This window comes from Strix uralensis, chromosome Z (assembly GCF_047716275.1).
Source record: "Strix uralensis isolate ZFMK-TIS-50842 chromosome Z, bStrUra1, whole genome shotgun sequence".
Taxonomy (NCBI): Eukaryota; Metazoa; Chordata; class Aves; order Strigiformes; family Strigidae; genus Strix; species Strix uralensis.
The window spans coordinates 89,123,591-89,409,243 of record NC_134012.1 but is presented as its reverse complement, the minus strand read 5'-3'; the positions used below and the strand labels follow the sequence as shown (position 1 = coordinate 89,409,243).

The following is a 285,653-nucleotide window of genomic DNA, read 5'->3' as shown; positions in this document are numbered from 1 at the left end:
AGCATCCTCCATCTCTAAAGAAAAACAGAGCAGGGCAAGTAAAATTATGCCCAGGCACCAGGACCTTCTAGAGGCATCCATCAGCTGAACTTCTGACTGAGAAACAAATATCTAGGGTTTCCCTTTAGCACAGCCTCAAGGCACATACCTTCTTTTAACCGTCCCTGGCTGTTGCTCCCACCTTTTTAATCAGGAACTGGATGCTAATTTCTCCCAGACAGGTTCACAGTACGTCGCTGGGCTGAACGCAGAAAGATGGCTTCTGTTTAATTTTCCTATGACTAGAAGACAGAGGTTTCCAAACCTGTTTGGAAACTTTTTTTTTCCCTGTCTGGTCTCACCAGCACTGGGAACCCCTTTTACAAATGATATCTCATTAAAAATACATCTGGTATTAACCAAGCCAGCTACATCAAACCCTCCCAAGGAACAGGTGGGCTGCAGGGGAACTGATGAACCTCCTTATGGAGCAGATCTGGGTGACCAGCCCAGCAAGGAGACTGGTCAGGAAGCCAGCTTGTCAGTAACACTTCTTCTCCATGAGCAAGAGCAGTGACAGCTTTGCAGGCTGACTCTGTGAGGCTCCAGCTGCTGGCAGAACACAGCTCCCTCATCTGCTGGTTTGCAAGCCCTCCCTCCCCAGGCAGAGGCAGCAGATGAGGTAGCCAACCTCCCTTCAGACAGACATCTGAGTCTATAATGGCAGCTTCGATCCCTGGGCTTAGCTTCCTTCCTCTCCACAGCTCAGAGAGCTTTTCTGTCTCGTTGGACACACTGGTCCCTCCCTGCCCTGAACTTGGGAGAGGGACCTGGGGAGGTTGGACTGGCCCCTCCATGCTTTCAAACTTGCTGGGCTGTATCTCTGTGCAATCCACAGTCCCTGCACATACGGGAAGCCCTTTTTTTAGTCTCTCTGGCAAAGTGAGCTGAAAAGCAGCTGAGGAGAAGGATTCACTTGGGACAGTCGGATTTCTCCTTCCAAGCGAGCGGCATTTGCAGGGCAGCAGACAAACTGGCTGACATTTGCCGAGAGCTCTGAAGGCACACAACCCTCCAGAAATGCCCATCATTAGTCCTGCTGTTCTTGGCCCACAAACCTTGTCTGTCTCCCACAAAAGCTACGACACAAAAGCAAAACCCTTGCACACATCCTGTCTCCCTACTCTCATCCTCCTTGACTTAACTGTCCCCTTGAGCCCACAGAAAAATTTCAAGGCCTAGAAACACCTGGTATGAAATGAAAACAAAGGTCAGACATCAAGTGCAACCCCTCCTGGGGATGTAGGCCCAACAAGAAACCCTCTCTCATTATGGTCATAATCCAGGTAAGCCTGAAACAGCTGCTCTTGAGGAAAGAAGCAATACAAGGAGCTCCTCCCCAGCACATCACTCCCAGAATCCTGCTTGGTCCCCGAGCAGGGCAGGGGCTGCTGCCAGCATGGGCTCCCTGCCTTCCCAAATTCCGCCCTTGTCATTCCCACTTGCCCCAGATCTATGTACAGGTTCATCCGGACACTTCACAATAACTGTGGCAGCTGCCTTTCCAGTCAAATAAATTCATCTAGAAGAGAAAAGGCAGCTAGCATCTGCTCCCTGGCAGAGCTTGCAGCAGACAGCAATATTGACACAATTCTCCATGTTTTACAATGATTTTTCTCTTCCTTTCACTCATAAAGCAGACTGCATGGATCATCAGCAGGATCAGGTAGAGAAACACGGAAAAATTTAGGAGGAAGAGACTTTGGATGTCTCTGGTCCAACCCCTCTGCACAAAACGGACAATTTCAAAGTTAAAACAGATTGTGCAGGATGCGTCCAGCAGCGTTAAATGTCTCCCAGGACGGAGATTCCCCACCTCTCTGGATCACAATAAACTTTTACCTGCCTTTAAAGTTACCAGACGTTTGTCCTCAACTACAGCACAGGCTCCAAGAGATACTGTGTGTTGTGATCCCACAGCCTTTGTTCTGGAAGTGAACCTCAGCACACGCCTTCAAAGTCCTTGGCTCCTGGAAAAGAAGAGAAAGTCTCCTAGTTTGGGTGGTTTTTTATTTTTAAGCAGCCATCTGCTGAGACCAAAATGCCAGTTGCTTCCTACCAAAGATAAAAGCCAAACCCAGCATACAGCAGAAAGGCAGGGAGGTCATCGACCTTGTGCACAGGAGTGCCAGATGTGCCATGGACCAATAATCCCATGGAAATAAAAGGTACCACTTGCCTTTAAATATGGGTGATTGCAACAAATTGGTGCAGACTTGTGTCTGCTCCAAGTACTTTAAAGTGCTAACGTCTGCCCTGGGGCCTTTTCAGTAAGAAGCCCTTGGAGACACAGGCTGCCAGACTTGTGCCAGCCAGAGGAGGAGAGGTCAGCATGTCAGTGATTCTGGCTGAACTGGCTCTCGCCACAAAGTCGGGAGGAAGAATTTGATTTTTTGGTATGTTGGGCTACATCTCTTTGTGTTTCTCTTTCCTGAAAAAACTAAAGATGATGGCTGGAGCAGTGACACAGGAAGGGCAGGTCCCAGTCTCAGTCAGGGTCACCTACGTTATAGGAATGGTAAGGTCTGGTCCCCCGAAGCCACCCGGAGCTCCCTGCAGTGGTAGGAGGGGGTTAACTGGGAAGCACCGATGCCTGTTCCACTTCCTGGTCTGTCAGCTGAGTACAGACAGAGCAAGTCAGAGATGGACATCCAGACAGACAGTTGCTTGTACAAACCAAAGTGTTTCAGCCAGAAAATACTGAAGAGAGGCCAGAGTCCCAAACAACCTGATAGTAGAGCATGTGGTAAATGGGCTGATGGAAGGGAAAGGAGGAAAAGGGTTCCTGAAGCTCCCAAGGCCCACGAGGCAGGAAAAGTCAGAAAGCAGGCAGCATTCCTGAGAGTCAGGCCAGCTGTAAGTGAGCCCAGCTCATGGGCTCAGAAAAGCAGAGCTGTAACTCGTACTGAGCACCAAGATCTGCTCAGCTAAGATATGTGAAACACTCAATAAAACAGCAGCTCCAGTTTGTGTTTTTTTTCCCACTGGATGAATAATCTTTTCTATCGGGATGCAATCAGGAACCCAACTCCAATTTGGCTGGGACAGCCCCTCCTCTGATCAGGAACCTGGAAATCTCAGCTCAGCCACTCACAAGTTTCTTGCTCGCAGGGAGACTGCTTATAACAGCGCAGCAGACTAAACACAACAAGCAGTCACTGCAATAATCAAGGCAAACCCAGAGCTGCTGCTTGCCAGCAGAGCATTTTAGTTGAGGGAACAGAGCAAAGGATCCTCCTTTCACTGATCCCTTGAAAGTATGCAACTGCTTTCCATCACTCATCTCCACCCAGATTGAGAAGGCTGAAGGGGTTCAGTTCTTCCTGGAGTCAGGGCCAAATAACGGGCACTTGTCACCTCACATCTGCACTTGGGACTTACACAACCACGGCAATAACACAGCACAAAGCCAAAAGTCTGTCCTAACACTTGATAACCACACCTAGAGGGCACAGCTCATGGAACAGCAGGGCCAACCCTGAAACAGAGATCTGCCCAGGGCATGGGGGAGAATGGGGAGGAAGATGCAGTGCTGGAAGCACTGGGTTCCTGAAGCTAACAGCAGCACGGATGCAATCTAGACCAAAAGCTCTGCCTGCTGCATTCCCATTGAGTAATTAGTGGGAGGTTCAGCTTTCTGTATTTGTAAGGTTGTCCTGTACCTGGCTAGAATATGGCTTGCTAGAGGGGTATGTCTCATGCAGATCTGCAGTAGGGGATGTCCCAATTCACTCAGCCCTGGCAAATCAAAGCTGTATCCTAATGACAGAAAGCAGAGCTGAGCTGAGAGATGGGACCACTGTGAAAGCCACTGCCTGACGTCCAGGACAGAAGAGCAGAGGTCTCCAGTCTCCATCAGAAGGGGCCACTCCCAAAGTGCCTCCTACCTTCTGGTCAGTAAAGCCGTAACTTACAGACCGATGACATCTTTGAGAAAGGGTCCGAAACCTCCACTGTGAACAGCAGACGAGCCCCAGATGTCTTCAGCACAGGGTTGGCTGGATTATTCACAGCCAGGGAATCAGCTAAACACAGTTTAACTCATTTGCCTGCTTAATCCAGAGCACTTTTAAATTCCCATACACTGATTCAAGTTGCCAGAGGTATTTTAACCCCTGAGACCCCAAGAGGCTAAACATTGGTTAAGAAAGCAATTTTTAACACACAAATCTAATTTCTTTCAGTGTTTCAGTAACTGTGAATGAACTGCTCATCCATCCTGGCTACCAGCTCTTGCTACAAGGAGGATTCATTCGGCTCCATCTTGCTTAAAATACTGAGCTGAATCAGCAGATCCTGTCCTGGAGGAACAGGTAACCCTGCCCTAAACCTCTGTGCATCACGCAGCCCCAATCTGCCGCTGCAGATTAAGGGCCAGAAGCAAAACACAAACAGGACAAAGAATAAACTGACAAACTGCTGGATTTGGAGGCCTGGTAGCCCCCTCCCAAAAGACACGTCCAAAGACACCTGGGCTAAAGGATTGTTCCTTCAAGTACAAGAGATAATACAGTAAACCCTCTTGTTTTCTCCTGGATTTGGTCACCAGAGAGCTGCCCACCAGCCCCTGGACAGAAGAGCACACATCCTAATTAAAGGCAACACATAAAAACCCAAAGCAACAAGGTGGCATTTGGCAAGTGACAAAGATACAGCAGCTTTTGGTAACAGTTCTTTGAAGGGAAAGCCAGAGTTGATAGGCATCACCGCTGGAAGGCTCTTACAGAGGAGAGTGTTAAATAGCGTCAACCGGCAGGTTTAAGCATTGTCTGGGACATGCCAAACACTGTCAAGATACCACAAAGCTCTCTGCAGCCAAGCCCCAGCGAGGGACTCCTGTGGGCTCATCTCTGAGAACACAGACTGATGGGCCACCAGCCCTGCCCACAGAAAACACCTTATCAGCAGCTGGTGCAGAGAGTACAGCGCCCTCAAAACAACCAAACCAGCCAGGTCAGCCCACCCAGACACCCAGCATCTCCCCACATACCTGCACCCACATCTGCAGTCCAGCCCTGCCGTCAGGAGTCCTCTCGGACTGGTCGGGTCAGCGCTCCCAGCCTTCCAAACCCCAGCCTTCTGGGAGCTGCACTCAGCCCAGTCCAGGGAAAAAAGATGAAGACACCCCTTAACTCTATTTGGAGACTTCCAGGAATTCTCCCACCTCAGGGAAAAGGAAATGAAAGGAAAATTTTTGTTCAGTTTTTCCAAAGCAAAATAAAACCCAACCACTGCAGCAGTGAGACAGCTGTCACAGGAGTACAGATCTTCAAAGCCCTGAAATAAATAGTCTTGCCTCTGGCTTGAGCTGCATGGGATTGCTTTATAGCACCTTACACAAAACCCACAATAAAATACCTCCTACAGGTTATCAAAGCAACAGCATTAAGGTTGTCCTCGGGATTAGGCATTGGCTTCTAAACCCCCCATTCTTTGGTACCTTCAGCAAACGGCCAGCTCTGATTCAGCCCTCGCTTGGTTTTCTGAAAGGGTGACAAAAGCAGCTTCAGCAAGATCAGAGTCAGACCACAAAATCTGCTTCCTTTAGAGATCAGGCCCTGCTGTCTCTGAGCAGCTCAGATCCCCCAACAGCCGCTGGGCCTGCAGGAACTGAACAGCTCGAGTCTGAGCAGGTACGAGGCAAAGCCTGGGGAAGAAGGCCAGCTGTGAAACAGTTTGAGAGAGAAGAGGGGAGAGAGAAAATGTGGGGCAATGGAGCTTCCAAAGGAGATTAATAGAATCAGGGGTTCATGAATCCAATCCATGAACTAGAGGTTTTGTATCTGTACAGATGTTACTGTACTTGGAATGGCAGAACACTAAAATCCACTGCCCAGGGAGAACAGAGAAGCTTTGGAGATGAGCACAGAGCACAGCGCTGCCAACTCTTTAACAGCCAGCAGAGCACACCTCCTCCCAGGGTGGGGGGGGGCAGCTCCAACTGCCACACTGCTGCTCAGGGAGGACAGGGGAGGAGAGTCAGGACAGCTGCAAAAAGTTCATGAGACTTCTCAAAGGGGAAAAAAAGGAAAGAGAAAATAACCAAGATCTTTTTACCAGGCCGTCTGTGACACGAGCTATCAAAACATGAGAGTGGGTGATGGACAGCTGGGGAGAACAGTCAGGATTCGACAAAACAGTTCAGACAGCATGAAATCAGAATGAAAATGACCATTCCTAAAAAAAATCTCTTAGCATTTGGCTTTGCACTAGAGGTACCTCTGTGTCACAAGGTAAATATCCCATTCTGCTGACCAGATGCAGATTTATTCCAAGAGACAATTATTCCACTAACCAAGGGGTTTTCTACACAATAACCTCTGCAGCCTGGGGCAATGCAGCCGTGCATTCGAGTACATGCACACCCAGTGTGCACAGGCCTGCAGCTGAAACCTTTGCACACTTCTCTCTTCATTGCTGCTGAAACGTTTTTGGCTCTCCAACCCTACACTCTGGTTCTGCAACAATTCCCCATACAGTCAAACTACAGTTTCGGGCACATCCCATTGCCTGCCCAGGATGGAATCTCCAGCGTGCGACTGTTCCCAATTCCATTTTTCCCGTAGGAAACAATGGGATAGAGAGGAATGTGTGCAGGCGCCTCAGCAGTGCACACAGCTGAACCACACAGGAACAGCTGGTGTGATGTGGAAGATGGTGAGACAGAAGCGAGACCTCTGGGGTTGTCAGCTGCCAATTCAACACCTGGTAATGACAGAAGTAGTAGAGGAAATTCTAACTGCTTTTAATATACCAAGAAATAACTGCTACTTGCCTGAGCTTTAGAGTGGAAAATCCCTTTATAACACAAAAGTAAACTTCATGATGTCCTGGTGACCCCGTGTGACCCATCTTCAAACAAATCACCATTCTGAAACCTCTCAGCTGCTTCTCCTGTGACCCTGAACACCTGACAACTCTTTCACTGCCAGTGGTCCTGCTGCCTCTCCTGATCCATCACATTTTCACCACCACCTTCTGAGCCTGCTGCTCACCACAGTCAGTGAAGAATGAAGGAAAACAGGACCATGACAACAGTAACCAGAGCAGAGTATTAAATAACTGACAGCAGAGCTCTGAAACAGAAAGGACAGACAGCAAGGCATTACTGTGCACAAGCTTTCACAGTGCAGACGTAGTATAGACAGGGTAAGAATCTGCTCCCCAGCTCTGGAAAACCCAATGCCCTCAGCAGCAGCACTACTGACACCTGCAAGCTTCCTTCCTTAAGTTCTAAGGACAGAGGAGCATCACCTGGATCCAGATGCAGCCCACCTCTGACTACTGCCATTCTGAGGTGTTGCATTTTTCATATCGATCAGCAATAACTTATAAAACAAGATTTCAGTTAACTGTCCTAAAACCTAAATCCCCAACAGGAATTGCCTCAAAAGGTCGATCAGAGACGAGCCGGCTCCACCTGCTGCATGGTCTCCCCTGACCACCACTCACAAAGCTCAAGACCTCCCCAGCCTGTCCCAGCCAGCGCCCCAGGAAGGTGCTGTCAGATCTCTCCGCTCCCCTAACAGGCCCCCGGCCAGCTCCCCCCACGGGGCACATGCCGGCTGCAGGCTGCCAGCCAGACTTAGGGATAGGGAGTCACTTCAGGAAAACTCACCTTTTCCCCAAAGACCACGTTCTGCTCCGACCTCGAGCTACCGCTGTGAGCCCACAGCACCCTGCCTCTCCGCAGCACCCGAGGGGTGCGAACCCCGACCCGGAGCAGACACCAGCCCTGTCCCACCTGCTTCGCACGGCATCCCTGCAGCCACAGGCACCTCCTGAAAGGGGGGAACCTGCGAGAGCAGTTTTTAAATGTGTTTCCACGAAGACCAGGCAATTACAGAGAAGAGATTTCACAGGGAGAAAACCAGAGAAAAGGAGGAGGAGGAAGTCGGTCTGCCTGGCTACATGAAATCGGGATGAGAACAAGCAGAGATGCAGGGCAAAGCAGAACTGAACAGGAGCTTGAAAGTGACGGGAAGGAAAAACAGGCAAGATGAACTACACCGGTGTTCTGGACAGGAGCCTGGTTTTGTTTAAATCCTGATTATTTCTTCCTTATCAATTATTCTGATGATTAATTCTATTTCCACACGGGCATTTTGTCAACATTTAAGAAGATGCACAGGAGACCCCAGGAGAAGCACCAACACTCACCTAGGAACGAGGTGACGATCTGCAGACCGACAGCACATCGGGTGGGACAAGCTTGCAAAGAAGAACGGTGGCAACCAGTTACATCACGTTTACAGCAACCCACAGCTACATGCAGTGAAAAGCGACTATTTTATGCAGAGCTGGTGCAGAGCAGAGAGGTGGAGATGAAGGAGCAGCTGACGGGGGAGGCTGAAGCAGTGTCAACCACAGCAGGAGCTCTGCCAGCTGTTTGCAGTCTCAGAGCAACTGCTGCTGCCGGATTTCACAACTAGAAGCCCTCCCAGGATCCCAGCACACAGAAACTTGTCCTTTAATTACTTTTCAATTACTTCTTGTACCTTCATTGTGTGAGACTTCTGCTCTGCCTGCAGATGTCAAAAGATTCTTTTCTGAAAGCAGAGCAGGGTCATACCAACTTGAAACAAACAGGATTTGTCTTTTGGAAAAGGTGCAAATTAGAAGCTCAGCACAGAAACTGAGCTTTGTCCAGAAAGCCAGAGGAGCAGCAGGACTCTGCAAAGGGACTGGGCTCCAGCACACCCCCCTGCTCGCTCACACACACACCCCCCCCCGCATTGCTCCCAGCACCCCCGAGCTGGGAAAAACTGTCCCACAGCCAGAAGGCAAGAGCCCGCCTGGGCCAGCTCTCGCCCTCGGGCTTAATGCCAGTTTCTGATCAGCACCTCTTGGCTCTGGTGACTGGCACCCTCTGAAGCACCACTCTGAGGTGTTTCATCACTTTGAACCCACCCAACCCAAATCGCCACAGAGAGCAGAAAATATTAAATGCGTCACTTCTTTCACACTTGAAGTAAAAATAAAGGGCTAAAATTCACTTTCCCTGGGGTAACCTGAGAGATAAACCCCGCAGACACAACAGACCCTTACAGACAGCAAAGACCCACCAAGTTCAAGGTAAAAGGACAAGCACAGTCACACATCAGAACATCTGAACAGCCTGAACTGTGACAACAAACCTTTTTTTTTTAAAAAAAGTCAGAACCATGAAAAAGTTTGGGGTTTTAGACCAAAGCTTCCCCTTCCCCGGCAATCCCACCACCCCTGTTATAGACTATCTTGCCAAAATGATGCAAGTTAGGACAAATTAGATTTCAATTATTTATTTTAGCAAGCGGCAATAAGTAAAACAGCGCTGGGCGGCCAGGGAGTCCCTGCTCCACTAACGGCGCGCACTCACTTCCCGAGGGTCCGTCTTTTTTATATCCTCCGCCTTCCGTTATTGGGTCTCTCTGAGAGGTGTATCTTGCGTCTGCGCACTTTGCAGTTAGGGGGTCGCTCCATCCGGGTCTTCCTCACGTCACCAGCTTCTCGTATTTCCTACTTTCCTGAGAGTGGTTCACAAAGTCTTTGTTTATATCTTACAGAATATAGACACTACCCCCCTTTTTTTTTTTTTCTTCTTCTCCCCTTTGTCTTTCTCCCCTTTGTCCTTCTTCCCTTTCTCCCTCTTTTCAGTCTTTTGTCTAGTAGAAGTCCTTGCTTCAGCATTTCAACTTAGATAAGCACTTACAGTCAGTTAGTCGTTACACAGTGTAATAGTTAAGATTAAGCTTAGGTCAACATAGTTTATGGAATAACATGTCACGAGTTCCCAGTATCTTCAGTGGAATTTGATGAACAAACCGTTTACTGTCTATCACAATCCCCCCTTTTTCTTTTTATCATTTTGTTCATCAAATCGTTGTAATTCTTGTTGACTTAACAGGAGAGTTTTTTTCAATTTAAAGTCATCATTTAATTGATTGTTTTTGGTTTTAATGAGTATTGGACGGGTGACAGATATTAGATATGTTACCCGTTGCATCATTCTCCAAGTTATGACATATAATATTATTGACAAAGTCAAACTGATTAAGATTAATATCAAGAGAATCACAATGGGGTGACACAACTTGTTTAAGATGCCTGTAGCAGTAGGTGACCATCTAAAAAGGGTGTCCCACCAGTTATGTTCTGCATTCTTTTTTGCTCTTTCCAAGATTCGGTGTATTTCTTCCACATTGTGATGAACAGTTATTAGAGTTTTCTGTCCGTTTTCTCTAACTTTCTCTAAAATTCTAACTAAGTCTTTGTGTTGAAGTAACTGCTTAACCAAAGTGAGATTCATTCCAATGGGTGTAGGTTGTAGATTATGTATTAATGTATAATTGGATTGCAGGAGTTGGTAAGACGTGACCGGGGTTAAATAGGAAAAGTCACATCCGATTATCTTTGTGAAGTTGCAAACACAGAGATTTGAATAATTTTTTGTCTCTATTATGATCTTGTCTACGGTTAAGAATTCACAAACCGTCCTCAAATATATATAACTTTCGCCAATATATATAAGTATTGTTTTAGGATTTTCATTGGGATGGACCTCAAAGTGACAAATATTTTGTTCGGTATCTAAACAAATATCTTGTGTCTCAATTGCATTGCCTTCACAAATGAATCCTTGTTGTTCCCGTACAATGCAGGACTCTAGATTGACAGTTTGCCATTTTTCGTTTACCTTTCGGGCCCATACTCTATGCTCAGAAGGATAGAGTATGGTTCCGTTGTGATTCAGCCCTAATGCAATGATAGGATAAATTTGGTATATGGTGGTATTGTAAATAGTGAGTATAAAGGTAGTAGTTGTGTTTGTGATGGGGTCATAGGTAAAGTTTACTAGGTTCCACCAGGATTGGAGTTTCTTTTCAAAATTAGTAGCACTGTCCCAAATTATTCTCCAAATTTCAGTAGGAAGAATACCTTCTTCACCTTCTCTTATAATTGAGGTAGCTATCGACTGCATCCATATTTGAGTCTGGATGCAGCTGAGAGCTAAAGAGAGGTTATTTTGGAGTACACTGAGTGCATCTGTAATCAATTCATGATCCTTTATATTTACCTTTTCCCCTTTTGGTAATATATTCGATAACAGTCACTGGTTAGCCCCCAAAGCTAATAAGGAAGATCGCAAAGGCCTTTGTATATTAGTTAAATCACTAATTGAGGTAGCCAATTTGTTCATTATCACCTCCGAATCAATACTATTTAAAACTCCCAATTCTGTTCCCAAAGCACCGGTTAAGTCTCTCTGCGTTCTTTTTGTGTGAGGAGTTTGTTTTTGCAGCCAGGTTGTCCATCCCTCGTAAGAAGTCTTTAGGAAAGGTGAACATGCTGGTTGAATATTTGAAACATTATTTTGTATTAACAATTCAACTTGTTTGAGAGATCACGCCGGGTTAAACAGTATTTGTTGTTTACCTGTATTTCTAATTGCATATGGTCCAATTTTAAAAATTCTTGGGCTAAGCACGACTGTTGGTTGTGTTGGAGCAGTATGAGTAGTCTGAGTAGTCTCTTTGGGAGCGTGGGTTGTGGTTGTTGTAGTTTCCTCCTGTATATTCAATGGAAATCGGAAAGATATAGTTTGATCTCCTGACCTGGTCCCTCCCAAACAAACTATGGACACCGGTTGGGTTGCAGTAAATGCATACCAACAGGCTTCCGACTCACAACGGGTTTGAGCTATTTTAGATTCCGTTTTGTCTCTGATAACGATTTGAGTAAAAGGGGGCTGACGGACGGTTTGAATTAAAGGGTGCCGACTTATTATCACATTTACATTGAATACTCTGCAGCCTATCTGTATCTCATCTCCTTTTTTAGTTGTCCAGGTATGGGATGAATTTTCCCATTTATATGTTTGGAGTGTTAGGTTATTGCTTAGTATGGCAGTTGCTAACTCTGTCCCATACAAATCTGCATCCATACTTCCTGTATGTCCATAATAAGTATCTGTCCAAGGTCATATAATTTGATTAGTTAGGGTATGTTCAAAAGGTTGGTGGGATTGGTTAGTCATTCTAGCCCATCCTGGTAGTGTATTCATTGTAGCTAATACACCTAGCCAGACTATCCAATAGCTCCAATAGAAGGTTGACGGGATTCTATAGATTTGCACATTTTTTCTTAATTTCTTTTGTATCGGGGTGTCTGACACTCTCGTCTGGTCCTTCTCCCTCAGAGGTCCTTTTTTCTTCAGAGTAGGGCAGTAAGGTTTTCCCCACTTTGATACGTCTCTGCCTCCTCTGCCTACTCTGTTGCTTAGAGCAGTAGGGTGTTCCATCTTCTCGGCAGCAGCCGTATTCTTCAGGGGTACGTTTGTCTCTACTCCGGGATACATAGGTCTCCCAGTTTTTATCTTTGACCTCGGGTTCACGACAGGGGACCCAGGGGATGTGCTTTTTACAGATCACCCTTAGGATCTGAGAGTGCTATTGAGTAGGTCAATTAGAGTGAGTGCACTCTCTTTCAGGATTTATCCCTTTAGTAAATATTTTCTACCAAGTTTTAGAATTTCCAGTTTTAGGGCCTGATTAGTTAATATCCGTTCTTGTTAATAACACTGATTACAACTAGACCGAAGATTTATTTCATGTGTATTATGAATCCCCCAGCCTTCTTTACATACATTACACTTTACACTTTATGTATATAAAAGGAAAACAAATATAAGTTTCAATTGGACAAAAATATCAGGGTCTCACTCATCGAGTCCTTCGTAGGTTCTTATCTCACAATGTGTAGAGAGTTCTTTCAGGTTCTCCGAAGGGTGACTCGTAGATCCCCAGGAGGGCTGGTCACTTTCCAGGTCGGATCCTGTATAGGTCCCTTTACTCGGCTTGTGTGTGTCCACCCCTTCTCAGTAGTCCGAACAGCAGTTTCTGTAGTGATAAGAGCAACATAGGGTCTTTCCCAACGGGGGGTCAAAGAAGATTCTTTTCATGATTTGATTAGTACTTTATCTCCTGGTTGGATTTGATGCATGGCCACATCCAATGGAGGTCTTTGTACTACCATCCCCCGAGCCTGTAGTTGTTTTTTCCTTGTCATTAGCTGTATCAGGTAGGACTTTATCTTTAATTCTTCAAGTTGGGGGTGATCCGGTGGCATTTCTAAATCATAAGGCATCCCATATAGCATTTCAAAGGGTGAAATGCCTACATCAGTTTGGGGCTGAGTTCTGATATTTAATAAGGCTAAAGGGAGACACTTTACCCATGACATTTTAGTTTCTAACATTAGTTTGGTAAGTTGTTTTTTTATTTCTCCGTTCATACGTTCAACTTTCCCTGAGCTCTGCGGGTGCCACGGAGTATGGTATTGCCACTGTGTATCCAGGGCAGCCAAAGTCTCTTTGGCTACTCTGGATACAAAGTGTGGCCCTCTATCTGAGTCTATTGCTTCTATTGCTCCATACCGAGGTATAATTTCTTCAAGTAATATCCTTGTTACTGTGTGAGCTGTGGCTCGGGCTGTGGGAAAGGTTTCTACGAATTGAGTTAAATGATCTATAATTACTAATAGGTATTTATACCCCCTTACCTTTGGTAATTCAGTAAAGTCTATTTGTATTCTTGCAAAAGGTCTATGAGCCAATTCTCGCCCCCCATATACTCGTTTTCTTATTTGATGTTTATTTACTTTTTGACAAACGAGACATTCTCCTATCACTCGTTTGGCTATATCATATATCCCAATGCACATGTATTTAGTTGCAAATTGATCCACTAATGCCTGAGTTCCCCAATGAGTGTTTTTATGGAATTGCTGCATTATCTTGGTAGCTATGGGTTTTGGGAGAACTTCTCGGCCGTCCGGGAGTTCCCATTTTCCATTAGCTTTCTGTTTAATCCCCATTTGATTTAATTTTGCTTGTTCTTGAACAGTAAAACTTAAAAGTTCATAGGATTTTCCATGGAAAAAGCACCACTTAAACCCTGGTCTTTCACATACACATTCTATACCGTCTACTCCGTATTCTTTCCAGCAACCATAACAGGGGAGGTAATTATCTCCACAATTAACACACCGCTTTCTGTCCTCTATCGGATCATCCAAGTTCAGTGCTGATAGTGCTGCTCTCTTTGTCTCTTGATCAGCAAGGTTATTCCCCCGTACTAAAGGATTTAGTCCCCTCTGGTGTTCTTTTACGTGTACTACTGCAATTTCGCTGGGCCCTCGTATAGCTTGCAAAATTTGTGATATTAACTCCTGATGTACTAGGTCCTTCCCCCGAGAATTGATTAAACCTCTTTCTTCCCATATTTTCCCAAAGGTATGTACTACTCCGAAGGCATATCTAGAATCGGTGTATATAGTTCCTACTTTTCCATTTAGTAATTGTAAAGCCTTTAATACTGCATATAATTCACATGCCTGTGCTGACCAGCTGGGACTCAAGGGTCCTGATTCTATCACCTTAAAAGTTTTTCCATCAATTATGGTATACCCTGATTTTCTTTTCCCTTCTACCACTCGAGAGGATCCATCTACAAATAATTTTTCTCCTTTCTCTAATTCCTCCTCTTCCAAATCTGGTCTTATCTTAGTCTGCTCCTCGATGTTACGGAGGCAATCATGAAAAAGATCTTGACTAGGTTCTCCATACAAAAATTGGGCTGGATTTTGTAACGATGTTGTTTCAAGGGTCAGGTGGGGGGACGTAATGAGGATTGCCTCATATTTTACTAGTCTAGCATCGGTTATCCATTTTTCTGCTTTTTGCTGTAACACACCTTTAATATTATGGGGTGATAGTATCCTTAATTCACTACCAAAAGTTATTTTATGCGCTTCCTCAACTAACAAAGCAGCTGCCACCACAACTTGTAGGCACGTAGGTCATCCCCGACTTACGGGGTCCAGTAATTTTGAGATATATGTTACTGGTTTCTTTTTTTCTGCCCATTCCTGGGCTAATACTCCAAATGCAGTTTCTTCCTCTGTGTTGACAAATAAGAAAAATGGTCTTTTTAGGTCGGGCAAGCTCAGAACAGGAGTATTTACTAATTCAGTTTTTAGTTCTTTTAACCGTTGATCATCTTCCTGAGTCCATTTTAATAATCCATTTTTAGTTATTTTGGTGTATAAAAACTTTACCTTTCCACTATACCCTTCGATCTACTGCTTACAATATCCAAATAGCCCTAATAGCTGCCGGACTTGTTTTTTAGTTTTTGGACTTGGTAGGGAAAGTATCCCTTTCACCCTTTCTGGATCCAATTTCTTAGTTCCTTGACTTAATCGATGCCCTAGGTATTTAACTTCCTTTTCAACAAATTGCAATTTGGATTTTGACACTTTCAGTCCCTTTAAGCTCAGGAAATTTAACAACTTGATGCTTTCTTCCCGAACCCTTTCCTCATCCTCCCCTGCTATTAAAAGATCATCTACATACTGGACTAGGGTAAGGGTATCTCCTATCTGGTAATCCTGCAAAATTTGTTCTAAAGCTTGCCCAAACAGGTTTGGGGATTCAGTGAAACCTTGGGGTAGGACTGTCCACCGGAGTTGAGTTTTCCTGTGGGTGTCTGGGTCCTCCCACTCAAAAGCAAAATAGTTTCTACACTCCTCTTTTAAGGGACATGCCCAGAAAGCGTCCTTCAAGTCTATTACACTGTACCACCGGTCGTTCGGGCCTAATTGATTTAAGAGAGTGTGTGGGTTAGCTACTACAGGGAATCTAGTTACAGTCCTTTTGTTAATTTCCCTTAGGTCATGGACTAATCTATACCCACCATCTGCCTTCTTGACAGGTAAAATGGGAGTATTAAAAGGGGACATGCAGGGTTCCAATAATCCCTGCTTTATTAATCTCTGAATTTCTGGTTTTAATCCTTGCCTTCCCTCCAGAGGTATGGGATATTGCTTAATCCTCACTGGTACTTCAGGATCCCGGATGGTTACCATAAAAGGTTCAACATTCAATTTTCCCACCGTATCCGGAGTGTACCACACTTCAGGGTTGATTTTAGTCTCATCTTCAACCCGCAGGGGGCATAGTTTGATTTCAAGTTTGTGTTCTGTTACTTCCAAACTAATTCCTAATTCAATCATTAGATCTCTCCCCAGTAGGTTATAATCTGCCTCAGGTACTAACAATAAGGATCCCACCCCCACTTTAGAATCTGTTTCAAGGAGTACATCTTTAATTACCGGTACTCCGAATGGTTCTCCTTTTGCCCCAACTACTTGTACTTTTTCTGATGAAATCTTACATCCTTGGGGCAATGATTGAACAGTAGATCTCTCCGCTCCTGAATCTACTAAAAATTCTACCTCCTGTTGCTGAGGACCTACTTTTAACTTTATCAAGGGCTCAGTTCGTTCTCGGGTCCCCAGCAAATAGAGCCCCTGACACCCCTAATCTTCTTTAAACATTCTCTCATCCATCATTCTCCTTCTGCAGCTCTTCTTTGTGTGACCTTTTCTTCCGCAATAAAAGCAGACAATACTCCCTTTTTCTCTCTCTCTCTCCGGTTCCTTTGATCTATAGTCTGTTCTTTGACCTTCTTGTTTTCTCCCAGCACTGTTCACTCTCTGTCCTTCCCTTATCGCAGCTACCATCATTCTGGTATGTTTCTTTTGAGTCTCGTCCTCCCTTCGGACATAGACTTTCTGTGCTTCTCTCAGTAATTCATCCAACCCCCGATCCTGCCAATCTTCTATTTTTTCTAGCTTCTTTCTAATATCTATCCATGCTTTTGCCACAAATTGTGTCTTTAACAATGCCTGTCCCACTGGGGTATTAGGGTCTAGTCCTGAGTAAAGCTGAAGATTTTTCCTCAGTCTCTCTAACCACTCAGTAGGAGTTTCATCCTTTTTCTGATGTTCACTAAAGGCTTTATTTATATTTTGTCCTCTAGGGACTGATTCTCTTATACCCTGGATTACAATCGTCCTCAGGTCTTGCATATGACCTCTATCGATTTTATTTTGATTATTCCAATTAGGTCGATTTAGAGGCCATTTTACATCTGCTGTCGGACCTTGCTGATGCTGTTGATCCCAAATTCTCATTCCTGCTCTCCTGATCATATCCCTTTCTTCAACAGTGAATAGTATAGCCATTATGGCTTGTATTTCATCCCAGGTATAGATGTTTGGTCCTAAAAACTGATCCACCCGCTCCGCCACACCTAAGGGATCCTCCAATAGATTCCCCATCTCTTTTTTAAATTCTCGGACGTCCCCTGAATTAAGAGGGACAGTCACATATCCCATGCCAGGCTGGGGTCCTCCCATCGCAACCTCCCTTAGGGGGTACAAGCCACTATCACCCCACCCCATTCTAGTTTGACTACGGGTTATTCGTCTCGGTTCTTTCGGGGATTCAGGTGGGGAGTCTGAATTCTCTGGGTCCTCCGGCGCAGTCGGAGGAGGTGAAGGCGCCGGAGGTGGGGGTGGAGGTATGTAAGGAGGAGGAGAGGTGGGAGGTTCGTCCTCATCACGTACCTTCTTTTTCTTAACTTTTTCTTTTAGAGGATATAGATTTATTCGGGTATCTGATGCTATCCATACCTGTGCATATTCACTCTCCTCTAAATTAAAGGGTTCCCTTGAGTTGACATAAATGTTTAGGGCTTGGCAGACCCATTCTTCAAAGGACTCAAAAACAGGCCAATAGAGATGATCGCCTCTGATTTGTTTCCCTCCCCAAACTTCCATACAATAATAAATCATTTTTGCTTTGTCCTTACCCCGCCTAGAGGGGTAATCTTCCCAATGGTTTAACATCAAGCCTAAAGGGCTATCTGGTGGTATTTGGGGGTACCTCACCTCGGGTCCCAAATCACCCATGGGATCAGAAGGCTTGCTTTTCTTCTGTCCCATCTTCCGGAGCGCCTTCACACACTCACACAATTCGCTTCCCCCTTTTCGTGACCCAGTCCCTCGCGGGATATGGGAACTGCACTACCGAGGGGTCCGCACTCGCTTCGCCCTGCTGGGCGTCTCACACACCACGCTCCGGGAAACCCAACCCCAACCGAACGGTAACCGGCCTATACTCACGCAACCCTGCGTCTTCGTCCGGGGCTTCGTGTACAAAGATTACGGGGTTACCGGTATTTTTTTTGCTTGTTGCCGAGTTTTGGAGTTCGTCGGTAGAGGGCGTGATGTGATAGCACTCAGCCGGGGCCGCTGAACTCAGCGGGGCGCGCCTCCCCGTATGGGGCTTCCCACCAGATTGCCTCTATCCGAGTCACGGCACCAATTTTGTTATAGACTATCTTGCCAAAATGATGCAAGTTAGGACAAATTAGATTTCAATTATTTATTTTAGCAAGCGGCAATAAGCAAAACAGCGCTGGGCGGCCGGGGAGTCCCTGCTCCACCAACGGCGCGCACTCACTTCCCGAGGGTCCGTCTTTTTTATATCCTCCGCCTTCCGTTATCGGGTCTCTCTGAAAGGTGTATCCTGCGTCTGCGCACTTTGCAGTTAGGGGGTCGCTCCATCCGGGTCTTCCTCACGTCACCAGCTTCTCGTATTTCCTACTTTCCTGAGAGTGGCTCACAAAGTCTTTGTTTATATCTTACAGAATATAGACACTACCCCCTTTTTTTTTTTTTTCTTCTTCTCCCCTTTGTCTTTCTCCCCTTTGTCCTTCTTCCCTTTCTCCCTCTTTTCAGTCTTTTGCCTAGTAGAAGTCCTTGCTTCAGCATTTCAACTTAGATAAGCACTTACAGTCAGTTAGTCGTTACACAGTGTAATAGTTAAGATTAAGCTTAGGCCAACATAGTTTATGGAATAACATGTCACGAGCTCCCAGTATCTTCAGTGGAATTTGATGAACAAACCGTTTACTGTCTATCACAACCCCCTCCAGGGAAATCGGCCCCAGCCCCTGCACTCACCCACTGCTAGGCCGGAGCCACCACCACTGGTGCTGGTGCTGGTGCTGGTGCTGCTGGTGCTGGTGCCACCTTTGCAGGAAGACTATTCATTCAGCCATCCAGAACAAAGCGAGTGTTTTAAAAGGAGGAATTCCCACTTGCTGGGTGAACCAAACTCTCTTCCTGGAACATCCCTCAGTGCAGACCACAGAGAGCTGGAGGACCTCCTGCCTAGGCCGCCTCACTGCAGACCATAAGCCCTCGCAGACTGTCAGCAGGGAGTAGGCCCTGTGGGGGCCAGGAGGCCCCCGGGGGGGCTCCAGCACGTTGTCCCTCCCCAGCATCTGCCCACACTCCTGCCTGTGCCGTGAGGGGGGATTGGGGACCTGGGGGGATTCTTGGGGGGGTGTTACTGGGGTTCTGTGGGAGTTGTGGGGGTTATTGGGCTCCTGGGGGGGTTATTTGTGTCCTAGAAGGAGTGTAATGGAGTCGGGGAGGGGGGGGGGGGGGGGGATCCTGGAGGGTTTTGGGATGTAATTGGGGTCCTCGGGGGGGGGTCTTGAGGGAGATATTGGTGTCCGAGGTGGAGGGATTGGGGACATCCTGGAGGGGGTTCTGGGGGAGGTACTGGGGTCCTGGGGGTGTTTTGAGGGAGATATTGGTGGAGGGTCTTGGTGCTTGGGGGGTGTTATTGGGGTCATCGGGGAGTTCAGGGGGTTATTAGTGTCGGGGGGGGGGAGGGGGGAGTGTCTAATGTTCTCCTGGGAGTGGTTTCTGGGGGAGATGTTGGGGTCCTGGGGGACAGTAATGGGGTGCAAGAAGGGTCCAGTGGGGGCTGCTGGGGTACTGGGAGGGATCTTGTGGGGGATAAACCCCCCCATAACATTTCAAAATACCTCTTATATCCCCCATATCCCCCCAAAGCACCCCATATCCCACCAAATCACCCCCAAACCCCCCATATCTCACCAAATCCCCCCTAAATCCCCCATATCTCCCCAAATACACCCAAATCACCTCAAAACCTTCCCATATCACCCCAAACCCCACCATATCCTTCCAAAATACCACTTCTATCCCTCATATACCCCCAAACACCCATATATCCCACCAAATCACCCCCAAATAAACCGTATCCCCCCAAACCACCGCCCCATATCCCCCAAAACTCCCCAAACACCCAAATAGCTCTAAAACACCCCCATATCCCCCCATAGCCCCCATATGACCCCAAAGCCACCCATATCCCAACAAATCACCCCCAAATTCCCCATATCCCCTAAATCACCCCCAAAACCTCCCCATATGCCCCCAAAATCCCCCCATATCCACCCAACTCCCCGAAACCCTCCATATCTCCCCATATCCCCACAAATCATCTCAAAACCTGCCCATTACACCCCAAACCCCCCATATCCTTCTAAAGTCCCCCTTATATCCCCCATATCTTCCCAAACCCCCACATATCTCAGCAAATCACCCCTAAAAAAACCCATATCCCCCCAAATCAACCCCACATCTCCCAAAACCCCCATAACCCCCCAAATAAACCTAAAACACCCCCATATTCCCCCATATCCCCCATATGACCCCAAAACAACCCGTATCCCAACAAATCACCCCAAAATTCCCCATATCCCCTAAATCACCCCCAAAACCTCCCCATACCCCCCAAACCCCCACAAATCCCCCCTAAATCCCCCATATCGCCCCAAATACCCCCAAATCTCCTCAAAACCTGCCCATATCCCCCCAAACACCCATATATACCCCAAATCACCCCCATCCCCTCAAACCACCATACCCCCCAAACCACCCCAAAAACCCCCATATCCCCTAAATCACCCCCAAAACCTCCCCATATGCCCCCAAGCCCCCCATATCATCCCAAATCAGCCCATGTACCCCAAATCACCCCAAAACTTCCCCAAATACCCCCGTGACCAACCTCCACTCCAGTGACCCCCACACACACCAGGGTACCCCCCGGACACCTGGGTTCCCTCAGAGTGGGGCTGGGGACTCCCCAGGTGCCTGGTTCCTCCCAAGACACCCCTCTCTGTCACTCTGTGTGTGTGTGTGTGTGTGTGTCCCAGGCACCATCGTGACGAGGGCTGCGGGATCCTGGCCAACGGGCAGTTGAACTCCAGTTCAGCCTCGACGAGCTGCAGGCTTTAGTCCCCTGCCATGTACAATCCACACCACCCTCGGCTGGTGTGTGGCCCAGGAGAGGGGTTGGAATCACACCGAGCACCAAGCGGCCCCGCAAGCAGGGGGGGAATTGCCCCACCACAGCTGCTTCTCCCCTCTCGTGTAGACTCATGAGGACAAAGCCCGCACATCTTGTTCAATAGTTACTATAGTGTTCACAGTCACGTTCTTGGAGAGGCTTGAAAAAACCACGCCTGGATTAAGGCCAAGCACGCAAGTATTTCCATAGCAGTTTTAGATAGGACCAGGTACCCTGAACGTATTATTAGATTGGATGAGAAAAGGGGCTCCTGTGTTCATGGAGGTGCTGGGAATGCCGCAGCACATCCTGGAAACATGAAGGAACGAAGGTCATTGGAACTAGGCGTCAGCATGGAGTCAGCAGGAGAAACCCTACTGGCCCCACCTAATAACCTTCTGTGGTGAAATGACTGGCTGGGGAGACGAGAGGAGTGCGGTGGCCACTGTCCACCCAGACGTGAGGAAGGCTTTCCGCAGCGTCTGCCAGAATAGCCCCGTGGAGACGCTGAAGCAGCGTGGGCTGGCTGAGGAGAGGGGGAGGTGGGTAGAAAGTGGCTGACCAGCGAAGGCCAGAGGGTGGTGAGCAGCGGCAGCAAGTGCAGCTGGAGCCCGGGAGCCAGCGGGGAAGCCCAAGGCAAGAGGCATTGCCAGCAGGTGGAGGAGGGGGGGGTCCTTCCCTCTGCTCCGTCCTGCGCTGGGCTCCCCAGGGCAAGAGAGGCGGGGCCATGCTAGAGAGGCGGGGCCATGCTGGAGAGAACGCCCAGCCCGTGGCCCCTCCCACTGTCCGTTGGGCTCGGGCTGTCAGTCAGTTGGAGCCAACAGCCCCCAGTGCTGGCAGCACGGAGCTGTGCTGGCACGGAGCGGCACTGGGAGGAGGCAGGGTCTGGCCGAGCAGCGCTGACCAGGCTCCGGCAACCCGCTTCCCATCCTCGCTGTCACCGGCTGGGCCGCATCCTTGGTGCACAGCGAGGGTCCTCCTGTCCCGGGCAGGATGGGCCAGGCCAACAGCTGCTGTGGCTCCAGGTGAGCTCCCCCCGCAGCTTGGGGACAGAGGAGCACGGCCGGGCCCCGCAGCAGCGGCCTTTCTGATGCCTGCCATGCTCTGCTCCGCAGGGACGCTCTCGCCGATGCAGAGCCGGTGCTGAGCGCAGACGTGCAGCTGACCCGGGGCTGCGAGAGGAGCGAGAGGCGCCTTCTCCTCCTCCAGGAGGAACTGGTGGTCACCAAGCTGCGGTAAGACCCTCCGACCCAGCTGCCCTTGCCCCATCCCTGGCCCTGGCTGAAGGGCTGGGACACCCTGGCCCCCGGCCCTGGGACCTGTGTGCTGGATGCACCAATGCCCGTCCCAAGGGCAGGGGGGGAGCAGGGCTCTGCCCGGGGGGGGGCACCCCAAGGAGGCCACCTCCAGCTCACTGCCTGCCTCTGCTCTCTGCAGAGGTGGCACCACCCTGCGCCCACAGCTCCGCCTGGCCCTGGACCAGCTGTGGGTGCTGAGTGACGGGAAGGAGGCAGCATGGGAGGAAGAGGTGGAGGGTGTTGGCAGCCGCGAGGAGAGGAGCTCCCTCATCTTCCTCTGGCCCAGGGGCTCCTGCACTGCCACTTTCCGGTGAGTCGTGGTGCCACATCCCACGGCTGGGCAGGAGAGGTTCCTGTGAAGGGCCTCTGCCCTCCGTGCAGAGCCTGGGCAGGGAGTGGGCAGCACGCCGGCAGGGAGGGATGGGGGGCATTTCTGCGTCCTGCATCCCCTGGTCACCTTTTGATCCCCAGAAGGGAAGGGCCAAAGCAGGTGCTGTGGCAGGACAGAGGGAGCCAGGGTCTGGGCAGCGGCTCTGTCCCACCCCACGGGACTTCGTCCTGCCCCTGTGTCCTTCCCCACGGGGCAGGGCTGTGCAGGCGTCCGCCTCTGCCCACGGGCTGGGGGGCAGCGGGGCCTGACGCTGTTTCTCCTCTTGCTGCAGCTCCCAGGCGCTGAAGGAGCTGTGGGTGCAGACATTGCTGGGGTAAGCTGGGGGGTGCTTACAGCTCCCCAGCTGGGGAGAGGTGCCTCCGCGGCTGCAGGCAGCTCTCGCGGAGAGCTGCCTGATGAGAGAGAAGAGGTGGCTTGGGGCTCACCCAGCTCTCTCCCTGTCCCTTCCTGGTGCACAGGACACCCGATGGAGCCAAGAAGCCCCGAGTAAACCTTGTCCCGTCACTCAAGCTCCTGGAGAAGCAGCTGAGCCGCCGCCATGCCGTGAGTGTTTCTCTGGCCTGGGCGCTGTCCCCAGCACTGCTCCTCCAGCTGAGCAGCACAGGCATCACTGCTCACCTTCTGCCACTGCTTCTCTCTTGCCAGGGGAGGCTGTTCAGCACCAGGAGCCTGGAGAGGCTGGTGGAGCACCAGACAGAGGTGAGAATGGCTGCCTTTCCCCTCTGGCTGTGCTGGGGTGCAGGGATGGGCGTGCAGTGGGATGAGCTTGCGAGGGAGGGAGGGAGGGAGGGAAAGAGGGAGGGTCCCTTGGTGCAATTCAGGGAGTGGGGAGGGTTGAGGAGCCACCAGGAATGCCGGCATATCCTCGCTGGTGGCACTGGGAGGAAACCTGCCACACGGGGCAGAGGGCCTGTGAGGGCAGAGGGTCCCCACTCGGTGGTGCTCAGGCTGCTGGTGCTGGGTTCTTGCAGGCTGATCTCAAGCAAGGGCCTCCGACGGTCCCGTCTAGCAGGGAAGGGGGACTTTGCCGCTCACCAGGTGAGTTTGGGAAAAAAAAGCCCCTCCTGCAAGCGGCTGGGCTGTGCTCACGTGTCCCTTGAGTGTCCCTGTGCAGGTTGGGCAGCCTGAGGGAGGACGTCAGCCGGAGAAGGAAGGACAGCGCTGGGCAGCGGCCGATGGACGTGGCTCTGCAGGGACACGCAGCCTCTGGTGCTGCCCACAGCCTGGAGGAGGACAGGCCAGGACTGGGGCAGGCTGTCCCATGCTCCCAGGAGCCCCTGAGCCGGAGCTGTGGAGCCGGAGCCGTGGTTCCAGCTGCCGGCTCCCTGCCCGTCCTGCCACACCACTCAGCACTGTGCTGCAGGCAGGGCAGGGCAGGGCAGGGCAGGGCAGGCTCCGGGAGCGCTGGCCTGGCGGCATCCACTGACGGGCTCTTGCTCTCTTTTCCTTTGCAACAGGAGGGATCATCAGCAGCAGCAGGAGGAGGAGGAGGGGGCTGCCCTGGCCCTTTGCTCTGCGCCGGAGCTCGGCCGCTGCCCCGGCGCCAGGGCAGGCGGGCTCCGGCTGCAGCAGGGCGCTCTTTGGGCAGCCCCTGGCAGCCCTCTGCGGGGAGGATGGCACACTGCCCCGGCCCATCCAGGTCAGCCAGCCTGTCCAGGGGGTCCCCAGCCCTCCCTCCGCAGGCTCCGGAGGGGCAGCGCGTGTCCCCAGGAGCTCCGGGGATGGGGCACTGGGCTCTTCACCCCCAGCACGGAGCCAGCTCTGGGGCAGTGCTGTGGCCACCGCCGCTGGAAGGCGGCTTCTCAGCCACGCAACTGTCCTCCTGCCTCTCCTGCAGGAGCTGCTGGCTGTGCTGAAGGAGGAAGGACCAGCGACGGAGGGGATATTCCGCAGAGCCGCCGGTGGGACAGAGCTTCGGGAGCTGCGGGAGGCCTTGGACTGCGGCGCAGACGTCGACCTGGGAAGCCAGCCCGCGCTGCTGCTGGCCGCCATCCTGAAGGTGAGCGCTTCTGCCCTGCGGCTGGAGGAGCTCCTGGCTGGCCCCGAGTGCTCAAAGGCTCACTTGGAGCCCTGGGCCTTGCAGGACTTCCTGCGGAGCATCCCCTGCAAGCTCCTGGTGACCGACCTGTACGAGGACTGGATGGCGGCGATGCAGAAGGCCAGCAGGGAGGATAAGATCCGGGAGCTGAGAGCGTAAGTGTGGGCAGCAGCCTGCCTGTTGAGCAGGAGCCCTGACTGCTGGCCCAGAGCACCTGGAAAGCTGCGCTGGCTCCCACCGGCCTCGGGCGAGTCTGGGGAACGCTGTGGGCAACATCTGCTTTATTAGCGCCGTGTTCCTGTTCCCCCAGGGTGGCCGAGAAGTTGCCTGCAGCCAACCTCCTCCTCCTGAAGCGGATGCTGTCCCTCCTCCAGCACATCGGCCACCACGCAGCCACCAGCAGGATGGGCTGCAGCAACCTGGCTGTCTGCGTTGGGCCGAACCGGCTGAGCCCAGCCCACGCGGACCTGCTCCCACTGGAGGCCATGCTAGAGGTGACCCACAAGGTACACATCCCACCCGCCGGGGCAGCCTTCCCGGCCCACCAGCGCTTGGCTGTGCAGAGGGCTCTGCAGGCCTCCTCCCACCAGCAAATGCTGTCGGGGTGGCTGCCTGGAGGAGCAGCCCCACAGCCACAGGCTCTGGGCAGGAGCAGGGGGCAGGGGTGGGAAAGGCTGCTTGGTCCCTTCTCAGGCAGCGGGATTGAGACCCACCGTTTGATGTGTGCAGGTGAACGTGCTGGTGGAGTTTCTGGTGGAGAACTGCAGGGATCTCTTTGAGGAGGAAGCAGGCAGCCTTTCCAGCCGAGCAGACAAGGAGCTGCCAGCCCCCCTGGAGAGATTCAGAGGTGAGAGGGGGGACTGAGGGTTGGCACCGGCTGGGGCTTGGGACACCAGAAACCTCCGTGTTGCTTCTGACAGGGCTGGGCATCGAGTGTTGTCCTCTCAGCCCCGCTTGTCCTGTGGCCTCTCTTTGGCCACTGCTCTCCAAACATGAACGTTTTCCTCTGCAGGATGAGCTGAAGCCTGCAGACAGGGCATCGGAGGGCTGACCACAGAAGTGTAGGGCTTTGGGTGGGGGTTGCTTTAGCTCAGTTTGCTTCCAAGAAGTCACCATGTTGCACATGCTTTTGCTTTCTAGACCTGAGTTTGGAAGAGAAAAGTGTCCCTGCAGGCAAAGTGGACACCGAGCACCAGGCAGAAGCTTTGCCACATGCACCCCCCTCTCTGCTCGGTGTCCTCACGGAAGCTGGGGGAGATACGGCGGTGGAGTCTGAAGTGGGAGAGGTACGTCAGCTCCCCAAACACGGTGACAGCGTGTCTGGGGTAGGAGGGGAGTCGCTGCTGTGCCTCTGCCTGGCAGTAGAGCTGGTGTGGGTTTGGGTTATTCCTCCACCCCTTGGGATGATACATAGCAAGGGAAATGGGCAAGGTTGTGTCTCAAATGCACTCGGCAGGTGCTTAATCAAACCAAAGGCCCACAAAATGCCTACAAAGAGGCAGAGGGGAGCAGCTGTCAACTTCAGGGGGGTTTTGCTCAGGCCCTACTTCATCAGAGCTTCCTCAGGTCTATTTGGGGGTCAGCAGGGGGACTGTGTGAACTGTGGCTGATGCAAACCAGCCCAAGGCATCTCCTCTGGAGATCTCAGGTACCAATTTAGCAAAGAGTCGCTTACCACTCCAGGTCACCCCTTGCCACATGCCAACCGTGACATTTCTGGTTTAGGCACCGCAAGCTTTGCCTCCAACCACCCCCGAGAGCATGGCAGACTCCCTGGGGCGCCCAGAACAACTGCCCAGGTTTCCAGAGGAAAGAAGGTAAAATGAGCTCGCTTTGGTTAAAATCAGAACTGACTCCAGTGGGTCGTGGCTTTCCCTATCTAATCCCACTGTGGGATGGAAAGATTTGCAGGCTCTGCCCAGGACGAGGAGAAGAAGAGGAGCCGGAAGAGAAGAGAGACCTGGGGAGAAGACAGTGAAAGCTGCGTGGAAAAGAAGAGGAGGAAGAGAGAAGGTGCTTCTGGGGACGGACCAGCGAAAAGACGCAGGAAGGCGCAGCAGGTCGGGCAGCCCAGGTGCGTGCCGGGCTCTCTGCCCATCTTTCACACCTCTCCACACTCCTCTGCGTCAGCCCAACGTGCTGGCGAGGGACAGCGAGGGACGGTGCTGTGCGGGGTCTGGAAATAACTCCCTGGCAGGGCCCAGGGGCTCCCGGCCGAGCCCTGCGGCGTGGCACAGGGGCACTGCGCGTCTCTGCGCGCTCGGGGCTCGAAGGGCGTTGTCTGGGGGACGAGGCACCAGAGCCACCCCGTAGCCAGCGCCAGCAACAGCTCTCTGCTCTGGGCCGTCAGCAATTCCTCACACACGGTGTTCCCCAGAGAGGGCAGCACAACCCTGCCTCTTCCTGCCGCCAGGGACTCACCAGAGCTTTCTGACTCTGTCCTTGCAGGTGCCGATTCATTGTCACCGCCTGATCTGCTGACTTTGGGGCCCCCAGCATTGCTGTTTGGAATAAAAAGGTGTTTTCTCTCTTGTGACCGAGTCTGCCACAAGACATTCTGGAGTGGGGGCTGTTGTTCTGTGATGGATCCTGGGGGAGGAGTTTGGGATGGTCCCTTGTCCCAGCACCCTTCCCAGTGGGCGTCAGGGCTGAGTCGAGGTGCTGTAGGAGGGAAACCCAAGCCCAGAGTCACACGGGAGGGTGGAGGTTGGACGGAGCCCGTCCAGGTCGTCTGGTCCAAGCTGGGCTCAAGCAGGCTCAGCTCGAGCAGGCTGCCCAGCACCACGTCCTGTGGAGTTTTGGGTTTCTTCCAGGAGCAGCGCCGTGAGCTCAGGGTGAGGGCAAGACGTAGGCAGGGCATGGTGGCCAGGAAGGGCTGAAGGTCCTTATGGGGCCACCGTCCCCGGCAGCTCGCTGTCCCCCGTGGCCCTCATCCCTGCACACGGATTGTGGGGCAGTTTCCTCAGAGCCCCCGAACTCATGGCAATGGTACAAACCAAATGTCCCCTCTGGGCGGTAGAAACCCTCCCCTCAAATGCTGCACCCACTCCTGGGTTGGAGTCCTGCAGCAGCGCCAGGCGCAGCTTTGCCAGGGGATTCCCCCCAACTGAATTTTCCTCTGCACAGGGAAATACTAAACGCTCCCAAAGTAAGGAGCCGGCCGGGGGTTTCTGGTGGGTGAAGGGGGCAGCCGTAGTGCTGGGTCTCCCCGCCAGCCCCAGGGGGTACAAATGCCTTTTAGATGGCCCGCAGGCACAGTACTGAGCAAGAGCTCAGCTTGCCTTTGATTTTTTAAATCAATAAACAAGTAAATAAACAAATAAAAAATGCTCTAAAGAGCCAAAACAAAGCTTCAGCTGGAGAAGACGGCCGTGCCGGGGCACACCGGGGCAGCCTGGTTTGCTGAGAAGGCAGCTGGAGGCTCACAGCCCCCCCAGCCCCACTCCCCGATCCCCTGAAGGCTCACAGCCTCCCCCAAATATTTCTGTAGGACCTACAGCCCCCCCCCCCCACCCCCTTGACACCGACTCCACCCCACACCTTCACTGCCATGTTCTTTATTCCCTTAGGACCCCCCCCTCCCCCCGACAGAAAACCCCCCACAATACACCAAAAATAAAATGGGGGTGGGACTTCCAAAAGCCACGCCCCCCCACTCCCCCCCCTGGCAGGTTTAAGGCACTTGTGGGGTGCGGGGAGAGCAACCCACTGGGCTCGGGGGGGGCGGGGAAGTGAGGGGCTGGCGGGGGTGACCGGCAGAGATGGGGGGGTCGCTGGGGGGGGGGGTGGTCACTTTGGGGGCCAGGGCGGGAGGGGTACACCACCACGCACAGACGCTGCCCAAAGTGCGTCAGGGCGGCTGCGGGAGAAGAGGGGGCGGAAAGGGGGGGGGCTGTGACCCCAAAGTGCACTACAGCTGCCCCCAAACTGCGCCCCCACAGTGCTCCCCACAGACCTTAGCACCCCCAAATCACCCCAGACAACCCCCATATCACCACAACCCCCCCATATCCCCTCAAATCACCCCCAAATTTCCCTATATTCCCCATATCCCCATATTACCCCAAAACCTCCCATATCCTGCCATATCACCCCAAAACAGCCCATAACCCCCAAATCACCCCAAAACACCCCCGTATCCCCTCAAACCCCCCATATCACCCCCAAACCAACTATACCCCCCAAACCTCCTCTATATCCCCCAAATCATCCCTAAACCCCCCCATATCCCCTAAATCACTCCCAAAACCTCCCCATATCCCCCCAAACACCCCATATGCCCCCAAACCCTCCCAAACCCTTACATATCTCCCCAAATCCCCACAAATCACCTCAAAACCTCCCCATACCACCCCCAAAACCCCATATCTTTCCAAAATACCCCTTATATCCTCCATATCCCCCAAACACCCATATCCCACCAAATCACCCCAAACTCGTCATATTCCCCCAAATCACCCCAAAACTTCCCCATATATGCCCATATCCCCCCAAATCCCCCCAAACCCCACATAGCTCCCCAAATCCCCACAAATCACCTCAAAACCTCCCCATATCACCCCCAAACCCCCATATCCTTCCAAAATACCCTTATATCCCCCCAAAACCCCCCTGATCCCCCCAAATCACCCCCACATTTCCCCCCCAAACACCCCCATATTCCAGCAAATCACATTAAACCCCCCCATAGACCCTCAAATCACGCCCCCATATCCCACAAACCCCCCCCATATCAGAGAGACCACAGAGAGCTGGAGCAATACCCAGATAACATGGAATAAGCCTCATTTATTCTGTACAAACCTTTAGAGTGAATAATAACAGGAGAACTTTGGAAAAAATCTCCAGTTTTTCGTAGTGTTCCATCTTTCTTTTTAGCTGACTTCTTACTTGAAGTAGATTCTTGCTTTCTTAAGGGGTATACGTTTCTAAACAACTTTGTAGAAGACATCTGTACAGAAATACAAGACCATTGTTTAAGTTGAAAAACTGACTTATCTTCAAGTTTAATTCCATTTTATTTGACTTCAATGGTATTTTCAAGCTGACGTTTTGAGCTTTGCTACTGATACCTCTGTTCATTATACTAATGATACTGCCACAGCAAGCAATGTAGACAACCTTATTTTATACCCAAAAGAAAAAAAATCATCAGAGTTTCACAGAATACATTTAAGGGCATGAGTAAGATAGGAAATAAATAGTTTCTTTTACAAAAAAGTAGATTCAAAGTTTTAGAGTATTTCATTAGACCAGCTGTTCTAGTTATAAAACAGAAGGAAACTGATGGTGACAATAAGTCTTCTGTCCACCCTTTGAGCCTGCCCAGGTTACTACTAAGGCCTAAAATCATATTTTTATAATTGTCATGCATATAGATGACACAAACCTTAGTTTTACTTCAAAAGGAATTGCCTATAACATGACATATGCTAAGAGTATGTTCGGACTAGTCTTCATAACTACTCAGCATGCAACATCCTTCCCTGTGAATCCCTGTACGCTGCAGCTAGTACACGTTCTTGGCAAATACAGACTGACTCTCTTTGGTTAGCTTAGAAAGTTTAGTAGGAAGACAACGTCAGTGTTTAAGAATCCTATCAAAATACATAGATAAGGATAAGATACCACTGCATAAGAATCTTTCTGTAAAAGTGGACTTGTGAAAGGAGAAACTAACTTCAAAATTTCAGTTAACTGTCCTAAAACCTAAATCCCCAACAGGAATTGCCTCAAAAGGTCGATCAGAGACGAGCCGGCTCCACCTGCTGCATGGTCTCCCCTGACCACCACTCACAAAGCTCAAGACCTCCCCAGCCTGTCCCAGCCAGCGCCCCAGGAAGGTGCTGTCAGATCTCTCCGCTCCCCTAACAGCCCCCCGGCCAGCTCCCCCCACGGGGCACATGCCGGCTGCAGGCTGCCAGCCAGACTTAGGGAGTCACTTCAGGAAAACTCACCTTTTCCCCAAAGACCACGTTCTGCTCCGACCTCGAGCTACCGCTGTGAGCCCACAGCACCCTGCCTCTCCGCAGCACCCGAGGGGTGCGAACCCCGACCCGGAGCAGACACCAGCCCTGTCCCACCTGCTTCGCACGGCATCCCTGCAGCCACAGGCACCTCCTGAAAGGGGGGAACCTGCGAGAGCAGTTTTTAAATGTGTTTCCACGAAGACCAGGCAATTACAGAGAAGAGATTTCACAGGGAGAAAACCAGAGAAAAGGAGGTGGAGGAAGTCGGTCTGCCTGGCTACATGAAATCGGGATGAGAACAAGCAGAGATGCAGGGCAAAGCAGAACTGAACAGGAGCTTGAAAGTGACGGGAAGGAAAAACAGGCAAGATGAACTACACCGGTGTTCTGGACAGGAGCCTGGTTTTGTTTAAATCTTCATTAATTCTTCCTTATCAATTATTCTGATGATTAATTCTATTTCCACACGGGCATTTTGTCAACATTTAAGAAGATGCACAGGAGACCCCAGGAGAAGCACCAACACTCACCTAGGAACGAGGTGACGATCTGCAGACCGACAGCACATCGGACGGGACAAGCTTGCAAAGAAGAACGGTGGCAACCAGTTACATCACGTTTACAGCAACCCACAGCTACATGCAGTGAAAAGCGACTATTTTATGCAGAGCTGGTGCAGAGCAGAGAGGTGGAGATGAAGGAGCAGCTGACGGGGGAGGCTGAAGCAGTGTCAACCACAGCAGGAGCTCTGCCAGCTGTTTGCAGTCTCAGAGCAACTGCTGCTGCCGGATTTCACAACTAGAAGCACTCCCAGGATCCCAGCACACAGAAACTTGTCCTTTAATTACTTTTCAATTACTTCTTGTACCTTCATTGTGTGAGACTTCTGCTCTGCCTGCAGATGTCAAAAGATTCTTTTCTGAAAGCAGAGCAGGGTCATACCAACTTGAAACAAACAGGATTTGTCTTTTGGGAAAGGTGCAAATTAGAAGCTCAGCACAGAAACTGAACTTTGTCCAGATAGCCAGAGGAGCAGCGGGGCTCTGCAAAGGGACTGGGCTCCAGCACACCCCCCTGCTCGCTCACACCCCCCCCCCCCCATCGCTCCCAGCACCCCTGAGCTGGGAAAAATTGTCCCACAGCCAGAAGGCAAGAGCCCGCCTGGGCCAGCTCTCGCCCTCGGGCTTAATGCCAGTTTCTGATCAGCACCTCTTGGCTCTGGTGACTGGCACCCTCTGAAGCACCACTCTGAGGTGTTTCATCACTTTGAACCCACCCAACCCAAATCACCACAGAGAGCAGAAAATATTAAATGCGTCACTTCTTTCACACTTGAAGTAAAAATAAAGGGCTAAAATTCACTTTCCCTGGGGTAACCTGAGAGATAAACCCCGCAGACACAACAGACCCTTACAGACAGCAAAGACCCACCAAGTTCAAGGTAAAAGGACAAGCACAGTCACACATCAGAACGTCTGAACAGCCCGAACTGTGACAACAAACCTTTTTTTTAAAAAAAAAATCAGAACCATGAAAAAGTTTGGGGTTTTAGACCAAAGCTTCCCCTTCCCCGGCAATCCCACCACCCCCTCCAGGGAAATCGGCCCCAGCCCCTGCACTCACCCACTGCTAGGCCGGAGCCACCACCACTGGTGCTGGTGCTGGTGCTGGTGCTGCTGGTGCTGGTGCTGGTGCCACCTTTGCAGGAAGACTATTCATTCAGCCATCCAGAACAAAGCGAGTGTTTTAAAAGGAGGAATTCCCACTTGCTGGGTGAACCAAACTCTCTTCCTGGAACATCCCTCAGTGCAGACCACAGAGAGCTGGAGGACCTCCTGCCTAGGCCGCCTCACTGCAGACCATAAGCCCTCACAGACTGTCAGCAGGAAGTAGGCCCTGTGGGGGCCAGGGGGACCCCTGGGGGGGCTCCAGCACGTTGTCCCTCCCCAGCATCTGCCCACACTCCTGCCTGTGCCGTGAGGGGGTATTGGGGACCTGGGGGGATTCTTGGGGGGGTGTTACTGGGGTTCTGTGGGAGTTGTGGGGGTTATTGGGCTCCTGGGGGGGTTATTTGTGTCCTAGAAGGAGTGTAATGGAGTCGGGGAGGGGGGGGGGGGGGGGGATCCTGGAGGGTTTTGGGATGTAATTGGGGTCCTCGGGGGGGGTCTTGAGGGAGATATTGGTGTCCGAGGTGGAGGGATTGGGGACATCCTGGAGAGGGGTTCTGGGGGAGGTACTGGGGTCCTGGGGGTGTTTTGAGGGAGATATTGGTGGAGGGTCTTGGTGCTTGGGGGGTGTTATTGGGGTCATCGGGGAGTTCAGGGGTTTATTAGTTTCGGGGGGGGGAGGGGGGAGTGTCTAATGTTCTCCTGGGAGTGGTTTCTGGGGGAGATGTTGGGGTCCTGGGGGACAGTAATGGGGTGCAAGAAGGGTCCAGTGGGGGCTGCTGGGGTACTGGGAGGGATCTTGTGGGGGATAAACCCCCCCATAACATTTCAAAATACCTCTTATATCCCCCATATCCCCCCAAACCACCCCATATCCCACCATTAAATATTTGGTTCTTTCCAAATCATGTTCACATGCAATAGCTACATTCCTGCCATAATCAAGCTCTGTGCCTGCCCTTTATACTGAATCAGAATTGTTCCTCTAATATATCTGAGCATGTATTCCCTCCCCCTTGCAACAAGAAAGAAATACAAATCCACTTGTGAATGCAACCTTACACTTCTCACAGTGAAATGTTATCTAAGAAAATACTTTGAGGTCTGGAAAGTTCTCAAACTGCAGATCATTGACCACTTAAGCCCAACGAGAACTTGCCGACTGTCCACGGAGAAATAAGTTAGTCACAGAGTGATGATTTTTCCTTGTTTTCAGCTGTTGCTACAGCTGGCATGCAGACACTTCCATGAGAAGACAAAGCAAAAGACCTACAAACCAGCTGGAAATGAAGAACAGCCAGTCTTACTGCCTCTGCTAGGGGCCTAGCAGAAGGAGAAGAGGAAACAGAAGCCAGATATACCCAAATAAGGCAAATATTTGGGACAGCAAAGGAAAAGGACAAAGTAACCAGGTGATGTAAGAATCGTCCCAGACAGCTTCGCTACCAGAGAAAGGCATCGAGCAGCCTAAAAGGAAAGAAGCCAGGTACCAGAGAGCTGCATGCAAATGAGCCTTACTGGGAAAGGATGCTCAGTGGGAGATAGGAGAGAGAAACACACAACTGCCTCCTTATTTTTTTCCCAAAAGAGGGAGAACACTCCTTGCATTACAAAAACCATAAGTTAGGCCATGGTTTCAAGACGTTCCTTTCAATGGCAGTGCCAGCTCAAGCAGTTTCCACTGTCTGGTGCTTGATTGTGCCGGGGGCTAGAACTGTTTGCATGTTGGAAATGCCAGACATTTCCTAGTAACCCAGCCTTTGCATTAAATGGTTTTACAATATTACATATTTTTCTTTTTTTTCTGTTTTGGGGTTTTTGTTTAAGAAGCAGTGGCTACCATCTCAAGGGCACTACCTATACATGTGCAACTGTTAAATGGAAGAGAGGATTCCACGAGACAGTCTGTCTGTTCATCCTGTAGAAAATACGAGAATCTATCACATAGAATAAAGCCTGTCCAAGGAGACACCCCTGCAATGGATGAGGCATTAGAAGTGCATGCTTACAAAAGGAAATAAATGCTGTTTCTATTAAGACTATCTCATTAATTATTATATGTCTGGTTACTTTATAACCACATCTAGTTCTTGCTTTCTGTTTATGGCATATGCCCTCAATTTGATAACTAACAGGTGCTGCAGACTACAGTTCTTGAGATTGAAACTGTTAAAAAAAAAAATCACACACAGATGAGCCACAAAAGCTGCAGAATGCGGACTATAGAAATGCAAACACGTATCAGTTTTATATTGTGTTTTACTGACTGTGGACTCTGGCCTGTAGCTTGGCTGCAGAGAGCTCTTTGCCACAGTTACCCTATGAAAATCACCTGGTAGTACTCCTTTACACTGTGCACACCTGAGTTCCTGCTTTCCACTCAGTTACACAGTTAGTTTGTCAGAGAGTGCTTTAGACCTGCTTAACATTCAGCGTGCTGCAATCTCACCTACACTGAAGGTCCTTTACAGCACAAAGCGCCTCACAGGCACACACCTCATGCAGTCATTTCCATCAGCACAGGGGCAATACTTTTCCATGCTGCGTGCTGATGCAGCGGGTAACCGAGGGGAGCCAGGTCCTCCATGTTCCTCATTTGGAAATAAATTAACTTGGATATTTATATTCTTTAAATGAATGAGTGCCCTGTCACTGCATGTCAGCCAGTAAGAAAAATTGTTGGGATCAAAAATTAAATTTGAATTTCAAACCACTAACTAATCAAAGCACAAGAAATGTTACATTACACACTGCATGTCTGATCTTCCACTGTCTGCAACCTTTGCAATCCTTATTCCTGTGCCAAAAGGGAAAAGCCATGCTCCCCGCTCACTCTGAACAGCGTTGAAAGATGTGACAATGCCGTAGCAGCTCAGTAAAGAACCAGATACACAAGTTCATCATAATCTGTCTTCGCTGACACTAGAACTAAATAGATGCCTTCAAGTAATTGGAAGTATTAACCAGCTTCACTGTAAAATGCCAGAGGAAATGCAACAGAGCTCCCATACATAAAACTAAATTAATGATTCATAAGGCTGCATAATTAACAATGCTAATTCAAAAAATTATGTAGTTAAGGAAGCACATCCAGCCTTCCCTTGACCTCTCACTTCACATGTGATTGCAATTAGATAGGCATGCACTGTTTCCCAAACTGTGCAGTCCAAGAGGATATGGCATGCTTTTGTATAATCTCAGATCTAGGTGGCATATCTCCTTCAGGAACAGCAAGTCCTTAGCCTTCCATTTGTAAAGACTCCAAAGCAATGCTGCTTGCAAAACCACGGTCACATCACTGGTAAACTGCACCAGCTGCAACATCCTATGGAGAAACAACAGCGTGTTTTACTCCCTGTCCCCTGAGCCTTTTCACTCAAGAGGAGTGTAAGTAGTGCCAGCGTACCTCAGAGTCTGGTCTTATACCTGCCCCCTGCTCAGCCTGCAGAAACCTCTCTTGCTTCTTTGGAAACGACCTGGAGGAGCAGAGACAGCAGGTCCTAGGAACTGGAGTCTCAGTCACACATATCGCAAAACACCCGGAAACTTTTCTTAGTCCATAAGCGCTTTACCAGGTCTTCTGTTCTTCTTCCAGCCACACGTGTCCCTGCCACTTCAAAGCAGTATCTTTCTCTAGTTTCGTGCTCTATAGCTACTCAGGTGTTCGCAGCAAATCCTCTTGACTGCCCCCTTCACAAGCTTTGAAGGAAGAAACAAAACCCTGAAGTGCATGCTGAGTACATGGTTTTCTGAGGCTTGTAACTCAGTCAAATCAAAGCCACAACTAAGACACTTCATAGTTATGGCTATTTCAATGCCAAATTCTAGCACACAGAGCTCAGCCAGTCACGCTGCAGAGCTGTTCAAATGAAGGCAGCAAAAAGTCTTTATGGAGGGAAAAATAGTTTTCCACTCTCCTCATACTCACACATGGATGAAATGTTTTCACTCAAACTTTCCAAAAAATTCACCTTTGAGCAGAGTCCAAGGGCCTCATTTGAACAATTTTAAAACTTTCTGCAAAGAATAAATACTTTAATCGTATAAAAAAGCATTGCTCAATAACAAATTTGACTGTGGGTAGTTCTCCTGACGTCAATTCCATTTCTCCCAATTTACATTGTCATGAGACCAGAATCAACCCCAGTGCCTACACAGAACTATTAAAAATTATTACTCCCTTCTCCAACAAAAAGTTATGGAAGACTGAAAAGCCTGAAAAGCTAACATACCCAGCAAGCGTTATATACCTGTAAGAACAGCACCATAAAAGAGCAGACCAAAATGCCTAAACCTCTACGCTTCATACCAAAATCTTCATGTCACAAGATACATGAAAAGCCGTGGAGAGGGAGAGCTCCGGAAGCATTTAAGGTTGAAGCGGACGGTGGCTCCTCATCAGTTCTCCCCGGCCAAGGTTTAACAGAGCCGGTCTTTGGCACACAGCAGAGTTCCAGAACAACCTGGTGACTTCAGACAGATAGAGATTTGGATTCTGCGGCAGACTCTGCACCAGCACAGCCCACATCTTGCTCAGCTGATAGTTTAGGCATGGAGTTATACCTGAACTGCCTATGAGTTGCATGAGTTTACCACCCTTTCATGATAATTCAATAATATCTCAAAAAAAAACCCACAAAGAAAACCTAAATGCAATGTCACATGGTAATGTCTCTCAGTAATTTCTTTGTAAATAAGATGGTACAAACTAGCTATAACAGGTCAAGGGTTCAGGCCCGAAGAGGCAGTGGCTGAAGCGTTCAGACACGGCACAGTGCTTGAAACAAGGCTATCCTGGGGGATAGCCGGGTATTAACAAAGTGAAAGTTGCCTGTGCGGTTGAGATCGTTCTGTTTGTAAACAATGGGACCATGCTTCTTTATCTTATTACTGCTTCAGAGAGGAATAAGCAAGTGTTGATGTAAAGGAGAAGACAGGGAGATGGAGATCACCAATTTCTTCCTTTTTCAAGGAAAGGACTGATTTTCCCATCTTTTACACACACATACACACCCACTTCCATTTAGTATCATCACTGTTGTAACCACAGAGTTTTCTGCCACAGCTCCTAGACAGCATCACAAAATAAGTCCAACAAACACAAGAAAAAAAATTCCTATGGACACTGTGATATAAAGAGGTCATTTTGTTTGCATCAGCTGAATTAAGGAAAAGAAAACCCCTTTCCTGATTTGTGAATCAAATGGCTCTCTTATACAAGTGTCACTCAAAAGATTGCCTTCTCTGTATTTCAGATCTTCTTTTTTGCACAAACAGATATTGGGTTGATTCAGCAAAATTCTCATTTTCCCTAATTGCTCTCTCATCTCCATGAACAGGCTGATTGTCCATAAGAAGCTTCTTACTTTCAATACATTTACAAATTTGTTATTTATATTGTTGGCTAGTTGGTACTCAATCGTCCCCCTCATTCCCAAATTACTTGCCATAGGTCGTGTTCTTTTCTAGCAAGCTTCAGTCTCCAGAACAAGAAATGTAACTATTTGATTAAATGAGCTCTCAGAACTTCCCATTTACAAACATAACTTTCTTTTTCCCTTCTGCTCTGCTTCAGTTTGCTTTGGTTACAGATATACTGCACATATGCCTTTTATGGCCCTGTTGCTGTGTGCTTAAACAGTAGAAATCTCTGTTGACTATGAGGATTTTCATCTCCTTCACTTTCACTCTAGAGTCTTTTTCATTTTTCCTCTTAAAAAAGAAATATTTCCTTCCCTAGAAGGCTGTATCACTCTGGTATCCTTTAATCCAAGAACTCCCCAGAGGACTCTGGCTTTAATAATTATATTGGAGTGCCTATTATTTAAGATACTGGGAGTACTTCCCACTCTATCCAGGGCCTTCCCTTCCTCTGAACAGACTTTTGCCAGTCAGCTCTGTATTTATATCTACCTAGTTCAAAGCCCAAGGACTTTGTCCCTCCCACCCACTGAGTTATAATCAGATGGCATGTCTTAAGTTTGACTCATTCATGTCATGCATACATAGTTTCCAGAAAGAGTACATGTAGAATTTCAATTTAAATGCTGTTCCTACAACAAATCCTAGTAATCATATGTTTGTGACCATAGAGGTCACAATTAAAATGTCCAAAAGTAACTCCGTGGCTTAGACTTAAAACATGAGGAAAATCTGCACAAAGCAATCTTGGGAACTGTGAACCCCAAAACAAAGTTTGGCATTTCTGAACGTTGTGCACAAACTCAACACTCTTAACCTCTAAGAGATGATTAAATAACAGGGATAAATTAATCATAAATCCTTGTATTACTATCATAGTTGATTCTATTTGATTTTTTATTCAAAATGACCCATATTAAACTTGAAAACTGTGTCCCCCTTTATTGCAGGACACATTTCAAAATACTCAGAAATTCCTAGACCCCATTTTAAGAAGCCAGTCAGAGGTCTTTTGGATGCTGAAGACTGTTGAACACCATGGTCAGATTTCTCAATCAGATCTAAGACAAATTCTTTCAAGCGCTCATGGAAGATGGGCACTCTCTGCAATTCTCTGGTCTCAGATCGCAATGCCGTTAGTCTAAGTCAACAAAGGATTCCCACTAGTGTAACAGAAAACAGAACATAGGCTTCAATTCAGCTGAGAGCAAAGACATGGGAAAGAATCTCATTTTCCGGTTGGCTTGGGACCCTAACTTTTCCCCAGTGCTCAAGTAACAGTAAGACATAGTTGTCATCTTTTTTCTTCTCTTCATTCAGTTAAAAGGCAAATACCTGAAGAGAAGCAAGAATTCGGCTTATCTGTGGGTTACTTGTTTTGTTTAATGCTCCATTCATTCTATCTGATTTCACCAAATCCTACAAGGATTTTATTACCCTCTTACAGCCCTGCTACAGAGCCAAGTAGGCACCATTAAATCAGACTCCTACTCCAGAGCTTGCTCTTGAGCTCTGTTTAGATTTGCAGGGAGGAGCAAAGAACAAGAGAATTGCAAACAAATATGTAACAATTAACTTGAGAAATATATATATACTAGTGCCTCTGTAACCATGTAATGTTTTTTCATTATACACACCACTTGAACAAGTACAGTTTCAGGGCTTTACTAACTACCACAGCCTTGAACACAGAAATCCCTAAATTAGAAAGGGTACCTTTCAAGTGCAGTGCAATAAAACCCAGCTTTGGGGAGGCCGGGGTTTGGGTTTTTTGAGTTGTTTTTCTGTTTGTTTGTTTTTACATCATCTCTAAAATATCCCATAGTCAGATATAACAGTCTGTACACCAGTGACTTGCCTCCTGCCCGCTCTCTGCTCCTTCTGCAGGCTCCACCGGTGTTTCTGTTTTGTCAATTTGTGGCTCAGGTCCGACCCTATTCCGTCTTCTCCAGAATCTCCGGAACAGATTCCTGAAGAACAAATTTCATACTTGTTTGTAAACAACAGAAAGGCAGTTTTGAAATGCAGATGACAATACGTTTACTATTAATGTCCATTATGTTTCTCTCTTTCTTGTGAACCACAACAATTGACTAAAATCATTACACAGGTGAGGAAGATGCTCAGTCATGTTGATTAGGTGCAGTGCATCTAACCAATGGCATGGTTACATACACCCAAGCCCCCTTCCTAGCTCGCTTAAATTTCTGCTTTCTCTGACACTAGAGTGAGTACCGCTATTGCAGTGGCCTAAACCAGTAACCCAGACAGCACATCTACTTCTCCCTCTTTACACTGCATATGTAAGTGCAGTGATAAGACTTCCTCAACAAGGACACCTCTAGATTAAGAAAATGGGTACTACTAAACATGTTTCTGGAATTCTCTAAGAGGCAAGGGTGGAATGTTATGAGGATGAATATTACAGACAGGAACTGAACCACTGGCAGTTAAAATACTGGGAGGGACTGTCTCTGTGCAAGAGCCAGGAATAAATCCTAGAAATACTGACTTGCGGTTCTTTGCTCTAGCCAGTAGGTTCAGTCGGCACTCCTCTCCCCATAAGACCTTCATAGCACTACCTGAACAGCAATCAGGAGCTAACAGTTGAAGGAACATTGATTTAAAATTTTCTTTCTCAGGCTACCATGCCATGTACGTTGTGCAGCGCAGTGTCAGAGGGAGGTCTAAGCCCAAATGGCAAGTTGGGACCTGAATTCATGTCTGCTAAGGCCAGAGTCCTCCACCCTGCGAGTTTTTATCCACTTTGCTAATGTATCAGCCAGACACAGTGAGGTAGGCAGCAAAGATCAGTGTCTCCTCTTCTGCACAGCTTCTGCCAACCACGAATCTTGAAAGCAGAGTGGGGTATAATCAAGAGAACACTTGGGTGCTACTTAGAAAGAAAAAAGCACACAGCTCCTCCCCTTGGCCAGTGTTTCAAGAAAATAATTGCACGTCCTTGAGGTACACTGCCAAAAAAACATGTCCTTTGAGACTGTGGTGGCTGGACTAGGAAATCAGCAGCCCCTCTCTCCCAGCTCACCCAACACTGCCATGAGATCCAGCCCTCCTGTTTGCCCTCTGAGAGGGGTAATGTGTTTACACCACGTTGACTGCCTTTTCACCACACACTCAGCAATCAGACACATACACAGCTGTTGTATAGGACAGAGGGATTCCTCTATATCATCTTGCAGGGCATTGTAAACATGCTGTCAGGAGTCAGCAGAGCAATATCTGGAAACAATTAGCCTGTTATTTTGTACATAAGCAGCAACAGAAAATGAAAAACCCCAAACACCCAAATATAATAAACTGTGTAATGTAAAGAAATAGGTTCATTAAAAGCAAACACACGGAAGTATATATATACAGGGAAAAAATCTATCTTGTTTTCACCTATACAGTTTTACTCCATTCAAAGGCAAAGCTTCAAGAAGCAGGACCAGAAAGCTTCACACACAAATGCAACATTGATATGAATAAGGGGAACCATTCTTGTACTGAGTGCAGCGCTTTGGGGAGAAGCACCACATCCCCTCACGTAAACAAAACTACACTTATACTAGACTGTGCAAGTAGATCATGTTTTAGTTCGGGGAATAAAAAAATCATCATACTTCCATATAACCACATGTCAGAAAAAACAGCTTTTGCCTAATGAGGACATCTTCATAAATCACGGTATCCCAAGTTTAAATTAGTAAAACCAGTGTCAGGTCCAAACTGGCCACATTGGGATGTATCAGAATTTCTGTGTGCTTTTTAGACTGAAGAGATAACCAGCTTTTAGCTAATATTTGGATTAAAAAAATTCACAGCCCTGATCATTACACTTTTTTTCCCTAGGAGCAGAACATATGGCTTGTATCCTGGCTAACTTCCAACCTGAGTACTTACGTACTGACCACATAAGTTTCCCCTGCGGTTTTAACTGGATAAAGTATTCCTCTCCAGTTCCTCCTGTGAACATTTATACCATGTTGTGGAGCACTATTAAACAGCTACTGCCCTTTGCCCCAAAGATGGCTGCATATTAGTAATAAGTGAAACAAGTTCTTAAACTTATAATTATATCCCTGTCCCCTCCAAAGATAGTTGGGAGGGATGGGGATATAATTTTAAATATAACTGGGGGGGACATGGATCCATTCACGTGTGCTTTGAGCCCCTAATCGTGTCCATTAGACATGATCTTCTGTACCAGGATGATGCTTTCATGCAGTGAAATTGGTAGATGAAGATTGTATTTTTCCTAACAACTTCAAGTGTTAAAAGACCTACCCTTGGGTTCATGCAGCATGTTTAAAACCAAGCATTTCTGCTGAAGATGTGGAACGGCCTATGAGCTCACGAAGGGCTGTGTGTTGAGAAAGTTAATATTAGAGAAGATGTGGGCAGGCTTTCCGCTCAGAAACATGGGACAAGCTGACAAAGCAAAAGAACAGTTTGGATACCTTGCTTTTATACCAGGGCATTGACTATTTTGATTGGTGTGTTGTGTTTAAAGGATAAAGAAAATGAAACAGAATGAGCTATACACCACAGTCCAGAGTGTGTCTCGAAGATCTCAAAGCACTTTATGACTGGTTAGTGCCAATAGGAGGTACTGGAGACAGGCATTAGGAGAGCCACCTTATAACAAACTACAGAACAAAACTAGGCACCTGATCAGGTAAAATTCCTCCTCCCTCCCAATCAGGATTGCAAACACTGAAATGAAGAGGAAAATTAGCAAAAGGGAGAAGTCATTTTGAGTACCTTCTTTTTTTTCTTCCCAGCCTGAAACTGTCTGAATTCCACATTTCCAACTTATATAAACTATTAACTTCAGCTAAAATCTGCAGCATTTCCCACCTCTGCAGACGCATCGGGATCACTGTGACAAAGGAGGCCCCCTGAAAGTCAGAAGCCCTTTTAACAATTTCCCTGCAGGGCAGCTAAGTGATGCTATGCAGCAGAAATACCAGCGAGAGAGCCATTTAGACCCGTCTGTATTTTAACCACTTGATCAGATTTATAAACTACTCTGAAGATGACAAATGCTACCAAGTTGTTCAGTACTACTAAATAAAATCGTGCCTGGGAAAAAACTTTTTTCTGCAAGAGAGCTGAATGATGAGTGGGCCTATTAGCTGCTTAATCCACACGCATCCATGTGTAGGTGCATGCATACATCAGTTTAAGAGATTCTGTGTAACACATCTGCACCATTTTTCTACTTTAGAAAAGATCATGCAATAAAAGGAAGAAAAAACAACTTTCTGCTTTCAAATAAACCAGAAATGGGTCCATTCAGAGAACATAATGAGTGGTCAGCTTTCTTCCAGTTTGCTCGGCTTGCACTTTTTGTAAACATCCTTCCTCTTTGCACCCCCAAAATGATCGGTTGTGGGACTGACGTACAGGGCAAGTGAGAAGCCTCTGCCATTTCTCTTCCCAGCCCCACTGGGATCCTTGCTTCCCGGCCCTCTCTGCTCGCCAGAGCTGGCAGAGGGCTGGCAAGGCTGGAGGCCGAGCGAGCTGCCCTTGTCACTGGGAGCCCCAGCCGGCTCCCGGGGACGGCGCTGGCAGAGGATCCAAAGGCTGGCGCGGCACACACAGAAATGCACTCGGGCTGTGGGAATGCTCTTCCAATTAATCCTTCCAACTGGGTAGTTTGGGATTTGACTCCCATCCTGCAAGGATGTGACGCTATCAATTGAGAAGGCTGAATATTTGCTGGGTTTTGATCAGGTCAAACCACCGAACAAGCAAACAAAAAAAGGCAGCTTTTAGAGGGAGATCTAACACTATAAGCATCTCTGCTGGCATCCCTTTAAACACACTGCAGCAGAGTTCAAGCCGTTGCCTCGGATCGAGCAGCACAAAATGGGAAACGTCTCTGGTGTGCAACATTGCCCTCATGCGGCCGCTCCACCTCTGCAAAAATACCAGCAGGGACGGAATGGGAACCTTGCTCCAGATTTGCAGCTTTTCAAATTGTCTTTACTAATTTTGGCAACCTGTTTGCCCTCATCTGGAACCCTGCCCAAGCAAAGCAGGCACGATTTGGTTGGACTAGATGATCCTCAAGGTCTTTTCCAACCTTGATGATTCTGTGATTCTGTGATTTAGCTTACTCATGAAATGGCCCACTGCTTGCTTGAATTGCAGCAGTGAGGGGGACACATAAACTTCTTAAAGAAGGGACAACCTTGTTGCCTGCGGAGGAGAGCAGAAGCACAACAGGAGCTTTCTGCCCCGCTGGCACAACAGAAGGCTACACACAGAAATAACAAAGACCCGGAAACAAATTCAGTAATAGATTCGGTAGAACAACATCTATCTTTCGGCTGTAAAAACCTTGTATCAAAACAGCACTGAAGAAGCGAAGGAACCTAATCACTTAAGATAGCAAACAAATATTGACAGGCAAAGAACAGAAGCCTGACTACCACAGGTGGCTGGCCATACGGAACAAAATCCTGTTTGTATTCTCATCTCCTAGCACTTGGCACCTGTAAACACGTAAAGCAGCCTGCCTGCCATCGCATTACAACTGGAGCAATGTTACGGCACTTGGAAAAGATCCTGCCACGGCTTAGCTGACAAAACCGGGGAGGCAATAGTAACTTTCTTCTTCATCATATGATTTTGAAAAGAAAGCTTGCAATATCACTGGAGTGGAAACTCTGAACCAGTCCTAAAAGGCCCGTGAAGGAAATCAGATGAATATTTACTGCGCTGGAGCTGCTGAGATGGTAATTATACCTTCTGGGGTTTGGTGGTGTTTTCTTGTTTGCTTTGCCAGATTTCATAAGGCTCATCTGCTAATCAGTTCCTGAAAATCATGGCTCGTTTTATTATGCAGTTTGTCCTGTCTAGGGTAAGAGAACAGAGCCAGAGAAATATTTTCTACTTACGTTATTAGCAAAAGGGCTAGTTTGTGAAAAGTAGAAATGTTCCTAGGCTGCAGGAGAGCTTTGTTCTGTGTGTCCCTAAGTTTCTATATGCTGCTACAAGTTTCAGTACATTTTTGAAGGACTGTCCCCTACTATTTTTGCAGTTCAAGTGCAAAATAAATCAAAGGGTTGACTTAAGATATTACTTCCCTTTTTCATTCAGGACTGTCAGCTACGTAGCACACAAACGGAGATTCTTCAACAGAACATGAATCCAGGAGAGAAAACGATTTTCCAAGAATATCTGACAAATCAGGGGACTGTGGTAAAGCCCTATTGCTGTCAGAGACAGAACCACATCTGCGCTAAGTGTCCCTACCACATACGGACTGGTGAAGAAGTGAGAGTCCCTTACGCAGAATTTGACAGGGTCTTTGGTTTCCCATACAGATCAACAGCAGCTCTCCGAAACAAACACCTCCTCTTCCATGAACTGAGGAGTTTCTCAGGCAGCATAGTCCAGAAAGGCCGTGCTACAAACTGTAATGACCGAGGCTACCATCCCAAACCTATGCTGTTTGGGGTGGGTGGTTATCTGGATGCAGTTACAGATGCCTATGGAAACATCGGATGCATCATCCTCTGTTCAAATTACTCTCCTTGTAACGCAGCTTACCACTGCTGCGTAAGTTAAATCTACAACTTTTTGTGGAAGTATCCAGAAATCACGCTCTGCATCTATTTCTCTCAGCTTTATCACACTGAGGACGGTTTCCCCACCTCTGTGTGGAACCACGAAGCTTTGCGGAGCCTCTCCAGCCTGTGGCCTCGGGTGACTCTGCAGAGACTGCCTGGGGGGGCACGGTGTTACCTCCTCTGCAATTTTGTGTGTGGCATCCCAGGGTCAGCCCTTTACCACTCAACTCCACCATCAAGAACCCTAGCAGATCAACAAAATCTGCATCCAGTTAACAACTTCACAGGAATTAAACCGTATTTTAGGAAAGCCTTTCCACAGGCGATGCAGGGAAACCCTGCTGTGCAGCAGAAATTAAAGGCCTTTTCTTCTCCTAGTCTGGCCTCCCAACAGCCTTTCCAAGCGATAAAAGGCAGACTGCTATCTCCCATGTCTCAAAGCCACTTGGTGCTTTTCCCAGGCATGTTTCTGCCATTTCAGAGGGAACACCTATACCCCAGACCTAAAAATATTGTAAGGCATTGAAAAATGCCAAAGGAATAATTCAGTGAAACTCATAATCCTGACATTTTTCCAAGCAGCAGACACCTACTCTAAAGATGATAAAAATTGAACTGCTTTCAGGCTATCAAACTGAGATCAGGGATGGGGAAAAAAAAAATCAATAAAATTACCTCCTACAAAAGTTAACCCACAGAATAACTGGGGGTCTCGAATAGCTGATTATGAAGATAGTATACTTTTCTTTTATTCCTGTTCCTTTCAAACATAATCCTAGAGCAGTAAAACCAAAACCTCAGTATGTTCTGATTACCTCCTGGGTCTAATTTGTTTGTTGCCCTTAAGCCAACTGCTACCAGAAAAATGTGATCAGTCCACAAGCTACAGCCACAGCCGCATTTGTAGCTTCCCAGCTGAGGCAACTTTGGTGGAACACATGACATACCCTAAATTCCTCCTCTATCAGGAAGATGGTTCTGCAAGTAAGGCCGATCTATTAATAAAGTTTTCCCAGCAGCTGTTTCCTTAATAATAGGGGGTTTTGTATACACTTATTTGTGTGTGTGGGCTTCCCCCCCCCCCCCCCCCGCCCCGGGTTCCTCCCTTCCATTAAGAGGAAGCTCACAAAGCTGTGTAATTTTGTAATTAATAATAAGTATCTAATAGGATAATATAGATAACAGACCTACACAGTCCAAGTGTAACTTGAAAAAGAAAAAAAAAGTTTCTATCCTTTAGAGAAGTGTTTTCACTGTGTGATCCAGTACATTTGTTGTTATACTAAAGGTCCGAGAGAAGGGAGCAGCTGAAGTCAAGCTCATGCTGTTGCCAGGGGAAACTGGGGTTCCTCCCTAGGCAACAGCCGTTGCCAACAAACACACTGGCTAATGTTGTGAAGGCAGTGCTGCTGCTCCTTTTCTACTCTTTTTGTGGCATCTATTACTTAAACACGTATATCTGAGTAGAAAAAAGGAGGTTGCTTCCCCCTGTGACCTTAAACAGCCTTGACTTCAGCAGAGGTGATCCCACTTGGAAACCCAAACGTTCTGCTGAGCCTCAGCTGACATTACAGAGGCAGAACTGTGCTGAAACCCACCAGATCCCTTACTTTTACAACGCCTAGGCGCTTTTTTAGGAAAGCTTTCTCAAATTAGACCAAATCACTCTACACTTTCTGATCAAGTATTAGCGAGCACGGCCACAAGCAGCACCTGTGCTGTAGCATCACGGCGATATTTTTTTTTGCTCGAATTTATAAAGCTGGTGTTATTTTTTAACTCTTGTGGTACCTAAGCGGTGTTTGAGCTTGGACTTCCAAGCTCAGCACCAAACCCTGTTCCCCAGTGCCACTACCTTGCGCCACCCGCGCTCCGTGTCCCCTCCACAGGCCTGTTGGAGGGGGCGGCGGGCTCTCGCTTCGGCCAGAGCCTTCTGAAAACGTACCCTAGGCTGAGCCCGCACGGCATCGCTCCCTGTGGCCGTGTCTGCAGGACCAGCTCGCTGCCAGGGCTCCGCAGGACCGTGCTCGCCCGCAGCCCGAAGGCGATGGCCACTCCACTTCCCGTGGCGCCTGTCCGCGACTGCCGCGGTAACTGCAGCAACTGGACGCCCTGGCAACGGGTAGCCCCGCCCCTGCCGGGGGCTGCGCACGCAGCTGACCAATGGCAGCTCGCCTCCCGCGTGGCACCACCCCTCCCCTCACGCCCCCTCGTGCCGCAGGCGGGCGGCCCTGTCCTGCCTCTGCGAGCCTGCGCAGAGCTCACGTCCCGGGGAGGGGCGGGCGGGGGCCGCTCGGCGGAGGGCGCCTGCATGGGGCGGCGGGGCACAGTGGCTGGTGGGGAGGCCATGGCAAAGCACATGGTGTCCTTGGCACAGTTCTGCCGGGTGGGTGTGAACAAGTACGATGAGAACAAGTTCGTGGATGAGGAGGAAGGAGGCGATGGGCAAGTGGGGCCTGATGAGGGTGAGGTGGACTCGTGCCTGCAGCAATATCCTTCCACCGCCAGGCGGGAAGTAGTCCTGTCAGGAGCGGGCGCAGCGGGGAGGGGTGCGGGGAGCGGCGGCCGCGGCACTGTCTCTTACAGGAACAGCCACACCCGGCGCTCCCGCCAAGGGGCAACCCGGCCATGAGCCGGCATGAGGGCAGCGAGGGGCTGCGGGGTGGCCGGGAGGAGGGCAGCCGTGCTTCTTCCTCCTCCTCCTCCTCCCGGCAGAGGCCGCGGTGTCCTGGGGCCGCGGTGTCTGGGCGGTGTCTCCCGGTGAGGGGCAGTGGGCCGGGAGGAATGGCGGAAAGGAGAGTGCCCTGTGCCAGCTCCCACAGCCGCCTTCCCGGCTGGCTGGCGGAGCTCTTCCCCCCGGCCACTGCAGGGCTGCTGTCCCGGCGGTGTTGGAGGTGGGCGAGGCCCCTTCTCGAGGGCTACAAATTGCGGAAGTGATGGAGAATAATTTCTTTTACTCGGATCCTCATTCAACGAAGGGCCTGAGAAGTATTCTCCAATGCTGGAACTGTCCAGCTTCTTGTTAGTGCTGCTCCTTCTGCAAATGGCCTAATACTTGTTACTTACACTGTAATCTGTGTTATCTGTTGAGGGAATCGCTGCATCCGCTGAACCTTCAGTATTTTCGGTCATGCACAAGCCAGCTACCACTATCACTGTCCTGGAGCTGGTTCTGGTGATGCCAAAATACTCGATGTCAAGTCCTTAACCGTCTGGCACAGGGAACATGATGGCTGCGCTACAGGCGGCTCTGAAGAACCCGCCGATCAACACAAAGAACCAGGCAGTGAAGGTGAAATAGTGACCATGCACTCATGGGTTACTCCTTAAAAATCCTTTCCTGTAACTCTTACCCCACCAGCCCTGCCAGGTGTACTTTGAGGAAGCCAAGGAGGCTGGTTTTAGGGTATTCCCCAGTGGCGAAACATCCGTGACTGTCACTGTAGAGACGGGCAAAGCGACACACACACACACTCACATGGGTGAACAAGCAGCTAGCTTTTTTTATTACTAAAAGAATGCATTTTTATATATTTCAGGTGCCAGAGTGTTACAGTATAATTGGCCAAAAAGTTGTTTTTAACATTCTCATTGGATAACCTTTATCAGTTTCCTCCCTGCTTGTGTCAACTGAGGCACAGACTCTCCGTTGAAGTGCAGAAAGAAAATCCTTTATTATCACAATGGCACATACTTATGCTCTCGCTGCCTTAGCTCTTACTTCATGATAAGCAAATCAGCAACTAGGCAGTCATCAACCCTCTCTCCCAGAAACAGTTCCATACTTTCCCCGAGCTGACTTATCTTTCTTCCTCCAAGCCTTGCTGCTTATCCGGGCCTACGCAGAGCTGACTTATCTTTCTTCCAAGGCCTGCTTCTCCTCCAAGCCTTGCTGCTTCTCCAGGCCTATGCAGATCAGAGCTGGCGCTTCTCCAAGCCAGCACAGGACAGAGCTCCTGGCTGGCTCACCAAGCAGAGCTTCCTTGAGCAGAGCTCTCCACCTTCACTGAGCTCACCAAACAGAGCTCCCTGGCTCATGTCGATTTGGCTCTTAAGTATTGAATCTCCCACAGCTGTGCAGGGCTGACAGGCCAATGCCGACTTGCCTCTTAATCATTTACCAGTAACACATGATTTGACTCTTAACATATTAAATCTCCCACAGCTGCGTAGAGCTGACACTCCCACACCTCCTTGCTTCATCCTGCTATATAGTCAGCAGCTCCTTGAAAGTTATCTGCTTTAAGCATAGCTTCCTTATCTCAAGGGTACACTGGAATCTTGTCAAGGTCAAACTCCTCTTCAATCAGGTTGTCGGCAGACCAACTGCCTTCCCTGACAATTCCCCCTTTTTGTATTTGTGCTAAAAATATTGCATGAACAGATTTTTGCAGGGCCCTTTGCAAGAAACTGACAAAGCAAGGCAACATCAGTTTACACAACCACAACTATCAAGATAATTAGTCCCACAGTCTTGACCAAAGATATTAACCATCCGGATAGTCCCCAGCCTTTGAACATCTTTGTTAACCGATCTAGATTATCATCCACCCGTAAATGTTCTACTCCTTCTTCTAGCTGCTGTATGCTTTTATGGATCGACTCAGAATGATCCGCAATTGCTGGGGAACCCTGGTTGCAGCGAGGATTTAGAGTACCTCTCCTTGCAAGTTGGAAATCCTACGTGATGCGTCCATCCGTAGGTGAGGCATCCAAAGTTGCTGCAAGCAGGTCCAGCCTCTGAATCAACAGGCCAAAATAACTGGCACTTTTCTTTGAGCAGAAACATCTGATTTCATCCTCCTGTTGGGTTCCACCCAGAGCCTGGCCACCACTCAAGGGGGAAAACCAAGGGAGTTTCTAATAAGGTTAAACGCTTGAGTTCTTAATTCTTAATATTGCTAAACAAAGGAAGTTGAATACACACATTCCTACAGCATTTCATCCTTATTAATAACTATGTTTTGTCTAAGCTACATCTTTCACTAGTGACTAGTAAGCCTATATATTTCATTAAGGAGTTGCAATTACTGTCAGCATTTTCTCTTAAACGAGTTGGCAACTGTAGTGTGACTGAGGACAGAGATAGTGTATTTTGTCCTACTGCAGCAGCAAGCATTACCCATACATTCTGCTTAAATGATCAGTCAAAGAGACCGCAAACTGTCGGCACAGGGGCACCCACAGCACCCACAGCCGGCTCCTGAGTGTCCACCAAAAGCTGCCTCTCACGCCTCAGGTGTGGTCGCACACATTCTACCTGTAACCACCAGGGACCGTGACCTGTGGAGACACAAGCATAACCTCTTCCCCAGGTTATTAAAGGATATGGTCCTTCCCAGTTACCACTTTCCAGGTTTTTTGCTAACACTTGAGCCTTGCCCTGGACTTGTTGTTGATCTGGTATCTGTGACGAGAAGTGACACAATATTGGTGGCACCTGTGAGACAGGGGAAATGTTTAAAAAGTTCATGACATATAATGCCTTATTTAGCCTTCCGTGGGGTGTAGATTGATACCCTCCATCTCCCCTTTGTGTTGTTGTAATAGACGCTTTAGCGTGCCATGCGTACGCTCCACAATGGCCTGTCCGGTCGGTGAATGGGGAATGCTGGTCAGATGCTTGACTCCCCACTGTTGGAAGAAAGAAAAGCGAGAAACAGAAACATAAGCAGGTCCATTGTCTGTCTTAATCTGTCGTGACACGCCCAAGGAAGCAAATGCAGCTAACAAGTGTTTTCACACATCGCGTGCTTTTTCACCTGTATGGCAGGACACAAACACTGCTCCAGAAAAAGTATCAACAGCCACATGTACATATTTTAACGTTCCAAATGCAGCAAAGTGAGTGACATCAGATTGCCATAATTGTGAGGAGGCGAGTCCCTGAGGGTTGACACTACTAGCTGTTGAAGAGAGGGAGTCCTCTGGTATTCAGGGCAAGTGGCAATGATGTCTTTAGCCTGATGCCTTGATAAAAAAACCTGATTTTGTATTGCTCTGGTGTTTTGGTGGAAAAAATGCATGTGAAAGCCAAGCTTGCTCAAAGACATTTGTATTAGCCACTGTAACATGTGCATAGTAACCGGAACAATGATAACACAGATTCCTGACCAGCAAATAATAGGTGCTGCCTACCTTTCATAATGCACTCTTTTTTTTTTTTTTTTTTTCTTTTCTTTTTTACATTTCCCAACAATCTATATACTCCTGTAGGTATCAAGGATACCATGGTATCTAATGATGTTACTGACTCGGAGGCTGCTAGGTCCACACCTGATCGGCATCGACTAAATTATTATAAACCACCACTGATTGCAATATTTTATTAGCGTCTTTTTGTTCACACTTGCATCTGGAGGTCCCCCTATCTTCTTCCAGCGTTTAAAAATACAGCTTAGGGCACTCTTTTTGACTATTCCCCCACTCTGGCTGCTTCCCATCTTGTCTACTTTACCTTAAAAGGCTACCTGATTAAGCTGACAATACCCCCTCAGGCAGATGGTACAAGGGTGCACTCTCTCCGCTAGAGGAGATATTTCACCTATGACACTTAAAACACTGAGCCCGAACGAACAGGCAGGACCGATGACCCAGCGGGTGGGCACTAGGGGCCTCTGTACTAAGGAATGTTCACTCGTCCTGCACTACCCCCCCACTGGTACAGAGTCTGCCCTGCGCTTCGTTCCTCTCCGGCCCCTTCCCTCGCGGGATAACGGAACTGCGGTCAGAGAACTCCACACTCCGCAGCTGCAGCCGGGCTGCATCTCACACACGCAAGACAATCACACAACCACACAAAGAGGCCCTTTACACCTATTACTCACACAACATAAAATGACAGATACTACAAACATCAAAACACCATTAAGAATATATAAAGCCATTGCCAGTTCATTATGTGGTGCGTCCAGAAAATTCCCCCTTCTTTGTTTTTAAATCAAGGCCTTTAGTGTACTGACCATCAGAAAGGTTTAAAGTTAGTCCTTTTAGAATGGACAAGGGACTCTACATCACAGTGTCAGCACCTTCTATAAAAAACTGCCGCTTTTGGTGTTCGGGGGAGGCGGGATGGACGATCGCGCGGTGCCAGATGGCCGCAGGCAGTCGCTCCGTGGCGGGGGGGCTCGGGGAGGCCCAGGGCCGCCGCCGCCAACTCCATGCTTTAAGAGTGTCCGAAACCAACTTCCAAGTGGTCACTAGCTCACTGGCATGCTGATCCCCCTTGGAAATAGCATCCCACAACCGTTCACCTATTTCAGCCCATTTTGCTGGTTCAAAGGCTGTGAGGGTATCAGCAGGATAGCCGTGGTTTCTGCACCATTTAAGTAACCTTCGTACAGAAGTTTCGTTATAAGTTATCCTTCTCTTAGAGAGTATATGCAGCAGGAGTCTGACAGTGGCCGTCTCCTCTGCGGACTTGTTCTGCCCCATGCTGCCCCCGATTGATCACCTCTCCCAGGTGAGTTTTCCATCGATCAGCTGTTCTCCTACCTCCCTGCCACAGCCCCGCTGCAGACAGTACCTCCAATCGGTGATCCTCCCGCGGCGTCTTCCGCGCTCTGTCCTGGGACAGCGGGGTCACCATTTGTTGCAGGAGGATATCGGACCTGCACAACTCTATGAGAGTTATATCCAGCAAAGCCGTTTATTCTTCCAATAGTACATACTTATGCTCTCGCCAAAGCTCTTACTTCATAATTAGCAAATCAGCAATTAGACAGCTATCTACCTTTTCTCCTATCCGCATAAGACCACTCTAACACGCGCTGTGCAGACCAATCACCTTCTCGTTCACGCACTGTTCACACGGCGGTAACTTCTCACAGTTCTGTACTTTTCCACAGTTCAGTGTTGCAGCTGTCCATTGTTTTTCCCTGCCATGTTGGCACAACTCAGCAGTTTCTGATCTTTCTCCCAAGGTCTGTTTCTCATCAAGGCCTTGCTGCTTCTCAGGGGCTGTGAAGGGCTGACAGGCCGATGCCTCCCACAGCACTCACTTTTCCACTATTCGTGGTACTTTGAGTTTTTCTGGGAGGGGGTACTTTGCTGGGCATGGACAATGAGGGCTTGTGTCCATGGTAAGACTACTAGTTAAAGCCAAAGTAAATATTGAAGTGGTTATAGTTATGCCGACATGAGCCCCTATATGAACATTCGCACTCAAACTTTTCTAAAATTTAACTTCTATTTATTGGAAATGGATTTAAATCTGAGTGGAAAGAGCTGCTATGTTACTGGAATAGGAGTGTCCATCTGGAGGTCTCTTCCAGTTTAATTTATTAAACTTTGTTTTCTGAAAAGAGTGGCAGGAGTTACTTTTTTTTGTTTTTTTTTTTTTTTTCCTTGTCACTGCACCAGTCTTTCCTGGTTGTGTCACAAAGGCTTTAGGTTGTAAATCTTGCAGAAGAATTTTTTTCTTTAGTCAAATTCTAGACATTGTTAATCAACTCTTGAACATGAAGTTGCCTTCTTTTTAGTGAAAATGGCATTGACGTAACCTGTCCCTTTTGAGAGAAACCTGCTGTTTAAGTCTTTCCCCCGAATTACTAGTTTCAGGGAGAGTGTGTTGGCTTTGGGTTGAGAGTTGCCTGCTGGGAATCTCCTGAACTTCCTCAGGTCCTGCACCTGGGGAGGAAGAACCCTTTGCAGTGGTGTAGGCTGGGGAGCAGCTCTGCTGAAAAGGCCTCAGGGGTCTTGTGGACCTGTGGCAGACAGAAACCTGAACGTGAGCCACTGGTGTGCCCTGGTAGCAAAGGTCAACTGCATCCTGGGCAGCATGAACAGAAGTAAGCCAGGAGACCAAGGGGAGGGGTTATTCCCTTTTTGCTAGGTACTTTTTGCATCACATCTGGAATACCATGTCTGGTTTTGAGCCCCTTTGGTAAAGAAAGATGTTAACAGGCATGAGTAAGTCCAGCAGAGAGCCATGAAGATGATGAGACCATGAAGATGACGAGACGTTGGAGAATGACGGGTTAGAATTGTACTCTTTGCCAGCCAGCTCACCTCCCCTCTTCCTGTGGCCTTGCACTTAGCACATCTTCTTGTAGCTCCTGCTTCACCTTGACTGCACAAATGTTTCAAACTGATCCCCTCAAAAAACATGATTTGAACCTGACGCCAGGCCAAGAATAATGCTGATAGACTCAGACTCAAATAATAGCACTGTGCTCACTAACCTGTCTTCAAAAAATACAGAAAAAAAATCTGCACTGACTCAGTCTAAGGGCCATGTGGACTCTGAAGCTGTGTTCTTGGTGAGCTAAGTGGAGCTGAGTTAAGGTGATCCACTCTCCTCACCCTATGAGGTGCATACCATGGACAGTAAGGATCAGAGGATGTAGTAAAAACACTTTTCCAGGACAGGCAAGTGAGGAGAGTGATAACATCTCATGTGGCGTGCTCTCACCATCAAACTTACTTGTAGGACGTGCAGAGAAGACATATTGGTCTGTGCTTCCCCTCTCCACTAGCGCTGTTGTAGGAGGAGTTTGGGCAGACTGAAATTGCTTTTCTGCAGATATTGGAGGTACTGCTTTACCTCACCTACTGTAGGCCTTTTCCAAGAGGAACCAGCACAGGACACTGCCAGCACAGCGTCTTCCATGTGATGTCACCTTACCGTCAGTTTATCACAGGAACAGTCTCATCTCATGGCCTTGTCTCACTGTACCAGACATGGCACAAGCTTTGGCTGTTCTTTCCATGTTTCTCAACCCTTCCTAACTGTCGTCACCCAGGGAAAGGACAGTCATTTTTTCCAGAACTGGGAAGATATGCACCATGGGCAACAGCCCACCGGTGGTGGTGGTATCTGCAGCAGAGATGGCCTTAGCATCTTGAAAATGGCTTAAGAATGAACAGGGTCCAGCGGATCCATCCAGCTGAGTTAGAGCACTGAATTTTAACTGTGTACTCAGCTTCTTGAAGTCCTACAGTTTCTTACAGAAGTACTTATAACGGGGAATATCCTGACATGCCTCTTATGGCTTCAGGAGCTCTTGCTGCCGGTGGGAAGTCCTACTCACATTTTTATTTGCCTGTTTTTCTTGTGCAGGGGTTGTCATTAAAAAAAAAAAAAAAAAAAAAAAAAAGACGGAAGAAAAAAAAAAGTATGTGCCTGTTTTTCCATACAGTGGTATTGCAAACTCCATAGCTGCTCTTATTTTCAGGGGGGATAGGTGGACTGGTTCAGGTATTACAATAAGAGTAAGTGCTGATTTTGTTTGATCTTAAATTTTAATAGTTTTAAAATGAATAGTGATAATTGCTTTTGGGAATGGCTTGTGTTGTTTGGGGGTTTTTTTTGGTTGGGTTATTTTTTGAGGCTCAAAGCTGGAAAAACAAAGGTTTGCCAAATTGCTAGTCATAGGGCATGTTTCATCCAGGGCGTGACAAACTTTATTGCCTTTGACAACTTATGGGCTTGGAAATGCTGCAGGGTGGATAGTCCTGGAGACAGCAGTCCATCCTTTGTGCCAGAGCTTTGTCTCATCAGTGTCTTCATAAAGGTCTACTTGGATGTGAATTTACCTTCTGCATAACACCATTACAGCCTGGGCAGTAAAATGCCATTTTTTCTTCTAGCAGTAGAAGATCAAGAGATTGCTTCAGGTTCACATTCACGTGTCTCGTTTCTATCTGGAGGGTGTTAGCTGTTCGGGTCTTCCGGGGTGAATTTTGTCAAGGGCCTGCTGCCCTACCAGGAGCAGGGTGGAGAACCCCAGGTGTGGGAGATGGGATTGACTGTTGGGAAGCTCTTTCCCTAGGCAGCCCTCAGCGGAGGGCAAGATCAGGTAGTAGCAGTCTTTGGTGTGCTGTGCCCTTCTCTCAGGATGGTGGTGTGTCCATGTAGTAGAACTTGTGTGGTCTGACCATACAGGAACTGGAGACAAAGACATAACAGGAGGAGCATCCTTCAGCCCCCTTGTCTAGCCTGGGAAAGCAAAGAAGGGCTAGCTATTGAGGGCAGCTAGCTTTTGAGGGCAGAGCTACAGTAACTCTGTCAACCACTGTCTTTCAACTTTAAGGTTTCTTCTGCTAGTCAAAGTTCTGGGCTTCAGGAAGCAACTCTGAGCAGCTGAGGAAACAGCCTTTCATCATGTTAATAAATTTCACTGAGATTGAATGACTCTATGTTTTTACTTTTTTTTTTGTCAAGGAAATTGTGTTTCATTTGTGAACTTTGGGTTTCCATTGCACATCCCTGCAAACATCTCCCCCACTAATACATTTTGGGCTTGTGTGCATGCAAAGCTGAATGGAGAAAAATCTCCTGGCTGAGACAAGGGAGCAGCCAGCATAACACCAAGACTAATTTGACGTGCACACTGCTGAAGCTTCCCCTTTCCCACCCCAGACCGTAGCAAACCCCTCCACATGTCCCTACTGATCTTATGTGAGGTTAGAAGGACTGGGATGAGGCTTGCTGAGGGAAATGGGCCTATGAACCTGATTCTCTGGGAGTTGTGTGCTTGCTTTAAGGGTTTGCAGGATTGTTAAGACTAGCTTGGACCTGACAAAGAGTATGGTGTAAGATGGACTCTGATGTTCTTCAGGATGGCCACTATCATCTTCGCTTGGTTTGTGTGACACCTAATCGCAGTATGGTCCCACCACACAGCAGGAGCTGCTTGGTGCCACTGCAACTCCAGTGATGACCATAAAGCCATTTTCACTGTTCTCTGGTATTTTAGGAATTTTGGAGCTGTTGTTCACTGACTGTGGAGCTGGAGTGTGGGAGGAAAGCAGAACAAGACTGGTGAAATGCGCAGTGACTGTGGGAGGCCCAAGGAAGTGTGCTAAAACAGGGGCTTGAGTGGAGGAGCTGCAATCCATAAAGTACATGGAGCAAATTTGACTTAGTCTGTTCTACCAAGTCAGCACTGTGGCTGTTTTAGTCCAGTTAAACACCCCTGAAAACTAGATCTACCGTGCAGTCTGACCCAGGGTCTTGGTCAAAAGCAAACCCTGAAGTATGACTAAACCCAGCCTTGCCCTATCATAGGAGAGCAATTAACAACAAAGAAACCAGCCTCTATCCACTTGCTGAACTTTCATTATTTATTGTTTTAATAGACAGGAATAAATATTCAACTAATAAGCTTCCTGTCCTTAAGTGATTGTGTTCTTCTGATTATAAATAAAATCTGAATTCTCGATTCTATTTTAATTTAAAACAGGCTAAACCGCATGGGAATGATATCTTCTGGTTGCATGAACTAGAAAGGGTTCATGCCCTGATTCTCATCTGGAGGATCATAGGATGACTTGGGGTAGAGGTATTTTCCTGAAATAGCTTGGAGTAGCTCTGGGGTTTCAGATGTGCCTCCTTTCTCCCTTCTGTGTGCCCTCCCCTAACTACAGGTATTTCTGGCTTCAAGTAGGGTGGAGGATGCTGTCGGGCCTCTGGGCCTCTGGAGCTGGAGGTCAAAAGGCAGTTTAGAGCAGCTGATGGGGGCTTAGCGTGGCCTTCCAGCACCCTCCCCTTAGAGGTGTGTTAAGTGCACTCCTGTTTCACAACATCTTTGCTCCGTGGGACCTTTCAGAGTGTTTATACTCCCAGAGGAATGTAAAGGGATTGTAAATTCTCAGTGCAGCTTACCGAACTGTGGCCGCACAAGCCATGTCCTACCACAGAGCTGTGCTTTCCTGCCTTCTGGCCAGGAAAAACAAGCACAGCCCTTCATCTCAAGGGGCTTTGCAGTGGGATCTGCCATGACCACGTGAGCGGCCAGGTGTTGGATGTGCAAAGTCCTGGTCCCAGGGAGGGATGCTAGAAGGGAGCAGCTGGGATGCGACTTGGCTCACATGTCCTGTAACTCGAAGGCTTGAAGATCCCAGGTGGAGATGAGCCTGTGGCTCTTTTGGGAGCATTTCCACATCATTGCTGTCAGAGACGTGGATCTGTGCATCCTGTTCCAGTTTGTGCAGCTATGCTACTCAACCCCAAGGAAATAAACATTCTTCAGATGCTGCTTTCAGGGAGGATGGCAGAGGCCATAGAGGGAGCAGGAGGGTTTCTCCCACCTCACTGTTTGAGACCAAGTGTTTTTACAGAACACAGCATCTGCACAAAGTTCCCCTCTGTTTCACAAGCTTGTAACTTCTGTGTCAGGGAACAGTAAGAAAGCAGACTGCCTCTCCCAGAGCTTCAGCCTCACCGCTCGCTGGCTGTAGCCGGGTGAGGGGAAGGAGGTCTGATACTGATGCTGGTGTATGCCAAGCATCCCTGTCTTCCCCCACCACCTCCGTACACAGGGCAGTTGTGCGGGGCTGTGCTAATTGCAGGGTGCAAATTGGAGGCAAGTGTCTTTCTAGGCCCTGGCTATAATTATCCATGCTGTAGTGCAGTGAGGTGGTCCTTCCCTCTGTTGTTATCGGGGGGCTCCTCTCTGTGTCTTAGCAAGAGCCCCTGATCCCCGCACGAGTGATTCCCAGGCCATAGGGTGAGGCAGCCGGGCTCTGCAGCTTGAATGGTGGGCTTGCAGGACAAGCCAGCAAGCAGAGCCAAATCCTGGTTATTCAAGAAACAGGACCCTCATGGTTAGCTTACCTTAGGCCGTTCACCTTGAAGTGGCCTGTCTTGCCTTTTCCAGTGGGTGAACTGAACAGAGAGTTCAGTCCTGTAATTCCTCTGAGGTGGGAGGTGTGTGAGAGGGGAATGGTGTGCGAGCATGCCTGTGTTAAGGGGGTGCTCTGTCTTTGTGGGGAGGTGGAACTCTGCTGTGTGCCTTAGCAAGGGCTTACACATCTGTGGAGCTGCTCTGAGTTCTGCTGGGAGCTGGTTGCACTTATAAGAAATAGGTTCTGCCTCTGTTTGACTCGTTTACCAGCTGGGAAAAGGCAAAGGACCGAATTTTTGTGTTAACCGGGCTCTTTGTGCTCTCATTTTCCCAGGGCAGCCACTGACCACAATGTTGATAACACCACAGCAATCCTTAGAGAGTGGCTGAAGAATGTGCAGAACCTCTACCACGATGTGGAGTGGAGGCCGATGGAAGACCCCCAGTGAGTACTGCAGTCAGGGGCTAGCCGAAGCTGTTTTCCATATGTGTCAAATGTTCTAGGTTTTCTGTTTTCAAATCAGGAGATGTACTCAATGTCCAAGCATTAAAATATGAAGGTATTTTTTGAAGGGGGGACACGACTATCCCATTAAAATTGTGTTCTTATGGAGTCCATAAAAAGATCTCTGACTTCAGTGAAGCAACTCACACAGAACTTGGGAAAAGAAAGTATTTTCCATTCAGTATTTAGCATCTGCAGCTGCTCTCTTTGCCTGGTAAACAAATCACATCACAAGCTACAGGGAATAAAAACTGTCATTCTTTATTTGCAAGGAAGCACAGAAATCATATCCCATTCCCAGAGTGTCTATGAAAGTTCTGTCCGAGACATCAAATATTCGGTAAGTTCTGAGCCAGAGAACTAGATTTAATTCAGTATATTATGCTTTTGCATGACTTGCAAGATCATTGATTTGAAATACGATGTTAGGTGTGTTGGGGTTTTATTGCTTTTTTTTAAGATCAGCTGTTCCTTGCTCTGTTCTGTTTTCTTTTTCTTCCGTCAGGGAAAAGTACATCAGTTTCCCCTTTCTTTAGGCTTGCTTTGACGTTCAAGGTCCTCTGTGCAGTGGTGGGGCATTTGTGGTAGAAACTCACAGGGAATGCTTGTTTTATTGACTTTTTTAATCCTTTCATTGGAATTCAGGTTTCTTAATCCTGTCAAATTTAGCTTATTTTAACTTCTGTAAAGGGTTTTTGAAATCCTTAGCTCCTTCACTGGCTTATGCTGGCACAGTTTCAAAGTCCTGAATTTTTATTCCACATAGGGATCTGTCCCTGTGTTTCCTTCCATCATTGTTACCAAGCATTTGCTTTTGGACCCAATCCTGAAAACAGACATGGACATAATTTTGCTCACATGACTGGGCTCATGGGGTTGGGCGTTGGGTGTTTGTAGATTTAAGAACTGTTACGGGGATGTGTTAACAGTTACTAATAATGTCCATACCCCGAGGGAATCCAAATTGCCTTCATCTTCACATCCTCAGCTTTGTTGATTCTACTGGGCTTAAGGAAGCTGCATGTACAGTCTTAAACTTAAAGCCTAGCAGAGGACAGATGACTTTCTATCAGAGGGTCAGATGAGGTAAATCTGCTCCAGTTCATTTTAGTGGGGTAACCTCTGCTTACGTCAGATAAGGGCCTGCCACTGCAGAAGAAACTCCTGGTTTTGATAGTGCTGTTTTGCTTGCGGCCGCTGGGTCAGCAGGAAATGCTGCAGCGCTGCTTGTTCTCCAGTGCCCTGTGTACACATGTCAGCACGAAACTTGGAATCGTTCTCCCTCAAAACCTCTCTTGGGTTGCCTGAGGTGACTCTAACACTGTTTTTCTTTTGGAAAGAAGGCAGCAAGGGAACTCTACTCTCTTTTTTTTTTTTTTTTTCTTTTTTTGACTAGTGCGATAGAGCCCAGAGATGGGTTGCAGTCACTTTTTTTTCATTGCTAGGTCTTACCCAGAAGAAATTGGGCCAAAACATTGGCCAAGCTCCCGATTCACTCATGTGATGAAACTCCGCCAGGCTGCCCTGCGTGCTGCACGAGAGAAGTGGTCAGACTACATCCTGGTAAATACAAGGTTTGATTTATTCACTGTCCTCAGGCAAAAGCTTTTCAGGTAGTCACTCTGATACTTGGGGCTGCCAGAAAGTTTCTTCTCCATCTAAAGACAAAAGCTCTCTGCAGTGAGATGCTGTGTGTCATTTCTTAGTCTGATGAACAAGAGGCTTTGCAGCCAGGGAGGTAAGTCCCCGGTAAGGCTTTCTCCACAGGAGTCAGGACTGAATATAGTCCCAGTGGTGGGTAGGTACCCGCGAGGGTCCCTCAGATTGAAACCCCACCTGTTGTTGATGAAATGTAAGGGAAATAGTTCTGCAGAACAGTTGTGGAAAGCTGTGTGCCTTTGGTCACCACAGCAGCAGGTAATGGTGGTGGTCCCAGCCTCTGAACAAGGCAAGTCTGTGAGGCTAGTTTTTCAGAGTTGTCCTGGATCCTCTTCAAAGAATAAACCTGCCCTGAATTTTCAGCAATGTTATTTTCCCTCGCAGCTCCCTTGCCCCTGTGCTGGAGTAACATTTTGTGGAGCCAGAGAGAAGCTCTGCATCTTTTCCCAACCCATGGCTTTGGTTCAGGGGCAGTCCCTGTGGTGTTCACCCATAACAGCCAAGTGTCCTAGGGTATCAAAGCCACCATCTCTGTGAAAACCACATACCTCATTCCTCTGGCTGCCTTGTTCCCAAGAAAGTGTCAGGGAAAGCATATTGTTCCAGCTGATAACAGATTTCTTTTTCTTTTCCCCTCTTCCTTCTCTAGTTTATTGATGCAGATCATTTACTGACCAACCCACAAACGCTGAACCTGATGATAGCCGAAAACAAGACATTGGTGGCACCAATGCTGGAGTCTCGCTCTCTCTACTCTAACTTCTGGTGTGGCATCACCCCCCAGGCAAGTGACTGGGTGAACGGTGCTGGCTGATTGTGCAAGCTGTGTTTTCAGAGGCCTCCCGCCTTGGGTCTGTGAAGCAGTGGGCATTGTTTCTGTTCTGTGGGCTTTCCCATCTGCTTTTGGAGCGTCCTCCTTCTGAAAAGAAGCCGCTGTATCTCTGAGGCATGCAGAGGTGATGTTAGTGTGTAGAGAATATAGTGGTTGTCATGCAGTCATCTCAGCTTGCACCTCTCAGTGGCAATCTTGGGTGGGTGTCTTTGGGAAAGGTCCGTGTGTTTGTAGGGAGTCTGGGAATAAGGGTAGAGAGGACACTGCAGACTATAAATGTTTTTCAGGCTTTGTTTTCTGACCGAGCTGTAGGTATGAGCTAAGCAGTACATGCTCCGCATCGGGTGTGCAGGCTCATAGCTGAAACTTGCTTCCGTATCTGAGATTGGTCACTTAAAAAAGCTGAATCTGGAGGAAGCTGAGCTTGCTTAGCCAAAAGTCCTGGGAAGTGACACAATCCCACTAACTACATAAAAAATACTGATATACTCACCAGAATTTATGTGAGGAGGTTCCATCTGTCTGTGTAATGGCCTTAAAACTCTTGATACATAATTTGAGAGTAGCTTTCCTGTATAGTGATGCTAATCTGAGAGGAATTTGCTTTTCTTTCTATAGCTCTCCATTGTTTATTTTTCTGACACATGAACAAGATTTCTGTAGTGGGACAACACCCTTTGCCTTGTAGGGAGTGCGTGTGCATGTGTGCTGAAGTGTGTATGTAAAGGGTACTGGGTGTAAAGGACAGAAGTGCTGAGCCTAGAAATTAACTTCATGTTACTTTCTCAAATCACACATACTGCAGAAAGTATCAGATACAAAAATGTTGTGTAGTAGAAATAGCAGCATTTTTAGAGCCAGAACAAGGTTGAGCTATTACTTTACAAGTTGATGCACATCACTGTGGTGTGTTGACCCTGGCTGGTAGGTAAGCCCCCACCCAGTCGCTTGCTTGCTCCCGCCCAGCGGGATGGGGGAGCAAATTCGAAGGGAAAAAGCAGAACAAAACCCCAAACTCAAACCCAAAAGCAACTCTCATGGATTGAGATAAAGACAGTTTAATAGCTGAAGGGGGAGAAAAAAACCCAAACAAACAAGTGATGCAAAACAGTCACTCACCACCAGGAGACAGATGCCCAGCCATTCCCTGAGCACTGGCTGTTTTGGAAAAACTCCCCCAGTGCTGTTGCTGAGCATGATGTTATATGCTGTGGAAAATCACCTTGGTCAGTTTGGGTCAGCTGTCCTGGCTGTGTCCTCTCCCAGCCTCTTGCCCACTCCCAGCCTGCTCACTGTGGGAGGGCAGAGTGAGAAGCAGAGGTGGCCTTGCTGCTGCACACGCACTGTTCAGCAGCTAAAACATCGGCGTGTTATCAACACTGGTTTGGTCACCAGCCTAAAACACAGCCCCGTATGGGCTGCTGTGAAGAAACTTAACTGCATCCCAGCCAAACCCAGTACAGTCACCTTGTCCGTGAAAGGATTTCGGTAAGAGAATCAAATGTAGAGAGGGGCAGGTCTACTGTCACAGTCATTTTTTGCTTTTTTTCACTCTTCTCCTTTGAAATGTTCTTGACTAAGCTCTAGATGGGCTTTCCAAGACATTCAAGCTGAAACGGGGACTGTAGTTAATGCTTTTTTTCCTCCCAGGTAAGCCTCATTACTGAGATCAGCTTTTTGACCTGTTCTCCAGTCTGCTGCTGGCGTGTGTCTTGTCATCCTTTGGGGAGGCAGAATCCTAAGCTGCTAAGAATAGCAAGAGGTTTTTTTTGTTCTCTTGAAAATTTTCCCTTTTTGCCCACATTTGCCCTGGAAAGCTTCAGGATTTCCATTTTCCTCCATCCCTGAGTCCTGCCTTTTCTTCTTTGTAAAGACAAGCTTGCTCTGCTGCATGGACAAATGTGTTTAAGCCTGAGCTGCACATACATCTTTGAGCTTCCCTGGGGCATGTGAATATGAGTACTTTAGAGAGGCTTCACAGTCCTGCCCATCCCTACCTTCTTGCTTTATTCCAGAGAACTAAGCAGATACTAATTATTGTCATCATTGCTGGAGTGACACAACGAGCAAACTCTGTTTCCCACTTCTTCTGGTGTAAAACATCATTATTCCTTCCCAGTGATATCAAGGACACAAGGAGGGGCTACAGGCAGAGTGAAAACATAACAACTGTACTGGGTTGGACCAAAGGTCCATCTGATAGCAGTGGTTTGTAGCAGATGCCTAGGGAATAGAATAAGAACATGACAAACTAGTGAATGAATGATACTTTCCCAAAATATTTTTCTGTCCTCTGGCAATCTCCTTCTCTAGGATTTCTTGAGGAAGGTCTTTGTCTTTAAAGCTCTGAGTGATTTATTTTTCTTTTACAGAAATCACTATCTGAATATCTTTTTTTTTTTTCTTTTCTTTTTTTTTTTGGCACCAATGTGATCTTATGGCCAGGAGTTCCACAGTTCAGACTAACTAATTGAATAAAAATAGCAGGAAAAGATCCTGAACTTTCCAGATTCTTGGGAAGTAAATATATAGATAAGAAAAGGGGGGGGTTGTTTACTTGTTTTTGTTTTAAAATGGAGACATAAGCTTCACAGCGAAGGTATTGTCCTTTAAGTTTTTAAGGTTAAGCCCTGAGACAGCCAGGTTTTCCACGGATGTAAATCAGCGTTGCTCCACAGCCTGAAGTGGATCTCAGCCTGTGTGCACCAGCCTCAGCCCTGGCCCCTGGTATTACCTCTGCGGTAGTAAATTTCCATCATTACCAGCATTAGCTGAGGAAAGGAGAGGGTAAAAAAACCTAGCAGCAAATGCATCTTGCAGAATTTGGTGAAGAAAGCTGCTCAAATGAAAAGGAAAGTTCCCACTTTAGTTTTTTTTCTTAGTTGCTGCTGGTTGTTTCTTGCAGTCCCACAGCTTCATGCTCTAAGCCTTGCTCTCCCTGGGGTCTTGGGGAGGGAGTAACAGCTGGAGCACACCCTGAACACGGCCTCTGGTGCTGAGCGACGGCGAGCTAAACCCAACTCCAGACAGCTTGACATTTAGTAGTCATGAAGCTATAACCTTAGGAGAGCATAGCAACAGTGCTGACAAGTTGCAGTCTTTCTTGACTACATGGGATTTACAAGCAGTGAAAAACCCCCAAACCCCACAGTGAGTGACTGGAGGAGGAAAGACTAGTTTCCAGCATCTTTCACCTGCGGGCATTCTCGATGTATATTAAAGGTTGGATGTCTTAACCCTTCCTTCAGTGGGAATGCTAGTAAGGTCTCTACCTACCTGTTCCTTTTCATGAAAATCAGACTGACTGGTTTTGAGATACCTTCTGACCATGCTGTGAGGCCCGAAGTGCAGAGGGGAGGATCAACAGGTACATAAACAGACATTTTTTATACATAAAATACATAAAGATACATAAACGTACCACACCATGCTTCTACACAAAACCAGGGTAAAGTGGTTCTGCAGTGATTTGCTCAGTTGTTGCTAGGATGCTCATGGAAAATATAACGTAAAAGTAACTTTAACTTATTTTAGTGACTCATCATTTCTGTAAAGACCAGAATCTGCTCTGGATTCAACCGTTAGCTGTGGCTGGACGTCTAATTGGTGCATTAGGATTTTCGTTCTAGAGGGATTCAGTGTATTTATTTTCAATAGCTTTAGACATATTACACCTGCAAAACCAGCTGTGAGCCGCACAGCGTGGGTGTTGCACCCCCAGTGCTGGAAAGCTAGAAAAGCCCCTGGTGGCAGAGAAATGAGCTGACTGAAGTGCTCAGGAGTATTAAACCTGCCTGCCCTGGGATGGAGGAAGCAGGAATTCTTGCACAACTGATAGAGACTGAGATGTTGCCTTCGCTGCAGTGAAACAAATGATTTTTTTTAAAGTCACGGTCAGAAATAATTTGCAGGTCCTGTTCTGTGAAACACTGAATGTCCTTTGTGTGTGTAGAACATGGAGGATGTCACAGATGCTCAGCATCTTCTAGAATCAAACCTGAGAGTCTATGTGAAAAAAAGGTGTTTGAAGAGCCAGAGAAAATAGTCCAAGGCTTGAAGCTCTATTGAAAGGGAATTTTGCAATGGAAAGGCTTGGATTTCCAATAGCTGCTAAAACAGAAAGAGAAAGTCAAGCTTTAACTTTTGGGATGGAGATTCTCTCTAAATACTTGCCTGAGCCCTTTCCAAATGGGAGATACGTAAAAATCTGAGAATTGAGAACTGATCCGTCCGTGCTGGGGAGGGCTAAGTGTGAGAGCTCTTGCTAAGGAGCATCTATGAAACAGAAATCTCTTGTAACAAGCAGCCCCTTCGTTGTGATTGCAGGGCTATTACAAAAGGACCTTGGATTATCCCCTGATTTGGGAATGGAAGAGGACAGGCTATTTTGCTGTCCCAATGATTCATTCCACATTCCTTATTGACTTGAGGAAAGAGGCCTCCACCAAGCTGATGTCCTAACCGCCCCCCCCCCCCCAGGACTACACCTGGAGCTTTGATGATATCATGGTCTTTGCCTTCTCCAGTTGCCAAGCAGGTAGGTCTGGAGCCTTTGCTGGGCAGGATTCACTAGTAGAGACGTGCAGACCTCTACTTCAAGTTCACAGGCCAAAAGTCCTGTGTTGGCTTCAGTGGTAAGTTAAGACCCTGTTCCCTTTCTTATTTCGGATCTGGTCATGGATAACCAGCAGCAAGGGACTGGCAATGCAGTTTTGAGTCACAGCTAGCTGCAAAGGACATGGGAGCCATTCTTGGGATGGGTGCAGTGTTTCAGAGACAAAATATGTGGCATCCACCCTTGATTTGTGTCACAGCAAGACAGTAGTGAACGCAGGTGAATGCAGTGAGAGTGGAAGGTATTTGGAAGTCTGTAGGTAAGGTATCTAAAGTCACCACTTCCAGGAGATCCATGATGAAGGGGGTGAGGGCAAGAAACTCTTTTTAAATGTAGCAGCCCTTGTGGAAAGCAGAAACCAAGTTGCTTACTCACAGTGCTGATGAGGCTTCATGGCAGCTCAGCAAGAATTGTCTGAGAGGTAGGGGGAATTTGTTCTGTCTTTTAGTTGAAAGCCAAATCAGTGCAATTTTCAGGGGAATGATGTGGAGCCTGTGGGCTGTGCTGAGAGGAAATCTCTTGCAGGCAAGATCAGGTTAGAGCTGGTGTGTGAGCAGTAAAATCTCTGCATACTTGACATTGTATCACCAGTACTTTGGGAGAACCAGTCAAGCACTGAGCTGCCTCGAGATCCTTGGGGCACAGCAAAGAGAAAATGCGTACCACCCCAGCTGATACTGGAATCAGTTTCTAACGGACAGTGGGAGGATTTCAGTTAGACCTGAAGTACAGGGGGTCCTTTCAGGCCAGGTCACAACCTCAGTGTCCTCTTCCTCTGTCTGGAATGGCTGTTGGTGTTTGCAGAGAGCTCCAGGTGTCTCGAGGAAATCACTGTCTCTGAAGTGCATGATACTGCTGCTACTGCTGCTTGTACTTGTGGTGAGGATGTTTAGTCACGTTTATTCTTGGAGAGTGGATCTGCTGGGTATTCCATCTCCAGCAAAAGGTCCTGGCTGGCAGACCCGGTGGTAATGGCCATCTGTATTGTTCTTTGCCCTGCTGTGTTGAAAAGGGGAAAGTTTGGGGTTTTATAAGGAAAGAGGGACTGTTGAAACCTCAGCAGCACCAATGCAATGCACTTCTGTTGAGAGTTTCACGACTGGTTTGGTGGCTTACTGAGGTGAAATAGTAGTTGTTTGTGGGTCCTCAGAGTGATGTACTGTTGGTGTTACCTGTCTTCTGTTTGTAAAAGAAACAAAGTTAAGTGGGAAGAAAGGGCTGTTCTTGGGGGACAGACAAGCAGAGAGAAAGTGAAGAAGTATAGCTTCTTGTTGTTGTTGGCCGTCACTTCTGCAGAAGAAATGGACTGAGAAGGCTGCCTTTCCCACCCTTTCCAGACCAGCACAGCAGCCACCAGCTGTTGGTAGCTTTCCTCTTAGTGATGCTTCTGGTTTGAAGTTCTTGACAGCACTGAAAAAGATGGTGGTGTCTTGGCAGACTAAGCAAGGCTTTTTAAAACTCAGCTACGACAGGATGAGGGGCATCAAATGAGAGAAAGGAGTGATAGAGGAGAGGCAACAAGAGCTGAAATTAGAGCCCTTGGGAGGCAGAGGTGAGATGTGCACTTGCAGGGCACCTTTGGGGCCCTGACTTTCAGGGTCAGGACATCGGTATGTTGGCTCCAGAGGATAATTGAAGTTTAAGTCTGGGTAGAAAAGTGGGCTCCTTCAAATCTACCTGCCCTACTTGTTCCCTCTGACAGCTCTTCCAGAAATGCGGCATCCAATGAGCGTGGTAACTGCATTGCATTAGCTCCAAATGCTTAAGGAATATTTCAGGGATTCAAACCCATCATTTTTTCCTTCCATCCTAGAACACTTTAGCTTTTTCCAGGACTGACATGAAAGGCTTTGCATCAGCAGTCTGGCCCATTTACCTGCTCAGACTGTTGGCTTGTGTCCTGGGCTCAGTTTTGTCACCCAGGGTAAAAGGATGACATCCAAGTTCAGAAATGTGAAAAATGTATGGACTTTGAGGTAATCATCTCTTTGGAGTAATTTCACTTACTTCGTTGAAGTCATAAATGATGTTGGCTTTTGTCGAGGCCAAGTACTGTACTTAACACCTCAGATCAAACCATTGATTTTCAGCAGTGAATCTACTGCTCAAAGCAACTGTTTTGTGATTCCCCAAAGAGACCATCCCAATTCTGCTGAGAGGACGTGGCCTGTGGTGGGAGTACTGACTCAGAACAAAAGTTAGTGCGGGTGTTTTATTGACAAAGGTGGACTCTGTAGAGCCCCCTGCACTCACAAGGTAGCATCTAGCCAGCCAGATCCTCTGAACTTCCTTTCAGCCTGAGGCTCTGAAGACCTAGAGCCAGCCAGCAGGAAGGTCTGGTCACAGGGTTGGGAGGGAAATTTAAGTTGCCTAGATATGGCTGTCGGTTTAGGGCATGGCTGTGTATCCTGGTGACTGCCTTACAAAGGCTAGTAATAATACAAATATCTGTAGCTTTTCTGTCCCTTGCAGCAATTGTTCATTTTATTATAAAAACAGCACTGGAGAGCAAGTGCCCCTCCCCAACTTGAGGTAACTTTACTATTCTAAAGTAGCTTTTATCCCAGAAGGAGCAGAAATACTGGCATGAATCTACGCAGATTAACTGTGTTTAAGCCAGTGGAAGATAAGAACGGAGATCAGTGAGCCAGATAAGATTAGTTGATTAGATCAGTGCCAAATCCATTAATGTCAGCAGGTAGTATTTTTTGTTCTGCCATTTACCTAAATTGCAGCTGACAGCTGAATGTGTGTTGGCAAGCAGCGTAGCCAGCAACTTACTTGCAGAACTTAAAATGGTAGAAACACCAAGGTCATTAATGCAGACAATTCTGCTCTGCTAAAAATACCAAGGATTAGGGGGACTAATACATGAAAGCATCAACACACCAGGTAGTGTTTATTTCCTAGAGGGAGGAGGGGTGGTTGTGCTTGTTTCATTTAAAAAAAAAAAAATAAAAAAAAAAAAAAAAGACAGGTTTTCATTTTTATTTTTATTTTAAATATGCTTGGCCAGTTGTATGGGTTCTAGCAGCTTTCAGACTGCTTAATTAATAAAGGGCCTTACCAGAGCTCAATCAAAAACAATGGAAATACTTTCCCTTGGCTTCTCTGGATGTAGCTTTTGAGTATGGTGCCTGATGTGCCACCAGGGCCAGTGCTGCTGCTGCCATTATAGCTGACAGTGAGTGAGCAAACCTTTGGTCAGTGCAGAGGGAGCAGCGCTTTGCTGATCTGCTGGGACATTCCTGGTGAACAATCTCAGCAGTGGGTGGGTCTCTCCCTTGCAAAGGCATCTGGTCCCGGGAGAGGCTTTGCATCTTTCTTCTCTTTGTTTTGCACCTTCAGATTCAGCTCCTTGAACAAGCAGTTGCAGAACTGCAGAAGCAATTGCAAAAGCTTTTGAGTTAGAAGGATGTTACCTTATTGCCTCTTTTTGAAAGCATCTTTTCTCCTTGCTGGTGTCTCTCTAGGATTTTCCTAATATTCAGGGCACTATAAAAACTAATCCTGGAGAGGAAAGGACCATGTCTGGTGGAAGACTTGGCGCTTCCAAGATGGTTAACATATATATTCCTCAAAGCCCTTTGCCAGCACAGGTGAAAATATATTGGCTTTATTTTCTAGCTAAAGCAAACAGAAGCAGGAAGATGCTTGACTACAAAACCCGGACTGAATCCCTTGCTAGGCTAGTAACAGACCCCGCAGCTATGCTGATGCCTTGGGCCTTGCAGCTTCATCCCGTGTGATCCCAGGGGAGCTGAACTGCTCGGGCCCACATTTGACCAACCATGTGCTGTTGAAGCCAGGGATTAGACTTGGCCCCTCCACCCTGGAAGAGTCATTCCATATTTATTGTAGTCTGACAGAAAAGCCTCACAAAGCTCAGACAAAAGCTTCCATCACCCCTAGCCACGCTGGGTTTGAGTTTTACCCTCTCTAAGGCTGCCTTCACCCCAAGCTTTGAAAACTGTGTGTTTCCCCCACCTTTGAGCCCCATTTCCCCCCCCTCCCTGTTTTGGAGGCTGTTGCTGAGCCCTGAGTCTGTGTGGGGAGAGAGGCCCCATGTCCCAGGATCGCTGCTGCTTTTCCTTTGGAAGCCCTTTTGGCTCCTGTGCCAGCTGTTGCATTGCTTGAGGCTGGCTTACTCAGAGGGTGAAAACCTGGTCCTGCTGTTGGCTCTGGGTCTGTGAAGGGATTGTCAGGTGAGGTGCCAGGTCTGAGCAGTGCAGGGAGGGGGTTTGGGGATGAGGGTTTCTGCAGTACTCCCCAGTTACTCGCAGTAGTCCTGCTGTGTGTATCAGACACTGTTTTTCCTAAAGGCCAGTCCTGCCCTCTGCTGTTTTCATAGCGTGAAGGCAAAGGCCAGAAAAAGAACCTTTTTCTCTGATCTAAGAGGGCTGTCCCCCATCTCTCCTAGGAGAAAACTGATTGCAGTTAAAAATACCCACTGTTAGGGAGCTTATGAAGCAGAACTTCTTGGGACTGAGGTCCTGGCATAAGTTTGGTTGTGGCTCTGCAGCAAAAGAGCAGCAAAATCCGCTGGTAGAAGACCTGACTGTAATTTCTGTCTTTCTGTGATCCCCAGGAATACAGATGTTCATCTGCAACCGTGAACACTATGGTTTCCTTTCCATGCCCCTGAAATCGCACCAGAAGCTACAAGAAGAAACCGAGAACTTTGTGCACACACTAATTGAGGCTATGAGTAAGTTGCTGTGCCCTGCCATGAGGGACCCCCCAAGTCCATGTTTGTGGAGCTCTCCTGCCAGCAGCCAAGCTGTCTTCCCCTTGGGAATCTGCATCCTGATCTGACTGCTCTCCTACTGTTTTGACTTGCAGTTTTCCATTTTCCACCGCTTTTCTACTCAGGGCTGTAATGACTTCACAGTCAGGTCAACCCCATTCACAAAACCCCTTGATCTCCCCATATTAAATGCCAAAATGCATCTTTAATGTGGAAAGGATGCTGCAGAACCTCGTCTTTGTCATGAGGTTTGTCTGACACATGGCTGCTGGCTTCTGCTTTGCAACATAGACGCTTTCTGCTACACCCACTCCTGCACTGACTTCATAACCCAGCTCTCTGGGGCTTTTTAGACCCCATGATGAAAACACATGCAGATATATCAGTGCAGCTTGTACATGAGGGTGATGCTGGGGATCTTTCCTCTCTTTCAGTCGATCATCCTCCCATTGAACCCTCTCAGTATGTCTCTGTTCCTCCGAAGAATCCTGACAAGATGGGATTTGATGAAGTAAGGAACCTATTTTGCTGCCCTTGTCTTGTCTTGTCTTCCTATTTATCACTTCGAGGACCTGGGTTCTCCCTGTAGCTGAGCTTCCAGCCGTTTCCCTTGGAATATATTATCTTTTCATGTAGTTAGCTCTTTCCCAATCACTCATCTTTTGGACTTAAACTTTTTGCAAGGAGAAAATAGCCATCCTTTTGTGGGGAGGGCTTCTGCCGGGCTCAGGGAAGCAGAAGGGAAAGGGCTCAAGGAGCTTTCTTTCCCTCTGGCATTTGCTGTGGAGAAATGAGGCCAGTCAGGTCTGCGGGCACTTAGTAGCTGCTACAAGAGTCCTGTTCAGAAGTGCAGGTTTGTGTGCAAGGGCAGTGCCCAGCGAATCTTTGGGCTTCCTGCCTTGATGGTAGGGATGTTGTAATCCAGCCAGGAGGAGATGACAGAAGTGAGGCTGAAAAACAGGTTATTTAACTCCCCAGTTCTTGTGCTGTTTCCTCTACATCTGACTCTGCAGAGCAGCTTGACAGTCTGCAACAAAAAATGGTCTTTTGGGAAACCTCTCCTGCTTTCCAGTGACAGAAGGGAACAATTTCTCTCACCTGAGAGACGCACTGGAGAGCGTAGAGCAGCTGGGGGAGCCAGCTCACAGGTGGGATCTAGCCCAAGCTAGGTATGTCCAGGGGTGGTGAAAATCATGTGTGCTGTGTCCTTATTGTGGCAGCTCTCCCCCTGCCCTGCTTGGTCACCACATTTTTCTGCTACGGCCTTAAGTGAACTAGAAAGATGGTTGCTGACACTGCTAGTGCCCCAGGATCCTGCAGAAATTCCTTTCCTGTCTCTGCCACACGTTGTGGAGAGAGCAAGCATTGAGGGGAGAAGGCTGGAGAGGGATCTGCTGTGCTTTAATTAACCAGTGTCCGTGTTATTCACAGAGCCAGCAACCCCTGTGCCTGCAGCTGCCAGGGTGGCACCATGAGCGACGGGGTCCTGGTGATCAGGGGAGCCTTTGATCTCTTGGTGTATTCTGCTACATCTGTTTATATGACTCGTAAAGCCTGAACCTGATTTGGCTATGTGGGTTTGAGTGTCTGTGTTTAGGACACAGCTGGAGTAGGTTTTTTCCAGGTTGTCCTTTGTGGCTGCACTTTATTTATCCAATTTATTATTTTTGCATTTGTACTGACCTAGAATTTTATCTGCTTCGTACTGGGATGAGGTTTTGCTCCACAGGCTACAAGGCTGCACTTGTACTTGTCTGCCTGGGACTGAAAAATATGCCTGACCCTCTGCAGTTTACCTGCAAATGGGGGCTTCAGCCCTCTGCCCTCCACCAGAGAGTCTGTCTCCTCGAGGCTTGGACGGAGCCCTGCCCAGACATCTCTGTTCCTGGTCTTGGCTCCCTGGTAGGCTTTCTGCTCTGGCAGGGGTAGCAGCGGATTTTCAGTGCCTGAATTACGAAAATTCTCTCTTTACCATGTCCCTGTACTTGGATGGTGGCCCCACTGATAATCCTAAATACAGGCAGTGGCAGCATGGTGGGGAAGCATGCGGGTCAGTGTTCCTCTGGGACTGGAGGTGGAGATGACCATGTTACTCCATGTTTAATATAAATCCAAACATCCTATATCTTGGGAAATTATAGACTTGGCTGTAACTAGTCTTCTCTCACCTTTATTCATCCTCAAAGAGCAGTTTCCCCTGTGAACATCCATAAAAAGTAGTTGTTGGACAGAGAACAAGCCTCTAAGCTTTCAAGTCAAAACCAACCCCAATTTTTTGACAAGTTCTAAGCAACCTGGAATGAAAACACATCCACTATTTTCATAAGATCTGCTTTTCCAATGGGGCTGCTGGAGAAGAGTGGACTCCCTTTTCTTCTTCACTCCCAAGTCGGGAGGCTGATGTCTTTCTCTTCTATCCAGATTTTCATGATCAATCTGAAGTGTCGGAAAGACAGGCAGGATCGGATGCTGCGGACTCTCTATGAGCAGGAGATTGCAGTCAAGGTAGTGGAGGCTGTGGATGGAAAGCGAGTTTTGGCTGGGGTTGCTGATGTTTGCAAAGAGGGGGTTGTGCGTTTCTGCTTAACACCATCTGCTTGGATTCCCTGACCTCCCTTCTGTGGGGAAGGGTGGGCTGAGGGGAGAAGCGAGTACCACTTTTATTTACCTAACAGCCTGTTTGGGGCAGTTTTGCTCTGTTTCTTTATTCTTTTTCAATTAGTCAGTCTCCATGAGAGAGCAAGGGCAGCGTGGTTCAGACTAAGATGAAAATCAGGTTAAAATCATACCGATTTCTGTGAACTATAACACTTGCACACAGTTAAAAGGAGTCAGCAGTGAAAGTATTTGAAAGCAGTTATCTTCTGGGAAGATTTTTCATCCTGGTGCAACAAAGCTGTTGTGCTACAGTGTTAACCCTGACACAGCCCTTTCCAAGCTTACTCTAAGGTGTGTTAAGACCTTTTTATAATGAGAAATCAAGGCAGAAATTTTTGGTCCGGGAGTTGCAAGAAGGCCTCGGGGAGATAGGAACCCACATGCCATCTAGTGGTCTTTGAGACTTGGGTACACATCAAGACATCTTAGAAAAATAATCTAAACCAAGCACCTGACAAGTTGATGGTCCCACAAGAAGTCATTGGCAGAGTTGAGGATATAATTTGTCAGCTTGATTTAAAAATGTAAATCAAGAAGTTAATTTTTCTCTGGTTTTTGAGTGAGACAAGTGCAGAATTTCTCGAGATACATCTTCTCTGAACATCAGCAGCATTTCCCATGTTGCGCCTGTGACTTGAATTTACTTTTTTTTTTTTTTTTTAATGGTGATAAATATTCTCTCTTTCTCAGAGCACTGAACACGAGTCAGCTCAAAGCTCTCAGCATCGATATGCTCCTGGGTTACTGGGACCCGTACTTCTCCAGGCCACTAACCAGGGGAGAGATCGGCTGCTTCCTTAGTCACTATTACATCTGGAAGGAGGTGAGGAGTTTGTGGGTGCCTCAGGGCACAGCCAGTCCTAGGGCAGAGCATCCAATACAACGCAGCTTTCTGGAAGCATAGGATGGAACTATTTTCCTTGTTTTGTAGGGGATCATTCACAGGGGTTTTCTTGAAAGCTGTGTTCAGCTTTCTCGTCTCTGCTTTCCACTTGCCAACAGCTCTGAGTGATTTTTATCAGAATATTTTCATGACACTTTTTGCAAAGCATCCTGGTCGGAACAAGTTTGCTTAGGAGAAAGGCATGCAGGTTTTGAAGAACAGATGGTGTTAAAAAAAAAATTCTGTTTTTTTTCTCTTGTTCTGCATCTGGACTGAAGCAACTTCCCGTCCTCTGTTACCTGAGCTAAGAGATCTTGTTTGGGTGGTAAAAGCTGTAGCTTCCATCTCTGCCTGGTCACCTGGGGAGTGACACTTGAGAGGATCTGGGCTGTGCTGGTCAGAGATGCTGGAGTTACACAGCCCAACATGAACAGGAGGGATTATTTCAAGTAAGGTGTGGTGAGGGCAGGGAGAGGCCTTGGTACAAGATGAAGGCTGGGCAGTGGCAGTGGTTACCCAAGTAGAGGCAGCCCCTGCCCGCAGAAGTGTTAGCTGCAGCACCTCCTTGCAGCAGGGCAGGGCACTGATCCAGAGAGCCCAGAGCCAGATGGGGGCGCTCACTGCTGAGAAGCCCAGCTGTGCTTTTGGCCTTGAGACTTCTAAATCACCAACACTCAGATGATGACATGGGAACCTACATGCAGGATGCCTTTGCCTGTGTGTTCTCTAGGCCCTCAGGACCAGACTTTGGATACCCTAGGTTGTCCTCCTTCCCAGACTTCAGGAACACTTCCTTGCAACAAAGGGTTTTTTGAACAGCAGCTTTGGCAGCAGAAGCTGCTGCATATTCCCTGAGGCGGTGGTTGCTGTGGCCATGCTGGATGGTAGCTCATGGGTTCTAGATGGCGGGTTTTTCTAGGCTGCAGATGCTCAGCCACAGGGTATTCCCAGGCCTGTTCTCACTGGCTCTTCTCTACTGTCCCTGCCTTTACCCTCAGATGAGGGTAATAACACTTTCTAGGAGACTAAAGTAAATATATGTTCCTTCCACCATCTTTGCGGTTTGAAATGATGCATTTTTGTTTGGCACCTTGTCTTAATATCCTGGTATACTGGTATATCCTCATACTATCCATCTTTAAAGTGTCTCAGAATAAGCATCTAAAACTGTGATGTCTCTCCCAGCTGAGCTGTGAACCTGGGAGTGGTTCTCCAGCCTCCCTACCTGCATGGTCTAGAAGGCAGTGCCAGGTCAGGATGACCCCAATAATTTCAGGGTGCAGGGAGTGGCCCACGTGTGCCACTGTAATCACTTCCAAACTGTCTTGTTTCAGGTGGTGAACAGAGAACTGGAGAAGACGCTTGTTATTGAGGATGATGTGCGCTTTGAACACCAGTTTAAAAGGAAGCTCATGAAGCTGATGGATGATGTTGAACAAGCCCAGCTAGACTGGGAGCTTATGTAAGTAACGGGCCCTCGGCCACCTGGGAGCCCCTGGGCACGCAGGGAGGTCAGCAGCATCTGCTGTGTCATGACAGAGATGTGGGTGAATGCTGGGGTGCAGGGGATGATGGCAGAGACTTCTCAGTGGCTCTTCCCATCAGGACAGCTCTGCCTTCTGGGGCAGACTGATGCTGAAATGCCTGCTGGGTGCCATTACTGCCCTGTGTGGGCAGAGCTGGTTGATCTCAGCAGTGTCTGGAGATGCTGCTGTGACAGAGGAACTGACTCAGCTCAGTCCTGAGGCTTGGACTGTGTCATCTTAGCTCCCTTACAAACTCTTTCACAGCTGTACCACCCACTGGGTTAAGACTTGGATGTCTGGGAGTGGTGCAGGATAAGAAATCCGTGAGCCTGGTGAGGGATTACTTCTTGGAATGACCCTTTGCTCTTCCTTGGTTAACATAAACAGTCTTGTGGTCCTAATTGCTGCAGATTCACTTTGGTTCCAATTTCCTTGTTCTTTTCGCCCTTTAAGCTACATTGGCCGGAAAAGGATGCAGGTGCAGGAGCCTGAGAAAGCAGTTCCCGATGTGATGAACCTGGTGGAAGCTGATTACTCTTACTGGACCCTGGGGTACGCAATCTCTTTCCAAGGGGCTCAGAAACTCATCGGAGCTGAGCCCTTCAGCAAGATGCTGCCTGTAGATGAATCTCTGCCAGTCATGTACAACAAGCACCCTGTGTAAGTAGGATGCCTTCGCTGCTCGGGTTGATGTGAGCTGGGTCTTGCTGAATGATCTTAAGCCCAGTCATGTTGGTGTGTCTCACTTCTGTAGCCTGGCTGGTGGGGGACAGGGCTACTCCTTGTGCTTTTTGGTTGTCTCCAGCAGAGCTCCTGAGTCGGGTCAAAGGAGGAGACAGACCTGCTGCAGAGCGGTTATTGTTCCTGCCCGGTGCAGGGCCTGTGGCCTGGTTCTGAGACATTTGGCTGTCTCTGGTAACGGAGGCTTTGGCTGTATAAGTTGCGTGTGGTCGTAAGCCACGTGGTTCTGGCTGCGGGGAGTCAGACTCCACCCCAGCAACTATCTCCGCTCCCTGTGACCTGTTTGCTCAGTGGATTGGCTTGTATCTCACAGTTACAAAGAGTGGCACTGAAGAACGTTCACTCTGTTACTGATGATTTTTCTCTCCTCTTCAGAGCGAAGTACATGGAGTACTATGAGTCAAGAGACTTGAAAGCCTTTTCAGCAGAACCCCTGCTTGTTAACCCCACCCACTACACAGGGCAGCTGGGCTACCTCAGTGACACAGAGACCTCTACAATCTGGGACAACGAGACCGTGTCAACGGACTGGGACAGAACACACTCCTGGAAATCCCGGCAGCAGGGCAAGATCCACAGCGATGCCCAGAACAAGGATGCCCTGCCTTCCCAGTCATCTCTCAACGCGCCGTCCTCCAGGGATGAGCTATGACTGCCCGCTTCCCCTGGGACTCTCTTGACAGCTGAACCTGCCTCACACTTCAGCTTTTCACCCTTGAAAGTTGTAGAGCAGCTCTTCATGTGGTCTCCTTCCCACTGCTTCGAATGCAAAGCACAGTGGTTGGACCTGACAACTAACCAAGTCGCTTAGGACTGGCTGGGAGATGAAGGAGGAAAAAGACCAAGTGTTCCAGACTGGCAGAAAAAAGGCAGAGATCTGAACAAAAGCCCTCTCAAGCTTTTGTAAAAAAACAACCTTGAATGACATCTTTCTACAGTTCCTCGTGTAGAACACTGTATTTGTAAAGATTAATATATAGAGGTGTACAAGTGTTAATACCTTTCTGGATAGCTGTGACTGGGCTGCTGTGTAACTGTCATTCCTTGTAGGTTTGTAGGCTTTTATGACCCTGTTCACTGATACAAACTGCAGGCAAACATGTGGGTTATTCGGTTTCGTTTTCCAAAGGGATCCCTGTCAGAATCAAGATGGTTTCCAAAAATGTTCAGTGCACTGGAGCCGTGCTCCTCTGTAGTATCTTCTCCCTCCTCACACTTCCATGGAAAACTACTGCTGCGTTCCCCTCTGCAAATTTCAAAACTTGCTAGATCCCATCTGAACAGGCCTCCCAGTCCAGAACTGATGTCTTGGCATGTCTAAAATCTTGGAAGCTAGCAGAGAAAGTGGAGGTTGCTGGTTGTATTTGTCCCTGCACTGCCTGAAGGGAACACAGGCGGAGTTAGTTTGTGTCATGTCCTGCTTCACCCCCTGCCTCAGTTTATTCCTTCAGGAAAATAAAGCCTGACAACCTATTGGCAGGCCTGTTTAATTAGGCCATAAAAACGAAGTGTAGGACTTCTAGGAACTTCAAAAGTTTGGTTATGAACTGCTTGACACTATATAAAAACAAAACAGCCTACAGAGGTGTTAGTGTTCTCAACAGCCGTGATAGAATTGCGTGTTGCAGGACGGGAAGGCAACTTGCCTTGATATTTTTTCATGTGAGGAGCAAACTTGTCTTTTTTTTGTATGAGTTCTGATGTACTTGCTGTTGACTAACATGTCAGCAGAGTATGGTGTTTATTTTTTAAAAAAAAAATGTTTCTCAGAGGCCAGGTGACCACGGACTACACTGCTTAGGTTTAGCCAGCGCAGACCTCGGGCTGCAGGCTGCTGGTGCAGAGGGAGGATGCCCTCCTGGACTTGCAATCTAGAGACTCACCTGCTGGCTGCTCTACAGTTGAGCATGTGTGGCTGGTTTTTAAATTTTTGTTTGTTTTTAATAATTACTGATCAATGTGCTTTCTGCTAAAGAAGACATGTTATTACCTGTCAGCTGGTCTGATAATACATAGAACCTGGTGCCAGATGAGCACTGTGTGTAGTCTTCATTGGGTGGGAGTAGCTCTGGCCGGGGAAGGCCAGCTCAAGCTGTGTCACTCCGCCGTGGACTCACTGGCTGTATAAATGTGCCTGTTCTGCATCTACTGCCTGGGAGGCGTGTTCCTTCTGCTGCCCAGGCTGGAGCAGGTGCCCGTGCGATGGGGTGAGTCTGGAGAGCAGGTCTGCCGCGGGCCACCACGCACAGCCTGGGTCGTTCTTCTCTGACAAGCCCTCTCGCTTCCTCCTCAGGTCTCGCTTTACCAGGGGCAAGTCTGACCTGTTGGAAGCATGATGGCAATCCCAAAGATGTTGGTGAGAAGCTTGGTGTGGCCTTCAGAAGCAGGACTTTGGTGAACTGGAGAGCATCCAGCACATTCTCGGCCGTCACTGTGCGTGTGCATCCGAGTCTGACAGAGCAGCAGGGATGAGCCAGTGCTGGGTGGGTGAGTCTCTTTGGCCTGGTATCGTTTCTCCGATCTAATATTGTGGCTGCCTCTCCACGTAAAGGCTCGTTACGGCTCCGCTGTGTTCATCCACATCACCACTGTATCTCTTCCACCCTCATGTGCTTTTAGTTCTGTGAAAGACCCATCTCTGTGTCCACGGGAGCAGCTTCTCTTTCCCTCAACCATGGGGGCAATTTACCTCTGTCAGCAAGCACTCTGGTTTTTCGAACCCTCCCTCTTCTGACCTTTCATGATCCTCCTGCAGCAGTTTCCTCATGAACATCGTGGCTGACCACAACCCTGGTGCTCCTCACGGTAGCCCTCGCTTTGTGCCGGGGGCTGGTCAGGGAAGGGCGAGTGTGCCATCCCAGCCCCCAGAGCTGTGCAGGGGGGCTGTGGGCTGTGGCACAGCCTCGCAGCTGCCCCTTTGGGCTCTGCCCCGGGAGGGCAGAGAGCATCGCTCTAGTGGCCATGCAGGAAACACAGCATGGATTTAAAAAGAAAATGGGATTTGCATCCCCATCCTTCTTTAACCTTAATGTAGCTCATTCAAATGATAAAAATGGGAGCCACCAGGCTACCCTGGCCTCACAGCAGGTCCCACAGGCGTGGTCCCACAGGCTGGCACTGCAGGGAAAGCAGCTCTGCAGCCAGAGGTGGCTAACACTCCGTGCTCGGGAAGTGGTGCTGTCCATGGAGATGGTTTGGATGCTCGGGGAGGCTGTTTTATTTAACTTTGATTTCCCTAAGTAGAGCAGCAGCAGTTTATTAAAAACATCTTGACAACAGCATTGGGGTTTTTGGGTGGGTTTTTTCTTGTTGACTCCGCAAGCGAGTGGTACAAGGGGTTTGATGGCAATTTCAGGGGAGGGGGGAAACGAGAATAAAAATGTAACTAATTAAATGAATGTGTCCCTTTCAGAGCAGACATGGCCTCAATCTAGCTGATTGTTCTTTTCCTATACACAAGCTGTGGTGGATGGCCAGTGGTTCTACCTGCTATGACAAGGGCTGTTTTTCCCTGTCTGGGTTTTCAGTTCCTTGGCAGGTGTTTCCCAGGCTTTGCTCTACTCAGAATTAACTGTATTTTGGAAAAGTAGGAGCCAGTTGAAACACTTCTGTGTTTTTCTGATGTTTTTCCACTTTCCATGTACTTTTTTTTTTTTTTCTCCCCCTTATCTAAGGGGCTTCAAAACTGAGCACAAGTAGGAGCACCAGCTTGAACCAGCCTTCTGTGTGAAGAATATGGTGGTGATTTGTGTTAAGAAAATATAATGACTTTAATGTATTTTGCAATGTATATATGTTAAGGGAGATTTGTCGTGGTTTTATGGTTAAAAGGGTTTGGGGGTATTTTTTCCTCAGTGACTGTTGCTATGCAAGTGGAAAATTACTGGAGGGACCCCTGTCAGAAGTCCCCAGCAACACTGGATTGCGCGGGTGGAAAATGATTGGAGGGACCCCTGTCAGGAGCCCGAGCAACACCAGAAAGCCCGGGAAAGTTTGTGGGGCCCTGCTGTGCATGTGAAGCCCAGGATGGGGCTATAGAAGGGAGTGACACAGCACCACCTGGTGTCCGTCGGTGCGGAGCAGAAACCCCCCTGCCCCCCGGCGTACCGAGATTGTTCTTATTGCAATCAATTTATAAAAGTTATTTTCGGCTCTGCCTCTGCATTTATAACATTCTGGCTCCGACTGAGAGGGCTGTTTGCTGCGGCGCTTTTTTTCTTCTCCCCCCCTTTTTTTTTATCCTCTCCTTATGGTGTGGGGTTTTTGCTCTGCTATGGAGCATTTGAGCTAAGCCCCAGGAGGCCCCAGCTGATGTAAAAAACACCCAGCAGTGCCTGTCCCAGTGAGCGTGATGGCAGAGCAGTGGAAGCTAGGAACAGGTTTTACAAACTGTAAGTAGCAAGCCAGCTGAAAAAACAGCTTGTTCCCAAGAAAGGTTATGGTGACAGGCCCTAAAATTGGTCATCTGCAATAAGACTGCTTGTAACCTAACAGCTGTCTGTCTTTGCTTTTGTTTAAGAAAGGAAAAGTGCTGTTGTCCTCTCAGTATGGCAATATGAAATTCCTAGTTCACAAATAGGTTGTATTTATCCTGAAGGAAATTGAGTAAGCTTGTGTTGTTGTGTTTTGTCTCCTGAGGTAACTTAAGTAAGAAATAACAAAAGCAAGAGACAGCTTAAATTCAGGGTAATCTTTCTTTTGCTATAGTAACAGGAGAAGTGCTTTAGAGATGAAGGCAACTGCCACAGTTCTGGGACTCACAGTGTGACTTCTGGCAGTTTTAGGAGTCTCCCCCACCGCTGAAGGGACTTGTGAAATGGCAGGTTGTCTGCTCGGAGGGGAAGAGGGACTGTGCTAACAGGTAGAAGCAGCAGCTGTGATGTAAACTCCAAACATTTGTATTGTGTTCGGGGGGGGCGAAAACCCAACAAGCTCATGGTTGTGAGGCCAGGAGATAAAAATGCCATGATGGCGACAATGAGGAAGAGACGGAAACACTCAAAACAATTTATTTTTTTAATATTAACTTGCTGCAGAAATCATTCAGTGGCCCAAAAGAGAATGATTTCATGAAGTTGTAAAATTTGTGTATAATCTAAAGTACCCAATTAGTTACAACAGAAATCATTAAACTGAAAGCTCAAAAAACAGCACAAAATATTCCATAGCAGGTTGGTGTGCATGACCGATGCACCGGGATGGCTTTTGCTTTGCCCTTTAGCTCTCAACAAGCTCACTGCACTCCTGCAATGTGTGACTGGACTATGTATGGCTCGTGGTGAGCTGCTGCCCCTCCGTGGGTAACGTAGGTGAGAGACTGGTTTACTTGGACAGCCCCTCCAGCCACCCTGCTGAAGAAACACAGAAGCTGTCCTCATAAGAACTTTTAGGAATTAAAAAGAAAATGCACAACTATAGAGTAAAAAAAGGTATAGGAAGGTTGTAGCTGAAGGGTTACAGCTAAAGTACGGTGTTTCAAGTTCTCTGGGTGGCAGGGGAGATGAGTTGTGGGAGCTGGAAGAAGCTGAGAACAGTTAAAACAGTAAAAGTGATGAAGTTGGAAAGAGTGACGGTGAGGGAAGTGGTGTGAGGTATAAAATACCCCACAACTGACATGCAGTAATAAACTCTTAAGAGAAGAAAATAGATTCACTCCAGGCAAATATTAGTGGGAAAAAAGTTTACTTATTGTATACAGATTACAGGTAAACAATTAAAAAAAGCGCACTTGTCATCGGAGGACTGCAAGGGAGGGGATGAGATTGAAGATGACATCTCCGAGGGAGGTATGTCCATGGGCTGAATGGAGGAAGAGAAGGACGAGGGTTCTTCAGAGAGCTGCGCAACAGAAAGGAACAAAACCACTGTCATAAACTGGACATTTTGTATGTCTGCGTGCGTCATTCCCGGGGAAGGACCTGAGAAAGCAGAAAGCCTATGAAAAACCTGTCATGTGCACTCTGTCCAGCAGGCTGGCAGTGGTATTCCTTGCCTGCAGAAAAAGTGAACCTCACTTGATTAATTTCACCATTTTAATGAACTTATTTCCAGTTCAGTGTGCTGGGCAGGGTGCGTGGCTTGCTCTTGCCTCTCAGGAAGGGCAGGCCAGGAGGTGGCAGCAGATCCAGCGGCCAGCGTCAGGCTGTGGGCAACCAGCCGGGGACTGGGACCAACTGGGGAAGAGCGGAGCGTGTCACCAGCACCGCCGCTCCTGCTCCAGCCAGGAATGAGCCTTTACACACACACCTCCCTGCCTGCCGCTTCTCCTTGAATATTCTTTCCTCAGTGGGAACTGCCTCCTTCCTTCCCCTGCTGCTCGGGGCTTTGCCTCTCTCCATCTGCCTTGCTCAGACTCTGCTGAGAGGATCTTCCCTCTCCAATTTGCGTATCGAAACCACCATAACAACTGCTCAAGCTAAACAGTTCAAACGATTTATGGATGCTAGTGTCTGGGACCTCGTGCTTCATTTGGTTTAAGAACATTTCGTATCGTTTAATTTAAAATATCCACAAGCTAAACCCCAGTATGACACTCTTCATCAAAACATCCCTGAAAAGGGCTTCAACAATACAGTTAACAGAATTTATTTCAAAAGGGAAGAGTCTGTAGGAAAGATATCCCCGTGGACCCCCCATCAGATCCGTTCTGCTGGTTTCCTGCCCATGAATCTTGTCTCTTGGGTTGGTAACAGCACACAGCCAGCCCACCTGCTCTCAGCACGAGGGCTCACAGCTTCAGCCTCACACTCCTTTTGTCGTGGGGTGCCCCAGCTGCCGGGGTGCGGGGTGGAGAGCTCTGCCTTCACCACAAAACAAAACGTCCTGGCACGCTGGTTCAGTGCCTTTGTGTAGGACGCTGGCTGCACCCGCTGAGTGAGCTGGCGTGCAGGAGGAGGTGCGGCAGCACTGCACCCCGACTTCCCCACTGGAATTAAACTGAGCCAAGGCACAGTGTTTGTCTTGGCAGCAGGGAGCTCACGGGAGGTGAAACTCGCAGGGCTGGTGAGCTGTGACATTACCTGCCTATCAGTGGGTCAGCTGCAGCTGCCCTGCCTCCCCCGGGGTTCACAGAATCACAGAATCATTCAGGTTGGAAAAGACCCTTGGGATCATCGAGTCCAACCATCAGCCCTACTCTGCAAGTTCTCCCCTACACCATATCCCCCAACATCTCATCTAAACGACCCTTAAACACATCCGGGGAAGGTGACTCCACCGCCTCCCTGGGCAGCCTATTCCACTGTCTGACCACTCTTTCTGTGAAAAATTTTTTCCTAATGTCCAGTCTGAACCTCCCCTGTTGCAGTTTAAAGCCATTCCCTCTTGTTCTGTCACTAATCACCTGTGAGAAGAGACCAGCACCAACCTCTCCACAATGTCCTTTCAGGTAGTTGTAGAGAGTGATGAGGTCTCCCCTCAGCCTTCTCTTCGTCAAGCTAAACAGTCCCAGCTCCTTCAATCACTCCTCATAGGATCTGTTCTCCAGGTCCTTCACCAGCTTCGCTGCCCTCCTCTGCACTCATTCCAGCACCTCGAGATCTCTCTCGTGTTGAGGTGCCCAAAACTGGACACAACACTCCAGGTGTGGCCTCACCAGTGCAGAGTACAGGGGGACTATCACCTCCCTACTGCTGGTCACACTATTTCTAATACAAGCCAGGATGACGTTGGCTTTCTTGGCCACCTGGGCACACTGCTGGCTCATGTTCAGCAGTTTGTCAATTAGAACCCCCTGATCCTTCTCTTCCAGACAGCTCCAGCCACACCTCCCCAAGCCTGTAGCCATGCAGGGGGTTGTTGTGGCCCAAGTGCAGGACCTGTCACTTGGCCTTGTTGAAGCTCACCCCGTTGACGTTGGCCCACCGATCCAATCTATCCAAGTCTCTCTGTAGTGCCTTCCTATCCTCATGCAGGGTTAGGCTGTTCCTAATGCACACGTGCTCTCCTACCCAGAAAAGACCTTCCCCAGATTGCAGGCGCAGCTTGGCTGCAGCTGGGCTTTCCTTGGTGAGCACAGGGCTGCTGAAGTCAAACACCCTTTTCCAGCTACAGCTGACTGAGAATGATGGACACAACAGCAGGCTGCTAACAGCAGAATAATTCATCAAACCTGAGATATTCGAGGAGGAAATGACTAGCTGTTGATCTTACTCCTCTTCAGCTGATCCCATCTCCTGTTTCATTTGGTTTTGTTTGTGGGGGCTTACAAATCCTCTTGTCCATGTCACTGCTAATGTCACGCTGCCACATGTGACCATGATGCTCAGGCTCCTCACCCCACTTCCCACAGGTAGAAATGCTGCCTGCTAGCCTGCCCCATCCCTCTCAAAAAGCACAACGAGGGACTGAAAGAAAAATTAACCTTGTGCATTTCCAGTACCACGCACCACAAGAAAATCTGGTTTCAGGGAAGGAGGGCTTCAGTCTGCCTTGTATCTCAGCAACACAGAGGAATTGTGCAAAATCCTGACTGGGTTGCTTTCATTTTTACACATTTATTTCTGGAGTCTACATTCCTCTAAAAGCGATGCTCTCATCAAGACCAACAGGCTTGGGCAAGTGTTTAGGCCCTGTCTGCAGTCTCAATAGTCTCTCTCAGGCTACTTATTCTGGCAATAATGCACAGACTGTACCTTTTTCTGAGACGCATCTGGAGTGCCTACGGGAGTGGTGCAGGCGTCTTCAGGTTCTGAGTGATTAAACTCGCATGCTGAAACACTGGCCGAGTCTGTGCTGTCACCAGAGCTCCCACCTGGAGCAGATTTGGGTTGCTCTTTGATGGGTGTGTTATGGGCGATCATCTCAGAGCCTAGAAACAGTCCAGTATAGAAAAGAAGGCATAAAAGCCAGTAAGTGAAAGCAGAACAGAGCTGGGCTGAGCAAAGCTGTCACTTGGTTCAAAATTCTTATGTATTGTTTTGCTTTCCTATCTTGAGTGGCCTATTGTTTTCATTTCCTCTATGTTGTTTATACGGTTTGTCAAGAGAGTTTGTTACACACTAACACAATACCTTCTTGACCTAGCATACCTACCAGCTGCAAGGCCAAAATCAGAGCTAATGCCCAAGTACCACAAACGAGACTCTTCTTCAGTCTGTTGAATTTTCAGACTCACTTGCTAGGAAACGATTGATTGTAAACCTGATGTGTTTACAAACGAAGGGATGAGGGGCGAGTTAGAGGCATGGCAGCTGGCTGCACCTTACGCCGTCCTGCACACTGCTGTCACCCCCTGGTCCCACTGACACAAGACCTGCTCAGCCGCCATGAGTGCATGAAAGGTAACACATGGCCAAACACCAGGCAAAGGTCTGCAAAAGGCAAATTCATCCCCGCTGCAAATTCTTTCCCTCAATAAAGGTGCCACAGATACCAGTTTCTCTCTAAGAGTCTGAATGGAGATGTACACAACGAGAAGGTCAGAAGAAAGTGTAAATTATAGGCTCTCCCTCTCCGAGACTCATTTCTAAATGCAGGTCAAGTAAATTTAAAGGAGTGTCGAAGGAAACAAACTTGTATAACATATAAAGAAGACAGGTGAATTAGATGCTATGTCAGCATGCAGTTAATGATTTAAAACAATTTAGGGGTCACTCACTGTTGCCGGGGTGAATTATGCCAGTCTTTTCTACAGTATTAATTTGCAAAATACATTCAGAGTGCAGATGAAACAATTCTTTAGGCAAAGACTGCACAGCGCAAACAAACTCCATGCAGTAAATTACAATACTGCAGCGCTGAAACGCAGTCAGAAACAAGAGAATAAAGCCTGTGCTCCGCAGCGACAGTTCTTACGCACAGCTTAGGCACGTGCCAAGGGAGACACAAATGAGAGGCCACCGAGAGTTCAGGCACTGTCATCTTCAAAGCTCACGTTCTCAGAGCCAGATGGACTAAGCAAAATGGAACTCAGATGGACTAATTGAAACACTTTCCAAACAGCTGCCTGGATTTTTTTATTTTTTTTTTTTTGCATATCAGACTCAAAACTCTAGATTGAAAACATCCATTCATTCTTCTTTCAGACCCTAGCCTGCAGTAGCGCTGACGTGAAGTGAATGACTACTGGCTGTTCTGAGGAAACTAGGCACAAGAACGAAGCAGGAAAGGGCAGTTAAGAGCTGATAGTGCTGTTAAATTCATCATTTCCCCCCCTCATCTTGACCATGCCACTGGTATGCGGGAGTCCCTTCATATCTCCTCTCGTATCAGGTTCAAATTTCTCACCTTTATTTTTACTTCTGTCCTTGATCTCTGCTTTCATTCCCTGCAGCTTTCCATGAATTCCTGCTAGTCTATTGTTTCCTGTGTCTGCTTAGCTGCATGCCCCTGTTCTCCACCCACCTCCTGTTTGAATCTTTGCAGTATTAAACTAAACTGAACCATGTCCCCATGATTATTTTCTTTCTCTAACTTGAAGGCAGTTGGGCAGATTGTTTCTATTATCAAATGCCTTTTTGCTAACCTTAATTTTCATATTAAAATCCTGCAAGGAATTTTTGCATGTGTGTAGCAAATTAGACTAATAATAGGCCAGACTTTATCCTCATTTACTCTGTTTTGCCTCTGCATTCAGGGAAGTTATTACACAGTAGATATTGAATTTATAATCCAGCACTAAAATTATTCCTTTTTCTGACACCTTAGGAAGGCTTTTTTGTCTCTAATCCCTTTCATCATTAATAATCCTCATGACTACTTACAACAACAGAAAGGGACAGCTTCAGACAGAAGTACGCATTTCTAGCTGATGGTGTCTCCTTAATGTAATGCAGTGGTCTGGATCCCCAGCCAGGTTTTTCAGCTTGTTATAAATGCAGAGGCAGAGCCGAAAATAACTTTTATAAATTGATTGCAATAAGAACAATCTCGGTACGCCAGGGGGCAGGGGCGTTTCTGCTCCGCACCGACGGACACCAGGTGGTGCTGTGTCACTCCCTTCTATAGCCCCATCCTGGGCTTCACATGCACAGCAGGGCCCCACAAACTTTCCCGGGCTTTCTGGTGTTGCTCGGGCTCCTGACAGGGGTCCCTCCAATCATTTTCCACCCGCGCAATCCGGTGTTGCTGGGGGCTTCTGACAGGGGTCCCTCCAGTAATTTTCCACTTGCATAGCAACAGTCACTGAGAAAAAAAACTTCCAAACCCTTTTAACCATAAAACCACGACAAATCTCCCTTAACATATATACATTGCAAAATACATTAAAGTCATTATATTTTCTTAACACGAATCACCACCATATTCTTCACATTTGATTTATTCAGGTTCATATTAACACAGCAGGTAGCCTTTGCCCCATCCTACTCACTGGCTCAGCCTCTTCACCACACTTTTCCGAGATTTCGGTGGTGTGGTGCTGGTGTCAGCAGCTGCTTCGATGACACATGAAAGGCTGTAACTGCAGAACAGAGGGCACTGGGTTAATTTTTACAGACAATACTATTAGTTATGTATCTCAAAGCAGTAATATTCAAGAAATCTGAGAAACCTTCAGTTATTCCCACTTCACCGAAGGTTACAACCCCACAAAGAGGAACATAGCTCTGTCTGCATTTTACCCTGATGAAGGGGATATTTCACTTCTTTATAATAATTTTTAAAATCAGTGCTTTTTTGGATGACATTCATCATTTCATTTAAAAAAAATAAGAAAATACTTAGCATGTGAATCTTGGATAAGCTGTCTTTTTTTTACTATGACTCAGTACAATGCAGTATGTATCTATGCTTACACTCTTAGTGCAGCAGAGTGGTATTCAGATACCTAGTGGAAATATTAAAATGCTGTAAATAAATTCTCTTGGGTTGGTCTAGCAGCATGTGCCGTAGCACAGAACTCAGCAGGGCTGCAAAACCCACCCCAAACACCCGGGAGACGTTTATCTGGTGAGCGCTCAGCGAGCTCTGTGTTGCCTTGGCTACCTGCTGCCCGCATCCACCAGCCAAACGCTCAGTGCCTGCATCTTGACAGCCCCTAGGATCGACCTCTGAGCGTGTGTCTGGGCATACAGACAGCCCAGACACAACAGACTATCAGATTTCAAAGTCAGAAGCCTGATTTCCAATCTCAAAAAAAAAAAAAAAAAATCCAGTCTCAAAACAACCCTGCTAAATGTTCAGCAGGGTTTCTACAGCTGTTCAGCAGAAGACAGAGGTATTTCCACCCTCCTGGAGCAGCAGTACATGTAAGTTCCTGTAAGAGGACAGCTGAAGGCTGACATAACCCACCTGCAGGTGGGTGTGGGGTAAGAAAAGCCTGCTTTGCCAGCTGGACTGAGAACCTACCTCTCCTCCTCAGTTAAATGCTCTTGTCTCCTGAACCACTGGATGAATTTTGGGTCTGGTGTCAGGCAGTAGCTGTTACATGCAGACTGCAAGAGCATAATTTGGGCAATTACTTCAAATTCCTACCAAAAAAAAAAAATCAAACGGGAATTCTAATTAGAAAACAACATAAAGCCAAATTCACTCTTTCATATACTAAACACATGCAACAACAGATCCAGGACAGACTTCATTTGACCTGAAGTTCAGTTTCAGTTGAGTGACTATTTCAAGAACCAGTTTTTTAAACAATGAAGTCTTTCCCCGCCCCCCCGCCCCCCAGCATCTGAAATGTTTATTGAAATGTGAACATTTTCAGACAAGCACAAATTAGAAGACAAACACAAGGAATCATACTTCACCACAGCGCTTTTCCCAAGTACTAACTGAAGTGCAACACCAGTGCAAACCCACCGAATGGCAGCACTGCTGGTTGTTCCTCTAGGAACAAGGGTAGCAAAGGGCCATAAAGTCTTCAGATTACCCTACCTGCTGACCCCTGCTCTGGCCAGACCAGCTGTGAGAGAAAAATCATGCTCTGTGCTTAGGTGGTTCTCAGACAGCAAGCGAGGGTAATAATTAGGGGGGCCTGCGATGAAAGCAGAGAGTCTGATTCTCCCCGGCTTTTCACGTTGTGCACTCGCACCAGAGGAACATAAAACGCTACCAGTAATACGTGTGACTGGAATGTGCAGCTCTTCTCTAACTCCACTTGCACACACGCTTTGCCACAATAATTCTTAATACCCCCTCGTGTTAGAGCAGGGTATAGAATCAGGATGCGGGAATGGAGCTGAGTACTCGGCATGGTTCAGACGGCAGCTTTGCCACTGGTTTGTATGAAGCTGGACTGATGACCAACCAGAAGCTCCTGTATCCCATTATTAGTATCCTGAGCCCTGCAGCTGTACATGCAAGGCAAGTCCAAGAGGTGGTTTGTAGAGCTGGGAGAAGTTAAGGGAAGGAAATGGCTCCATCCCAGCCAACTCCAAGTCTGCTTTCAGACCCCAGAAGGGAGATTTGGCATGAATTCATTCAGACAGATGAAACCCTAGAACCTTTACTCCTACATAACATTACTTATCTCTGACCAACAAGGATCAGGCTGAAAGGGAAGACTGATAGCTTTTATTTCTCTGTCTCATCTGCAGCCTTTCAGCTAAAAATAGTTTACTGCAGCAGAAGGAAGATATTTACGAACTCTATCTTCTGGAAAGCAAAGGTCTCATGCCACCAGCTCTGTTTCAACACACAGGTCATACACATGTATCGTGTTCCCATGAACACCAAATGGAGGGAATGTGCATGCCCCAGATGTAATTCCCATGGAAGTAAGTGGCCTGCAGCTCTCTTCCCCTATTGCACACATCTAAAAAGTAGGTTCTCGTTCTGCAGTTTGTTCACAGTTTGGCAGAAGCTCACAGCATTTCAGGGATCTGTTCTTTCCTCATGAACTTGCATTAAAATTCACAGCTGTTATATACACCCGAGCAATGACAAATGGCCTTGCCAAGAGAACGCTCTAGAAGAGGGTATCAGTAAACTAAAAATCACAGAACATTCAACTTACCCTTCGTCTCTTCTCAAAATTGATCAGGCCACCCTGTTGGAAGGAAAAAGAAGGGATCAGAATAGAGGAACACATGCTTAGTTGAACTTAATCACGAACAGGATGAAGTAGCAAGGCTAATGTAAAGCGCAGACCTGCCCTGAGCAAGGACCTTCTAAAAATACCTGTTTCCAGATCTAGTATAAACCCCAGCACTCATATATCTGAGTCTCCAAGGGACATCTGTCCTCACGGCCTATATGGCAATCTGCCCAAGGAAAAAAGCCCAATACAAGAATGCTCATAAAAGCTGTGTTGAGATCAGGTCTGAACAGTGCTAGTGGGATTTTGCATGCAAGAAACAAACTTGGCTCTTGCCTGTGCTGTGAGTTTAGCAGTGTTCCCAGTGAGTCTCAGAAACACCAAGTGAACACAAAGCATGGACAGGAGGGAAACTGCCAAAAAAAAAATGGATGTATAGCAACCTTACGCAGGCCTGCTTCAGTGCAGTTCTGCAAAACAAACCACCACTAAAGACCCCAGCAACCATTGCCAGCCCAGAGAGACCTGTATTTGCCCATTCTTATCATAAATACCAACACCAGCACAACGAAGGCTGCAGTCTCTCTATTAATGGTTTCAAACACCTTTGAAAACTGGCCCCATCCTCAGTCTCTGTTAAACAACCAGACTCTCTCGCAGTCCTTTTCCCCTTCCTATGGTAAATTGGTTCCCCCTGCTTGTTCAGCTAAAGACAAATGAAAAAAAAACAAGTCTTCAATCACCTTAGGGCTCAGACACACCTGAGTCAATACGGAAGCACTTCAGTGATCAGTCTGAAGTGCTGAATTGGTGATTCTGTGTATTTGACCAATTATTCACATAAATCTTCATGCCTAATATGTTGTTTTCAGAAAAATAAAACAGAATAATGGAAAGACTACTTTCTTCACATTTTCTAACCTAAGAAAACAAGACAAAACACAATGCTAAGCTTGTCCCTTCAGATAACAGCACTCGAATTCACACAAGATTCTTGTTGCTGATAAAACTGCATATCGCTTCCTTTTTTTTGAACACAGATTCCTCCATTTTTAGGAACTGCAGAAGAACCCAGTAGAAGACACAGGAACAGACACACTGAGTTCCGGGAAGGCAGGGAGGATATTTAGGATTCAAAAAATTGCCTCAAATTACCTCGATATAGTCCTGAAGTGCTGTGTCAAGCATCATGAGATCAGTGAGAAAGGTACCAAGATAAGGTACCGTGCCTTGCATTACTCCCTGCAAATGATCAGAGCAACGTTGGATTAAATGACTGAGAAATGGTAATAATTAGAATGCTAGAATATACCTGTATAGGAAAATGAAATAAAAGCAGTCTGCTTAACCAAACAGTGGTCTTATGTTTTCTTTCATTGCATCCTCTCAGTATCTAATTTAGAATTCAAATCAAATTCTAATGAGAGTGGGATGCTCTCACAGATATTGCCAAGTGGTTTTATATTACAATACTGCCACCACACCCTGGTTTCTAACAGTGGGTCACCAGGAAACCCCGCTTGTGGAAGAAGCATTGAGCAGCAGGGATGATCTCTGCTACAAGAGGAGCAGCCAGGGAATGGTCCCGGCTAGCCTGTGTAAGCAGTTTCTCGCTCTGCCTCATTCCAGTGGATTTTTACTTAATGGTGTTATGTCATGTGACAGTCAAGTCAAATCAAGTCACACTTGTTCTCCTCTAAGAAGTGACCATCTTCGTCAGCCATTCCTTTCATTTTAATACTAATTATTCAAATCTTAAACTTTCTAGGCTGCTAGAAGTTGTAGAATTCAGGCTGTTTCTACACTTGTGAAGGAAACGCTTGTTTCTACCATCCAAAAGGCTCCATACTTTTTCCAGTCAAATAAATAGACAAAAAATCATATTCAGCACTTTTGCCTCTCTATCCCAGATTTCTCTCCCCCTGTCCTTTTAAATCTTTGCCAACTTTGAGACAAAAGGCATTTGCACCAGCAGACTGGAAACCGAACACATTTTACAAAGCAATCTCTGTAAAAGTCTGTGCAATTTTCAAGCTGGTATGTCAGAAGCTTCATGAGCTTGCTTAAAAGTAAATGAGATTTCTGCTCTGCCAGAGATAATTTACTTTATCACAAGAATTCCAGTATTTACATTATGTATTTTACTACATGAAAAAGTTTCCCTGTATTTCTCTCTAAAGTGTAGCAGGAGTAGTTAATGGAATTCTTTCTTGCAGGACAGAATCAAGACAGTTGAAAATGAAGAACACAGGTTTATATTCATCAATCATTTATCACTCTTCTATATGACAGATTTAGTACATTTCTGGAAGACTTGAAACTGAGGCCAAACCCTTGTCTCAGTGTCCACCCCCAACAGCTGGTTGGGATGGGAAGCAAACGCAAGCGGGAGCAGCAAACCTGTCCACCCCGTTATCCCCTTGCAGGGGACAGGGGAAGATTGGTGCCAGGGAACATAACGTGGCCCCTGCATACAACCACCCAATCCTGGAGCGTTCCCAGCATCAGATCTCTGAACACACTGGCTATGCTGATGCTTTGCATATCTGTTTCCTCTGGCCTTTCAGTACACAGACGGGTGTTACTGGAGTAGAAGGCCAGCTGGGTTGCACTAAAAACCATCGCTGTTACAGCGTGGCAGCTCAGCGTAGGCCATACAGCTTGAGCGGGGTGCAGCACGAATCCAGCTTTGGAACTGTCTTTATATACAGATGTATGTGGGGGGGGGGGATCATCTACATATATATGCACTTTATATACACACACACAGGGTATTACCTGCTTACTGTGATCCACAGCATAAGTGAAATACAGCTTTGGACATATATTTACAGGAACAAACATTCCGACTGCCTGTTCAGTCTAAACCTTTCACTTCACTTGCTTTGCATCAGCTAATCAATAGCATTGACGTGATTGTTTTTCTTGACAGAGGCACACTCAAGAGTTTTACCTACTGCACGCTCTCTTTGTTAAATACCTTTCCAGTTTTTGCTCCTTATATAATTCACCAGTTAGGGTTAATCATGTTATCAGTTCAAAACGGGGAGGAAAAGGACCCCAAACGCACCATATCTTTTTGAAGTTGCAGCCGCCTCTGTGTCCTTTTCTGATTTTCTTTCACACTGCTGTCCAGGTTGGCAAATTTGGATGTTCCTTCCTGTGAGTTAAAAGAGAATTAAAGGCAATTAACAAAGGATCTAAGTGATAAGCTGGCAACTATGTTTGTGTAAAATAATTGCAAATACATTTAATGGGGCAAGCAAAAATATTTGCTGTATAGGTACATGCACGTGTACATACATGTGCTAAACTTCTGGGACTTGTACACTGACTTTTGAATTGTGGACAAAATCCCACAAAATTACTATAAGGCAGTTTTTCAGCAAAGTGGCTCTACTCTGGTCAAAGCTAAAGCGCTGTTGAAAATCTCCTGAGAGTTTAAATCAGAGAAGCTTAGATGTACCTTCAGGTGGCCAGATGCTTCTCTGAACTCTATCCTGACACTCTTGACCTCAGGATTTCTGCTTAACTTCCTAATCAGGACTGGTACAAGCAAACATCTCTATCTTATGTAATGCTTTGTTGTTTTTCTTATGCCGCAAAGAGATCCAGCAACTACCCTCTGTGGCTTACTGACTAATCCAAAAACACGCAGGAAATGAAAGGAATAGGTTTTCATCTCCACAATTCAAGCTTTCCCGTGAATGGATGAGCTATTTCACAATAGATCTGTAGCATTTATTTCCCTGGATCCATACGGGATGCTGGGAGTTACTGTTATTTTCTCCAGTGGTTGGACAGATGGGGCATGAATCATTATTAGTCTTTTTAAGAGGCACAAAACAACAGCCTGCACTTGTAAAGATCCTTTCATCACAACATTTACTTCTCTCAGTAACAGTTAAGGAACAGATCAAACTCAAATTGTATTTCCTTCCTTGGCTGGAAAACAGGAGCAAAAGAAAAACGAGTGTTGTCTCAATGTCTTCAAGATACTGAAAGATAAACTGGAGATCCTCTAACAGCAGCCGGCGGGCAGGCACAGGAGCTAAAACTGCAACTTGCAGCAGAGCCATTGTTCGGGGGGGAGAGAACACAGTGCTCCCTCTCCGTGCCAACCAACCTGTTTCATATGGCATTTTGTCTGCTTTACACTTAAATTTGTAGGATGGATAGGCAAGGTCAAACACGGCTTCCCTAGAGACACTATTTATAGTGAAAGAAAACAAAGACTTTAGGGATTCAGTGGACATTAATCCTCCAGTTGTTACAAAACAGTCCAAAAGAAGTAGGAGAGAGGTTCTAGCTATTCTGTGGAATTTTTCTCCTCTCACTGCTTTCAAAATGTTTTGCAAATCTACTTACGGCAGCTGGAGAGGGTGATTTGCTGGGAGCCAGAAGGTCTGGGCTCAGATTGAGTTGTTATTTTGTCTTTTTAATATTTAGTTTAATATGCTATTGTGAACACACATTTTCCCTCTATGCTTATTATTGTCTCACCTGCTTTAAAATTTAGCTACAGATGTTGATAAATGGATGATAAACTAAACAGATTGACAGGTTTGAATGTGTTCACCCATCATTCCTGAGCAAAACACTGTGTCAAATACCAAGGCAAGGGGGTAAGGTACAAATGCCAGACTGACTGGATAGAACTGCCAAAAAATAAACTGGTCAGGCAGTTTATAGAAACATTTTTATGCAGACAGAAAAAACTGCCACAAACATTCCATAGTTTCTACAGAATATAACCTTTCCCTGCTATTCTTCCTCACCCCTGTCAAGATCCTGCGCTTGTTGGGGTTCGCCCAGGCGAGTGCACAAGTCAAACAGAGACTGCTTTGTTGTCCATCTGGCCACACACAGAGCAGGAAGCCTGTTCCTTCAAAATTCCCAGCCCTGTTTTCTAGTTCCAAGAAAGGTACGGGATAGTCAGATAAACATCTTGGTTTAATTCCTCAGCTGAAGCCGAGTGGCATTGTTCCAGTGAAGTCAAAAGCACTACAGCGGTGCAGCCCACTTGAGAATCTCATTTGGAGCTGCTCAGCACTCACCAGTGCAAACCAGAGCCTTTCCCGGTCTGCTCAGAGGGCACATGAGCTAGCAGTTCATCCCTCTGTACAGACTAGTGTAAAGCCAAAGGGCTAACTTGTAACTCATCTCAGTAAAATCCCACTACCACAGGTACGATCACAGCTATTCTTGAGCTAGACATCACCCTGCCCAAGAGATGTCTAACTACAGCAGTGGGGGCTCCAAGGCCCCTGACCTGGTGTCCTGTGAACAAGTCCACACAGAAACTGTGCTGCTGCACCCTGCTGTATGTGGGTATTCAAGCTCAGCAGGCTAACACGAGCGTAGGTGCTTTCAGGAGCAAGAGAATCACCTCTCATCCCAGCAGAAAAGCACAGGTTTTACAGACCTCTCTTCCCTGAAGCAGTGCATACAGTAGCTCAGGGAGAGACGAGCTTTGACAGCTCATTAGAAAAAGGGCTAACCTCAGCTTTGATTGAGAACACAAGCCTTGCAACTCAAGCTAATTCTCACCTTCATTTGCAGCCCCCTGCTTGTCAAATAATTGACATGGTTTGAGAAGATATCAGACAGCTCTTCAAACATCAGCATCATGTTCCTGTACAGGAAAAGATTAAATCATTTAGGTTACCAGTAAGCACTCTAATTCAGATCACTGGTTTTTTTCCTCATGAATCGTTAACAGTTGGGCATATAAAAGATACCACCACCAAAACGCATCCAGTGAGATGCTGCACATCAACTAGGAACTTTCCTGGGATCTTCTGGTGCTCCCCAGTAACACCAGCCTTATTTGACAGCATCACAAGGAATGCCACAGGTACGCAGATCCTGGGCAGGGTTTTCAGTCACACTGAGGGGTATCAGATTATTGTAAGAAAGTGGGTAAATGGATACAAAGAAACAGAAAAATAGCCGTGAGAGGTATCCTAAGTAGTACGTTTTTGCCCTGTGCCACGCACTCTGGAAAGCTAGAAGCCTTTAAGTGTATGAGCCCCTTTCTATTACCCAACACTATAAATACAAGATGGCAACATCCTGATCAGGAACAGGAACATGGGGCAGCAGAAGGAAAGACCCACTTCTCCTAGTGGAAATGCAGAAGTATACTGTGTGGCAGAGTGACGTTTCTCTTTGTTTATCAAAGACAAAGGAAAGAATCTATTCTTCACAAACTGAATGAGCAGAACACCATCTTTCCTACAGAGATTTCTGGTGTCTGTTTGGCATGCAGTAAATATACCAGTTGCACAAAAAGGTATTCCCCTGTAAGAAATAGCATCTTCAATACAGGCTTGGGTTTTGTAGTTTGGGGATATATTTTAAGGAAATGTCAGGACCAAGAGAGGATTAGTGAGGGTTTGTAGCAGCCTGGACCTCCTCCAACTTCACGGTAGAGTAGACAACTGGCAAGTATCATGGTGCCCTTTTGCTGACCTTCCAAGAACCGTGTGCTTGTGCTGGGTGAGTAGCTAGTCCCATAGTTCTTCAAAATAGGTTCTGAAAGATCCAATACACTATAAAGGACAGAAGAGACCCAGTACCCCTGAGGGCAGGTTATCCAATCAATATGAAAGAGGAGCTCACAGCAGTCAGACCCAAAAAAGGGGTGTGAGCCTCACAGGAATGAGAGTTATCTTCTAAGAGAGCACTTGTCCATGAAGGAGCAGAATAGGAAGACTGAGAAGAACAAGATGAAAAGAAAGAGCACTGAGCTCTTTGTCTTTGTTTGGGGCTAGCCACGGGAGCAGAGGGGGATGCTTACTTTGAAACACACGCCCAGGTCTTCTTTAGCCGATAGATGGAGCTGGACTGCAGTGCTGCAATGATGGCCCTCAAGGAGGAAAAATTCTTCAGGATCCTACATTCCTGTGAAAGGAGCGGTTAGAAATACAGGAGCATTAAATGTCAGCATTACGAATATGTTAGTGCTCTTCTGTTTGACTGGTGTTATAAATTGAGACCACAATGGACTATAATTCACTCTTTATTAATTATAGCAAGTAGAATATGAGCAAAGACAGCGCTGGACGGCAGGGGAGTCTGCGCTCCGCCAACTGCCGTGCTGAGTAGTTCAAATAGTCCCCTTTTTATACATCTTTACTTCCGTGCTCATGAGGTAGTGGAGGTACTCCGCGCATGCTTCAGTTGTTGTTAGGGGGGTCGTTTCCTGCCTCCTGGTATTTGTTGAGGCTGAAGTAAGAAGTCTTCCCTCTTTGTCTCATAGTTGATCTTTCACTCATATATCCTTATATGGGCTGTCTTGTCCTGTTTCTTGTCGCTTCCTGGAAATCTGGTGGTTATCTTGCATGAGCAGTATCTGGTTCAGTTTGTGTGAGCGATTACAGTTATCTTATCTCACACAGGCGGCGTCCGGTGGTTGTTTGCATGAGTGGTTTCTGTCGTCTAATTTTACACTGAGCTTAACATAAATCTTAATAAACAATACCTTAGTCCACAGTTTCTCACACTGGTGTCATGCTTGCTACACATTCTCACTGCTAAGCAGGCAGCTGTACAAATATTGAGCATCAAAAATATCACTCCCCCCCCCACCAGCCAACAAACACTTTATGGGCTTTGGCGTTTATATCTTGTTTTCCTCACTTTCATGTATTTGTGGTGATGTTGCAGTGTTACAGCTTCCAGTCGTCCCAGTAAAAATAAAAGTGGAACTGAGTCCATGAAGCCAGGCTAAGAAGGACAAATATTACACTTCTTAAAAAGCTCTTTATAGTTACCAATCCCTTTTACCCTTTAGGGGAAAAAATAGGCTTTGCCTCTTTATGTGTGGTATTTAAAATGTAAACCCTCAATCATCTAAGTGTCAATTAAAAATAGAGACATGCAAAGGAATAACCTGTTATTCAAGTACGTGCACACTGTTAAAGAGAAAAACCTTCCCAGCTTTTCCAGAGTCAGGATCAAATCCTAACAGAGGGACTGGTGTGGTGGTGCAATTCTTACCCCCCCCCCGCCCCTCTTTGTTGGGCTGCTTGGTGCTAGGTGCGATTCCACCCACATCCCCGAGCTATACACAGTCTGTGGAGATAAGGACTGACAACATTAACGAGCCTGGCTCCTGCCCCTCCCGATTGCTCGGTAATGGTTAAAATGGCCCATCAACTCCTAAGGGCCTGGCACACCTGTGCCTGGGATGTGGTCAAATGGGAACAATAACAGAGTCGCACATTAATCAAATTCTTTTGTAACTGCTGGAAGGCACCAGAAGGCATTTGACAAAAGTCAATTATCTTGGACCCTATAAATGGCGACCACCAGGGAGACCCTTTGAGCTCTCCTGGATCGCAGTGGGCCTGTGACCAGCACCTCCCCTGAGCTGGGACGCCTCTCAGGTACCAAACCCTTCAGGTGTCGTCTGCTCCAGACGGAAGGCCAGGGCGAAGTCCCCCGCTCGAGTCTCGATTATCGCCCGTTGAGGAATGCCAAGGCATTGGGAGTATTTGCTCTAAACTCGAGAGGGAAATTTTCTTTGAGCTAGCTTCTCTTTACTCTGTGTGTGTGTGTGTGTGTGTGTACGTACCCTTGTTTCTGTGTGTGTATGTCTATTCTGTGTCCATTCTACTGAATCCAAACACCTTTGTTTCTGTATGTTTGTCCATTTTGTTATGTGCATGCATGTGTATATATATATATATAGGTACCGTTAAGTAAGTTAGTGTGAATCTCGTCATTTTAGAATCTGAATAAGTCGCTTTCCTTTCTTTTAGTATTTCTGAATTATTTTATAATAATAAATTGCTGTTAGTTATTAATACAACTAGATTTCTTACTAAATATTACTGTGTCAATACTTTCATCCGCGACAGGCACAAGGCACCGGGGGTCGGTCCCGGGGCGGGCTGGGAAGCACCGAGTCCGGTCCCGGGGCGGGCAGCGAGGCACCGGGGCCCGGTTTCGGGGTGGGCAGTGCGGCACCGGGGTTAGGTCCCGGGACAGGCAGCGCCGTCAGGCTTCGATCCCGGGGCGGGCAGCGCGATACCGTCGGCCGATCCCGGGGCGGGCTGGGAGGCAAAGGGGGCCGGTCCCGGGGCGTGCAGCGAGGCACCGGGGCCCGGTTCCGGGGCGAGCTGGGAGGCACCGGGGCCGGTCCCGGCGCGGGGAGCGCGCCTCCGGGGTTCTGTGCCGGTGCGGGCATGTCCGTCGGGTCCGTTGCCGGGGCGGGTAGCGCGGCACCGGGGTCCAGAACCGGGGAGTGCAGCGAGGCACCGGGGGCCGGTCCCTGGGCGGGCAGCGAGGCACCGGGGCCGGTCCCGGCGCGGGGAGCGCGGTACCGGCAGGATTCGGTCCCGGGGCGGGCACAAGGCACCGGGGGCGGTCCCGGGGCGGGCAGCGAGGCACCGGGGGCGGTCCCGGCGCGGGGAGCGCGGTACCGGCGGGGTTCTGTCCCGGGTCGGGAACAAGGCACCGGGAGCAATTCCCGGAGCGAGCACAAGGCACCGGGGGCGGTCCCGAGGCGGGCTGGGAAGCACCGGGGGCCGGTCCTGGGGCAGGCAGCACGGTACCGGTGTCCGGTCCCGAGGCGGGCAGCGAGGCACGGGGGGCCGGTCCCGGGGCGGGCAGCGAGGCACCGGGGTTAGGTCCCGGGATAGGCAGCGCCGTCGGGCTTCGATCCCGGGGCGGGCAGCGCGATACCGTCGGTCGGTCACGGGGCGGGCTGGGAGGCACCGGGGGCCGGTTCCGGGGCGGGCTGGGAGGCACCGGCGGCGGTCCCGGGGCGCGGAGCGCGCCTCCGGGGTTCTGTGCCAGTGCGGGCATGTCCGTCGGGTCCGTTGCCGGGGTGGGTAGCGCGGCACCGGGGTCCAGAACCGGGGCGTGCAGAGAGGCACCGGGGGCCGGTCCCTGGGCGGGCAGCGAGGCACCGGGGCCGGTCCCGGCGCGGGGAGCGCGGTACCGGCGGGGTTCGGTCCCGGGTCGGGAACAAGGCACCGGGAGCAATTCCCGGAGCGAGCACAAGGCACCGGGGGCGGTCCCGGGGCGGGCAGCGAGGCACCGGGGGCCGGTCCTGGGGCAGGCAGCGCGGCACCGGGGTTAGGTCCCGGGACAGGCAGCGCCGTCCGGCTTCGATCCCGGGGGGGGCTCCGCGATACCGTCGGTCGGTCACGGGGCGGGCTGGGAGGCACCGGGGGCCGGTTCCGGGGCGGGCTGGGAGGCACCGGCGGCGGTCCCGGGGCGCGGAGCGCGCCTCCGGGGTTCTGTGCCAGTGCGGGCATGTCCGTCGGGTCCGTTGCCGGGGTGGGTAGCGCGGCACCGGGGTCCAGAACCGGGGCGTGCAGAGAGGCACCGGGGGCCGGTCCCTGGGCGGGCAGCGAGGCACCGGGGCCGGTCCCGGCGCGGGGAGCGCGGTACCGGCGGGGTTCGGTCCCGGGTCGGGAACAAGGCACCGGGAGCAATTCCCGGAGCGAGCACAAGGCACCGGGGGCGGTCCCGGGGCGGGCAGCGAGGCACCGGGGGCCGGTCCTGGGGCAGGCAGCGCGGCACCGGGGTTAGGTCCCGGGACAGGCAGCGCCGTCCGGCTTCGATCCCGGGGGGGGCTCCGCGATACCGTCGGCCGGTCCCGAGGCGTGCTGCGAGGCACCGGGGGCGGTCCCGGGGCGGGCTGGGAAGCACCGGGGGCCGGTCCTGGTGCAGGCAGCGCGGTACCGGTGTCCGGTCCCTGTGATAGACAGTAAACTGTTTGTTCATCAAATTCCATTAAAGATACTGGGAGCTCGTGACATGTTATTCCATAAACTATGTAGGCCTAAGCTTAATCTTAACTATTACACTGTGTAACGACTGACTGCAAGTGCTTATCTAAGTTGAAATGCTGAAGCAAGGACTCCTACTACGCAAAAGACTGAAAAGAGGGAGAAAGGGAAGAAGAACAAAGGGGAGAAAGACAAAGGGGAGAAGAAGAAGAAAAAAAAAAAAAAAAAAAAAAGGGGGTAGTGTCTATATTCTGTAAGATATAAACAAAAGCTTTGTGAGCCACTCTCAGGAAAGCAGGAAATACGAGGAGTTGGTGACGTGAGGAAGACCCGGATGGCGCGACCCCCTAGCTGCAAAGTGCGCAGACGCAGGGTACACCTCTCAGAGAGACCCGATACCGGAAGGCGGAGGATATAAAAAGGACGGACCCTCGGGAAGTGAGTGCGCGCTGTTGGTGGAGCAGGGACTCTCCGACCGCCCAGCGCTGTTTTGCTTATTGCCGCTTGCTAAAATAAATAATTGAAATTTAATTTGTCCTAACTTGCATCATTTTGGCAAGATAGTCTATAACAGTCCCGAGGCGGGCAGCGAGGCACCGGGGGCCGGTCCCGGGACAGGCAGCGCCGTCGGGCTTCGATCCCGGGGCGGGCAGCCGATACCGTCGGCCGGTCCCGGGGCGGGCAGCGAGGCACCGGGGGCCGGTCCCAGGGAGGGCTGGGAGGCACCGGGGGCCGGTGCCGGGGCGGGCAGCGAGGCACCGGGGCCCGGTTCCGGGGCGAGCTGGGAGGCACCGGGGGCCGGTCCCGGGGAGGGCTGGGAGGCAAAGGGGGCCGGTGCCGGGGCGGGCAGCGAGGCACCGGGGCCCCGTTCCGGGACGGGCAGCGAGGTACCGGGGGCGGTCCCGGGGCGCGGAGCGCGCCACCGGGGTTCCGTGCCAGTGCGGGCATGTCCGTCGGGTCCGTTGCCGGGGCGGGTAGTGCGGCACCGGGGTCCAGAACCGGGGCGTGCAGAGAGGCACCGGGGGCGGTCCCGGCGCGGGGAGCGCGGTACCGGCGGGGTTCGGTCCCGGGTCGGGAACAAGGCACCAGGGGCAAGTCCCGAGGCGGGCTGGGAAGCTCCGGGGGCCGGTCCCTGGGCAGGCAGCGCGGTACCGGGGGACGGTCCCGAGGCGGGCAGCGAGGCACCGGGGTTAGGTCCCGGGATAGGCAGCGCCGTCGGGCTTCGATCCCGGGGCGGGCAGCGCGATACCGTCGGTCGGTCACGGGGCGGGCTGGGAGGCACCGGGGGCTGGTTCCGGGGCGGGCTGGGAGGCACCGGCGGCGGTCCCGGGGCGCCGAGCGCGCCACCGGCGTTCCTTGCCAGTGCGGGCACGTCCGTCGGGTCCGTTGCCGGGGCGGGTAGCGCGGCACCGGGGTCCAGAACCGGGGCGTGCAGAGAGGCACCGGGGGCCGGTCCCTGGGTGGGTAGCCAGGCACCGGGGGCGTTCCAGGCGCGGGGAGCGCGTTATCGGGGTTCGGTCCCGGGGCGGGAACAAGGCACCGGGGGCCAGTCCCGGGGCGGGCAACAAGGCACTGGGGGCGGTCCCGGGGCGGGCAACAAGGCACCGGGGGCCGGTCCCGGGGCGGGCAACAAGGCACCGGGGGCTGGTCCTGCGCCGGGTAGAGCGGTACCGGGTTTCGGTCCCGCGGCGGGCAGCGAGGCACCGGGGGCCGGTCCCGGTAGTGCGGCACCGGAGGCCGGTCCCGGGGCGGGCATCGCCGTCGGGGTCCGTTCCAGGGACGGGCAGGGTGGCACCGGGTTCTGTCCCGGGGCGGGCAGCGCCGTCGGGGTCCGGTCCCGCGGCGGGATGGCAGGCACCGGGGGTCGTGCAACCCCCCGCCCCCCCCTTCAGCAGGTCCTTGTCCACCATCTCCAGGCCGCAGATGCTGCAGACGCACTGGCCGCGGCCGCAGCCGGAGCCGGAGACCACGGACCGCGGCGAGCAGGAGAGCGACCGGGCGGCGGAGGAAGAGCAGGAGTCCTCGTCGGGGCGGGCTGCGGGGGAGCGCGGGGAGAGCGCGGTCAGCGCCCGGCCCCCGCCGGCCTCGCCCGGGGGCTCCGCGCCAGCCCGGGCTGCCGGCACCCGCGGGGTTCCCGCCGCGGCTCCTCGGCGGGGCCGAGCGGCGGGGCCGCACCCGCGGCCGCGCCGGAGCCGAGCAGGGAGCGACCGGACCACGCAGCGGCGGGAGCGGCCGCCTCCGCCCCGGGCCCCGGCGCCGCGTCCGCTCCGCGCCCCGCTCAGCTTCTCCGCGGGGCCGCTTGTCGCGGGCAGGTCCTTGTCCTCCAGCCGCAGAGCAGCAGCGGGTCGCGCTTCCACCCCACGGCCCGGCCCTACCGCATCCCCCGGACGGCCCCGGGACCCCGCGCCAGGTCTCTGCTCCCAGCGCCGGCAGCGAAAAAGTTTCTGTTTCCCAGCGGGTGGCCCGGCGGCGCGGGGACCTGCCTCGGCGGCCTCACTCCCCGCGCAAAACCCGCCTGCGCGCCGCGGGAGCGTTATCTCCGGGGGGGGGGGAACACAGACGGCAACAACAACAACAGCAGCAGCGACAAAAAACCGGCAAGACCCCCCCCGTTCGCCTTCCCCGCTTGCCACAGCCTCCCCCCGCCGCCCCCGCCTAAACGAAGACCCGACCTACACCGCGGCCTGAGCAAACCCGGCGGAGCGCGGGGCCCGCGGGAGCGGTTTGTCCGTCCTGCTGCCGCCCAGAGCCCGAGCGCGCCCCCCCGGAACCGGCACCCCCCGCCCCCTACAGCTGCGTCGCCGCCCCCCCCTGCGCCCCCGGGGGTCCCGCCAGAAAACCTTCCTCATTTGGCTGAAAAAGGAGCATCGGAGCCGCCCGGGGCCCTTCTCCGGTGCCGAAACGGAGCCCGACACCCCCGGGCGGGGCTAATGAACCCCCGCGCCTCGGCCGCGCCGTGGGCAGAGGGTGCTCGGCGCCGGCTGCCCCCGGCTTCCCGCAGACCCGGGACAATCCCCAGCCGGGGGGGCCGCAGGCTGCTGGCGCCTTCCCCCGCCAGCCCGGCCCTCCCCGCAGAGTTCCCGCACCCCAAACGCTGCTGCTGCTCCCGGCACATCGCGGGGGAATAAAGCAACAGCGGGTCCGTCGCAGGGGCCGTAAATAACCGGGGGCTGCTTCTCTGCGCCTATTTAACTCGCCAGGTGTCTTTAATTAAACTCGCCGCTGTGTTTCCATCTCCTGCCGCCCCCCCTTTGTTTCAGCTCCGCCTGACGAGAGATGCGAGAGGCGCCGCGGAGTCCCAGGAAAGCAAACTGAGACTGGTCGGTCCGTCCCTAAATACGGTCCGTTTGAGAAAAGGGAATTCTGCTCTCGAGCAGCTGGAGGAAAGGAGAAGCCCCGCGTTCTTCTCCCCCTAAAAGCCACGATCCTTGTTTCAAATCCTCGGAGCCGATTCTGCAGGACCGTCACTGAGCGAGGAGCAGGGCCGAGCCCCGGGAAATCCGTTTGTCCCGTGCTAAACCCGACCTAGGGACGGCACCTCGCTGGAGTTTAGTCCTGACACCCCCAACAGCCGCTGGCACGGCGTGACGCCAGCCCAGCCGCGGCATGGCCCGGTACAGCGGGCAGAGCGGGGGGGCCAGCTACACTAACCGTGTCACGCTGCATTCAGCTGGGGAAAGTGCTGGGGACAGGGGAGATGAAAGCTGCCACCAAATGATGTCAAAGAGCATTTTGCCTTCAGTGTACCGGAGGGCAAAACCCGACCGGGAACTGCGGCGGGTTGTTCGTATCCACCCAGCTCCAATACTCGCTGCGCGTTTGCAGCCGGAGGGGTGTCCTGTGGTGGGTGAGCGCGGTGACCCCGTGCGAGGGGCCCAAAGGGTTCCCCTCAGCGGTTCCCATCTGCCCACTCAATTCCTTCCACCCCTGTCGATGTGGTGAATAAACACCGGGCAGGGGAGCGGGGCCGTCGGGCAGGAACACGTGTGTGTGGGGGGGGAAAGCGCCGTGGCCGCAATCAGCTCAGCAGATTCTCGGCTCCTTGGGCCGCCGCTGATGAGGACAGGGACCGTTTGAGCCCCCTTCACCCCCGCGGGCTGCGGGGGGGCCGTACCACAGGAATATACGTTTCTTGCTAATTAAGCTCCAATATATATGCCGAGTTTCGCATGGGAAATTAATTCTTGTTAATGGAACGGAAAAACTGAGTAGCACCATTTAAACAGGTGCAAGCCACGATCAAGAGGATGTGGTGGCTTTTTTTTTGTACATGATTTGAATGAGGTGGACTGGACCTGTTTCTCAGGGAACATTGCAGTGTTCAGAATGACTCCGTGGCCCTTTCCCGGGCCATGGCGCATCCCCGTGCCTGCCCTCCTGCCCGTCTGCCTGCCCGCCAGCTCTCCAGGCGGGGAAGAGCTCCCAGCTGCGCCGATGGGTCCCAGTGCCGGGAACGGCCCCGCCGGCGCTGCCGAACTGCCGCGGGCCGGGCATGGCGGAGCCTCCCCGCCTCCCTCCCGGTGCCCCCGGGGCCAGTGCCCCCCTGCGAGGCCGGGCGGCCACTGCGGTGCTGGGGATGGGGTGCTGGGGTGCGCGGGCAGGACGGGCTCAGTCTTTTTTTAGCTTTGTAGGGGTGGATCTCCCTTTTCTTTGCCTGAAAAGGGTGGGTTTGGGAGGTGAAATGTTCCTCGCTGCCCGCTGGACACCTCCGGACAGCCCAGCGCCCTCCACTCCTCCCGCCCCCCGCGGAAGGGATGCGCTGCGGGTGAGAGCGCGGGAGGGGGGCACCGCCTTGCCTGGCAGGGAGCTGGGCAGCGGCTGTTGTTTGTTCCAGGAGGGGGCTGAGAAGGCAGAAGAAAGGCTCGGAGGGCGTCTGGAGGCCGAGCAGAATGTGCTTTTGTGTCTGCCCATCGGTGCTCTGGGCTCCCCGTTCCCTCTGCACGGGCGGTGCGGATCAGCCGCGGGGCCACTGAAGGAAGACTCTCTGCTGTCGGGGCTGCGCCTTCCGCAGGTTTCTGGAGCTGCTAAATGAGGCCTTGAATTCGTCTGGATTTACGGGAGGGAACTTCAGAATCCCCCCCCGCCCCAGCTCTGCCTGCGTTGGGTTCCCGGCACCCTCTCCCTTCCTCGGTCAAGCCTGATGCCAGGTCTGGGCAAATCAGCTCTGCAGCTCTTGGGGACACCCGGAATGTTCTCAGGGCGCTGGTGCTAGGGGCGGTGTCGGTGCCGGTTCAGAGCCACTGAACGCCCCGAGCGCGCTGCCGCTCTGCTGCGGCAGATCTCCGGTGTCTTCTAAGGGAGCAGAGGTGAGGCTGATCCCTCTGCTCCCAGAGGCTCCTGCCACAAACCAAACGCCCTCTGTGCCTCCGCTGGCACCCCGAAATCCTGCCCTCGACCCCAGCCTGTGCGCACAGGATAAACCCCCTGGCCTGCGCACAGCTCAAGAGGGAGTGAAGCACCCAGTTGCTGCCACTGAGTTAAAAAAAGAAAAAACAAGTTTTATTCTCTTTTTTACGCTGCAGGTGTCAGTGCCGGTGTCGGTGCCGGGGGCGGTGTCAGTATCGCTGTCACTGCAGGTGTTGGTGCAGGTATTGGTGTCGGTGCTGGAGGCAGTGCCAGTCTTCAAAGTTCTTCCACTGTAACCAGGTTCCTTCCATCTCCATTTGTGTTCCCATGCAGGTGCTTTTAATCCAATAATTCAACACGTCAGACTGTTACTGAGGCTTCAAAAGTGTGAAAAAGTTCCAGGTTCTCACCCACCTTAAGGTGTAGCTGTTTCCCATCTCAGCCACTGCAAACCCTGCCTAGCGTAGCGTACTGCTTCGGGCACGCTGCTGTTCAGCGCCAGAGCGCACGTCGCAGTGCTGAGGTCAGCGAAAAACTCTGGAAGAAGGGGAGGGAGGGAGAAAACATTTGGTTGGTTTCACACAACAGGCACATCTGACAGGCGAGGAGCAGCAGCAGCACCCTGTCAGTTGGCAGGTGCCGCTAAACACATCGTTAATGCAGAGAGCTCAGTGCTAGCCAAAGGCCGTCACAAGCGTCACAAGCACAGAGGGCAGGGCACGTGGGAGGAAAACGCACTCACACAGGCACACACACGCTGAACCACCTCCCCGGGCTCTGGCTTTGAAAGGACACCGAGACACCGCGGTAGGTGGGCAGGAGTTTGGGTGTTCACACTCTAGTCCCTACCGCGTGCCTCCCCCAGGTTTTAAACCAGCCAAATTTGGTGTCTTTCTGAGCGGGGCCTGGCAGCACACACCGCTGTCACCAGGCTGGTCCCTTTGCTTCACCCATCCTCAGACCTTGGAGACATCAGGATTTCTCAGCTGAACAGGTTTCAAAATCTGTCCAGCTGGCCAGGCGATACAGCTCTGACTGGGGTTGCTCACAGCTGGGCACGTCAGGCAGATTGGAGAGAGCCCTCCTCTCCTGCCGCCAGCTCCAGCTCTGCACAGGTGGCTCCAACATCAGTTACAACTAATTGCTTTCCACTAGTTTTCAACTTCCCTCTTTAAGGGATATCTGAAGGCCACTGCTCTTTCCTCCTCCTCTTATTCCCTCTGAATTGCAGAAAAGAATCAAGGATGTGGCCTTTTTTTTTTTTTCAGTTTGAGGTACTCGCTCTCTGTACCTCTGAGCATCTGTACCTTATGCTGAGTATCAACAAGCTCCAGGTCTGAAACTCCTCCACCATCCTGAACAGCGGCAACAACTGCCAAGCCCACAGGAGTATTTACTGTTGTCCTGCACAGATCCACTCCCCTGGGAGTATTTACCACCCCAGTCATCATTGCCCTCCATTAAAACAGCAACGGAGAGCAGGTTTTGTCCTTCTCAGTGACAGTCTTTTACCAGCCTTTGGAGGATATAACCCAAAATACTACACACGCATTGCTGCTGCGAGCACAGATTTGTTCAGAGGACACCCAGCAACTGAAGTTGCTCTCTTCAAAGGGGACTTGCAAAGCCTTTTGAATTTCAGCAACCACCTCAGTGTGAGGATTTTACAGCCCTCCAGCAATTCAGCCAGGCTCATCGTGATTATATTCTTGTGCCAGTTTGCCAACAGACAGTGGCAATACATCCTGTCGCCCACAGCAGCTCACAGCACTGTGGGTTTTAAACCACTCCAGGGCTTTTGCCTATTCAGTGCTGCTTGTACCACAGGAGAACACAACACTTTTAACACAAAAGTGTAAAATATAAAAGTAGCACAAATTCAGGAAATGGTACTAACAAATACTGCTCACGTGCCCAGCAGGGACTCCAATGCAAGAGCTGCTCAGCTTCTCTGTTACGGAGAGAAGCCAGCTTCACTGTTTTCAAGGCCAAAATACCTGCAGGTTTGACAAACCAACTAAAACACAAGGCTACAGGCCAAAACCCTGTTTTTAAAGAAGGGGAATCAACTCAGAAAAGCTGAGCGCCCCCAAGGGAAAAACAAACCACAAAACCCCCCTTATGCTTCTCATGTTACCATGAAGCAAGTTGGCTGGTTCCCTGCACTTGATACCCTCAACCCATAGCTCTTAAGACCTCTGAGGATGCCAAGACAACCTGCTGTTGGAACACTCATCAATTTATCACCATCAGGTATCTCTGCCAATAACCTGCCGATGTGCCACAGCTGTCTGCTTCAACATACGTGATGCTTTGAGCAGCGTTTGCTACGCTGAGCGTTAGGATTGAAGCAAGTCCATACACACAACCTCCACCCATGTGACCAAAAAGCCAGAGGGCAAAAACTTACCTGTGTTCTTCCCGGCCAGTGCATCGGCCTTTTCCCAAATATCACAGGCATAGACGATATGGGAAGTGATGCTGACATAGGCAGAGGTGATGTTTGGGATGTCGTAGGGAACAGGGACTGCAGAGCCAATGCTGTTCCCACTGTAGCTGCCAGCATAAGTCATGCCTGTGCTTCTGCAGGAGAAAGAAACGCCATCATGAACGTTTAACTTCAGAGTGAAAGACATCAGACTATTTGATGCCGGGACCTATTTGGTACCATCCAGGCCTGCAGGATGGAGTGGAGTGTTGAAAATTGAGATGTGTTCAGCTGCGTAACAAGTAATTGGGTAGCTCTCTGCCAAATGCAATTGCCACCGCACACAGAAAAACTCTTTCTTACTCCGGGTCGTTCAAACATGGGCCCAGTCTGCTGGGCACCAGGTCAAACACTGTTACATGACAGCTTGAGTTTGACTTTGACTGCCACATACGCAGCAACACTGAGGCAGGTACACGGAAAGGACAAAATGCTCAACAACTCAGAAATTAGAAAATTATCTTCTTTTTCTTAAGTGGTGACTAAGCCAAAGAGAAAACTATGAACTATGTTATGCTACCACAGGATGAAGGCATAATCCTACTGGGCAGTTGCTAGGGAGGTGGGGATGGGATCCCGTTAAGTCTCAAGGGATCTCTAACAGATGACAACAACAACAGGGGCTCTGTCACAGCAGTGACAATAACTTCCTTGGTCCCCTGACCTGCTTCTTGGGTGGAGAACTGCTCTGCTTAATATAACTCTGGACTTCATAACAAAAAAAACCCTTTCTGAGGAGAAAAGACAGGGAGGAGAGAGCAGAAGTACTCCTGCCCCTAACGGCATGATTTCAGGGGGCAAGAAGAGCGAGTGGCGAGGCACTCTCAAATGCAGGCAGCAACTCAAAACACTCCGGCTCCTGTTTTCACTCACACCCTCATAGAAACATGACAACATACGTATTTTTAAATCTTACCTTGCAACACACAGAGAAGGTGCTTGTGCAGATCTGGAGGAACTCTGCAGCAAGGAACAGAACTCTTGTTAGGTTTGGGCTATTCAGCCAACATCAGTAAGTCCCACAGCCACCCAGCTGGCAGCTCAGTAACACGCGTGCCCTACCTTGAAGTGGTCATTCAGGATCCTGGAATACTTCATGGCAGTGTCTTTTTTTGTAATGGCACATTGCCATGTGCAGAAGGGACTGGCAGCGCATGCTGTGAACAGAAACACACCCAAGCATCAGTGCTGACGCTGGCTGCTGCCTGCTCAGCAGTCACCAGCCTTGTGGGACAGAGGCAGGCACACGTCAGCTGCACTGCAACGGCAAGAAAGCTCCGAATGTCTCCTCCTCCAGCTCAGCTTCAAAAAAGACTCTTTAAAAACAACCCAAGGGAAAAAAAGCAACTGGGGAAGGGCCATGCCTAGTCTTTCATATAAACATGTGCCCAGCCTCCCGTAGGTGTCACAGGCTGAGTAAGCCCCCGTCCAGAAGAGCCTTCGCTATGTTCAGCTTCAGCCTCAGTTACGCAGCTCAAACATGGGCAGCCAAATCCCATTCTTTCACCTTTGGAAAAAGCCCTTATGTGCTCTCCAGTTACCAGCAGATCAAATTTTAGAGCCTGTGCCTTCCACATGTGGTCCCCTGTGATATCCCGACTCGCTTTAGAGGTGTTCCAGTTCATTCTGGCTTTTATATTGTGTTTTCTTTTTCCTTGCAGAATTCCAATTCCCATTTAACTCATTCCTTTGCCCCTGAAAGTAATGGGTCTTTCACTCTATCGAGTCTAAAAACAGAATGTGAAGGCACAGAAAAACCGTTACATACCATAACACAGCAAAGATTTTTTCCTGTGAAGATGCTGTGGAGTCTATAAAGGGTTTCAGCGTCATGGTGAATCTAAGGAAACAAAATGAACAGAATCTTGTCAGCCATCAGTGCTCTGAAGTCCCACTGTTTATGAAAAATCAGCGCATGCCGTTATCTCAAACACTGGTCCAGAAGTCCAGAAACCTGCCCCGAGTTCTTAGTGCTGGCACCGAGTGATTTGTACGATCCTGAGCAGAGGACTGTGTCTCCAAATGCCTTGTTTCCCAGGCAGCAGGAACAGATGTGGCCCCTTACGTGACTCACTCTGCTCTTACACTGATTAACGGGCACCATCCCTACAAGGAGAAGCCCTCCATGGGCCAGCTCTAGGCCTGGGGCCCAGAAGAGGTGCCCCCGCTACTGAAGGTGAAATATTAATTCAAGTGTTTCTGGACAAGACAGACATCTTAGTGGAAATGTTTCTTCTGGCAAAAAACAAGCAAGCCAATCTCCTTTTTGAAAACAAAGCAACAAGAGCATCTTGGAAATGCAGTCCATCAAGACCAGAAAGCACAAACTCTTCTTCAGCACACAGTATAGTTGCTTTGCTTTTCTTAACTGAAATACTACTGAGCTCACATGCAAAAGCAACACCAGATCTGGACGAACTAAAAACTCCTTCATGTCCTTGACTGTTGTAACCAGTGTCCTCTGGTGTACCTCAGCTGCGCGGCTCAGGTGCCGAGTAGGACACGGTGCCTCCTTCTGATCAGCAGTGCTGGAACATGTCAAAGGATTTGTCTTTGGTGCCTGGCCATGGGCTGTCTTGTGCTTGTGCAGCAGCCCGGGCTCTGCTCCGTGAGGGGAATCCAGAGCTGCCAGTTGCAAACAACAACACAACTCCCCCTCCCGCTCCAAACACGCTGCCTGACCATCACGCTGTGAAAACCGCTTACTTGAGGAGATCTATGGTGCCACTGAACACGCTGGAAGCTGATTTTGGTTCTCTTGGGTCCGATTCCAAGGCAAGGCCGTATTCGATGAAGGAAAGGGCAGCATCTAGGTACTGGAAGGCCCTTCCAGTCTTGTCGGTCTATTGGGAAGAAAATTCTCCTGTTTGGACTAAGACAAAAGCTACTACTCTCAAGTGTACCTGAATTCCTTTTTTCTCCCTAGTTAGGCAGGATTTGAAGAAAGAAAAAGCTGCCAAGTCAGGCCTCTGGGTGATAGTTAAAGGGTTCTCAGCAGAACCCCTAATGTGGTCCCAGTCATCAGCTTTGTGTGCTCTGGCTATTTCTATCTCTCCCTCAATGTTTTCCTGGAGTAATTTATTACCTTCAGATGTTTTGGCTATTATCGTCTGGTCTTGGAGGCCTGCCTCGGGAGAGGCAGATGGGGCTTGCCCACTGCAGTATTCCCTCACTTCATTTTCACAGGTAAATGGCAGTGGCAAATGTACATTATCTGAGTGAACCGTAATTAGCAACAAAAGATGTTCCTTCACGCACGCTGTTAAACTGCCCATAGGGGAGAAAGCCAGTGACATCTGCAACAGGCACTTCCAAGTCTTGTTCACCAGCAACACAATTACCGTGAGGATCCCGACGGTTCAGAGTAAACTGTGTTGTAACTAACTGTTGCACCTCCCTTCCAAGAACTTTGTGGTAGCTCTGCAAAGCCAACAGGCCTGCTGACCTCAGACAGCGCCAGCTCTGAATCCTGTTTTCTAGGCGTGTTCTCTAGATGTGTTTATAACCAAGGGAAATGTCTGAACACTTGGCAGATAAAGACAGCCTCCCCACGGGCGACTCGAACATACTCCAAGGGTGGAAGTCATGTTAGCCAGTGAATCTTATCCCATGCAGGCAGGGATCAGCTCTGAACGCAAGAGCTGGTGAGCATTTCTAGCACAGGGCCGAGACTTACCATTGCATCAGCTATGTGCTTCATCCTCCTCGCCTCTTTGATGTAGTATTCCACTGGGCGCTGTCTGAATTGGGGACAGAGAGAGGAAGAACAGAGAAAAAGGGTAGGAGAATGATCAGTTTTACCTTCCTATCTAGAGGATGCCAGGAGTCCAAACAACCTGTTTTGGTAAGCCTGTTACAGCCTTATCAAACACATGTTACCGTTATGATAGTCACTAAATGAGCGTTGTCTGCATGTTCAGAAATGCGCAACAGCTGAATGCACAGATAAAATGAATTGTTTTCTTAAAACATGTGCGTTAGAATAACATTTCAAAATAAAAAGCCATTAGAGGTTAGGCTACTGTGAGGCCAGGTTTACTTCTTTGGCCCCATGGAAAGACCGTAGTGTGATGTGATCTCCTATCAAGTACCTATCAACACCTATCAAGTACAATCCCACAGACACATTTTGATTGAAACATACAGTAAACTTTGCAGTGCCAGACACTCATCTCAGACCAAAAGAGCCTGCATTCAAGTTATCTGCTTACAAGAGAGATGGTCGGTCACCAAGTCTCCTCCTGTTGATGGGTCTGAATCAACACCTAGACCATGATAAAGTCCGACCACACACATTTCTGCACGCTGGGATAATCTATTCACCGTGCAAATAGCACACAGCCGCCTGTGCACCAACAAAACGAGCAAGTAAAGAGTCACGCCCTCCCCGAAAAAGCCAGTTGCCGGCCCAGCACCTTGTGACAGAGGAGTTTGCCACTTGTCAAGAATCAGACAAATCAAAACCCATCACTTGTAGGCAGGCACCAGAGACACCTCCTCTCCAATTTAAAAAGGACCTCATTTCCAGAGTCGAGTCCCTGAAACCAAGAACTGCTGTCATGAGACCTTTGCTTTGTGGTGGTGTGGGGGGGTACCGCAGACACGCCAAGGCAGTACAGGGCAGGTCAAAATGCGGGCAGCACACTGGTCTGCAGATGATGGGTTATGTTTCAGCAGATCTACCAGAAGGACTGCAAATGCTATGCTGGAATAAATGAGAAATTCCTGGCCATAAAGGCCACCTGAAATTCCAGACAGTCACAATTCAAAAGGCACGCTGGCTGTGTGTCCGTTGTGTCCGTCACACACAAAAGAGACAAAGACAACAAGATGATTTTAGTGGAGAAGGGAAACGCTTCCATACACACAAATCTTTCCTGGACTGGCCTTTGCACCTTTCACCCCTCTACAAATCTGGGCCAGTCAGAGGGAAAAGCCTATTGGCTCTGAGGCATCTTGGTTTGGTTAGAGAAAGAGGGAGCTGCATATACACATGCTTCTGGAGCCCCCGAGTTCAGCACTCTCGCACGGCAGCAAGGTGAGAAAACGGAGCTCTGCCATATCCATCACCTCCCTCTCTGTGTTCTCAGCTGGGAGAAGACGGGTCCCACCCAGCACCAACACTGTGGGCACCAGCAGTAAAATTACTTGTGTGTTATACTATCAATCCTAAAATAAACCAGCATATGGATATATTCAGTTTAGATCTAAGGAAGAAATTCTTCCCTGTGAGGGTGGTGAGGCACTGGCACAGGTTGCCCAGAGAAGCTGTGGCTGCCCCCTCCCTGCAAGGGTTCAAGGACAGGTTGGACGGGGCTTTGGGCAACTTGGGCTAGTGGAACGTGTCCCTGCCCGGGGCAGGGGGGTGGGACTGGATGGGCTTTAAGGTCCCTTCCAAGCCAAACCCTTCTGTGATATATGAACACATCCCATTAAACACTGACATTAATGACTGGTAACTCAGAGTATCTGTATGTAAAGCACTCCAGTGTTAACACTGAATTTGAAACTGAGGCAATCCTGTTAAACACAAGTGTGACCTGAATTTGCCAGCTTGTCTCTCAAGAGTTGCCAGCTTCTGTAACAACAAGGAATGTATTTGCAAAGTAAATTTAGCCTCATTCCATTTAGCCTTGTTTAAGGAGGTGTAAATTAATATTTTCTTCCCTTTCAGCTAATTGACTGACTAGACTTTTCTTACTAACAGTTTATCTAAAAGTCACTGCATTACCTGGCGTAGGCACTTGCTGGCAATTAAAGCACCAGGAGAAACACCTGCCTGATGACACGCTGGGCATGTATGTTCCTCACATTCCAGTCATGCTGTTCTAATACCTGGGTATAATCAGAATCAATGAAACAGGTTTTAGCTAAACTAAGGACATTGTTGGGGTTCTAATCAGTTATAAAATCCTGTAGATGGTTAGTGGGTGAATATGGTCCTGAATTGAGAGCATGAAGCTATAAATGTTCAGCAGTGCAAAAAATTTCTAGTATGCAGGAAATAGCTGCCCAGTTTTGATATTTCACTATTGTAACATTTGAAGATGCAGAGTAGGCCGTGTCTTGATGTTTTGACTAGTCTGTTCTCCACTGTCCAGCACAGTGAGAAGTCCCCAACCTCAAGGTTCATGAATAAGACACATCTCCAGAAACCATTAGTAGGTTCAAGTTCTGATGGTTTTAACCAACTCTCCCGTGGAGAAGAATGTGGATTAAATGCCCAACGAGCCATTTGCTGCAGACCACAGTAAGTCACCAGCGTTGGCTCTATAGTTTTGTATGAGAGAAAGGACTGTGCACAAACTAAATGCGTTTGATAACTAATACTGTAATCAGCTGCAGCATTACGCACTCTTCTCTTACACATCCTTCTGCATGGAAAGAGGATTTAACTAGATGCATAAAAAGGGAAAAAAGCCTTCTGTCTTTGTTTTTTCCTTTCTACAAGAAGAGTCCTTTCCTATTTGGGGTATACTTAAGCATTAAACAGAGCTGGTAACAAAGGAATGTTATGATCTTTCTGCTGTCAGAAGATCAGGTGTGATGTTTGGAATTAACAAACACGGGAGTAACACTTACATTCATCACAATAACTGTTTCCACAGTAGGGAGTAACAACTGCGCTGGTCATGATTTCTTTACAAATGAAACATAAGAGCTTCTCTGGAATAGGATCATCTGAGGAGGAGGAGGAGGAAGAGGACAGCTCCTCGGGTAAAAAGGGAGGCTTTTCATAAAGTTATGAACATGAACTGTATGATGGCTTCTTAGCATCAATATTTGGACACAGACATGCAAACTGTCCATCAACTGAATTCCAAAGCCTGGGGCTTAATTGCTGGGCAATTCCCCAAGGAAAAGATACCTATCAAAAGCCAACAGTAAGACAGAAATCTCTTTCCATTTCATATGGTAAAAAAATACAGTGAAACCTGAAAAAAGGAATAGATATTAGACAGGGAAAGCCTCTATAATTCTAGGGCAAGCCACAAAACCTTTAGTGCTTTGATTACTTTTAAAATTTATTTCATCAAAATAGTTAGACAAACATGGAAACATTTGCAATAGCAACACTTGGGTCAGTTTAAAGTCTTGCTAACGCTGAAGTACAGGTCAGGAAAAACTAAGGATGTGGGGAGGGCACTGTAGGTCTTTTTATTTTCATACATTACATACATCTTTATACACATACATACATACACTCCACAACGCCAAACAGCTCTCCTAAGTATGTCTGCCAGTAAACAGAAATAGCAGGCAGCAAGGATCCACGTCCGTACTAAGACACTTAGGCACGTAGTAAACTAAGATCACTGCAACTAGTGCCATCTTAAAAGGAAAAATAAAACCCAAACTAACCCAAAAACCTGAAGGGAACCATCACTGTGCACGTCATAAGCATGACATGATTTTAACCTGACAACTACCCTGCTCTAAACTTTATGCATCGTTAACTTTTCCATATTTTTAAAGCCTAAGGTTATTATTTTCAATGACCTACTTGCAGCGGCAGCCTAAGGGGCGTTCTGGAGAACAGCACAGCGTCCACAACTTCCACAGCACAGCGCAGCATGATTAAGCACTAGATTTCTAGGGGAAGAAAAACAAAAAAGCACCAGCACTCGTTTACTCAACTGAAAAGCTTATTACGTGCACTTCCAAAGCAACAGGCAACAGGAATACCGAAGGCAAAGCAAACCAGACCCGTCTGGAATACTTTGTATTCTCTGCTGAAGGTTAAAAATCCTTCCTTTCCTATTGTAAAGGATAAACAGTGTTTGGATGCACAGAACTGTTTTTAGAGTGACGTTTGCAGACCTCTGAGTCACAAATTAAAACGTCTTCCTAAAAGGTAACAGTCTGAGCACTTCCTCTGGAGGGAATGGGGAAAAAAAAACCAACACAGACAACAAACCAACAACAAACAAGCCAACCAGAGAAGGAGGAAGCGAAGCAATACCAAGGGGTTTTTTTCCAGAGGTAACAAAATCCTGAGAAAACAAGATGTTTGTGCTATCAGAATAAAAATCCAAAAAGACACAAAATAGTTCACCTTTCCCTTTGAAAAGCTGCTTTTGAGTCAAGATCTGCTCTTTTTCTCCCCCAAGCATGAAACGCCTGTTCAGCTTAAGACTGTTTTCAACATACTAAGTGAAGTAGAAATTAAGTGCACACACTGAAACATGTAGAGAAACTTATTCAAAAAACCCCAATACAGTAGTACTACACTGGCTAGAAATCTTTTCAGTGTTCTGATGAAAAGGCGACTTAGTTTTAGGAAATAAAATGTTTGCAGCCAAAACCGACAGATGATGTTCCAGTCAAGGGTAGGTTTAAAACTTTTTGGTTTTAATCGATGTATTAAAAATAGCTGGAGAAGGAAACGGGGACAGAAATGAAAAACCATTCAGGGGGTCAACAGTATAGATTGTCACCATGCAATCTCAACACGACAACTGCCGATCATCTATTCAGAACAAGCCAGCCCACAGTAGCACACTCCCTGGCAGAGGAAGGACCCTCTCCCCTCTCACAGGCTCGAGCAAGGAGTGCTCACAGTGTTTCGGGCTAAGGCCCAGCCAGCAGGAGGCAGCTTTTCTGTCAGACAGAGCAAGGCAAAAGGATCTCGTACAGCAACTTCCTTGCAGTCTCTTGCTCCCGAGCCCCTTCTTCAACTCCTCCTTCTTCTTCTGGTGACATGAAGGCAAAGCACGTCCTGGCCCTCTGAGCCCATGCTGCAGCCTGCTTCTCCCTAGAGAAACAGCAGGCACCTGGGATTCCCCTCCAAAGCCACACAGAAATCAGCTGAGCAGTGTATTGTGGAAGCATAAGCTGCAGTGGACATGACTTAGAATCAGTTATTTTTTGTCCATCATGACAAAATAAAACCAGCAATTCCTTCCTTTATAGTAATTCTCCTAAAGAGTTGCTCCCAATATCTGTCACATTTTTATATCACGGGAGAACAGATGCAGTCAAAAGAACATTTACCCTAAAACGAGGACTCAGACCTACTCAAGCAGGCATGGGCAGCTCCCAGTTTCATTGAGTGTACACAGCAGCACTTGGTGGTGAAAGCAGAGTCACCGCGGACACGAATGAGAACTTTTAACACCAGCCTTTTTTTAGGGTTTGCTTTGGTTTGGTTTTATCCCTTGAACGTGAACTAGGAAAGTCTATCTACCAAGCAAAAGGGAGCTGAACCAAAGGCTGCTGAGCATCCAACAGCTGCATCCACTTTGAAGAGCTTTACCAATTCTCCAGCACTCTGCCCCCTGGTTTCTGGTGACACAGCCTGAAGCTGTTTAAACAAATGATCCAGCTTAGCACCTGCCCCTGCTCTTAAGAACAGCAATCTCTTGCCTCACGACCTGTATTTTACATAGACTTGGGCCATAAACAAATGCAACAGATGGAGAAAAACTGAAGACTGACAACAACTGAAACAGAAGTATTACTTTTCCATCAACCAGTTAGAAAACTAACTTCTGCGCTTACATAACGGAACACAGGAACTAACAAAAAGAAGGCCTTCTGTTCAGAACAGATCAGTGTGTCTTCACAAGAAAGTGATTTCAACCGTTTCAACTTAACAAAGTCAGCGTTATCATTAGCAATGCACCTCTCCTGAAGGGGAAATCCTTGTCTTTTTCAACTGTCAACTGCAAGAGTGTGTCAACAAAACAAATAAACAAACAACCCACACCCCAAGAGCTCTCTTTAGGTTATAGATATACAGATACGACATGTCTTCATAGATGATAGCTGCATCAATTTATAATTCAGGTCCTTCTCCTCCAGGAACCAGCTGGTGTTAGTGCCATAGATTTGAGTCTCACAAACCCACACCCAACAGGTCTTGCTTTACAACATTTTTTAGCAGATGGAGACTTTGTGGCAGATCACAAAAGTGATTTTTAGATTCAATAGTATCTTCCTCTCCCAACAGAGGAAGTCAGTTACCGCCAGAGAGGTGCAGGCCAAAAAAAAAAAAATCTCCAAAACGCAAAGAATGTTTAACAAAACACGAAGGAGTGCCTAGATAACACACATCCTGGTTTTTGTCTTTGTTATTCACTTCAAGGAGATGAATCTGTCTAGAAACACTACAGCTCGTTTTTAGAAGGACAAAGAACATGCTCCCTTCCATGAAGAATTTCTCCAATTGCCAATTCTTCCCCAGACTGTCGCTACACTGGGAAGTTGGTCTCCTCGTTCCAACTTCTATGGCTAAGCAGAGCCCAAAAAATAAGAGCGAGCCTGAGCCCTTCTACAGGCAGCAGGGAATAAGTCAGCACAGCATTTTCCTGTGAAGAAAGTAAAGAACTGAACAACAGAAAAGGAAATACAAAAGGGAAAAGAGAATAACCATTCCTTTTACTGATATATTCTTAATAATTAGCTGAGCACTTCTAAAGACAAAGAGCTTTGATGCTTTTGGCACCAAAGTAAGCAAAAGTCTAAAGCCCAGTCCTCCTGATGTGGGAAGATGTGTCCCTCAAAGAGACACAAGTTCGAATACAGAAACATCTCTACGTCTTGCTGGAAATTTGCACGCTAAGAATCACCAGCTTCTGCTTCAAGAGAACACACCAGCAGCTTCACTGGACGGTAGCAATTTCACCCCATACAAGAAGTCAGAACATGCACTATCCTTTAAGGATGCAGCACAGTCATTTCTAAGCCTTTTTTCTGCTTTGGTTAAGTCAAGATGGCACGTGCTCAGACACACAGCAAGGAGGTGCAAGGTAGCTAAGACAGCAAAATGGAAATTATTCCTCATGCACACAGAGCCAACTTTGACTCAAGTCAGTCCTCCTCTTCTCTTCCCACAAAATTAGGAATACCCTCTGCAGGAAGGCCAGACTTTGCAGCCATCCATGCAGACAAGCAAAGAACTACCGTGGGTCTGCTTTTGTGGTATTCAGGAAGTTGCAGAAGGCAGCTTAGGGATGCTTAATCACAGTATTTCATGACTGTTTCAGCACTGATCTACAGACATCAGCACACAATAAACTAAAAGTCACGGTGCTTCTGATTTGGTACAATCCAACAGACCTCCAGATTTCTCTCCTGAGCATGTAAAGGTACAGCTCTCCGGGCATTGCACGGTACCACAACCACCAAATGACTCGACGAGCTTCTAAGCATCCAAACTGCTGCAAACACATTTATACGTACAGTAATGGATGAAGTGTAGATGCATTCCACCTCTATACTTATGCACGCAAGCACTCACGAGTTAAAAGCCACTGTATGAGCTGGCCTACAGAGTGGGTAACAAAGGCAGGGATTCTCTTGCACACCTGAAAACCAGAAAAACACCAAAATATTAAAATATTAAAATAGGGCAGTCCTGCTGTTCACGCCCCTGAACGTTGGTTAAGCTTGTGGTATGCTAAGAATCCATATTTCTGCAAAACATTTCAGTCGTGTTTACAGTGCCGTCATTCTTTTTGAAAGCTCCTTTTGCTTCTGTTTTATCTTGCTAAGGCTTCTTGCAGAATTTAGCAAATAGCTGTTGGACTGAGATTCTCTCCCCCTCTGCCATTTATCAGATCCCATGTGTGAAGCAGAGGGATGTTTTCCTGTTGCTGTAAACAAAGAAAATCCTGCTGTGTGCTGACAAGAGTGGCTCTTTTAAAATGCACTTGGGAACACCTCTGTTTTTCCATCACGGATCTCCTTTTGCAGAAGCTGTAACATAGACTTCTTCCATTTATAAAACATAATTACACAGAGACTGACTTTATCCTGAGCCTGCGATTGACATTTACCCTCTGGCAAAGGAGAGGTGGGATTCATTTCACCCAGTTTCTAGCTGTCAGAAAAAGATTTCTCTAGTCTGAGCTAATTTCTTAGTTTATCCAATGAATGGAAGAGTTCTGCAGAAGGAAAATTGTTCCCCCCTCCCTTTTCTAGTGCTCTGGCTATAGAAAAGTAGTTTAAACTAAATGCCTGTATTTTTGAAGGCTAATGTGGAGTGACAATGCCACCTACTGTCTTCATTGGATAAAATCCAAAGCTTGGGAAAGTTCTCCTTTGCCCATCTTTAACTTTTTTTCTTTTTCCTTCCCCATCCCCCCTCCAGGGAAGCTTATGCCAGAGGAAAGAAGGAAAAGCCTCCCTTTTTACCAGAGGAGCCATCCTCTTCCTCCTTTTCCTCAGACGATCCTATTCCGGAGGAGCTGTTATGTTTCATTTGTGAAGAAATCATGACCAGCGCAGTTGTTACTCCCTACTGTGGAAACAGTTATTGTGATGAATGTAAGTGTTACTCCCGTGTTTGTTAATTCCAAACATCACACCTGATCTTCTGACAGCAGAAAGATCATAACATTCCTTTGTTACCAGCTCTGTTTAATGCTTAAGTATACCCCAAATAGGAAAGGACTCTTCTTGTAGAAAGGAAAAAACAAAGACAGAAGGCTTTTTTCCCTTTTTATGCATCTAGTTAAATCCTCTTTCCATGCAGAAGGATGTGTAAGAGAAGAGTGCGTAATGCTGCAGCTGATTACAGTATTAGTTATCAAACGCATTTAGTTTGTGCACAGTCCTTTCTCTCATACAAAACTATAGAGCCAACGCTGGTGACTTACTGTGGTCTGCAGCAAATGGCTCGTTGGGCATTTAATCCACATTCTTCTCCACGGGAGAGTTGGTTAAAACCATCAGAACTTGAACCTACTAATGGTTTCTGGAGATGTGTCTTATTCATGAACCTTGAGGTTGGGGACTTCTCACTGTGCTGGACAGTGGAGAACAGACTAGTCAAAACATCAAGACACGGCCTACTCTGCATCTTCAAATGTTACAATAGTGAAATATCAAAACTGGGCAGCTATTTCCTGCATACTAGAAATTTTTTGCACTGCTGAACATTTATAGCTTCATGCTCTCAATTCAGGACCATATTCACCCACTAACCATCTACAGGATTTTATAACTGATTAGAACCCCAACAATGTCCTTAGTTTAGCTAAAACCTGTTTCAATGATTCTGATTATACCCAGGTATTAGAACAGCATGACTGGAATGTGAGGAACATACATGCCCAGCGTGTCATCAGGCAGGTGTTTCTCCTGGTGCTTTAATTGCCAGCAAGTGCCTACGCCAGGTAATGCAGTGACTTTTAGATAAACTGTTAGTAAGAAAAGTCTAGTCAGTCAATTAGCTGAAAGGGAAGAAAATATTAATTTACACCTCCTTAAACAAGGCTAAATGGAATGAGGCTAAATTTACTTTGCAAATACATTCCTTGTTGTTACAGAAGCTGGCAACTCTTGAGAGACAAGCTGACAAATTCAGGTCACACTTGTGTTTAACAGGATTGCCTCAGTTTCAAATTCAGTGTTAACACTGGAGTGCTTTACATACAGATACTCTGAGTTGCCAGTCCTTAATGTCAGTGTTTAGTGGGATGTGTTCATATATCACAGAAGGGTTTGGCTTGGAAGGGACCTTAAAGCCCATCCAGTCCCAACCCCCCTGCCCCGGGCAGGGACACGTTCCACTAGCCCAGGCTGCCCAAAGCCCCGTCCAACCTGTCCTTGAACCCTTGCAGGGAGGGGGCAGCCACAGCTTCTCTGGGCAACCTGTGCCAGGGCCTCACCACCCTCACAGGGAAGAATTTCTTCCTTAGATCTAATCTGAATATATCCGTATGTTGGTTTATTTTAGGTTGGATAGTATATATGGGAATACACAAGTAATTTTACTCTGTGGAGGCTTTTGTTCCTAGAGCTACAGAAGGTTCATGTTACCTCTTTGTAAATGTTTGTCTGCCTCTAGGCTGTGAACAACTTCAAAAATGGAACTGGTTATGCACAGAGGATCCATATGCACAGGCAGCAGCAGCAGCAGCAGCAGCCACCAGCACCTCCACCAGCACGTGTGGCTCTGAACCCTCCTGCTGTGCTGGTGGCTGCCACAGGACGTCCCCAATCTTCCCCCCTGTCAATCCGGGGTTTGTGGGAAGAGAAGGTAGGTCTACTTCCACCATATGCAGTGATTCTTGTATTTTAGTAGAGCTTATTTTCCAACTGTTTGCACTGATTCACAAGGGCTATCAGGTTCCTGCACTGAGACAGCCAGCATTGCCAGGTCTTCTGGGCTAGCAAGGACGATCGATACTCACAACTGGTAAGTAACGGTAACTTACAAATTTCTCTTAAAAAATTCTCTTCAGGTAAACTGAAGGGGATTTTTTTTCTCTCCCCATGCCAAAAGGTCATCCAATGAGAGCTGGCAAAATTCGCTCGGCGAGTGGCAGACCAGACTGGGAAGTGTAAGTATGCTACAGAAATTCAATATATTGCTGCTTGTAACCTGTTAAACGAGGCCGTAACACATAACGGACACAACAGCTGATTTATAAGGGAATAAGTATGCACAGATCGTTGTGGAGAATACATGTGGTAATTAATTTTAAAATGGCTTAATTTGAATTGGCCTTCACAAAGGGGATCTGTGCTCTCAGGAAGATTATTTAAAATAAAACTCCAGTACATGATTGAAAAGAGGACTCTGAAGAATGAAGTCTTTCTGAGGAAATCATAATGACATGTAAAAATGAAACATAATTAAAGGATCAGATGGAAAGGCACCCTCTTGACTGATTGAGCAAACTACTGGAAAAGGCAGCGCTGTTATTCTACTACTTAGTCATCTCAAGTAGCCAAGCTGCTTTCTCTCGGTTGGAGAGAGAGGAGTCTCTTTTGGTTTATTGCAGCGTCAGGTTAGTCCTTGCTTTTGGTATCTATGTGTTATAGATAGATTGTAAGGGTGCATTGTGTGTATAAAATCTTAAAAATAAGTCAAAACAAATGAACAGATTGTCTAAAACCTCAAGTTCAGTAAGCAAAGATAACAATTCAGGGCCAAGAACGGGCCAAAGATGTTACCATGAGGCAACAACCTAGGAAGCGTGTGCGGAAGATGTTAAAAGAAGTTTGAGAGAAGATGAGTTAATGTCTGTGCAGTACTTTGAAGATCAGAACTGTGAAGTATTAAGGGTGTCAAGGTGTGGCAGAAGAGCGCTTGGCACGTGTCTCTTTTAGCATGGGCAGCCTCCAGCCACAGTTGCCAAACTGACCATAAGAAGGGGAGACTGAGGGATTTGCTGGGAGTGACAATGTGGAAGGCAAGTCTGAGGACCAAGAAATGAGTGTAGTCTCAAATGAACAAAAAGCAGGGAGAAAAATGCTTCAGTTGAGAACAAGAAGTGCTCGCCACCACGCTCCTCCTCCATTCACTTTCCTCTTTAAAATCAGGGCAGAGTGTAACAAGCAGTGACTCGTGTTTTGGGATTACTTTAGAAGCTCAAATCGCGGACGCCCGCACAGTGAACGTACCCAGAGGACTCAGGCCCCAACACTACCAGCATTAACACCGCTCTCTGTGCCTGTGCCTCCACCTCCCTTGTATCCTCCACCACCGCCCGCACGTCCTTTTCCCCCGGGGGTACCACCACAACCGTTTCCTCCTCAGTTTCCACCTGGGCAGCCTCCGTCTGCTGGGTGCACTCTCCCTTCTCCAGGATATCCCCCAGCTCCTGCAGACACGTCACCATCTTGAGGATCAGCAGCAGTTCCAATGGCTCATTCACATGCCATCCCAATGACACAATCACCTCCTTTAGAGAGTCATAGAATCACTGAGGTTGGAAAAAACCTCTAAGATCATCGAGTCCAACTGTTAACCCAACACTGCCAAGTCCACCACTAAACCATGTCCCTAAGCGCCACATCTACCCGTGGATGGTGACTCAACCACCTCCTTGGGCAGCCTGTGCCAATGCTTGACAACCCTTTCCGCGGAGAGATGTTCCCCAAGAGCTGATCTAGACCTCCCCTGGTGCAACTTGAGGCCTTTGCTTCTCCTCCTATCGCTTGTTACTTGGGAAAAGAGACCAACACCCACCTTGCTACAACGTCCTTTCAGGGAGTTGTAGAGAGTGATGAGGTCTCCCCGCAGCCTCCTCTTCTCCAGGCTAAACACCCCCAGTTCCCTCAGCCACTCCTCACAGGACTTGTTCTCTAGACCCTTCACCACCTTCGTTGCTCTTGTCTGGACGCACTCCAGCCCCTCAGTGTCTGTCTTGTAGTGAGGGGCCCAAAACTGAACACGGTATTCGAGGTGCGGCCTCACCAGAGCCGAGGACAGGGGTACCGTCGCTCCCCTGGTCCTGCTGCGATTTCTGACACAGCAGGGTGCCTTTGGCCTCCCTTGTCTAGGGAGGAGTTTGACAGAGCACAATGAGACTTAAAGAAGAGTGGGGGTTTGCCTCAATGAAGTTGGGCTGTTTTTCATGTTTGTGTTTCAATGGCCTGTCGGACGGCAGTTACACTCGAGTGCATCTGACATCAGCAAAATGACAGAGTATTTTCTCCAATAGACTTTCTGGGTGCAGATGGTAAATGTGCAAAACTAAAACAAGACGAATGTCATCCTAAAACTTTCCCTAAGACTTGTAGGAATTCTAAACTGGTTTTGCTTAAATAGCACATCCACCTTTGCATCTGCAAGCAGTACATTTTCTCATGCTGGCCAGGTTTTTTTCTTGGTGTCTTTTTGTAATAAAGGTCAAGCTGTAATTGTAATAAAGGTCAAATTTCTTTTAACAGGGAAAAGAAGAAGTCCAGACTCGATGAGTTACAGATGGTTCAGGAACAGATGGAATATAAAAAGACTCCAAAGGAGCGCAGGCGTTCGTTTTCCAGGTAACTGCTTTACATGTCTGTAACAGAGAAGCCGGCTGTCTAGAGTGAAGGGAAGTTGCTACAAGTATACTTGAAACTGCTAATGTACATGGACCTGTAAAGTAGAACATTTAGCTTTAACGTTAACCATCACTTGTGTTTTACTAGCTTTTATTTTTCCCATATTTTACTGCAATGTATATAATTTCATTTATACGGTTTTCCTAACTACCCTCATTACCCACTTGTAAGATGTTTTGAAGCCTTTAACTCCTTGCCTAGTGGAGATAAGACAGACCTTGGACAGACTGAAAAACTCCCTGAGTACATCCCTGATAACAGGAACCTAAAAACAAGTGTCTAAGAAGACACCAGTGTTAAGATAAGTGACTGGAAGCTGATCTAAACTAACCTCCTTGGAACAAACAGGAGCCGAAGGACAGATGAGGTCACTCCATGACAATGTATGGACACGGGAAACCTGAAGTTCAACTAGTGGACAGTGTGAGGAAGATGATGTGGACCACCAAGGGGGGGAGAAGACCCTCACTCTATTTTTACTACACATGCTCAGACTATGCAGCTCATCCTGAGTACCATCACACAACACATGCAGGACAACCAGATGATCAGGCCCAGTCAGCATGGGTTTATGAAAGGCAGGTCCTGCTTGACAAACCTGCTCTCCTTCTACGACAGGGCGACCTGCTTATTGGATGAGGGAAAGGCTGTGGATGTTGTTTACCTTGACTTCAGTAAGGCCTTTGACACTGTTTCCTACAGCATTCTCCTGGCAAAACTGTCTGCTTGCGGCTTGGATGGGCACACGCTTTGCTGGGTAAAAAACTGGTTGGATGGCCGGGCCCACAGAGTTGTGGTGAATGGAGTTAAATCCGGTTGGCGGCCGGTCACGAGTGGTGTCCCCCAGGGCTCGGTTTTGGGGCCACTCCTGTTTAACATCTTTATTGATGATCTAGACGAGGGGATCGAGTGCACCCTCAGTAAGTTTGCAGATGACACCAAGTTGGTGGGAGCGTTGATCTGCTCGAGGGTAGGGAGGCTCTGCAGAGAGACCTGGACAGGCTGGAGCGATGGGCTGAGGCCAACTGTAGGAGTTTCAATAAGGCCAAATGCCGGGTGCTGCACTTGGGCCACAACAACCCCCAGCAGCGCTACAGGCTTGGGGAGGAGTGGCTGGAGAGCTGCCAGTCAGAGAGGGACCTGGGGGTGTTGATTGACAGCCGGCTGAACATGAGCCAGCAGTGTGCCCAGGTGGCCAAGAAGGCCAATGCCGTCCTGGCTTGTATCAGCAATAGCGTGGCCAGCAGGGACAGGGAAGTGATCTTGCCCCTGTACTTGGCACTGGTGAGGCCGCACCTCGATGACTGTGTTCAGTTTTGGGCCCCTCACTACAAAAAGGACATTGAATTACTCAAGCGTGTCCAGAGAAGGGCAACGAAGCTGGTGAAGGGTCTGGAGCACATGTCGTATGAGGAGTGGCTGAGGGAACTGGGGGTGTTTAGTCTGGAGAAGAGGAGGCTGAGGGGAGACCTCATCGCCCTCTACAACTACCTGAAAGGCGGTTGCAGAGAGCTGGGGATGAGCCTCTTTAACCAAGTAATAAGTGATAGGACAAGAGGGAATGGCCTCAAGCTGAGCCAGGGGAGGTTTAGACTGGATATTAGGAAGTTTTTCTTTACAGAACGGGTTGTTAGGTGTTGGAATGGGCTGCCCAGGGCAGTGGTGGAGTCCCCATCCCTGGAGGTGTTCAAGAGGCGGGCTGACATAGCGCTGAGGCATCTGGTGTAGTTGGGATCTGTCAGTGTTGGGTTAACGGTTGGACTAGATGATCTTCAAGGTCCTTTCCAACCTAGATGATTCTGTGATTCTGTGTAAATGAATTCTGAGAACCCATTAGCATAAGACTGCCTTTTCTAAGAAATCTGATGCATATGTATGTTTTTTGTGTATATTAGTCAGAGAATTTTGTTAGTAAGTGCGGCACTTGTGGTGGAGCGATCCGCAGTGCTGCCCAGTGCTGCGAATAAAGAATCCCTGCTGAACAGTTATACTGACTGTGGAGTGAAGCTCTTTGTTTCAAGAGGAATCAGGAGGATCTGCACTGCCCCTCTCCGGATGGATGGGGTGATTCCGGGGATTAGCAGGGAGAGGAGTTCCGTATGTAGGTTACTAGCTCAGCTACGGCAGAGATTACAGTTGGCTGAGAGTTACAATTTGGCAGCAGTTGCTGAGGAGCAGGTGTCTTTTTCACTAAAGCTTCTCTGCAGTGAGAGCCTTCACCTCAGGATGCAGCAAGTAGATTCTCTCTCCATGTTTTAAGGTTTCTGAGTCCTTGAAATGAGATCTGAGAGGCCTCTGTGGGTTTTCTCCTCCTCCAGCTCTGAAGTGAGCTCTTTATCACTTCACCATAATGTTGCTGCCACACAGCTTTGAACAATGAAGGATTAGGGGGGAACAGTGAATGAGGGTGCTTTTTTTGGGGGGGGGGGGGGTGGGGAGGGTGTGGAGCTTTGATGCTGAAGAGGAGAGCTTCTTTTTTCTTCTCTAGCAGTCTTGCCCCCTTGGAACCACCACCCCCCTCCCCGAGCCCCCCAAAATTGCTGAGGACCCCCAGAAACCCCTTGAGGCCCCCCAAAATAGTGGTGATGCCCTCAAGCTTCCCCTAGGACCCCCAAAACCCCCTGAGGTGCCCCAAAATCATGGGGTCCCCCCAACCCAGGACCCCTAAGCCCCTCTGGGACCACCAAAACCTCCCCAGGACCCCCCAAAATTGGGAGGATCCCCCTTAACTCTCCCGAGACCCTCAGTTTCCCATTTGGAACCAACCCCCCCATTCCTACTGTCTCCTGCAGGGGTCTGGGGGAGGTCCCAGGGATGTCAACCCCCTCGTGCATCCTCAGTTCCCCCATTGGGACCCCCAAACCCCTCCTCCACATCCCTACTGTCCCCTGCAGGAGCTCTGGGGGGTCCCAGCACTGTCACCCCCCTACACCCCCCAGTTGCCCCACACACTGTGTCCTGCTGTCCCCACCATCCCCTGCAGGATTTTTGGGGGGGGTCCCACCGATGCCACAGCCCTATCCCTGCACCCCCAAACTCTCGAGGACACCTGGGAAGGGGGTGTGTCCCAGTGACCCCCCACAACCACTTCCCTCAGATGGGGGGCCTGTTGTCACCTGTATGTCCCCCCCCACCCCCCAGGAAGGGGACCACACCGGGCTGACAAGGAAAGCCACCAACAGCCTCCACTTGTACATCCACGGCATCAACCAGGATGGGGGACACAGGGACATGCCGGAGGGTCCATGCAGACACGCCCCCCACACCACTCAGGATCTCCTGGAGGTCCCCAAATTGTCACCCTGGACATGGGAGGGGACATGGGGACACCAAGGTGGCTCTTGGGGACATTCCCATCCATGAGGTGTCCCCCACGTTGATGCCCCATGACCTTGAGGGACGCCAAGGTGGCTCTTAGTGATGCTGCTGTCCTCGGGGTGTCGCACGTGTTGACACCCCATGACTTTGAGGGGACACAGGAGAACCCAAGCTGGCTCTTGGGGACATCCCCATCCCTGGGGTGCACCCCACTTTGATGGCCCACAACTGGGAGGGGACCAGCATGTCCCCAGGGTGTCTGTGGCGACGTCTCCATCCCTGGAGTGTCCCCAACATTGTCACCTGTCACATTAAAGGGTAATTTGGCAGAAAATAAACCCCCTTGCGTCCCAGTTCATCCTCAGGTGTCAGAGGGGCTGGGGGCAGCTACGTTTAGATTCTGAGTGATACCAATTTGTCACTGTTCTTGTCACTTGCTCCTTCCAACCTCCACCCTCGCGCGTGACTCTGGCCTTGGGTTTCCCTCCTACAGCACCTCGACTCAGCCCTGACGCCCACTGGGAAGGGTGCTGGGACAAGGGACCATCCCAAACTCCTCCCCCAGGATCCATCACAGAACAACAGCCCCCACTCCAGAAGGTCTTGTGGCAGACTCGGTCACAAGAGAGAAAACACCTTTTTATTCCAAACAGCAATGCTGGGGGCCCCAAAGTCAGCAGATCAGGCGGTGACAATGAATCGGCACCTGCAAGGACAGAGTCAGAAAGCTCTGGTGAGTCCCTGGCGGCAGGAAGAGGCAGGGTTGTGCTGCCCTCTCTGGGGAACACCGTGTGTGAGGAATTGCTGACGGCCCAGAGCAGAGAGCTGTTGCTGGCGCTGGCTACGGGGTGGCTCTGGCGCCTCGTCCCCCAGACAACGCCCTTCGAGCCCCGAGCGCGCGCAGAGACGCGCAGTGCCCCTGTGCCACGCCGCAGGGCTCGGCCGGGAGCCCCTGGGCCCTGCCAGGGAGTTATTTCCAGACCCCGCGCAGCACCGTCCCTCGCTGTCCCTCGCCAGCGCATTGGGCTGACGCAGAGGAGTGTGGAGAGGTGTGAAAGATGGGCAGAGAGCCCGGCACGCACCTGGGCTGCCCGACCTGCTGCGCCTTCCTGCGTCTTTTCGCTGGTCCCTCCCCAGAAGCACCTTCTCTCTTCCTCCTCTTCTTTTCTGCGCAGCTTTCGCTCTCTTCTCCCCAGGTCTCTCTTCTCTTCCGGCTCCTCTTCTTCTCCTCGTCCTGGGCAGAGCCTGCAAATCTTTCCATCCCACAGTGGGATTAGATAGGGAAAGCCACGACCCACTGGAGTCAGTTCTGATTTTAACCAAAGCGAGCTCATTTTACCTTCTTTCCTCTGGAAACCTGGCCAGTTGTTCTGGGCGCCCCAGGGAGTCTGCCATGCTCTCGGGGGTGGTTGGAGGCAAAGCTGGCGGTGCCTAAACCAGAAATGTCACAGTTGGCATGTGGCAAGGGGTGACCTGGAGTGGTAAGCGACTCTTTGCTAAATTGGTACCTGAGATCTCCAGAGGAGATGCCTTGGGCTGGTTTGCATCAGCCACAGTTCACACGGTCCCCCTGCTGACCCCCAAATAGACCTGAGGAAGCTCTGATGAAGTAGGGCCTGAGCAAAACCCCCCTGAAGTTGACAGCTGCTCCCCTCTGCCTCTTTGTAGGCATTTTGTGGGCCTTTGGTTTGATTAAGCACCTGCCAAGTGCATTTGAGACACAACCTTGCCGATTTCCCTTGCTATGTATCATCCCAAGGGGTGGAGGAATAACCCAAACCCACACCAGCTCTACTGCCAGGCAGAGGCACAGCAGTGACTCCCCTCCTACCCCAGACACGCTGTCACCGTGTTTGGGGAGCTGACGTACCTCTCCCACTTCAGACTCCACCGCCGTATCTGCCCCAGCTTCCATGAGGACACCGAGCAGAGAGGGGGGTGCATGTGGCAAAGCTTCTGCCTGGTGCTTGATGTCCACTTTGCCTGCAGGGACAATTTTCTCTTCCAAACTCAGGTCTAGAAAGCAAAAGCATGTGCAACATGGTGACTTCTTGGAAGCAAACAGAGCTAAAGCAACCCCCACCCAAAGCCCTACACTTCTGTGGTCAGCCCTCCGATGCCCTGTCTGCAGGCTTCAGCTCATCCTGCAGAGGAAAACGTTCATGTTTGGAGAGCAGTGGCCAAAGAGAGGCCACAGGACAAGCGGGGCTGAGAGGACAACACTCGATGCCCAGCCCTGCCAGAAGCAACACGGAGGTTTCTGGTGTCCCAAGCCCCAGCCAGTGCCAACCCTCAGTCCCCTCTCTCACCTCTGAATCTCTCCAGGGGGGCTGGCAGCTCCTTGTCTGCTCGGCTGGAAAGGCTGCCTGCTTCCTCCTCAAAGAGATCCCTGCAGTTCTCCACCAGAAACTCCACCAGCACGTTCACCTGCACACATCAAACGGTGGGTCTCAATCCCGCTGCCTGAGAAGGGACCAAGCAGCCTTTCCCACCCCTGCCCCCTGCTCCTGCCCAGAGCCTGTGGCTGTGGGGCTGCTCCTCCAGGCAGCCACCCTGACAGCATTTGCTGGCGGGAGGAGGCCTGCAGAGCCCTCTGCACAGCCAAGCGCTGGTGGGCCGGGAAGGCTGCCCCGGCGGGTGGGGACGCGTACCTTGTGGGTCACCTCCAGCATGGCCTCCAGTGGGAGCAGGTCCGCGTGGGCTGGGCTCAGCAGGTTCGGCCCAACGCAGACAGCCAGGCTGCTGCAGCCCATCCTGCTGGTGGCTGCGTGGTGGCCGATGTGCTGGAGGAGGGACAGCAGCCGCTTCAGGAGGAGGAGGTTGGCTGCAGGCAACTTCTCGGCCACCCTGGGGGAACAGGAACACGGCGCTAATAAAGCAGATGTTGCCCACAGCATTCCCCAGACTCACCTGAGGCCGGTGGGAGCCAGCGCAGCTTTCCAGGTGCTCTGGGCCAGCGGTCAGGGCTCCTGCTCAACAGGCAGGCTGCTGCCCACACTTACGCTCTCAGCTCCCGGATCTTATCCTCCCTGCTGGCCTTCTGCATCGCCGCCATCCAGTCCTCGTACAGGTCGGTCACGAGGAGCTTGCAGGGGATGCTCCGCAGGAAGTCCTGCAAGGCCCAGGGCTCCAAGTGAGCCTTTGAGCACTCGGGGCCAGCCAGGAGCTCCTCCAGCCGCAGGGCAGAAGCGCTCACCTTCAGGATGGCGGCCAGCAGCAGCGCGGGCTGGCTTCCCAGGTCGACATCTGCACCGCAGTCCAAGGCCTCCCGCAGCTCCCGAAGCTCTGTCCCACCGGCGGCTCTGCAGAATGTCCCCTCCATCGCTGGTCCTTCCTCCTTCAGCACAGCCAGCAGCTCCTGCAGGAGAGGCAGGAGGAGTTGCGTGGCCGAGGAGCCGCCTTCCAGCGGCGGTGGCCAGAGCACTGCCCCAGAGCTGGCTCCGTACTGGGGGTGAAGAGCCCAGTGCCCCATCCCTGGAGCTCTTGGGGACACGCGCTGCCCCTCTGGAGCTTGCGGAGGGAGGGCTGGGGACCCCCTGGACAGGCTGGCTGACCTGGATGGGCCGGGGCAGTGTGCCATCCTCGCAGAGTGCTGCCAGGGGCTGCCCAAAGAGCGCTGCAGCAGCAGCCGGAGCCCGCCTGCCCTGGTGCCGGGGCAGTGGCCGGGCTCCGCCGCAGAGCGAAGGGCCAGGGCAGCCCCCACCTCCTCCTCCTCCTGCTGCTGCTGCTGCTGCTGCTGATCCCTCCTGCTGCAAAGGAAAAGAGAGCAAGAGCCCGTCAGTGGATGCCGCCAGGCCAGCGCTCCCAGAGCCTGCCCTGCCCTTCCCTGCCCTGCCCTGCCTGCAGCACAGTGCTGAGTGGTGTGCCAGGACAGGCAGGGAGCCAGCAGCTGGAACCGCGGCTCCAGCTCAACAGCTCCGGCTCGGGGGCTCCTGAGAGCATGGGACAGCCTGTCCCAGTCCTAGCCCTGTCCTCCTCCAGGCTGTGGGCAGCACCAGAGGCTGCGTGTCCCTGCGGAGCCACGTCCATTGGCCGCTGCCCAGCGCTGTCCTTCCTTCTCCGGCTGGCGTCCTCCCTCGGGCTGCCCAACCTGCATGGGGACACTCAAGGAACAAGTGAGCACAGCCCAGCCGCTTGCAGGAGGGGCTTTCTTTCCCAAACTCACCTGGTGAGCGGCAAAGTCCCCCTTCACTGCTAGACAGGACTGTCGGAGGGCCTTGCTTGAGATCAGCCTGCAAGAACCCGGCACCAGCAGCCTGAGCACCGTGGAGTGGGGACCCTCTGCCCTCACGGGCCCTCTGCCCTGTGTGGCAGGTTTCCTCCCAGTGCCACCAGCGAGGATATGCCGGCATTCCTGGTGGCTCCTCAACCCTCCCCACTCCCTGAATTGCACCAGGGGACCCTCCCTCCCTCCCTCCCTCGCAAGCTCACCCCACTGCACGCTCATCCCTGCACCCCAGCACAGCCAGAGGGGAAAGGCAGCTGTTCTCACCTCTGCCTGGTGCTCCACCAGCCTCTCCAGGCTCCTGGTGCTGAACGGCCTCCACTGACAAGAGAAGCAGCGGCAGAAGGTGAGCAGTGATGCCTGTGCTGCTCGGCTGGAGGAGCAGTGCTGGGGACAGCGCCCAGGCCAGAGAGATACTCACAGCATGGCGGCGGCTCAGCTGCTTCTCCAGGAGCTTGAGTGATGGGACGAGGGTCTCTTGGGGCTTCTTGGCTCCGTCGGGTGTCCTGTGCACCAGGAAGGGACAGGGAGAGAGCTGGGTGAGCCCCAAGCTGCCTCTTCTCTCTCATCAGGCAGCTCTCCGCGAGAGCTGCCCGCAGCCGTGGGGGCACCTCTCCCCAGCTGGGGAGCTGTGTTCCCCCATCTGGCTGTGCCTGCAGCACCCCCCAGCTTACCCCAGCAATGTATGCACCCACAGCTCCTTCAGCGCCTGGGAGCTGCAGCAAGAGGAGAAACAGCGTCAGGCCCCGCTGCCCCCCAGCCCGTGGGCAGAGGCGGATGCCTGCACAGCCCTGCCCCATGGGGAAGGACACAGGGGCAGGACGAAGCCCCGTGGGGCAGGACAGAGCCACTGCCCAAGCCCTGGCTCCCTCTGTCCTGCCACAGCACCTACTCTGGCCCTTCCCTTCTGGGGATCAAAAGGTGAACAGGGGATGCAGGACGCAGAAATGCCCCCCATCCCTCCCTGCCGGCGTGCTGCCCAATCCCTGCCCAGGCTCTGCACGGAGGGCAGAGGCCCTTCACAGGAACCTCTCCTGCCCGGCCGTGGGACGTGGCACCACGACTCACCGGAAAGTGGCAGTGCAGGAGCCCCTGGGCCAGAGGAAGATGAGGGAGCTCCTCTCCTCGCGGCTGCCAACACCCTCCACCTCTTCCTCCCACGCCACCTCCTTCCCGTCACTCAGCACCCACAGCTGGTCCAGGGCCAGGCGGAGCTGTGGGCGCAGGGTGGTGCCACCTCTGCAGAGAGCAGAGGCAGGCAGTGAGCTGGAGGTGGCCTCCTTGGGGTGCCCCCCCCGGGCACAGCCCTGCTCCCCTCCTGCCCTTGGGACGGGCATTGGTGCATCCAGCACACAGGTCCCAGGGCCGGGGGCCAGGGTGTCCCAGCCCTTGAGCTGGGGCCAGGGATGGGGCAAGGGCAGCTGGGTCGGAGGGTCTTACCGCAACTTGGTGACCACCAGTTCCTCCTGGAGGAGAAGAAGGCGCCTCTCACTCCTCTTGCAGCCCCGGGTCAGCTACACGTCTGCGCTCAGCACCGGCTCTGCATCGGCGAGAGCGTCCCTGCGGAGCACAGCGCGGCAGGCATCAGAAAGGCCGCTGCTGCGGGGCCCGGCCGTGCCCCTCTGTCCCCGAGCCGCGGGGGGAGCCCACCTGGAGCCGCAGCAGCCGTTGGCCTGGCCCATCCTGCCCGGGACAGGAGGACCCTCGCTGTGCACCACGGATGCGGCCCAGCCGGTGACAGCGAGGATGGGAAGCGGGTTGCCGGAGCCTGGTCAGCGCTGCTCGGCCAGACCCTGCCTCCTCCCAGTGCCGCTCCGTGCCAGCACAGCTCCGTGCTGCCGGCACTGGGGGCTGTCAGCTCCAACTGACTGACAGCCCGAGCCCAACGGACAGTGGGAGGGGCCATGGGCTGGACGTTCTCTCCAGCATGGCCCCGCCTCTCTTGCCCTGGGGAGCCCAGCGCAGGACGGAGCAGAGGGAAGGACCCCCCCTCCCTCCACCTGCTGGCAATGCCTCTTGCCTTGGGCTTCCCCGCTGGCTCCCGGGCTCCAGCTGCACTTGCTGCCGCTGCTCACCACCCTCTGGCCTTCGCTGGTCAGCCACTTTCTACCCACCTCCCCCTCTCCTCAGCCAGCCCACGCTGCTTCAGCGTCTCCACGGGGCTATTCTGGCAGACGCTGCGGAAAGCCTTCCTCACGTCTGGGTGGACAGTGGCCACCGCACTCCTCTCGTCTCCCCAGCCAGTCATTTCACCACAGAAGGTTATTAGGTGGGGCCAGCAGGGTTTCTCCTGCTGACTCCATGCTGACGCCTAGTTCCAATGACCTTCGTTCCTTCATGTTTCCAGGACGTGCTGCGGCATTCCCAGCACCTCCATGAACACAGGAGCCCCTTTTCTCATCCAATATAATAATACGTTCAGGGTACCTGGTCCTATCTAAAACTGCTATGGAAATACTTGCGTGCTTGGCCTTAATCCAGGCGTGGTTTTTTCAAGCCTCTCCAAGAACGTGACTGTGAACACTATAGTAACTATTGAACAAGATGTGCGGGCTTTGTCCTCATGAGTCTACACGAGAGGGGAGAAGCAGCTGTGGTGGGGCAATTCCCCCCCTGCTTGCGGGGCCGCTTGGTGCTCGGTGTGATTCCAACCCCTCTCCTGGGCCACACACCAGCCGAGGGTGGTGTGGATTGTACATGGCAGGGGACTAAAGCCTGCAGCTCGTCGAGGCTGAACTGGAGTTCAACTGCCCGTTGGCCAGGATCCCGCAGCCCTCGTCATGATGGTGCCTGGGACACACACACACACACACAGAGTGACAGAGAGGGGAGGAATCAGGCACCTGGGGAGTCCCCAGCCCCACTCTGAGGGAACCCAGGTGTCCGGGGGGCACCCTGGTGTGTGTGGGGGTCACTGGAGTGGAGGTTGGTCACGGGGATGTTTGGGGAAATTTTGGGATGATTTGGGGTACATGGGCTGATTTGGGATGATATGGGGGGCTTGGGGGCATATGGGGAGGTTTTGGGGGTGATTTAGGGTATATGGGCGTTTTTGGGGTGGTTTAGGGGGATACGGGTGGTTTTGGGGTCATATGGGGGATATGGGGGAATATGGGGGTGTTTTAGGTTTATTTGGGGGATTATGGGAGTTTTGGGGGATGTGGGGGGTGATTTGGGGGGATATGGGGTTTTTTGGGGGTGATTTGCTGGGATGTTTGGGGGGATATGGGGGATATAAGGGGGACTTTGGAAGTATATGGGGGTTTTGGGGTGTAATGGGCAGGTTTTGAGATGATTTGTGGGGATATGGGGAGATATGGAGGGTTTTGGGGGGTTGGGTGGATATGAGGGGTTTGGGGGCATATGGGGAGGTTTTGGTGGTGATTTAGGGGATATGGGGAGGTATTGGCGTGATCTGGGGATATACGGGATGTTTGGGGGTAATATGGGGGATATGGGGAAGTTTTGGGGTGATTTGGGGGGATATGGGTGGGTTTTGGGATGGTTTGGTGGGATACGGGGGGTGTTGGAGATATGGTGTGATTTGGGGGCATAACGGGGGGTTTTGGGGTGATTTGGGGGGATATGGTTGGGGGGATATTGTGGGGTGATTTGGGGGGATATGGGTAGTTCTTGGGGTGATTTGGGGGGATATGGGTGGTTTTGGGGGTGTTTTGGTGGGATATGGGGATGTTTGGGGGGATATTGGGTGGTGATTTGGGGGTGATATGCGGGTGTTTGGGGGTATATGAGGGATAGAAGTGGTATTTTGGAAGGATATGGGGGGGTTGGGGTGATATGGGAAGGTTTTGAGGTGATTTGGGTGTATTTGGGGACATATGGGGGATTTAGGGGGGATTTGGTGAGATATGGGGGGTTTGGGGGCATATGGGGAGGTTTGGGGGGTGATTTAGGGGATATGGGGGGTTGTGGGTTGATTTGGGGATATAGAGGAGGTTTAGCGGGTATAGAAAGTTTGGGGCTGATATGGGGGTCGTTGAGGGGATATGGGGGTGTTTTGCAGTGATTTGGGGTTTATGGGGGTTTTGGGGGGATATGGGGTGTATGGGGAATTTTAGGGGTGATTTGGGGATATATGGGGGTTTGCGGTGATATGGGGGTATATGGTGGGGTTGGGGGTATATGGGGGTGATTTGGGGGCATATGGGGGGTTTTGGGGGTGATTTGGTGGTATATGGGGCGTTTGGATGGGATATGTGGGGGAGAAGGGGGATATGGGGGTGTTTGGGGGATATGGGGGATATAAGGGCTATTTTGGAAGGATATGGGGGGTTTTGGGGTGCTATGGGAAAGTTTTGAGGTGATCTGGGTGGATTTGGTGAGATATGGGAGTTTGGGGGGTTATGGGGAGGTTTTGGGGTTGATTTAGGGGATATGGGGTGATTTGGGGTGATTTGGTGGGATATGGGGTGGTTTGGGGGGATATGGGGGATATAAGAGGTATTTTGAAATGATATGGGGGGTTTATCCCCCACAAGATCCCTCCCAGTACCCCAGTAGCCCCCACTGGACCCTTCTTGCACCCCATTACTGTCCTCCAGGACCCCAATATCTCCCCCAGAAACCACGCCCAGGAGACCATTAGACATTCCCCCCCCCCCCCCCCCCCCCAGACACTAATAACCCCCTCAACTCCCCCATGACTCCAATAACACCCCCCAGGCACCAAGACCCTCCCCCAGACCGCAATACCTCCCTTAAGACACCCCCAGGACCCCAATACCTCCCCCAGAACCCCCTCCAGGACGTCCTCAATCCCCCCACCTCAGACACCAATATCTCCCTCAAGACCCCCCCCGAGGACCCCAATGACGCTCCCAAACCCCTCCAAGACCTCCCCCACCCACGACTCCATTACACTCCTTCTAGGACCCAAATAACCACCACCACCACCACCCCCCCGGACCCCAATAACCCCCACAACTCCCACAGAACCCCAATAACACCCCCCCAAGAATCCCCCGCCCCAGTCCCCAATGCCCCCTCACGGCACAGGCAGGAGTGTGGGCAGATGCTGCGGGGGGACAACGTGCTGGAGCCGCCCCGGGGGTCCCCCTGGCCCCCACAGGGCCTACTTCCTGCTGACAGTCTGCGAGGGCTTATGGTCTGCAGTGAGGCGGCCTAGGCAGGAGGTCCTCCAGCTCTCTGTGGTCTGCACTGAGGGATGTTCCAGGAAGAGAGTTTGGTTCACCCAGCAAGTGGGAATTCCTCCTTTTAAAACACTCGCTTTGTTCTGGATGGCTGAATGAAGTCTTCCTGCAAAGGTGGCACCAGCACCAGCACCAGCAGCACCAGCACCAGCAGCACCAGCACCAGCACCAGCACCAGCACCAGTGATGGTGGCTCCGGCCTAGCAGTGGGTGAGTGCAGGGGCTGGGGCCGATTTCCCTGGAGGGGGTGGTGGGATTGCCGGGGAAGGGGAAGCTTTGGTCTAAAAACCCAAACTTTTTCATGGTTCTGACTTTTTTTCAAAAAAAAGGTTTGTTTCACAGTTCGGACTGTTCAGACGTTCTGATGTGTGACTGTGCTTGTCCTTTTACCTTGAACTTGGTGGGGTTTTGCTGTCTGTAAGGGTATGTTGTGTCTGCGGGGTTTATCTGTCAGGTTACCCCAGGGAAAGTGACTTTTAGCCCTTTATTTTTACTTCAAGTGTGAAAGAAGTGACGCATTTAATATTTCCTGCTCTCTGTGGTGATTTGGGTTGGGTGGGTTCAATCTGATGAACACCTCAGAGTGGTGCTTCAGAGGGTGCCAGTCACCAGAGCCAAGAGGTGCTGATCAGAAACCGGCATTAAGCCCGAGGGTGAGAGCTGGCACAGGCGGGCTCTTGCCTTCTGGCTGTGGGACAGTTTTTCCCAGCTCAGAGGTTGTGGGAAAGATTGGGGGGGGTGGGGGGGTGGGTGTGAGCAGGGGGGTGTGCTGGAGCCCAGCCCCTTTGCAGAGTCCTGCTGCTCCTCTGGCTTTCCGGACAAAGCTCAGTTTCTGTGCTGAGCTTCTAATTTGCACCTTTTTCAAAAGACAAATCCTGTTTGTTTCAAGTTGGAACAACCTGCTCTGCTTTCAGAAAAGAATCTCTTGACATCTGCAGGCAGAGCAGAAGTCTCACACAATTAAGGTACAAGAAAAGTAATTGAAAAGTAATTAAAGGACAAGTTTCTGTGTGCTGGGATCCTGGGAGGGCTTCTGGTTGGGAAATCCGGCAGCAGCAGTTGCTCTGAGGCTGCAAACAGCTGGCAGAGCTCCTGCTGTGGGTGACACTGCTTCAGCCTCCCCCATCAGCTGCTCCTTCATCTCCACCTCTCTGCTCTGCACCAGCTCTGCATAAAATAGTTGCTTTTCACTGCATGTGGCTGTGGATTGCTGTAAATGTGCTGTAACTGGTTGTTTTTTTCCAGAGCTGGGGAGCAGATTCTTACCCTGTCTATATTGCGTCTGCACTGTGAAAGCTTGTGCACAGTAATGCGTTGCTGTCTGTCCCTTCTGTTTCAGAGCTCTGCTGTCATTTAATACCCTACCCTGGTTACTGTTGTCATGGTCCTGTTTTCCTTCATCCTTCACTGACCGTGGTGAGCAGCAGGCATCTGAAGGTGTTGATGAAAATGTGATGGATCAGGAGAGGCAGCAGGACCACTGGCAGTGAAAGAGTTGTCAGGTGTTCAGGGTCACAGGAGAAGCAGCTGAGAGGTTTCAGAATGGTGATTTGTTTGAAGATGGGTCACACGGGGTCACCAGGACATCATGAAGTTTAATTTTGTGTTATAAAGGGATTTTCCACTCTAAAGCTCAGGCAAGTAGCAGTTATTTCTTGGTATATTAAAAGCAGTTAGAATTTCCTCTACTACTTCTGTCATTACCAGGTGTTGAACTGGCAGCTGACAACCCCAGAGGTCTCGCTTCTGTCTCACCATCTTCCACATCACACCAGCTGTTCCTGCGTGGTTCAGCTGTGTGCATTGCTGAAGTGCCTGCACACGTTCCTCTCTATCCCATTGTTTCCTACGGGAAAAATGGAATTGGGAACAGTCGCACTCTGGGGATTCCATCCTGGGCAGGCAATGGGATGTGCCCGAAACTGTAGTTTGACTGTAGGGGGAATTATTGCAGAACCAGAGTGTAGGGTTGGGGAGTCAAAACATTTCAGCAGCAATGAAGAGAGAAGTGTGCAAAGGTTTCAGCTGCAGGCCTGCACACTCTGGGTGTGCATGTACTCGAATGCACGGCTGCATTGCCCCAGGCTGCAGAGGTTATTGTGTAGAAAAGCCCTTGGTTAGTGAATCTCTGTTGGAATAAATCTGAATCAGGGTAGCAGAATGGGATATTTACCTTGTGACAGAGGTACCTCTCGGGCAAAGCAAAATACTAAGTGATTTTTTTGATGAATGTTCATTTTCATTCTGATTTCATGCTGTCTGAACTGTTTTGTCCAATCCTGACTGTTCTCCCCAGCTGTCCATCACCCACTCTCATGTTTTGATGGCTCTTGTCACAGACAGCCTGGTAAAAAGATCTTGGTTATCTTCTCTTTCATTTTTTTTCACTTTGAGAAGTCTCATGAACTTTTTGCAGCTGTCCTGACTCTCCTCCCCTGTCCTCCCTGAGCAGCAGTGTGGCAGTTGGAGCTGCCCCCCTCCCCACCCCGGGAGGAGGTGTGCTCTGCTGGCTGTTAAAAGAGTTGGCAGTGCTGTGCGCTGTGCTCATCTCCAAAGCTTCTCTGTTCCCCCTGGGCAGTGGATTTTAGTGTTCTGCCATTCCAAGTACAGTAACATCTGTACAGATACAGAACCTCTAGTTCATGGATTGCGTTCATGAAGTCCTGATTCTATTGATCTCCTTGGGAAGCTCTGTTGCCCCACATTTTCTCTCTCCCCTCTTCTCTCTCAAACTGTTTCACAGCTGGCCTTCATCCCCAGGCTTTGCCTCTTCCCCTGCTCAGACTCGAGCTGTTCAGTTCCTGCAGGCCCAGCGGCTGTTGGGGGATCTGAGCTGCTCAGAGGCAGCAGGGCCTGATCTCTAAAGGAAGCAGATTTTGTGGTCTGACTCTGATCTTGCTGAAGCTGCTTTTGTCACCCTTTCAGAAAACCAACTGAGGGCTGAATCAGAGCTGGCCGTTTGCTGAAGGTACCAAAGAATGGGGGGTTTAGAAGCCAATGCCTAATCCCGAGGACAACCTTAATGCTGTTGCTTTGATAACCTGTAGGAGGTATTTTATTGTGGGTTTTGTGTAAGGTGCTATAAAGCAATCCCATGCAGCTCAAGCCAGAGGCAAGACTATTTATTTCAGGGCTTTGAAGATCTGTACTCCTGTGACAGCTGTCTCACTGCTGCAGTGGTTGGGTTTTATTTTGCTTTGGAAAAACTGAACAAAAATTTTCCTTTCATTTCCTTTTCCCTGAGGTGGGAGAATTCCTGGAAGTCTCCAAATAGAGTTAAGGGGTGTCTTCATCTTTTTTCCCTGGACTGGGCTGAGTGCAGCTCCCAGAAGGCTGGGGTTTGGAAGGCTGGGAGCGCTGACCCGACCAGTCCGAGAGGACTCCTGACGGCAGGGCTGGACTGCAGATGTGGATGCAGGTATGTGGGGAGATGCTGGGTGTCTGGGTGGGCTGACCTGGCTGGTTTGGTTGTTTTGAGGGCGCTGTACTCTCTGCACCAGCTGCTGATAAGGTGTTTTCTGTGGGCAGGGCTGGTGGCCCATCAGTCTGTGTTCTCAGAGATGAGCCCACAGGAGTCCCTCGCTGGGGCTTGGCTGCAGAGAGCTTTGTGGTATCTTGACAGTGTTTGGCATGTCCCAGACAATGCTTAAACCTGCCAGTTGACGCTATTTAACACTCTCCTCTGTAAGAGCCTTCCAGCGGTGATGCCTATCACCTCTGGCTTTCCCTTCAAAGAACTGTTACCAAAAGCTGCTGTATCTTTGTCACTTGCCAAATGCCACCAATGAATCTCTACTTTTGTTGTTTTGGGCTTTTACATGTTGCCCTTAATTAGGATGTGTGCTCTTCTGTCCAGGGGCTGGTGGGCAGCTCTCTGGTGACCAAATCCAGGAGAAAACAAGAGGGTTTACTGTATTACCTCTTGTACTTGAAGGAACAATCCTTTAGCCCAGGTGTCTTTGGACGTGTCTTTTGGGAGGGGGCTACCAGGCCTCCAAATCCAGCAGTTTACGTCAGCTTATTCTTTGTTCTGTTTCTGTTTTGCTTCTGGCCCTTAATCTGCAGCGGCAGACTGGGGCTGCGTGATGCACAGGGGTTCAGGGCAGGGTTACCTGTTCCTCCAGGACAGGATCTGCTGATTCAGCTCAGTATTTTAAGCAAGATGGAGCCGAATGAATCCTCCTTCTAGCAAGAGCTGGTAGCCAGGATGGATGAGGAGTTCATTCACAGTTAGTGAAACACTGAAGGAAATTAGATTTGTGTATTTAAAATTACCTTCTTAACCAGTGTTTAGCATCTTGGGGTCTCAGGGGTTAAAATACCTCTGGCAACTTGGATCAGTGTATGGGGATTTAAAAGTGCTCTGGATTAAGCAGGCAACTGAGTTAAACTGCATTTAGCTGATTCCCTGGCTGTGAATAATCCAGCCAACCCTGTGCTGAAGACATCTGGGGCTCGTCTGCTGTTTGCAGTGGAGGTTTTGGACCCTTTCTCAAAGATGTCACTGGTCTGTAAGTTATGGCTTTACTGACCAGAAGTTAGGAGTCACTTTGGGAGTGGCCCCTTCTGATGGAGACTGGAGACTTCTGCTCTTCTGTCCTGGACGTCAGGCAGTGGCTTTCACAGTGGTCCCATCTCTCAGCTCAGCTCTGCTTTCTGTCATCAGGATACAGCTTTGATTTGCCAGGGCTGAGTGAATTGGGACATCCCCTACTGCAGATCTGCATGAGACATACCCCTCTAGCAAGCCATATTCTAGCCAGGTACGGGACAACCTTACAAATACAGAAAGCTGAACCTCCCACTAATTACTCAATGGGAATGCAGCAGGCAGAGCTTTTGGTCTAGATTGCATCCGTGCTGCTGTTAGCTTCAGGAACCCAGTGCTTCCAGCACTGCATCTTCCTCCGCGTTCTCCCCCATGCCCTGGGCAGATCTCTGTTTCAGGGTTGGCCCTGCTGTTCCATGAGCTGTGCCCTCTAGGCGTGGTTATCAAGTGTTAGGACAGATTTTGGGTGTTGCGCTGTGTTATTGCCGTGGTTGTGTAAGTCAGATGTGGACAAGTCCCAAGTGCAGATGTGAGGTGACAAGTGCCCGTTATTTGGCCCTGACTCCAGGAAGAACTGAACCCCTTCAGCCTTCTCAGTCTGGGTGGAGATGAGTGATGGAAAGCAGTTGCATACTTTCAAGGGATCAGTGAAAGGAGGATCCTTTGCTCTGTTCCCTCAACTAAAATGCTCTGCTGGCAAGCAGCAGCTCTGGGTTTGCCTTGATTATTGCAGTGACTGCTTGTTGTGTTTAGTCTGCTGCGCTGTTATAAGCAGTCTCCCTGCGAGCAAGAAACTTGTGAGTGGCTGAGCTGAGATTTCCAGGTTCCTGATCAGAGGAGGGGCTGTCCCAGCCAAATTGGAGTTGGGTTCCTGATTGCATCCCGATAGAAAAGATTATTCATACAGTGGGAAAAAAAAAACCAAACCGGAGCTGCTGTTTTATTGAGTGTTTGACATATCTTAGCTGAGCAGATCTTGGTGCTCAGTACGAGTTACAGCTCTGCTTTTCTGAGCCCATGAGCTGGGCTCACTTACAGCTGGCCTGACTCTCAGGAATGCTGCCTGCTTTCTGACTTTTCCTGCCTCATGGGCCTTGGGGGCTTCAGGAATCCTTTTCCTCCTTTCCCTTCCATCAGCCCATTTACCACATGCTCTACTATCAGGTTGTTTGGGACTCTGGCCTCTCTTCAGTATTTTCTGGCTGAAACACTTCGGTTTGTACAAGCAACTGTCTGTCTGGATGTCCATCTATGACTTGCTCTGTCTGTACTCAGCTGACAGACCAGGAAGTGGAACAGGCATCGGTGCTTCCCAGTTAACCCCCTCCTACCACTGCAGGGAGCTCCGGGTGCCTTTGGGGGACCAGACCTTACCATTCCTATAACGTAGGTGACCCTGACTGAGACTGGGACCTGCCCTTCCTGTGTCACTGCTCCAGCCATCACCTTTAGTTTTTCCAGGAAAGAGAAACACAAAGAGATGTAGCCCAACATACCAAAAAATCAGATTCTTCCTCCTGACTTTGTGGCGAGAGCCAGTTCAGCCAGAATCACTGACATGCTGACCTCTCCTCCTCTGGCTGGCACAAGTCTGGCAGCCTGTGTCTCCAAGGGCTTCTTACTGAAAAGGCCCCAGGGCAGACGTTAGCACTTTAGAGTACCTTATCTGCTTGGAGCAGACACAAGTCTGCACCAATTTGTTGCAATCACCCATATTTAAAGGCAAGTGGTACCTTTTATTTCCATGGGATTATTGGTCCATGGCACATCTGGCACTCCTGTGCACAAGGTCGATGACCTCCCTGCCTTTCTGCTGTACGCTGGGTTTGGCTTTTATCTTTGGTAGGAAGCAACTGGCATTTTGGTCTCAGCAGATGGCTGCTTAAAAATAAAAAACCACCCAAACTAGGAGACTTTCTCTTCTTTTCCAGGAGCCAAGGACTTTGAAGGCGCGTGCTGAGGTTCACTTCCAGAACAAAGGCTGCAGGGTCACAACACACAGTATCTCTTGGAGCCTGTGCTGTAGCTGAGGACAAACGTCTGGTAACTTTAAAGGCAGGTAAAAGTTTATTGTGATCCAGAGAGGTGGGGAATCTCCATCCTGGGAGACATTTAACGCTGCTGGACGCATCCTGCACAATCTGTTTTAACTTTGAAATTGTCCGTTTTGTGCAGAGGGGTTGGACCAGAGACATCCAAAGTCTCTTCCTCCTAAATTTTTCCGTGTTTCTCTACCTGATCCTGCTGATGATCCATGCAGTCTGCTTTATGAGTGAAAGGAAGAGAAAAATCATTGTAAAACATGGAGAATTGTGTCAATATTGCTGTCTGCTGCAAGCTCTGCCAGGGAGCAGATGCTAGCTGCCTTTTCTCTTCTAGATGAATTTATTTGACTGGAAAGAGAGCTGCTGTTGCTGTGAAGTTGCCAGATGAACCTGTACACAGACCTGGGGCAAGTGGGAATGTCGAGGGGGGAATTTCGGAAGGCAGGGAGCCCATGCTGGCAGCAGCCCCTGCCCTGCCTGGGGACCAAGCAGGGCTCTAGGAGTGATGTGCTGGGGAGGAGCTCCTTGTACTGCTTCTTTCCTCAAGAGCAGCTGTTTCAGGCTTACCTGGATTATGACCATAAAGAGAGAGAGTTTCTTGTTGGGTGTACATCCCCAGGAGGGGTTGCACTTGATGTCTGACCTTTGTTTTCATTTCATACCAGGTGTTTCTGGGCCTTGAAATTTTTCTGTGGGCTCAAGGGGACAGTTAAGTGAAGGAGGACAAGAGTAGGGAGACAGGATGTGTGCAAGGGTTTTGCTTTTGTGTCGTAGCTTTTGTGGGAGACAGACGAGGTTTGTGGGCCAAGAACAGCAGGACTAATGATGGGCATTTCTGGAGGGTTGTGTGCCTTCAGAGTTCTCGGCAAATGTCAGCCAGTTTGTCTGCTGCCCTGCAAATGCCGCTCGCTTGGAAGGATAAATCTGGCTGTCCCAAGTGAATCCTCCTCAGCTGCTTTTCAGCTCACTTTGCCAGAGAGACTGAAAAAAGGGCTTCCCGTATGTGCAGGGACTGTGGATTGCACAGAGATACAGCCCAGCAAGCTTGAAAGCATGGAGGGGCCAGTCCGACCTCCCCAGGGCCCTCTCTTGAGTTCAAGGCAGGGAGGGACCAGTGTGTCCAACGAGACAGAAAAGCTCTCTGAGCTGTGGAGAGGAGGGAAGCTAAGCCCAGGGATCGAAGCTGCCATTATAGACTCAGATGTCCTGTCTGAAGGGAGGTTGGCTACCTCATCTGCTGCCTCTGCCTGGGGAGGGAGGGCGGGCTTGCAAACTGGTGGAGGAGGGAGCTGTGTTCTGCCAGCAGCTGGAGCCTCCCAGAGTCAGCCTGCAAAGCTGTCACTGCTCTTGCTCGTGGAGAAGAAGTGTTACTGACAAGCTGGCTTCCTGACCAGTCTCCTTGCTGGGCTGGTTACCCAGATCTGCTCCATAAGGAGGTTCATCAGTTCCCCTGCAGCCCACCTATTCCTTGGGAAGGTTTGATGTAGCTGGCTTGGTTAATACCAGATGTATTTTTCATGAGATATCATTTGTAAAAGGGGTTCCCAGTGCTGGTGAGACCAGACAGGGGAAAAAGTTTCCAAACAGGTTTGGAAACCTCTGTCTTCTAGTCATAGGAAAATTAAACAGAAGCCATCTTTCTGCATTCAGCCCAGCAAGGTACCGTGAACCTGTCTGGGAGAAATTAGCATCCAGTTCCTGATTAAAAAGGTGGGAGCAGCAGCCAGGGAGGGTTAAAAGAAGGTATGTGCCTTGAGGCTGTGCTAAAGGGAAACCCTAGATATTTGTTTCTCAGTCAGAAGTTCAGCTGATGGATGCCTCTAGAAGGTCCTGGTGGCTGGGCATAATTTTACTTGCCCTGCTCTGTTTTTCTTTAGAGATGGAGGATGCTGAGGGCTGAAGGCACCAGCTGGATGCTCAGTGCCCTTCCATTTCCCTCTTCAAGTGTTTTAGGTGGGTGGCCAAGGCCAGGGGCAGGCAGCTGTAACCTGGCTGCAGATGTGCCAGGCATCGAAGCCCACAGCAAATGAGGAGTGTGACACCTCGTGTCTTCTGTGGGACAGGACCCTGCTTGTAGGTAGTTGCTGGAGAAAATCTGATGCATAATAGACTTACACCTTAATTCTCCTGTGCAATATCATCTGCATCACAGTTCTATCCACCAAGCTGAGATGCTTTTTTCTCTGCCTTTCAGGACTGCTGTAGGCATATACTTTAAGGATGCTGATCTAGCCAACGTGCTGTAAGGGTATGGAGAAGGTAAAGTTTGTCGGTAAAACTTTTTGTTCCCATCAAGTTAGTCTGGTAAAAGATACCATTTTCTGCTAAGAAAGTTTATTCTGTATGTTGTGAAAAACACTAGGCTGCTCAGAGAGGCTGATTACAGAGAGGATAGCTAAGCCTCTCTGCAGCATTCACAGCACCGTGTTGAATGTGAGCTGTTTGTTTGTCCTTGTGACTTTGCCTTTTCCCAAATCTGTATTGCTGGACTGGCCTGGCAGGTAGGAAAGTTGAGTCCCTGTGAGATCAAACACCTTGCCTGGTCCCTGGCAGAGCTGTGATGAGATGAGTGCAAATTTGTGACCTTCAGTGTCACCCTTGGTTCATCTTAGGTGCTGCCTCTGTCGTGGGGGGGGATTTTTTTTCTATCTGTAGGAAAGAGGAAAAAGTTTTGGGTTGGTTCGGGAAATGGGGAAGGTTTCTTCTCTGGCCTGGTTGCCCTGGGAGTTCCTGTGCGGTTTTGTAAGGGAAAGTGTCAGGGCTGTCTCTGTGGTGGAGCTCACGGGGGATGCTCTGGGGATAGGAATGAAGCAAACACCTTGGAGGGAAGGGTGGTGGATATATGTACCTTCTCTTATGCTCTTGCTTACAGGGCATCACCTAGGTCTGCTGAGGCTTCCTGGAGTGCTTGAATACTTGAACTAGAGGCTGTGGGATAGGAGTGTGATTCCCGCAGGCCCTGCCGGGGATCCCAGCTCATGTACCGGGACTTTGCTGCTGGGTTTGCTGGTGCCTGGAGGCAGAGACGTGCTGGAGAGGCTTGAGACATGGTGGATGTTCCAGCCAGCACACCGCTCCTCACTGTTTGCAGGGACAGGATGGTCCCGGACATGGCACAGTCCTCACATGTTGTCTTTCCTGATTGCAGATGAATTTCTTCCTGACAAGGGATCTCTTATTTACAAAGATTTCATCTGCTCCTGCTGTTTATTGCCCACCTGAAATCCTCCTTGCCTCCTGATGGCCTTGTTGTTGTCCTTCCAGGAGCAGCCAGTTGTGCCTCTGCCGCAGTGGGGCGAGGGATGGAGTCGGATGGGGTCAGTGGTTGGCAGCTGACAGCTGCTTTTGGTTTCCATCTGCTCCCCTCTTCCCTTTTAATGAGATCGAGTGCCAGGGTGCACTAGGAAGACTTTTCAGTGTGAGAGGAAGTCACAAGTGGGGTACTCAGGTCCCTGTTTTCATCCTTGGCAGAGAGAGGCTGCTCAAACCAAACCTGCACCCTCTTGAGCTGCTCCTATAACAGACCTGGTAATGGGAAACAAAAGCTCTGCCGTGAGGCTGACAGCTCCGGCTTGGGTGGGTCTGTCCTGCAACGCTGAGCCTTGAAACTCAGAGATGCTTGTGCTGGTGGTCACTGAAATGCAAACATGGCTGTTTCTGGACCCACTGGGGTGCCTATCTTTTAATTTTTTATCCTTTTTTTTTTTTTTTTTTTAATGTGGCTACTGTCTTGTCTTCTAAAATCCCAGCTGTTTTAAATAATATCAGTGGCTTGCAGATTCATTCTTTCAGGCCTTTGGTGCTCCCTGCACAGACTGATCAGCATTTCTGATGAACCAGTCTGATTTCATGAGTGGCTCCACTCCTGCTTTGTGTTTTGAAGGGTTTTCCCCTCTGCTTTTGAGGCCGTGTGCTTATTACAAAGCTGTTTTTTCACGACTGGGAAGGTTTCTCTCAAGGAGAATCTGCAAATGTTTGGGGCTGGTTTTGTTGCTGGCTCTTTGATTGATGGTAGTTCTTGGGATGTGTGAAGGGTGGGAAGAGGTTCAAAGGAAGAACCCGAGGAGCTCGTTTAACAGTTCAGCTTGGACGATCTCTATGTGGAAAATGAAAACCTGCTCCTCTGCTCCCACTGCCAGGATGTGATGTGCTGGGAGTCAGCATGGAGACCTCGATCACGTCAAAGCTGTGGAGTCTGACAGTACTTCCACGGCAGAGAGCAGAGGCTCTTTTGTGGGGTGCACTAGGTGCCCTGTTTAAAAATCATAAAGCCCTGGTTCAGGTTCCAGCCCAGGACTGCCTCTGTGTGGCTGTTCTTTAACAAAATGCCCATTTTTTTTTGGCAAAAGACTTTTGGATACAAATGCAGTCAAATATTTGACTAATCCAGCAATTGCTTTGGGATTTTGCTTGAGTTCAAACTCAGCAGTTGTGGCTGTTGCATGGTTGTATTAAGCCTATGAAGGCAACTGCCCAGAGCAGGTAAAGCCACATTCCACTTTGGCTTTTTTCTTGATGCCTGCTCACATTGTAACTTCCTCGCCCAGCAGAGCTGGTGCCTTCAGGCTGCCCCAGCACCTCTTGGCACAGCCCGTGTGCCGCAGGGAGCTGCACCCGCTGGCCTGGCAGTGGCAAGGAGACCAGCTTGTCCCTTCAGTGCTTCACAAGGCATAAAGAAAGCAAGCTGCTCCTTTCCCAGCACTGCTTCTGAACACGCTGTGGTGCTTTGTAGCTGCCGTGACTGTGCCTGGGGCTCCTGTGGGCTGAGGCTGAAATGCATGTCACGGGCTGGGTTTGTCCCTTCCCTGTGTCCCACTTACAGCTCTTGTTTTTTCTAATCTTCATCTCCTTTGCTTCAAATCACAGAACCAGATGTTGGTGTTTGAAAGTGCCCTGCAGAAGAGGTACTGGACCTGCTGGGGCTTTGGATGACCGATTTGCTGTGAAACCAGGAGCCAAGGAGACCCGTCCCACTGCAAATGGAGCTGCCAAGTGATGCCAGAAGCTGCAAATGCCAACCAAGCTGTGGTGGACCAGGTAAAGCACATTGTTTTTTTTTCTTGTCCTGGAGAAGTTGGAGGGAAGGACCACTTGTGGCATTTAGCATGGTCCTTGGAGCTGACCATGGGAGGATGTTGCTGGGCTGTGGGTGCTCAGGTATTGCCATGGTTTTAAATGCATGAGATGTCCAGTGGTAGAGAGCTGCCATGTGCTTGGGCTCTGAAGGAGGCTCTGTGCCCTCCTTGGGTGGAGGAGAGGAGGGCCTGGTGCTCCCCAGCCTGTGGTGCCCCATGGCACGGGGTGGGATGGAGAATGCCCTGGCAGGACCCTGCCAGCTGAGGAGAAGAGCTGGGTGTGGAGGAGGAGAGACTGACCCCTGCTCTGCCTCTGTGACTGTGAAAGGCCACTAAGCCCTGCTCCTACAGTGCACTGGTACTGCAGTGTGTTTCTGCCCTCAATATGGTGGGGACTTAGGTGGCTTTTGGCTGCCAGAGGACACACAAGGCCAGGAGAGTTGGGATTAAGGTAGAGTGAGCCCCAGAACAACTATCGAAGCATCCTGTAACTGTGTAGGTGATCAGTGCCCTTGACAACTGTCCACTTTCTTGTTTAGGCTGAGATGCCTAAGGGCAGTACCCTGCTGAGTCAGGCCTGAACCTCCATCCAGAATCAACCCATCTTCCTGTGGATTTGTCTCCTGGCAGTCACAGCCTCACAGTTACTGCCTTGCTAACCTCCATGTCAGAGATTCCCCTTGAGCTGTGATTAACTCCTTGAGGCTTGTAAATTTTCTTCTGCATTTACACAAAGACAGCTGGCTGGATTAAATAGTTTCATAGTATTACAGAAAAAGAAAACCTAGGAGGCATTACATTTGTTGGGGCCAAGGACTTTGATTTGTTTCAAAAAGCAGTGGGGAAAAATGAGTTTACGCCTTTTGGATTTCATGGTTGCACCGCTAATGTCAGGGTGTGCAAAATGTAGACATTTGAGATACTGTCTTGATTTAGAAAAGGAGTAGAGAACCAGCTCAGGGTTTGGAAGTGAGATGTAAAATAAACAGAAAGTGAGGGAAAAAATTGATTCCGAACATGGGAATAAAAAGGGAGAAAGCAAACCCAGGGCTGTGTGTTGAGGTGTGTGCTACCAAAAAAATCAATGTTCTCCCCTGCAATGTGGGATTGCATTGCCCAGAGGAAGGCAGGGGAAACATGTCTGAAAGGAACCAACTTTATTTCCCTTCTTTCTCAGAAGAAAACAAGAAAACCCTGCTTGGATGAGAGAGGATTATGGGCTGCCCATTTGGGAATTCATGTCTGGGACTTCATGACGATGCAGCTGGGTAAGTGATCTCACTGCAGTTATTTGGTAGGAAACCTTTTGATAGCATTTAAAACGGTTTGAGTGTCGCAGTCAGTCCCTTCGTTGAGCGCTGGAGTTCTTCCTTCATGGGTATAAACGGGGGAAGGAAATTCTCCCATGGATGGTGTAAGCTGTCTGTGCCAGCACTGCCCTCCTCTCCCTGGGGCCTCACTGCAGCCCTTGTCTTTGCCTTTGCTGTAGCTCCATGTCCTCTGCAAGACACCAGCTGTGCCCAGATACTCTGTGGGTTCGATCTGGTGAGTGCAGCACTGATGCCAGGAAAGATGTTTCTGATGTGGCTGTGTCACCCGCCAGGGGCTCTGGTCCTGGTGTCCAGAAGCTGGGCAGTGCCTGTGCTGGGGCTTTGTCTCAGAACCCTGCAGCAGGGCTGTGGGGGGATGCAGGCTGATGGTGCCCTGTGTCCTTCTGGCACTGCAGCAAGAGAGCCACATGCCTGCTGCTGGCCTTGGCTGTACGCTCGTGTGTTTCTGCAGGAGGATGAGAGCCGTCAGCAGCATTTCCCAGGGGATGGGGGAAGGATTTTCAGCCCTGTAGAGCGGCTCCCTGCATGAACCAACAGTTCCCTGTGCCTCTGAAGAGAGCAGGGCCAGCAGCCTGCTTCGGTCAGACCCTGCTAGGATGGAGGAGGGTGGCTTGTCTGAAGTGCTGAGGGGACTGGCTTGCTTCTGTGCTGGGCTGTGTGCCAGTGTGATCCCCCCTCCATGCCCTGGGCTGCTCCACATGTGTCGTCTTGGAGTCAGAAACGCAGGCAGCCAGCTGAGAGCCAAGTGTGAGTTGGGAATGATGGCTCCAAGCTGAGCTTACTGGTAACAGTTGGATATTGTGCAGGAAAGCAGAGGGGAGCTCATGGGGCAGAGGGAGTGTTGGCAAGGGAAGAGGGGCTTGTTGGTCCCTGAGGGAGCAGAGGTGGGTATGTCCAACCCCAGGAATGGAGAGGGGGCAGCGATATAAACCCCGTACCTCCTCTGACTCCATGGTCCTGAGCATCCATGGTGGTGAAATTTCAGCTTCTGGGCTCTCTTTTTGAAAGCGTGGGTCTCCGCTGGGGGCGGTGGCTGATGCTTCCTTTTGTGGCTGGCTTGCAAGCCTTCTTGGAACCGATAAGCCCGGTCATTGGGAAGAAGCCTGGAAGAGACTTGGTCCTCCCTCGACTTCCCTGTCTCAGCTGCACCCATGTACCTGGGCAGGGAGCTCTGTGAGAGCGGGGGGTCTGTCTGAGGACTTTTCCATCTCCAGGCATGGTGAGACCCAGGACTGGGTCAGAGAGAGGAACGGGGTCAGCAAGGGACTGTCTGTAGCTGGTGCCCTGTGCCGGGGTAACGCACCCGGGGCTGCGGCTGTGCTGGACAGCCACAGGATCTGTACGGGCACGGAGCTGTGCCTCTACATGGAACTTGCCTTTTTGTTCCTCATGTCCTTTAAGCACTTTGCTGTTTATTCTTAATTTCCCGTCCCTGTCAGCACAGTCTCACCAGAGCTCTGTTCAGGTTTATTTTACCGAGGGAAGCTGTTGGACACATGCACAAAGGGATTTGGGTGCCTGAGGGCCGTATGGAAGTGCTCACATCAGCTTCTTCCTCAGCACAGCTTTTGCCAAGCTCCCGGGCCCTGAAGGCCTTTAATCCCAGCTCTTGCTGCAGCATGGCCTTGTGTCCATAGGACAGGGCTGTGCTCTGGGGTTTCTTGCAAACAGAAAAGGAACCGGCAACCTCGTCCTTTCCTGAAACTGTAAAGGGCCCAGTACCTCGGACATGTACAACGCTGCAGCTGTTTTGGGAGTGAAGGAGTGAAGTTACTGCCTTGCTTGCAGGGTGTGTGTAAAAGTTGAGGGGAAGGGAGTGTTAATCTTTGCATAGACGATGTGGAACAGAGGAAGCAGGAGGGAATATGATCTGTGATTTTACTCAATGTCAGGATGCAAAAAATTTTAGAGTAGAGCTGTGTTTGAGGGTGCTGGTCTTTCAAGTCCCAGAAAATAAGTGGGCAAATCCATCTGTTCCTTGGTCCAGTTAGGCAGAAAGGGAGGGAAAATGATTTCTAGTCCAGAGTAGTGCTTAGTCAATGTACATGTTTATCTTTGATTTTTGTTGGTTTGCAAAGCAGGAAAGTGTTCTGATTTTGTTAACACTCGGAGCAGCAGCGATCCCTGGGTTTGAGGGTGTTCCTAATATTCTGAGCACTTAGTAAGGTCAGGCACAAAGTCACGTCGGGTCAGCTGCTCTCGTGAAGTGAAGCAGCTAAGTGACGTTTACCTTCCTTCTGTTCCCACCAAAAAAAATTAAAGAGTGATAAAGGAGAGTTTGGATATTAATAGCGATTTAGTTCATAATCCCAGTAAATGGGGTTCCAAAAGGAATGGAAGCGGGGGGAAGGTGCGAAGTGCCAGCAGGCCCTGGTGTGTGTTTTGTGGCTCGACCGTGGCTCGTTCTCCGCTGTGCTCTGGCCAGCCAGCCAAGCTGTCCGGTTTTCCTGGTTGCAGAAGCATCTCTGGCCTTGGAATGAACACGAGGGATCTGAGCCAAGCTCAGCAAGGCCTGACCTCCCCTTAGCCCCGTGCCAGCCCCTGCACAAGGGCACTGGGCAGAGGCACTGGGGTGCATCTGCTGAGCGGAGCCCAGGGGGTGGAGCTGCTGGGTGAGGGCGTGGGGGGAGCCGGGGTTCAGTCAGGAGTTAGTGCTGTGCCTGTCGGGCTGCGCTTGGCAGGGTTAATTTATGACAGGGCGTTCCTGAGAGGGACAGGGGTGGTTGTGCTGTTTGTGCATCAGTGTGGGCCCGTGCCAGAGCCCTGCTGTGGGCGGGCTGGGAGGTGTGAGGTGGCAGCAAAGCAGCTGAGCTGGTGGAACTGGGATCCGGGTTAGGACCAAGCGTGGGGAGCAGGAAGCAGCTCGTCCCTGTGGAGGGGGGTGCTGGCACCGCTGTGGGTTGTGTGTGAGTGGCTTTGGAGGCTCTGTTGCCCCTCTGGGTGTTCCCCGGTGGCCTGTGGCTCTCTCCACAGCAGTTAATTAACCCTACACTGCCCGTGGGCTCGCGTTGTTCGATCCGGGAGAAGCCCTTTGGGTTCTGCCGGGACTGTCTGTAGCCGCTGCCCCGTGCCGGGGTAACGCACCCGGGGCTGCAGCTGTGCTGGAGCCAGGTGGGTGTGCTGGAGGCGGTTTCAGGGCCTGCTTGCTGGTCTCACTGGGGGCTTTGGGCGCTGAGCATCCCTGTCCCCTCTGCCCCCATGTCCCGGAGCTGTCCCTCCCCTCCCCCACCCCCCCCCCTCACCCCCTCCCCGGCGTTGCCATGGCAGTGTTGGGGCCAGCTGGCATGCCCAGTTGCCCTGGCAACGGGGACAACAGCCTGTCTGGCATCGGGGATCCTCCCGTGAGTGTGTCCCCACGGCCCCCGCAGAGAAGGAGAGGTGAGGGATGATGGGGGGGTGGTGTCTGCGTCCCCACCCCGGCCGAAAGCCGGATGGCGGCTCTGGGTGCCGGTGCTGCCGGGCCGCTCAGCCGCGGGCGGGCGGGGGGGGGCTTGGGAGCCTTGTGGAGCAGGGACCCGGGGTCCAGGGGAGCCTGGGGGGGGGGTGGTGACACTGGGGCAGGGGGGTGCCCGGGGCAGGGGGCCCTCGGTCCTGCCCAAGCTCTGCTGGCCGCGGGCTGCGCTCGCCCTCCTGTGGGATCTGTGTCCCTGCACGGCAGCTGCTGGTCTGGGGAGGGTCTGAGGGGGGAGGTTGCCCCCAGAGCACAGGGCAGGGGGGCTCTTGTGCTGGGCAAGAGGCACCTGGAGGATGAAGCACTTTCCCTGTCAGGGCCTGGGAGCTGGAGCCCCTTCTCCCCCCGAGCGGAGCTGGGCAGGGAGCAAGCTTTGCTCCCGGAGAGAGAAAGTGCCGGCCTGTCTCCCTTTCTCCCCCGGGGCTGCGGCCGTGAGTGCACGCGGGCTGTGGGTGAAACGTGGAGGGAGGGGGGCTGCCTGCCTCGTGCCGCTGGCCTTGCCCGCCTTGGTTTGCACAGGGCCTTTGGGCTGTTTTGGCCTGGAATCTGTTTTGCACGGTGTGTATGTGAGAGCTTAGCTTCTTCTTGCTCTGTCTAGAAAATGCTGTGGAGGCTGAGGATGAAAAATGCAGCAGGTGGCCTAGCTGGAAGGGACTGCAAAGCCAACTCCCCCTCCCTGTCCTCTCCTTGCATTTGAAATCTGTAGGTGATTTTCTGAGCAGCAGTTCTTGCGTACATCCAGGGAAAGCAGTGGTGGGCTTGGCAGTGCTAGGTCTACAGTTGCACTTGATGATCTTAAAGGTCTTTTCCAGCCTAAATGATTCTATGAAATGTGGTCCAGATGCCAGAAAAAGCATAAATGAAAAGGGAGATGCCAAGTTGCCAAGCCAGGATAGCAGAAATCGGATGCTGGGAAGGGGAAAATGGTGCTGTAAATACCTAAGGCGGGAGCCGCCGCAGTAAATGATAGTATGTGGAGCTGGGGACTCTCCAGCAGACCCTTGGAAGGGACCCTTGGTGCATCTCACTGTCAGCGGACAGCTGGAGTTCATTAAATCACAGGAAGGTGTAACACTGGGCTCCTATTCCTTCTCTCAACTATGGTAGAGCTTTTGTAATAAATTGCGGGATGACAGTACCAAAGTGATAAAATTCAGAGGGACTGGAATATAAAAGTGACGGGTGAGGCTTCCTGGGTAGCGAGACTTGATTTAGAAAGCACTCAGCCACTTAGCTGTGGGCTGGAGGGGCAAGAGATTCATCCTGGAAATCCTCCTCCTTTCCTGGATCCCTTGAGATGCTGTTTATGTGATAATTATAGCTAAGCAGGGGATTTCTAGGCAAGAAATGTGACCTTTCTACTTAAGCCTGAACAGGGCAAGATGATGTAACTGAACAAAATTGTTCAACAGCATCCCGCGTCTCACTTGTAACAGATCTCCTCTATTCCCCTTCCAGCAAAGTGTAATAGGAAGGCAAATTAACCAACTACTCCAGAGGGAGATGGTTGATCTTTGCGTAGGGAAGAAGGCAGAGGGTTTATTGTGCATACTGAAGCAAGATTCAGACACCAGCCTGTGATCCCACAAGAGCAGCTGGGTGCAGTGTATTGTAGGGCAGAGTGTGCCCATCTATCCCCAGCCTTTAAGTTTGGAGGGCGATCAGTTGGTATCCGACAGCTCTGAGGCTGGTGCTGCTGCTCCAGCACGAGTGACGTGGGGTCCCTTGAAACAAGAGCTCTGGCACGGGGCACAGTGACAGCCACAGGATCTGTACAGGCACGGAGCTGTGCCTCTACATGGAACTTGCCTTTTTGTTCTTCATGTCCTTTAAGCACTTTGCTGTTTATTCTTAATTTCCCGTCCCTGTCAGCACAGTCTCACCAGAGCTCTGTTCAGGTTTATTTTACCGAGGGAAGCTGTTGGACACATGCACAAAGGGATTTGGGTGCCTGAGGGCCGTATGGAAGTGCTCACATCAGCTTCTTCCTCAGCACAGCTTTTGCCAAGCTCCCGGGCCCTGAAGGCCTTTAATCCCAGCTCTTGCTGCAGCATGGCCTTGTGTCCATAGGACAGGGCTGTGCTCTGGGGTTTCTTGCAAACAGAAAAGGAACCGGCAACCTCGTCCTTTCCTGAAACTGTAAAGGGCCCAGTACCTCGGGCATGTACAACGCTGCAGCTGTTTTGGGAGTGAAGGAGTGAAGTTACTGCCTTGCTTGCAGGGTGTGTGTAAAAGTTGAGGGGAAGGGAGTGTTAATCTTTGCATAGACGATGTGGAACAGAGGAAGCAGGAGGGAATATGATCTGTGATTTTACTCAATGTCAGGATGCAAAAAATTTTAGAGTAGAGCTGTGTTTGAGGGTGCTGGTCTTTCAAGTCCCAGAAAATAAGTGGGCAAATCCATCTGTTCCTTGGTCCAGTTAGGCAGAAAGGGAGGGAAAATGATTTCTAGTCCAGAGTAGTGCTTAGTCAATGTACATGTTTATCTTTGATTTTTGTTGGTTTGCAAAGCAGGAAAGTGTTCTGATTTTGTTAACACTCGGAGCAGCAGCGATCCCTGGGTTTGAGGGTGTTCCTAATATTCTGAGCACTTAGTAAGGTCAGGCACAAAGTCACGTCGGGTCAGCTGCTCTCGTGAAGTGAAGCAGCTAAGTGACGTTTACCTTCCTTCTGTTCCCACCAAAAAAAATTAAAGAGTGATAAAGGAGAGTTTGGATATTAATAGCGATTTAGTTCATAATCCCAGTAAATGGGGTTCCAAAAGGAATGGAAGCGGGGGGAAGGTGCGAAGTGCCAGCAGGCCCTGGTGTGTGTTTTGTGGCTCGACCGTGGCTCGTTCTCCGCTGTGCTCTGGCCAGCCAGCCAAGCCGTCCGGTTTTCCTGGTTGCAGAAGCATCTCTGGCCTTGGAATGAACACGAGGGATCTGAGCCAAGCTCAGCAAGGCCTGACCTCCCCTTAGCCCCGTGCCAGCCCCTGCACAAGGGCACTGGGCAGAGGCACTGGGGTGCGATGCATCTGCTGAGCGGAGCCCAGGGGGTGGAGCTGCTGGGTGAGGGCGTGGGGGGAGCCGGGGTTCAGTCAGGAGTTAGTGCTGTGCCTGTCGGGCTGCGCTTGGCAGGGTTAATTTATGACAGGGTGTTCCTGAGAGGGACAGGGGTGGTTGTGCTGTTTGTGCATCAGTGTGGGTCCGTGCCAGAGCCCTGCCGCGGGCGGGCTGGGAGGTGTGAGGTGGCAGCAAAGCAGCTGAGCGGGTGGAACTGGGATCCGGGTTAGGACCAAGCGTGGGGAGCAGGAAGCAGCTCGTCCCTGTGGAGGGGGGTGCTGGCACCGCTGTGGGTTGTGTGTGAGTGGCTTTGGAGGCTCTGTTGCCCCTCTGGGTGTTCCCCGGTGGCCTGTGGCTCTCTCCACAGCAGTTAATTAACCCTACACTGCCCGTGGGCTCGCGTTGTTCGATCCGGGAGAAGCCCTTTGGGTTCTGCCGGGACTGTCTGTAGCCGCTGCCCCGTGCCGGGGTAACGCACCCGGGGCTGCAGCTGTGCTGGAGCCAGGTGGGTGTGCTGGAGGCGGTTTCAGGGCCTGCTTGCTGGTCTCACTGGGGGCTTTGGGTGCTGAGCATCCCTGTCCCCTCTGCCCCCATGTCCCGGAGCTGTCCCTCCCCTCCCCCACCCCCCCCCCTCACCCCCTCCCCGGCGTTGCCATGGCAGTGTTGGGGCCAGCTGGCATGCCCAGTTGCCCTGGCAACGGGGACAACAGCCTGTCTGGCATCGGGGATCCTCCCGTGAGTGTGTCCCCACGGCCCCCGCAGAGAAGGAGAGGTGAGGGATGATGGGGGGGTGGTGTCTGCGTCCCCTCCCCGGCCGAAAGCCGGATGGCGGCTCTGGGTGCCGGTGCTGCCGGGCCGCTCAGCCGCGGGTGGGCGGGGGGGGGCTTGGGAGCCTTGTGGAGCAGGGACCCGGGGTCCAGGGGAGCCTGGGGGGGGGGGGTGGTGACACTGGGGCAGGGGGGTGCCCGGGGCAGGGGGCCCTCGGTCCTGCCCAAGCTCTGCTGGCCGCGGGCTGCGCTCGCCCTCCTGTGGGATCTGTGTCCCTGCACGGCAGCTGCTGGTCTGGGGAGGGTCTGAGGGGGGAGGTTGCCCCCAGAGCACAGGGCAGGGGGGCTCTTGTGCTGGGCAAGAGGCACCTGGAGGATGAAGCACTTTCCCTGTCAGGGCCTGGGAGCTGGAGCCCCTTCTCCCCCCGAGCGGAGCTGGGCAGGGAGCAAGCTTTGCTCCCGGAGAGAGAAAGTGCCGGCCTGTCTCCCTTTCTCCCCCGGGGCTGCGGCCGTGAGTGCACGCGGGCTGTGGGTGAAACGTGGAGGGAGGGGGGCTGCCTGCCTCGTGCCGCTGGCCTTGCCCGCCTTGGTTTGCACAGGGCCTTTGGGCTGTTTTGGCCTGGAATCTGTTTTGCACGGTGTGTATGTGAGAGCTTAGCTTCTTCTTGCTCTGTCTAGAAAATGCTGTGGAGGCTGAGGATGAAAAATGCAGCAGGTGGCCTAGCTGGAAGGGACTGCAAAGCCAACTCCCCCTCCCTGTCCTCTCCTTGCATTTGAAATCTGTAGGTGATTTTCTGAGCAGCAGTTCTTGCGTACATCCAGGGAAAGCAGTGGTGGGCTTGGCAGTGCTAGGTCTACAGTTGCACTTGATGATCTTAAAGGTCTTTTCCAGCCTAAATGATTCTATGAAATGTGGTCCAGATGCCAGAAAAAGCATAAATGAAAAGGGAGATGCCAAGTTGCCAAGCCAGGATAGCAGAAATCGGATGCTGGGAAGGGGAAAATGGTGCTGTAAATACCTAAGGCGGGAGCCGCCGCAGTAAATGATAGTATGTGGAGCTGGGGACTCTCCAGCAGACCCTTGGAAGGGACCCTTGGTGCATCTCACTGTCAGCGGACAGCTGGAGTTCATTAAATCACAGGAAGGTGTAACACTGGGCTCCTATTCCTTCTCTCAACTATGGTAGAGCTTTTGTAATAAATTGCGGGATGACAGTACCAAAGTGATAAAATTCAGAGGGACTGGAATATAAAAGTGACGGGTGAGGCTTCCTGGGTAGCGAGACTTGATTTAGAAAGCACTCAGCCACTTAGCTGTGGGCTGGAGGGGCAAGAGATTCATCCTGGAAATCCTCCTCCTTTCCTGGATCCCTTGAGATGCTGTTTATGTGATAATTATAGCTAAGCAGGGGATTTCTAGGCAAGAAATGTGACCTTTCTACTTAAGCCTGAACAGGGCAAGATGATGTAACTGAACAAAATTGTTCAACAGCATCCCGCGTCTCACTTGTAACAGATCTCCTCTATTCCCCTTCCAGCAAAGTGTAATAGGAAGGCAAATTAACCAACTACTCCAGAGGGAGATGGTTGATCTTTGCGTAGGGAAGAAGGCAGAGGGTTTATTGTGCATACTGAAGCAAGATTCAGACACCAGCCTGTGATCCCACAAGAGCAGCTGGGTGCAGTGTATTGTAGGGCAGAGTGTGCCCATCTATCCCCAGCCTTTAAGTTTGGAGGGCGATCAGTTGGTATCCGACAGCTCTGAGGCTGGTGCTGCTGCTCCAGCACGAGTGACGTGGGGTCCCTTGAAACAAGAGCTCTGGCACGGGGCACAGTGACAGCCACAGGATCTGTACAGGCACGGAGCTGTGCCTCTACATGGAACTTGCCTTTTTGTTCTTCATGTCCTTTAAGCACTTTGCTGTTTATTCTTAATTTCCCGTCCCTGTCAGCACAGTCTCACCAGAGCTCTGTTCAGGTTTATTTTACCGAGGGAAGCTGTTGGACACATGCACAAAGGGATTTGGGTGCCTGAGGGCCGTATGGAAGTGCTCACATCAGCTTCTTCCTCAGCACAGCTTTTGCCAAGCTCCCGGGCCCTGAAGGCCTTTAATCCCAGCTCTTGCTGCAGCATGGCCTTGTGTCCATAGGACAGGGCTGTGCTCTGGGGTTTCTTGCAAACAGAAAAGGAACCGGCAACCTCGTCCTTTCCTGAAACTGTAAAGGGCCCAGTACCTCGGGCATGTACAACGCTGCAGCTGTTTTGGGAGTGAAGGAGTGAAGTTACTGCCTTGCTTGCAGGGTGTGTGTAAAAGTTGAGGGGAAGGGAGTGTTAATCTTTGCATAGACGATGTGGAACAGAGGAAGCAGGAGGGAATATGATCTGTGATTTTACTCAATGTCAGGATGCAAAAAATTTTAGAGTAGAGCTGTGTTTGAGGGTGCTGGTCTTTCAAGTCCCAGAAAATAAGTGGGCAAATCCATCTGTTCCTTGGTCCAGTTAGGCAGAAAGGGAGGGAAAATGATTTCTAGTCCAGAGTAGTGCTTAGTCAATGTACATGTTTATCTTTGATTTTTGTTGGTTTGCAAAGCAGGAAAGTGTTCTGATTTTGTTAACACTCGGAGCAGCAGCGATCCCTGGGTTTGAGGGTGTTCCTAATATTCTGAGCACTTAGTAAGGTCAGGCACAAAGTCACGTCGGGTCAGCTGCTCTCGTGAAGTGAAGCAGCTAAGTGACGTTTACCTTCCTTCTGTTCCCACCAAAAAAAATTAAAGAGTGATAAAGGAGAGTTTGGATATTAATAGCGATTTAGTTCATAATCCCAGTAAATGGGGTTCCAAAAGGAATGGAAGCGGGGGGAAGGTGCGAAGTGCCAGCAGGCCCTGGTGTGTGTTTTGTGGCTCGACCGTGGCTCGTTCTCCGCTGTGCTCTGGCCAGCCAGCCAAGCCGTCCGGTTTTCCTGGTTGCAGAAGCATCTCTGGCCTTGGAATGAACACGAGGGATCTGAGCCAAGCTCAGCAAGGCCTGACCTCCCCTTAGCCCCGTGCCAGCCCCTGCACAAGGGCACTGGGCAGAGGCACTGGGGTGCATCTGCTGAGCGGAGCCCAGGGGGTGGAGCTGCTGGGTGAGGGCGTGGGGGGAGCCGGGGTTCAGTCAGGAGTTAGTGCTGTGCCTGTCGGGCTGCGCTTGGCAGGGTTAATTTATGACAGGGCGTTCCTGAGAGGGACAGGGGTGGTTGTGCTGTTTGTGCATCAGTGTGGGCCCGTGCCAGAGCCCTGCTGTGGGCGGGCTGGGAGGTGTGAGGTGGCAGCAAAGCAGCTGAGCTGGTGGAACTGGGATCCGGGTTAGGACCAAGCGTGGGGAGCAGGAAGCAGCTCGTCCCTGTGGAGGGGGGTGCTGGCACCGCTGTGGGTTGTGTGTGAGTGGCTTTGGAGGCTCTGTTGCCCCTCTGGGTGTTCCCCGGTGGCCTGTGGCTCTCTCCACAGCAGTTAATTAACCCTACACTGCCCGTGGGCTCGCGTTGTTCGATCCGGGAGAAGCCCTTTGGGTTCTGCCGGGACTGTCTGTAGCCGCTGCCCCGTGCCGGGGTAACGCACCCGGGGCTGCAGCTGTGCTGGAGCCAGGTGGGTGTGCTGGAGGCGGTTTCAGGGCCTGCTTGCTGGTCTCACTGGGGGCTTTGGGCGCTGAGCATCCCTGTCCCCTCTGCCCCCATGTCCCGGAGCTGTCCCTCCCCTCCCCCACCCCCCCCCCCTCACCCCCTCCCCGGCGTTGCCATGGCAGTGTTGGGGCCAGCTGGCATGCCCAGTTGCCCTGGCAACGGGGACAACAGCCTGTCTGGCATCGGGGATCCTCCCGTGAGTGTGTCCCCACGGCCCCCGCAGAGAAGGAGAGGTGAGGGATGATGGGGGGGTGGTGTCTGCGTCCCCACCCCGGCCGAAAGCCGGATGGCGGCTCTGGGTGCCGGTGCTGCCGGGCCGCTCAGCCGCGGGCGGGCGGGGGGGGGCTTGGGAGCCTTGTGGAGCAGGGACCCGGGGTCCAGGGGAGCCTGGGGGGGGGGTGGTGACACTGGGGCAGGGGGGTGCCCGGGGCAGGGGGCCCTCGGTCCTGCCCAAGCTCTGCTGGCCGCGGGCTGCGCTCGCCCTCCTGTGGGATCTGTGTCCCTGCACGGCAGCTGCTGGTCTGGGGAGGGTCTGAGGGGGGAGGTTGCCCCCAGAGCACAGGGCAGGGGGGCTCTTGTGCTGGGCAAGAGGCACCTGGAGGATGAAGCACTTTCCCTGTCAGGGCCTGGGAGCTGGAGCCCCTTCTCCCCCCGAGCGGAGCTGGGCAGGGAGCAAGCTTTGCTCCCGGAGAGAGAAAGTGCCGGCCTGTCTCCCTTTCTCCCCCGGGGCTGCGGCCGTGAGTGCACGCGGGCTGTGGGTGAAACGTGGAGGGAGGGGGGCTGCCTGCCTCGTGCCGCTGGCCTTGCCCGCCTTGGTTTGCACAGGGCCTTTGGGCTGTTTTGGCCTGGAATCTGTTTTGCACGGTGTGTATGTGAGAGCTTAGCTTCTTCTTGCTCTGTCTAGAAAATGCTGTGGAGGCTGAGGATGAAAAATGCAGCAGGTGGCCTAGCTGGAAGGGACTGCAAAGCCAACTCCCCCTCCCTGTCCTCTCCTTGCATTTGAAATCTGTAGGTGATTTTCTGAGCAGCAGTTCTTGCGTACATCCAGGGAAAGCAGTGGTGGGCTTGGCAGTGCTAGGTCTACAGTTGCACTTGATGATCTTAAAGGTCTTTTCCAGCCTAAATGATTCTATGAAATGTGGTCCAGATGCCAGAAAAAGCATAAATGAAAAGGGAGATGCCAAGTTGCCAAGCCAGGATAGCAGAAATCGGATGCTGGGAAGGGGAAAATGGTGCTGTAAATACCTAAGGCGGGAGCCGCCGCAGTAAATGATAGTATGTGGAGCTGGGGACTCTCCAGCAGACCCTTGGAAGGGACCCTTGGTGCATCTCACTGTCAGCGGACAGCTGGAGTTCATTAAATCACAGGAAGGTGTAACACTGGGCTCCTATTCCTTCTCTCAACTATGGTAGAGCTTTTGTAATAAATTGCGGGATGACAGTACCAAAGTGATAAAATTCAGAGGGACTGGAATGTAAAAGTGACGGGTGAGGCTTCCTGGGTAGCGAGACTTGATTTAGAAAGCACTCAGCCACTTAGCTGTGGGCTGGAGGGGCAAGAGATTCATCCTGGAAATCCTCCTCCTTTCCTGGATCCCTTGAGATGCTGTTTATGTGATAATTATAGCTAAGCAGGGGATTTCTAGGCAAGAAATGTGACCTTTCTACTTAAGCCTGAACAGGGCAAGATGATGTAACTGAACAAAATTGTTCAACAGCATCCCGCGTCTCACTTGTAACAGATCTCCTCTATTCCCCTTCCAGCAAAGTGTAATAGGAAGGCAAATTAACCAACTACTCCAGAGGGAGATGGTTGATCTTTGCGTAGGGAAGAAGGCAGAGGGTTTATTGTGCATACTGAAGCAAGATTCAGACACCAGCCTGTGATCCCACAAGAGCAGCTGGGTGCAGTGTATTGTAGGGCAGAGTGTGCCCATCTATCCCCAGCCTTTAAGTTTGGAGGGCGATCAGTTGGTATCCGACAGCTCTGAGGCTGGTGCTGCTGCTCCAGCACGAGTGACGTGGGGTCCCTTGAAACAAGAGCTCTGGCACGGGGCACAGTGACAGCCACAGGATCTGTACAGGCACGGAGCTGTGCCTCTACATGGAACTTGCCTTTTTGTTCTTCATGTCCTTTAAGCACTTTGCTGTTTATTCTTAATTTCCCATCCCTGTCAGCACAGTCTCACCAGAGCTCTGTTCAGGTTTATTTTACCGAGGGAAGCTGTTGGACACATGCACAAAGGGATTTGGGTGCCTGAGGGCCGTATGGAAGTGCTCACATCAGCTTCTTCCTCAGCACAGCTTTTGCCAAGCTCCCGGGCCCTGAAGGCCTTTAATCCCAGCTCTTGCTGCAGCATGGCCTTGTGTCCATAGGACAGGGCTGTGCTCTGGGGTTTCTTGCAAACAGAAAAGGAACCGGCAACCTCGTCCTTTCCTGAAACTGTAAAGGGCCCAGTACCTCGGGCATGTACAACGCTGCAGCTGTTTTGGGAGTGAAGGAGTGAAGTTACTGCCTTGCTTGCAGGGTGTGTGTAAAAGTTGAGGGGAAGGGAGTGTTAATCTTTGCATAGACGATGTGGAACAGAGGAAGCAGGAGGGAATATGATCTGTGATTTTACTCAATGTCAGGATGCAAAAAATTTTAGAGTAGAGCTGTGTTTGAGGGTGCTGGTCTTTCAAGTCCCAGAAAATAAGTGGGCAAATCCATCTGTTCCTTGGTCCAGTTAGGCAGAAAGGGAGGGAAAATGATTTCTAGTCCAGAGTAGTGCTTAGTCAATGTACATGTTTATCTTTGATTTTTGTTGGTTTGCAAAGCAGGAAAGTGTTCTGATTTTGTTAACACTCGGAGCAGCAGCGATCCCTGGGTTTGAGGGTGTTCCTAATATTCTGAGCACTTAGTAAGGTCAGGCACAAAGTCACGTCGGGTCAGCTGCTCTCGTGAAGTGAAGCAGCTAAGTGACGTTTACCTTCCTTCTGTTCCCACCAAAAAAAATTAAAGAGTGATAAAGGAGAGTTTGGATATTAATAGCGATTTAGTTCATAATCCCAGTAAATGGGGTTCCAAAAGGAATGGAAGCGGGGGGAAGGTGCGAAGTGCCAGCAGGCCCTGGTGTGTGTTTTGTGGCTCGACCGTGGCTCGTTCTCCGCTGTGCTCTGGCCAGCCAGCCAAGCCGTCCGGTTTTCCTGGTTGCAGAAGCATCTCTGGCCTTGGAATGAACACGAGGGATCTGAGCCAAGCTCAGCAAGGCCTGACCTCCCCTTAGCCCCGTGCCAGCCCCTGCACAAGGGCACTGGGCAGAGGCACTGGGGTGCGATGCATCTGCTGAGCGGAGCCCAGGGGGTGGAGCTGCTGGGTGAGGGCGTGGGGGGAGCCGGGGTTCAGTCAGGAGTTAGTGCTGTGCCTGTCGGGCTGCGCTTGGCAGGGTTAATTTATGACAGGGCGTTCCTGAGAGGGACAGGGGTGGTTGTGCTGTTTGTGCATCAGTGTGGGCCCGTGCCAGAGCCCTGCTGTGGGCGGGCTGGGAGGTGTGAGGTGGCAGCAAAGCAGCTGAGCGGGTGGAACTGGGATCCGGGTTAGGACCAAGCGTGGGGAGCAGGAAGCAGCTCGTCCCTGTGGAGGGGGGTGCTGGCACCGCTGTGGGTTGTGTGTGAGTGGCTTTGGAGGCTCTGTTGCCCCTCTGGGTGTTCCCCGGTGGCCTGTGGCTCTCTCCACAGCAGTTAATTAACCCTACACTGCCCGTGGGCTCGCGTTGTTCGATCCGGGAGAAGCCCTTTGGGTTCTGCCGGGACTGTCTGTAGCCGCTGCCCCGTGCCGGGGTAACGCACCCGGGGCTGCAGCTGTGCTGGAGCCAGGTGGGTGTGCTGGAGGCGGTTTCAGGGCCTGCTTGCTGGTCTCACTGGGGGCTTTGGGCGCTGAGCATCCCTGTCCCCTCTGCCCCCATGTCCCGGAGCTGTCCCTCCCCTCCCCCACCCCCCCCCCTCACCCCCTCCCCGGCGTTGCCATGGCAGTGTTGGGGCCAGCTGGCATGCCCAGTTGCCCTGGCAACGGGGACAACAGCCTGTCTGGCATCGGGGATCCTCCCGTGAGTGTGTCCCCACGGCCCCCGCAGAGAAGGAGAGGTGAGGGATGATGGGGGGGTGGTGTCTGCGTCCCCACCCCGGCCGAAAGCCGGATGGCGGCTCTGGGTGCCGGTGCTGCCGGGCCGCTCAGCCGCGGGCGGGCGGGGGGGGGCTTGGGAGCCTTGTGGAGCAGGGACCCGGGGTCCAGGGGAGCCTGGGGGGGGGGTGGTGACACTGGGGCAGGGGGGTGCCCGGGGCAGGGGGCCCTCGGTCCTGCCCAAGCTCTGCTGGCCGCGGGCTGCGCTCGCCCTCCTGTGGGATCTGTGTCCCTGCACGGCAGCTGCTGGTCTGGGGAGGGTCTGAGGGGGGAGGTTGCCCCCAGAGCACAGGGCAGGGGGGCTCTTGTGCTGGGCAAGAGGCACCTGGAGGATGAAGCACTTTCCCTGTCAGGGCCTGGGAGCTGGAGCCCCTTCTCCCCCCGAGCGGAGCTGGGCAGGGAGCAAGCTTTGCTCCCGGAGAGAGAAAGTGCCGGCCTGTCTCCCTTTCTCCCCCGGGGCTGCGGCCGTGAGTGCACGCGGGCTGTGGGTGAAACGTGGAGGGAGGGGGGCTGCCTGCCTCGTGCCGCTGGCCTTGCCCGCCTTGGTTTGCACAGGGCCTTTGGGCTGTTTTGGCCTGGAATCTGTTTTGCACGGTGTGTATGTGAGAGCTTAGCTTCTTCTTGCTCTGTCTAGAAAATGCTGTGGAGGCTGAGGATGAAAAATGCAGCAGGTGGCCTAGCTGGAAGGGACTGCAAAGCCAACTCCCCCTCCCTGTCCTCTCCTTGCATTTGAAATCTGTAGGTGATTTTCTGAGCAGCAGTTCTTGCGTACATCCAGGGAAAGCAGTGGTGGGCTTGGCAGTGCTAGGTCTACAGTTGCACTTGATGATCTTAAAGGTCTTTTCCAGCCTAAATGATTCTATGAAATGTGGTCCAGATGCCAGAAAAAGCATAAATGAAAAGGGAGATGCCAAGTTGCCAAGCCAGGATAGCAGAAATCGGATGCTGGGAAGGGGAAAATGGTGCTGTAAATACCTAAGGCGGGAGCCGCCGCAGTAAATGATAGTATGTGGAGCTGGGGACTCTCCAGCAGACCCTTGGAAGGGACCCTTGGTGCATCTCACTGTCAGCGGACAGCTGGAGTTCATTAAATCACAGGAAGGTGTAACACTGGGCTCCTATTCCTTCTCTCAACTATGGTAGAGCTTTTGTAATAAATTGCGGGATGACAGTACCAAAGTGATAAAATTCAGAGGGACTGGAATGTAAAAGTGACGGGTGAGGCTTCCTGGGTAGCGAGACTTGATTTAGAAAGCACTCAGCCACTTAGCTGTGGGCTGGAGGGGCAAGAGATTCATCCTGGAAATCCTCCTCCTTTCCTGGATCCCTTGAGATGCTGTTTATGTGATAATTATAGCTAAGCAGGGGATTTCTAGGCAAGAAATGTGACCTTTCTACTTAAGCCTGAACAGGGCAAGATGATGTAACTGAACAAAATTGTTCAACAGCATCCCGCGTCTCACTTGTAACAGATCTCCTCTATTCCCCTTCCAGCAAAGTGTAATAGGAAGGCAAATTAACCAACTACTCCAGAGGGAGATGGTTGATCTTTGCGTAGGGAAGAAGGCAGAGGGTTTATTGTGCATACTGAAGCAAGATTCAGACACCAGCCTGTGATCCCACAAGAGCAGCTGGGTGCAGTGTATTGTAGGGCAGAGTGTGCCCATCTATCCCCAGCCTTTAAGTTTGGAGGGCGATCAGTTGGTATCCGACAGCTCTGAGGCTGGTGCTGCTGCTCCAGCACGAGTGACGTGGGGTCCCTTGAAACAAGAGCTCTGGCACGGGGCACAGTGACAGCCACAGGATCTGTACAGGCACGGAGCTGTGCCTCTACATGGAACTTGCCTTTTTGTTCTTCATGTCCTTTAAGCACTTTGCTGTTTATTCTTAATTTCCCGTCCCTGTCAGCACAGTCTCACCAGAGCTCTGTTCAGGTTTATTTTACCGAGGGAAGCTGTTGGACACATGCACAAAGGGATTTGGGTGCCTGAGGGCCGTATGGAAGTGCTCACATCAGCTTCTTCCTCAGCACAGCTTTTGCCAAGCTCCCGGGCCCTGAAGGCCTTTAATCCCAGCTCTTGCTGCAGCATGGCCTTGTGTCCATAGGACAGGGCTGTGCTCTGGGGTTTCTTGCAAACAGAAAAGGAACCGGCAACCTCGTCCTTTCCTGAAACTGTAAAGGGCCCAGTACCTCGGGCATGTACAACGCTGCAGCTGTTTTGGGAGTGAAGGAGTGAAGTTACTGCCTTGCTTGCAGGGTGTGTGTAAAAGTTGAGGGGAAGGGAGTGTTAATCTTTGCATAGACGATGTGGAACAGAGGAAGCAGGAGGGAATATGATCTGTGATTTTACTCAATGTCAGGATGCAAAAAATTTTAGAGTAGAGCTGTGTTTGAGGGTGCTGGTCTTTCAAGTCCCAGAAAATAAGTGGGCAAATCCATCTGTTCCTTGGTCCAGTTAGGCAGAAAGGGAGGGAAAATGATTTCTAGTCCAGAGTAGTGCTTAGTCAATGTACATGTTTATCTTTGATTTTTGTTGGTTTGCAAAGCAGGAAAGTGTTCTGATTTTGTTAACACTCGGAGCAGCAGCGATCCCTGGGTTTGAGGGTGTTCCTAATATTCTGAGCACTTAGTAAGGTCAGGCACAAAGTCACGTCGGGTCAGCTGCTCTCGTGAAGTGAAGCAGCTAAGTGACGTTTACCTTCCTTCTGTTCCCACCAAAAAAAATTAAAGAGTGATAAAGGAGAGTTTGGATATTAATAGCGATTTAGTTCATAATCCCAGTAAATGGGGTTCCAAAAGGAATGGAAGCGGGGGGAAGGTGCGAAGTGCCAGCAGGCCCTGGTGTGTGTTTTGTGGCTCGACCGTGGCTCGTTCTCCGCTGTGCTCTGGCCAGCCAGCCAAGCCGTCCGGTTTTCCTGGTTGCAGAAGCATCTCTGGCCTTGGAATGAACACGAGGGATCTGAGCCAAGCTCAGCAAGGCCTGACCTCCCCTTAGCCCCGTGCCAGCCCCTGCACAAGGGCACTGGGCAGAGGCACTGGGGTGCGATGCATCTGCTGAGCGGAGCCCAGGGGGTGGAGCTGCTGGGTGAGGGCGTGGGGGGAGCCGGGGTTCAGTCAGGAGTTAGTGCTGTGCCTGTCGGGCTGCGCTTGGCAGGGTTAATTTATGACAGGGCGTTCCTGAGAGGGACAGGGGTGGTTGTGCTGTTTGTGCATCAGTGTGGGCCCGTGCCAGAGCCCTGCTGTGGGCGGGCTGGGAGGTGTGAGGTGGCAGCAAAGCAGCTGAGCTGGTGGAACTGGGATCCGGGTTAGGACCAAGCGTGGGGAGCAGGAAGCAGCTCGTCCCTGTGGAGGGGGGTGCTGGCACCGCTGTGGGTTGTGTGTGAGTGGCTTTGGAGGCTCTGTTGCCCCTCTGGGTGTTCCCCGGTGGCCTGTGGCTCTCTCCACAGCAGTTAATTAACCCTACACTGCCCGTGGGCTCGCGTTGTTCGATCCGGGAGAAGCCCTTTGGGTTCTGCCGGGACTGTCTGTAGCCGCTGCCCCGTGCCGGGGTAACGCACCCGGGGCTGCAGCTGTGCTGGAGCCAGGTGGGTGTGCTGGAGGCGGTTTCAGGGCCTGCTTGCTGGTCTCACTGGGGGCTTTGGGCGCTGAGCATCCCTGTCCCCTCTGCCCCCATGTCCCGGAGCTGTCCCTCCCCTCCCCCACCCCCCCCCCTCACCCCCTCCCCGGCGTTGCCATGGCAGTGTTGGGGCCAGCTGGCATGCCCAGTTGCCCTGGCAACGGGGACAACAGCCTGTCTGGCATCGGGGATCCTCCCGTGAGTGTGTCCCCACGGCCCCCGCAGAGAAGGAGAGGTGAGGGATGATGGGGGGGTGGTGTCTGCGTCCCCACCCCGGCCGAAAGCCGGATGGCGGCTCTGGGTGCCGGTGCTGCCGGGCCGCTCAGCCGCGGGCGGGCGGGGGGGGGCTTGGGAGCCTTGTGGAGCAGGGACCCGGGGTCCAGGGGAGCCTGGGGGGGGGGTGGTGACACTGGGGCAGGGGGGTGCCCGGGGCAGGGGGCCCTCGGTCCTGCCCAAGCTCTGCTGGCCGCGGGCTGCGCTCGCCCTCCTGTGGGATCTGTGTCCCTGCACGGCAGCTGCTGGTCTGGGGAGGGTCTGAGGGGGGAGGTTGCCCCCAGAGCACAGGGCAGGGGGGCTCTTGTGCTGGGCAAGAGGCACCTGGAGGATGAAGCACTTTCCCTGTCAGGGCCTGGGAGCTGGAGCCCCTTCTCCCCCCGAGCGGAGCTGGGCAGGGAGCAAGCTTTGCTCCCGGAGAGAGAAAGTGCCGGCCTGTCTCCCTTTCTCCCCCGGGGCTGCGGCCGTGAGTGCACGCGGGCTGTGGGTGAAACGTGGAGGGAGGGGGGCTGCCTGCCTCGTGCCGCTGGCCTTGCCCGCCTTGGTTTGCACAGGGCCTTTGGGCTGTTTTGGCCTGGAATCTGTTTTGCACGGTGTGTATGTGAGAGCTTAGCTTCTTCTTGCTCTGTCTAGAAAATGCTGTGGAGGCTGAGGATGAAAAATGCAGCAGGTGGCCTAGCTGGAAGGGACTGCAAAGCCAACTCCCCCTCCCTGTCCTCTCCTTGCATTTGAAATCTGTAGGTGATTTTCTGAGCAGCAGTTCTTGCGTACATCCAGGGAAAGCAGTGGTGGGCTTGGCAGTGCTAGGTCTACAGTTGCACTTGATGATCTTAAAGGTCTTTTCCAGCCTAAATGATTCTATGAAATGTGGTCCAGATGCCAGAAAAAGCATAAATGAAAAGGGAGATGCCAAGTTGCCAAGCCAGGATAGCAGAAATCGGATGCTGGGAAGGGGAAAATGGTGCTGTAAATACCTAAGGCGGGAGCCGCCGCAGTAAATGATAGTATGTGGAGCTGGGGACTCTCCAGCAGACCCTTGGAAGGGACCCTTGGTGCATCTCACTGTCAGCGGACAGCTGGAGTTCATTAAATCACAGGAAGGTGTAACACTGGGCTCCTATTCCTTCTCTCAACTATGGTAGAGCTTTTGTAATAAATTGCGGGATGACAGTACCAAAGTGATAAAATTCAGAGGGACTGGAATATACAAGTGACGGGTGAGGCTTCCTGGGTAGCGAGACTTGATTTAGAAAGCACTCAGCCACTTAGCTGTGGGCTGGAGGGGCAAGAGATTCATCCTGGAAATCCTCCTCCTTTCCTGGATCCCTTGAGATGCTGTTTATGTGATAATTATAGCTAAGCAGGGGATTTCTAGGCAAGAAATGTGACCTTTCTACTTAAGCCTGAACAGGGCAAGATGATGTAACTGAACAAAATTGTTCAACAGCATCCCGCGTCTCACTTGTAACAGATCTCCTCTATTCCCCTTCCAGCAAAGTGTAATAGGAAGGCAAATTAACCAACTACTCCAGAGGGAGATGGTTGATCTTTGCGTAGGGAAGAAGGCAGAGGGTTTATTGTGCATACTGAAGCAAGATTCAGACACCAGCCTGTGATCCCACAAGAGCAGCTGGGTGCAGTGTATTGTAGGGCAGAGTGTGCCCATCTATCCCCAGCCTTTAAGTTTGGAGGGCGATCAGTTGGTATCCGACAGCTCTGAGGCTGGTGCTGCTGCTCCAGCACGAGTGACGTGGGGTCCCTTGAAACAAGAGCTCTGGCACGGGGCACAGTGACAGCCACAGGATCTGTACAGGCACGGAGCTGTGCCTCTACATGGAACTTGCCTTTTTGTTCTTCATGTCCTTTAAGCACTTTGCTGTTTATTCTTAATTTCCCGTCCCTGTCAGCACAGTCTCACCAGAGCTCTGTTCAGGTTTATTTTACCGAGGGAAGCTGTTGGACACATGCACAAAGGGATTTGGGTGCCTGAGGGCCGTATGGAAGTGCTCACATCAGCTTCTTCCTCAGCACAGCTTTTGCCAAGCTCCCGGGCCCTGAAGGCCTTTAATCCCAGCTCTTGCTGCAGCATGGCCTTGTGTCCATAGGACAGGGCTGTGCTCTGGGGTTTCTTGCAAACAGAAAAGGAACCGGCAACCTCGTCCTTTCCTGAAACTGTAAAGGGCCCAGTACCTCGGGCATGTACAACGCTGCAGCTGTTTTGGGAGTGAAGGAGTGAAGTTACTGCCTTGCTTGCAGGGTGTGTGTAAAAGTTGAGGGGAAGGGAGTGTTAATCTTTGCATAGACGATGTGGAACAGAGGAAGCAGGAGGGAATATGATCTGTGATTTTACTCAATGTCAGGATGCAAAAAATTTTAGAGTAGAGCTGTGTTTGAGGGTGCTGGTCTTTCAAGTCCCAGAAAATAAGTGGGCAAATCCATCTGTTCCTTGGTCCAGTTAGGCAGAAAGGGAGGGAAAATGATTTCTAGTCCAGAGTAGTGCTTAGTCAATGTACATGTTTATCTTTGATTTTTGTTGGTTTGCAAAGCAGGAAAGTGTTCTGATTTTGTTAACACTCGGAGCAGCAGCGATCCCTGGGTTTGAGGGTGTTCCTAATATTCTGAGCACTTAGTAAGGTCAGGCACAAAGTCACGTCGGGTCAGCTGCTCTCGTGAAGTGAAGCAGCTAAGTGACGTTTACCTTCCTTCTGTTCCCACCAAAAAAAATTAAAGAGTGATAAAGGAGAGTTTGGATATTAATAGCGATTTAGTTCATAATCCCAGTAAATGGGGTTCCAAAAGGAATGGAAGCGGGGGGAAGGTGCGAAGTGCCAGCAGGCCCTGGTGTGTGTTTTGTGGCTCGACCGTGGCTCGTTCTCCGCTGTGCTCTGGCCAGCCAGCCAAGCCGTCCGGTTTTCCTGGTTGCAGAAGCATCTCTGGCCTTGGAATGAACACGAGGGATCTGAGCCAAGCTCAGCAAGGCCTGACCTCCCCTTAGCCCCGTGCCAGCCCCTGCACAAGGGCACTGGGCAGAGGCACTGGGGTGCGATGCATCTGCTGAGCGGAGCCCAGGGGGTGGAGCTGCTGGGTGAGGGCGTGGGGGGAGCCGGGGTTCAGTCAGGAGTTAGTGCTGTGCCTGTCGGGCTGCGCTTGGCAGGGTTAATTTATGACAGGGCGTTCCTGAGAGGGACAGGGGTGGTTGTGCTGTTTGTGCATCAGTGTGGGCCCGTGCCAGAGCCCTGCTGTGGGCGGGCTGGGAGGTGTGAGGTGGCAGCAAAGCAGCTGAGCTGGTGGAACTGGGATCCGGGTTAGGACCAAGCGTGGGGAGCAGGAAGCAGCTCGTCCCTGTGGAGGGGGGTGCTGGCACCGCTGTGGGTTGTGTGTGAGTGGCTTTGGAGGCTCTGTTGCCCCTCTGGGTGTTCCCCGGTGGCCTGTGGCTCTCTCCACAGCAGTTAATTAACCCTACACTGCCCGTGGGCTCGCGTTGTTCGATCCGGGAGAAGCCCTTTGGGTTCTGCCGGGACTGTCTGTAGCCGCTGCCCCGTGCCGGGGTAACGCACCCGGGGCTGCAGCTGTGCTGGAGCCAGGTGGGTGTGCTGGAGGCGGTTTCAGGGCCTGCTTGCTGGTCTCACTGGGGGCTTTGGGCGCTGAGCATCCCTGTCCCCTCTGCCCCCATGTCCCGGAGCTGTCCCTCCCCTCCCCCACCCCCCCCCCTCACCCCCTCCCCGGCGTTGCCATGGCAGTGTTGGGGCCAGCTGGCATGCCCAGTTGCCCTGGCAACGGGGACAACAGCCTGTCTGGCATCGGGGATCCTCCCGTGAGTGTGTCCCCACGGCCCCCGCAGAGAAGGAGAGGTGAGGGATGATGGGGGGGTGGTGTCTGCGTCCCCACCCCGGCCGAAAGCCGGATGGCGGCTCTGGGTGCCGGTGCTGCCGGGCCGCTCAGCCGCGGGCGGGCGGGGGGGGGCTTGGGAGCCTTGTGGAGCAGGGACCCGGGGTCCAGGGGAGCCTGGGGGGGGGGTGGTGACACTGGGGCAGGGGGGTGCCCGGGGCAGGGGGCCCTCGGTCCTGCCCAAGCTCTGCTGGCCGCGGGCTGCGCTCGCCCTCCTGTGGGATCTGTGTCCCTGCACGGCAGCTGCTGGTCTGGGGAGGGTCTGAGGGGGGAGGTTGCCCCCAGAGCACAGGGCAGGGGGGCTCTTGTGCTGGGCAAGAGGCACCTGGAGGATGAAGCACTTTCCCTGTCAGGGCCTGGGAGCTGGAGCCCCTTCTCCCCCCGAGCGGAGCTGGGCAGGGAGCAAGCTTTGCTCCCGGAGAGAGAAAGTGCCGGCCTGTCTCCCTTTCTCCCCCGGGGCTGCGGCCGTGAGTGCACGCGGGCTGTGGGTGAAACGTGGAGGGAGGGGGGCTGCCTGCCTCGTGCCGCTGGCCTTGCCCGCCTTGGTTTGCACAGGGCCTTTGGGCTGTTTTGGCCTGGAATCTGTTTTGCACGGTGTGTATGTGAGAGCTTAGCTTCTTCTTGCTCTGTCTAGAAAATGCTGTGGAGGCTGAGGATGAAAAATGCAGCAGGTGGCCTAGCTGGAAGGGACTGCAAAGCCAACTCCCCCTCCCTGTCCTCTCCTTGCATTTGAAATCTGTAGGTGATTTTCTGAGCAGCAGTTCTTGCGTACATCCAGGGAAAGCAGTGGTGGGCTTGGCAGTGCTAGGTCTACAGTTGCACTTGATGATCTTAAAGGTCTTTTCCAGCCTAAATGATTCTATGAAATGTGGTCCAGATGCCAGAAAAAGCATAAATGAAAAGGGAGATGCCAAGTTGCCAAGCCAGGATAGCAGAAATCGGATGCTGGGAAGGGGAAAATGGTGCTGTAAATACCTAAGGCGGGAGCCGCCGCAGTAAATGATAGTATGTGGAGCTGGGGACTCTCCAGCAGACCCTTGGAAGGGACCCTTGGTGCATCTCACTGTCAGCGGACAGCTGGAGTTCATTAAATCACAGGAAGGTGTAACACTGGGCTCCTATTCCTTCTCTCAACTATGGTAGAGCTTTTGTAATAAATTGCGGGATGACAGTACCAAAGTGATAAAATTCAGAGGGACTGGAATGTAAAAGTGACGGGTGAGGCTTCCTGGGTAGCGAGACTTGATTTAGAAAGCACTCAGCCACTTAGCTGTGGGCTGGAGGGGCAAGAGATTCATCCTGGAAATCCTCCTCCTTTCCTGGATCCCTTGAGATGCTGTTTATGTGATAATTATAGCTAAGCAGGGGATTTCTAGGCAAGAAATGTGACCTTTCTACTTAAGCCTGAACAGGGCAAGATGATGTAACTGAACAAAATTGTTCAACAGCATCCCGCGTCTCACTTGTAACAGATCTCCTCTATTCCCCTTCCAGCAAAGTGTAATAGGAAGGCAAATTAACCAACTACTCCAGAGGGAGATGGTTGATCTTTGCGTAGGGAAGAAGGCAGAGGGTTTATTGTGCATACTGAAGCAAGATTCAGACACCAGCCTGTGATCCCACAAGAGCAGCTGGGTGCAGTGTATTGTAGGGCAGAGTGTGCCCATCTATCCCCAGCCTTTAAGTTTGGAGGGCGATCAGTTGGTATCCGACAGCTCTGAGGCTGGTGCTGCTGCTCCAGCACGAGTGACGTGGGGTCCCTTGAAACAAGAGCTCTGGCACGGGGCACAGTGACAGCCACAGGATCTGTACAGGCACGGAGCTGTGCCTCTACATGGAACTTGCCTTTTTGTTCTTCATGTCCTTTAAGCACTTTGCTGTTTATTCTTAATTTCCCGTCCCTGTCAGCACAGTCTCACCAGAGCTCTGTTCAGGTTTATTTTACCGAGGGAAGCTGTTGGACACATGCACAAAGGGATTTGGGTGCCTGAGGGCCGTATGGAAGTGCTCACATCAGCTTCTTCCTCAGCACAGCTTTTGCCAAGCTCCCGGGCCCTGAAGGCCTTTAATCCCAGCTCTTGCTGCAGCATGGCCTTGTGTCCATAGGACAGGGCTGTGCTCTGGGGTTTCTTGCAAACAGAAAAGGAACCGGCAACCTCGTCCTTTCCTGAAACTGTAAAGGGCCCAGTACCTCGGGCATGTACAACGCTGCAGCTGTTTTGGGAGTGAAGGAGTGAAGTTACTGCCTTGCTTGCAGGGTGTGTGTAAAAGTTGAGGGGAAGGGAGTGTTAATCTTTGCATAGACGATGTGGAACAGAGGAAGCAGGAGGGAATATGATCTGTGATTTTACTCAATGTCAGGATGCAAAAAATTTTAGAGTAGAGCTGTGTTTGAGGGTGCTGGTCTTTCAAGTCCCAGAAAATAAGTGGGCAAATCCATCTGTTCCTTGGTCCAGTTAGGCAGAAAGGGAGGGAAAATGATTTCTAGTCCAGAGTAGTGCTTAGTCAATGTACATGTTTATCTTTGATTTTTGTTGGTTTGCAAAGCAGGAAAGTGTTCTGATTTTGTTAACACTCGGAGCAGCAGCGATCCCTGGGTTTGAGGGTGTTCCTAATATTCTGAGCACTTAGTAAGGTCAGGCACAAAGTCACGTCGGGTCAGCTGCTCTCGTGAAGTGAAGCAGCTAAGTGACGTTTACCTTCCTTCTGTTCCCACCAAAAAAAATTAAAGAGTGATAAAGGAGAGTTTGGATATTAATAGCGATTTAGTTCATAATCCCAGTAAATGGGGTTCCAAAAGGAATGGAAGCGGGGGGAAGGTGCGAAGTGCCAGCAGGCCCTGGTGTGTGTTTTGTGGCTCGACCGTGGCTCGTTCTCCGCTGTGCTCTGGCCAGCCAGCCAAGCCGTCCGGTTTTCCTGGTTGCAGAAGCATCTCTGGCCTTGGAATGAACACGAGGGATCTGAGCCAAGCTCAGCAAGGCCTGACCTCCCCTTAGCCCCGTGCCAGCCCCTGCACAAGGGCACTGGGCAGAGGCACTGGGGTGCGATGCATCTGCTGAGCGGAGCCCAGGGGGTGGAGCTGCTGGGTGAGGGCGTGGGGGGAGCCGGGGTTCAGTCAGGAGTTAGTGCTGTGCCTGTCGGGCTGCGCTTGGCAGGGTTAATTTATGACAGGGCGTTCCTGAGAGGGACAGGGGTGGTTGTGCTGTTTGTGCATCAGTGTGGGCCCGTGCCAGAGCCCTGCTGTGGGCGGGCTGGGAGGTGTGAGGTGGCAGCAAAGCAGCTGAGCGGGTGGAACTGGGATCCGGGTTAGGACCAAGCGTGGGGAGCAGGAAGCAGCTCGTCCCTGTGGAGGGGGGTGCTGGCACCGCTGTGGGTTGTGTGTGAGTGGCTTTGGAGGCTCTGTTGCCCCTCTGGGTGTTCCCCGGTGGCCTGTGGCTCTCTCCACAGCAGTTAATTAACCCTACACTGCCCGTGGGCTCGCGTTGTTCGATCCGGGAGAAGCCCTTTGGGTTCTGCCGGGACTGTCTGTAGCCGCTGCCCCGTGCCGGGGTAACGCACCCGGGGCTGCAGCTGTGCTGGAGCCAGGTGGGTGTGCTGGAGGCGGTTTCAGGGCCTGCTTGCTGGTCTCACTGGGGGCTTTGGGCGCTGAGCATCCCTGTCCCCTCTGCCCCCATGTCCCGGAGCTGTCCCTCCCCTCCCCCACCCCCCCCCCTCACCCCCTCCCCGGCGTTGCCATGGCAGTGTTGGGGCCAGCTGGCATGCCCAGTTGCCCTGGCAACGGGGACAACAGCCTGTCTGGCATCGGGGATCCTCCCGTGAGTGTGTCCCCACGGCCCCCGCAGAGAAGGAGAGGTGAGGGATGATGGGGGGGTGGTGTCTGCGTCCCCACCCCGGCCGAAAGCCGGATGGCGGCTCTGGGTGCCGGTGCTGCCGGGCCGCTCAGCCGCGGGCGGGCGGGGGGGGGCTTGGGAGCCTTGTGGAGCAGGGACCCGGGGTCCAGGGGAGCCTGGGGGGGGGGGTGGTGACACTGGGGCAGGGGGGTGCCCGGGGCAGGGGGCCCTCGGTCCTGCCCAAGCTCTGCTGGCCGCGGGCTGCGCTCGCCCTCCTGTGGGATCTGTGTCCCTGCACGGCAGCTGCTGGTCTGGGGAGGGTCTGAGGGGGGAGGTTGCCCCCAGAGCACAGGGCAGGGGGGCTCTTGTGCTGGGCAAGAGGCACCTGGAGGATGAAGCACTTTCCCTGTCAGGGCCTGGGAGCTGGAGCCCCTTCTCCCCCCGAGCGGAGCTGGGCAGGGAGCAAGCTTTGCTCCCGGAGAGAGAAAGTGCCGGCCTGTCTCCCTTTCTCCCCCGGGGCTGCGGCCGTGAGTGCACGCGGGCTGTGGGTGAAACGTGGAGGGAGGGGGGCTGCCTGCCTCGTGCCGCTGGCCTTGCCCGCCTTGGTTTGCACAGGGCCTTTGGGCTGTTTTGGCCTGGAATCTGTTTTGCACGGTGTGTATGTGAGAGCTTAGCTTCTTCTTGCTCTGTCTAGAAAATGCTGTGGAGGCTGAGGATGAAAAATGCAGCAGGTGGCCTAGCTGGAAGGGACTGCAAAGCCAACTCCCCCTCCCTGTCCTCTCCTTGCATTTGAAATCTGTAGGTGATTTTCTGAGCAGCAGTTCTTGCGTACATCCAGGGAAAGCAGTGGTGGGCTTGGCAGTGCTAGGTCTACAGTTGCACTTGATGATCTTAAAGGTCTTTTCCAGCCTAAATGATTCTATGAAATGTGGTCCAGATGCCAGAAAAAGCATAAATGAAAAGGGAGATGCCAAGTTGCCAAGCCAGGATAGCAGAAATCGGATGCTGGGAAGGGGAAAATGGTGCTGTAAATACCTAAGGCGGGAGCCGCCGCAGTAAATGATAGTATGTGGAGCTGGGGACTCTCCAGCAGACCCTTGGAAGGGACCCTTGGTGCATCTCACTGTCAGCTTACAGATAAATTTCATGAATAGAAATAGTTGTGGCTCATGGAACTGCAGCCACAGGAAAAGGCTTTTCTGCCTCAGGGAATATTTTATGGAGTTTTACTTCTATGAATCTTAACTCTGCCACTTAAATATGGTGTAATCATGAAACGATGTGGGGCGGCCTTATGTTCTCCACTTAGGAAGGATGCCACAGCCTGGAGACACAGGTGTATCCTTTGGGTCTGCTGTGAATGGGATTCTGGATTTTCAAAGTCTCATTGTTACTCCTTCCAGGTTTGCCTAGTCATGGCCACTGGCAAGATTCATTGGTCCATGGGATCTTCCAAAATGGCTGATGGACACCAGGGTAAGGTGGCAGTACGTTGTTATACAAAGCTGGTCAGAGAGGCAGAGCAGCGTGTGACTGTAAGTACCTGCTGGGGGCCGGGTAGGAGCTGGGTTAAGGCTGGAAGCTGCCCCTGTCCCTCCTCTGCCTTCCCCTCCTGTTGTCAGGGCGCTGTGGAGCCAGACACCAGCTCCCCACCTCTTAGCTGCCGTGCTTCTGTTGGAGAGGGCTGTCATGGTGCTGGGGGTGGGGGGGACTGTGTTGATTCAGGGAAAGCCCAGAGCCCACCTTGCTGCACTGTTAGCCATGGATAAATAGACCACCTTGCTGCGCTGCTAGCCAAGAAATATATACCTCATCTTGCTGCACTGTTAGCCAAACATGAAGAGCTCAACTTGCTGCACTGTTTGCCAGGGATAAGGAGCCCAGCTACCTGTGCAGGTAGCCACGGATAAAGGGACGATCTTACTGTACTGTTAGCCTGAGATTAATAGTCCAACTTGCTACACTGTTTGCCACGGATAAAGAGCCTAACTTGCTGCACTCTTAGCCATGGATAAATAGACCACGTTCCTGCACTGTTAGCCAGGGACAAAGAGCCCACTATGCTCTGCTGTTAGCCAGGGATAAAGAGCCCACCTTCCTGCAATGTTAGCCAGGGATAAAGAGCCCACCTTGCTCTGTTGTTAGCCAGGAATTAAGAGCCCAACTTCTTGTGCTGCTAGCCAGAGATTAAGAGCCCAATTTGCTACACTGTTAGCCAGGGATAAAGAGCCCACCTTCCTGCACTGCTAGCCAGGGATAAAGAGCCCACCTTCCTGAGCTGGTAGCCAGGGAGAAAGAGGCTACATTGCTGTGCTGTTAGTCAGGGACAAAGAGCCCACATTCCTGTGATGATAGCAAGGGATAAAGAGCTCCCCTTGATCTGCTGTTAGCCAGCAAATAAGAGCTCATCTTCTTGAATTGCTAGCCAGAGATTAATAGTGCAACTTGCTACACAGTTTGCCAGAGATAAAGAGCCCAACTTGCTACACTGTTATCCCAGGATCAGGAGTCCACTTTCTGCACTGTTAGCCAGGGATAAAGAGCCCACCTTGCTGTGCTGCTAGCCAGAGATAAATAGCCCAACTTACTGCACAGTTACAAGGGCTAAAGAGCCCACTTACCTGCTCTGTTAGCCAGGGATAAAGAGCCGACATTCCTGCACTGTTAGCCAGAGATGAAGAGCCCAACTTGCTACACTGTTATCCAAGGATCAGGAGCCCACCTTGCTGCACTGTTAGCCAGAGATAAATAGCCCATCTGCCTGCACTGTTAACCAGGGATAAAGAGCCCACGTTCCTACGTTCTTCGCCAAGGATCAGCAGTCCACCTTCCTGCGGAGCTTGCCAGGGACAAAGAGCCGACCTTGCTGCACTGTTAGCCAGGGATTAGGAGTCCACCTTCCTGCACTGCTAGCCAAGAGATAAATTGCTCATCTTGCTGCACTGTTACCCAGAGATGAAGAGCCTAACTTGCTACACTGTTATCCCAGGATCAGGAGCCCACCTTGCTGTACTGTTAGCCAGAGATAAATAGCTCATCTTGCTGCACTGTTAGCCAGGGAGAAAGAGCCTACCTTGCTGTGCTGTTAGCCAGGGACAAAGAGCCCACCTTGCTGCACTGTTAGCCAGGGATTAGGAGCCCACTTTCCTGCACTGCTAGCCAAGAGATAAATTGCTCATCTTGCTGCACTGTTAGCCAGAGATGAAGAGCCCAACTTGCTACACTGTTATCCCAGGATCAGGAGCCCACCTTGCTGCACTGTTAGCCAGAGATAAATAGCTCATCTTGCTGCACTGTTAGCCAGGGATAAAGAGCCCACCTTCCTGCGCTGGTAGCCACGGATAAAGAGACGATCTTCCTGCACTGTTAGCCTGAGATTAATAGTCGAACTTGCTACACTGTTTGCCACGGATAAAGAGCCTAACTTGATGCACTCTTAGCCATGGATAAATGGACCACCTTCCTGCGCTGTTAGCCATGGACAAAGAGCCCACCTTGCTGCACTGTTAGCCAGGGATTAGGAGTCCACCTTCCTGCACTGCTAGCCAAGAGATAAATTGCTCATCTTGCTGCACTGTTAGCCAGAGATGAAGAGTCCAACTTGCTGCACTGTTAGCCAGGGAGAAAGAGCCCATCTGCCTGCACTGTTAGCCAGGGATAAAGAGCCCACCTTCCTACGTTCTTTGCCAAGGATCAGCAGCCCACCTTCCTGCGGAGCTTGCCAGGGAGAAAGAGCCCACTTTGCTGTGCTGTTAGCCAGGGATTAGGAGCCCACCTTGCTGTGCTCTTGGCCAGGGACAAAGAGCCCACCTTCCTGCGCTGGTAGCCACAGATAAAGAGACGATCTTCCTGCACTGTTAGCCTGAGATTAATAGTCCAACTTGCTACACTGTTTGCCACGGATAAAGAGCCTAACTTGCTGCGCTCTTAGCCATGGATAAATACAGCACCTTCCTGCGCTGTAAGCCAGGGACAAAGAGCCCACCTTGCTGCACTGTTAGCCAGGGATTAGGAGCCCACCTTCCTGCACTGCTAGCCAAGGGATAAATTGCTCATCTTGCTGCACTGTTAGCCAGAGATGAAGAGTCCAACTTGCTGCACTGTTAGCCAGGGAGAAATAGCCTAACTTGCTGTGCTGTTATCCAGGGACAAAGAGCCCAGCTTGCTGCACTCTTAGCCAGGGATTAAGAGCCCATCTGCCTGCACTGTTAGCCAGGGATAAAGAGCCCACCTTCCTACGTTCTTCGCCAAGGATCAGCAGCCCACCTTCCTGCGTAGCTTGCCAGGGACAAAGAGCCCACTTTGCTGTGCTGTTAGCCAGGGATAAAGAGTCCACCTTGCTGTGCTGTTAGCCAGGGACAAAGAGCCCACCTTGCTGCACTGTTAGCCAGGGATTAGGAGCCCGCTTTCCTGCACTGCTAGCCAAGAGATAAATTGCTCATCTTGCTGCACTGTTACCCAGAGATGAAGAGCCCAACTTGCTGCACTGTTAGCCAGGGAGAAAGAGCCTACCTTGCTGTGCTGCTAGCCAGAGATAAATAGCCCAACTTACTGCACAGTTAACAAGGGCTAAAGAGCCCACTTACCTGCTCTGTTAGCCAGGGATAAAGAGCCGACATTCCTGCACTGTTAGCCAGAGATGAAGAGCCCAACTTGCTACACTGTTATCCCAGGTATAAAGAGCCCACCTTCCTGCACTGTTAGCCAGAGATAAATAGCTCATCTTTCTGCACTGTTAGCCAGGGATAAAGAGCCCAGCTTCCTGCGCTGGTAGCCACGGATAAAGAGACGATCTTCCTGCACTGTTAGCCTGAGATTAATTATCCAACTTGCTACACTGTTTGCCACGGATAAAGAGCCTAACTTGCTGCACTCTTAGCCATGGATAAATGGACCACCTTCCTGCGCTGTTAGCCAGGGACAAAGAGCCCACCTTGCTGCACTGTTAGCCAGGGATTAGGAGTCCACCTTCCTGCACTGCTAGCCAAGAGATAAATTGCTCATCTTGCTGCACTGTTAGCCAGAGATGAAGAGTCCAACTTGCTGCACTGTTAGCCAGGGATAAAGAGCCCATCTGCCTGCACTGTTAGCCAGGGATAAAGAGCCCACCTTCCTACGTTCTTCGCCAAGGATCAGCAGCCCACCTTCCTGCGTAGCTTGCCAGGGAGAAAGAGCCCACCTTGCTGTGCTGTTAGCCAGGGATAAAGAGCCCACCTTGCTGTGCTGTTAGCCAGGGATAAAGAGCCGACATTCCTGCACTGTAGCCAGAGATAAAGAGCCCAACTTGCTACACTGTTATCCCAGGATCAGGAGCCCACCTTTCTGCACTGTTATCCAGAGATAAATAGCTCATCTTGCTGCACTGTTAGCCAGAGATGAAGAGTCCAACTTGCTGCACTGTTAGCCAGGGAGAAAGAGCCTACCTTGCTGTGCTGTTAGCCAGGGATTAGGAGCCCACCTTCCTGCGCTGGTAGCCACAGATAAAGAGACGATCTTCCTGCACTGTTAGCCTGAGATTAATAGTCCAACTTGCTACACTGTTTGCCACGGATAAAGAGCCTAACTTGCTGCGCTCTTAGCCATGGATAAATACAGCACCTTCCTGCGCTGTGAGCCAGGGACAAAGAGCCCACCTTGCTGCACTTTTAGCCAGGGATTAGGAGCCCACCATCCTGCACTGCTAGCCAAGAGATAAATTGCTCATCTTGCTGCACTGTTAGCCAGAGATGAAGAGTCCAACTTGCTGCACTGTTAGCCAGGGAGAAATAGCCTAACTTGCTGTGCTGTCGGCCAGGGACAAAGAGCCCAGCTTGCTGCACTCTTAGCCAGGGATTAAGAGCCCATCTGCCTGCACTGTTAGCCAGGGATAAAGAGCCCATCTGCCTGCACTGTTAGCCAGGGATAAAGAGTCCAACTTGCTGCACTGTTAGCCAGGGAGAAAGAGCCTACATTGCTGTGCTGTTAGCCAGGGACAAAGAGCCCACCTTGCTGCACTGTTAGCCAGGGATTAGGAGACCACCTTCCTGCACTGCTAGCCAAGAGATAAATTGCTCAACTTGCTGCACTGTTAGCCAGAGATGAAGAGTCCAACTTGCTGCACTGTTAGCCAGGGAGAAAGAGCCTACCTTGCTGTGCTGCTAGCCAGAGATAAGTAGCCCAATTTACTGCACAGTTAACAAGGGCTAAAGAGCCCACTTACCTGCTCTGTTAGCCAGGGATAAAGAGCCGACATTCCTGCACTGTAGCCAGAGATAAAGAGCCCAACTTGCTACACTGTTATCCCAGGATCAGGAGCCCACCTTGCTGCACTGTTAGCCAGGGATTAGGAGACCACCTTCCTGCACTGCTAGCCAAGAGATAAATTGCTCATCTTGCTGCACTGTTAGCCAGGGATAAAGAGCCCACCTTGCTGCACTGTTAGCCAGGGATAAAGAGCCCATCTGCCTGCACTGTTAGCCAGGGATAAAGAGCCCACCTTCCTACATTCTTCGCCAAGGATCAGCAGTCCACCTTCCTGTGGAACTTGCCAGGGAGAAAGAGCCCACTTTGCTGTGCTGTTAGCCAGGGATAAAGAGCCCACCTTGCTGTGCTGTTAGCTAGGGACAAAGAGCCCACCTTGCTGCACTGTTAGCCAGGGATTAGGAGACCACCTTCCTGCACTGCTAGCCAAGAGATTAATTGCTCATCTTGCTGCACTGTTAGCCAGAGATGAAGAGTCCAACTTGCTGCACTGTTAGCCAGGGAGAAAGAGCCCACTTGCTGCACTGTTAGCCAGGGATAAAGAGCCCATCTGCCTGCACTGTTAGCCAGGGATAAAGAGCCCACCTTCCTACGTTCTTCGCCAAGGATCAGCAGCCCACCTTCCTGTGGAGCTTGCCAGGGACAAAGAGCCCACTTTGCTGTGCTGTTAGCCAGGGATTAGGAGACCACCTTCCTGCACTGCTAGCCAAGAGATAAATTGCTCATCTTGCTGCACTGTTAGCCAGAGATGAAGAGTCCAACTTGCTGCACTGTTAGCCAGGGAGAAAGAGCCTACCTTGCTGTGCTGTTAGCCAGGGATAAAGAGCCCAATTGCTGCACTGTTAGCCAGGGATAAAGAGCCCATCTGCTGCACTGTTAGCCAGGGATAAAGAGCCCACCTTCCTACGTTCTTCGCCAAGGATCAGCAGTCCACCTTCCTGCGGAGCATGCCAGGGACAAAGAGTCCACCTTGCTGTGCTGTTAGGCAGGGACAAAGAGCCCATCTGCCTGCACTGTTAGCCAGGGATTAGGAGACCACCTTCCTGAACTGCTAGCCAAGAGATAAATTGCTCATCTTGCTGCACTGTTAGCCAGGGACAAAGAGCCCACCTTGCTGTGCTGTTAGCCAGGGATAAAGAGCCCACCTTGCTGTGCTGTTAGCCAGGGACAAAGAGCCCACCTTCCTGCGCTGGTAGCCACGGATAAAGAGACGATCTTCCTGCACTGTTAGCCTGAGATTAATAGTCCAACTTGCTACACTGTTTGCCACGGATAAAGAGCTTAACTTGCTGCGCTCTTAGCCATGGATAAATACAGCACCTTCCTGCGCTGTGAGCCAGGGACAAAGAGCCCACCTTACTGCACTGTTAGCCAGGAATAAAGAGCCCATCTGCCTGCACTGTTAGCGAGGGATATAGAGCCCACCTTCCTACGTTCTTCGCCAAGGATCAGCAGCCCACCTTCCTGCGGAGCTTGCCAGGGACAAAGAGCCCACCTTGCTGTGCTGTTAGCCAGGGACAAAGAGCCCACCTTGCTGCACTGTTAACCAGGGATAAAGAGCCCATCTGCCTGCACTGTTAGCCAGGGATAAAGAGCCCATCTGCCTGCACTGTTAGCCAGGGATAAAGAGTCCAACTTGCTGCACTGTTAGCCAGGGAGAAAGAGCCTACATTGCTGTGCTGTTAGCCAGGGACAAAGAGCCCACCTTGCTGCACTGTTAGCCAGGGATTAGGAGACCACCTTCCTGCACTGCTAGCCAAGAGATAAATTGCTCAACTTGCTGCACTGTTAGCCAGAGATGAAGAGTCCAACTTGCTGCACTGTTAGCCAGGGAGAAAGAGCCTACCTTGCTGTGCTGCTAGCCAGAGATAAGTAGCCCAATTTACTGCACAGTTAACAAGGGCTAAAGAGCCCACTTACCTGCTCTGTTAGCCAGGGATAAAGAGCCGACATTCCTGCACTGTAGCCAGAGATAAAGAGCCCAACTTGCTACACTGTTATCCCAGGATCAGGAGCCCACCTTGCTGCACTGTTAGCCAGGGATTAGGAGACCACCTTCCTGCACTGCTAGCCAAGAGATAAATTGCTCATCTTGCTGCACTGTTAGCCAGGGATAAAGAGCCCACCTTGCTGCACTGTTAGCCAGGGATAAAGAGCCCATCTGCCTGCACTGTTAGCCAGGGATAAAGAGCCCACCTTCCTACGTTCTTCGCCAAGGATCAGCAGTCCACCTTCCTGTGGAACTTGCCAGGGAGAAAGAGCCCACTTTGCTGTGCTGTTAGCCAGGGATAAAGAGCCCACCTTGCTGTGCTGTTAGCTAGGGACAAAGAGCCCACCTTGCTGCACTGTTAGCCAGGGATTAGGAGACCACCTTCCTGCACTGCTAGCCAAGAGATTAATTGCTCATCTTGCTCCACTGTTAGCCAGAGATGAAGAGTCCAACTTGCTGCACTGTTAGCCAGGGAGAAAGAGCCCACTTGCTGCACTGTTAGCCAGGGATAAAGAGCCCATCTGCCTGCACTGTTAGCCAGGGATAAAGAGCCCACCTTCCTACGTTCTTCGCCAAGGATCAGCAGTCCACCTTCCTGTGGAGCTTGCCAGGGACAAAGAGCCCACTTTGCTGTGCTGTTAGCCAGGGATTAGGAGACCACCTTCCTGCACTGCTAGCCAAGAGATAAATTGCTCCTCTTGCTGCACTGTTAGCCAGAGATGAAGAGTCCAACTTGCTGCACTGTTAGCCAGGGAGAAAGAGCCTACCTTGCTGTGCTGTTAGCCAGGGATAAAGAGCCCAATTGCTGCACTGTTAGCCAGTGATAAAGAGCCCATCTGCTGCACTGTTAGCCAGGGATAAAGAGCCCACCTTCCTACGTTCTTCGCCAAGGATCAGCAGTCCACCTTCCTGCGGAGCATGCCAGGGACAAAGAGTCCACCTTGCTGTGCTGTTAGGCAGGGACAAAGAGCCCATCTGCCTGCACTGTTAGCCAGGGATTAGGAGACCACCTTCCTGCATTGCTAGCCAAGAGATAAATTGCTCATCTTGCTGCACTGTTAGCCAGGGACAAAGAGCCCACCTTGCTGTGCTGTTAGCCAGGGATAAAGAGCCCACCTTGCTGTGCTGTTAGCCAGGGACAAAGAGCCCACCTTCCTGCGCTGGTAGCCACAGATAAAGAGACGATCTTCCTGCACTGTTAGCCTGAGATTAATAGTCCAACTTGCTACACTGTTTGCCACGGATAAAGAGCTTAACTTGCTGCGCTCTTAGCCATGGATAAATACAGCACCTTCCTGCGCTGTGAGCCAGGGACAAAGAGCCCACCTTACTGCACTGTTAGCCAGGAATAAAGAGCCCATCTGCCTGCACTGTTAGCCAGGGATAAAGAGTCCAACTTGCTGCACTGTTAGCCAGGGAGAAAGAGCCTACATTGCTGTGCTGTTAGCCAGGGACAAAGAGCCCACCTTGCTGCACTGTTAGCCAGGGATTAGGAGCCCACTTTCCTGCACTGTTAGACAAGGGATAAATTGCTCATCTTGGTGCACTGTTAGCCAGAGATAAAGAGCCCAACTTGCTACACTGTTATCCCAGGATCAGGAGCCCACCTTGCTGCACTGTTAGCCAGAGATAAATAGCTCATCTTGCTGCACTGTTAGCCAGGGATAAAGAGCCCACCGTCCTGCGCTGGTCGCCACGGATAAAGAGATGATCTTCCTGCACTGTTAGCCTGAGATTAATAGTCCAACTTGCTACACTGTTTGCCACGGATAAAGAGCCTAACTTGCTGCGCTCTTAGCCATGTATAAATAGACCACCTTCCTGCGCTGTTAGCCAGGGACAAAGAGCCCACCTTGCTGCACTGTTAGCCAGGGATTAGGAGACCACCTTCCTGCACTGCTAGCCAAGAGATAAATTGCTCATCTTGCTGCACTGTTAGCCAGAGATGAAGAGTCCAACTTGCTGCACTGTTAGCCAGGGAGAAAGAGCCTACATTGCTGTGCTGTTAGCCAGGGACAAAGAGCCCAACTTGCTGCACTGTTAGCCAGGGATTAGGAGCCCACCTTCCTGCACTGCTAGCCAAGAGATAAATTGCTCATCTTGCTGCACTGTTAGCCAGAGATGAAGAGTCCAACTTGCTGCGCTGTTAGCCAGGGAGAAAGAGCCTACCTTGCTGTGCTGTTAGCCAGGGACAAAGAGCCCACCTTGCTGCACTGTTAGCCAGGGATTAGGAGCCCACCTGCCTGCACTGCTAGCCAAGAGATAAATTGCTCATCTTGCTGCACTGTTAGCCAGAGATGAAGAGTCCAACTTGCTGCACTGTTAGCCAGGGAGAAAGAGCCTACCTTGCTGTGCTGTTAGCCAGGGATAAAGAGCCCACTTGCTGCACTGTTAGCCAGGGATAAAGAGCCCATCTGCCTGCACTGTTAGCCAGGGATAAAGAGCCCACCTTCCTACGTTCTTCGCCAAGGATCAGCAGCCCACCTTCCTGTGGAGCTTGCCAGGGACAAAGAGCCCACTTTGCTGTGCTGTTAGCCAGGGATAAAGAGCCCAGCTTGCTGTGCTGTTAGCCAGGGATAAAGAGCCCACCTTCCTGCGCTGGTAGCCACAGATAAAGAGACGATTTTCCTACACTGTTAGCCTGAGATTAATAGTCCAACTTGCTACACTGTTTGCCACGGATAAAGAGCCTAATTTGCTGCGCTCTTAGCCATGGATTAATAGACCACCTTCCTGCGCTGTTAGCCAGGGACAAAGAGCCCACCTTGCTGCACTGTTAGCCAGGGATTAGGAGCCCACCTTCCTGCACTGCTAGCCAAGAGATAAATTGCTCATCTTGCTGCACTGTTAGCCAGAGATGAAGAGTCCAACTTGCTGCACTGTTAGCCAGGGAGAAAGAGCCTACCTTGCTGTGCTGTTAGCCAGGGACAAAGAGCCCACCTTGCTGCACTGTTAGCCAGGGATTAGGAGCCCACCTTCCTGCACTGCTAGCCAAGAGATAAATTGCTCATCTTGCTGCACTGTTAGCCAGAGATGAAGAGTCCAACTTGCTGCACTGTTAGCCAGGGAGAAAGAGCCTAACTTGCTGTGCTGTTTGCCAGGGATAAAGAGCCCACTTGCTGCACTGTTAGCCAGGGATAAAGAGCCCATCTGCCTGCACTGTTAGCCAGGGATAAAGAGCCCACCTTCCTACGTGCTTCGCCAAGGATCAGCAGCCCACCTTCCTGCGGAGCTTTCCAGGGACAAAGAGCCCACCTTGCTGTGCTGTTAGCCAGGGATTAGGAGCCCACCTTCCTGCGCTGGTAGCCAAGAGATAAATTGCTCATCTTGCTGCACTGTTAGCCAGAGATGAAGAGCCCAACTTGCTGCACTGTTAGCCAGGAAGAAAGAGCCTACCTTGCTGTGCTGCTAGCCAGAGATAAATAGCCCAACTTACTGCACTGTTAACAAGGGCTAAAGAGCCCACTTATCTGCTCTGTTAGCCAGGGATAAAGAGCCAACATTCCTGCACTGTTAGCCAGAGATAAAAATCCGAACTTGCTACGTTGTTATCCAAGTATCAGGAACCCACATTGCTCTGATGTTAGCCAGAGATAAATAGCTCATCGTGCTGCACTGTTAGCTAGGGACAAAGAGTCCACCTTCCTGCACTGCCAGCCGAGAGATAAATAGTGCAAGTTGCTAAACTGTTTTCCAGGGATAAAGAGCCCACCTTCCTGCGTTGTTAGCTAGGGGTGAAGAACGCACCTTCGTGCGCTGATAGCACGTATAAAGAGAGCAGCTTCCTGCACTGTTAGCTAGAGATTTCCTGGCAGCAAGGTGGGCTCTTTCTCCCAGGCTAACAGTGCAGGAAGGCGGGCTCATTAGCCTTGGATAACAGCGTATCAAGGTGGGCTCTTTATCCCTGGCGAACAGTGAGGGAAGTTGGTCTATTTATCCATGGCCAAATAGTGCAGCAAGTTAGGATCTTTATTCGTGGCAAACATTATAGCAACTTGGACTATTAATCTCAGGCTAACAGTGCACGAAGATCATCTCTTTATCCGTGGCTACCAGTGCAGGAAGGTGGGCTCTTCATCCCTGGCTAGCAGTGCAGGAAGGTGAGCTCATTATCCCTATCAAACAGTTTAGCAAGTTGGACTCTTCACCTCTGGCTAACAGTGGAGCAAGATGAGCTATTTATCGCTTGGCTATCAGCACAGCAAAGTGGTCTATTTATCTCTGGGTAACAGTGCAGCAAGGTGGGCACTTTATCCCTTGCTAACAGTGCAGGTAGGTGGGCTCTTTATCCCTTGTTAACAACAAATTATGTTAGGCTATTTAACTCTGACTAGCAGCACAGCAATATAGGCTCTTCATCCCTGGCTAACAGCACAGTAAGGTGGGCTGCTGATCCTTGGCTAAGAGCGTAGGAAGGTGGGCTCTTTATCCCTGTCTAACAGCGCAGGAAGGTGGGCTCTTTATCCCTGGCTAACAGCAGAGCAAGTTGGGCTCTTTGTCCCTAGCTAACACTGCAGGAATGTGGGCTGCTGATCGTTGGCTAAGAGTCTAGGAAGGTGGGCTCCTAATCCCTGGCTAACAGTACAGCAAGATGGGCTCTTTGTCCCTGGCTAACAGAGCAGGAAGGTGGTCTATTTATCCATGGTAAGAGTGCAGCAAGTTAGGCTCTTTATCCGTAGCAAACAGTGTAGCAAGTTGGACTATTAATCTCAGGCTAACAGTGCAGGAAGATCGTCTCTTTATCCGTGGCTACCAGCGCAGGAAGGTGGGCTCTTTATCCCTGGCTAACAGCGTAGCAAGTTGGGCTCTTTATCCCTGGCAAACACAGCAGCAAGATGAGCTATTTATCTCTGGCTAACACTGCAGCAAGGTGGGCTCCTGATCCTTGGATAACAGTGTAGAATGTTGGGCCCTTTATCCATGGCTAACAGTGCAGGAATGTCGGATCTTTATCTTTGGCTAAAAGAGCAGCAAGTTGGGCTCTTCATCTCTGCCTAACAGTGCAGCAAGATGAGCTATTTATCTCTTGGCTAGCAGCGCAGCAAGGTGGGCTCTTAATCCCGGGCTAACTACACGGCAAGGTGGGCTGCTGATCCTTGGCTATGAGCGTAGGAATGTGAGCTCTTTATCCCTGGAAAACAGTGTAGGAAGTTGGGCTCTTCATCTCTGGCTAACAGTGCAGCAAGATGAGCCATTTATCTCTTGGCTAGCAGCACAGCAAGGTGGGCTCTTAGTCCCTGGCTAACAGTGCAGCAAGATGAGCAATTTACCTCTTGGCTAGCAGTGCAGGAAAGTGGGCTCCTAATCCCTGCCTAACAGCGCAGCAAGGTGGACTCCTGATCCTTGGCTAAGTGCGTAGAAAGGTGGGCTCTTTATCCCTGGCAAACAGTGCAGCAAGTTGGGCTCTTCATCTCTGGCAAACAGTGCAGCAAGATGAGCAATTTATCTCTTGGCTAGCAGTGCAGGGTGGTGGGCTCCTAATCCCTGGCTAACAGTGCAGCAAGATGAGCAATTTATCTCTTGGCTAGCAGTGCAGGAAGGTGGGCTCCTAATCCCTGGCTAACAGTGCAGCAAGGTGGGCTCTTTGTCCCTGGCTAACAGCACAGCAAGGTGGGCTCTTTATCCCTGGCTAACAGCACAGCAAAGTGGTCTCTTTGTCCCTGGCAAGCTCCACAGGAAGGTGGGCTGCTGATCCTTGTCTAAGAACATAGGAAGGTGGGCTCTTTATCCCTGGCTAACAGTGCAGGCAGATGGGCTCTTTATACCTGGCTAACAGCACAGCAATGTGGGCTCTTTCTCCCTGGCTAACAGTGCAGCAAGTTGGACTCTTCATCTCTGGCTAACAGTGCAGCAAGATGAGGTGTTTATCTCTTGGCTACCAGCGCAGGAAGGCGGGCTCTTTATTCCTGGCTAACAGGGCAGGTAAGATGGATTCTTTATCCAGGGCTAGCTGTGCAGGAAGATGGGTTCTTTATCCCTGGCAAACAGTGCAGCAAGTTGGTCTCTTCACCTCTGGCAAACAGTGCAGCAAGATGAGCAATTTATCTCTTGGCTAGCAGTGCAGGGTGGTGGGCTCCTAATCCCTGGCTAACAGTGCAGCAAGATGAGCAATTTATCTCTTGGCTAGCAGTGCAGGAAGGTGGGCTCCTAATCCCTGGCTAACAGTGCAGCAAGGTGGGCTCTTTATCCCTCACTAACAGCACAGCAAAGTGGTCTCTTTGTCCCTGGCAAGCTCTGCAGGAAGGTTGGCTGCTGATCCTTGTCTAAGAACGTAGGAAGGTGGGCTCTTTATCCCTGGCTAACAGTGCAGGCAGATGGGCTCTTTATTCCTGGCTAACAGTGCAGCAAGGTGGGCTCTTTGTCCCTGGCTAACAGCACAGCAAGGTAGGCTCTTTCTCCCTGGCTAACAGTGCAGCAAGTTGGACTCTTCATCTCTGGCTAACAGTGCAGCAAGATGAGCAATTTATCTCTTGGCTAGCAGTACAGGAAGGTGGGCTCTTTGTCCCTGGCTAACATCGCAGGAAGGTGGTCTATTTATCCATGGCTAGGAGCGCAGCAAGGTGGGCTTTTTATCCGTGGCAAGCAGTGTAGCAAGTTGGACTATTAATCTCAGGATAACAGTGCAGGAAGATTGTCTCTATATCCGTGGCTACCAGCGCAGGAAGGTGGGCTTTTTATCCCTGGCTAACAGTGCAGCAAGGTGGGCTCTTTGTCCCTGGCTAACAGCACAGCAAGGTAGGCTCTTTCTCCATGGCTAGCAGTGCAGCAAGTTGGACTCTTCATCTCTGGCTAACAGTGCAGCAAGATGAGCAATTTATCTCTTGGCTAGCAGTGCAGGAAGGTGGGCTCCTAATCCCTGGCTAACAGTGCAGCAAGGTGGGCTCTTTGTCCCTGGCTAACAGCGCAGGAAGGTGGTCTATTAATCCATGGCTAAGAGCGCAGCAAATTAGGCTCTTTATCCGTGGCAAACAGTGTAGCAAGTTGGACTATTAATCTCAGGCTAACAGTGTAGGAAAATCGTCTCTTTATCTGTGGCTACCAGCGCAGGAAGGTGGGCTCTTTATCCCTGGCTAACAGCACAGCAAGCTGGGCTCTTTATCCCTGGCTAACAGCACAGCAAAGTGGGCTCTTTGTCCCTGGCTAACAGTGCAGCAAGATGAGCTATTTATCTCTGGCTAACAGTGCAGGAATGTCGACTCTTCATCCCTGGCTAACAGAACAGGTAAGTGGGCTCTTTAGCCCTTGTTAACTGTGCAGTAAGTTGGGCTATTTATCTCTGGCTAGCAGCACAGCAAGGTAGGCTCTTTCTCCCTGGCTAACAGTGCAGCAAGTTGGGCTCTTCATCTCTGGCTAACAGTGCAGTAAGATGAGGTGTTTATCTCTTGGCTACCAGCGCAGGAAGGTGGACTCTTTATTCCTGGCTAACAGGGCAGGTAAGATGGACTCTTTATCCAGGGCTAGCTGTGCAGGAAGACGGGCTCATTTTCCCTGGCAAACAGTGCAGCAAGTTGGTCTCTTCACCTCTGGCAAACAGTGCAGCAAGATGAGCAATTTATCTCTTGGCTAGCAGTGCAGGAAGGTGGGCTCCTAATCCCTGGCTAACAGTGCAGCAAGGTGGGCTCTTTGTCCCTGGCTAACAGCACAGCAAGGTGGGCTCTTTGTCCCTGGCAAGCTCTGCAGGAAGGTGGGCTGCTGATCCTTGTCTAAGAACGTAGGAAGGTGGGCTCTTTATCCCTGGCTAACAGTGCAGGCAGATGGGCTCTTTATTCCTGGCTAACAGTGCAGCAAGGTGGGCTCTTTGTCCCTGGCTAACAGCACAGCAAGGTAGGCTCTTTCTCCCTGGCTAACAGTGCAGCAAGTTGGACTCTTCATCTCTGGCTAACAGTGCAGCAAGATGAGCAATTTATCTCTTGGCTAGCAGTACAGGAAGGTGGGCTCTTTGTCCCTGGCTAACATCGCAGGAAGGTGGTCTATTTATCCATGGCTAGGAGCGCAGCAAGGTGGGCTTTTTATCCGTGGCAAGCAGTGTAGCAAGTTGGACTATTAATCTCAGGATAACAGTGCAGGAAGATCGTCTCTATATCCGTGGCTACCAGCGCAGGAAGGTGGGCTTTTTATCCCTGGCTAACAGTGCAGCAAGGTGGGCTCTTTGTCCCTGGCTAACAGCACAGCAAGGTAGGCTCTTTCTCCATGGCTAGCAGTGCAGCAAGTTGGACTCTTCATCTCTGGCTAACAGTGCAGCAAGATGAGCAATTTATCTCTTGGCTAGCAGTGCAGGAAGGTGGGCTCCTAATCCCTGGCTAACAGTGCAGCAAGGTGGGCTCTTTGTCCCTGGCTAACAGCGCAGGAAGGTGGTCTATTAATCCATGGCTAAGAGCGCAGCAAATTAGGCTCTTTATCCGTGGCAAACAGTGTAGCAAGTTGGACTATTAATCTCAGGCTAACAGTGTAGGAAAATCGTCTCTTTATCTGTGGCTACCAGCGCAGGAAGGTGGGCTCTTTATCCCTGGCTAACAGCACAGCAAGCTGGGCTCTTTATCCCTGGCTAACAGCACAGCAAAGTGGGCTCTTTGTCCCTGGCTAACAGTGCAGCAAGATGAGCTATTTATCTCTGGCTAACAGTGCAGGAATGTCGACTCTTCATCCCTGGCTAACAGAACAGGTAAGTGGGCTCTTTAGCCCTTGTTAACTGTGCAGTAAGTTGGGCTATTTATCTCTGGCTAGCAGCACAGCAAGGTAGGCTCTTTCTCCCTGGCTAACAGTGCAGCAAGTTGGGCTCTTCATCTCTGGCTAACAGTGCAGTAAGATGAGGTGTTTATCTCTTGGCTACCAGCGCAGGAAGGTGGACTCTTTATTCCTGGCTAACAGGGCAGGTAAGATGGACTCTTTATCCAGGGCTAGCTGTGCAGGAAGACGGGCTCATTTTCCCTGGCAAACAGTGCAGCAAGTTGGTCTCTTCACCTCTGGCAAACAGTGCAGCAAGATGAGCAATTTATCTCTTGGCTAGCAGTGCAGGAAGGTGGGCTCCTAATCCCTGGCTAACAGTGCAGCAAGGTGGGCTCTTTGTCCCTGGCTAACAGCACAGCAAGGTGGGCTCTTTGTCCCTGGCAAGCTCTGCAGGAAGGTGGGCTGCTGATCCTTGTCTAAGAACGTAGGAAGGTGGGCTCTTTATCCCTGGCTAACAGTGCAGGCAGATGGGCTCTTTATTCCTGGCTAACAGTGCAGCAAGGTGGGCTCTTTGTCCCTGGCTAACAGCACAGCAAGGTAGGCTCTTTCTCCCTGGCTAACAGTGCAGCAAGTTAGACTCTTCATCTCTGGCTAACAGTGCAGCAAGATGAGCAATTTATCTCTTGGCTAGCAGTACAGGAAGGTGGGCTCTTTGTCCCTGGCTAACATCGCAGGAAGGTGGTCTATTTATCCATGGCTAGGAGCGCAGCAAGGTGGGCTTTTTATCCGTGGCAAGCAGTGTAGCAAGTTGGACTATTAATCTCAGGATAACAGTGCAGGAAGATCGTCTCTATATCCGTGGCTACCAGCGCAGGAAGGTGGGCTTTTTATCCCTGGCTAACAGTGCAGCAAGGTGGGCTCTTTGTCCCTGGCTAACAGCACAGCAAGGTAGGCTCTATCTCCATGGCTAGCAGTGCAGCAAGTTGGACTCTTCATCTCTGGCTAACAGTGCAGCAAGATGAGCAATTTATCTCTTGGCTAGCAGTGCAGGAAGGTGGGCTCCTAATCCCTGGCTAACAGTGCAGCAAGGTGGGCTCTTTGTCCCTGGCTAACAGCGCAGCAAGGTGGGCTCTTTGTCCCTGGCTAACAGCACAAGAAAGTGGGCTCTTTATCCCTGGAAAACAGTGTAGGAAGTTGGGCTCTTCATCTCTGGCTAACAGTGCAGCAAGATGAGCCATTTATCTCTTGGCTAACAGCACAGCAAGGTAGGCTCTTTATCCCTGGCTAACAGTGCAGCAAGTTGGGCTCTTCATCTCTGGCTAACAGTGCAGCAAGATGAGGTGTTTATCTCTTGGCTACCAGCGCAGGAAGGCGGGCTCTTTATTCCTGGCTAACAGGGCAGGTAAGATGGATTCTTTATCCAGGGCTAGCTGTGCAGGAAGATGGGCTCTTTGTCCCTGGCAAACAGTGCAACAAGTTGGTCTCTTCACCTCTGGCAAACAGTGCAGCAAGATGAGCAATTTATCTCTTGGCAAGCAGTGCAGGAAGGTGGGCTCCTAATCCCTGGCTAACAGTGCAGCAAGGTGGGCTCTTTGTCCCTGGCTAACATCGCAGGAAGGTGGTCTATTTATCCATGGCTAAGAGTGCAGCAAGTCAGGCTTTTTATCCGTGGCACACAGTGCAGCAAGTTGGACTATTAATCTCAGGCTAACAGTGCAGGAAGATCGTCTCTTTATCCGTGGCTACCAGCGCAGGAAGGTGGGCTCTTTATCCCTGGCTAACAGTGCAGCAAGATGAGCTATTTATCTCTGGCTAACAGTGCAGCAAGGTGGGCTCCTGATCCTGGGATAACAGTGTAGCAAGTTGGGCTCTTTGTCCCTGGCTAACAGAGCAGGTAAGTGGGCTCTTTAGCCCTTGTTAACAGTGTAGTAAGGTGGGCTATATATCTCTGGCTAGCAGCACAGCAAGGTAGGCACTTTCTCCCTGGCTAACAGTGCAGCAAGTTGGACTCTTCATCACTGGCTAACAGTGCAGCAAGATGAGCAATTTATCTCTTGGCTAGCAGTGCAGGAAGGTTGGCTCCTAATCCCTGGCTAACAGTGCAGCAAGGTGGGCTCTTTGTCCCTGGCTAACAGCACAGCAAGGTGGGCTCTTTATCCCTGGCTAACAGCACAGCAAAGTGGTCTCTTTGTCCCTGGCAAGCTCCGCAGGAAGGTGGGCTGCTGATCCTTGTCTAAGAACGTAGGAAGGTGGGCTCTTTATCCCTGGCTAACAGTGCAGCAAGGTGGGCTCTTTGTCCCTGACTAACAGCACAGCAAGGTAGGCTCTTTCTCCCGGGCTAACAGTGCAGCAAGTTGGACTCTTCATCTCTGGCTAACAGTGCAGCAAGATGAGCAATTTATCTCTTGGCTAGCAGTACAGGAAGGTGGGCTCTTTGTCCCTGGCTAACATCGCAGGAAGGTGGTCTATTTATCCATGGCTAGGAGCACAGCAAGGTGGGCTTTTTATCCGTGGCAAGCAGTGTAGCAAGTTGGACTATTAATCTCAGGATAACAGTGCAGGAAGATTGTCTCTATATCCGTGGCTACCAGCGCAGGAAGGTGGGCTCTTTATCCCTGGCTAACAGTGCAGCAAGGTGGGCTCTTTGTCCCTGGCTAACAGCACAGCAAGGTAGGCTCTTTCTCCATGGCTAGCAGTGCAGCAAGTTGGACTCTTCATCTCTGGCTAACAGTGCAGCAAGATGAGCAATTTATCTCTTGGCTAGCAGTGCAGGAAGGTGGGCTCCTAATCCCTGGCTAACAGCGCAGCAAGGTGGGCTCTTTGTCCCTGGCTAACAGCACAGCAAGGTGGGCTCTTTATCCCTGGAAAACAGTGTAGGAAGTTGGGCTCTTCATCTCTGGCTAACAGTGCAGCAAGATGAGCCATTTATCTCTTGGCTAACAGCACAGCAAGGTGGGCTCCTAATCCCTGCCTAACAGCGCAGCAAGGTGGACTCCTGATCCTTGGCTAAGTGCGTAGAAAGGTGGGCTCTTTATCCCTGGCAAACAGTGCAGCAAGTTGGGCTCTTCATCTCTGGCTAACAGTGCAGCAAGATGAGGTGTTTATCTCTTGGCTACCAGCGCAGGAAGACGGGTTCTTTATTCCTGGCTAACAGGGCAGGTAAGATGGATTCTTTATCCAGGGCTAGCTGTGCAGGAAGATGGGCTCTTTATCCCTGGCAAACAGTGCAGCAAGTTGGTCTCTTCACCTCTGGCAAACAGTGCAGCAAGATGAGCAATTTATCTCTTGGCTAGCAGTGCAGGAAGGTGGGCTCCTAATCCCTGGCTAACAGTGCAGCAAGGTGGGCTCTTTGTCCCTGGCTATCAGCACAGCAAGGTGGGCTCTTTATCCCTGGGTAACAGCACAGCAAAGTGGTCTCTTTGTCCCTGGCAAGCTCCGCAGGAAGGTGGGCTGCTGATCCTTGTCTAAGAACGTAGGAAGGTGGGCTCTTTATCCCTGGCTAACAGTGCAGGCAGATGGGCTCTTTATTCCTGGCTAACAGTGCAGCAAGGTGGGCTCTTTGTCCCTGACTAACAGCACAGCAAGGTAGGCTCTTTCTCCCTGGCTAACAGTGCAGCAAGTTGGACTCTTCATCTCTGGCTAACAGTGCAGCAAGATGAGCAATTTATCTCTTGGCTAGCAGTACAGGAAGGTGGGCTCTTTGTCCCTGGCTAACATCGCAGGAAGGTGGTCTATTTATCCATGGCTAGGAGCGCAGCAAGGTGGGCTTTTTATCCGTGGCAAGCAGTGTAGCAAATTGGACTATTAATCTCAGGATAACAGTGCAGGAAGATCGTCTCTATATCCGTGGCTACCAGCGCAGGAAGGTGGGCTTTTTATCCCTGGCTAACAGTGCAGCAAGGTGGGCTCTTTGTCCCTGGCTAACAGCACAGCAAGGTAGGCTCTTTCTCCATGGCTAGCAGTGCAGCAAGTTGGACTCTTCATCTCTGGCTAACAGTGCAGCAAGATGAGCAATTTATCTCTTGGCTAGCAGTGCAGGAAGGTGGGCTCCTAATCCCTGGCTAACAGTGCAGCAAGGTGGGCTCTTTGTCCCTGGCTAACAGCGCAGCAAGGTGGGCTCTTTGTCCCTGGCTAACAGCACAAGAAAGTGGGCTCTTTATCCCTGGAAAACAGTGTAGGAAGTTGGGCTCTTCATCTCTGGCTAACAGTGCAGCAAGATGAGCCATTTATCTCTTGGCTAACAGCACAGCAAGGTAGGCTCTTTATCCCTGGCAAACAGTGCAGCAAGTTGGGCTCTTCATCTCTGGCTAACAGTGCAGCAAGATGAGGTGTTTATCTCTTGGCTACCAGCGCAGGAAGGCGGGCTCTTTATTCCTGGCTAACAGGGCAGGTAAGATGGATTCTTTATCCAGGGCTAGCTGTGCAGGAAGATGGGCTCTTTGTCCCTGGCAAACAGTGCAGCAAATTGGTCTCTTCACCTCTGGCAAACAGTGCAGCAAGATGAGCAATTTATCTCTTGGCTAGCAGTGCAGGAAGGTGGGCTCCTAATCCCTGGCTAACAGTGCAGCAAGGTGGGCTCTTTGTCCCTGGCTAACATCGCAGGAAGGTGGTCTATTTATCCATGGCTAGGAGCACAGCAAGGTGGGCTTTTTATCCGTGGCAAGCAGTGTAGCAAGTTGGACTATTAATCTCAGGATAACAGTGCAGGAAGATTGTCTCTATATCCGTGGCTACCAGCGCAGGAAGGTGGGCTCTTTATCCCTGGCTAACAGTGCAGCAAGGTGGGCTCTTTGTCCCTGGCTAACAGCACAGCAAGGTAGGCTCTTTCTCCATGGCTAGCAGTGCAGCAAGTTGGACTCTTCATCTCTGGCTAACAGTGCAGCAAGATGAGCAATTTATCTCTTGGCTAGCAGTGCAGGAAGGTGGGCTCCTAATCCCTGGCTAACAGCGCAGCAAGGTGGGCTCTTTGTCCCTGGCTAACAGCACAGCAAGGTGGGCTCTTTATCCCTGGAAAACAGTGTAGGAAGTTGGGCTCTTCATCTCTGGCTAACAGTGCAGCAAGATGAGCCATTTATCTCTTGGCTAACAGCACAGCAAGGTGGGCTCCTAATCCCTGCCTAACAGCGCAGCAAGGTGGACTCCTGATCCTTGGCTAAGTGCGTAGAAAGGTGGGCTCTTTATCCCTGGCAAACAGTGCAGCAAGTTGGGCTCTTCATCTCTGGCTAACAGTGCAGCAAGATGAGGTGTTTATCTCTTGGCTACCAGCGCAGGAAGACGGGTTCTTTATTCCTGGCTAACAGGGCAGGTAAGATGGATTCTTTATCCAGGGCTAGCTGTGCAGGAAGATGGGCTCTTTATCCCTGGCAAACAGTGCAGCAAGTTGGTCTCTTCACCTCTGGCAAACAGTGCAGCAAGATGAGCAATTTATCTCTTGGCTAGCAGTGCAGGAAGGTGGGCTCCTAATCCCTGGCTAACAGTGCAGCAAGGTGGGCTCTTTGTCCCTGGCTATCAGCACAGCAAGGTGGGCTCTTTATCCCTGGGTAACAGCACAGCAAAGTGGTCTCTTTGTCCCTGGCAAGCTCCGCAGGAAGGTGGGCTGCTGATCCTTGTCTAAGAACGTAGGAAGGTGGGCTCTTTATCCCTGGCTAACAGTGCAGGCAGATGGGCTCTTTATTCCTGGCTAACAGTGCAGCAAGGTGGGCTCTTTGTCCCTGGCTAACATCGCAGGAAGGTGGTCTATTTATCCATGGCTAAGAGCGCAGCAATTTAGGCTTTTTATCCATGGCAAGTAGTGTAGCGAGTTGGACTATTAATCTCAGGCTAACAGTGCAGGAAGATCGTCTCTATATCCGTGGCTACCAGCGCAGGAAGGTGGGCTCTTTATCCCTGGCTAACAGTGCAGCAAGGTGGGCTCTTTGTCTCTGGCTAGCAGCACAACAAGGTAGGCTCTTTCTCCCTGGCTAACAGTGCAGCAAGTTGGGCTCTTCATCTCTGGCTAACAGTGCAGCAAGATGAGCAATTTATCTCTTGGCTAGCAGTGCAGGAAGGTGGTCTCCTAATCCCTGGCTAACAGTGCAGCAAGGTGGGCTCCTAATCCCTGGCTAACAGTGCAGCAAGGTGGGCTCTTTGTCCCTGGCTAACAGCACAGCAAGATAGGCTCTTTATCCCTGCCTAACACTGCAGCAAGGTGGGCTTCTGATCCTTGGATAACAGTGTATAATGTTGGGCTCTTTATCCCTGGCTAACAGTGCAGGAATGTCTGCTCTTCATCCTTGGCTAACAGAGCAGCAAGTTGGGCTCTTCACCTCTGGCAAACAGTGCAGCAAGATGAGCTATTTATGTCTTGGCTAGCAGCGCAGCAAGGTGGGCTCTTAATGCCTGGCTAACAGCACAGCAAGGTGGGCTGCTGATCCTTGGCTAAGAGAGTAGGAATGTGGGTTCTTTATCCCTGGCTAACATCAGAGCAAGGTGGACTCTTTATCCCTGGCTAACAGCACAGCAAGTTGGGCTATTTATCTCTGGCTAACAGTGCAGCAAGGTGGGCTCCTGATCCCTGGATAACAACGTAGCAAGTTGGGCTCTTCATCTCTGGCTAACAGAGCAGCAAGTTGGGCTCTTCATCTCTGTGTAACAGTGCAGCAAGATGAGCTATTTATCTCTTGGCTAGCAGCACAGCATGGTGGGCTCTTAATGCCTGGCTAACAGCACAGCAAGGTGGGCTGCTGATCCTTGGCTAAGAGCATAGGAATGTGGGCTCTTTATCTCTGGCTAACAGTGCAGCAAGTTGGGCTCTTCATCTCTGGCTAACAGTGCAGCAAGTTGAGCTGTTTATCTCTTGGCTGCCACCGCAGGATGGTGGGCTCTTTATCGCTGGCTAGCAGCGCTGGAAGATGGGCTCTTTATCCCTGGCTAGCTGTGCAGGAGGGTGGCTCATTTTCCCTGGCAAACAGCGTGGCCAGATGAGCTATTTATCTTTGGCTAACAGTGCAGAAGGTGGTCTCCTGATCCTTGGATAACAGTGTAGCAAGCTGGGCTCTTTATCTCTGGCTAACAGTGCAGGAATGTCGGCTCTTTATCCCTGGCTAACAGAGCAGGTAAGTGGGCTCTTTAGCCCTTGTTAACTGTCCAGTGCGTTGGGCTATTTCTCTCTGGCTAGCAGCACAGCAAGGTAGGCTATTTCTGCCTGGCTAACAGCGAGCAAGTTGGACTCTTTCTCCCTGGCTAACAGCGAGCAAGGTGGGCTCTTTATTCCTGGCTAACAGTGCAGGAAGGTGGTCTATTTATCCATGGTAAGACTGCAGCAATTTACGCTCTTTATCCGTGGCAAACCGTGTAGCAAGTTGGACTATTAATCTCAGGCTAACAGTCCAGGAAAATGTTCTCTTTATCCCTGGCAAACAGTGCAGCAAGTTGGACTCTTCAACTCTGGCAAACAGTGCAGCAAGATGAGTAATTTATCTCTTGGCTAGCAGTGCAGGAAGGTGCGCTCTTTGTCCCTGGCTAACATCGCAGGAATGTGGTCTATTTATCCATGGCTAAGAGTGCAGCAAGTTAGGCCCTTTATCCATGGCAAACAGTGTAGCAAGTTGGACTATTAATCTCAGGCTAACAGTGCAGGAAGATTGTCTCTTTATTCGTGGCTACCAGCGCAGGAATGTGGGCTCTTTATCACTGGCTAACAGCGTAGCAATTTGGGGTCTTTATCCCTGGCAAACAGTGCAGCAAGATGAGCTATTTATCTCTTGGCTACCATCGCAGGAAGGTGGGCTCTTTCTCCCTAGCTAACAGCGCTGGAAGATGGGCTCTTTATCCCTGGCTAGCTGTGCAGGAAGGTGGGCTCCTAATCCCTGGCAAACAGTGCAACAAGTTGGGCTCTTCATCTCTGCCTAACAGTGCAGCAAGATGAGCTATTGATCTCTTGGCTAGCAGCGCAGCAACGTGGGCTCTTAATCCCTGGCTAACAGCACAACAAGGTGGGCTCTTTATCCCTGGCAAACAGTGTAGCAAGTTGGGCTATTAATCTCTGGCTAGCAGTGCAAGAATCTGGGCTCCTAATTCCTGGCTAACAGCACAGCAAGTCGGGCTATTTATCCCTGGCCAACAGAGCATGAAGTTGAGCTCTTACTCCCTGGCTAACAGCGCAGCAAGGTGGACTCCTGATCCTTGGCTAATTGCGTAGAAAGATGGGCTCTTTATCCCTGGCTAACAGGGCAGGTAAGAGGGCTGTTTATCCCTGGCTAACAGTACAGCAAGTTGAGCTCTTCATCTCTGGCTAACAGTGCAGCAAGATGAGCTATTTATCTCTTGGCTAGCAGCGCAGCAAGGTGGGCTCTTTGTCCCTGGGTAACACCGCAGGAAGGTGGGCTGCTGATCCTCGGCTAAGAGCGTAGGAATGTGGGCTCTTTCTCCCTGGCTAACAGCACAGGCAGATGGCTCTTTATCCCTGGCAAACAGTACACCAAGATGGGCTCTTCATCTCTGGCTAACAGTGCAGAAGGTGGTATATTTATCCAAGGTAAGAGTGCAGCGAGTTAGGCTCTTTATCCGTGGCAAACAGTGTAGCAAGTTGGACTATTAATCTCAGGCTAACAGTGCAGGAAGATCGTCTCTTTATCCGTGGCTACCAGCGCAGGAAGGGGTGATCTTTCTCCCTGGCTAACAGTGCAGCAAGATGAGCTATTTATCTCTGGCTAACAGTGCAGCAAGGTGGGCTCCTGATCCTGGGAAAAAAGCATAGCATTTTGGGCTCTTTATCTCTGGCTAACAGTGCAGGAATGTCGGCTTTTTATCCCTGGCTAACAGTGCAGCAAGGTGGGCTCTTTCTCCCTGGCTAACAGTGTAGCAAGTTGGTCTCTTCATCTCTGGCTAACAGTGCAGCAAGATGAGCAATTTATCTCTTGGCTAGCAGTGCAGGAAGGTGGGCTCCTAATCCCTGGCTAACAGTGCAGCAAGGTGGGCTCTTTGTCCCTGGCTAACATCGCAGGAAGGTGGTCTATTTATCCATGGCTAAGAGTGCAGCAAGTTAGGCTCTTTATCCGTCTCAAACAGTGTAGGAATTTGGACTATTAATCTCAGGCTAACAGTGCAGGAAGATCGTCTCTATATCCGTGGCTACCAGCGCAGGAAGGTGGGCTCTTTATCCCTGGCTAACAGTGCAGCAAGATGAGCTATTTATCTCTGCTAACAGTGCAGTAAGGTGGGCTCCTGATCCTGGGATAACAGTGCAGGAATTTTGGCTCTTTATCCCTGGCTAACAGAGCAGGTAAGTGGGCTCTTTATCCCTTGTTAACTGTGCAGTGCGTTGGGCTATTTATCTCTGGCTAGCAGCACAGCAAGGTAGGCTCTTTCTCCCTGGCAAACAGTGCAGGATGTTGGGCTCTTCATCCCTGGCTAACAGTGCAGCAAGGTGGGCTCTTTATCCGTGGCAAACAGTGTAGGAATTTGGACTATTAATCTCAGGCTAACAGTGCAGGAAGATTGTCTCTTTATCCGTGGCTACCAGCGCAGGAAGGTGGGCTCTTTATCCCTGGCTAACAGAGCAGGTAAGTGGGCTCTTTAGTCCTTGTTAACAGTGCTGTAATTTGGGCTATTAATCTCTTTCTAGCAGTGTAGGACGGTGGTCTCTTCATCCCTGGCTAACAGTGGAGCAAGGTGGGCCCTTTATCCGTGGCTAACAGCGCAGGAATGTGGTCTCTTTATCCCTGGATCACATCAAAGGAAGTTGGGCTCTTAATTCCTGGCTAACAGCGCAGCAATTTGGGCTCTTTCTGACTGGCGAGGAGCGCAGGAAGTTGGGCTCTTTTTCTCTGGCTAACAGTGTCGCTTTATAGACAGACAAAGCGACACACACAGACTCACATTGGTGAAGAAACGGCTAATATTTTTATTACTAAAAGCATGCATTTTTATATATTTCAGGTGCCAGAGTGTTACAATGTAACTGTTCAAAAAGTTGTTTTTAACATTCTCACTGGATAACCTTGATCAGTTTCCTCCCTGCATGCTTCATCCTGCTATGTATTCAGCAACTCCTTGAAAGTTTTCTGCTTTAAGCAAAGCTTCCTTAACTCAAGGGTACACCGGAATCTTGTCAAAGTCAAACTCTTCTTCAACCAGGTTATCAGCAAACCAGCTGCTTTCCCCGACAGTAACCCAAGGGAATGGTATCTATGTGTGTACATTAAAAAAAGGAAAAGAGGTATGGTTAATTAGAATGTAATGGCGAACATGGAACCTGAGCATAATGTAAATGTTATGGAATGAGGGGTGGATACTGTCCCAGTTTCAGCTGGGACAGAGCTAATTTTTCTTCTCAGCAGCTAAAACAGGGCTGTGTTTCAGATCCAGTACGGGATTTGGTATGAGAATAAAATTGATAATGCAGCGATGCTTTCAGTTGCTGCTAAGAAATCAAGGACTTTCCCACGTCCCATGTCCTGCCCGTGTGCAGGTGCACAAAAAGCTGGGAGGGAGCACAGCCATAGCGATGGACCCAAATTGGCCACTGAAATATTCTGTATCGTACGACGTCATGCTCAGTGTATAGAGGAGGGTTGGCCAGGAAGTTTGCTCTCCCTCTCTTCCACGGTTGCAGCTCCCGGATTTTCTCTCCTCTGAGATCGCTAACCAGGAAGGGCTGAACATCGGTCGGTGGGTGGTGAGCAATCACGCTGTGCATCACTTGTTTGTATATTCTATTATTGCTATAATTATTATAAGTATTTTAATCTCATTTAAATTTTTAGATTGTTTTTATCTCAACCTACAAGTTTCCTTACCTTTACCCATCCAGTTGCCTCCACCAACCCCTGTGCAGAGAAGGTGAGTGAGCGGCTGTGTGGTGTTTGGCTGTCGGTCGGGTTTAAACAACGATATGGCCAAAATGAAAAAAAAATACTGACCAAAGTCAATCATCTTGTGATCCTGTAAATAGCAATCCTGAGTAAGACCCTTTGAGCTCTCCGGGATCACAGCAGGCTGTGACCCAGTATCTCTGAGTTGGGATGCCTCTCAGGGTAGATATCACGAGGATTTCAAATAATAGATTTCTTGAGGATTTCAAAGGAAGATTTCCAAGATCATCTGCTGATAGATGCCAGTGAAGATAAAGGGTTCGAAGATCATCTGCTGACAAATGCTGATGATGCAGAATAGTGAGTAATTCACTACAATCAGATTTCTCCAAAGTTTCAAAGATCGTTTGGTACCAATAATTTACTATCATAGGTTAAATTCTGTATGTGTGTGTGTGTGTGTGTTTACGCATTCGATTTAGGAAACTGTAGTGTTGACTATAACAACTTTTTTAAATCACTCTGATAATTGGTTGATGATTAAATATTGTTAAAAACTGTTCAATCTAATCTTGTGGTTTACCGTAACAGTGTTAATAAATCTTTAATTGCTGCTACCTCAAATTGTGTAGGATCCATAATCACTCGTTCCCCCACAAATTGGTGTAATAACTCAACAAGAGTTACCATTTATATTAATAAGAATTACCCTTTATATTTTTTCCATTAGACATAAACTGCTGACCAAGTCTGCGACTAAGCCTGGATCCAGCCTCACCTAGACGTCTCTCTGAGAAGGAGTTTAGAAAGCAAGGGGGTCTGTTCTGAACCTCAAGACTCAACGGGAGGTCTTCCTTACCCTTTGTACCTCTCCCATTAGGCATAAACCATTGACCAAGTCTGGCATTAAGATTGAATCTAGCTGTATCTAAACTCCATCAGGAGTTTAGAAAGCAAGGGGGTCCATTCTGAACTTTGTGACTCAGCAGGAGGGTCTCCCTTACCTTTTTATGTCTCTGGTCTCTGTGTAAATAATTTTAAATAAATTCTAACTTGATTTTCCTTTGTATGTTTCTTCCATGTAGTAAGTTATAGAGTGAACGTTGCCATCGAACTTTGCGAAGTCACACTTCTATAACATCACATTAAAATCACTTTTTGCTAATACCTTCCACGGTGTCTCTTCCAGTGATCTAAAACACCCACCCACAACACACCTGCCCAGGGGCCCAGGGGCCCTGGGCACCCCCTGCCAGGCGGTGGCCTGGGCCAGCTGGCAGGTGACAGTGTGGACCTGGGCAGACTCACGGGACACTGGCAGCGCCATGACAGAGGGCAGCACTCAGGCAGGGATCAGCAGTGACATGGCTGGGGTGGTGAAGCTCCCGCTGGGCACCTCTGATGCTGTCAGAAGCTGGAAGGGAACCTCTCTGCAGGGGGAAGCGAAGAGGGGTGATGGGGTGAGAGCCTGGCGGGCAGAGCTGGCGGGGGAGTTCCCTGGAGAGCAGGAGCCTGAGGAGGAGCAGGAGCCTGCTGCTGCATCTGCCATGGTGGTTGGGCAGTGCGGGGTCTGTTTGGGGCAATCAGGGTTTTGGGGGTCTGGCCCCATGGTGATCATTCCACCAGCACCTGCTTCAGCCAGCCTTACAGGGTTTTGCTTCTTCACACCACAAATCCCATCTCAGTGGTTCCCCATCCTGCTGGGTTCCTGTCTCCAATGAGTCTTTCCCATCCCCACAATGGTTTCCCATGTCAATGATGATTTCTCAACCCCGTGATGGTTTCCGATCCCAACAGTCTCCCCAGATCTGCAATCTCCCATCGCAAGCATGATTTTTTGGGGGACGTGAATTTTGTGTCCAAGGGGAAGGGATGGGACCGGCACCGGTGGCCCTGCGATACCGACATGTGTGTGCTGCCCCATCCGTGGGGATGAGCAGGGAGTTGGGTTGCTTTTGGGTTGGTGTTGTCCTCTCCCTCTCCACTCCCAGCTGTGGTAGAACTGGTGCTGGTACCGCTACCGTGTGGCCATGATGGGGAGTTGTCACCAAAATTTGGCAACTGGCTCGTGCTGACCAAGGAGAGAGGCTGGGACACAACGTACAGGATTACAAAGGGAATTCTTTTATTCATGCCCATGCATGTGCAATTTCAGACACAAACGCAGATGCAGATGCCATTCCGGCTGCAGATACCACTGCAGATGCAAATACTATTCCAGATGGAACTACAGAAAGGATTTGCACTGCGGACACCACTGCAGATGCATTATCAATGCAGATACAGTTACAGGTACAGTTACAGGTCCAGGCACCATTAGAGAGACAGATACTGGCACTATCAGAAATACAGGCACTGGCTCCATCACCCGTGTCAATATAATTACAGACACAGACTCACACTGAATTGCAGATACAGTTGCAGATGAGGCACAAAATAGCTACAATTCCAGATACACAGACAGTTCCAGATGCAGTTTAGGGTACAAGTACAGTCACAGATAAAAGGACACATTCAACGAGACAAGCAGCGGCAGATACAGCAAGTGACACCATGACTGACTGAGGTACCGTGAGACAGAGGAGCCGTTACACATATACAGCACCAGCACAGAGCTGTGCTGCCACAGGCAGAGGTAACTAACAGGTAGCTGCACATAGCTGCATGAACAGCCACCGACAGAGATAGGGATGAGGATATAGAGATGGATACAAATACAGTGACAGACATTGGTACAACTCCAGAGATGGGCACAATTACACATTGTTCTTTCTCTACACAGGCAGAGAAAGAGCTATAGATATGGGCACTGGAACACACTCAGATGCAATTGCTGACACAGATACAGTCGGAGGTACAGATACAATTACACATACAGGTACCAGTTCCACCACGCTTACCAATAAACACGTCCCGGGTGCTGTAAGGAACTGAAGGAATTGATGCCTCAAACATTCATCGACACAGAAAGCCTCCAGGACAAGCTGTGGCCTTTGGATTAGTCGAAGGAATGTCCCCCAGGGAAGCGGGAGCATATCGAAGGCTGCACCCCCCACTCCCTTGCAGCTGCACTGACAAACTCCTCAGATGAGCCTCGAAGGGGGGAAACTGGACTGAGTGAAACCAGGTGTCTCCCCTCAGGCACAAGTACCCCTAAGCCCGACACTCTGAGGCTCTGCTGTGCAAGCCAGACACCGTGCTTGCCCTGCTAATGACTTCGCACCTTCGCCGCTGAAGTGGTAACAAGAACTGGTAAGAGGGGATCACCTCTGGGGTGACCGATAAGAAGCGTGAAGTCAGCAAAAATCTCTGGGAACAGAGGAAAAGCCAAAGCTGGGCAGGGCGAGTACGACCACTCACCAACTCAACTGGAACCCCTGCTCCACCTTTATCCTCATCTCTCATGGAAATGAGTTTGTGGAATGCCTGCCCCTCCTCGTCTAGTATGCTAATCAGCTGATAAAATGAACTTACAAGGGGACAGAAACTTTGCTGGGTGTGCACCCACCACCCAAGATCACTGGACCTGAGACAGTGCTGGATCCAGGGGTGCTGATCCGGATTGCTTTGACTCTCTTTCTTCCTTTCCCTTCCCCTTCCCCTTCCCCTTCCCCTTCCCCTCCCTTCCTTCTCATAGATTTTTAAGAGACCATGTTGCTTATTATCCTTTTCCAAGTCTAAATTGCTTTCTACTGCCAATAAAACCTTTTAACTGGTTGTCTGGTGTTGTTTCACCTTAATTTAACCCGAGGGGATCACTGAACCGTTGTGACTCTCTGGGCTTCCAGTCCGGGTCACGACAGATGCCACCACTGCAGATGCAGATAGCACTGCAGATACCACTGCAGATGCAGATACCACTGCAGATGGCCCTGCAGAATGAAATACCCTTGCAGACACCTTTGCAGACGCACGGTCCATCCCTCCTAACCCTGCAGATGCAGAAACCAATGCTAACAGCATGGCAGACGCAGACGCCATCGCAGACTGACACACCCCGGCAGACGCACACGCCGTTACAGACGACAAACCAGCTGCAGGTCCCTCGGAAGCCAATTCAGCTGCAGACAGGTACCACCGCAGACCCCACTGCAGATGTCATTCCAGGAGCAAACACCAACAGCGAGCACTGCAGGTGAACACCCGACTGAAGATGGGGACACCACGGCAGATGCCCCCACAGCTGCCACGGCCATTGCAGGAACCCTTGCAGATGTCACTGCGGACGCAGACACCCCTGCCGATGCCACTGCAGGGGCAGACACTGTTGCAGACACTATTTTCCCTCAGACGCTACTGCCTGCACCACACCGTAGATGCTGTTGCGCTTTGCATTCCTGCGCAGGTACCACTGCAGGTGGAGGTGCTTTGGCAGATCCCACTCCAGGCGCAGACACGCCTGCAGACGGCATTGCAGGTGAACGTGCAGTTGCGGATGGAGACGCTGATCACTGCACCAGCCAGAAAGCGCGTGGAAACTTCATCTCTCTTCACTGCCCATTTCCCGCTCGAGCTCAACACCCTGGGGCCAGCACAGGACACAGTGCCTGCGGGAAGCAGCCTCAGCTCCCCGGGGCTGGCTGGCCCATGGTGCAGGATGAGGTCCCTGTCGGGGCAGTCCCCCAGCACTGCAGGTGGGTCAGGAGCTGAGCCCCTTCCTTAGGGCAGTCCCAGTGATGCCGCTGGGGTGGGGGATCCGCTCTGCACCCCGGGCAGGCGCTGAGCTGGGGGCACCCTCTGGGAGCACCCACCATGCCAGCCCCCATCCCCAACATCCCCCAGCTCTGCACCATACTCCAGGACGGGCGAGCGGCAGGAGACACCCACTAGGACATCTGCTTTGTTTGCCATCCCCCTCATCCTCACCCCAATGCTCCCAACTACGTCCTCACTGACTGTCAGGCCTGCAGCATCACACCTCTCCCTCACATCGCCTGCCAGCCCTTCCCTTGCCTGCCCTGCCTGCAGAGCAACACCTCCAGCCTTAGAACCATCAGGGAGATCGGTACCTCAGCCCCGTTGGTTCTGCCAACCTCCATCCCTGGTTACGGGCACAGCGAGGAGCCATCTGCTGACATCAACACCACTGGCACGACCACAACTGTGGGGAAACATCATAACGGGGGTTCAGCAAGCCCGGGCGAGTGTCCCTACCCTCGCCTGGCTGATGTGTGCCCAGTACAGCCCACAGCCAGAGAATTTATCAAATACTTGGGGCCATCTCTCCTGTTTGCACTCCCACAAGCCAGTCTCCTCCCGATTTGCGACCCCGTCCCTTTGGCATAGCAGCTCACCCCGCGAGCATCGCCCCAGCCACGAGCTCCCCACGTGCCTGGCACAGAGCCAGGGGATGTTGGCAATGGGGACCGGCTGGGTGGGTGCCCCTGTAGGGTCCCACCACCCCAGCACGGCTCCTTCTCCCTCACTCAGGGCTGCTGATGGCTCCGTGCAGATGTTTCTTTGACCCCCGCAGCCATTGCCTGCATCTCTCAGGGGCCACAGAGAGTTACTGTGCTCAACAGAGGGACAAAAGAAAAGCAAAGCCTAGAACCCAACGTAAAGGGACCTCAGTGCCGGAGGCTGAACTCTCCTCTCCCAGTGCTGCTGCAGAAGCTCTTGGTGCCATCAGGCCTTTGGGCCGGCAAAGCCCCCTCCCTCACAGGCCAAGGGGGCTCAGGCTCCTGCCTCGCTGCCGGGGGATTGCCAGGAGGAGGTCTGGCATCAGGAGAGGGGCTGCTGTTCCAGGGTACCCCGGCACCCGCCCCGCTCCTCCAGCCACAGCAGCGGTGGCTTTTGGTGCTGGAGCAGAGGCCATAGCAGCTGCCGGTGCCCAAGCCTGTCCCGAGCGCAGGGAAGACTTTGCTGGTGAGGAGCGATCTGGTGAAGGCACTGCCCGAGTTGCTGGGCTTGAAGTCACTGCTGGGCCAGGTGGCCACCAAGGAGTCCTTGTTCAGGAGGGGGGACAGTGATGTTGGGGCACTGTCCATCTTTGGAGAGCTGCAGAGCAGGGAGTCTCCGATGCTGCAGAAGAAGGTCACAGCTGCTGCCTGCACCTTCCACCCCAGCTGGTCTACCAGCTCCTCCACTGCCTCCCTCTTGGCCCCAGCTTTTTTCTTGGAGCCCTTCCTGCAGAGCCGGACCACCCTGAAGCTCTCACCACCCGGGCGGCTTTGGCAGCCGAGGTCCTCAAAGGCCCCGCGGCTGCCCTCCATGCTCTCGTACTCCTCCAGCGCACAGCACTTGCTCAGCAGCTCAGGGAAGCGTGATGTGTATTTCTGCACATCCGAAGGCAGCTTGTGGCCCGGCTGCAGGGTTCAGACGGAGGCGATGGTGCTGAAGGGGCTGAACATCCTCGTGATGGTCTCAGGGAAGTTCTTCTGGAGCAGCAGCAGCATGTCCTGCTCCTGCGGCACCAGCTCCCAGGCCGGCAGCAGTTTGCTGAGGGGGATGCTCAGCAGGAATGTGAGGACAGGGACTCACCACCTCAGTTTGGCGCCCTCCTTCTTCACCTCCAGCAGCTCCGAGAACTGCAGGGCACAGAGCGTGAGCCACCAGTCGCGCATCACGTATTTCACCAACGGGAGAGAGGGGGCCACCGTGTCCCTGTGACGGCTCTGCCGTCTTCCTGCCAAGCCTGACCTTGCTCCCAGAGATGGTGCAATTCCTTTTTCCTCTGAAGCTCAGTGAGCAGGTCCCAGCTCAGCCAAACCCCCTTCTGCCCCGCTCACTTGACGCCTGACACAGGGCAGTTGCCTGCTCCCGAGCTCCTCAGAGGTGCTTCTTCAACCCTGACCACCTCCATTTGGCGTGCTCCTCCTTCACCTCCAGCAGCTCTGAGCACTGCAGGGCTCACATGCTCAGCCCTGTTTCTGTAAATATTTCATCGATAACAAGTCGTGTTGGTTCAGTTGCAGCGTGTGTTGAAATTCTGTTCGTGAAACTGAGACTACTGTGTTTTTTCAAATAGCGTAGAGCAATGCAAGCAGTTTCTTTCCTGGATGCTTTTTAGAAAGAACGGTATGCCTCTGACTTCAAGGAGTTGCTTGTGTCCACAGCTTGAAATACTTGTAATTTCAAACACATTACTATTAAACAAGAAATACTGTAATGCTTGTTTCTACAGTAAAAGCATTACCTACATGTTTTGAACTTTTTATTTATTGCTTGAGGAAGAAACACACCTTGGAAAAACTTCTTTATTTGGATAGATTAGAAATTCAGTTGTCGGCCTTAATTGTCTTACAAATGCTCATGCGACATGTTTAAAAACCTTCCCTTTGAGAATTGTTGGGATTTTTTTATAGCAAACTTCAGTTTACACTACATATTCTGAATGCTACATCAACTTGAAATGGCACTTGAGACAAGAAGGAATTGAGTCTGGTGTCTTACATCCCTTTTAGCAAAGGCAGAAACAGGACTGGCTTCTTTCAAAGTTGGAGTCTTGCCTGTGCTTGAGGCTTAGCTTGTACAATCTTCTGTCTTTTTAGTCCAAAATTTTAGTTTAAAAATGTGATGTTACTTCTTTAACTTGCGTTTACTTTATTGCCTATAGATGATGACATGCATTTGTCTAGACCGTTCTACAATTATCCTCTGATTCAGAGCTGCTATACTGGTCATCGACAGAAGCTTGAGCATTTATCGAGGTAAGCTAGAACACTTCCACTGCAAATTCAGGAGTGGAAGGGAATGGCTTTTATATCAACAGTTGTGTTTGCTACGCTTAATGCGTGTGCTGGCAGTACTCTTGACTTCAGCAATGCCTGTGTTCTGTTGAACGCAGAGGTTACTTTCCTGTGTGCAATGTTTATATATACCTCTGCTTAGTGCTCTTGGTTGGTATCCTCATTTTTTTGTAGCATACTTAATTCATTGGCTTGTCTGTGTAATTTGTTACTATTGAAAAAGATCATGTGATTAGGATAGGATCAGTGATCTCCAGTTCAGCAAAGCACGGTGTTCACGGAACAGTTGCTCTGGACACAGAAGAAAGCGTATTTTTTTAAAAAGATAATCTCTGTTATTGACTAGTAATAGATGGTCATAACTGTATTGGCCTAAATCTCCTACTCACAAGTACATTTGTGTGATTTAATAAGATAGTGAGAGTTACATGTAGTTGGCACATCAAGCACTCTACTGAGTCTTGGCTAAAAGTCACTGCCTAATGTAAAAAAATCTTATCCAAAAAAACACAAGGTAGGGAAGAATGAATGCATAATAGCTAGGTAATGCCCTGCTTATTCACTGAAATACCATAAATCAGTTTAGTCTGCAGGGATTGGAAAGTACTTAACTATTAACCAGAAAACCACCACCACCAAACCCCTCAAGATAATAAGGCAAATGCTTAGCTTGTCAGAGTTCAGTGTCATCAATATTTTCTTCCGTACCAAAGATTAAAAAGTACATTTTCACAAATATGCTGGGAAAAAACCTCTTGATGTTCAGAAAAATCAGGAAATAATGAATAAAGATTAAAACAATATATTTAGAGATATACTTAAAACTCAATGTTTGGAAAAATCTGGAAGTGATGCACCCAGCAGACCCACGGCCTGGGGCTTGAGTGCCATGACACAGGAGATATGGAAGAGACAGGTCTGCTCCTGCAGAGCTGCGGAGGGAGAAGTAGAAAACACTGGGGGGCTGAGAAGGAGCCCACATGTCCCCTGCCATGGGCAGCCCACCCAGCCCGTGCCGACCACTGGCATGAGCAGGTTGTGAATGGGGTGGAAGTGCTTGGTGAGCCAGAGAGCTAAGATGATGTTGGGGAGGAGGAAGAAAGAGCAGCATCCCATGCTGAAGCTGGCGGCGTTCTGCAAGAAGAGAGTGTGTGGATCCCCGCTGGGCTCTGCTGGGAGAAGCAGCCCCCAGGGTCTGGGGGAGCATGGGGAGCCTTGCAGTGGCTGTTCCCAGTGGTGTGGCGGAGTCAGGGCTGCTGTCAACTCCAGCTGCCCCTAATTTGTGCCAGACTGCCCGAGCTAGTGCTTTTGGTCAAGAGATCAATCCAAGCTTTCACTGCAACCCAGCCCCCAGAAGGGGGGCTTTGCAGTCCATGGGGCTTTTCTTCAGAAGCCTGTTGTCTTCCCCATGCTGCTTGGTGCCCCACTGGCCGTGCTGGGGCATGTTGCTGCTAACGCCCCAACCTGACGCCCCAGGCAGCAGCAGCCCACTCCGTACCTCATGGTCTGGCAGCGGCTCAGCCTTGCTGCCTCCCCTGCCAGCTCTGCGTTGGCCTTGTTCCCCAAGGAGCCTTTTGAGGCCCCTTGGCGTCTTCTCTAGGGGGCTCTTTCTCCTCGCCACCTCTGGGCAAAGGCAGGCTCCCCGCTCAGCTCAGCTTTTCAGGGCCCAGTCAGGCATCTTGACGTAGACTTTCAAAGCCATCTCGGACACTGCCTGGTTCGCTTCCTGAACTTCATGGGAAAGCCATGAACAACCACAGAAAAGAACCACGGCAGCGGGCAGTTCAGCGTGGCTGGTAAGCGCCTGCAGAGGCAAACGGTCAGTGTCAGAAACGCAAGGCCAGCCTTGTTTATGGTAGCTGGGTCCTTTCCACAGGGTGCGGTCCTTCAGAAACAGACTGCTCTAGTGTGGGTCCTCCTGCTCCCGTGTGGGCAGCTCTCCGTGGGGCTAGCACCGTCGCTGATGGGCTCAGCTTTGGCCAACGGTCTGTCTAGGAGCTGGCTGCAGCTTGCTCTGCTGGATGTGGGGGAAGCTTCTGGCATCTTCTCACAGAAGCACCCTGTGGAAAGGACCCAGGCTGGAGCAGTTTGTGAGGAAGGGCTCACGCTGGAGAAGTTCAGAGATGACTGTCTCTCGTGGGTGGGACTCCACGCTGGAACAGGGGAAGAGCGTGAGGAGTCCTTCCCCTGAGGAGGAAGGAGGCAAACTGACCCCAGCCCCCATTGCCCTGTAGCCTGCCCCTACCCCGGTACCAAAACCTGGTCACATAAACCCAATGCAGGGAAAAAGAAGTAGCTGATCCAGCTGAGCTGAGTGGGGACTATGAGCTGCCTGGGTCATGGCCTCAATGCCACCCACAGCCTCCCTGTGCCCCATGGCAAATGCATTTGTGACTATTGCCTATCCCCAAGGCCACCAACTCACACCTGTGTACCTGCTGCTCTTCCAGGAGCTTCTGCGACGCGCATGGTGATTTGGGGGCTGATCTGTTGGGCTGCAACTGCTCCATCCCTGACCTGCAGCTAGTCTGGAGGATTGTGTCACAGGTGAAGTTCTGTCTCTCTGACAAGAACCTGGCCAAGGATGCTTTCCTCCAGAAGAACAAGATGGGCTTCATCAGCCTCAAACTGCTGATGTCCTTCAAGAAGGTAGGCAGCCCATGGCGCTGGCCAGCTGGGGTGGGAATTGGCCTTCATGTGGAGGATGTCGGAGTGTCTAGGTGTGCTCTGGCTGTCTCTGGTGGAGTGTACTGGGAGGTCCAGGCTCTACTCAGGCTGTCTGTGTCCCGGTGAAGTGCTGATGGTGCAGAGCTGGGCTCTGCTCTTTGCCTTCAATGTGCTGCAGCAGTTCTCCAGCCAGGGAGGGTGGCTGGGGAAGTGGTGAACAGTCCTCAAACCAACCCCAGAGCTGGATTCACCTCTTCTGCCCATGGTACTCCCAGGCTCCTTTGGGAGAGATCATTCCTCAACCAAACTCTGCAGGAAGGTGCTGGTGGTGTGACGTACGGGAAAGCTGCAGCTTGTTGTCGCGGTCCAGGGGGGACTGGGGACCTTCTGCGAACCCCAGAGATGCTCATGTGAAAGGGGGATATTGCCTTGCCGTGACTTCAGGTTGATGGGGTTGCAGCCTGCCTGGAGGACGGGTTTAGAGTGGTCCCTGCCTGGGGAGACTCACAGGGACACGGTGGCCCCTTACCATTAGGGGCCAGGGAGGGGATCGCTCCGGTAATAGCAGAGCTGTGGGAACAAGGGGTAATTATTCCAACTCACTCACCCTAGAATTCCCTGGCGTGGCCAGTCTGTAAACCTAACAGAAAGTGGCAACTGACGACTGACTCTCAGCGATTAAATGCCAACAACTGCAGTACCTAACTTAGCTGAACTGATTGCAACCGTACAGGAACAAGCCCACCAGATCTTAGCGACTATTGATGTAAAAGGTATGTGCTTTATGGTCCCCATACAGGAGGCAGACAGAGATCACTTTGCCTTTACATGGGAAGGTGTGCAATTTACTTTTACACGTCTCCCCCAGGGATATTGTCATTCGCCGACCATCGCTCATTATGCACTAGTGCAGGAGCTTGCTCAAATCCCTCCTAGGGAAGAGGTCAGGGTATGGCAGTATATCGACGATGTTCTGATCGGTGGCTCTGATGCTGCCACAGTGGGACAGACCCAGACAGAGATAATCACCCACCTAGAAAATTTAGGGTTCCAAATTCCAGCTGAAAAGGTACAACTCCCATCCTCCGAGGTAAAGTTTCTGGGTATTTGGTGGCAGGGAGGAACAGTGTGTATTCCCCCTGAAGCTTTAACTACCCTGGAAGAGGTAAATAGGCCTGGAAATAAGGAGCTGCAACATGCCTTAGGCTTGCTGGTATTTTGGAGGAAACATCCCTGATTTTTCCATCACAGCTTGCCCCTTATATGATCTGACATGCAAAAGGGCTATTTGGGACTGGACTCCTGTCCATGATGGAGCCTTAAAGCTGTTAGAGCCGATACATCCAACAAATCCATTCCAAATTGAGTGGGGTTTTGCAATTCATGGACTATCCATACATATGTGGCAACGTGGGCCAGAGGGTACAACCCGCCCTATAGGGTTTCATTCGCACAGTTTCAAAGACGCAGAAAAGCGTTACTCGATCTGGGAGCAGGGTCTTTTCGTGGTTAGCCTAGCTTTGCAGGAAGCTGAAAAAATCATACGGCAGCAACCCATCATTCCGTGAGGACCCTTTAAGGTCCTGAAACCAGTACTGGCTGAAACCCCCCCTCCTGTGGGGGTTGCACAGTGAGGGACAGTGAGGAAGTGGTGAGCACAATTAGATCATTACTGCCACACGTATCAGATAGAGGAGGGGGCACCCAAAGTGCTCAAAATACAAGATCCACCCTCCGACCACTTTGAACCCCCTCCCTCATACCTAAAACCTGCTACTCCATTTGAAACCCACCTAAAGAATGTATGGTTCACCGACACGTCCTCTAGAAGAGAGGGAAAGGTATGGAAATACCGAGCAGTAGCACTGCATGTTGACTCCGGGGACCAAATCATCAGGTGGGAGAGTTAACAGCGGTATGGAGCGTGATTGTTAAAGAAGCTGAGACTACAGAACCAGTATTTATTTACACAGACTCCTATGCCGTGTTCAAGGGGTGTACCCAATAGCTCACATTTTGGGAACAAAACCACTGGGGAGTAAATCGGGTACTGGTGTGGCAGTGTGAGAAGTGGGAGGAAATCTTAAACATTGCAAAACAGAAGTCGCTTTTAGTAGGATGGGTCGCTGCACACCAGTTGGGAAATCACCCCGCCCACCTACTAAACAACCAGGTGGATTCAATGATCCGTTTGATGAGAATGGCTACAGAAGGTGAGAAGGAAAAATGGGAACACCTACTGGAATGGCTGCATGTAAAGCAGGGTCATTCAGGAAGCAAAGATTTGTTTAAAGAGGCAATAAGCAGAGGATGGTCCGTAACCAGGGAATTGTGCAATACCATTATTTCAGCGTGTAGTCTGTCGTACTCAGCTGGGAGAGCACAACCCTCCTTAAGGACCAACCTCTACACCTAAGGGACAACAAGGGACTATGGGACGCCTGGCAGGTGGATTATATTGGTCCTTTCAGGCTCTCTGAGGGAAAACGCTATGTATTGGTGGGGGTGGAAATAGTGTCAGGCCTAACCCAAGAAGAACCTGTATCTCGAGCAGCTAGGGAAAATATGGTGAAGGGGTTAAAACGTTGGTTTAGCTGTTTGCCTAAGCCCAGATCGATCCAATCAGACAATGGTAGTCACTTTATGTCGCAGTTGAGACGGACACGACAAACATCAGATTGTGTGAAAGCGACCAAAATGGCTGCAAAAGCCCCTTTATTGTTTTAACAAGCTTTTTTATAACCTTCTTCAAAGTAGGTGTTCATACAGGATTGGTTTACTTTAGTAACTAACAGTTCACGATTGGGTGATAGTTTCTCGCCCGAATCGTCAGGACAGTTCTTCTTATCTTAGTTCTCTAATCTTGTTTCCATGGCACTTCTCGGGACTTTCTGGCCTCTCATGGATACACTGGAATGTCTTCAAGGTTAAATTCTTCTTCAGTTAGACTAGAGGCAGACCCGCTGCCTCCCCCGACAATTCCCCCTTTTTGTATTTGTGCTAGAAATATTGCAGAAACAGTCTTCTGCAGGGCCCTTTGCAGAAGACTGACAAGACATGGCAACATCAAAAGCACAGTCACAATTACCAAGATCATGACCCCCACAGTTTTGACCAGAGATATCAACCATCCAGAAAGTCCCCATCCTTTAAACATCCTTGTAAGCCAATCCAATCCGTCCTCTTCTGTTAGACGCCTCACACCATCCTTCAGCTGCTGTATACTTTTAAAAATAGATTCTGAGTGGTCAGACAAATTCATGCAACACATTCCTTCAAAATCTTCACATCCATGTCCTTGCGCTAAAAGCAAAAAGTCAATTGCAGCCCTGTTCTGTAAAGTAGCATGTCTAACACTATCAACATCAGTTAAAAGGCCACTTAAAGCTAAAGAAGTAGCGTTAGTCTGTTTGCTAAGCCAACATCCCAACTTTGTTAGTTTTTTCAATGCAGAGTCACCCAGACATTCTGTTTGGGTTGTGGAACTACCCATCCTTCAGTCTGATGCAGGTTCCAGCACAGGCCGAACACACCGAGCAGGAACCCAGCGAGGGCCGGCATCTGTAGAGACACAAGCATAACCCCTGCCCCAGGTTAATAATTCACATGGTCCACTCCACTGGCCAGTAATTAGATCTCTAACATGCACTTTGATGTCTTTTTGCAAATCCTGTTTTGAAAAAAGAGAAGAGAAATGCTGAAAAAGAGGAGGTAAAGAAGAATTATCCCCGTAATGGAGAAAGTTAAGAACATAAACTGCTTTATCTAAACATGCCTGTGGTGGTTCCCCAATCATTCCCCCTTTTTGTTTTTGAAGCTGCCGCTTCAACGTACTATGTGCACGCTCAACGATTGCTTGTCCTGTTGGGGAATGGGGAATTCCTGTAACATGAGTAACACCCCACAAATTAAAAAATGTTTGAACCTTCTGTGAAATGTATGCTGGGCCATTGTCCATTTTTATTTGGTGTGGTACCCCAAGCATAGAGAAAGCCTTTTGGAAGTGTCGAACTACATCTTTTCCTGTCTCTCCGTTATGTGCTGTTGCTACTATGGCATGAGAATAAGTATCAATGGAAACATGAACATACTTCTGTCGGCCAAATTCATTTATGTGAGTAACATCACTTTGCCAAATCTGTAAAGCCTGCATACCTCTGGGGTTAGTACCAAAATATACTGGTGTGTGAGTTCCTTGGCAGTCAGGGCAGGCGGCTACAATAGACCGAGCTTCCGCATGAGACAAGCCGAACTGCCGTCGTAAAGCTCGATATCCTTGGTGAAAAAATTGATGTGATAATACAGCTTGTTGCTTTATGTTAGGAACAGTATTAAGAGCCATAGCGGAAACAAGAGCATCCGCTCTGGCATTACCTTCTGTATAAAATCCTGGTAAAGTGGTATGACTACGGATGTGCATGATAAAATAAGGTTCTGTCCGTAGTTGAATACTTTTCCAGAGTTCTAAAAGTACATCAAATAATAATTGATTGTCTGACATGGTCAAAACCACTTTGTCTAGTCTAGAAACTAAGTTAGCTACATACGCTGAGTCAGTTACAATATTTACAGGAACAGAAAAAATAGAAAAAACAACAGCCATTGCACGTAGCTCTACTACTTGTGGAGAACCATTTTGATATACTACTTTGTTGTTCCAGTTGTTGTTTTCATACCATACTACTGCTGCTTTACCTGTTTTTCCTGAGCCATCTGTAAAAACAGTAGGGCCGTTCACTGGTTCTGGGCGGCTTAAATTTTTTTGACCAAATGGTATTTCTCGGGCAAATTTCAGTAGCGGGTGTGACGGCAGGTGATATGACACCTGTCCTTGAAAACCCGCTATGGCTGCCTGTAGTTCATAATTATTTGCCAAGCACCATTCAAAATACCAATTTTGAACAGGTAAAACAATCTTAGCTGGGTCACGCCCTGTTAGTTCTGTACATCGTTTTCTGGCTTTTATGATTACATCAGCAATAAGCTCAAACAGTCCAGGAGCAGTTTTTCGTGGTCGGAATGACAGAAACATCCATTCTAGAATGTGCAGTGGGTCATCCCACTCAGAATTCCACTGCACCAAAGCACCAAATGGTACAGTTTTGTCAATTAGTACAAAGAGTTGCATCAATTGAGACAGATCTATTCGAGAAACAAATTTCTCGTGTATAGATCGTTCCACCATGTGAATTACCTTTAATGCTTCCTCAGTTAATACTCTGGGTTCTGTTGGATCATTGGAATTTTTTAATAATTCCAATAAAGGTTGCAGTTGTGAATTGGTCAGTCCGAGATAGGGTCTAATCCAATTCAGAGATCCCATTAACTTCTGTACATCATTAAGGGTTTTAACTTCAAGGTTAAGTTTCACAGGTTGAGGCATTACCTGCCTACCTGTGACTGTTAGTCCTAAATACTTCCAGGGTTCTACTTTCTGCACCTTTTCAGGGGCGATAACTAATCCATAGTGTTGTAATGAATTTCTAGTCACATTCTCCATGTCATTCAACTGCTCCTTGTTGTTTGATGCTAACAGGATGTCATCCATGTAATGGTAACAATAACTGGTAGGGAATCTTTCCCTTACAGGTGACAAAGCTTGTGCCACAAACCATTGACAAATTGTTGGTGAATTTTTCATGCCCTGCGGCAGAACTTTCCATTGATATCTTTTTGCAGGTTCTGCATGATTGACAGAAGGCACAGAGAATGCAAATTTTTCCCTGTCTTGACAAGCTAATGGTATTGTAAAAAAACAATCCTTGAGATCCATGACAATGATTTCCCAATCTTGAGGGATCATGGCTGGTGAAGGCATGCCTGGTTGTAGAGCCCCCATCGTGGCCATGACAGCATTGATCTGCCGCAGGTCATGCAAAAATCGCCATTTTCCTGATTTCTTTTTTATCACAAACACTGGAGTATTCCAGGGGCTCTGAGAGGGTTCAATGTGTCCAGCAGCTAGCTGTTCTGCCACCAATTCTTGCAGGGCCTTTAATTTCTCCATTGGTAGGGGCCACTGATCCACCCACACAGGGTTATTCGTTAACCAAGTTAAAACAAGCGTGGGTTGCCTAACACCCTGCAGCACAGTGGCCCCTGTTAAAAATCCGTAGTAATCTTCACCCCCCACTGTGACAAGCAATCTCTCCCCCATAGATTGAGGGGAGCTGCTGTCACATATGGTTTAACGACTGCTTGTTGGCCCTCAGGATTGGTGATCAGAATTGCCGTAGCTGCTGTTCTTGCTCGTGCGGAGCCTCCCAGCCCCACTACCCCTGTGTCCACATCCTCTGTTGGCCAGGTGGATGGCCACAGATAGTTAGAAATAATAGTCACATCGGCGCCCGTATCTAGGAGCCCCGCAAGCCTTACTGTAGTCGGTGAATGTCCATGATTTGACAGCGTGCACGTCATATGTGGTCGAGATGATGAGACAGTCTGAGACCAGCACACTTGAGGGGGTCCTGTAGAACCGAAGCCTCCATCGCCTCGCAGTCGCTGTTCTGCTTTTGGGACACAACTCAAAAAAGGAACAAGTTGAGCAAGACGAGTACCTTTTGGAATCGTAACAGGTGGATAAAGGGTCGAAACTAATGCACAAATTTGACCCGTAAAGTCAGCATCAATGACTCCCACATGCACGATTAATCCGTTTAAGGTGCTACTTGATCTTCCTATAAGTAACGCACTCAGTCCTCGTCCTATGGGACCCCTCGCCTCACGAGGGACCTTAACAATGTCTTTTGTAACTATAGTTATTGTGTCGGCTGTGGATACATCCAACCCTGCTGAGCCAGTAGTTGCGGCTGATAGCTGCTCACAGAGGGGATTTGACCTGCTGTCTGGAGGGGATTTGATGTCCTCGCGCGCCCTCTCGCGCTCCTCTTGTGGTTTCCCTGTATCGGTTGCCCGTTAGCATGAAACTTGGAACGACATTGTTTCGCGAAATGTCCCGATTTCCCACATTTATTGCAATTAGTTCCTGGTGGGACAGTCATGGGCTGCTTGCCTGCCGACCTTCTGTTCGGGCAATTTACTTTCATATGACCGTCTTTACCACATCCAAAGCATTTTCCCGTATTTCGCATGTTCATGGCAGTAGCTAAAGCTGCCATTTTATGTTCCACTGTACCAACCTTTGAACATGCGGCCACCATGTCAGGAATAGAAGGATCTCCTGGTAAAGACTGTATTATCTTTTGGCAGTCCTCATTAGCATTATCCTTTGCTAGCTGTTTGCATAACATTTGTCTTAACGTTTCATCTTCTACCTGTTTCTCCAATGCAGCAGATATTTTTTCTACAAATTGCAAAAAGGGTTCTTTAGGACCTTGCCGGATAGCAATATACTTCTGTTTTGGAGCTGCCATTTCCATGGTTCGCTTTAATGCTGTAATCCCTATGTGTTGTGCCTGTTCAAGGACAATCGGAGGCCACGTAGCTTGCAGCTGAGGGTTACTAAATGGTCCCTCGCCAAGCAAGGCGTCTTCTCCGAGTCCTAACCTCGGATCGTCTTGTGGCAGTCGAGCATTATTTTGTGCAGCTGCTCGTGCCATCTGCCTCCAAGTAGATTGAAACACTTGTAATTGTACTGGCTGAAACAGCACTTGTGTGAGATGTGTAACATCATATGGACACAACAAATCTGTGCTGATTATTCGAATAAGTTGCATCACCTCAGGAGAATTGATTCCAAATTTCTGTGCTTTATTCTGCAAATCCTGCACCACCTTCCAACTGATCGGATTGTGCTCATCATGCTCATTTGTGCCTGCAACAGCTTTATAAACAGGGAATGCACCATAAGCCTCTGCTGCTATATCTACAGGCTTTGGACATGCCGGGGTTGGAGAGTATGGGCTGAGGCGTTCAACCAGATCCCAGTTGCCAGCCTCAGCAGCATACTTTCTAACTCCCTCCCAAAATCGATCAGGGGACCTTGGAATTACAGTTACTGTGGATGGAGGGAGAGTCCATGGCTGGGCTTTCTTCACCATGGGTTTATCTGTGATATGTAGAGTTTGTAAAGCCGTGGTTAAAGCTTCTTCTCCCTCACTTTCATTTTCGCTCTCGCTCTCTGGCTCTGTGTTACCCGCCCTATTTTCCTCCTCGGGGGGGGCTGATGGAATCACCCCTTCTGCTGCTGCGCCGCTAGGGGCCGCCACTGCACCACTAGGTGGGGGGGGCTCCTCATCGCCCCGCAAAATATTTAATGGTGGAGGAGGAGGAGGTGGGCGAGGGCGCGATCTGCTTTTGCCCGTGAGGGGTTTCCTGCCTGCTATTCCTGAGGCTGAGGTATCCACTGCCTTTGTCCCTTTGCCACAGTCCTCCCCGTCATTGTCTTCAGGTCGAATGTCTGTTAGTTTCCCATCAGAGGCCTCACGCTCTATCTTCCATTCCTTTAAGGTTTCACTCAATAAGCGCCATGTGGTTGCCAACTCACATGCCTCTTTTTGTCCTTTAGAGACCTCATCCAATATTTTCAATCCTACTGCTTGCCATGCACTCACACTGAATGCAGTAACTGTTGTGGCTTCAAAGCCTTGCATCTTACTCCATAGCAAAATCTTTTTCAGGCTTTGTTCTGAGGTTTTAACCCCCTTTCTTTTTAATAGGGCTTTCCAGGTAGACAAAATTGTCTCCTCTTCCTTTGTTAATGACTGCCCCATAATTACAGTCCCGTTCCCGGTGGCTCACCTTTTTAGGTGTCGAAATTCAGGTCCGGACCAGGCAGATTCCCTCTGCTCTCAGCTACACCGGGCTCCGTCTCCGCGGCTCTTCCCGCCGCCGTTATACTTCTCCTTTAAATGACCACTTCGCTCTAATCACGTTGCTCTAATCAATCACGTCGCTCTAATTTATCACGTCGCTCTAATTTATCACGTCACTCTAATTTATCACGTCGGGGTCACCATTTGTCGCAGTTGAGACGGACACGACAAACATCAGATTGTGTGAAAGCGACCAAAATGGCTGCAAAAGCCCCTTTATTGTTTTAACAAGCTTTTTTATAACCTTCTTCAAAGTAGGTGTTCATACAGGATTGGTTTACTTTAGTAACTAACAGTTCACGATTGGGTGATAGTTTCTCGCCCGAATCGTCAGGACAGTTCTTCTTATCTTAGTTCTCTAATCTTGTTTCCATGGCACTTCTCGGGACTTTCTGGCCTCTCATGGATACACTGGAATGTCTTCAAGGTTAAATTCTTCTTCAGTTAGACTAGAGGCAGACCCGCTGCCTCCCCCGACAACTTTACTGCCGGGCTGGTTCAGGAGTGGCCTCGAGATGAAGGAATTCAGTGGATTTTCCATACTCCATACTATCCCCAAGCAAATGGGATTGTGGAATGCACCAAGAGGCTTCTAAAGCAGGCCTTAAAACCCCATGAACCAGGATAGCCACAATGGGTGCCAGACGCAGTAATGAGGGTAAACAGCCGGTGGGGAATTAATGGATGCCCACGACTTACCATGTTCTGTCCTAAGTCTCTGTCCATACTCGCTGGGAAAAAGGAGACTAAAGACCCTGCAAACCCGCTCATTCTCCTGGACAACCTGTTCTAGTAGACTTGCCCACCATGGGGCAAGTACCCCTAACCCTAAAAACTCCCATCAATATTTGCTCGTGGGTAGCTACTGATGCCCATGGGAAAGAATACTGTATCAATACCAGGTGGATTGTCCCTTCTTTCTAACCATCATTGTTTTGATATGTATATATTTGTTTTACAGGGCGCTGATCCTAGACGACAGGGGACCTATGTTACTTTTAGCGCTTTCAATGGTTATCGGCATTATCTGCTAGTTATTATTTGTAATTTGCTTACACTATTATATGGGAAAGATGTCTTGGGAGACTTGGTGTTCAATCTTTGTCCCTGCAGTGGCGGGACCATGGGGGGACTCCCCCAGTCTAGCCTGAGACCTAATACGAGGGTTCATGCACATCTGGATCCAAACTTATCATGGCATATGTATAACATTACTGATCTCTGCCAGAGACGGCTTGAAATTCACCATCAGCCCAGTCAATCTCACTGCACTGGTTCTGCAGATTTAACCCAGGTGTTCCAAAACGTCTTGGGAATTGATGAGGCTACAGAAATTAACATTGTCAAAGAAATATGGCAACACCCAAACACCTTCTATTGGGCTCCATCAAATGTCATGTGGGAGAAATTGTGGAATCATACCTGCTGGGTGTGGAATAAATCATTGTCAATCAATTACAACCAACAATGGTATCCATATCCAGGAAATTTTACAGATACGTTTAATGAGTCCACTTATTGGAAGGCTAACCCAGAGTTGTGCCTTAAGTTACCTTATTGGGAATCACCTCCAAAATTAGAAAAGCCTGTGAGTCACCCATGACTGCACACTGGTGCTTGCAAATACCAAACAGGTTTGGGGATCTAACCAGTTACAGTGCTCTCTCATAGAGCTGGATGTGGTCCTTACAACACCACACCCACCGACAGCAAGATGAAATAATCAAAGACTGGCTGGAGGGGTCTGATTCCACAAATCAAGCATTAATGAATTGTACCTGAATATTAAATTGTATTCCCACTTAAATCCTTATAGTATTCCTGGATTAAGATGTTCTATCAGTTTTCCAACAAGGTGCCCTTCAAGAGTTTAGTTAATTATACCTCACACTAAAAACAAAGAGGGCCTAATGGCCCTAGTGATGGCAGGCATGTAATCAGTGGAGTACTACATCCAGATTACTATACCTGGGAACAACGTTTGGCCCTGGGCTTAGAAGCTGCCATGTTACCTGCTAATGTGATTGTATAACCTGAAATAGTTTTGGAAAATTTAACTCGGCAATTGTATGTACCAAGTAACTGAACAAGGTATGCCTTTAGGGAATTAAAGGCACAGACCCAACAAGCACCTCACATGGCATTGCAGAATCGGCCAGCACTGCTGAAGGACAACAGACTGTGCCATGTGCTGAGTCTAACTGTGGGAGAATGCTGCATTACCACCCACAATGCCACCACCTCTATAGAGGAGACCCGTGCCGAGATGAAGGAGATCACCAACAAGACCAGAGAACTTTTTCAAGCAATGCGACCGACAGATTCGTTTGATGGATGGAACCCTGGGTCATGGGTCACATCACAGGGATACCTGGGACTCACGGGGTGGGGAAGATGGCTTGTGAATATCAGTATTACAATATTATGTGGATTTTTGCTTTTAATGGTATACCTTGCAGCAGTTAGATGTATGCTCTCACCTTCTGTCTTCTTTTTTCCTGTACCTGTTTGCTACATATGGATCACAATGGTCAAAGCAGAACTTGGAGTGTTTGAGCCACGGGGTGGGATGTGAGGGATTACTTGTAAAAACAGGCCCTGAAAGAAACAGGCCTGCAAGAAACAAGGACTGGGAAAAACAGCTTGAGAAAGAGATAAAGTTAGCAGAGGGACTGGAGGCCCTCCGAGCTAAGGAATGTCTCAAACACTCGCAAGTAATAAACAACAGTCACAGGGGGGATAGTGTGGAGGTTGAAGCTGATAAGGCTGCCCGAATAACACAGGATGCAGCTGGAGGGGGGAGCCCTGTGGGGACAGGACGGCTCTGCTCTGGTGCACCTGGGCAAATTTCAAGGGCCATCTGTCTGGTGAATGACCTTTGCTTCATTGTCCACAAAATGCATATTAAAGTTAACACCCTCAATATGCTAACAAAGACTAACAAGATCCTGCTAATTACATCATCCCATGAAACACCTTACCCCCCCCATACATGGGATACGTAGGTATGTGGGTCGACCTAGGGGACAGACCCAAGGAAAGTGTGTATAAATCGAGGGGTAGGAAAGAGCAGGGGTGGGGCCCGGAGAGTGCAGTGAAGCGAAGAAGACGGCTGCCTCCTGGAACCCTCACTGGCGGGATCAAGGCAGGAACCCAGACCGGTGATCTCTATTCCTCTATTCCCTCCATCTCCCTCCTTTCCTTTTTCCCCTTTTCCTTCACTACCATTAAGCAATGCAAGGCATACTGTATTGCTTGCCATAACCTGCTATATACTTAGCCAGTTATCATGTATCCAATTAGTACATTTTGGGACATTAATAAATGTTTGGACTTTGAGACTTGTCTCACCGTTGTCCACTCTGTTGGGGATTTACGAATCTGAGTCACTTGTCTCCCTCATCTGAGTGGGACGTGACCAGCCTGGAGAAGAAAGGCTCCAGGGAGACCTTAGAGCGGCCTCCCAGTACCTAAAGGGGATACAGGAAAGGTGGGAGGGACTCTTGATCAGGGGGTGCAGGGATAGGACAAGGGGTAGTGGTTTTAAACTGAAAGAGGGGAGATTTAGAACAGATATCAGGAAGAAATTCTTCCCTGTGAGGGTGGTGAGGCTCTGGCACAGGTTGCCCAGAGAAGCTGTGGCTGCCCCCTCCCTGCAAGGGTTCAAGGCCAGGTTGGACGGGGCTTTGGGCAACCTGGGCTAGTGGAAGGTGTCCCTGCCCAGGGCAGGGGGGTTGGGACTGGATGGGCTTTAAGGACCCTTCCAGCTCAAACCACCCTGTGATTCTATGACTCTATGATTGAAAGGCAGCAATACGGTCAATCCAGATTCTTTTGAAAGGTGGGTTTGCCATAAAGCAAAGTAAGGTCAAAGGACCTGCACAGGAGATCCAGGTTTTGGGAATAAAATGGCAAGATGGGCATTGTCATAGCCCAATGGATGTGATCAATAAAACAACAGATTTGTTGCAACCAGCTAACAAAAAATGAATACAAACTTTCTTAGCTGGTGTGGATTTTTGGAGAATGCATCTTCCAGGTTATAGTCTGATCATAAGCTCTCTCCGTCGAGTGACCTGGAAGAGAAATGGTTTTGAATGGGGCCCTGAGCAGCAACAAGCCCTCAAACAAACTAAGCGGGAGATAGTTTGTGCAGTAGCACTTGGGCCAGTTTCGACAAGACAAGATGTGGAAAGCATGCTTTACACCACAACTGGGTACCACGGCCCTGCCTGGAGTCTCTGGCACAAAGCGCCTGGAGAGACTCGAGGCTGACCTCGAGGGTTTTAGAGACGAGGATATACAGGATCCAAGGCCTGTTACACTCCAACTGAAGAAGAAATTTTAGCAGCATATGAAGGGCTTTGAGCCACCCAAAGTGCTTAATACTGAAGCACAGCTGCTCATGGACTGGCCAGGCCTAAACATCAGAGTGTCACCAGAGGAGGTGACTCGTGCGGAAGGGGCCCCACTGTGTAATAAATCACCAGAAAAAGAGAGGCAAGATGCTCTGTTTACAGATGTGTCCTGTCATTGTGGGAAAACATCAGCGGTGGAAAGCTGCTGCGTGGAGTCCTACATGACAAGTCACAGATACTGCTGAAGGAGAAGGTGAATTGAGACAGTTTGCAGGGGTGAAAGCCATCCAGCTGACCTCGGATATTGCTGAAGGAGAAAAATGGCCAGTCCTTTATCTCTGTACTGACTCACAGATGGTGGCAAATGCTCTGGGCAGTGGCTACAGCGATGGAAGCAGGGCGGTGGGCAGTACAGAGGCAAATCCACCTGGGCTGCTGAATTGTGGCAAGATATTGCTGCCTGGGTGGAGAACCTGGTTGTGAAAGTCCCTCATGTAGATGCTCATGTGCCCAAGAGTCGTGTCGCTGAAGAGCATCGAAACAACGAGCAAGCAGACCAGGCTGCTAGAATGGAAGTGGCTTGGGTGGATCTGGCCTGGGAAGGGTGAGTTATTTATAGCTGGATGGGCCCAGGACATACCAGGACATTTAGGAAGGGGTGAAACACAGATGGACTCAGGATCGAGGCGTGGACTCAACTATTGATGCCATCGCACCGGTTATCCACAAATGTCAAACGTGCGCCACAATCAAACACTCCGGGCGGCTAAAGCTTTCTGGTTGTCCTGGTTTAGCTAGGATAGGGTTAAGTTTCCCCAGCAGTGGGGGAAACTCTACCCAGGTTATTCATATACCATGCTGACGTCATGTCCTGGTGCCATAGCGCGGGAAGAATCAGTGAGCGCGTTGGTTTGTGCAGTCGGTCCTCTCACTGCTGTATCGGTACATACTTTGCTTTGCTCATTGTTATTACTGTTATTACTGGAGGAAAGGGATAATCGGATTTACTGGAAGGTGTGGATCCGATGGCCTGGCACATCAGAACCACAAGAATATAAGGCCTTGGTAGACACTGGCACACAGTGCACCCTGATGCCATCAAGCCACAGTGGGGTCGAACCCATCTGCATCTCCAGAGTCACAGGGGGATCCCAACAGCTGACCCTATTAGAGGCTGAAGTAAGCTTAACTGGGAAGGACTGGCATAAGCACCCCATTGTGACTGGCCCAGATGCCCCGTGCATCCTGGGTATAGACTACCTCAGGAGAGGGTACTTTAAAGACCCAAAAGGGTACCGGTGGGCCTTTGGTATAGCTGCCCTGGAGGAGGCTGAGCAATTGTCCACCTTACCCGGCCTCTCAGAGGACCCCTCGGTGGTGGGGTTGCTTAAGGTTGAAGAGCAGCGAGTGCCAATTGCTACCAAGACGGTGCACCGGTGGCAGTACTGCACTAACCGAGATTCCCTGGTCCCCATCCATCAGTTGATCCATCGACTAGAAAGCCAGAAGGTGATCAGCAAGACTCATTCACCTTTCAACAGCCCTATATAGCCAGTGAGAAAACCTAATGGCGAATGGAGACTGACCGTGGACTACCGTGGCCTGAATGAAGTTACGCCAGCGATGAGTGCTGCAGTGCCAGACATGCTAGAGCTCCAGTATGAGCTGGAGTCGAAGGCAGCCAAGTGGTACGCCACAACTGACATCGCTAACGCGTTCTTCTCCATCCCAATAGCACCAGAGTGCAGGCCACAGTTTGCGTTCACTTGGAGGGGTATCCAGTACACCTGGAATCGGTTGCCCCAGGGGTGGAAACACAATTCTACCATTTGCCATAGACTGGTCCATACTGCACTGGAGAAAGGTGGGGCTCCAGAACACCTGCAGTTCATTGATGATATCATTGTACGGGGGGACACAGCTGAGGAAGTCTTTGAGAAAGGAAAGAAGATAATTGAAATCCTCCTGAAGGCTGGTTTTGCCATCAAGCAACAGAAAGTTAAGGGGCCTGGAAGGGAGATTCAGTTCCTAGGAATAAAATGGCAAGATGGGAGTCGCCACATCCCAATGGAGGTGATAAACAAGATAACAGCCATGGCCCCACCAACCACTGAAAAGGAGACTCAGTCTTTCCTGGGTGCTGTGGGGTTCTGGAGGATGCACATCCCAAACTACAGCCTGATTGTGAGCCCTCTCTACCACGTTACCCGCAAGAAGAACGATTTTAAATGGGGCCCTGAGCAACAACAAGCCTTTGAACAAATTAAGCAGGAGATTACCCAGGCAGTGGCTCTCGGGCCAGTCCGGACAGGGCAGGAGATTAAGAACGTGCTCTACACCGCAGCTGGGGAGAATGGCCCTTCCTGGAGACTTTGGCAGAGAGCACCTGGGGAATCCCGAGGCCGACCTCTAGGTTTTTGGAGCCGGGGATACAAAAGTTCTGAAGCTAACTATACACTGACTGAAAAGGAGATACTGGCAGCGTATGAAGGAATTCGAGCTGCCTCAGAAGTGGTCAGCACTGAGACACAGCTCCTCCTAGCACCCCAACTGCCGGTGCTGGGATGGATGTTCAAAGGAAAGGCTCCCTCCACACATCATGCAACAGATGCCACGTGGAGTAAATGGGTTGCGTTGATAACACAACAGGCTCGAATAGGGAACCTTGACCCCCCAGGATTAGTGGAAATGATCATAAACTGGCCAGAGAGCAAAGATGCTGGGATGTCACCAGGACAGGAGGTGAAACGTGCTGAGGAGGCCCCACCATATAACGAGCTGCCAGAGGAGGAGAAGCGATATGCCCTGTTCACTGATGGGTCTTGTCGCATTGTGGGAAAACATCAACAATGGAAGGCTGTGGTGTGGTATCCCACACGACAAACCTCTGAAGCTGTTGAGGGACAAGGTGAAGCGAGCCAGTTCGCAAAGGTGAAAGCCACCCAATTGGCTTTGGAGATCGCTGAGCGAGAAAAGTGGCCGAGGCTCTATCTCTACACTGACTCGTGGGTGATGGCAAGTGCCCTGTGGATGTGGTTGCAGCAATGGAAACAGAGCAACTGGCAACGCAAGGGCAGACCCGTCTGGGCCGCTGAAGTATGGCAGGATATTGCAGCCCGGGTGGAGAATCTCGTTGTGAAGGTGCACCATGTGGACACCCAAGAGTCAGGCCACTGATGAACATCAACATAACCAGCAGGCAGACCAAGCTGCTAAGATCGAGGTGGCTCAGGTGGACTTGGACTGGCAGCATAAAGGTGAACTGCTCATAGCCTGGTGGGCCCATGAGACCTTGGGCCACCAAGGCAGAGATGCAACATACCAGTGGGCTCGAGATCAAGGGGTGGACCTCACCATTGACACCATCGCAGAGATCATCCATGGATGTGAGACGTGTGCTTCAATCAAACAAGCCAAACGGGTGAAGCCCCAGCAGAATGAAGATCAATGGTTGAAATATAAATATGGAGAGGCCTGGCAGATCGACTACATCACACTGCCACAGACCCGCCAAGGCAAGCACCATGTGCTCACAATGGTGGAAGCAACCACTGGATGGCTCGAAACTTATCCAGTGTCCCACGCCACCACCCGGAACACCATCCTGGGCCTTGAAGACTGAGTCCTGTGGCGACACGGCACCCCAGAGAGGATTGAGTCAGACAATGGGACTCACTTCCAAAATAACCTCATAGATGCCTGGGCAGAAGAACACGGCATCGAGTGGGTCTACCACATCCCCTACCATGCACCAGCCTCCGGGAAGATCGAGCGCTACAATGGACTGTTAAAAACTACATTGAGAGCAATGGGGGGTGGAACCTTCAAACACTGGGACACACATCTGACAAAGGCCACTTGGTTAGTGAACACAAGAGGATCTGCCAGTTGAGCTGGCCCAGCTCAGTTAAAACTTCCATGTGTTGTAGACGGGGATAAAGTCCCTGTGGTGCGCATGAGGGATCTGCTGGGAAAAATGGTCTGGGTTAGTCCTGCGCAGGGCAAAGGCAAACCCATCCATGGGATTGTTTTTGCTCGAGGACCGGGGTGTACCTGGTGGGTGATGCAGGAGGATGGAGGGGTCCAGTGTGTACCACGAGGGGATTTGATTGTGGGTGAAAACACACCGTGAATTATACTGTGCTTTTGTCAATTTTTCTTTGTTATTGCTAATTGCTAAATGGCAGCTGGATGTGACGCACATGGTATAGAATAAAGGGGTGGATTATGTCCTGGTTTAGCTAGGATAGGGTTAAGTTTCCCCAGCAGTGGGGGGAAGCTCTACCTGGGTTATTCATATACCATGCTGACGTCACGTCCGGGGGCCATAGCGCGGGAAGAATTGGTGAGCGCGTGGGTTTGTGCAGCTGCTCCTCTCACTGCTGTATCGGTACATACCTTGCTTTGTTCATTGTTATTACTGTTATTCTTACTGTTATTGTTGTTGTTTGTTGTGTTGCTGTTGCACTGTTGTATTAAACCTCTATCTCAGTCCCGGGGCTTTGAATTTCACTCACTTTGTGGGGGAGGGGGCAGTGGCCACGTGGTCTCAGACCCTGGCAGGGACTAAACCACCACACTGGTGTAGAGGACGATGGCTGAAATATCAGACCTGGAGACTGATTGTATCACGCTACCACAAACCCGCCAGAGCAAGCACCGTGTGCTTACAGAGGTGGAAGCAACTCCTGGAGTCAGCAGCCTGCTGAATGGCTGTGAATTGACTTTCATAATCTTTTGGTTAAAAAAACAAGCAAAATATGCTTAGGGAGTCAGGAGGTAAACTCAAGAATTAATTAAAGGTACCAGAAATTGGTCACTATGGGGAAATGATGTTTAAGTGTGCAGATAATATGGTGGAAAACACAGCTTCAGGATGGCACTTACTCGGTTTCAGGCCCACCACACCTCAAAGCAGCAACTGGATCTCATGTGAGGCAAGGGGTCCACAGTGGTCTGACTTCTACACAGCCTGTGAGGCCAGTCTCTGGGAGCTTGGACTTCTCCAGCCCTGCACCTCTTCCTCGAGAAAGCAGTCCCAGCACCTCTCGACATCACATCTCAGTGGCACCAGTTCCACAGCGGCCACCAGCCAGACAGTGCCCAGAACAAAACCTGCTGCCTTTAGACTGTTCCCTTTCTCGGAGCCTGATGTGCCTGGACTGAACAACAGGGATAAGTCAAAAAGTATTCAGTGTCCTTGCATTAACAAAATCATGCAGGAGCCCAAAGCCAGACACCTTCCCTGCTCAATCCCACCTGTGCAACAGCTCAAAATCTTCCCAAGAATAAATCAGGTAAGGAATGAAGCCACACTGCAGCCAACCACACAGACCCCGCACCAACCAAACGCATGGGCAGAACCCGGCAAGAAACTCAACCTCTGCAGTGTGTTGGAGCTGGGAGCACCGAGCTAGCCCAGGGCTACAGAAACCACCACTGCCAAACACGGCTGAAACTGCCAACCCCGTTGCATTTTTACGTGTCCTGATGAGATGCTTCTGCCTTTCTCTCCTACATTGTATTCTTTAGTACAGGAATATGCACCTGGTTAATCTTGAATAGGTTATTAGATTATTCAGCTATCCAAACCAGAGAGGGACTGAGAGAAAGAGAGACGTGCAGATGAACTAAACTACAAAATAATATAATTGACTACAAAGCAAAAGACCCAGAGACCGGCTGTCGGTTTTGTAAGGTGTTTTGCTGATTAGGGATATCAATTAAACTCAGACACCAGAGTGAAAAGAGCAGGTGTATTTTAATATAACAGAATAATACAGAAAACATACAGTAAGAAAAGACAGAATAGTGCACTTAAACAAATAGGAAAATACAGGGTGATGCATCAAATCATTACTACCTGAGGGAGAGAATAGTGATTAAGAAAGATCCATCACCACTTGCACACGTTACCATCATCCAGATCCGCAGTCGCTGGGCAGCCCCGGTTACAGCGAGGATTTGCAGAGCCTGTCCCGGCAAGTGGGAAATCCTACACGGTGCGTCCACCCGTAGGTGAGGCTTCCAAAGTCGCTGTGAGCGGGTCCCGCCTTATATACCCAAAAATCAGCAAGCTAGAATAGCTGGCACCTCTGTTTTAAGCGGAAATATCTGGTTTTCATCTCACGTTAGGTTCCCCCCAGAGCCTGGCCAGGGCTTAAGGGAGAAGCTAAGGGAGTTTCCCTGCTTATCTAGTGAATTTATGAGCAAGGTCACAAGGCCAGACAACTGTTTCTGCGGCCCTTTTATCTTGCTCACACATAAAGAAATAAAAGGATACATTCAAGATAGACATGTTTTATGATGTTTAAGCTACATCTTCTATGCATATTTCATTAATGACTACATACAGAGTTAGCAGTTTCAGTTCAGGGCCTGTTGCTCAGGCTTCAGTATTCCCACCTTTTACATCAGAATAGTTGGTTTGCTATAACTTAGTATAATACCTATTAGCACAATGGTTATCAGTTATAAAATGTACAGGATTCATCTATAGGTCAACTCTGGCTTGGGCTTATTGTCCAAGCCTTAGCACTTCATAAGGACAAAAGCAGATGCAAGAAGTACACAGAAGCGTTTGCAGGTGGAAACCTAGCATGAGACTAAAGTCAGTCAGAGAGGGACCTGGGGGTGTGGATTGACAGCTGGCTAAACATGAGCCAGCAGTGTGCCCAGGTGGCCAAGAAGGGCAATGCCGTCCTGGCTTGTATCAAATAGCGTGGCCAGCAGGGACAGGGAAGTGATCTTGCCCCTGTACTTGGCACTGGTGAGGCCACACCTCGATTCCTGTGTTCAGTTTTGGGCCCCTCACTACAAAAAGGCCATTGAATGACTCGAGCGTGTCCAGAGAAGGGCAACGAAGCTGGTGAAGGGTCTGGAGCACAGGTCGTACGAGGAGCGGCTGAGGGAACTGGGGTTGTTTAGTCTGGAGAAGAGGAGGCTGAGGGGAGACCTCATTGCCCTCTACAACTACCTGAAAGGAGGTTGCAGAGAACTGGGGATGAGTCTCTTTAACCAAGTAACAAGTGATAGGACAAGAGGTAATGGCCTCAAGCTGCGCCAGGGAAGGTTTAGACTGGATATTAGGAAGCATTTCTTTCCAGAACGGGTTGTTAGGCGCTGGAATGGGCTGCCCAGGGAGGTGGTGGAGTCCCCATCCCTGGAGGTGTTCAAGAGGCGAGTTGACATAGCGCTGAGGGATATGGTGTAGTTGGGATCTGTCAGTGCTAGGTTAACAGTTGGACTGGATGATCTTCAAGGTCCTTTCCAACCCAGATGATTCTGTGTGATTCTGTGATTCGTGACCTGTCACTAGAAGGCAGCGGATGCTCTCAGAGCTGATCTGACATGTGCCAAGACATTTAATGTGGGATCTCCCGGTGCAGATGGGGTGAGCAGCCAACTTTATTGTGCTGGAGATAGGGGCCAGCACTTGGGGCTGATGCATGACCAGTCAGAAGCGTTCTCCAGGCCGGCTGGATGGTTTTTGTGCGCAACGCTCTAATCGTGCGCGGTGTCGCACCCGGTCTGGCCTGGGGTGGCTGCAGTAACTGCTGCTTCCAGGCACTGGGGAGCTGCAGGGTGACCCAGTGCTGCCTGCCTGGCGGTGCTGGGGCTGTCAAGCTCTGAACTGGAGGCTGTGAGGGGAGGCAAGAAGGTCAGCAGCAGGGCCACCCAGCCCCAGGGCAGGAGAGGCCATCGTGGTGTCCCCAGTGCTCCTGGAGCCAAGCCCAGCCTAAGCCCCTGCTACCAGGCTTAGCCTGGACACTGACCCCAGCCCAGGGGCACCCAGTGCTTTGCCTCTTACCAGTGCTGAGGTCAGCACAGCTGTCACACTCCCAGGAGGTTTCTTTGTTCCTCAGGTCAGAGCAGTGCTGGTGGGTGCCTTTGGCCACGCAGGAGCTGCACAGGAGCAGTTTACAGAGCCTGGGGAAGACAAGGGGTTGCTGGCTGTTAGGACAAAGTGACTCAAGGGAGGGATTGCCTGACAGAGCCCTTGTTCTTAGTCCTTCCTCCCCGAGCCCATGGGGAGACAGAGATCCCACACAGAGCTCTAGATCGGTGCTTTGGCAACTTACCCCTCTTCCTTGGCCTGCACCCTGCCTCCTGGACACAGGCACTCGCTGGCGTTGCAGCAGCCATGCCTGCAATACACTGCTCTGAATGCGTGGGCACTCTCCCGTGGTGGGTGTCTGCTGGAGAAAGGGGAAAGTGTTGAGTCCTGCGGCAGCTACACCCGCCCCAATAAAGACTGAAACTTCTCAACCACTAAAAGGGAAGAGTTAAAATTAGAAGCCACACTTTGGGGGTCAAGCTGCGTGGTGACTGTGGTCACACACACTGGATTTAGGGTAACATTTGGGCACCCCAGATGGGACCCTGCTGCTGAATCTCGACAGATCCGTGGGATCACAGGATCCCCAGCCAGCACCAAGGGATTCTCGGGGAGAGCCTCCGATCCCCAGACTGAAGAGCTCGGTGCAAGTCACCTGGTAAGATTAAAGGTATTCTTCTGGGATTTCTGGTTGGCTGCCTGTAAGATGTGCTGAAAGCCTCGTGAGGTTGGGCTATAAGGGTACCCGAGGGGTTCGAGTCCCATCTTGGATAAGTTCTACCAGATGAAAGTTTGGAGGATGCCCGGCATGTTGGCTTGGGGTTAGAGTCCCACTGAAAAAGCTGTAGAGGTTCGAGTGCCCCTACCCCATATGCTTTACATAAAAAGGCCTGAACCATAGGTCTCAAACCAAAGCCTGAACCAGAGGCTTCGAACCTAGGAGTTGACTTCTGAGTGAATGTCCCAATCAGCATCATATCAGCATGAAATATAACCATGGTAATATCCTCTGAAAACTACAGGTAAAGAATATATATTTTTGGACCCTAAGGCAGCTGTTTCCTAGAAGACAGGAACTCCTTGGACATGTCTGGGATCCTGGACAGATCTGGGATGCACCCAAATGAAGTGAAGCCAATCTACCAGATGTTTCCATGCCCCTTTTTTTATATGATTTGTTTGTTAAACTGTATAAAAGCAGGACCGTCTTACAGTGAAGATGGAGACCTCACCTACGGGTGGACGCACTGCGTAGGACTTCCCAATTGCCAGGTGCGGTTCTCTGATCCTTCGCTGTGATGGGGCTCCCCAGCTGAAGCACGGATCTGGATGATGGTAAAGTATTGGTGCAACTGGTGATGTATCTTTCTTAATCATTATAGCTAACTCTATGTGGTAATGATCAGGTGCATTGCCTCGCTTATTCTTTCTGCTGCTTTAAACTAAAATAAGCTTATCTTTTTAACATGGTGTCTGTGTCCTTTCTGTTGACCCCATCAATTGGCAAAACAAATTTGGCATCACAGACAGGATTCTAACAAAATGTCACTTTTTAAATCTAAGTGTAATGAATCTGCTCCGTCTGAAATTCCTGGATGGGAAAGCACTCCTGATAGTTCGCTGCTCTCGAGTGGGCTAAGGTCAGAGAACTGTGCGAACAATGGGAAGGATGGCTGAAAGAAGCCAAACAGCTGGATGTGTTAAAATACATCCAAAAAATTGCCTATTGAAAAAGGAATAGCAATTGTGGGTTTGGGAAGATGGGGATGGATTTTGTTAGCAGCACATCGGAAACAGCACCAACTGAAAGAACAATTGTTTTCCCACATGGAGTGACAAATGTGTGATTTGCAGAGTCAAATTGTAACGTTACAGTGCCAAAATAAGTTGCTTGCCAATAAGTTGGATACTTACCAGACTGTAGCCGAAAGAGCTGCAGTATGGGTTGTGCAGTATAAGTGTAAGAAAAGAAGGGGAGGAGGGAATTGTAAGAAAGCGCATGCAGTGATTGCAGAAGCGGGTGTGCAGTGGGATCCCGATAGATGGGATGGAGATATCTGGGATTCTACGGATTCTGATGAAGCTGGTTCCCCAGATGAAATAGTGGATGTGGCACCTGTGTGGAGATGGAAAATAGAATTAGATGTTAAAGGGCAACAAGGAAGGAAGGATCTAGTAGAAGATTATACTCAGCATGACGTAAATAATAGAACTGAAAGATTTAAACAGAGGCCGGGGGAACTCCTGCTCTCTTGGGTGGTGTGTTTGCACAATCAGGGAGTGGCACGGGTAACCCTATATCCAGGAGATTCCAAGAAATTTTTAAGTTCAGATTCTTCTGTGCAAGATGCATTCCAGAATAATCAGCAGGATACAAATTCATTGGCTTTGGCAGCTCAGGGATGTCATACTAAGTAACCTACGAAGAACGATTGGCCAAACGGAGAATGTCCGTGGTATACTTTGTGAGACTGTAAACAACTAATGGAGGAGGAAGAAATGAAAATGGCAATCTTTGTAGAAGACCCTGATGTGATCATGGTTGGTACTTTAACAGTTACTCACAGGAACTGATTAATTAAGACGGCCCCACTGGCATATAAAAATGTAATCATGACTCTTTTGATTAATGAGACAGGAAACCCCCTTTGTGATGCGATAGAAAAAATACAGCAGCTGGGTGACCCTGGAGAGTGGGGCCCCCGAGGGAGTGCGGGGAATCGAGATACTCGAGACAGCCCTAAAGGCAGTGAAAACAGGATTTCTCGTAAGGAAATGTTTACGGCTTTGTTAAAAGATGGCATGTCTCGTGAAAAAATTGATGGTGTTCCAACTACTGAGCTGTGGCAAATATATAAACAGAGAGGCCTGAATAAACCTAGCAAGAAAGTGCAGAGTTCTAAAACTAAGGATCCAGGGTAACTCAGCCTACAGCACCTCTTCTTGAACCTCAATGGGATTCCACATCTGTACGTAGTGGGCCCTCCGCGGGCAGATCAGTTGTTCTGGGCAGAAGGAGGACTGGGAGCTGTATTCTGATTTACACCCATGGAAAAAGACGAGGGAAACGGTCCAGTGTGATAAACAAGAATGAAGTGACAGCCAAGCTCTGTTGCAATGGATGCAGAAGGACCCGCGACCCCATGTGGAGCTCCAAATGTTCTGGAAAAAACAGTCCTCGCAAAATGTAAAAGCCTTAATTGACACTAGCAGCACTTGCACTATCCAGGAAAAATTCATTTGCTTAGTTGCAAGAAAAAGAAGATCTTGTGCTTCTGGAAGCAGATGCGTGGACTCCAGGCTCTGAACTACTGCCCTTGCTCCTTGAAGAGCTAAAATTGTCTTCACTCCCTGAAAAGGAAAAAGGAAGAGTCAAAACATGATGGAAATCAGAACTCAAAGACTGTTTTCAAAATAACAGTGAATCACAAGCATCCTTCCTTGGTCCGTCATTTGTGAACTTTAGAAGTTGTGTGAATTTTCAAACTCTGAGGACAAGTGCTGGATTTGTTCCAGATGTTCAACATTTCTTCAGAAATGGCACTTCAACAAGAGCAGAAAAAACATTTGGACACAAACCCCTCACGCTACAGAAGCCATGTTAGGACTTGGCTGGGACATTTGTTGTGATGACCTGTTTGCTTTCTCACAGCCACCAACACGTGAATGAGGCTGCTCAGGCGGCTCCTTCGGGAGCACCGTGATCAGGAGCACACGGCTGGAACTGTAGGTTTCTCTTGCTTTAAACCACATCAAAATGCTACGCGCTGGGAGGAAACCTGCTTCCCTTTTGGTTTCAGAGCTGCTGCATGCTTTGGCTAGCAGGGTAGATGCATGTGTATAAGTACACACATACACAGGTTTTCATGGGGCCCAGAAGCATAGTAAAGCCGTTCCAGTAGCCTTTAAATACTCCAATAATCACACGTGGCTCTCAAGTGCTTCTCGGGGGTTAAGCCATCTATTCAATTACTGACTTGCTGTGGATCACAGCTTTTATTTCCCAAGCTCTGGCATATACAAGGAAAACCGCTCTTGTTTTGCTGAGGCCACCACTAGGTAGGTATACTACGAAAATCTTCTCATCTGGAAAAACCCACCCTAAAGTGAGGATTTTTTTCAGTCTGTCACTCAAAAGGCAAATGTCCCAAGCCATCTCCAGGTCTCACGCTGCAGCCACAACTGTGTATGATGAGTTTATCTGAGGGGCTGGAAATAAGCTTCCAACATGCTCTGAACAGCTGGTCAGGGGGGAGCATCTCACACCTGGGAATGTCTGGGCGCCATCCCGCGCACAGACACCCCCAGCCAGCGGCTGCAGACGTACCAGGAACCCCATTTTTGCCATCATTCCCATGAGGGGAGATGCTGCTGCAGCTCCCATCATCCCCAATGGGGCAGATAAACCTTCAGGTACACATTCTCTATGAAATCCTTCACAGAGCTGATGGTGATGGGCACATCTTGCACCCCTGAATACCCAGGACTGGGAAAAGGCCTTGTCGGCCCCTGTCTTCACAGCCTTAAAGAGGATGAGACATCCAGCAACCACCCTGACCATCCGGCAACTCTGGGCAACCAGTCTGAGGATCAGCCGTGTTCAGATTTAACCCAACACCTCCCCAGCCTCACCAAGTCCCGGTGTCAGGATCAGCCCCTGTTTCTCTGTGCCTCTGGTTCAGCCCAGCCCAGATACCCCTCAGCTCGATTTCAAAGCGCTGAATTGCACAGCCCAGCTCTTGCAAGGGGTGATCCCAGGGGCCCGGTTTCATCACCTCTAACCAATTCCACACCAGTACAACACCTCTGATGATCAGACCCAAGTCATCACAGCTGTAACCAAATCAGAGCCGTTGCAAGCGAAGGGAGGGAGAGCAGCAAAGCTGCTTTGTTTTACAGAGCATTTCTGTCATATCTACAGATGCAGATGTCAGTGACCCTCTCCTCAGGGAAACAAAATGGCCATGGGACACAATGTCTGAAGCTGCAACAGACTTTTCCTGATAAACAAAACTCTCCCATCTAAGAGACTAAGATAACAAATACTGTCTTGGTATCACACTCCTCCCAAACCTACTTTTCCAAGTAAGACCTCAACAGGTAAACACATTGTACAGCTTTCATACCTCTGGTGTTCGGGTTCCCAAATCACCCCTGCCCTTGCAAGACACTGGCAGCTTTCCAAAGCCCAGTCCTGGCTGTGGCACAGGGAACAGGAGCCCTAGCCGAGGCTCGTCTCAGCTTAAGTAGAACACATCGTAATCAGATATCGCTATCAAAAGCATTTTTAGGAAGTAAGGCTTAATAATAGCCTCTCCCTGACCTGCCTGGTGTGGGGTGTAGCACTGGGAAGGGCTGCCAATAAGAGTTAGCAGAGCCCGAAAATGGGACCACCTCAAAGGCTGAGCTTTCTGAGAGCGTGAACTGCAGCTGAGAGCAGGTGCTGTGTCTGCAAATATGACTGAACTTGTCTGGCCCCAATTCTGATAACAACTACATGTAAGCTTAACACCCAGCACAGGAGACTACTTATGCTTAAAATTAGGCATACAGCTATTACAGGATCACCAAGAACATTTTAAAAATTAAAGGGGTCACTGCTAGTATCAGTTCCAAGTGTGTTAGTTATGCTCAAGCCAGCTCTGTGTGTAGCAGAGCTCGACAGCAATGGTACTAGGAGACTTTAAAAAATATTTTCTCCTATTTGGTAAACATCTCTAAGCCAAACAACGTGGCATCTGTCCACAAAATATCAACTGCAACATATTCTCCTGGCTTCATTCCTTACACAGAGACACACAATAACCACATATGCATGCCTGGTGTATGGTGTCCCAGTCTGCTCCTGCTCGCCATTACAGATGGTTGGATACCTTGTTGTATGGTCTGCTGGCCACGGTATTAAAATTTTGCTTGCAACTGAGCATTTAAGCTTTTTCCTTCTGTAAGAATAAAGTTCAGACCTTCCTGTGTGCATTTTGTTGTCCATTTGCTATCTAAATGGTAAGATTACAATATGGAAAAAAGGAAAAATTTCAAGTAATATCTGTGACAGGAACACTGACAGCTGAGCAGCAGAACTGGATTCCCAAAACCCAGGATGCATACGAGCTTATTAAAATTTTGTCTTTTTTGTGTAAGTCTTTCTTATTTGCAACTTCACCATTGTTTCATAACCACCAAGGTATAGAAAACACAGAACTTAACTTACTCATCTTCTTACTGTATAAACATGACCTCTTTATGTATATATACATACACATATACATGTCAGTCTTGATGCTAGGTTTTGCATATAGTCATGCAGTGAAACAGAGCAGCATCCAGCAGTAAGAACCGGATGAAGAAACGGGGTTCCCAGCCTCTCAGCTTACCGTGGCCCTCTCCAGCTCCTCCGTAAATCCACCCCACTTAGGACGCCTGCCTGTCGTCACTACCCGCTGCTACATGGTGGGATCCCAACAGGCCTGAATTTTCCACAGCTCCCACCTCCATCAGGAGACCCCCTACCCAACCCCTGCACCCAAAACACCTGAGAAAACTAAGCTCTACAATCTAAAGTTTTGGGCAAAGTTGGGCAACGTCTATCTAGTTGCTCTTCCAGATGCTGGTTTCTGTTTCATTTTCTTCACTGTGGTTTATTTATTGGAACAGGGACTGGATGTGCATTTCTCCCTTCTCCTAACTACAATTACAAAGGAATAAAAGAAGTTTCCTTTTAGCACATAATACTACAGAATGGGGCTGTCGAGTCTGTTTTATGGCTATTCTGCTTGCTACATTGCCACATTCACATATGAAAAAGAAAAAACAACACAAACCTCTCCCAGTGGAGCCATCAGAACAGTCACTCTCAGAAATGATGTGCAAGGCCGAGTCAAAAAGCTCAGCCAAGACCTGCTCAGTAAATGCCCAAGCTGCCGACTGCGCGGAGGGCTCCTCCTGTGCCTGCAGTGGTGGTGTCTGCCGGCCTTCGCACGGTTCCTGCCAAGAGAATGCACCTGTCAAACATTCAGACTTCAGCTGCCACTTCTCTGATCTGGAAGAACGACTTAGCAAACAACACAACGATCGAGGACAGCAGTACATGCAGCACCTGGTCCCTCCAGCCTCTACTTCTGCAAAAAGCACTCACAGGAGAAAGTGCTGGAAAGCAGGTGCACATTCAACCTGGGCAGTAGCAAAACCCTCATAGGCAGGAGGGGAACTTCCTCCTTGAGGTACTCGCTTTCTTTTTGGTAAATCTAAAGGCAAGTGTCTTGTGACTGGCCAGACTAAGCCTCTCCTGCTGCCTCAGCATGCCCTCATCTCCAGACACGTGGCTTTATTGGGACTGCAAATAAAGATGACAGTTAGCCGTAGGGCAAGCGGAAGGTGGTCCAGAATTTTCTGCACTTTCCAGCATTCCTATTTTCTACCCTGTTTGTTATAACAAACAGGATCTCCTGTTATATCCTTATAAGGCAAGAGTGAAAAAACAAATTTATTTTAAAAAGGAGCTGAACATTTTATAGTTTAGAAACAGCCCGATAATTGACCAAACGTAACTCAGCTGGATCAAGTAAGAGATGTTGGAGCTCAGAAGAAGCAGAAGCTCTCAAGAAACACACTGAGTCAAAAGGGGTGTTTATCAGCCATCCTAACGACATACTTTGGAGTAATAAAGCGTAGAAGTCAAGAAACATGAGAAACAACGTCTAAAACATCATTTGTACAGCTCTGCAAGTTCAGGAGTCTTCTAAAACACACCTACAAGGAGGACAAACAACTCAATTTTTTTTTTTTCTGAAAAGCAGAACTTGTCACATATGATCTTAGAAAGGCAGAAGGACAGAATCTTGTTCCTTCCCTGTGTAACTTCTCCACGACATCTGTCTCTAAACAGCAGGTGGGAAGGAGTACAGGACGCAGACATCAGTGATGGGCAAGAATCCTCAAAGACGTGAGGATTCAAAAGAGGTTTCCCAGCTGCTGGTGTAACCAGCCCTGGGTCCTGCACCACAGGTAACAAGAGTTAGCTTCCAACCAGAAGGCCCTCGAGATCTGCAGCACCAGCCTCTGGCTCCACCCTGGATGGCAGTGTCCTACTCACAACGTCTGTATGGAACAGCCATCAACAGTCCAACTACTTGATAAGGAAAGATCTATGTTCAAATGCATAGAACAAGAAACCAAAACCAGAGAGAAACTTCAGTTTCAGTAAATGTCTGCAGGGTTTAATTATTACTCAATTCAGAGCCAAGCTGCCTTGCTTTGGACTTCACACAGGAATGTGCAAGGGGGCATAAACATGAGCCCGAGGCCCGGGAGTTGTTTGCTAGTTTTAGCTGTCAGGAAAACAACATTAAAATCATAGTATACTTTTTTTTTTTATCAAGATTGTTTCATTTTCTGCCTGTGGAAGGTGAACACATTTGAAAAGCACACAGGATGCAATAAATCCTTGTGGAATGATTACCACCTTTATAATTACAGCCATTATAGAATGTCCTGCCTAGGGTTTCCTCCCTGCCCTTACCTGGCCTCTGCCAGCTGCTCTGAAAGGCCTCGTCTGTCCTGCTGCAGGGCTGCCAGTCGCACCTCTAGGGCAGCCTTCTCATGCTCCAGGAACTCCTTCTCTTTGGACACCGTGGCCAGTGCATGCCCCCGGTGAGAGGACTCCTGGCACAGCTGCTCAGACCGCTGCGAGCTGACTCTTGCTGGTGGTAAACCTGAAAGCAGGACAAAATACAGTTAGAGCCCCTTCTATGGAGTTCTGTGCAGAGCCAGCCAGTGCCACTTCTGCATCAGCTGGAGGAGAAAGAGCTCCTGTACTGCGGGCTGGAAGTTTAAGAGCATCTGCTCTATACCACGCTAATACCCTGGGCTGCCAAAAGGCACTGGGACTGTTAACTTGAAAGTGATGAGTAAGGCCACGCTGGGCTGCCTGGGACCACACAGCCCCTTCACAGCAAACATAAATACACCAGACTACGTGTTTGCATGCAAAAATACGGCATCTTCCAGAACTGCCACCTTGCAAACTGGAATTCTATCAGAATCTGTCCCAGTGCTGGAAATTTTCAGAAAAGTTTGAGCAAAAGCAACTTTGCTCACTGAAGAAAGTGAAAATACGCATGGTTTCTCCTTCTGGAAAAAAAGACAAAGATCAAAGTGCATTGGACGCAATGAGGTGATGCTGGGCAGGGCAACAGCCCTTGGGGTGATTTATGAAATTCTGGCTGATGCGGCCAGAGAGATGGTAGACTCTACTCGTAGAGCAGTTCATGTCAACAACACTGTCTGCTTGTTTCACACAAAGAAGTTGTCTAATATACCTTGCTGGTATTCAAACTTGAAGATTAACCATGACTTTTTAGCTTTTTTCTTCAATATAACACCTCTGCTGGGTATTTGCCAAACATACCGTGGACTCCAAGACTGACTATCTAACAGAGAACAGACCATCAGAAACAAACAATTCTCTCAAAGTTATCCCACCATATCCAAGATTGTACAGTATGAAACTGACATTTAAATGATGACAAACTCCCTGGTCTCCTTCAGTGACATGATTCTCTCAAGCTCTTTTTCCAGGGTATCAAAATCAGTTAGTCCAGAGTGAAGAGTCTTGTGTGATCATCTATTTCTCATCTTCCTCAAAGCCTGAAGAGGCTCTAACAGCTCACAGAATCATAGAACCATTTAAGTTGGAAAAGACCTCTAAGATCATCAAGTCCAACTGTTAACCCAACACTGCCAAGCCCACCACTAAGCCACGTCCCTAAGCACCACATCGACGTGGCTTTTAAATATCTTCAGGGATGGTGACTCAACCACCACCCTGCGCAGCCTGTTCCAAAGCCTGACAACCCTTTCCATGAAGAAATTTTTCCTAATATCCAACCTAAACCTCCCCTGGTGCAACTTGAGTCCTTTTCCTCTCATCCTATCATTTGTTACTGGGGAAAAGAGACCAACACCCACCTTGCTACAACCTCTCGGGTAGTCGTAGAAGTCGATGAGGTCTCCCCTCAGCCTCCTCTTCTCCAGACTAAACACCCCCAGTTCCCTCAGCTGCTCCCCATCAGACCTGTGCTCCAGACCCTGCACCAGCTTCGTTGCCCTTCTCTGGACACACTCCAGCATCTCAATCTCTTTCTTGGAGGGGCCCAAACTGAACACAGTACTTGAGGTGTGGCCTCACCAGTGCCAAGTACAGGGGGACAATCCCTGCCCTAGTCCTGCTGGTCACACTAGTTCTGACACAAGCCAGGATGCCATTTGGCCTTCTTGGCCACCTGGGCACACTGCCAGCTCATAATCAGCCAGCTGCTGACCAGCACCCCCAGGTCCTTTTTCCCCAGACAAATTTCCAGCCACAAAGTTGCATTTATGTCTTAAAACACAATTTCAACAATTTCAAGATCTCATTCCCGTTCTTGACTTGCAGCTTTGTCCCGCTCTCCAGGCTCGAACAAATGGAGTTTTGAAAGTTGCAGATTCACAACAAAAAGCATAAATAGAAACATGCAACCCCGGGGTTTTTTTGACTCAGAAAAAGGGTGAAGAGCTATGCTGTTTGCTGCTTTTGCCACATGGGGGAGTAGCAGCCTCACTCAGATTCATGGGCAAGACAAATCATCTCTCTGCAGCTGATTTTTGCTCCGTCTCTTCAAGCTGTTGCTGTAGCTCTGCCCTGGTTTTCTCGAGGTTTGCACAGTCACTGCAGAGACAAGGCTCAGCCAGAAGAATGAACAGGCCTGAAGAGTCATGGATCCCATTTCAGTCACTCCAGGCTGGCGCTGTGGGCAGCAGGGTAAGGAAGAACTTGCCCTTCTCCTCAGCAGGTCACTGGAGAGGGACAGAGGAAGGCAGGCAGCCTTTTGCCTTCATTCACTGAGAAGCAGTAGCTAGGAAAGGGCCCCCAAAGAACAGAATTCAGAGGAGTAGCATGTTGAGAGGAAGGCGTCTTGTATTCCAATGTCGCTCTGAGTCTCCAAGACAGCCTTAGGATTCACAGTAGAGCAGGAAAAGCAGTGACAGGAGGATGCTGAAGTGCCAAACAGGGGCATACACGTGGGAGGGCAGGCGAGTTCTTTGCCCATAACACCTCTGAACTGCCAGAACTGGAAGCAGATTGCCTCCAGAACGCAGGAGGAGGAGGGAACACTCACCTTCTGAGTGCTTCTACCAGAGACTGCAGGTGCTGCTGGTGGCTGCTAGCCGTCTGGCATTCCTGCTCCAGTTGCTCGAGGCTTTGCTGCAGCTTCCTGCACTTCTCTTCCTGCTGCCTGTGCTGGTGCAGCAGGAAACTGACAGAGTCCTGCCTGGCAGAGAGCTCTTCCTCTAGGGCCTGCAAGGAATGGGCAGGGAAAAGCACAAACAAGCAATAAGGACCAGGGAAGATGGCTCCTGATAGCTGTGAGAGAAGCAAGCAGCGAGACAGCTCACCTGAAGGCAGAAGTTGTGATGAGGGGGTGGAGATCAAAGAGAGAAAAGCAGCAGAACACAGAGCTGGTGAGGTGATATAGTACCAAGAGTGGGATGGCTAGAAAGAAACTGGCTAAGTGAATGGAAAGGATTCAAGATAAGCAAGGCAGCTGAGCCTGTGGCCAGTGGTGAAGACAAGGAGAAATTCTCACCTGTGTTGCTCCTCTCCTCCTTGCCAGTGCTTCCTGAACCAATACGAAGGCACGCTCTGCATCAGCGGAGCTCAGACAAGAGAGGATGTTGCCAGACTCTGCCTGCTGGGAGCTGTCAGTGACCACACTGTCACATTCACCTAACAACACCCGAAAGCCCACATCAAGCTGTTACTCTCTGCTCATTCTACTTGATTTTCTTTGTCTATTTCTCCTTTTCCCCCACTTCACCCTAGAGTCATTCAAAACTCAATTCTTTCATTTCTTCAGTCAACAAAGAAGTTTTGTCCCTGCGGTCACAAGTGCTCCAGGGGTTTCTGAATACAGCTACTACAAACAAGAAGAAACAAGTGTGAAGTGGCTGGACGCTCCCTGAATGCTCAGTTTCTTGAAGCTCTCATGAATGATTTTAGTCTCCTTCAGCTTCTTAGAGCCACGGAGACAAGGAGCACTGTCAACACTGGGTCAACACTAAGTCAACACTGGAAATAGCAATGAAAGGAAATAATGCTACCCAGGGAAGAAGGAAGCTGATGAATACTGGAAAACAGCAACGAAAAAGCTTATGTTTATTCTGAGCAGTAGCACAAGAAGATAAAAATGACTACATAAGGGGAAAGAACTGCCTTTGTGAGAAGCTGTGTAAAAGATCTGATGATTAAACCCCCTTCCCTAGAGTGAGGTTTAGGACTAAGCTAAAGTTAGCCCTAAACAGTTAGATCAGTTGCAATTCTGGGGAAATAATGGTCAGTGAATGCAGAGTGAAAGGAGCAGAGTTGGCACGTGCATTGATTCAGTCAGTGACCTTTTATAAAAATCTAAATAACAGAGTCATTGCTCAAGGAGGTGGGAGAAGCCTCCAGGCAACACTAGAACACAAATGTCAAGCAGCCAACTCAGAAAGCATAGTCAAATAGAGACCTTACGGGAAAGGCAAAGGTACGGAAACTTCTAGTGACTTAGCTCAAGTGTCACAGGACAGCCAACTCAGAAGTTATAGCAGGTTTTATGTCAGAAAAGTGGTATAATAATTAAACAGCCAGTAGCAGTTAACACAGACAGTATAAAACACATATATCTATTCCCTGGGCCAGTCGTTTGCCTTCCTCAAGTACTTTTAAATCAAATTACAGGGATGTGGTCCCAACTCTGTACTCACCTCTGTTATATCTTTTATCAGCTTTTGGAGGGAAAGATTCTCTTCTTTGACACTTTTAGTCAATGAAGCTTCATATTCTTTCTCTAACAGACTTGCTTCCTGAGAATAGGATAAGCAAAGGGTGGGCAGGGAAGAGCTGCTCCCCTCTGCAACATTCCCAGCCTCAGCAGCATCGTCGTGCTGATAAGCCTCAGCCCTAGTGATTCCAGTATATTCCTTCCCACATCTGTTGAATTCCTTCTTTGCTAAAACTAAGAAGAGAAAGACCAACAGCTGATTTTCACAGGCTGCTATGAAGCTGTCAATTCCAAGGAACTCTGATCCCTGGAGATTTAGTCACAGGCAGAATAGCACTGGTGCAACCCCCAGAACTGTCTGCAGCTCCCCGCCACTGCCTGCACCTGGGCTGACTCACACGTGCCTGATGCTCCCACACATCAGCGTCCTCACCTCTCTTTCTCTTGAGGAAACCCTTTTGTGCTAAAGCTGGAGAACAACCATTGGGCCATCTCCCAAATAAATGTAAAACATACTAGAATCTCCACAGTGTCGTTAAGTGTCTTCACGGTCTTCTCCTTCTCCTCATTCTGCTTCTGAGACTGTACGAGCAAGGCTGAGAGCTCTGTCACCCTGAGAAGGTCCACGTGCGCATCGCACACCATCACCCGCTAAAGAGCTAAGCAGCTCCCAGAAGCACAGCAGAGAAAGTTCAGCCCAGAAAATACAGCAAAGGCAGCGTTCATCTCTACAGGTTAATATACCTGATGTTGCAAAATGGCCCTTCCTGCCCCAAAGGACTTCTGCACTCAGTCTTGTAAGGAATTGTCAGTACAGAGGGGCTTAGGATGGCCCTGGGCAAATTCCTCCCAACTCCTTTGCACAGCCCTGGGTAACAAAAGGGCTGTACAAGAGACACAGCTCTCTTTATGCTGGTCTCAACTTCTCACCAAGAACCAGGTAACAGCAAAAACACTGTAATCTCTTTTCCAGTCTTGTCTTACAAAAGCTTCTGTCTGTCGGACGTGTTTTTCTATCCGTGCTGTTGAAGGCCATAGCTTGGCTAGGGACAGAAACAAGGCTGTGCAGAACGGGTGTGTTTTAAACGTGAACACAGCCCATCTACGAATCCAAGAAGCAGCTACAAAAGGTAATGTTGGTAAAAGCAAAGTTTAAAACACATTTACCTGTCCTGAAGCTCCTTCTTCTCCAGGTCCCCCTTGACTTGTAAGCGCATCACTTTCCAAGTCTTCTGGCTTGTTTCCTGTCCCGCTTGCTGCTGTGCCTGATCCTTTAGGACAGGTCTGCCCAGACTGACGGGCTCCCAGAGCTGCATGCCAGAGTTCAGGCGGGAGCAGTTTACAAGTACAGAGCCAGAAAGCCTCATCTGCTCTGCCTTCAGCTCGGACAAATCTCTGCAGAAGGATCAAGAAAGAGATCATACTCACACCACCATCTTTATCAGCTGACTCACTTCTGAAGCACGTTAACTGTGCAGCAGTAAAAGCCGGCAGGAAAGATGACATCTTTGCTGGGGACAAATCATTCACCTGACACTTTGGGATCAGGACACATCTTGATAGTTGAGCAATGGGTCTATTTGATGGTTTGAGGAGTGAGGCTATTTTCTCCTCACAGATAAGAAGTATGGAACAGCCAAAAGGCTTCAAGAATGAACTAGTAGGTCAGGGCATACCCTACATATTAAGGAAAGCTTACAGCCAAGTAAGGTAAATGGCTGACAGTAACTCACAGTTTGAAACTGCATGCAGTTTCAACAGAAGAATGTACTATCACGGCTACACTGGTTTTGTTTCCACAGAAGGCAGCCGTGAGAAAGGAACCTCAGAGAGACAAAGAACAAGAAAACAATCATCAAAAGAAGGTATCAAACTAAGCAAAATACATTGGATAAATGCAGTAACAGGGTCAAGGAGCTATTCTTCCTCTCAACAATGTTGCTACAGGAATAAACGGATACAAACTGACCAGCATAAATGTAAGCTGGAAATGAGAAGGAAAAAAAAGATAATATTCATGAATGACCTTTCCATCAGGAGCAGTGGGAAAAGAAAGCCAGTGAGATTTAAGGCAGATGTTAATCACTCTGTGAAAGGGACCGCTCTACGTGCTGCACGCACAGCTTTGGTGAGTCTCTTCCAAGGTGTCCACATGTGCCCCTGTCTGTGTTAATACGCTCAAACATCAACAGAGTCAGTTCATCTCTTCAGGGCCTCCGCACTGCTTATAGCCTGAGCCCTGTGGTGTCCTCTGAAAACCAGCTCAAAAAATATTAATCTGAAAATAGCCAAAAGCACACTTAATGGCACTGCTTCAGGCAAACAAGCCTCTTGGCCCTCCATCCTACCACCCCCCCCCCCCCCCCCCGCCAGTGCAGTGGGGAACAACTGCACTCTCCATGGGAGGGAGGGGCTCGCGTTTTATGCCCTCTTAAACCAAATGCAGACCATTCATGACAAACTCTGCAACTCTTCAGTACCTTACTGCGGAATCCCCAGTCACAACAAACACAAAAATATTCTGTCATGGTGAGTTGCCTTTTATTCCTTCTCGCAGGCCATCATTTATGTACTGCAGCCCTGTGGAAAACAGATGAGGCAGGCTGAAATATCTTGAACAACAGACCTGCTTAGACCAGATGCTGTTGCTAAAGATGTCGGCTGTCTGCAGAGTGTCATTTGGACCAGTTTAGATAGCCCAGGCTACAAATTAAACATATACGTGTTTATTTTGAGACCAGATCCAAATGCTATTGAAGTGAACAGCGTTGTGTTAACATCAGCATCCTGCGACTGCTCCACCATATATTTACAAATATTTAGGTGCTTCAAGAGGTTTTCAGAAGACTGTGTGAATAACTGAAAATTGACACATCTATTCATATTAGGCAGCTCTGCAAGGTCTTTCTACAAGTACTGCTAACGACTCTGGAGCAGTGCAGGAAGTGGAGCCTTTCTTACCTCCAGTTCTCCCGTGACCTCGCCCAGGGAATCTGAATTCTCTTTAAAAACAGCTATTGGTTCGATGCATCACTGAAGAGCTGATGAGAAGGAGAAAACTTGTCACTCTAAGCAAGGGGCACCGGGTTTCTGTAACATACGGAAACTGTTCCCACACCACAAGAAAAAAAAAAAAAACAAACCTCTGCAACTACCTGCAGCGACGGCCCCTCACACGCAGCCCAAGAGCTGCCCCAGCCCATCTCCTGCTCTGTGCCTGCAGCAGCCTCCGTGTCCCTGGGCTGCACAGGGCTCTCAGGGGTGGTGACCCCAACAGCTGGGTTCTACCTTCACTGCATTGGTGCCACCTGCATTTCTGTAGGTCCTACCCAAACCCCTCTGTGTGCCCCAACCCCACACATTTCTGTAGGCCCTACCAAAACCCCTGTATATCCCACTCCTACACATTTCTGCAGGTCCTACACAAACCCCCATATCCCCCACCCCCTCACATTCCTGTAGGTCCTACCAAAAATCCCCTATACTCCCCATCTCTACACATTCCTGTAGGTCCTACCCAAATCCCCCCCCATAGCCAAACTGCATGTTCCTGTAGGTCCTACCAAAGCCCCCCATATTCTCCATCTCTACGCATTCCTGTAGGTCCTACACAAACATCCCTGTGTCCCCCATCCCTCCACATTCCTGTAGGTCCTCCCCAAACCCCCCCATCCCCTCACACCTCGAGGATGAGCCAGGTGGAGACAGTGATGAGGAGGGGCAGGACCTAGTAGGGGTCATATCCTGTGGTGGTTTGTTTTTTGAAAGTATATAATGATGTCATGGCCAGCTGTGGCGTCACGCTCCCCTGCCACTTCTCCCTTGTGAGTCTTGCCCTCCATGGTGATGTCACGGCCGTGCTGGGGCTCTGCGGTGATTCGCGGAAAAAAGACTCTACAACTTGAAATAGAGTTATAAAGCAGGTATGTTTTACTCTGGCCGGGGTGCAAGGGGATTTCTCCACAAAGCTTGCACACCCACAGCACTTTTTACCAAAAACTTATAGAGTGTGTGTATATATATTCATTGGATTACATAACACAAACATACATATGCATGAGTAAGGCTGGGTTAGTTTGAAAGGCTGGTGCCAGCAGTTTATGTTCTCTTTGCACCTGCGCATTGCCTCCTGGGGGGCGTCTTTGGGAGGAAGGCTCGTAGTCTTTCTCACCTTGTTTTTCCCTCAGAGCATGCGCAGATTCTCTTAGCCAATTTCTTGAACAACAAAAATATTTTTCAGCTGGTTTACTCATCCTACAACCCGTATATGGCTATCTTTACTCATTACTGAGGCCCAACTAGTTAGAGTACACCTGTTCTTCAAGGACAAAAGCATAATTATTTTGCTGAACACTGCAGTTCTTGGTAGATTTTCACAGTAAACTGCTTTGTTTTGATGGACACAGTAGTCCTTGGTAAAATTCCACAGAACAGTCTGGGCAAGCAGGATTCTTAGCAATATTAAAAAATACTATAAGTAATACTATAACTTGTTATAAGTAAGGAAATAAGTTGCTAAACAGTTTTCTATAAGTAAATAAGTCTTAAAACAAGTAATCATTTCTCTGTATCAGCGGAGGGAGGGCTTTGCCCCTGGGGGTGGGAGGGGTGGGTGCTGATGATGTCATGCAGGGGGATGTGATGTCACATGCCCCCCCACCCCGCCCCCCCTTTGCTTCCCCTCCCCCTGCCCAGACACTGCAGGGGCCCCTCTGGGCCTTGAGACGCCCAGGTGAGGGGGGGACGGAGGGTTCAGGGGGAAGACTAGGGGGCTGGGGTGTAGACTGGAGGCTCGGGGGGGGCCACAGGGCAGGACAGGGATTTTGGGAGGGCACACTGGGGGTCTGGGGGTGCAGATTAGGCATCTGGGTGGGCAGGTTGAGGGTCTGGAGGGGGCACAGGGCAGGACACAGGCTCTGGGAGAGCACGTTGGGGGTCTGGGGGGCAGATTGGGGGCTCTGGGGGGGCCACGGGGCAGGACAGGGGCTCTGGGGGGGGCAGAGTGAGGGTCTAGGGGGGCAGACTGAGGGTCTGGGTGGGCAAATTGGGGGTTTCAGGGCAGGGGGGGGGCTGTGGGTCAGACCCCCCTATAACCCCACCTTCTCCTCCCCCTCCCAGTCAGCCTCCCCATCCCCCCACTGCCACCATGGGGCGAACAGAGCCCGCTGTGGGTCTTGAAAGGGCTCAAACCAGTGAATTTCTGATTAAGACTAAACTGTGATGCATGAAATTTTTGCTTGTTTGTTTCCCAAGGACTCCTCAGCTGTTTTCCCCAGGCCTCTCTGTCTGTCTAGACAAAAGTAAAACGCTCCCCATATAACTCACTGATAGCAGCCTTCAGCGGGCACTTGGGCAAACTAAGAGAAGGGGAACTCGAACAAAAGGACACAGAGATACCATCTAGGGAGGATGATCTCGCTGGTTTAGGAGGAAGACACCTGGACCTTACCTCACAGCCATGCTCCGGAATGAGCAGATGCTGTGAAGACCACGTACTCCTTCCCTCGACCACCGAAGACCCTCACTCTATTTTTTACTATGCATGCTCGGCCTATATAAATGAATTCCGCAAACTCGTTATCATAAGACACCCCTTTCCAGGAAATCTAATGAATATGTATGATTTGTGTGTATGTAAACTGATGTCCCTTGCTAGTTTGTGGGAGCCCTTATGGTGGAGAATCCCCAGGGTGACCCCAGTGCTGCTAATAAAGAGCTCCTGCTGAACGGTTATATTGGATTCTGACTGCTGAGTGAATTTTCAGTCTGGAAGTTTCAGTCTGGACCACCCTGCTGTGGGTCCGGTTTTCCGTCCCCCCCGGCTGTGGGGCAGAGCCCCCCCCTCCCACCGTGGGTGTGGAGGGGGAGGAGCGCTGGAGGATTTGGGGCTGGGGGCCTACACCCCCGCGGGGCTGGTGCAAAACTTCCTCCAGTTCCTGCACCTCCACGTGGGGCTGCCCTGGTGGGGGCCATGGCCGTCGGTCAGCGGGGGGGGGGTGTGTGTGTGTGTGTCTCTGGGGCCGGCAGTGTCTCTGTGGGTTGGGGTGTCTCTGTTGGGCCGGGGGGGGTCTCTGTGGGTCCGTGAAACGTCCCTGTGGGGGGCTGTGTGTGGGCATTTGTGGGGGCTGCCTCGGGGCAGGTGTGGGGGGGCTCCCTGGGGGCTGCGCCTGACCCCCCCGCCGCCCCCCGGGGACGCTGGGCCCCGCCTGGCCCCGCTGCCGGTGCATGGGCAGCGCGAGGCCGCCCGCCTGCCCGCAGCCCCCCGCCTCCAGCGGCTCCACCAGCGCCCGGCCAAGGCCCGCGGGGGCAGCGACCAGCTGCGGGGGGGCTGAATCCGCGCGACCCGCCGTCGGGGCGCTCGCCGGGACGTCCCGGCCCCCGGTGTCCCCCGGGAAGGACGGGGAAGGGAATGGCGAAGAGGGGAGGGAGGACCCCGACCCCAACCCCCCCCCCGAGCCACCGGGTTCACACCCCCCCGGGCGGGGTGAGGCCGCGACGCGGGCGTGACGCCACCCCCGATGTCCCCCCCCCCACCCCAGGTCCCCCACTACCCGCCTTCCCGCCTCACCTGAGCCCGCAGGGCCCGGAGGAGCGGCCGCCACCGCCATCATGGTGGCCCTGGGGGAAGCAGGGTCCTCCATGGCGAGTGTGTGTCCTCCGGCCCCATTAGCTCGGCCGCGGCGGGGCGCGGGGCGGGGCGGGGCGGCCACCCCCGGTTGCATCAGCTGCGGCGGCCGAGAGGCGCCTGCGCAGGGCACTGCCTGCTCCTTCCCCGCTGCGCCGGGCGGCTCCGCGTGCGGCAATGGCGGGCGCTGACAGCCAGGTGGGCCCAGCACCGCGGCGGCGGGCCGCGCTGGAGCACCGGCTCTCTCCTCAGCGCGGCTCCCCCTCACCGCGGGTCGGGGGGTGTCCTGAGGCGGGGCGTCCCCTTCTTCCCGGCTCAGGCCTGGCGGGGGGGCAGCCCTCTCAGGAGGACGGGTGCTGGCGGCAGGAGGGAGCTGGGCCTCGTCCGCCTCACCCTTATAAGTGGGTCGCTGGGGGTTCCCCCAGCTCCTGGGGGAGCAGTGTTGAGAGGCGGTGGGATTTACCTGAAGGTAAAAGAGCAGGGAGCTGGACTGGGCTTTCCCGCGGCGAAGAGATCGGGTCTCTTCCTTGGTCTGTGGGGCTGAGGGGGGTTAAAGCGGCGTAGGTGTGAGGGGCTGCTGGATAATGAGGAAATGGTGCTCGCCCACCTCAGGTAAATGCTGGGGAAGAAAAGAAGGCAGACTGCGGAAAGAAGAAAATGCAGGAAGGGGCCGGCGATGGAGGGCGGACGGAGGTGAGTGGCGCTTGGGCCATGGGGGTTTGAAAGATGCCGTCTCCTCGTTGCTGTCTTGTGTTACTGCTGGCATTAACTGCAGCAGTCCATCCCTCTGAACTATTTTATCTGGCGTTACAGTTATTCCTTTTCCCACTCTCTCTTATTTCCCAAAGTTTGCCGTGAAGTGACTTTGTTGCTTTTCACACCAGATGTATTGGTGTAATGGGAGAGCAGCTCAGATTTTCATAGTTGCTGCTTGGTGATGATTTTCACTGTGCCTCTGTTTGCACCAGGAGGTAGGGAGTAGATCTCTGGGATGAGGGAAGCCTGTTTAAGGTGCTGTCTTTTCCGTCTTCATGGTGGGTAAACACAGGTCCCTCTGACTGCAGAGAGAGGGCCAGCTGCTAGCCAGCACTAATCCTGAGTCAACTGTATAGCTGTATAACCCTGGTTTTGCCCAAGCTGATAGTCCTGACGTCATTACATGATGTGTAGGCTGGAGTCAGTTTCTGTCCAGGTGGCTCAGAGTAGACGTTTTCCCTCGGTTTTTTGACCTAATAAGAAAAATCTATTTTTATGTTGAACTTTAACAGTCTTTTCAAATTTATTTTTGTCCTTGTGTAGCTTATTAAACAGGTGTTTAATAAACTATGCAGTAGCTTATTAACATATGTGTAGTGTATTAAACAGGTGTACAGTTGTGCATTTCAAAGTAATAATTTTCATTAAGCTGACATTACCATATAATTAATATTATAAAGTTAATCTGTAATATTGATCATTATTTGTTAGATATAGCACATATATGGATATGGTCACATAGATGTTTGTGGAAAGTATATCTATTCTGTTTGCGTTCTTGACATAATGTGTTATTACTCTAATACTACTGATTTTTTTCCCTTGTCCTTATTCATTATATATAGTTGAATCCCTGGCCTGCATTTATCAATGAGCGTTTAGAGATGTACAATAAACTTAAAGCTGAACATGATGCACTCCTTGCAGAAAGAGCTGCAAATGACAGTAAACCTATTAAAGTTACATTACCTGATGGCAAGCAGATTGATGCTGAATCTTGGAAGACTACTCCCTATCAAATCGCTTGTGGAATTAGGTATGATTCTATTCTGTGATACACTCAGTCATTTTCAGACAGCTCTGTGTCTGCAGGTTGTGGCTGTGAGGGTATGGGTAAATGTATAATTTCTGTCTTAGTCATTTTATCTCAACTCTTCTCAAGGCATCTTGTATATAAGAAACAGGAGGTAACCAATAGGGTTTTAGTTTTGGAGTGTAATTTTTTTGCCTTATGAAGACACAGTTTCTGAAATCCAATAAGAATGTAATTGAGATCTTTTAGACAAACATTACTTGCATATTTTTCCCCGCAAGTACTGTCGTTGCAGTAAGAACTAATTTGCTAATACATTTACTCTATCAAATTGAATGTTAGCACATGCAAACCAGTTTGGATCGACCTGGGGAAGGTAACTGCTGCGTGCTGTTCCAGTTGATTTCAGAGAGTTAACAGTTTGAGTATCTTTCACTTAACTGCATTTTCACCTGCATGGGAGATACCCATCAAAAGGAGTGTTTTACATCTCTAGGTTACTCAAACTTGCTGTGGACTAGTTTTGAACAATGCACACTGGACACACTGACAGTTAAAATTACAAAAACTTCATGGTTCTTAGAGGTGTAATACCACTTTTTTCATGCTTAGGTGCCTTGTCATTGGGGCCTTTGCTTTTGTGATTTGGGATCTAGGAGAAGTTTTTTTGCCAGGTGGAGATGAAACTGTAAAGTTACTACATCAGAAGTGGTATTTGATAATTTTAAACAGAGAAGCTCTGTCTTTTATTACAGTAGGATTTTAAAGTCAGGTTAATACTTTGAGGTGTCTGCCTTAAGTTAAATAATGTTAGTGAATGTACGAATGTCAAGTATACAACGCAGTTTTCTTCCTTCATCTTTGAGATGTGACTAGGATTTTCATGAATGTTCAAGACTGGCTAAACTGCTCTTTTATTTAGAATTTATAACATTGTGCCCGCTCTGAGCACTCCTGACATTCAACATGGAGGGCAAATTTGGGGAACTTCTACTTGCCGATTTCAAAAGATTATATACTGTGTATTTATTCTGTAGCCAGGGCTTAGCTGACAACACTGTTATTGCTAAAGTGAACAAGACGGTTTGGGATCTAGACCGTCCTTTGGAGGAGGATTGTACCTTAGAGCTGCTTAAGTTTGAAGATGAAGAGGCTCAAGCAGTGAGTATCTTCTACCAAAATTTGTTTGCTCTTGGATTTGCATTAAAGTCAGCCTCGAGTAGTTATTTGCATCTTTACTGTGTTCAAAAGATGAGGAAATAGGAACAGGTTTGCTGTGTAGGTACATCTACTTTTCTAATAGTTCCTTACAAAGGAGATGCAGTACTGCAGATAATGTGCATTCTGCTGTGTATTTGTAGCCAGGTCTGCTAGCAGTTGCTGTAGTCTGTCAAGTCTGTTCTCATTAAAATTTTATATTTGCAACCTTCAGCAACCGCTTCAGCACTGACTTTGAAACGAATACTGAATACAAAAGTACTGCCTATGTACAATCATAAATGTACTGAGTAGACTGCTCTTTTACTTTGTACATGCAAAACTGTGTATCTTACTTTGGCTACTCATTCAGATAAATGTGGATATCCAATAAATTTGTAAATAGTGTCTTTAGAAAAAATTATCTGGTACAAGAAGCTGTCAGTCAAACTCATCACAGAGGTCTTGCATTCAAACTTAGGGTTTTCATATTGGCTAAGTGATGGTGTCTGTGAGATTTATGTTTTCTGGTCTGTGCAAATAAAAGCAGACTGAAGTCCTATAGATCTGGTTTTAATTTGTCAAAACTTGAGGTGTACTACAAGATGGAGTGTAATTTTTAACGTTATGAACTGTTCTACTTCTGTGCAGGATTTCCCATGCATAAAATCGTCAGATTAGGACCACAGCTTTATACTGAAAGCACACCTTTTGGTCTTTATGCAGAGCTGATTGATTGATTGATGTTCATAGAAAAAAAAGTTTCTGAATTAGTTTCCTGACTTCTTGACAATAACTGAATTATTTCAACAGTAGTTGAAAATAGGAATGATTTGCTACCAGGCTGTAAGCAATTTTCCAGTGTTGCCTTTTGGAAATATTGGTGCTTAGGATGAGAGTGTCGCTGGGCAGGTCACTTCTGTTCTGCAGACTGTTCTAATGCAGGACCTGCATCAAGTATCCTTAAAAGCAAGCATTTCAGAAAATGTTTTAAATAGAATTCTCAGAAATGCGTTGTGCGTATTCAGACTGATCCCCACTTTTTTTACTTCCATTAGGTATACTGGCACTCAAGTGCTCACATAATGGGTGAAGCTATGGAGCGCATCTATGGTGGCTGTTTGTGCTATGGCCCACCAATAGAAAATGGATTTTATTATGACATGTTCCTTGAGGAAGGGTAGGTTTTGTATTTTTAAGATTGGGGGGATGGCAGTCACAGTGAAATTTCTCTTACCTGCTTGTTCCTGGAACAAAGTCATTTGCACTACTGCAGATTGCTTTTCTTTGCAGTGTGTCCCATCCACAGGCTGGTGCATTGCAACTGGATCAGAAATTGCAAGTGAAAGCAAGAATGATTCACTTTTTTGTCTGGGTTTATTTTAGGGGTGTATCAAGTAATGACTTCTCTGCTTTGGAAACTTTATGCAAAAAGATAATGAAGGAAAAACAAGCCTTTGAAAGACTGGAAGTTAAGAAGGAAACACTGCTTGAAATGTTTAAGGTAGGCTGTTTCAGAAGGTTGTTTCTAGCATCATGTACTTAGTATTTTGTAACTAGCCACGTGTTCTGTTTGTGGTAGAGGAGGGTCAATCAAATTAACTTGTTAAGGTGATATATTCTTATAAGCTCATTTATGATGTTTAACAAAAAAAAAATGAGTGGTTGTAATTCTTAGGTTCTTAGGAATGTGCATTGGATTTTCTGCAACTGTAAGAATTCTCATTCCTCTCCTGGGTGCCCTTGGCAAAATCTTTAAAGCCACATTCTTAATTTATTTCCCACAGATGTAAATTTACAATATATTGTGTGCAGTTATGTTATATGCCTATATTGGCTGTTAATAAAATGCTGTGATACTATAACTGCATGTGCTGATGCATTCGGAAAGCTTCATAAAACATGTTTTAGAATGAGGACTTCTGAGAAGGTCCAAGTGACACTAAAAGCTGATCCTTTCTCTTTAGTACCTAGCTGCAAATAATTTTCTGGCATTCTTGAGATAGACGTTACTCAGTTTTCAGTGTTAGGACATCAGGAGAATCACAGCGTCAGTCAGGTTGGAAGGGTGCTCCGTAGGGCTCCAGTCCAATTTTGTGGACAGGGCATGGGGTCAGCACTGAAGTCAGACTAGGTTTCTCAGGGCTTGTCCAGTTGGGCCTTCAAAATCTCTCAGGATGGAGACTGCACAACCTCCTTTCTGAGCAACTTGCTCCACTACTTGACTATCTTTCTGTCTGTCTTTTACAATCCTCTTTTGATGCAGCATAGCATCAGGTTTGCAATTAATTTAAACTGCTGGCCAGTTCTCTTGCTTAACAAGGAGTTAACAGATACATGTGTTGCTTTTCTTCTCAGTATAATAAATTCAAGTGTCGTATCCTGAATGAGAAGGTCAATACTCCAACTACAACAGTATACAGGTAATTACACATGCATCATAATATTACTGGATATAAGTTTCTAGGATGAAATATATCAAATGAATATTTTCCTATTCTTAGGTGTGGTCCCTTGATAGATTTATGCAGAGGGCCTCATGTCAGACACACTGGCAAGATAAAGACCATAAAAATTCATAAGGTAAGTGCTGAAACTGCCCTAGACAAATGTTTTCACTGAATATGTGTTCCTGTCTTTGGGCAATGCAATGGTTGCTTATCCAAGGATGTACCACAAAATGGGTAACCTGGCCAAAAACTCAATGTAACAAATTTGGGGAAGGGTTGGGTGCTAGAATTCATATTCAGATGGTGTGAGGCCCAACTAGGTGGCCAGAGCCTGTACTTCCAGCACAGATAGGAGCATGAGTGTGGCCTAAGGCTTGGTTGAACTGTATCTATTAGAGTTTATAGTTTTTGGTCAGCTGATGGTTATAACAGCGTGGATAAGCAGTTGGAATAGGATGGCTACAAAAAGAGCAAATAAGCTTAAAAAAAAAAGACAAGAGAGAGCTTGAAACCATTTTTACATATTTTATTCACCTGATCTTTCTGGATTTTTCTAGTCAGTGCTCTGAATTTAAGATTAAAACTCTCCATATGCCTTAGTTGTTCTACATTAAGTATAGTGATTTATTAGTAATGCCTTTCCATAGCAGACAGTAGTAGTAAAATATGGAGGCTTCTCCTTTCCTTCATTGTTTCATGTTTTTTTGCAGAATTCTTCTACCTATTGGGAAGGCAAGGCTGACATGGAATCCCTCCAGCGGATCTATGGAATTTCATTTCCAGATGGAAAAATGCTGAAGGAATGGGAGAAATTCCAGGAGGAGGCGAAAAGCAGAGATCACAGAAAAATAGGGCGGGTGAGACAGTTTTTCTGGTAACGTATTTCACAAGCACTGTGTGGATCTAACCTCATAACTAGAAGCATCTCAAAGACAGCGTATACTTGCTGCCACAACCGAGATGTGACACGATTGCATTTTCAGTTGAGTCAGAAAGTTGGGTGCTTTTCTCTTGAAGAGCATCAAAAGTCCTAAAGCAAATAACTTCCCTTTAGACTTTTCACTGTTTTAAATATGGTGACATCCTTATTCACAGATCAATCAGAACAGAACATTTGGTCTGCAGGCAATGCTCATTCCTATGCAGTTTGCTGCAGCCTGTTCACTCACAGTTTTTCTCTTCTGTGTGATTTCAGAATCCATAACACGTTTCTGTGGTTTTTTTGGTTGGTTAGTTTTTGGTTTTGTTTTTCAGATAGAAACAATCAGATAATTGGTAGTCCTGAACACGGTTACAAGTTCTGCTGCTAGGACATCAGGAAAATATACAGAAGAATTCACTATATGCCGCCCTCAAGCACGTACACAGTTTGTCACAACATCAGCCAACTACAGTTCACACATTCAGTTCATGTGCAAATAATTAGAAAGCTGCAGAAGCAGAACTAAACATTACTTGTCAATGTACAAAGGGAGCTGTGGGTGTACAGTTAGGAGTTAGACATAAACATGAAGTTTTGGAGCATCAGTAATGAAACAGGAAACTGAACAGTCTTCTTCCCCTATAAGTATTGATGGAGATGTAATTACTAGTGAAAATGTATCTGATTAATGGTATTCCTCTTTTTTTAGTTTTTTTTTAAACTTTGATTAGTGATGCCTGGTCAGTAGTAATTTGTGAATGTTAAGTGGAAAAGACGGTGTACAGATACTAAGTTTTTCAAATACTATTTTTCTGCAGGATCAAGAACTGTTTTTCTTTCATGAGCTCAGCCCAGGTAGCTGTTTTTTCTTGCCAAAAGGAGCTTACATTTATAATACATTAATTGAGTTCATCCGGGTAAGTAATGTCTTTTGGAAATCTTGTAGAAGAAATTGCTTAATTTTAGAAAAGTACACAACAGCATGCTACATATAACGGTATTAACAGCCCTTCATTTCAAATTAGTTTAATCTCTTAGTCTATAAGCCAAGGAACTAGAGAAACCTGCTTTCATTGAATTGGTCTTGTCACAATCTTTGCTAAGTTATGTTTTTATCAATACTTTATACCTGCAGTTAAAGCAGTGGTAATGATGCTTTACAATACGAATTCTTTGATATCTGATAGTACAGCTAAGCTCACACTACAGCTGTTCCACTGATGCATATTGATTTTTTTTTTTTAATAAACTTATTAGATTTGGCCTTGTAGAACTATGTGTTATGAAATTATGTATAGAAAAAAAATCCTGATCTTCCTGTTGTAGTATTTAAAGTCTGTCTTATTAGTCTATATTTGGGCTGCAATATACTATCAAGTGTCATTGAATAATTAGAGCCTGCTGCTTTGCTTGCAGGGAGGAAACGTGTTCTTCTTGCTTACTACAGAGGAATTGTTTGGGGGAAGGGATGTATCCTAGCATGTCCAACTTGAATCTCCCTCTTCTTGAGTCATGGACTTTTTTAGGGCAGCATTTGTATATAGCTGCAGATTGAAGGCTGAGTACCATTACTTTTGTTTGCTTTATTTGTCATTTTATGTACTGGGTCTGTTGTTTTAGAGTGAGTATCGAAAACGTGGATTCCAAGAGGTTGTCACTCCAAATGTTTTCAATAGCAAACTGTGGATGACTTCAGGGCACTGGCAGCATTACAGTGACAACATGTTTTCCTTTGAAGTGGAGAAAGAAATCTTTGCTCTGAAACCTATGAACTGTCCAGGACACTGGTAAATACATAGCAAATACAGCCTACCAAAGATGATGCTGATTTAAAAAAAAAAAAAAAAAATCCCATTTCTTTTGCCTGCTTAATTGTAAAGATGGCTATTTTCAGGTATCCAGATGTGACATGCTGTCAGGACTGATGAAATTATGAGTTGTGTTGTCTACGTGCTCTCTTTAGACACCAAGAAATGCCTTTTTTCCATCATTACATTGACTGTGTTTTAGACCTGAAGCTTACCTCGGTATCCAAATAGATATCGAAAATAGATACTGGGGCACTGTCAATTTTGTGGCAATTTAGGCAATCAGGTTTTAATGCTCAGTTTTAGGAGCTGTTTTATCTTCTCTCTGCGGAGGTGGGGGAAGCCTACCAGTTCTAAAAGGATATCTGCATTTGTTTTCCTGACAAAACTAGATGTGAATGATGGTTGTATTACATCATTGGCATTATGGGCATCTGCTTAGGTACTGGCTGCTTCTGATGGGCTGTTCTTTGCAGAATTTTGATTCTGGATAAGCCTCAGGTAATAAACTTTTCCTTCAGCCTTATGTTTGATCATCGTCCAAGATCATGGCGTGAGCTGCCATTACGGTTGGCTGATTTTGGTGTTCTGCATCGCAATGAACTGTCAGGAGCTCTTACAGGACTCACTCGAGTACGTCGGTTCCAGCAGGATGATGCTCACATATTCTGTGCTATGGAGCAGGTATGGCCTGCTGTTAAATAAAATCGGGTATTAAAATCAGATTAACTGATTTTTCCATATTTGAGACTTTATTTCTATTCTTACAAAGATTGAAGAGGAAATAAAGAGTTGTCTGCAGTTCTTGCGTACTGTGTACGATGTCTTTGGATTTTCCTTTAAACTGAATCTCTCTACTCGTCCTGAAAAGTACCTGGGAGATATTGAAGTGTGGAATCAAGCTGAAAAGGTAAACAGTAGTTTTATTAACTTTTTATATGAAAGCAAGGCTGCAGCTGAAAATCCTGTAAGAACATACTGCCTTCTGGGAGGTACAGTGACAGCTGGACATGAACAATATAACTTTAATAACTGTTTTCAATTCAGTCTGGCTGCTGTAAACAGCTTGCTTTCCATACAGAAGCAGTCTTCATGTCAGAATCAAATTACCTCTCTTTCCTTGTATGTTTTTGGTAGTTAGAGAAAAAAAAAAAGAGGAAGAGAACCAATTCTGGCAGCCCCTGTAATAAGACTTAGAGGCATCTTCCAAAAGCCAGGTTGCTTTCAAGTTCAAAGAGGTGGGGTTAGGCCCTGCAGGTACAGTGCTGGAGAGAAGATAGGGCAGGAACAGACATTAAGTGTATCAGGGTGGATCCCTTCTCAGTCAGACTGAATCTAGCATAAAAATCTCTTGCATCTTAGCTAATGCTGATTGTTTGGCCTCTTCCAAAATGAATGTATTAATTTTTTTTGTTTAAATTTGGATTGATTTTTTTTTTTAGCTGGGGCTTTTCCAAAACTTTCCATTTTCAGAAATAAATGAGTTGCAGAAGTAACTGAGTAATGAGAATTGGTAGTGTCACATATCTGTAGCGTGTAACATCTGTAACATGGAAAGACAGCAAATGATTTGAGAAATACTGAGTGTGTGTGTCCCTTATCTCTAGCAACTTGAAAACAGCCTCAATGACTTTGGTGAGAAGTGGGAGTTAAACCCTGGCGATGGCGCTTTCTATGGACCTAAGGTTAGTATGCTGCTAACCCCTAACTGGGTTAGGCTTTTAATTCTGTTAGATGAGGCAGAAAAAAAGTTATCAGTTCCTTGCTTTCCATTGATACTACCATAGTCTTGGCAGTAGGGGTAGCATGCAAATACTGTTCTTTGCAGTATAGCAGATGAGCAGAAAAACCCCCAAAGTCTACATGTGTTTACAAAATGATGCTAAATGTCACTTCCCCCAGAAAGGCAAGTGTTGGGCATCTACTTGTGCAGAATGTTTGCCAGATGACTTCAAATAGATACTTGACCAAGCCAAAGTCTCCATCTAGTTAACATTCTGCTCTAAGTTAATTAAACAAATACAGGTGGGTGCTAAATGCTGGTAATACATAAGGAATGCTTTTCATATCTTATTATGAGCAAGGGGGAGAAAATAGTATGGTGATGCTCTAGGGTTTTATTAATGATCTTCTTGGTAAAGATAACTTTTATTTTTCACTTACTGTCCTGCACATTCCCTTCCAATGTAACGTTATAACTAAATTTTTCAATGTCAGTATGAGTTTCTAAAGCATTGGTGCTGTTTAGGTTTGGCTGGAGGATATAGAACAAAATTGATTCTTAAACTGATGACCTGGTATAACCTGAGATTGTTAAAAGCTGGGATTAGGAAAAGGGATTCTTTTTATAGTTATCTAATACCATTTTAAGATACTGTACAGCTGAAATTTTATGTTTTTCTAGATAGATAAACTGAAATAATTGAGAGAGAAATAATACTCTGTGATCCTGGTTTTCACACAGCTTTAACACTCATTTCATTAATCCCAGTTTACTTGTATAAACTATTTGTCTGCTGCTTAAACAGAGGCGATTGGTTTAGTGGGAGACATGAACAGAAGGTGGCACTCTAAGATCTGTATTACCACAGCAATTGCTGCATTAGAAATGATCCTTTAGGTGATAAGTGAATCCTAAGTCATGAGAAAAACAAACTTACTGGTAAAAAATTTTTGAAAAATGTTGCATTTACTGGTAAAGTTTTGTAGCTGCATTGAGTTGCTGGTGGGTTTTGGTATTTTAAAAAGCCCTTTCCATTGGTTTTGGTTTTGTTGGGTTTTTCCAAAGCTGTCTCTTCAGTTTTCACAGATTAAGTAGGGCTTTCTAGAAATTTTCTGATACCTTTGAGCATAAGGACAGAGAGCCTTACTTCTAAGTCTTTCCCTAATAAACCTATACTACATCTATGTCTATATTTAGTCATTTAGTAAACTGGTTCTGATTTCTCTCTGTATGCTGATTGAATCAATTTCATTTTATGGGTTGTAGGTGAAATGTGTTATAGCAGCTAATCATTCATAATGTGAAATGCAAACAAAATTTAGTAATTTCCTCGGTTGATTTGAAAGAAAGCAAATATCTACAGGAAGCTTTGTTAACCTTAATTAATCTTATACTTGCTCCTAATAAACTCTAGCCAAAGTAAAGTGAACAAACATGTAGCATTTTGCATTGGTTTTAATGGAAACTAGTTAAAGTTACATTTTTAAGTTAAGCTCTACATCTAGGGTAAACTACTTGGATTTTTTTTTTTTCTTCTACTCAGTAACTGGGTGATTTGAAATTAAAGAAGGTTGTAAGTAGTTTGATAGAAGCTCTTTGGTGAGTAGCTGAACTATGATAAACTCTGGCTTCTGAATGCAAAGCTGAAAGACATTTAGAACTTCAGTTAATAAAACACCAATCTGTTTGTTTGATACATAAATTAAAATAAGGCACACAGTCCTAATTTACAGCTATACTGGTAAAATAAGCAATGCAATAAATAAATAAGGTCAGGACACTATAAATCTGTTTTCCATCCTTCTCTCTAACTTCTATCGTAAATGTACTCAAGATTAAAGTGTAAGATGCAGTATAAAGAATAGGCTTGACTGTAGATACTCATAGTCAGAACAAGTGTCACTGATTAATGTGATACCTACTGATAAGTGGACTATTTAACAGTAGGATTCTCATCGCATGTTCATGCCCTGAATTTGTAACATAAGGTACAACATATTCAAATACTGTATAGTAAAGGAGTGTAAGTTTGTCAGTTTGAGGTTGAAGAAATATCAGGTTTGGAGAGACCTGTTCAGTTCTGATCTTGCATTTGCACTTAAATGCTGCTAAGTTCATGCAGTGAAAAGGCCTGTGAAAGTCCCAGATTGAAACTCACAAAAACTAGTCTGAGGTGCTAAATGTAATTTCCCCCCTGAAGTAATGTGTCTCTACTTGCTCACCCTGTTTTAGCTCTAACATTTTTTGTGTCAGAACCTGCAAATCATTTAAGTCCTAATGTAGGCTGAAGTATGTTGTCTAAAACCACATATAGTTCCTCTGCATTGAGTGAAACCTTCCATCTTAAAACAATGAGTTTACTTTCAGAGAGCCATGCTTGTATCTTAAACTGTAGTAAAAGTTTGTGTCTTTTTGTTTCCAAGATTGACATTCAGATCAAAGATGCTATTGGCCGCTACCATCAATGTGCTACAATCCAGCTGGACTTCCAGCTCCCAGTCAGATTTAACCTCACCTTTGTCAGGTAAGCAGAGAGGTTGGTGGTTTTAATTGCTATATAATCTAACTTTCCTGTCACTTGCAGGCATAAGTTTACATTAAGAAAAAACCTTACATTTAAAAAACCCCACCTTTCTTCACAGCCATGATGGTAATGACAAGACCAGACCAGTTATCATTCACCGGGCTATCTTAGGATCTGTGGAGAGAATGATCGCCATTCTAACTGAAAACTATGGAGGCAAATGGTAACATGGAAAAGTAGATTTATTATTCTGGTTTGAGCAAATGCTTTATATTTGAGAGAAATTAGCCCCAAGCATGCAAGAATCAAGAGGGTTTGGTTCTACTTGCTTGCTACAGAGACATGCTGTAGGTGTACCACAGGGCAATTCCTTCTGAACCACCTTCCTTAGATATTAAATAATTCTAGATATGGTAGCCTCTACATGATACCACTCATGCAGGTGCAGCATACAGCTTGTCCATCCAATGTATGTATCTCTTGACTTTGCTTTTGCAACTGGGCTGCCTTGCAACGAGTCATTGCTGCAGTGTAATACCTGATGTGGGTGACCCCTCTGATTATAAACAAGACCCAAATGTAAATGTTTTCCCATGATTAGTTAGTAATAAGCTCAACAACTTAATTATGATTTGTTGTCTATTGTAAAACACAGCTTGAATCTTCAGGTCAAAAAGCACTGTTGTCCACACTGCAATTTTTTTAGACACTCAGTTCTTTTTGGGAAATAAATTGTAACAAGTATAGGGCTGTCATCATATCTGAACCCACTCTAAGCAGCTGGCTTTATGAATCTCTCATGTAGATTTTAGTGCTGTTAATAGAATTTTTCATACTAAAAAAAAAATTGAAAGCTATATAAACTTGTTTTGTTTGTTTATTGAAGGCCGCTCTGGCTGTCCCCACAGCAGGTAATGGTGGTACCAGTGGGACCAACGTGTGATGAGTATGCTCAAAAGGTGACGTATATGGTTTGGGGCTTTTTTTTTCAGTATATTGTATTTAGTTGAGATACTTGGTTATTAATGATTAATAGCATTTGTCCCACATAAATGTTGTAAATCTTTGCATATTACAGTGTATCACTTTTATGTTACAGTGACAATTAGCTGCTGAAGTTGTACATGTATCTTAAAGAGGGCCTGAAATAGATTTTGTGTATCTAAACAACAAATGCTGATCTTTGTGAAGCTTTTCTTTTTAGAAAACTTAAGTGTTTTTCTCTAGCTCAGAAGCTGTCTTACCCTTCAGGTTCTAGTCTCCCATGGCCGCATCTAGCAAAAGCAGTAAGAAAGATGAAGATGGGTCTTTGTATATTTAGCATCCAGCAGACCTTTCGCTGTATTTCTTTCAAGGCCACTATACATAAAAGAGTCTGGAAAAAAAAATCTTCTAATTAGAAAGCTCTGTCATCCTGCTGCCTTTCACAATATCAAACTCAAATCACTATTCAGCTCAAAACATTAGATATTAACATCAGTGCTTAGTTATTTAGTGTGTATGTACTTGCATAGTAGCTGACCTGTTTTAATTTCTTGAATTGGGCTCATCTCCAATGCTTGAGCCAGTGACGGTGCCTTTGTTTTAGGGGTCAGACTTAAGCTTGGCTGACTTAAGTCTACAAGTCATAAGTAGTTCATTGTGATGAATACCTATAGTGACAGTTTAAATACTTTTTCTCCTAGGTGAGGCAGCACTTCCACGATGCTGGATTAATGGCGGATGTTGACGTAGATCCTGGGTGCACACTGAACAAGAAGATCAGAAATGCTCAGCTTGCACAGTATAACTTTATTTTGGGTAATGTATAGTGCATTTGTTAACTTATCCTGGCTGACTTTCTTGCATAGGTTACAGGATTTGATCTTTCTTCTGTAAGCAAGGCAGAGTGGTGGTCAGTGTTTTAGGTCACTTTTGTTCTCAAGAGTCTGCATTCCAGAGAGCCTCTCCTGCCTGCATGATAGACATTCCTGGTTTGTATAGCTTCACTGAAAGGAGGTCACTGTGGCCCAAGGCATTACTGCTGCTTTAGAAAAGGGTCTTTGCTGTCTTATGGTCAGCAGTGTGGAGACTTACATGAAATCTCTTGCTCTTTGTCAGACAGACTGTTAAGTGATTTTTCCACACTGCTTCCCAAGAATTTATGCTCTTGTTTCAAGTTTAGCAGAAGAAATACCCTATTTTCACTGCATTCAGCTGTGGTGCATTTCTGAGCTATACATGCATGCACAGGAGAAGACTATTCCATGATGCAGGGACAATTGGAAACTGACCCTGCAGTATGTGATTTGAAGCACCATGTTAGTCATGTCATGTAAATTGAGGCTCTAGCATTGACCCTAAAACTATATTGCATGCATTAGAGTAGAAGGAGCCTTTGACAGAGAAACTCTACCCTCAGAGTAGTTGATAGAATCATGAGTAAAGTTCTTTTGTTCTTTAGAACTTTAAGCATATGATACAGGTAAGATAGAACCACATTTTACCTTCAAGACCACAAACAAATGGTCAGCCTATCAGGGAAAAAAATCGCACCTAATTTATGTTCAGAGGTTGTTTCAAAGAGTTGTCCCACTGAATGTAGACTGAGTACCAGAAAAATACAATCTTCTGTAGCAACCTCCAAGTATATTATGCAAAATTTGTATTAGTAATAAGATACACATATCTTATCTTGGTATCTGTATCTTAATGTTTAAGTGAAATAGCTTTGGGATTTTCCAGTAAACTGTCTTGCTGTATCTGTAAAGAAAACAAATAGCTATTGGTTATTTACATTCAAGTTGTCTTTCTAATCTTTGTGGAGTACTCCATGTTTATTTCTCATTTTGACTTTATGGTTCTCTCTAATAAGAAGTAGGTCAAGCTGGACTTAATAACTTTACTTTTCTCTTTACTCATATTTTGCTAACTTGCTGTTCATAATATACTAAAACCTGTTAAATGATACGAGATTAAATAAGGCTGTTGGCTGTTACAGATATGAGTGGGGGGAGCTGGGAGGAGGGCAAAGAAGGATTTGATGTGTTGGTTGGTAAGCTTTTTAGAATTTTTTAGTCCGCCTAAATTTTAAGGGAATTGGAGAAAAAAAGAGCTTGCTAAATGTTAATTCCTTTGCATCTTGGTTGTTTCTAGTTGTTGGTGAAAAGGAGAAGGCAAGTGGAACAGTTAACATCCGCACCCGAGATAACAAGGTGCATGGTGAGCGTACAATTGCAGACACTGTGGAGAGACTGCTGGAACTGAAATGCTCTCGCTCCAGACAAGCAGAGGAGGAATTTTAACACCATCTGCTCTACCTGGCATAAAGAAAAGATTCTAGTTTTCCTAATTCAGTTAATCACAGAGTTTTTTGCTGAACCAGATTTGAAATATATTTCACATTGGACCTCTTGCTCATTTTAGCAGAGATTTTTCTTTAGTCAGAAACGTTTCTTTTTGTAAAAATCAATTTTTCACAAACCTTAAAGTAAAATTTCCTGGCCTCTGACCACTGACAGATGGAGCAAGATGAAATGACTTCTGTGACTGCAAGGGAAAATGGAAATGTTAATCAGGGATACCCATAATATTCTAACTACCCTGTTAAGAATAAAATACATTTTGATAACAAATGTTTTTCATGAAAGCTGAACAAAAGACCTCAGGCATAAGAAACTCAGGCAGCAGCTTATGGAGAGTCTCCTTTAGGAAGGAAAGTGATACCTTGCGGTCTTGTCTGCTTCACTTGAACCATTCCCAGTCACCCGAACAGGGAGGTGAGCAGAGGTCTCCCACTGCCATAGCGGTTGGTGCCTCTGGGAGTCTCAGCTCTCGGTGTGACACCCCTGGTCTGGGGCTGGCTGCCACAGACCACAGAGCTGCTAACCAAAGACAGCTGTAACTTTTCCAGAGGCAGTGTCTGAACTGTGCTGGCTCTACAGATGAGGTCGCTGGAGCTGCAGGCGGGGGATAAGACTGTCCTGGAAGAGGTAGAATGTAGCAGGGCCAGAGAAGCACATGAGAAAACCAGGATTCCTGGGAACAAAGAGTATTTCTGTTCTTACCCCTGAGCTGTCCTTTCAGTAAGCCTGTGTATGTCACTGCAGAAACAAGAATGTACCAAACTAAAAAGGATCATGATTTTTCTTTTTTTTTTAAGACAAATACTATTTTTCAATTTGGTAGTCACAGTCCCCTTCAGTGGAACACCAAGCCTTTAATCTGGGGCATCACATTCTCAATTAGCAGCCCTTCCTAGCTCACAGTTGAGGGATCTCATCTGTTGGTTTTTGGTTTGGGGTTTGGTTTGTTTTGATTTTGGGTTTTTGGTTTTTTTTTTTTTTTTGCATATCTGGCTGACAAGAGGCAAATAGCTGTCACTGACAAAATAAAATCATGGTCTGAGGTTTTTTGGTTTGTTGTTTTGGTTTTTTTTGTTAACTGACCTGAACAGCTTCCAAAGGTGGTTGATACCTGTTCCTTTAAAAAGAAAGTTATTGTTACAGCCATAGCAAAGATCAGACAGGTCTGAGGACAGGTTGGACCCATCAAGTCTCCCCATTTCCTTTATTATCTGGGCTGAAGCATTTCATGGAACCTTTTCTCAGGGATCTTTCTCAGGGGTGATGGTAACATTGTATCAGCACTTGAACCCATGGTGAATTCAGTTTCACCAGACCACAAGGCCTGCAACTTGTAGCAACATCTATTTTCCTTTGGTTAATTCAGACTAAATACTCCATCTAACTACTGTGGGAAAAAAAAAGGGGGTGGGAGGGAAATTGACTTTCTCCTGCCTTCCTGCTTTCAAAATTATTTTGGTGAGGGTTGAGTTGTTATTTTCTGTATTTTGCACCTGGTTTACTTTGCTTGAAGTGACCGTTGTGTAAAACTGCAGAATCAGATGCTGGCTGTCGCTGGGACAGAAGGACTTCATCAAGTGTTGAAGCAAAATCAGAGTAGATACCGGTCCCACACGGAAAAGAAGCCACTAGCTGTTTCTCTCCAGGAAACGTGCCTCAAACCACCTTTCCACGAGGCTGGTGTCCTCGCTGATTTTCAGAGCTCTGCCTTTTGTTCTGCAGGGACCCCGGGCAGGCCAGCATTAAACTGCCTTAGTCGTGTATTGAGATACTGGTGCTGTAACGCTGGCCACTGCTGTGTATGGCTCAGTAGGTGTCAGTCTGGGACAAGTCATCCTTCTACAGAAACTCATTTACTTAGGTCATCCTTTTAATTACCTACTTAACAGTATAGATGTACATATGTGACTCTGTTACTAGAAACAACACCTAAGGGTACAATCCAATAAAACACGTACCTCCAGCAGGGTGTGGACAGAACTGAGGTGCCTACGTCCAAATCATGATCTGTGTGATGCTGCGTTCAGGTGCCATCTAAACTCGTGCTCCCTGTGTTGTAAGTTCTCCAGCTGTCAGGAGCTCTGGATGCGTGCAGAAGGAGGACTGGCTTGGCCCAAGCAGCACATCCTCAGTTCAACCAGAAGAGTGGCCTTTGGTCACTGCTTGTCACCTTTGGTAGGACCAAGCTCCCAACAAAGTCTGAGGCAGGAGAATGCAACTCGGTGTCACAGTTTAATGACGGAACCACTTGTCAAGCAGGAGAGAAGCCTGTATAATTCTTAGCAGGGTGTGAGAAGGCTGAAAGCCACCTCTCCAGTTCTGCGGAGCATGCTCTGATTAATTAAGCAAGAGAAATGCAAAATGTTTGCAGCTTGGTTTTTCGTCTGTACGTCCTCCATGCCATGGGCATTTCCTGTGGAGTAGCTGATAAGGTGCAGCTCCCACTCTGCCTCACAGCAAGTTTTGTTTGCTCATACCTTAAAGCGGATTTCAAAGCAAATTGCTGAAGGAGGCACACAGAATGACAGAAGGAAGATACCTAACCTAATAGATCATCCAAGTTTATACATTTCTGTACCTGGCAGGAATCAGTGGGCCAGCCTTCACTCTTCCGTGAAACTCCTCAGTTCTGCAAACTCCCCTGAGAGTTTCCCCTAGTCCAGACCCATCTGGATGCTGCCACGACCAAGGGTAATTCCACTTACACTCTTCCTGTCACATCTTGGGATGAAATTCCCACCACTGGCTGATACTACTTCCTCAGTTACACCACTGGGACAATCTGATGCAGTTTCAATATTCAGATTCAGTAGTGTTATGTCAACTCCTTTAAAAGCAGTGAATCATCACCTTTAGGGAGAAACCAGCTGTAAGATAAAGTGATAATTGGTGTAGGCACCTTTACACAGCCAGCCTTGCCCTGACTACATTTTTTTTTTCATTGCATCCAAACCCAGTCCATGCCTGTTCCCCCAGAAAAGCAAACACAAGCCCTCTGGTAAAAGAAAACTAGTTCGCCAAGTCTGACTTTTCCTATGTTAGAGCAGGCCACAATTAAGGGGTCTTTGAAAACTCATTTCAGGCCTTCAGCTCATGCCCTGTGTAATTTCATGATTGCCTTAGCCTTCACCATTTCTTAATTGCACCGTCAATTCTGGTAAAGATCTAAGCAACTGGCTGTCAAATCTGATAACGGTAAACTGATGCTATGAAAATTAAATATTGCTATGCCTATTTAAAAAAAGACAGCACATACTGCTTGGTGCTTAAAGAGTATTTCCAGAACCACTCAGCCTTTCGACACACTAGTGTTTTCCATCTGCCTTGGACAGGAGTATTCCTTCACAGTTGTCTGGTTGTGGTTGATGACTTGTTAGCCACTGTGATTAAGTATGATCATACAGAATGAGCTACATTTGGACTTGTATCAAAGTTAAGTTTTTTCCACATAGGATAGCCTCTGGAGCAAGGCATGCATTAACATCTTACAATAAATCACTATAAAGAACATGCACTCAGATAAACTGGGGCGGACAGGGACATTTTGTAGTATTCTCAGATGTTAAAGGTAAATCATCTGGGCTACACATTCAGTTTTAATACATAAGATATCTGTACTTCTCTCAAAATAGCCGTCAACTGGGTCACAAAGCTCTTGTTCCTGCAAACAGGAAAACACTCAGAGATTGCAGAGAGGGCAGCTGTGAAAACTGAAAAAACCCCACCAACCAAACTCAGAGTGTTCAGCATCTAGAAAAAAAAATTATATTTATGCCAATTAAACATGACAGGGCTTCCACAAGGCAAGTGTATATATCTATCTGCATTAAAAGATAAGGTAGTAGGGACCACTAGAATGGAGGCACAACATACTGCAGACACCCTTGTCTTCCCCAAAGTCTTTGGCATGGCCTCTCTGGGGTCCTCAGAGGAGCAGAAACAGGGACAAGAGTTGGCAGAGGGGAGCAGAGATTGGGCAAGAAAGCATGGAACAAGGATGTGCAGTGCCCTCCTTGCCAACACCCAGATGCAAAGTGCAATTAAAACTCTTGCAGTTTCAAGTATCCCACCCTGTGATGGCTTTATCTCACTAGATTAGAAGATAGTATGTTCACTGCATGCCTGTTTGGGGCTGACATGTCAAGCACCTTTTGCTATCCATCACAAGATGAAGCAGGCTTATAAACCAGACATTTATTGACTTATTACATTCCTGAAACATGACTCTTTGTTTTGGGAATACTCAAAACTAACTCTTGTACATCGAGTGTGTATAGCAACATCAGCACACGTTAACTTACTATTCTGTAAGAGCTTAAATGCACAATGACATTAATTTAATCATGTTTAATATGTGATTTCTCAATAGTACACTTCAGGGGCAAACTGTAACCTGTCTACAGCATATTAGCAATAAAAGGAAAATTTCTCTGTATTTTTGTTTAGTGAGATAAAGGCCCATAAGGATGTGAAATCTCCACCCCTGCATATCTGCAAGGATGTCAGGCTGCACACTGGAACAGCTTTGAATTAACTGAGCATTGGACTTCTTACCTATGAATATGGAAAGACACCTTTTATTGGTGCAGCCACCGAAATGTCAGAATTGGATGAATTACTGAGCATACCCCCCCAAGGAGCCTTTGCCAGCTGAGCTAATAATCATACAATGACATTAATTCATAAATACTTTGCTTAGCTATGGGACACATACATATTCTGAGTTCTGGCCTCCACATCAAGACAGAGAGGGTGTGTCAGCAGAGGGATCAGGTGGAGTACAAACACCTTCAGATCAGACTAATAGGGCAAAGGCATCAAACAGAGATTTTCTTTAAGAGTAAGATTTCTCTCTTTAGGATTTTTAAACCACTGTAGGGCTTTGAGCAGATCATCCCTGGACAGATTGTACATCCACTTAATTACCAAAGGTCCCCTTTCTCACACTGAAAGGCAGATATCCCTACACTCCTCAGCATCAGGAGGCTGAGCCATTCACATCTTTTATTCCCAGAGATTTTTCTAAGATTTTTCACAGGATAGAAATAAAAATAATTTCAGAATGTTTGGGTTTTACTTTCCAATGACAAATTTGTTTTGTTTTTTTCATTATAAGACTTTTTCCACAGAGTAAGACTTTCAGGATCTGAGTAGAAATGACCATCAGACAACAAATCTCCATTTCATTGTATGATATCTGAACTTGTATCATTGTTATTTTGCAGGTGATAAACTTAGACTCAAGGAGGAACAAAAAGCACATTTTTAAAAAGAATTTCAGAGCTGTTTTTTTCAGGGCTCAACTCCCTCAAACCAGAGCTTGGTAATTCTTTCAGATTTCATGTACAGAGTGTCAAAGGAATCCAGCATTTAGCCTGGCTGGTTTGGAAAGGACAACAACTCACTGATCTGGAAAGCTAACAAAAAGAGCTCTTTAAAAACACTCAACCCTTGCACCTGAATTCAGGAAAGATCTCAGCATCTAGAGTGGGACTCCAGTGGAAACTAGAGCCCAGCCTCAGTCTGTAACTGATTCTGCAACCAGCTGCTGCCCAGCCCTGAAGTACCTCAGCTGTAGAGGTGATGTCTTTTCATCTTAAAACTCGCCACTTGCCATGCACTGAGTCCCTGTCCCAGTTTGTGGCATCCCCCATTTGGTTCTCTCCTCTGTGTAAGGGGATTCAAACCCAAATCCCCAACATCCAAAGAACATATTTTGAGGTTGGGGTCTCTCCTATATAGAAAAAGACACAAGAAAAAGGAAGAGAGTAAGGAAATACAGAAAACAAGGCCTGGTTGTGCTGCCTAGTAGATCTGGGACTCTTACTGAGGTTTCAAACACATTTCTACGTTATAGGAAGGAGCTACCCTTTCCTCACCATCAGCACTTGAAGTTAGGATCTTTCTTTACTGTTTCTGCTCTAATGAATCTTGAATGCCCAGTACTGAACTCCTGAGTTTCAAAGTGCTCCATGTAGAGCCAGTGGAGCACAAGGTGCAATGATGTGGCATATGGCTTTGTGTTCTCAACAGAAGAATACTTTGCAAAGCAGTACTTCGTTTACAGGATAATCTGTATCTTCCCACTAACAGACTCATCAGAACAAGTATCATAAATCACTGATAAGGTCATTTCAATCATCCCTATGTATGGAAAATAGTGCAGGAAGATTATGGCAAGCTGTCACTCTTTGTCTATCAGTGTTCCAAGTGAATGGAAGAAAGTAGCAGCTATAGTTTGTAGCATAGGTCTGCACATGAATTAAGATACACCAAATAATGCAATTTTCCTTCCATGTCAATGAAGAAAAGCAAGTATTGCATTGCTTAGAAACATCTGCATTGCACTACCCATTAAAATTTAAGATGGAGAGAAGTATCAGCATGTATCTCATATGGAGCACTAGTCTCATCACAGTAAATGAAGAACCTGCTGAAGGTCAAAACACTGACACCATTCTTATCCCACCCTCCTGTAACCAGGACAAAGCACTGCCACTGCTGGAAAACCACAACAAAGCACATTTCAGCTTTTGTTTTCCTGAACAGCAAACAGGAGGCAATCATGCAGAATCTAAATCATGACTTGAGCTCAGATCATTAAGAGAGAAAAGGAAAAGGCTGCAGGAATTGTGTGAGAGAATGACAAGGAATGGAGGAGACAGCAGGATACAGCAAACAGGAGAGGGCTTTCAGACTCAAACCTGGAATAGGGAAGGAGAGCTATTACCTGCCTGTCTACATTCATGTGCCACTTTGCTGTCAGCACAGAGCAAGGGCTCCACATACACGGCGAGGCCAAGCTCCCAGAAGCCATTTATTTCACAGAATCACAGAATCGTCTAGGTTGGAAAAGACCTTGAAGATCATCTAGTCCAACCATTAACCTAACACTGACAGTTCCCAACTACACCATATCCCCAAGCGCTATGTCAACCCGACTCTTAAACACCTCCAGGGATGGGGACTCCACCACCTCCCTGGGCAGCCCATTCCAACGCCTAACAACCCGTTCTGTAAAGAAATGCTTCCTAATATCCAGTCTAAACCTTCCCTGGCGCAACTTGAGGCCATTCCCTCTTGTCCTATCACTTGTTACTTGGTTAAAGAGGCTCATCCCCAGCTCTCTGCAGCCTCCTTTCAGGTAGTTGTAGAGGGCGATGAGGTCTCCCCTCAGCCTCCTCTTCTCCAGACTAAACAACCCCAGTTCCCTCAGCCGCTCCTCGTACGACCTGTGCTCCAGACCCTTCACCAGCTTCGTTGCCCTTCTCTGGACACGCTCGAGTCATTCAATGTCCTTTTTGTAGTGAGGGGCCCAAAACTGAACACAGGAATCGAGGTGTGGCCTCACCAGTGACAAGTACAGGGGCAAGATCACTTCCCTGTCCCTGCTGGCCATGCTATTGCTGATACAAGCCAGGATGGCATTGGCCTTCTTGGCCACCTGGGCACACTGCTGGCTCATGTTCAGCTGGCTGTCAATCAACACTTTTCCATGGTTTGCTTTCCTCTTGGGTTTCAGTTCCACAAATGTCAAACTTCACTTCCATAGCTTTGTCAAACTGCAGCAGCAACTGCACCTCAAACAATCAAGGCCCGTGTGAGGATGACCCAGGGAGGCTTTTCCAATATCCCAACCCAGAGTCTGCTGACCAATTCGAAAAGCACAGCTGCCTGTGTCAGGGCTCATGGGGTGGTGGGTATTTGCTGTCCACACTCTCCTAGCACAGATGCCATCTTAGATGACAAAGGAAGTGATGATACGGAGTTCAGCTGCATATGTCAACCCAAAACAGGGACACTGAAACCTCTGTTCTCGTATGTGCCAAGAGCTGCCAAGTGGGCCCTCTTTGCAACTCCCCTCTCTTCCTCACTGCAGCTGAGTAGCCTGTTCATTTTCAGCTTCAAACCCCTGTGAGAGAACCATTTGCTTAGGAATGGTAATTTATATTCCCTTTGTTATGTAGCCTCTTTTTCAACATGAGTTTAAATGGATTACCTGTGTCACAGTCAGAGACAAAATAAATAACAACAGCAATGGAGCAATCTAAAGAGAATTTCTACAAATCTTAGTTCGTTGATAGCTAACCTGTGAAAGCCTGGGTTTTATGCCAGCTGAACGAATAAATACTAAGCTCAATATTATAACAGAAATCTGGACTAGAAGTTTTAACTTGCCATCCTCAGCTCTGTCCCTTCATTGCAGGGTCATTTTTCTTAAAAGCCATCCTGGTGATGTGGCAGTAAATCATATAATATGATTAATATAATAGTATTAATGCAGTGCCAAGGGACCTAAAAAGATCAAAACCTCATTGTTCAAAGCTGTACACAGGCAGCCTCTACTTCAAGGAGCCAGCGATTTAATTACAGGGGGCACCAGGAGTGCAGAGCGCTGCGGTGACTTACCTGGTGTCACTCTGCAAACCCCTGGAAGAACTGGACCTCCAGACTTGCAGACCGGGGCTCTGCCTCCCACACCACACTGCCTCTTCTGTTTGCTTTGCCAAGTAGCATTTTTTATTAGATGGCATTTGTTAGAAGAAAGAGCAACCATGCATGTGTGTGTATATGTATGTGTGCAAAGTCTGTTTGCACCACTGCAAACAGGCATGGCACAAGGGGGTTGCTGCTTCTTGCACCACTCATTTTTAGAAGCTGCTAGTACTCACTGACCCAGTGCTTCACATCAGAGCAGTAACTGAACCATGCTATCAGCCACAGAAAGAGAAAAGAGATGTGGTCAAAACTTTTTATCTTGAAAAGGATGGAGCTCCTCTGCTGTTTAAATTGCAGCTGTAAAAAGCCCTGCTCCAAGTCCCTACAGCAATGCTCTGTCCTGTAGCATTTGGTTTGTGGATTGAGACAGTGACTCCCTGTTCCCAGCGGGACCACCTTCACTTCAAATCTTTAATGCTTTTTTCCCCCAGCCTTGAAGAGCTGGTTTGGCCCAGAAGCTGCCCAGCATTTGTAGATATACACCACCCCCTTTGAGGCCCAGTTCAGCAAAGCACTGGAGCCCTGCAGAGGGGTAGTGTTAGCTCTGCAAATGCTGACAGAAGGATCAAGTCTTCACCTCTTCTGGACACTTGTTTGCCACCCAGCCCCATCTGTGTCAGGTGCTGTGTACAGCTCTGCACAACCTGTATTAGTTCTGTCTCAGGGTCTGCAGGAAAGAGCAATTTCACAAGGGCCATGTGGCCTGGATGGCAAGAGGGGCCACATGAGCCCAGAGAGGTGCAGCTTCAAAAGCCACAAAAGGAAAAAAAATAAATCAGTTAAGTCCTCTCTACCTTGGTCTCCCAAGGTCTACTTTGACTTATGGTATTTCAGGCCCCTTATTGGTTCAGTGCTCAAAGTATCACCAGTGCTTTTAAATGGTTATTATCTATGAAAGGTCTTTAGTTCTTCAGAAGACAACATTCTTCGTAAACTATCATGGATAACGAAGACTGGCAAAAAAATCTAACCCACTGTTTACTTCTGCCCCACAGTTCATCAGCAGGGCCTTCAGACCTGGAACAGCCACCAAGCAGGTAGTTTTCATCACACATCATGATCAAGCATAATTCCAGAGGGATATGAATGTACTGAGGCTTTGCAGCTTGGTTTGGGGTTATTACTGTAGATAACCCTGTGCGGTGTTGAGGCACCAACTTCTGCGGCCAGAAGATCTCTCTGAGCTATTCACAAAGGCTTGAGGCCCCTCTTCAGTAAATTATCAGTGACTCTTTTTCCTGTTCTGTTCCTTAAGAGCAATTTCAGAAGTTGGGCGAGCAATGAAGATGCTGCTACACAGCTCTGGAGTGTGCAGGAAGATCTGTATTATCCACTTGAAAATGAAAAAGCATCAAAAGCCTGATAGCTAGCAATTTACTTTTTCCCTCCCTCAAATAGTTTTCAGTCTTCATGGTGGAGGTGGAGAGATTTTTCTCTCCACAGCTCTTTATTATTGTTGCATTTCTGCAGCATCATAAAAAAAGGCATTTATACTTGACAACAACCATTGCTGCTCAAGAAACATGGTGGAGGGGAGGCACTGGGCGGGAAGGGCAACATCACAACCCTTGGCAAGGATTACCTGCTATAATAGCAGCACATGAGAATTTCATAAACCCAAATCTCATTAAGTTACTGCAGCCCAATAGTTTTCATCCTCAGACACAACGCAGTGCACAACAGGATGGTTTTCTTTTCTCCATCTCAGCTGCAAACAACATTTGGCTCTCAGTTACCCTGTTGTAAATGTGGAGTGAGAAGATTGAGGACTGAATTTCCTCAAGAAATACAAGATATTATTTGTTTCAGTTACTTACACTCTGTAAAGGGCTGAGCTTGCTGAATATGTTTCTAGTCCATACTTGCTTTTGACAGACTTTTTGCTTCGTGTTGCAACCGTGGGCACTGTCAGCAGAGAGATTTTTGTGAGCACATCTTTAACTGCCCCAGGCAAAGTCTGCTGGGCTACCACCAGTCAAGCAAATCAGTGTTTTGAATTCACCTACCTGAATACCTACCTGCTGTCTATCTCAGCTTTAGCAGGGCTTTTGCTACTGTCTACTGTAACATCCTTATTGACAAACTGATGAAGTATGGACTAGATAAGTGGGCGCGAGGTAGACTGAAAAGTGATCTGAACTGTCAGAGTAAAAGGGCTGTGATTAGCAGCACAACGTTCATCTGGAGGACAGTGACTAGTGGTGGACTGGGGCCAGTCCCATTCAACATCTCCATTACTGATCTGGATGTTGGGACAGAGAGCAGCCTCAGCAGGTTTGCGGTGGGACGGACTGGCTGATACACCAGAGGGTTGTGCCACCCTTCTGAGGGTTCTCAGTGGGCTGGAGAAATGGGCTGACTGGAACCCGGGGCAGTTCAACAAAGGGAAATGCAAAGTCCTGTGCCTGGGGGCAGATAACCCCCAGCACCAGTACAGGCTGGGAACTGACTGGAAAGCAGTCTGGGAATCCTGGTGAAGGTGAGCATGAGCCAGAAATGTGCCCTTGCAGCAAAGGCAGCCAACAGCATCCGGGGCTGCATTAGGCAGAGCACTGCTAGTAGATCAAGGGGGGTGATCCTTCCCCTCAGCTCAGCCTGGTGACACACATCTGGGATGCTGTGTCCAGTGCTGGGCTCCCCAGTAGAAGAGACACAGACATACTGAAGGGAGTCTCTGTTAGGGAGAAATCACACACTTTGCTTCAGAGGTGTCGGAAACAGAATCAGCAGCAGGTGGCTAGAAGAGTCGAGCTGGAGACTGAAAGAGTATTGTAAAAGAATGCACACACAGATGTTTGTCAGAAAAACCTCTGCACTCTTATCAGAACAGTTTTCAAACTGGGAACTTAAAGTCATGCAAATCTCATTCAAGGGACATGTAGCTGAACACCCGAAGCTTCATTCAAAATTACTCAAGGCTTTGCAAAGCAACTAGGGTTTTGCTTCTCATATAAAAGATGGGGAAAGGGCAAACTTCTGCTGATGAAAATCTTATGAATTACTGTTCAGCTGCCTTTTCAAAGTTGTGTGACTTGGTATTTGTGGTAGAAATCATGTTCAATGCATCATTTCAAGACTCTCTTCAGCTCTCAGAGATGGCAATTTCAAATGAATCATGATTTGAAGTTGCATATGTTAATAAATAACATCCCATGCCATATAACATACAGCATATAAAAGCTATTTAACAGTGAACAACAATAATGAATGATAGCACAGCTCATCAGTTACCATGCAGTATTCTTCCAATCTTTATGGGGGGGGAAATGTAGGCACAGAAAGGAAATTAGACAGGACATCAGAGTTAACACCATCATTTCAGAAACATGTGAAGTGTTATTTCTCAGTAGTTGCTAGGACTGCACACAGGGTCAATCAAATAGACAGAGGTCAAGGTTTTGAATGCTTGTCAGCTTTCCACTAAGAACTACTTTGCCAAGACTTTACTTTGAAAGGAAGATGTTAGCTATGGCAATATTCTTTTTTCCATAGAAAAAAAACCCACTTCATTTAATAAGATGTCATTTATTCTAAAACACGTCATTTGAAAAAATTAATTCTGAGCCTCCCACAGTTGAACAAAATATCTTCAGTGAAGTCTCTTTTTATCCATTAAAAAACTCCTGACCAGCTTCAGTTCTGAACTGTCTACAGATGCAGAGTCCAGCTGTTATTTTATAAGCTAGATACCATTGACATTTGAAACAATATCTAATATTATTTCATACAGAAAGTGGCATTTTCAGTCATAAAATGGCTAAACAGAGAGTGAGCTCAGATCATCGAAGATAAGCATTCCCAAAATTGTCAATTTAGAGGCAAATTATTCCCTGTTCACAAGCTTATATAGTGGTGGCACAAGGGGAAAGCAGCAAGTCCTTCACTAAGACAAATTCCTTCTCTTAAGAAAATCGCACACACTTTGACTTCATTTTATCAGTCATCAGTAATTACCACTGCCTTGGATTTGTTCATGGATGTTTTGCCTGACCATAAGCCTAAGGCTGTGCTTTGGGATCCATCTGGAGGGATCACATCTCAGCACTACACAGACAAGCAGGTCCAAAGAG

At 49.4% G+C, this 285,653-nt stretch overlaps 2 protein-coding genes, 1 long non-coding RNA gene and 3 pseudogenes across 3 annotated transcripts; 3 read left to right on the top strand and 3 right to left on the bottom strand.

The window, feature by feature from the left end:
• The first annotated feature begins 45,039 nt into the window (after window positions 1-45,039).
• LOC141938395 (putative C->U-editing enzyme APOBEC-4) lies at window positions 45,040-46,011 on the top strand (annotated as a pseudogene).
• A 13,402-nt stretch (window positions 46,012-59,413) lies between these two features.
• Window positions 59,414-77,853, top strand: LOC141937748 (procollagen galactosyltransferase 2-like; annotated as a pseudogene).
• Window positions 77,854-98,130: 20,277 nt separating this feature from the next.
• Window positions 98,131-257,409, bottom strand: LOC141938117 (uncharacterized). Its single transcript, XR_012627168.1, has 2 exons — window positions 257,271-257,409; window positions 98,131-98,562 (listed from the first exon to the last, which is right to left on the bottom strand). It is a non-coding gene; the product is annotated as an uncharacterized LOC141938117 (long non-coding RNA).
• On the bottom strand, window positions 212,146-213,380 carry LOC141937835 (uncharacterized; annotated as a pseudogene).
• On the bottom strand, window positions 235,808-252,527 carry LOC141937834 (uncharacterized). The gene is made up of 15 exons (XM_074856061.1): window positions 252,436-252,527; window positions 251,870-252,097; window positions 251,219-251,315; window positions 250,686-250,784; window positions 249,527-249,631; window positions 249,059-249,237; window positions 248,737-248,890; window positions 247,309-247,330; window positions 246,421-246,613; window positions 244,724-244,886; window positions 240,840-241,253; window positions 239,135-240,018; window positions 238,147-238,263; window positions 237,876-237,994; window positions 235,808-237,705 (listed from the first exon to the last, which is right to left on the bottom strand). The coding sequence occupies exons 2-12, from the start codon at window positions 252,067-252,069 to the stop codon at window positions 239,968-239,970; spliced, it is 1,677 nt and encodes a 558-aa protein (XP_074712162.1). The 5' UTR covers window positions 252,070-252,097; window positions 252,436-252,527; the 3' UTR covers window positions 235,808-237,705; window positions 237,876-237,994; window positions 238,147-238,263; window positions 239,135-239,967.
• Window positions 257,410-257,479: 70 nt separating the features above from the next.
• Window positions 257,480-274,131, top strand: TARS1 (threonyl-tRNA synthetase 1). The gene is made up of 19 exons (XM_074856625.1): window positions 257,480-257,525; window positions 257,940-258,020; window positions 258,929-259,119; window positions 260,154-260,277; window positions 261,372-261,493; window positions 261,700-261,817; window positions 262,672-262,736; window positions 262,818-262,896; window positions 263,474-263,620; window positions 264,504-264,602; window positions 265,306-265,472; window positions 266,015-266,177; window positions 266,266-266,403; window positions 267,101-267,178; window positions 269,640-269,740; window positions 269,859-269,963; window positions 270,627-270,699; window positions 271,426-271,540; window positions 272,876-274,131. The coding sequence occupies exons 1-19, from the start codon at window positions 257,505-257,507 to the stop codon at window positions 273,022-273,024; spliced, it is 2,136 nt and encodes a 711-aa protein (XP_074712726.1). The 5' UTR covers window positions 257,480-257,504; the 3' UTR covers window positions 273,025-274,131.
• The last annotated feature ends 11,522 nt before the right edge of the window (window positions 274,132-285,653 follow it).

Excerpts from the sequence above, each read along its gene's own strand:
- LOC141937834 (XM_074856061.1), bottom strand. The coding sequence starts at position 252,069 with ATGAGGCTTTCTGGCTCTGTACTTGTAAACTGCTCCCGCCTGAACTCT. Across the intron at positions 249,632-250,685 it reads TGATAAAAGATATAACAGAG|CAGGCAGAGTCTGGCAACAT; the intron begins GTGAGTACAGAG and ends GACAGCTCCCAG. Across the intron at positions 247,331-248,736 it reads CCTTCCTCTGTCCCTCTCCA|ATAGTCAGTCTTGGAGTCCA; the intron begins GTGACCTGCTGA and ends GTTCTCTGTTAG.
- TARS1 (XM_074856625.1), top strand. The coding sequence starts at position 257,505 with ATGGCGGGCGCTGACAGCCAG. Across the intron at positions 261,818-262,671 it reads CACTGCTTGAAATGTTTAAG|TATAATAAATTCAAGTGTCG; the intron begins GTAGGCTGTTTC and ends TTTTCTTCTCAG. Across the intron at positions 265,473-266,014 it reads ATGAACTGTCCAGGACACTG|CCTTATGTTTGATCATCGTC; the intron begins GTAAATACATAG and ends CTTTTCCTTCAG.